At 39.5% G+C, this 245,204-nt stretch overlaps 11 protein-coding genes across 32 annotated transcripts; 8 read left to right on the top strand and 3 right to left on the bottom strand.

Annotated features, from left to right (window-relative positions):
* The first annotated feature begins 3,696 nt into the window (after positions 1-3,696).
* BLOC1S6 (biogenesis of lysosomal organelles complex 1 subunit 6) lies at positions 3,697-9,888 on the top strand. Of its 2 annotated transcripts, XR_008238251.1 has the most exons (6): positions 3,697-3,965; positions 4,814-4,958; positions 6,044-6,131; positions 6,695-6,781; positions 7,558-7,902; positions 9,016-9,888. XR_008238251.1 is itself a non-coding variant. In XM_052807802.1 (5 exons), exons 1-5 carry the CDS (start codon positions 3,896-3,898, stop codon positions 7,675-7,677), a joined length of 510 nt encoding a protein of 169 aa, XP_052663762.1. In that variant the 5' UTR covers positions 3,697-3,895; the 3' UTR covers positions 7,678-9,888. The 2 variants fall into 2 exon arrangements, 1 of the variants encoding a protein (XP_052663762.1); XM_052807802.1 differs by having other exon boundaries at positions 7,558-9,888.
* Positions 9,889-11,620: 1,732 nt separating this feature from the next.
* Positions 11,621-28,246, top strand: SQOR (sulfide quinone oxidoreductase). 4 transcript variants are annotated; one of them, XM_052807795.1, is made up of 12 exons: positions 11,621-12,420; positions 18,448-18,646; positions 19,691-19,809; positions 20,316-20,567; positions 20,907-21,077; positions 21,602-21,655; positions 23,289-23,483; positions 24,400-24,609; positions 25,118-25,301; positions 26,179-26,246; positions 27,198-27,376; positions 27,775-28,246. In XM_052807795.1, exons 3-12 carry the CDS (start codon positions 19,765-19,767, stop codon positions 27,830-27,832), a joined length of 1,416 nt encoding a protein of 471 aa, XP_052663755.1. In that variant the 5' UTR covers positions 11,621-12,420; positions 18,448-18,646; positions 19,691-19,764; the 3' UTR covers positions 27,833-28,246. The 4 variants fall into 4 exon arrangements, with proteins under 4 accessions (XP_052663755.1, XP_052663757.1, XP_052663754.1 ...); XM_052807794.1 differs by lacking the exon at positions 11,621-12,420 and having other exon boundaries at positions 17,166-18,646; XM_052807797.1 differs by lacking the exons at positions 11,621-12,420; positions 18,448-18,646; positions 19,691-19,809 and adding an exon at positions 15,801-15,904.
* Positions 28,247-28,521: 275 nt separating this feature from the next.
* Positions 28,522-31,659, bottom strand: LOC128150965 (nicotinamide riboside kinase 2-like). The gene is made up of 8 exons (XM_052807801.1): positions 31,343-31,659; positions 31,004-31,094; positions 30,515-30,560; positions 30,185-30,371; positions 29,881-29,952; positions 29,109-29,215; positions 28,799-28,890; positions 28,522-28,693 (listed from the first exon to the last, which is right to left on the bottom strand). Exons 1-8 carry the CDS (start codon positions 31,366-31,368, stop codon positions 28,688-28,690), a joined length of 627 nt encoding a protein of 208 aa, XP_052663761.1. The 5' UTR covers positions 31,369-31,659; the 3' UTR covers positions 28,522-28,687.
* A 2,889-nt stretch (positions 31,660-34,548) lies between these two features.
* LOC128151426 (CDC42 small effector protein 2-B-like) lies at positions 34,549-41,409 on the top strand. 4 transcript variants are annotated; one of them, XM_052808873.1, is made up of 4 exons: positions 34,549-34,929; positions 36,718-36,931; positions 37,355-37,456; positions 37,999-41,409. In XM_052808873.1, the coding sequence occupies exons 2-4, from the start codon at positions 36,878-36,880 to the stop codon at positions 38,071-38,073; spliced, it is 231 nt and encodes a 76-aa protein (XP_052664833.1). In that variant the 5' UTR covers positions 34,549-34,929; positions 36,718-36,877; the 3' UTR covers positions 38,074-41,409. The 4 variants fall into 4 exon arrangements, with proteins under 4 accessions (XP_052664833.1, XP_052664832.1, XP_052664831.1 ...); XM_052808872.1 differs by having other exon boundaries at positions 34,549-35,152; XM_052808871.1 differs by having other exon boundaries at positions 34,549-35,163; positions 36,754-36,931.
* Positions 41,410-48,461: 7,052 nt separating this feature from the next.
* SPPL2A (signal peptide peptidase like 2A) lies at positions 48,462-75,908 on the top strand. 8 transcript variants are annotated; one of them, XM_052807768.1, is made up of 18 exons: positions 48,462-48,650; positions 53,615-53,734; positions 54,956-55,138; positions 55,903-55,992; positions 56,906-56,929; positions 59,320-59,453; positions 61,558-61,709; positions 63,823-63,919; positions 65,288-65,389; positions 66,089-66,170; positions 66,482-66,556; positions 67,272-67,328; positions 67,486-67,539; positions 67,963-68,062; positions 68,879-68,956; positions 69,299-69,459; positions 71,670-71,703; positions 75,585-75,908. In XM_052807768.1, the coding sequence occupies exons 1-18, from the start codon at positions 48,594-48,596 to the stop codon at positions 75,614-75,616; spliced, it is 1,632 nt and encodes a 543-aa protein (XP_052663728.1). In that variant the 5' UTR covers positions 48,462-48,593; the 3' UTR covers positions 75,617-75,908. The 8 variants fall into 8 exon arrangements, with proteins under 8 accessions (XP_052663728.1, XP_052663730.1, XP_052663727.1 ...); XM_052807770.1 differs by lacking the exon at positions 56,906-56,929; XM_052807767.1 differs by lacking the exon at positions 71,670-71,703.
* An 11,126-nt stretch (positions 75,909-87,034) lies between these two features.
* TRPM7 (transient receptor potential cation channel subfamily M member 7) lies at positions 87,035-148,449 on the top strand. 2 transcript variants are annotated; one of them, XM_052807694.1, is made up of 40 exons: positions 87,035-87,150; positions 109,580-109,659; positions 112,058-112,096; positions 112,563-112,761; positions 114,465-114,678; positions 115,234-115,358; positions 115,970-116,141; positions 117,011-117,185; positions 119,019-119,142; positions 120,048-120,120; positions 120,410-120,510; positions 121,413-121,547; positions 122,961-123,014; positions 123,588-123,728; positions 124,285-124,419; positions 125,696-125,976; positions 126,461-126,689; positions 127,916-128,071; positions 128,214-128,357; positions 129,043-129,171; positions 130,097-130,381; positions 131,489-131,663; positions 132,215-132,347; positions 133,196-133,380; positions 134,081-134,213; positions 134,689-135,404; positions 137,506-137,582; positions 138,450-138,509; positions 140,372-140,453; positions 140,845-140,915; positions 141,423-141,460; positions 142,156-142,181; positions 142,531-142,581; positions 142,670-142,735; positions 143,344-143,627; positions 143,958-144,040; positions 144,373-144,578; positions 145,641-145,692; positions 145,784-145,890; positions 146,865-148,449. In XM_052807694.1, exons 1-40 carry the CDS (start codon positions 87,148-87,150, stop codon positions 146,993-146,995), a joined length of 5,670 nt encoding a protein of 1,889 aa, XP_052663654.1. In that variant the 5' UTR covers positions 87,035-87,147; the 3' UTR covers positions 146,996-148,449. The 2 variants fall into 2 exon arrangements, 1 of the variants encoding a protein (XP_052663654.1); XR_008238228.1 differs by lacking the exons at positions 142,670-142,735; positions 143,344-143,627; positions 143,958-144,040; ... (2 more) ...; positions 145,784-145,890; positions 146,865-148,449 and having other exon boundaries at positions 140,372-140,545.
* Positions 148,450-150,500: 2,051 nt separating this feature from the next.
* On the top strand, positions 150,501-163,329 carry USP50 (ubiquitin specific peptidase 50). Its single transcript, XM_052808820.1, has 8 exons — positions 150,501-151,937; positions 152,745-152,912; positions 158,428-158,637; positions 159,067-159,262; positions 159,887-160,084; positions 161,031-161,173; positions 162,317-162,449; positions 163,049-163,329. The coding sequence occupies exons 2-8, from the start codon at positions 152,884-152,886 to the stop codon at positions 163,223-163,225; spliced, it is 1,086 nt and encodes a 361-aa protein (XP_052664780.1). The 5' UTR covers positions 150,501-151,937; positions 152,745-152,883; the 3' UTR covers positions 163,226-163,329.
* A 1,515-nt stretch (positions 163,330-164,844) lies between these two features.
* Positions 164,845-186,817, bottom strand: USP8 (ubiquitin specific peptidase 8). Of its 3 annotated transcripts, none has more exons than XM_052808500.1 (20): positions 186,684-186,817; positions 181,584-181,754; positions 180,757-180,901; positions 180,189-180,274; positions 177,469-177,613; positions 176,776-176,833; positions 175,893-176,052; positions 175,458-175,620; positions 174,078-174,222; positions 173,675-173,895; positions 171,989-172,576; positions 170,624-170,713; positions 169,927-170,007; positions 169,268-169,530; positions 168,505-168,717; positions 167,783-167,993; positions 167,209-167,445; positions 166,539-166,681; positions 166,029-166,161; positions 164,845-165,798 (listed from the first exon to the last, which is right to left on the bottom strand). In XM_052808500.1, exons 2-20 carry the CDS (start codon positions 181,685-181,687, stop codon positions 165,613-165,615), a joined length of 3,372 nt encoding a protein of 1,123 aa, XP_052664460.1. In that variant the 5' UTR covers positions 181,688-181,754; positions 186,684-186,817; the 3' UTR covers positions 164,845-165,612. The 3 variants fall into 3 exon arrangements, with proteins under 3 accessions (XP_052664460.1, XP_052664461.1, XP_052664462.1); XM_052808501.1 differs by having other exon boundaries at positions 175,893-176,037; positions 186,684-186,816; XM_052808502.1 differs by lacking the exon at positions 170,624-170,713 and having other exon boundaries at positions 186,684-186,816.
* A 3,471-nt stretch (positions 186,818-190,288) lies between these two features.
* GABPB1 (GA binding protein transcription factor subunit beta 1) lies at positions 190,289-214,639 on the top strand. Of its 5 annotated transcripts, none has more exons than XM_052808505.1 (9): positions 190,289-190,408; positions 197,827-197,934; positions 198,821-198,988; positions 199,459-199,653; positions 200,785-200,932; positions 201,285-201,398; positions 206,267-206,452; positions 207,775-207,890; positions 212,846-214,639. In XM_052808505.1, exons 1-9 carry the CDS (start codon positions 190,406-190,408, stop codon positions 212,996-212,998), a joined length of 1,191 nt encoding a protein of 396 aa, XP_052664465.1. In that variant the 5' UTR covers positions 190,289-190,405; the 3' UTR covers positions 212,999-214,639. The 5 variants fall into 5 exon arrangements, with proteins under 5 accessions (XP_052664465.1, XP_052664468.1, XP_052664469.1 ...); XM_052808508.1 differs by lacking the exon at positions 190,289-190,408 and adding an exon at positions 190,508-190,639; XM_052808509.1 differs by lacking the exon at positions 190,289-190,408 and adding an exon at positions 190,745-190,763 and having other exon boundaries at positions 200,785-200,896.
* Positions 214,640-216,986: 2,347 nt separating this feature from the next.
* On the top strand, positions 216,987-229,268 carry HDC (histidine decarboxylase). Its single transcript, XM_052808503.1, has 12 exons — positions 216,987-217,527; positions 218,380-218,552; positions 219,611-219,724; positions 221,131-221,253; positions 222,076-222,210; positions 223,166-223,309; positions 223,561-223,627; positions 224,472-224,634; positions 224,740-224,830; positions 226,017-226,115; positions 226,802-226,903; positions 227,101-229,268. The coding sequence occupies exons 1-12, from the start codon at positions 217,500-217,502 to the stop codon at positions 227,857-227,859; spliced, it is 1,998 nt and encodes a 665-aa protein (XP_052664463.1). The 5' UTR covers positions 216,987-217,499; the 3' UTR covers positions 227,860-229,268.
* Positions 229,269-229,527: 259 nt separating this feature from the next.
* SLC27A2 (solute carrier family 27 member 2) lies at positions 229,528-244,954 on the bottom strand. Its single transcript, XM_052808510.1, has 10 exons — positions 244,474-244,954; positions 242,712-242,921; positions 241,286-241,444; positions 240,631-240,755; positions 236,625-236,819; positions 236,186-236,276; positions 234,409-234,607; positions 233,698-233,795; positions 230,967-231,097; positions 229,528-229,883 (listed from the first exon to the last, which is right to left on the bottom strand). The coding sequence occupies exons 1-10, from the start codon at positions 244,952-244,954 to the stop codon at positions 229,707-229,709; spliced, it is 1,866 nt and encodes a 621-aa protein (XP_052664470.1). The 3' UTR covers positions 229,528-229,706.
* Positions 244,955-245,204: the final 250 nt, after the last annotated feature.

The following is a 245,204-nucleotide window of genomic DNA, read 5'->3' as shown; positions in this document are numbered from 1 at the left end:
TTTGGGGCCAGATGATTAACTGGGTCCCTGAAATGGGCCGGAATTAAAAAATACATATTGGAGGGGGTTGAGATATATTTGTATGTGTAACTGAGACTGATTCCGTGATCACAACTTGCATAGACATCCATATGACAACTGAGGGGGGCAGCTAACAGTGTGGGAGTCAGAACGAGCAGTGGAGGCTGGGAACCTGTTAAGCTAGCCTTGCTGCCTAGGGAAGGGCTCCCAGCTGTGTTCCAGTTCAGCCATTCTTAATGTTTTTGTTCTCTCTGGGTGATTTAACTCACTCTGTTTCACCAGTTTCACCACTTGTACCAGCACAAGTGAGCAAGGACACAGGCATGAACGACTAGCCGGTAGTAGCTGCCAAAACACCTGCTTGTAAAACTCTGTCTTAAAATGTTGAGCTTTGCACTGGGGGATTGAGGAATAGGCTCATGCTCTGTTCTGCTGCCCCTTCTACAGGAACAGAAACTTCTAGCACTGAGGAAGGGTAGTAAGTTGGGGGGACTTAACACCCTAAACCAGTGCACCAAGGTTTGCCAGCTTGCCTTTTACTGAATAACTAAGACCAGATTTTTCTGAAATGTTGCCAAGTCAAGAACCAAGTCATATGTTGTCAAGATGAATCTTGGTTGAACAGAGCCTTTTGTAACAGCCTGATACACTCCCATTTCTTTATTATGACAGCCAAGGCTGTACTCTCTCAGTAGTCTTGTTTACTTAATAAGAACAGAGAGTCTTAAAGAAGTTAACTATTAATGTGAAATATTTCCTTTTCATACTGTCGTCCCTGAAGTCATACAGCACTTTCAAAGCTGATGGTTTAAAACCTACTATTTGCTATAGAATTCAAGGTAACTTATTCCATTTTTACTCAGATTTCTAGGGCGGGGGGGTACTGCATATGTAACTGCTTAAATCAGTTACAACAATAAAATCCAGAATGTGTGACAGTGTTGCATTAAAAGTTTCTGAACACAGTTGTCACAATATAAAATGAAAAGGAAACATGATTATTTGCTGTTACAGTGTCACATACACAGGCACTTGTCTTGCCAGTAGTTTGAAATTTAACAGCTTTCCAGCATATGAGCCTGCAATCTTGCCGGGAGCATAAGACCTCAGGAAGAAAACTAGAAAGTTGTATACAAACTTTGGGCAAGCATCTGGAGATAGAGATTAAGTGTGGAATTGTTGTAGGATTAGGAGTAGCAAGTAACTGCAGGAATACAACAGAGGACTGTAGGAGAACAGGAGAGAAAGAAAGGAAGTGTATGAGGACATTAAACACAGATTCATGAATATTGCTGCCCATGGATGGGTAGAAGAGCCATCCGCTAAAGAGTCTGGGTTCTTCACAGTCTCCTTTGGGTAGCTCTGTTACTGTGTAGGGACTATAAATCCAATTCAGCTAATTGTATAGAGATGTCCTCAGCATGATTTTCTTTCTGATTAAAGTTGTTTCATTGCATGGCACCATGGGTTATAAAGTTTGTTGTTGAGGGGTATCTTATTTTTAGATAACAATGGTAATGTTAGTACTGATTTTGCACAACTCCTTGAAATGAAATATTTAGACCAGCAGGTAACTGTGCTTTTTGTTAGTTTAACCAAATGTTTATGTTCCTTATTATAGGGTTCACTTTACTTCCTTTTCAAACATCTTTTCCTCTTAGAATAAAACCTTAACTAATCGTTCACGGGATAATGAACTTGGTAATGCACTTGGGAAACTGTTACCGTGAAACAGAGAACATTTTGTAGAGGAAAAGGAACAAGAGAGGCTTTCTATCAATCTCTTTTTGGGAGCGTTTGGGTTGATAAATAGTTAAATTTTAACTTGTCTAGAAAAACAGATACCAATTTTATATTCCAGTCCTTGGTCTATTTCTGCAAGACGTGGGAGGGCCTGGAACAGGCAGAGCAGGAGCACAAATCTGAAACTCCCACATCTCAAGTGAGACTATTTCAGAGTGATTATCTCACTTGTTCGTACTAGAAATTCCATCTGGAAGCTGAGAAGTCTTTCCTAGTGAAACTTGCCAAAAAAGTTTTTTCTCACTGAAAGAAACTTTAAGAAAAATTGCTAACCAACTGTAATTGAGAATTTGATTCCAGTCTAAGTTAACTGACAAGTTCGTGTTGCTGCAGTCCAGCTTCAGACCAGGCCTTTGATGCTTCTTTTTTAAAGCAAAAGCAGAAAAAGAAAGAAAAACAGGTAAGTTTTTAATCCGATGACAAAATAGTGACATAATTGTGATCAATAATTAGAATATACTTAAAAATATAAACAAATTTGCAACAATCTTGCCAAAAACGTCAATTTTAACAATGACAGAGGGCGGTGAGGCACTGGAACAGGTTTCCCAGAGAGGCTGTGGATGCCCCATCCCTGGAAGTGTTCAAGGCCAGGTTGGATGGGGCTTTGAGCAGCCTGGTCTAGTGGAAGGCGTCCCTGCCCACGGCAGGGGGGTTGGAACTAGGTGATCTTTAACGTCCCCTCCAACCCAAACCATTCTATGATTCTGTGATCTCAAAAGTCTGGTTTTTGCCTCGGACTCTTTCTGAAAAGCATTAGTGGGACTACCTGAATTTAATTCAATCTGGAAGGTTTGGGGTTTTATGGAAATATTGGTTTCAAACACTTTCAGAGTACTTCCTTCATTAGTTTCATTCCATAGTTGTGCCTGCCTTTCCTGAAAAGACCTTTACAGATAAAAGAGAAAAAGACCCATAAATCCTACCATACCATATAAAGGTGTTTTTTTCATTAAAAAATTTAAAATTATACACTTGCAAGTTATTATTACTCTTAAAGACTGTTGGGGGAGATGCAGAGACAGATACATACCCATAAACTAGCCCTCAGAACCTTATTTCCTACGAACAAAAGCTACAAGTTGTGAATAACCTGCATGATTTCTGGAGAATAAAATACAGATTTATTAAGTACAGGAGAAAGTACGTCCCATAGAAAGACCACCCTGCAGTGATTTTAGTTGTTTGTTTTCCCTTGGAGACAGAACTCCCTGAATTCTGCCGTGCATTCCTTCTGCCCGAAAGCAGTTATTCCCCAGTACCGTGAATGCGTTGCCCGCTGCTGACTGAATTACTCCTTGCCGCTTTTACCTCCGCCTTTGTCAGGCCCCTCGCACCCAAGCAGCCGGGGAGCCAGCCTTCGCAGAGAGCCGAAAACCCCAGCTGCCCGCCCGTCCGCCCGCCGCCGCTCCCGCCCGGTACCACCAGCTACCGGCAGGCCGCCGGCCCGCCTTCCCAAGGCGAAAGAGCTGCTCCCGTAGGTCCCGCAGAGCAGGTACAGCCTCACAGGAGCATGCCTGCGGCGGCACGGGCACCGCTAAGGGCGACCCGACGCCGAAGCTAACCCTGCCTCCGCGGTCGAATTCCTCCCTGGGCCCCGCTGCCCCGTACCCCCCACCGCCTCCCGCCTCGCCCCCCCGTACGGCTCTAGCTGCAACACAGGCGGCCGCCCGTGTTGCTGGGCCTGGGCATGGGCCTGGGCCCGGGCCCCGGCCCCGGTGGCTCCTCCCGGGACCACGCGGCCTGTCGCGCCGCCCCGGGGCAGTCCAGGGTGGCCCTGGGCCCGCGGAGGGGAGCGGAGCGGCGCCCCGATCGGCGACACCGCCCCGCCCCGCCGCCGGGGCTCGGAACGTCACTGACTACGTCCTTTCCGCATCCGGCACGTCGGCCCTTCTAGCCAGGTGGGCGCTGAGACGGCTCTATGGTGAGACGCCGGGGCCTGGGGCGGCCGGTGCCGTGCCGACCCGCTCGGTGAGGGCAGCTGGGTCCCCGCCGCCTTCCGCCGCGGTCTCAGACTCCGCCCTGGGCGGCCTCCCGCCCTGCGAGAGGGGCGTCGCGGGGAGCGGCAGCGATGAGCGTCGCGGAGCGGCCCGAGGAGAGGGAGACGGCGGCGGCCGCGGCCAGCCCCGAGCGCTGGCTGGGTACGTGAGGGGCGGCCGGGCTGGGCGGAAGGCGGGTGCAGCGAGGTCCGAGGAGGGGGCTGGGGCCGCAGGCGGCCGCCCCCGGCCCCGGTCAGAGCCGAGCGCCCGCGGGGAGCGGGGCACGCCGCCGTGGGACCGGGCTTTGGCTCCGGCGCCCGTCCCCGGGGAGGGCGGTCAAAAGTCTTACGGCTTGGGTTCGCTCGGAAACGAAATGCGAGCCGCTGTCGTCGTTTTCTCCCACGCGGTGTGTCTTGTAGATTAAAGTCTTCTGTCTTCCGGGAGCTCTGCACGCAATAAATAATCACAGCTTGCCCGTATGAAATTTACAGTAGCTGTTAACTAACTCTTGCAAACTTTCGGAGTTCGGCGTGTGCTGTTTTAATGAGTTCCTCATATGTTTTGGGTGACAGGCTAAGACCTTTATTTGGTGGGCCTAGGTTTTTTCTCTAACTTTGAAAGCAAAGGGTGGGAGTGTATTAATATTCAGGTATTCTTGATGCATAGCCAGAACAACTGATATTGCCCCTTTTTTTTCCTCAGTAGACTGGAGTACGTGGAATTTTTTTTTTTTATAAGGTGTCTTTAGACTACTCTAGTTCCCTCTCTCTGTTGTGCTGGTGTTCCGATAAAACTGTTCTACCAGGAAGCTCATGATACAGGACTGGGAATAAGGGAGGGATAAAGAGGGGAAAGAAAAAGGAAGCGCTGTTTAGTTAATAAAGTGCAAAGAATTATAATTTCATTGTTGAAATGCTTTTAGTTTTTACACGGGAAAGTATAGTTGCCCTAGGTGAAACCTGAAGTGCGTGCTGACCTGTCGCATTCAACCTTGCTATTCTTTGGTGTAGGTCCTAGTGATGCATCTCCAGATGAAGGAGTAGTAGAAGATCTGCCTTTAATAGATGAGAAAGCTGTGGAGCAGCTAACTGAAGGATTGATTTCTCATTATCTGCCTGATCTTCAGCGATCAAAATCAGCACTACAGGAACTTACGTAAGTAAATTTTTAAACCCAACTTCTTATGTGTGCATGCTTTGCCACTTCTTTCAGTATAATGTTCTAGTGACCCTTAACTGGAATATAGTTTATTGTAGCATTTCTGTGTTCTGACTATAGCACCCTGAATAGCTAAGTGATTTGCAGGAGTACTTGGAGGTGTATAAGCTGTGATGTAGCCTATCAGAACTTTGACTGAAGAATGTATAACACTAGAACACTAAAATCCCCTCAGCCAGGTATAGCAGAAGACTTGTAGATTTCTTAAGTGCTTGTTCACTTTTGTAGTGGAAAGTCTGCTGAAAGCTGGATTTATTTTGCTTGCAGAGATGCAGTTCATATTCAGGGCAGCTTGTAGTATGGTATATTGTTTGTTGTCCAGTCTCTAAATTGTGTTGTGAAAGATAACACTTGGAAAATATAATTAAGGAGGTAAACAGATAAGAATTCTTTGTACATTGGCATCTCACTGATAACTGAGAATAGTTTATTTCAAATGCAGGCTGGATCTGCCATGGATGCAGAGATACTGGAAAGGGTTTTACACAGATCCATCTTAGGTTTTGCAGGGTACATTGGTTTGGGTTTCACGATGCATGATGTGGTCACGCTGCTGCCAAGGACAGTCTGTGTCTGGAAAGGCTTTAGCTGATTTGTGTGGGATGGAGGATCCTTAATAAGCACCGAGGATCCATGCAAGTTCTATACAGAAATAACTTAGTCCTGCAGTGTGACGTAGAGGCACCTGAGTGGAAAGTCAAGAGCTAATTGTTTTCCCCTTCATTCAACCTGGGGTGTTTACTCACTGCAGCCTGCAGAGTGCCTGTTCAGGGTTTTTGGATAGTCATCCTGAATATCCATGCTGTATGATGCATGCTGAATTTGTGTGTACTCAGCTGGGATTTTTCTAAAACCATTTACTCATGTCTTTATTGAAATCACCTAGCAATGCATAAGAGGAATCTGATATTGGGAAGCATGTATTTATGTTCTTATGATCAAAAGTAGTATTTATTTAAAGGGCTGGTTGAAAAGCATATGTGCTGCATTACTTTGGTTTTATGCATCTTTTTTTGTTTCAGACAGAACCAAGTGGTATTATTAGAAACACTAGAACAAGAAATTTCAAAATTCAAAGAGTGTAACTCCATTCTTGATATCAATGCTTTGGTAAGTACTATTAATGCTTTCTTAAATCTCTATTAGTGTAGATTTTTTTCCTTGTTCTTAATGACCTACAGAAAGAGAACCAACCAGTTCAGATATTCGGGACAAATTGTTTCTGGAGAGGGTGCGGAACCAGCATATTTCTCTTAAATAGGAAGGGCACTGGGAAGAAACAGCAGGCTCAGTCAGCCAGTGGTAGTAAGCCTAGTTGTTCGAAACCAGTAGCCAAAGCAAATGTATGCCATTTTTTGGCAGGACTGAGGCTCCAACACGAGCTGTGTGCACCTCTCCAGACTAGCAGGAAGGGTGCGTCAAGCACTGATCTATGGTGCATAAAATGGTAATATTTTTATTCTGTTTAATGAATCGTAATTCAGTAGATTACTGGGTGTATCTGTTGAGATATGGTAGTGTTCTATGTTAATACATGTAATATGTTGAACATGTTTAATCCATTATCAAACTGTTCCGGTAATCACTGTTTTTGATGGCTGTTTTGCTGTGTAGCTGTAGAAAACAACTGTTCAAACTTGGCAGTCACTGCTTTAACAGTTATGTTTTTTAAGTTTTCAGAAGCTAAACACTATCACAACAAGTTAGTGAATATTAGAAATGAAATGATGATGCTCCATGAGAAGACATCAAAGTTAAAAGTGAGTGGGATAAATATTTTTACTTTCCAACATAGATATTTAATTATGTATTATTGACTTCCAACTTTTATTTTGGATGCACGCTGGAGGTTCTGATTAAAATAGAATCTTCAATCCTTATCTTAAATGGATGTTTTCAGTAGTGCCAAGCCATGTATGTTTTCAAACTTCCACTTCTATCTGTGCTGAAGCAACTTATGCATCTGAGCTACTAGTAAAATCTCAGTGTCATCATCATGTTTAGGTGCTATAAGAATCATGCTTTCTTCTGTCGCTTAATCCACTCCATTCCAACTAGTTCTCTCCGTTGTTTCAGTTTCTGTGCCTTTTTAATGAAAACTAGATTGTCATAAATGTAAGCATTTCTTCTATTTAATGTAATATGAACAGTGGCATACATTCACTGACTTCATGCTATATAGGCAGTCTCTGGTTGCATTCTGGCAAGACCAGTCCTTCAGTATGTTCAACAAAAGGATTTTCTCTTGGAGGCAATAAATTGCATAGTATGCACCTTGTCTGGTACACGTGAAGGATGACTTTTAGTGAGACTGAAGGGAATCCAGTTTGTATTTTCCCTGTGTAGATCACAGACTTGCCGTTTCTGAATGGTAAGATGGAATTGGGAGGGAAGAAGAAAAAATGAACAGTTTATGCAGCATTCAGTCATGAGCAGGGTGAATTGGAGAAGATAAGAGAATGGGAGGGATTTTGTTGGTAGCTCCAACTTAAAAACAGCTATAAAACTTCCTTATTTTCTTGTCTTTTCCCTTTAGAAAAGAGCGCTCAAGCTGCAACAAAAGAGGCAGAAGGAAGAACTAGAACGAGAACAGCAACGTGAGAAGGAACTTGAAAGAGAGAAGCAGTTAACAGCAAAACCTGCTAGGAGGACGTGAAAGCAGAGCATGCAACAACTTGTCCGAATTAATCATTTCTGCATTCTCTGGGATTAAGGCAGACTTTGCTTAAACTAGGCTATAGCTTTTACTAGCAACAGTCTACTCTCTGATACTGTAAATTCCAAAATGGTAATAATAGTGTTGGTAACGTTCAAATTTTTTCATTTCAGCCATTCAAGTTGCCTTCTTTTGTAATGCTATGCAGTTTGATATTATTATAATGTAAGTTAATTTTTATATATATATATATGTATATAGGAGAACTTAGGCATCACAGTTTTAAATACCTATCCATTTTTTTCATCTGTTCTTTTGGTGTTTAGAATTCTGAGAGATATTTGGTGACTGGCATACATGTTTTTCAGACAAAATACAGAATACTAGTTAGAAGTTCAGTTCTCATCACTGGACTTCAGTGGCCACCTATTTCACTGAAACTGCTTTGATTCAGGCAGTTGGGATCTTTTTTTGATGGCCTGGTTCATAAATACTGATTTTTTTGTGCAGCCTTAGTTTGGTCCATCTCTAATGAACTGAAGAAACTTCCGGTGTATTTGCCTGAAAGCTCACTTTATTGCAGCAGTCTTATTTTTTTGTCATCAAGTAACTTTAACAATAGTTTTAATGTAACTTTCGAATAAGTTCCCAGCTGAATTGGTTGCAGGGGGGGAAGCGGAACACTAAAGATTCTCAAAATTGATGTGTGCACAGTGCAAAGACTAATGAATTTGTGCTTCCCCAAATATTTGAGTCAAATGAGGGAACTGTTGCTCCTGTAATGGTTCAGCAGGAAGACTGTGTGGTCAAAGCAGATTTCTGTGGAATTAGAAGTTGTAGTTTCTTCATTTTGTGTGACAAAATAAAACACAACCAAAACTAAACAATTTCCCCTTCATGTGAAATTCAGTTACCTGTAGGAAAAACTACTACATTTTTTTCCTTAACAAATGATTCACTTGCACTTTGGGGTTATGTAAGACAATTTTTGTTGTGCTGTCCTCACCCAAATTGATGATTATTAGCGTATACTGATGATAAATGTGGAATGGAGGTTGATATCCATTCCTCTGAATGTAAATGCTTTCTTGCAGCACTTGGTGTGAACTCCCATTCAAATGAATGTACATGTTGTCTAGACTGGTAAAAGAGCTTTAAACTGTTTGTTCCTACAGTCTAACAAACTAGTTATTTTATATCTGTGTTATTTTTTAAGTAGTAATGTAAGTGGTGTGTTTTGAAGTAAGATGAAGGGTAAGCGATGTAAAGTTTTCCATAAAATATGTATGGTAAGGTATCAGAGGGGCACAGTCAATTTTACTTTTTCTTCCATTTTAGATGACTTACACAGTGTACACCTGCCTGGACTCTTCTGTATTGTAATTTTCTGAACTACTTTCCTGTTCTTAATATTTGTCATCTTTTTCTGTGAAAGGCGTACTCTAACAAGTAATCATCCAACATGCAAGGTAAACTGGGATAATGTTTTGGGGCAAGGAGAACAAACTACTTCAAGTAGTCTGAAAAGACACTGAAATGCTGTTACTGAAGCAGTAGTAGATTAAAACTTTCCACAGGTATTTTTCCTTTAAGTTGACTTGTGTCTGTTAATTGCCGGTGGATTGTTGACCTGTGCTGTGGTTTGTATGTATTTCTAAGAGAAATTTAAAGAATTTCCACAGTCCATTTTTGGAGCAGAAAGTACATAACTAGATGTTGTTTAAATATTTTATTTTGTAATGTAATCTCAAAATTAGATTCTGAGAATTTAAACAGTTCTTATTAAAGTATAGCATGAAACTAGATGCCTCAGTATCCAAATCGGGATTAAATTCCTGTGTTATTTCTTGATTTGTGTTCCCTCATCTAGAATCCAGTGTAGAGTTTCAAGTTGTGGTCTCTTTCTGTGAAAAACTGTGGGGTTTTTTTTGTTTTGCTTCAAAAATCATGGCTACTTTTACTGAAAATACAGAATTCTAAGCATAGAAATTGATGCTTTTGCAATTGCGTATTTCAGTGTTTCTTTGGAATAATTTCTGATCAAATGAATAAAAGCTTGCAGTGCTTGCCTGAGGAATCACATACACATATGTAAAAATGTAATTATAACTTTTCCCATAAATTGTAGTAAAATCTTGATTTTGTATGAATAAGGAACCAATTTTACTAAATGACCTTTCTGTAATAAAGGGGAAAAAATGAATTAACATATATAGGGGGAAGTTTGGTCAGTTTATATAACTTTTTTTTTTTTAATTAATAAGCTCTTAACTTATTTCAGTCACAACTACAATTCATTATCTCCATAGGATGTTGTTCTTCCAAATACTCCTCTTGCATCTTAATGCATAAAAAGTAAATGCTGCATTGGATTAATTTAATGATACTGGCATCTAAAATTGTATGCTTGCATTAATATGCACAGCTAGAGTAACTCTATTACTGTATACGTTTAGTCTTGCTTGATTTTATAAAGAATTCCTGATCAAGTAGATAAATGTGGTAGCGTTAGACAGTTTCTTACTGACTTTTTATTCCATCCACATGAGGAGGTGCAGCTAGCTGCATCTTTTTTAGAAATAGATAAAATGACAGCTTTAAAACAGTATTTTTTTTTTTTACTGTTTCATACCCAGTGTACTCACTTGTTTTTAAACTATCAAGTCATAGCAGCAGAAGTAAGATGCTTAACTGTGCAATAACTCTTTGAATTTTTATTTTGTAAGATTCTACAAATTTAGGAATTACCATTGCTAACTGGGGAATCTTGGTTTCCCATGCTTTTATCTTTGCTGTTGTTAACCTGGATGCTTAATTTGGGTTCCCCCACCTATAGCCATACAGCTTTATGTGATCTGATTTTTAATCCAGTGAAATCTGGCCTTTTCAGTAATAGTAGTAGTTTTGCCATGTTCATAAGACAAATATTTGTTTCCTTTTGCAAAATGGCTACAGAATTATTTTATCTTGTTTTATTCTGTGTGCTGTAACCTAAGTGATAATAGCATAAATAATAATGTAAAGGTTGTTTCTATAGCTGTTCTGTTGGGATTCTAGCAGCTGAGAGAGTTCTCTGGCTGGTTTATTCCAAATTATGCTTCAGTAGAAACTTCTGCTACCTACTGCTTGCTTTGCAACACTGCTGGCTGTTCTTTAATTCTGAGCTTGGCGCTTTAATGCTTTACCTTGTAGGGGTCAATTTTTTTTAAGTCTCATTAAATCTGATTGGTTATTTGATCTTTGTTGGATTAGTTGTATGAATATAAATTACTGCTAAAAACTTTGCAGGACTTGGAGTTAGTGATGTAGCAGCATAAATATTAATACGGCTATTCATACTAGGCAAAACAGTATGCACTAAGTTTCTTAGTAAGGAAGGATGTGAAGGTAGTAAAGATGATTTGATTTATTTATTTATTCATTTATTTATTTTTAAATCAAAGTGTAAGCTTAAGTTGAAGTAAACAGTTGGTTTTGGCACAAATATTGCTGCTTTCCAGTAAACTGAAGTACACTTGTACTTACTTTACTTTTCTCAGTCCTTGGCAAAGTGATTTGTAGAAAAACGGGCACCAAAACTGGACAGTCACATCCCCACCATCACCAGTTTATGTCTTCAAACCATCCCTTTGTGATACCAGCGCAGCCAAGAACTCTTACGGTGTGACGAGTTTAGTTTTCTCAAATATTCTCTATGTAGGTGATTGAACTAAAACTGATGGAAAGAACAGCTCTGTTATTGGTACCTGACAGTGTCACAACAGTGCTGGCGTGGAGAATTTTAACTGTTTTCCTCCAGGCAGTAACTGTTGGCAACTGCAGATCTGGGAGGTTATGATTAACTCAAGTCCATAATCATGAAGTGTTGTGTAGCTTTAAAGCACAGATGTTGGCCATACCTGGTAAACTCAATATTTCCTTGGTTTTGCTCCTGTCTATGTCGGTGATGTCAAGCCATGGGGTTTAAGAAAGGAAATAGAACACCCTGCATGGCAACTGGAAAAGTTGCAACAAATTTATTCAGCTTTGACAAACTTGCAACTTAATGAAGCAGATAATTTAAAGCTTGATGAAGAATAATTTCAAAATTTGTACCCATGCAAAGGCAGTAGTCTCTAAAGCAGTAATTCACAGAAGTAATTAATTTTGCACTGTCATTCACACCGAGATGTAAGACAAAAGATAAGGCTGATCTATTTTGTTTCATGTGTTGCAGTGCAAATACATCCCAGTGCTGCTGTGAAAGCAGGACCATCTCTACATGTACTGGTCAGGAAAGCACTGTATCTGTAAATTAGCAATAAAGTTTATTGCCTTGATAAGCAAGACTTTTCTTCTGTCACCTGGAACTCATGTAAAGAGTAATATCCTCCCATGTAAATACAGCCTGCCAGAGTAATAATAGAACAGTTAATATGAACTCTTTGCCACCCCGCTACCTGAAACCAATGTTTCACCCCTTCAGCGCTCAACTGAAGTTGCTAGTTTTCCAGTCTTTAAAATTGTGTAGAATTTTGGTAAATTATGCATGAGAATGTATTTCTTACTCTGTTTTGCTTCTACTTTTTTTTGCTTTTACTACTGCTTATTTTTTGTTAGCCTTACAGATGCTATGATTTAGAGGTATGCCAGAAGAAGAATATCTCCAAGAAAAAATATCAAAGATGATGTGAGGAAATTACTGCTTTTCTTCTACATCACCCAGTGTTACTAGAATTCATTTGAGATTGTGCTCACTGTCAGGTAGGCACTTTCCGCAGAAGAATAATCCCCATCCTCGAGAACTCGCAGTCTAAGCATAGACAGACATGTAGATGTTGTCCTGTGGAGAGGTCAGTATAATTAAGAGGCCAGGAGGTGCATGCTCCAGGCTTCCCAGGAAAGCCCAGTTGCCTGGTCAGCAGGGAGTGTTACCCATAGCTTCCACACAGCCACCCTGGGGTGCTGGTGGCTCTGAGGAGGTGTGCAACCAGGCAGCATGTGCCCAGCCCTCGCAGAACAACTTCCACCCTCTCGTCCTGCCTGGACTTTGCTGTTGCGGGAGGGTTAGGGAGCACACTCTGCAGGTGCAGGAGGGCTCTGTGCTACAGGTGAGTAGTTTCTTCATGTTTGGTTTATGTGTTCTGTTTTGAAGTTAAGGTATTCATTTAAGTAATTTCTTTATTAAAATTGCAGACTACCTCTGTAAGAAGTCTATGGGGAAATATGCACGGGAGCATAAAGAAAGTATTTTAATATTTGAAGACAATCCTGAATATATATGTTTAAAAAAAAAAAAAAAAAAAAAGATGAGGCTGTCTCTTAGAACAAAAAATGTGGAAAAAAGGCTGTACTTTGACTATACCAGGGCAGCTGGGAACAGGAAGTCAGGAAGCTCTTAGAAATTAGAAAAATGAGCAGTCTGGGTGTTTTAAAACATGTGACTGTAAACTATGGGGTTTTTTCTCTTTAGAGAAGTCACTCTTATTAACAAAGATGTCTAATCTCTGTGTCGTATTTTTAAAGACACTGATTGTGTCTTCTCCCAGTACATTTTCTGTCCAGTAAAATCTGTGAAAATGTAGGTGTTCAGCAGCTCTGAAAAATGAGCCTTTGCCTCTACATGGGAATGCACTGTTATCAGAGGTCATTTATTTATTATTAATTATTGATCTAATAAGTGTTTGGGGTTTTTTTAATTCAAATTTAATTATTTTGCTATTTTTCTGTCTATAGAAAAGGACCACTAGATTAAGGTTTAGGGTTGCTGCTTATAGGTAACCTGATAAAGTTCAGATATCGAAGTATCGGTGGTCATTAGGTTACAGCTACTGTAGCTGTTGTGATTTTGGTTTAGGTCAGCCTGAAGTGAGTGACCTATGCTAAGTGGATCTAGGTGGGACTTCTAGGCTGGTGCCAGCCAAATATGCAGCTGAGTTTAGATTAGGGGTTGGCAGGGGTCCAGATTTAGGATTGGAGTCAAAGTTTGTTTCAAAACTTACAGAAGCACATGTATTAGGGTTTTGTTTTCAGATGCACTCAGAAGTGAGAAAAGGGAGGGCATTCGACAAAATTGGGAGGGAGGGTTTATTTATGTGACAGTGCTTTCATGTAGAATGTTGTGCAGATCTTCCATGGAACTACTATTAGATGTGCCAAGTCTTATGCAAGCAACAGGAAAAAATGGTTTGTTTCGCAGGCCTTTTGACTTTGGGCTTGCTTTCTTTTACGTTTACACATTTTAGCCTGGTGTAGCTGGTTCTACGTAGCTGTGGAAAGCATTTACAGAAACCTCACATACCTGTATGGGACTACTAAATACTGAGAAGTTCCTCTGAAAGGGTAACTTGTATCCTGTCAAAATTAATGATATCTTTTGGCTAAACCTGCTTCTTTGTGTATTTTTATGAGAACAGTCACTGACAGTGTGGGTTTTTACAAGCAGGCAAAATGAGTCGTTCTAATTCAGATGTTAAGTGCTGTGGCCTCATGTCCAGCAACCTTTGTACCTGGCAGGGAGCGTCTGTGAGAACAGAGGTAAATTGTCAGGCTTGACTTTACGATTATTGGCCTTCAGCCGTAAGCTGAAAAAAGCAACTGAAGCTTCTTTTCTATAAATAGAAGCTCAAAGTAATACAAAGCATAAGGCAAGTGGCACAAGCAAGCTAAGAGTATTAGCCAGCTTGCCACTGGCTGGCCGTGAGGAGTGGTAATACACTTGAGCTGAACGAATGACAGCTGTGGAGCTGGGACAGAGAAACTGTTCTTGTTCGGAAGTGCAGGACATGATTGCAGTGTGCGTGCCTGGATGCGCCAGGGGACTGACACAGGTACTACTTTTTAGATGGGCACCCTGCAGAATGTCTTGTTCCCTTCTGCTTCTCAATTGCATGCAGACAATGGAAGAGCCTTGTGGTATCTTCCCATTTAACTCCTGAAAGCCTTTCCCCCGTTCTTTATAGCTTTCCATAGTTGGCTGTGTATCAGCTGAGTAGTTTTGCCTGTGCAGAAACTTTGTGCCAAGAGAGGAAGGTTGAGCCTGAGAAGGAAATGGCCTGACACATGGTTTGGAGCTGTTGGTCGCTTGATGCATATGAGTTGGCACAAGTAATTTTGTCTGTGTATGTTACTCTCAGTGCTGATCTTCACATGACTTTTTTTGGCTTGACAAACATGGCTTAGTGGATTAACAGCTGTTATTACTTCACGCTGTCACCATGCCATAAATCAAAAGGCCCTATAAAGTTTTCGGGGAAAAACATTTTAAAGCCTGGCTCAGCAGTGGGCTGCGGTTAGCTGGATAGAAACAAAAGATGGCAGCCCTGCTCTCTGCTTGTACTTCAGCTGGAAGGATCCTCTTTCTCCATGCATGCAGGTGAGTTGCACCCTGATTTCAGCTTAGGACTCTAATAGTTTGACTTACCTTTGTTTCTTAATATTTCACGTATTTTTTTTAACGTGGTGGGATTCCAGGCTCAGGTCTGATTTTTGAGACAGCAAGCTGCAAGAGCAATCGGTTTGAAGATGGAAGGACATTTAAGGGAAAAAAGATTAACGCAAACCTGCAGGCAAAGCTGCCGTGATGCTGAAGTCTGCTCAGCTTTCCTTTGAGTGTTGGCAGCTGCGGTAATGGGTTTTGGATCTTGAAGTGAGATCAGATATCCGACTGAAAGTTGGCAGCACCGGCTGGCACGGCACCTCGCGGAGGCGCAGCGCCCAACAAGCTTCACGACCACCGGCTGCTGCGCACGCACCGCCCGGGCCGAGCCCGCCTGCCCTCCGGCCGGACCGCGGCCTTTGCCCACCGGCCGGCCAGCACCCGGCGCCGCCGAGCTCCGCCGAGCTCCGCCTCGCCGCTCCCGCTGGCAGGACCCGGCGCTTATCGCGCACGGGGCGGCGGCGCCGTCCTTTTCCCCCGCCCTTCTCCTCAGCGCTCGGCGCAACAGGCAGGCAAGTGTGGGGGGCCGCAGCTCGGGGCCGGTTGGCCCGCCCGCTCGTCCTGGCGTGAGAGGGGAGGATGGGGAGCCGCCCTGGCGCTCGGGGCCGAGGGGGTCAGCCGAGCCGTGAGGGAGCGGAGGTCCCGGGTTCGCCTTGGCGAGCGGGGCCGAGGCCGCCCGAGGCGGGAGGGCCCTGCCCGGCCATGCCCGGCGGGGCAGCCTGCGGGCTTCGGGCTCTGCGGCGGCAGCGGTAGCCTGGCTGAGCGCGGCCGCGGGAAGCACCCCTGCTTTGGGGTTTCCTGCAGGACGGGGTACCTCGGGTCTCGGGGATGGGCGAGGAGAAGCGGGGTGCAGCAGGGGCCTCGCGCGTCCTTTGCGGCACCCTCAGCCATTGCTGTTCAGAACCGGGGCGTCCCCGGCAGCAGCAGGCGCCGAGCTGCGCAGTACCTCGCCTTGGGTGCGGAGCTGGGTTTACCGAAAGGCAGCACCTGCCAGGGCTGTGTTTGCTGCCCCTGGTGCCGCGGGGTGTCCGAGTCGGGCGACAGCCAGACCCGCGCGCCTCGACCCGCTGGGCGGCTGGCTCGGAGGCCGGAACAGTTTCGCCGTCGTGAGCTCGATACGCACGGCATGCAGGCTTTGCATCGGGGTGAAAAACTGCCGCCTGCCGTGTTAGCACACTGGAGCTGCTGAGTGTTTGTGCATGGGTGGAGTATTTGAACTGTTAATCCGTGGCCAACTGTTAAGAGGATAGTTGCAATGATCTTTACTCTTGCTAGTAAGACTTCTCCAACTTCATTTGTTCTAACTCCCTGCAATAGATTGTTCACAAACAGGCTCAGTGAAGTAGTCAGTCTTGGGAGCTAAGCATACGATAGATACTCCAGAAAGGAAGAACGTCTAGTCATCCGCAGTGCCTCCGTGTCACGCTTCAGTTAAATGTTTCTTCTAGGCACTAGCTGTGTGTCTCAAGGCTTGCTTACTGGATGTGAATCTATAGACCTGACAAGAGGATGGCTTGTAGCACTTGGTATTCTGCGTGTGTCCCTTGGGTCTGAGGATGTACCTGTTCTGTGATACCTCCTCTATGTGGGTAATACTGCAGAATTAATTGTGACTAAGTGCCTTCCGTGTTAGATCAGCTGGTGGACCTAATAAGTGCATGTGAGAAGAGGTTGAATTTTTGTGCTTGTAATTAACCACTCTCTTGTGATTTGTCAGCATTGTATTTTTGTTGTCCATGTATTTATTGCGTAGAGGTTGATTTTAGTTACTTGTGGCCATTAATACATGGAGAACTGTAGCCAAAGATAACTTTTACACTTTGAGCCTGTTTATAGGCTGGATGGTAGGTTGTAGCAAAAAGTGTAATGAATGCAGTTAGGTGGATTTCAGCTGCTCTGGTTTGGGTTCTGCACAGAACTGGCTGAGGCACGCTTATTCTGTTGAATCTGCTATTTTCTTGGATAGAGATTGGAATTGGTTAGAATACACAAAAATATCAAATTGTAATGCATTACCTAATAAGCCTATTTTCAGCAAGGTTCTTTGAAGAAAAGTTTAAAAAGTTGGTAACCAGTTCATTTCCTCAGTGATGCTTGTAGAAATGTTACTTATTTGTTTTTTAAGTACAGCTTAATGAAGATAGTTCTTTATGGTTTGTTTTCTCAATCTCTTAAGGGGATATAAGCCACTAACTCTGGAAAACAGTGTTTTCTATTTTCTTTTTTTTTTTTTTAAACTGAAAAGTCACTATTTTTATGTTTGTACTACCTTAACCTGCTTAATGGCATTCAAATGCTAAGTAATACTGAGCTCTCCTGGTCAGTCTTAACTGTTGATTTTTTGAAAGTGCATTTTCTTCAGTATTAAACAGACTTATTCTAAAAGCATGCAAACAAATAGCCTTACAGTAAAAGGGAAAAGAGAGATTTATGAATGGAGGTGTGCCGGTCACTGACTATCTTCAAGCTAAGTCTGTTTAAAAAAAGTCTGGTTTTAAAAAAGGAGTTGGGGGGGTAGGGGGGGAGGCTTTGAAATGTTAGCTCTCCTGGTAGAAATGACATTCTTTGTGGACTTACCATGAGTCACATCACGCTGATTTTTATGTGGTGCTAGGTGAGTTGTGCTGCAGTAGCGTTACACAAGCTGCTGACGCTGTAACAAACCACTGTCCTGAATGCATTTGTAGAACAGATTTTCCTCTCTTGGTAACAGAACTAGTTTTAAACAGCAGAACTATCTCAGGATAAGCGGAGCACTCACTAAGGTGGAGAAGTGTATTGTAGGCTTTACCTTTCTAGGCAGTGCTTTAAGACTTGTATACGAATCTTCATTAGGCATGCGATTTCACACTATGTAAGGCTAGTATCAACTGTTGTGTTTTGTTGTTCATAGTCTAAAGGATGATAGGTAAGTGTGCTGTGTGTTAAAATGGTCTTGTAAAAGCTTAAAATTTCAGCTCAGTTCAGGAGGCTAATTACAAATTTTCCCCTTTACCTTCATTTTTGTTCTGTAATTCCCCTGTTCCTTTATCTCCAGTGTCCAAAGTAGAGGGTTGATGTGTTGTTGACTGACTCAGTCGTACAGCTGCTAACTTGAGAGTTTAATATGAAGAATTTTGCTGTTCTTTTTAAAACAGCTGTCTACAAATGACACTTCAGATTGTTCATTTCTGTGTACTTTGAAGCAACTTAGAAGCAACATAATACTGCATTCTCATCAGTTAGGCTGCTGTTAGTTAAGACGCATCTTGTGTGTGCTTATAAGCATGCTTACTTCAAAATCTGTTTTGTTAGAGAGGATAATTGTTCCTTAATTAGCATTACAAAAATGAAGTCTTGTTCTCTTGGTCCAGACGTGCTGTGTGTTGTCAACCAGTAGGCCGCTGTGCCTGTTCTGTGTGTTTAATAAAAACCAAAGCAATATCCTGCGTTCATGAACTTCCAGAAACAGGATGTCCCTCTTAAAACTGTTTCGCAAACAGAAGTTGCAAAACTTACTCTTCACCATTCATCTCTCTCTGACTTGGAGAAAGCAGGACACATCTCCATTAGGTAACTTTTATTTCTAGGGCTAGAACAACTTCCTCCCCTTGCTTGAGTGGTCTTTCCATATCTTTAAATAACTGCCTGCACTAGACAGATGATAAACAGCCTTCTAAAGTGAAACTAAGTTATTTGAAACTAACTTATTCTAGAGTTGGGTGTTTTTATTTTGAGTGGGGAAGGGGATGGCAAGAATATGTCTGCATCTTGGAAACTTCCTGTAAAACAAAATGATTGTTTCTACAGTGGACACCTCTGAGATTTTCCCTCTCTGTCCCAAATTAATTGTACTGTAGGGATTAATAATGGGACTTCATAAAGAATTTGGGGTACACGGCGATGAGGCATGTTAAGATAGCACATGAAGGTGCAGAATGAATCTCAATTGGAGAATTTTTGAAGCTGACCTTGGAAGATTTTCTTTAAAATATTTGAGGTTTCTAGTTTAGTTTTCAAACTCCCGTCTGTAAATACCATAAATGAGTTCTACCCTTTTAAAGTGAAAAAGCTGGAGTTCTTGCCTGATGACTCAAGAAATTAAACAAAAGGGAGCAGGTATAGACCACAGGAAAGTCTTGTCGTAAGTTGCTGTTATAATGCTTACTCATTCTTTATTGGCAACGTGGCAGTAAGGAACTGAACTAAAATGAGTTTATACCTCTTTTATCATTGAAAAGCTAAAAACTGATATTCAGCATGTGCAAACAATGGATTTAAAGCAGGAGAAGCTCTTGTTCACTGCAGCAGAGGGAGGGAAACGTGGGTTAGCCCTGACTGTCTTCTAGGTAATACAATTGCATATCCAGTGCTACGGTTGTTGAGATATATCACGCTTTAGGGTTCTGGCTCTCACTTGTCAGGCGACAGGGTGCAGCTGTAGCAAGGATAAGTAGGTTTCTGACCTTTGTTTCCAGCTACTTTGCTGATGTAAAAGCTAAGAGGTGACCATGGATAGAGAACTAACTATAGAACTATAGTTTTGGCTATACTCAAAGATCCCACGTCTAGGAAGATGTAAACTCTTGTTTCATGGAACTTTGTTTTTCTATCAAGCTTAGGGCTCACTACTTCTCCTGCAAGAATAGACTAATACACATGCCCTTGCTCAAAGCACCATAGAACTTGGCATGCTTACCCTAATGGCTTGCACCCCTGGGAGGCAGCGAGAAGGGGTATGTCTGATGTGTGCGTTTGTGCTGGTACATCCTAACATTAAAATACAAATGTAATGATGTGTTTGGCTGACACATTACAGTTAGTGGAAAGGCACTCAGTATGTTCACACAACTACCTTGTTCAGTATTTCATTGATCTACAACGCCTAGCAAATTCTTGTTCCTTTTTGTGGCACTCCTCTCCAGGATTGTAGTATTATAGCTGGAGTTACAGCATACGCATTGCCTGTACTATAGGATCAGATACACTTTCATGCAACAATAACCAGAAAATGTTCTTATGCTTTGTTAGAATTCATTTGCTTCTATGAAATTTCAGTTTCCTGGTGGAGGCCATGATATACCCCCCCCCCAAATTGATTACAATCCATTTGTAAATTAGTGGTTTAGCTGCAACAAAGGTTTAGTATTATAATTCTTGCCCTGAATACTCATCCAGGCATATAAATAAATATAAATTCTACATTCTGTAATTGTTACTGGTGCCTTTTCTTATCTTATAGCTTCCCACTTACGGAAAGATGTCAGCAATTGGAGTAGTGTCCTCCTGTTCCTGTCTCCGTCCTGGTGTACGGCTGCGGAAACTGGGAATGCAGAAGATGAGCTCCTTCAGCTTACACACAGCAGCCAGGTGTGCTGCCAAGGATTATTATGAAGTACTTGTGTTGGGTGGAGGCACTGGTGGAATCACCATGAGCGCTCGGATGAAGAGGAAAGTGGGGTCAGGAAACGTGGCTGTTGTTGAGCCGAGTAAGGTAACTCTTCCTTTACTGTAAAGCATTGAAAAGAATAAGCATTTTACAGGTGTGACCAGATTGGTCTGATTCTCACCCTTTTCCAACCCCACACGTTTTTAAGTGTGGAGAGGAAGCCAACTAGCCATCTTTTAGAAGGCTTTGCAAGAAATTTGTTGCTCCATGATAGAGATGCATGCATCCCTCCAGCTTTGTCATGCAAAATTCTTATTTATACAGCTTCTTTTGTTAAGACTAATACAATGTTAAGAGCACATTGCTTCCTATTTGGAGTGATGTGCCTTCATATTAAAGTCCCTTTAAACAGTTCTTAAACATCCATTTGAACGTTTCTTTCAGACTCATTACTATCAGCCACTGTGGACCCTCGTTGGCGGTGGTGCAAAGCAGCTGGCAACTTCTGCGCGTCCAACAGGAAGTGTAATGCCTAAAGGTGTTGAGTGGATCAAATCTCGAGTTACAGCATTGGATCCAGATAAGAACTGCGTCTGGCTGGAGAATGATATTAAGGTAATAATGTAAAAAACCAAACAAACAAAACAAAAGTTATTCTTCTTAGTCTCTTATTCTATGTCATGAGTTGTCTGTCCACTTCCTGCAGATCCCCTTGGAAATGCCTATTGAGCAAGACCTTCCTCCAGCATCTAGGAGGCCAGGAAATTCCCCTAGTCTTATGAGAAGTACTTGATCCTAAAATCTGTTCCTAATAAAAATTTGTTGTAGATAACTAGGTTAGAATAACATCAACTTAAAATATCATTATCATAAGTCTTTTCCCTGTTTATAGTGAACTGAACACAAAAGATAGAATATTTTGCTCCAGAATTTTACATATAGCAAGGGCTGTGTGTATAACTCATAATGCAGTTAGCATTTTAACTATAAATTATTCTTAGAGCTTAACATTTACGTTACTAATGCACCCTCCATGTCCTTCCCTTATGACTCTGTTGCTGTCAGGCAACTTAAATTTGCTTTGAGGTAATTTTGGGGTTTGGGTTTTGTCTAAAATACTTTTTTCCCTTACACAACAGGTATCTTACAAGTATCTGATAATTGCTCTTGGGATTAGTCTGCATTACGAAAAGGTATTTGTTTTACAGTTATCATGTTTTTACTAGTTTTAATGGCATTACGTACCCTCGTGATTCACTAAAGTAAATGGCTTTTCAGTACACTTTTTTTACTGCAAGATATTGAATGCTAATACAAATTAAAAAGCCAGAAGATGGCCTAATGACTTTATTCCTTCCACAGATCTCTATGTAATAACCCAAATTACCCTTGGGAAGGTCTTTTAAGACAGCTTTGTTCCATCTCTGTGGCAGTATCAGAAGATGGGGCAGCAAGTTAAATCCAGAACTTAAAGGCAGTCTGTAATAACGAAATAAGAAGGTATGCTGGCTGTAGTCCAAAGCATCTCTAATGTAAACAGAAGTGAGGAATACACAGCATTCAGTAAAATCCATCCTGCAGAATTAATTTGACCCACCCTCACCTTTCTTAAAGGATGCACTTCAAAAGGAACCAGCTGAGTTACCATGCTTGTGCTTAAACAGGCCCTGGGGCCCTTCCCATCTATTAGGCTTCCTGTACACTTTATACGGTGGTGCTCAGAGGAAAATGTTAATACCATTTTATGGCACAAGAATGACCCTAGTGATATGTAGGAGGAGGAAAACACAAAGGCAAGATGTTTGAGTGATTTGGTTCTTGTGGTTTTAACTTGACCTGTATATGATGTAGTAGTACCTGATAATATATTTGAGTATCTCTTTGAAAAGGTTCCAAGGTATCTGGAAAGCAAGAACTCATCTTAGTTAACTATAGTCACACCAGATAAACTCTGGTGATTAGGTCTGTGGAATGAAGAGTTGCATTGTGTTCAGTGACCTTCTCAGTCTTCATATATTTCTCTTCAGTACAACCTGATAAAACTGAATTCAGTATTCAGTAAGTAGAAGCCATGTAATACAGTTAATCACTATTACTCTGTAGTGAATAAAATTCATAGTAACAGATTCATATGGCTTTAAAATGAAAGTGGCCAGTTTGAAAAGAGGGATGGTTTCTTACTTGTCTTCACCAACAGTATAGTTCCTGGTGTGGACTGTAATGTCCCAAACACATTGCAGTGCATGTAACATGAGTCTGTTTTCTCACAGAATTTCTGCAATCCATTATTTTGAAATGGGGACAACTCCCTTTCTCAAAAGCAGATGCTCAGGCGTAGTAGGAGTAGTAGGGAAATAATTATTGGAGACAGTTGAGTTAAAATAACCCTAGGAAGTACAGGTATCTGTAATCCAACTACTGAAAAGTTTCATTCAGCTTATAAATGTTCATAACACCTTTTTTTTTTTTTTTTTTTTAACATGATTTTTACTTATGATGATGTGGCAGTGACTTTATATATTCTTACCCTGAATTTCATGCACTAGTCTACAAAAACTTGGATCTAGGTCTGAACTGAACACTTACGCGACAGATGTTGCAGACCAGAGTCATTTCAGTAAATGTTAAATCTACTAAATCATCTACTAAATTCTAATGGAAATATGTTTGATTGCTAGGCTTATTTTCAAAAATGCCAACTAGCAAGTATGTATGGGCTTTCTTTTTGCTAGAGTCGTCTTAAATAGCTATTTCTCAAGTCTACATTTAATACTTGGTGATGATGACAAAATTTTTGCCATCTGTGCTTTAATTTCATTTTCTTAGATCAAAGGCTTGCCTGAGGGTTTTCATCACCCTAAAATAGGTTCCAATTATTCAGTTCATACGGTAGAGAAAACATGGAAAGCTTTACAAGATTTCAAGGAAGGAAATGCTATCTTCACTTTTCCCAATACACCAGTGAAGTGTGCAGGGGCTCCTCAGAAGATCATGTATTTATCAGAGGCCTACTGGAGGAAAGTAAGTATTCTACTCTCTCTGCCAGTGCTTGTTCCCACAGTTGGAAGGAAGGCTTGTTCTAAGGCGTTCATATTATCTTTAAAACAAACAAAAACCACACGAGAGGAATGTGACTCAGGGTTATTAAATTAAAGTGACCGAGTTGCTTTTTCTATTATTAATGTATAATAAGTGAAGCTAACTGAATTGTACATATTTAGCATATATTCAATACTGGAGAAACTTGTAGAATTCAGAATCCATAAGGAAACAACTGCTTACCCTGCTTCTGGTGAGCTACAGATACAACTGTTCTCACCATAATTTATAACTTTAGGTGGTATGCTAAAATAATGCTGGCTGGAATTAAGTAATTCTTGTTGCTTTAAGTACTTAATACCTGTTGCCATTTGTCTTTCTGCTAGTCTGAAAAGTGCCTATGCTTCCTCCTTGTGGTGCACTGTCTCAGCATGAGGAGGAGTCTCAGCCAGGCTGTTAAAGCAAGCTTAGTGGAAACAAAAGACAACCTCAAGTGGAAGTGTCAGGCTTCATATGTGTTTAAGTATCATGAGCTATCTACTAGGCCAGTATCTGAATAATGCATAGAAGTGAGGGTTTCAGAAAGCTATATAATGCTAAGCTGCTACAAGTGCTTAACCTGCGTACAGCAGTTCCTCAGTGAATTGCAGCCACCTCTTCTTACTAGCAATTTGTGTGGGGTGTCTTCAGTACCTCACTCAGAAAGGGCAAAGATTATCTTGTCTAGCATCTAACATGGTGTGAAATAGCTGTACGTCAAGAGTTCTAGTGTTAATACTTCATTAATAGTTGAACTGCATTAATAGTTCTATCAACTCTTCAGTAGCATAGTTCTCTTGTCTCTGCTAGCTTGTCACAGTTTCTTAGTAGAAAAGGCTAATTTGATCTCTCTGTGCAGACAGGAAAATGTTCCAAAGCAAACATAATGTTCAACACTTCACTTGGTGTCATTTTTGGTGTTAAGAAGTATGCTGATGCATTGCTTGAAATAATAAAGGAAAGGAATATTACTGTTAACTATAAGCGCAACCTTGTAGAAGTTCGAGCAGACAAGCAGGAAGCTGTGTTTGAAAACTTGGACAAACCTGGAGTGACTGAAGTTCATCAGGTCAGGAGCTTTCAGACCTCTAGTTTGGTTCTATTTCTTTTCCTCGTATGCTGTAACATAACTGCCACACTACAATAACATAATGTTTTCTTCATTGTGTACTGTCGTTTCCTCCTGAGAGTACCACCTCTAACTTTAGCAGAAGATTAAAAAGTTTGAAACTAAGGTGGAGAGAAGGAAAAAACTATTTCATAAACCATGCCTGGAGTCCTGTATGCCTCGTTAGTGTAATTTGGGAATGTCTCCGATGTACATGGAGGAAAATTGCTTTTATGCCAGTCTAAATGGAGGTATCTGATAAGGTTCATGTTAATAGAAGGATGCACTTCAAATTTGAGAGCAAATTTTCATTCTGTATACTTGGTTTTGTTTCGCTTTGTTTTTTTTAAACACAACCACCAAACCAACCAAGAAAACCCCTCTCCACACTGTGCTTGTTGCCTTATATCAACACAGGTGTGACTTGCTCTGATAAACTAGCCATTGAGTGCCTTTTCTTTCTGTCTAGTATGAAATGCTTCATGTCACACCCCCAATGGGGCCACCTGATGTACTCATCAACAGTCCTGTCTCGGATGAAATGGGCTGGGTGGATGTAGATAAGGAAACTCTACAACACAAAAAGTATCCTAATGTATTTGGTATTGGAGACTGCACCAACCTTCCAACATCAAAAACTGCTGCAGCCGTAGGTAAAGTTGCACGTGTGTGTTTGTGTGTGTAATGAAAAGTTTGAGAGTGACAGTAAGCTTCTTGTTTAGTTTGTTACTTCTGAGGTCTTGACTTCAATTATTTCCAGCTTTCAAAAAGACATAAGTCTCCTGGGCCAACTAATTAGCTACAGACCATGCTGATGCCATTAACTCACAGCTCTCTTGTTCCAAATGCCTCACAGATGAACTAATCTATTTTCTGTGTTCACAGAATGGCACAAAATGAGTGTAATACTCTTGCATTCCGTCATCATTCAGTAACAAAACTTTCTGCTCTATCTCAGCAGCCCATGCGTATGTGTCAGCTAACTGATAAGTCGCTACTGAAGGATCACATGTAGGCATAGGGTCCAATATAAAAACACTTCAGGCATATGGTCTCACAACTGAAAAAAAAGCAACTAAGAGTGTGGAAAAAAAGAAAGGCTATACCGTATGTTATTGGTGTAACTTGAAGAATGGTATAGTTGACTGTTCCAGCAAATGGGTCTAGAATACTTTCCTTACAGCACTCAAAATGAAACAAAACTTCACTGTCCCAGAATCTTAGTGTTTGGGAAGACTGAGCAAGTATAATTTAGGATAGGAGAGTGGGTATAAGCTAAAAACATACAGCTCGAGTTTCATTAAGCTTTAGCATGTTGGAAACAGTGAGGCTACAGCATTATTCCAAATTTTTTTTTTTTTTCTTCTTAGCCGGGACTGTAAACTTCCCAAACTGATATGACATTGTAACTTCAATTACAGCTGAATTGTCCAACAAAATGCCTGGCTACTAGTGTTTGCTCTAGTGATGACAATAATTGCCTGAAACAAAGCCTTAATACACTTTTTTTCTTTTTTCTTTCTTATGTAGCTGCCCAGTCTGGAGTGCTTGATAAAACTATCTCCCTGGTAATGAAGAACCAGTTGCCAACTAAAAAGGTACCTACAGATATTATCTTAGGGAAAAGCTACCTTGAATGTTTTCTGCATTGTTACGCAGGATATCTTGCAAGCAGCTGAACCATGTGAACTGGAAGGCAGGAAGGGCTTTGCATCAGCAGCTGGGGTGCTAAGTGGCTAAATACTGTATATCATGATAGTAATTTCGTTGCACAATTCATATTCTTGATACTGCCATTAAAAATACTATCTATTTAATTCCCTGACTTCTGAGTTGAAAGAAGTTTAAAGGCTGATGAGTCTGGGTTCTTCACTAATGCAAGTGATTTATTTACAGTAAAACCGTTGACTAGTATAATCCCTACTCCAGGAAAACCCTTGCCAACTTGATACACCTGTACAATGTTAAACATGCCTCCTCTGTACAGAACACGATCTTTTAAGGAGTTATATTGAAGGTTTTGTACTACAGAAGATGTTAAGCCTATAGCTATGTTCAAATTTCTCTTTGCGACTTGGCTTTCATTTTACATACGGCTTCTGAATTAATATTCCTTGGGCTACTAACCTGAGTATCATCATCCATACTGCTGCAATCCTCTGGAAATTCTCGCAACTAGATTCAAGATCCCATTTATATACTGACTGTTAAAGCCAGCACCAGCTCTCATCCTTATCTACTAATCACCTATTCTGCTGGTTACAATAATAACCAGCAATTAATGACACAAAGCCCTATTCTTCTAGGTTAGTTCTAATTTAAGCATTGTTAACCAAATCTACAGTCTGTTTGAAATAAAATGGCTTAGTATTATGGTTATTAAACTGTAATTGGCTTAGCAGCCTTCCACACTCCCTGGTATTAATGCTGTAAACACAGAAACCTCCCAGTAACTTATTTTGAAACATGAATATTAACAATATGGCTTGTAATACCTTGGCATTTACACCTTATTCACATTAATGAAAAGGGGGTATTCTTCATTGCAGTATGATGGATATACTTCCTGCCCGCTAGTAACAGGCTACAACAAGGTGATTCTGGCAGAATTTGACTACAATGCTCAGCCTTTGGAGACCTTTCCCATTGACCAGAGCAAGGAGAGAGTAACCATGTACCATATGAAAGCTGATATGATGCCTTTTCTCTATTGGAACGCGCTACTTAAGTAAGTATTTAAATTCTGAGCAGGCAGAGCTGCTGTGATCATTCAGAAAAAAGCCAGGTAGAGACACCTGTTCTGGCTTAGTTCCTTAATATGAGTAGGAACAAATGAAGCACATCCTTAGTCATGACTAAGACCTGGACTTTCTGCGGATTTTGGGCACTTTGCTATTAACAGGGGTTCATTTGTTCAAGCAGAATAGAGTTGAATTGCACAGAAGAGCAGCCCTTGCCCTATTGAAAACCTCACTGAAGCAAAGATGATTTTCCAAAACAAACCCCTAACATTCATCTCTTAGCAAGTATGGTCTCTTATGGGAGTAAGGCAAAAACACTCCCCCCAAACCCTACTTTAATAGTACATACAGAAAACTTGATGAAACAACTTCTCTCCATTTCTAGGGGATACTGGGGAGGACCAGCTCCTGTCAGGAAGCTAATGCATCTGGGCTTGAAGTAACTACTGGTTCTCAGTGTTGGTCAAACCCTTTTGAAGAAAAAGGACTGGTCTCACAATGGATCAATACATATCTTCCCTCTTGGACCACATAGTACTGATTTTTTTTTTAATCAAGCTTTTCTCCTAAATTCACTTTTTTTTTTTTTTACAAGTGATTAAACCTTCATATGCTCTTTCACTGCTCTTCTATGTAAACCAAGGCCTTAAACCACTTCTGTACCTACACAGGAGTTTGAACTTGCATTAAGCTACACAGAACACTACCAAAATCTTCTAGAGCAATCAATAATTTTAAAGCTGTTGTATATGTAAAATTTTCTCCCCGACTCTAAACAGAATTGTCTACATCCACAATCAATGCATGCACTGGATTTAACAGAATAATTCCATGCTAGTAAAATGGCCTGAAAAGCTCCTATTGTTCTCTCATTTTTTGAAGAGCAAATCAATCCTAATTTCTTTGTCAAGAAGCATACTTACTGCCTAATTAGATTATAGAAATTCAAGCAAGTTATTGAAAGGAAAGAACCCAAAGCAGTATATGTACATAGGCTAGTTGTGCTGCTTCAGTTCTGCTATAGTGTTCTACTCTCACAGGTTAAGAACATAGTGAAAAGAATTCCCCATAGACTGGAGAGTGGGAGAACACTTGAGATCATCTGAGACCACATACCAGGCTGAAGCACAAATTAAGATGACAGACAAGGGGGAAGTGCTTTTTAATTATGACCATATGAACAAAGTCAAATTTAAGAGTTGAGAGTCTTCACAGAAGCTGGAACTTTAGTGGCAGTCAGGCAGGCAGCACAGAGCAAACGGGAATCATCTTCACTGACAAGAATCACCAGCAGTAGCTTATTTCTAAACAGAAAGATATACAGGAACATACTTCAAGTTACAGCTTCATGCTTGTTCAACATAGCCTTTAAAAAGGTTGCCTTTGAGTTGCAGTTAAGCATGACGTACCTGCATGTCAAGTAATTCTTCAATCTTATTCTGGATCTGTCCATACACATCATTAAACAGCTCCTCCTTTGATTTTGTTCCATTCAAGTGCACTTAAAGAAAGTAAAATAAGAGAGCTATAATTGAATGTTTCTGTAAGCCTGCCAGATCCCAATTTAAAGAGCACGAACTTGACTGGTATCAAAGAAATATACTCCATCCACCTGCTTCAACTCTTCTCATGCACTTAACCAGTATGTATATCCCAGGTTTGAAAAGCACTCTCTCGTAAAGCAATCTTTCAGAAGTGCTTTTATCATTAAAGACTTACCCACATCAACTCCAAGATCTTCCATTATCTTCCTGTGCTTTACATACATAGGCCAAACGTGGCCATCAAACAATCCAGGTGGATCTGGTACAGTGTAATTCCTTGAACTATAAATTAAGACATTGTTATGCAAGAGTAGCCTAATTACAGTTTAGGGAAATGACAGTTCATTCAGTTTCTCTACACACTAGCCTGAGCCTGTTGCCTCCAATGCAGTTTCTGAGTTTATCAAAAGTCAGTACTCAGCATAAGCTGCAAGCATAAAGATACCCCCAAAAAGTTGCAATTTGATGTGTGGGTCTAAAGTGTTCAAGATGTAGAAAGGATTCCCAGGACGGACTGATCTTAACAGTGACAAATAGCCTTCTCTTAAAGCTTTAGCAGAACTTGGGTAAAACAGTTGACTGCTTATTCCTTGGAAAGCAACTTTTTCAAGTGTAACGTTTCATTTGCATTCAGAACAGTGTACGTGTACAACAATACAGCCAAATATAAAACCCCGGGATAGTTTGAGATCTGGGAACCGTATCATTGGAAAACCAGAAGGGGAAAAAGTCTATTGAAAGATCTGTGCTGAAACTGAGCATCAGTCTCACATACACAACAGCTTGGTAGGAAGCTTCTGGGTTGGTTTGGTGAAGGAAGCTATAGTATACTAACAACAGCTACATTAGTGTTTATCCTTTCTTATCTAAAAGCTTTACAGAAACAAAGTCTTGAACGGAGTAAGACATTACTGGGCTAGCAAGGGAACTTCAAAAGATAAACTTACCTTCTTCTCCTTTTACACTCTTCATATGGAATGGAAAGAAAAAATCGATGGTGGAATACATCAATCAGTGGCCTGAAAAAGATACACGTTTGGTTGCAGCTAGACTGTTTGATTAGTAGCAAGAAATGGAAAAGTAAAACTATATTCATTTCCTGTATCTAGAGCTATCTTCAGACTTGTGACACCTGAACTCGCCAGCAGTCAATACTAGCTGCTAACTCTTGGTTTAGAACAGGTCTTTTTAGTCCCTTGGAGGTTTGCCTACTACGTAAAAATCAAAATATGTGAAGTCACACTCGATTACCTGTAGGTGTAAAGTAGGAAGCCTTCAACAATAAGAATGTGGATTGTTTTGTCTCCTCCCTCCTTATCTTGTAAGATTGGGACATCCAATGTGTTGTTGATCCCGTGAGAACGTTCAAATTTGACTGGGTTTTTTATCCAAGCGTTTATGGTACTCATCATAGCTTCCATATCTAATGCACTAATCACTAAGACAAATCAGACAACTATCATTAAGCAGTAATCAAGTATCATCTAGTAATAGAGTCAGTACAAAAAAAAGCACACATAAAGGATCAAAATAATCCAAGTTTTTGAGTTGCACTTTGGTAGCCGCGTAGCAAAGCCTTACCATCGTACTGTTTAAACCCGTCTTCAACTTCTATTTCATCTTGGGGCTGAAACAGTGATAAGAAAAAAACTGCTTGGTCAGCACACCTGCTGGGAAGCTCGATACCCATTTCAAAGCAAGATTCGAGATCCGAACCCTGAAGCTACAAAGAGGAATCTTAACCCTCCACCAGGTTTCTTGGCGTGCGATAAAAAGCAGTAGTAACAAGGCTAAGATAAAGTAGCCTGCTCCTCTATCTTCCCACCGTACGGCGCCCAGAGAAAACGGAAAGTCATCGGGACATGCGACAGCGCGGGCCGGCGGCACGGCCAGCCCAGCCCAGCCCAGCCCAGCCAACGCTGCAGAGGAGCCGTGGCAGAGGGCAGGGGGACGCCGCGGGCCCTGGGCCGGCCGCCGCGCAGAGCGGGGCAGAAGCACGCGGGGGGTTACCCCTCGCCCTCCGCCGCTCGTCGGCGGGCGGCCGGGCGGGCCGGCAGGCGCCCGCCTCACCTTGAAGAAGTCATCCTGGTGCACCACGCTGCAGTTGGGCAGGGCCTGCATCAGCTTGCGGGTGAGGGTGGTCTTGCCCCCGTTGGTGACCCTGCGGCGAGAAGGGCCCGGCCGTCGGGAAGCGCCGCGGGACACGTGCGCGCGCGCGCGCCCTGCCGCCTTCCCCTCCCCCGCCCCGTCCTCCGCGCTCGCGCCACTGCGGCAGCGGCACCAGGAGGGCCGGGGGGGGATGCGTGCCCGGGCCGCGCTTCGGCCGGCCGGCCGGCCCCCCCCCCCCGCAGCCCGGCGGGCGCCCCCTCCCCCGAGCCGCCTTCCCCCGGCCCGGCCCGTGGCTCTCACCCGCCGATGCCGATGATGATGTTCATGGCGCGTCCGGCAGCCGCACGGCCCGACTCCTACGGCCTGTTCCTGAGGGGCGGGGGGGGGGGCGGGTATGGGGACCCGGCGTCTCCGGTACCGGCCGCCTACGTGCCTGAGCCGGGACCCGGGGAAGGGGGGAAGAGAGGGGCTGGAGAAAAAGGAGAAGGTAGAAAGGGGAGAAACCCAACGTCAACTGCCGGGCAACGCCATGGTCGGAGGAGGAGGGAGCAGCAGCAGAGCTGGTCCGCGCCGCACCAGAGCGCTCCGCAAAGGGAGGCAAGTACCCCCCGCATGGGGCTTCCCCTCACGCTCCTGCGCGCCCATTGGGCGGCTGCCACCGCCGCCGCAGCCAATGGAGCGCGCGCAACGCGGACGTCTCACGGCTATTGGGTAGGGCGCGTTCACTCACTCCCGAGAGGGTTACAGCGCAGCCGCTCGGCGGCGCTCATTGGCTGCCGCGCTGGGGGAGGGCGGCTGCGCCAATGGCAGGGGCGCCGCGCGCCGGAGGGGGACGGGTTCTGGCGGCGGCGGCTGCAGCGCTGTGCGGGCGCGAGGGCGCCGTGCCGGGGCCCGCGCGCTCCCCTCAGGCCCCGTGAGGCTGGGAGCGGGCGGGCGGCCGCTCGGCCGCGACAGCTCCGCCGGGGGGTCGGCGGGCAGCTCGGCGCCGCCGGGCTCCTGCGCGGTAGTAGCGAGGGGCCGCTGAGCGGGGGCTCCGCCTGAGGAGGGGCGAGCTGGAGCTCCGCGCCCCGAGGAGGGCGGAGCAGGTGTCGGTTCTGCCGGCTCCTCTTCAGACGGAGCTGCCCTCCGCTTGGGGCGGGGTGAGGCGGCGGGTGGCCCCCCCCCCCCACCGGGCTGTGCCCTTAGCCTCGTTACGCTGAGGCGGTTCTCCACCTCGGTGAGCCGTTAGACCCCGTCTCTGAAAGGCCCTCCGCTCCGCAGAGCGGCCCGGCTTCCGGTAGCGAGGAGCTGCGCTCGCCCCCAGCGCCTCCCCGCGCTGGCGGGGCCAGCCCGCCCGACGCCGCCGTCTTGCTGCGGCCCGCGGCTGTCCGCAGGGGCGCGGCGGAGCGGGGAAAGGCACCGGGAGGGCGGCGTGACTCGGTACGGCAGGGCTGCTCGGAGTGGGAAAAGTGGGGAAGGAATCCCGCGAGCGGCGCGGTTTGCTCTGTGGCAGGGTGACCCCTGCAGGTCTCCAGGGGGAAACGCGCCAGCCGTTGGGCAAGCATCGTCGGCGTTCAAGGTCGAAATTTGTCCTTGGGCCGTGAAATTAGGGAGTTCTAATAGGCGTGTAGAAAGTTGACTGGGAAACTTAGTGTGGAGGGTTTGTCTCCTGCAACCCCCAGGTCTCGAAGGAAGGGCAGTTCCCTACTCCTTCAACTGGAGCAGCACACGCATTTCCTTGGCCATGGTGTTTGTCCCTTGGCTGCCGGCGCTTGGACTCCTGCAAACCGCAGAAAACCACAGGACTGGAAAATCTGCTACGCCTGAGGGACTTTACCTCTTCTTGTTAAGGCTTTTTTCCCTTCTATGAAGAAATAAAATGTATGGTCGTGGCTTTTTTTTTTTTTTAATCTGCGTTTATTCTTGGTAATGTTGAATTCCATCATTTACAAGCTACTAACTCAGTTCAACATGTTTACAATACCAGTGGTCGGTGTGTTGCCAACCATTCAGCTTGCTTCTCATCTTTTTGTGAGTTTCACTGATTTTCTTCTGGTAAGGCTCCAGACGAATCTCAGTTGATTTCTCTCGCAGTTATTTTTAACTTGCGAACAGAACATGTAATTTGGTCTCTTGGCTCTTCTTTTTTGGGGGGGGGACAGACAGTTAGTTAAAAATGCATTTTTTTTTTTTTCACTTTGTGACTGAGCTCATTTCTGATCTGCAGCAGAGGATCTGGGGGTGGGTTTGGGGGTTTTTGGGTGTGGGGTTTTTTTTAATGTGTGTGTCTACTTAGCTTTTAAATGGAGAAGCTTCACATCTCCTCAGACGACACCCAAATTCCTTAGATTAACAATACCAATGCACCTAGATTAATGGAGGTCTCAGGTAAAACCCCATTCTCAGCTTCCTATGAAGCTTCAGGATGGCAGAAGGCCAATATATAATCAGACTACATATTAGTGTTATGATGTAGTTTGAGGACTACATCTCAAACTTAATTTGTAATCTGTACATGTATTAATAAAATCAGATGCTACTTTAAAGCAGTTAAGCTCACTCTACAGCAGGAATTCAGCTGTTTTGCTCCAAGGTTCTTCCAAAGTCTTGGTAAATTTTTTTTTTTTTTTTACTCTTCACCTTTCACCAAGCAAGATGCACTGTTCAACTTTCATGCTCAAAACTAATTTTTGATCTGGAAATTCAAGTTCCACTGTTTTTTACCATACCTTGCCATTCAAATATGTAAACATACAACTGTTTCAGTATTTTAACATGCTGTAAATACCAAAAGAGCACAGTAAGGATAAGGAACAAATTAGAAGCACAGTGATTTTTAGAAAGGCAATTAGGCTGAAATATGCTACTCTCACCTCAACTCAGTACTGATAGAGCTGGAATGAAAATGACAGTGACTGGACTCAGAAGTTACCACAATTTAACAGCTTGGTTGAGGCAGGGTGATGGTAGCCTGCACCCGATGTGTGAAAATATATGCTAACTTTACACTCATTGTCCTTCACTAATAGCTCAGAGTGAAGGATTTGTCATGATCAGACTTCGAGTCTAAAGGCCAATTCTGAAGAACAGATACCTTTAGTGGATGTTATTTATCAAGATTATAGTGCATCTCTCATGTCCATGGAAAGGGAGAACTCTTTTGTTTTGATTCAGGCAAACATTTTCCACTTCATATAGAATGGATATTCTGTAAGTAAAATACAAGAATATTTTGAATACTGTTTAATACATGGCAATGGTAGAACAAATTGAATGTTATGCTCAGTAAAGTATATCTAAACATTCATAAAGCTCTTGGGCGCTTTAAGGCTATGGACTCCAGAATGGCTGTGCATCCTGCCCATCACATTCAACATCTGTGTCTGCGTGTGCTAGCCATTTCCCTGGCCCTTTGTCTTTCTCTCCTCGATGATACTGCTGCTATGGTGAAAAATAGAGAGAAAGAACAACAGGATATTGTCCAATTCTGGTCTGCGTGCCAACACTGACAAAATGTTGTTTTCTCCTCGGTTTGGGGATTCTTGTTGGCTTTTATTAGCCCTGGGTGAGCCTGAACACATTAAGATGTTTTTAAAATTCTTCCAGTTAGCGTGGAAACCTTGAGTCTGTGGGAGGAAGGTGGTGTCCCATGCCCCAGCACAGACATTCCTGTCCTGGAGGATGATACTCTGACTCACGCAGAGGAAAAGAAGAGTTCTGTTGTGAAACACAACAGGAAGACGTCCAGTGCTGCTGTGTGCCAGGAGGACACCTGCAGAGCTGCTGCAGGGGTGGAAGTGAGCCACAGGCTGTATGGATAGTGCTGAGAAAACTGCACGGCTGCACAAAGCTGACGCCAAACTAGGGTGCTATTTGTGGTTTCCGTTCTGCTTTTCTGACACCTGTAGGTAAGCGTGAAGTGCACAACAGAATTCTGCAGCACCTTACAGAGTGAAGGAACCGTCGCAGGGTACGGGATCACAGTGAAGCATTCTTGCTTAGCAATCAGGATTAATTATAACCTGGGAATATGAACTGTAAACGCACTGCAGTTGCCACGACAGGAGCTGGCTGTGTGCCAGCGCTTGCATGAGGACATACCATCCCGTCAGGACTCCCTGGGAGCAGCAGGTAACACCCAGGTACGCGTGGAGCCCCATGGAGGTAGATGGCCAAATGCTGGGGGGTATGGCAGCAGGAGAGTAGGAGTTCGACTGTTATTTTGGGATGGGAGTGTTTCTCTATCTAATTTGATGCTCATCTCAGTCTGCTTTCAAAATAGGTTATTAGCGTACAGCGACACACTTTATGATTTTTAAGAAAATCTTAGCTTTGATACTGTCTCCTTAACATGAAATAAACCCCCAAATTCTGCAACTAATGTGAAGTGTAGGTAAAAGCTTCAGCTTCTGCGTGTTCTTATGGTTGCATGGGCCACTGTCCCTTCTTTGCTGGACTCAAACAAGGTGTCAGTGGTGATAAAGACCGTTGTGAGAGGATGAAGTGAGGTGAAAAATGGTAATTGAGCCAGATAATGAGTTGTATTAAAACTACCCAGGATAAAATGGAATAATATATGACACATTCTGCAATAAGTATCACATAGGCCACCTAAAGCTAAGAGGCAAATGTAACAAACGCTTTGAAAGATAAATGGCAGAAATTTAAAAAATCTGCTTGAAGTGTGAGAAGTGATGAAGTGTAAGAAAACCACAAAGGTGAAAGAAATAGATGTGCTAATTACATAATTGTGGGACTACATAAGAAATGCCTGTGAAGGGGGAATCTTATGTTGTTTGGTTGCGAAGACTTTAGTGGAAGCTTAGAAAGACTGAATTGATGAAGCTGGAATTTCTGTGAAGCTGTAAGCTTTAAAAAAAAAACCAATCCCTTCTTTATAAATTAACATGTTATAATATTGTTTTAATAATCTGATGTATGAAAAAGTTGATATGAAAGGCTACTCTATAGTCCTGGGTTTGATTTGAAGGAAGATACTAAAAAAAGAAAAAAAGGGGGGGGGGGGCGGTAACCACTAAAAAGTTGGTTTTTATCATAGCTTCAGGGCACTTAAAGTTAGTGAGTTTCCTGGTTGTGTCTTTAGTTCAGGAGTGCTATGTTAATAGTTTTATACATTCTGGGAAGCTCTAGGCTCTGATGAATGGTTTCTGTTGCTGGTATACAAAGCTTTTTTCCCCCCTCTTTTAAGGGCTTTTTGGAGTTGTAGAATAGTCTTTACTTTGAGCTTTTCTATGTCTAATAAGAGTAACTATGTCAGATATAAGAAGGAAACTTTCTTTTGCACCAGTTTGTAAATGTTAAGCATTCAATCTGTTGTGCTTCAAAGCTCTTTTCTTTCAAAATACTAAATAGTTCATGAGTATTGGCTAGCTCTGCTTACAACCAGACTGCAGACTGTTAAACAAGACCTAACTTAATTCTAGCATTTCTTTTTATTACGCTTCTGTAAGGAAACCAGAACTTATACTACTGGCTGTCTGGGTGTAAATGTGCAGAGTTCTTAACCCTGACTTCTGACATGAACATACTGATTTCAAATTGATGCTACTTTTCAGTCCAGGTGTGTTTAAGAATTTTACAGTCTTGTTTTAGTCTTCCGAAATGTCTGTTGCTCAATAACTGTTACAAGACTTTGATATATTTTAGTATAAATTTAAATAATAATCTCTTTGCAGGTATACTCATCAGATGCTTTCTATGATCTTTACCAGGGAATCTGCACAAGCAATTCCTTCCTAAACTCACCTTAGGAACTGCATCTTGGTCTTCGTGTTGCTTTAACTCCCAGAGAAATAATTACGCTTAGCAAGACCTTATTACCTGCTGAAAAATAGAATGACTGAGTTCCTGGTTTGTTTTAATTGGTGCAATGGTGAACAGCCCCAGCCGGTAGGTAGATGCACAACTGCCATCCTTTGTCAGATTTGAAATTTTGCCTTTCAGTTATATGGAAAATGCTTCCATTGTCACGTTGTTTTGATTAGTTTGGGCTAAGTAATGCAAAAACTAAAAGCAGGCCTGTTAAACTATGTTTAAGCTATGTGTGTTTTGCCAGAAACTTTGGCCATGTGACTGTTTGCAGTTCTCAGGCCTTGACTTTCCAACATTAAAGAAAGTTTTTGCAAAAATTCAATGAGCTGTAATAAAAGTGACTTTGACCCTCTCTTATTGCAAACAGTCTGAAACTTCAGCCTGGTTGCCATGAGGAGTTACTAGGGGTCAGTACTGACTGTCTCATCTCAGCTGCTTGTTTCTGTCTGAAAGTTGCTCATGTTTTCTGAATAGAGACCTAAGGTATCTTCTTTCTTATAGAAGAGGCGTCGGAGACTGGACCGGAATATGATAGGAGAACCAATGAACTTTGTACACACTGCGCATGTTGGGGCAAGAGAGATGAGTAGTGACTATTCATCAGTAAGTGTGCACCTCTTGGATAAGCAGAAATCTCCACTCAGTAACGTGTAGAGCAGGTAGCTAAAAAAGTACTAGATAACTGTAAGAGAGAGAAAAATCTGACTTCCCCCCCCACCTCCCCCATCAATAGAATAGCATCAGAACAGAACTCTCCTTTGGTTTGTAAACATAAGATACTGTGGAAGATATATTCAGCAGGAATTGCTCATTTCCCCAGTATCTTTACGTATGATGAGAGCCTTTTGGATAAGGATTCTGTGGATACATTTGATACTAGGTCCAGATAACAGATCACCTTGAAGTCAAAGCTGTGCCAGGGTGAAGGATGTAACAATAAGTGGATTTTGAATAGCAGGACCCATCTAATGCACTGACTGAAAATAGTCCTTAACAATCCTGGGTTTAGCTGTTATTTCTCCCTACTACTGTTGGGACCCAACAGTGTAAACGTATGGCTCACCGGCCTCTTCAAATTTATGCTTTTAATAATTGTTCTGGCAACTAGACTTTAAGATGCATGTTCTAATAAACTTTTTTTCTAGGCTGTATCAATTCAGGACCACATGAAGTCTAAAGGTGGCTACACAAATGGCACTTCTGCAACTGTTGAGATATAGGAAACTGAGAGGATGCTGAAATCTGCTCTGTCTTATGAGGACCCCCTGGACTGTGCTTTCATATTCTCTAAAACCTCTTTATCATGGAGTGGGGAGAGTTCTTGAATTATAAAGAGGTCAGTGCAAGCTTTGGTGTTCTTTGTTCAATAGCTTCTGAAGGAGTTATTGTAAATTATCCTTAAAATGCTCTGTCATGGTAGTGTTGTAGTAGCAACTGTAATTTGTCACCGTAGATGGCTTCCTAGCTGTGTTCCAAAAACCTCACAAAGTTGTCTTGTAGGATGGGATTGGAAGTCAGTATGAATTGTATGGGGTTTTGGTCTCTGTCTTTTTCTCCCCTCAAGACATGCAGAGGTTGACTTAATTGGAAGATATCATAGGTTTGCACTTTTTACGTGGGCTAACCTGAATTGCTAAGTAGGATCTTGTAACCTCTAATATAGCTTCGGACCTGGTTTTTAGATGGCTTGCAGCCTAATGCATAAATCTGCTGAGCTGTACTTTGGTTATTTTTTTTTAATGTCTTTTGATGGTGTAACATAATATATTTACCTGAGTCTGCAAAACCCAGTGAAACTTCTGCCTTGCTGTGATAATGCTTTTGCAGCTAAAAATTGAGGTTTTGCAAACATACACACTCTTGAATGAGGCTTAGAAAAACAGACATTTCTCCCAATTACTGGGCTGCCTCCCTTCCATACGTGCACTAGTGTGACTGACAGGTATTACTACAACAGAGCTAATAATATGTACCAGTTAACTTCAAGTGGTGCTACAATATGCTCACAACTGTGTTGATTTTGCATGACTACTATTGAATTTTAAACTAAACATATCTAAGATCACCCTCTCTCTTACCTATCTGTAACAGTAACTACATGGGACTTCAAGGGATATCTTGCTTGTCTTTGTGGCTCCTTAATTTCAAGACTTTTTTTAGATGAAATGTATTTATTCTTGCATATGTTTTAAATAAAATGTATGGTTTAAGTGATACAGCCATGTGAAGGACAAAAATTTAAACAATATTGTGAAAACTTGCAGGAGAATATTAAATAGAAACAGTGTCTTGCAGAGTTCCAGCACTTCATAAATATTTAAATAATAGCTATAAATATTTAGTTCTACCCAAACTATGGTTTATTACTTAGTTCATATTCATCCTTCTATTAAGTGATAGACAAAACTGCTGAAGTAGAGCTAGGGTTTTCTTTTACCCAATCACTGACAACTGTTCCCCAGCTCTAAAAGCTGAATGACTACCAGTGCAGAAACTTAGGAAATCTGCTTGCTGTCATGGGGTTAACTAAATACAAGTGTTTAAATTGCTGCCATATCAGCACCAGTTCTGCTGGAATTCAGTGGAACTCTCTCCTTGCTCTAGGCATAAGATCCATTACGAACTTTTTTCCATTTAAAAAAAAACATCTAGCTGGAAAATCTTTTAACTTGTGTGATTCTGTTTGTGGCTTGTGATACTTCCAAAATCTAGACTGCTGGCTTTGCTGAATTGTTAGGCTGCCTTTTGTGAGTATACTAGAGAACTTAAAACACGAAAGGTAGCTCTATGTTTCTGTATGCATTCAACACACCACCAACCCCATTTCATCTTTGAGGGCCAGAGAGGAAGAGAGAATGTTACTTTCTGTAACAGTCAACAGCTGATCATAATGTTCTGCAACCCTAAGAGAAATCTAATATCCATGTCTTGCTAGATCCTTACTCTTGAATTACAATGCATGCCAAATTTTAATATATTTTAAAATTAGCATGAGCTAGATGTACATTTAGCTTTTTTAAGTCTTTCATATTTCTGTCTTCTAACTTCAGATTTATTCCAACAGCCTAGTTAAGATAGAGATTTTAAAGAAGCTAAATCCTGTATACTGTTGATGAAGCATAAAGTGGCCAAGTTGTTTTAAAGAACAGATCCTCATTCATCTGCTATTAAATTGAGTTCATGCATTCATTGGTCCATACCTGCCCAGAAAAAATAGTGGTAGGGCAGCTGTCATGTAGAAAATGGGTTGTATTTTGTTAACACTGTAAGAAAACAAATAGAACAGGAGCTGGTATTTCCTGAAGACCCATTCAGTATGTTTAAGATTGGTGGTGTATGCATAACTAGAAATAAAGGAGTTGGTGATCACATCAGTTCTTCTCTCTAAAAATAAATCAACAGACAATTTTGTTATTAAACCTTTATTTATAGAAAAATCCTAGTTTTCATTATGTAAACGAAGTAGCACTATCTGGTGTAAAACTAACCTATTTTCATCAGAACATAGAGTATTATATATGACCATATTAAAGTCTCACATAATTAAAAGGAAATATTTTGCTATTGCCTTAAGGGTGATATTACTTTTAAAATCTAAATAAACATAAAAGCATGTCTTGAGTTTTTGTTGTTGTTGTATATTTAGAAATCTAGCTGTAATCTGTCATGTAACTCAGTATAAACCTATATTGGTTATAATAAATATGTTGAACTAGGCACTTGCAATCTTTTCATATTGTGGAAAATCTTGATAGTTTCTCTGCACTGAAAACCTGTTGGTTAAGTGGATGGATCAGCATGTCTTGAAACTTTATTGCACAAAATCAAGTTTCTCCACCAGAGAGAACAATTTTATATCGGGTCTTTTCTGTCTGTTCTATGCAAGCTATTACTCCATCGTGGCATTTTTTGTTTGGTGGGGTTTTTTTGTTTGGTGGTTTTTGAGCTTGGCTGGAATAAAATACAGCAAAAAAGACCAAAGGATCAAACTTTTTAATCTATGTTGTAGGCTGTGAAGACCTTATATCAAGACAACATGGTAATGGAGCATTACTGCTCTGACTTGATGGCGTTTTATGTTTGGGGGGTTTTTTTGGTAGTAGGAAGTAAAATAACTTGCAAGTGGAGCAGGATCAAGTCTTTCATATGTAGTCTGGCAGAGTCTCAGCACTGTATCTGTTTGCTGCCTTCAAAAAAAAAAAAATTCGGGGAGTCAATGTTATTTTATATACTGTCTGTCTTATCCCTTGATGTCCCTGCTAGGCTTTACTGACTGTCCTATAATGCTGCATAAACCTGCAGTCAGTATATAGAAAAGGTATTTGGCTTTGTCACAACCTAATATGTCTTTTTACCTCCTGTAGAGCCGCTTTTATAACAATTATGTGGTGTCATGCTATGTTCCAAGTTAGCCTGTAATATGATAACTTGCAACCCAGGCATGTAGCACTATTCCTTTGTATGGTCTTGCCATGTTGGACTATCGGGTGCTTCTGTAGCTTCCATTCTGTAGAGACAAAAAATGTTTAAGAGATTAATAAATACCCTTAATCTTACTGTGCCAGCAAGAATAAGCACAATTTGACAATGCTAAATTCCATGGAGGTATGTTTATGAAATTAATTATATGTTACTAAATACAGTAACACTGGGAAAAGAACCCAAACCAAATCTGCCATTGAAAGATGATTACATGGCTGCTCTTGATTGTGTTTGGATTTACTTTGCTATCAGCACTGTGACACTGCCATAAAAACCCACCAGTTGAAGATAAGAACGATCTTGTTTGCCTTTTATAATCACTGTGGAGATAGACGAGATGAACTACAGGAAGAAAACATTGCTGTGTTACAGTGGTGTCAAAAAGATCGCTGGTGAGTGGGTGTCTGTAAGGCTTCCAGATACTTTGTGGTTCTGCAACCTTGGTTAGTCAAGTAATGACACTGTACTATGAAATCACTCAGATTAAGTTAGGCAGTCAGGGAATATGAGGTAGAAGCCAGATCTTCCTTCCTAGCATTTGTACCTTCCTTCCTCATGAGAACAAACGTCAATGGGACTGGTTAACAAGAGTACTTGCAGTACTCTAGTTTACTAGGTTATGCTTCTAGTTCCTGGTTCCTGAAGGTAAACTTTGAATTCTAAAATCTGTGAGACGGGTGAATCGTACACTAAGGGTTAATGTCAAAGGTGTGGAGTCCTGAAGTAAAAAAATTTCTGGTTCATTAGATTGCAGATTGGCTTCAGGGCAGAAAACAAAGACTAACCATAAATAGAATGTTTTTCTAAAGACAAGGCTGCTTGGAATAAATCTTTTTTATTTATTAGTTTTTAAAAAGTGGAGGAGACTTGCATTTTTAACTCCTTGCTATTGTAGTACCAGTCTTACTATGTACCTTTCTGTCTTAATACAGGGGCTGGATCAACAGAGTTTAGACCCAAAGTAGCAGTTAATGCTTGAAATGCAAAATTTTGGATGTTTGCCTCTACAGCAGAAGTCCCTGTGCACCTTAAGGAGATGCTCTATGTGGCTGGTGCTTGGGCTTCTGCAGAAAAACTGCCCTTTCTCCATACACAGTAATTCGTCTGGTACACAAGGCCCAAGTTACTTACATCAGTTGTTTTCCTGCTGATATTCGTGTGGTTACAGCATATACGTGAAAGGTTTCCTAGTCCTGCACGGAACAAGTCCTCTCTAGGAACTGGCCTGTTAGACAGTCGTTTCCTCAATAGAGCCTTAAGCTGTGGAGTTACTGAAATTTACCACCACATGCAGCTCTGAGACAGTTTTGTGCTTTGCTATGTGAATGCATAAAGTCTCCTTGTTATTGCTTAATTCTTCATACTCAAGGGAGGGTGATCAGAGAGGCCAATGGGTCGATCAGGAACTACAGAAAAATGAGATACACAAGCGAGGCAGGTTTAGAAGCCATAGACAGGCAATGTGGTATATGTTTATGAGGAACGAGCAGGGAGCAGAACATGTGCATATTAACTTTTGTTATCTGCAATGCACAGGACAGCTTTGTTGAGATCAGTTGGAAAATGCTCATAATATGTGCATAATTGGTATATGGAGGAAATTGGGCACTTAAATGCATGACTAAGCTGGGACTTTGAGACACAGATTGCCAATGTAACTTTAATGGATAGTAGAATACTCTTCCTGTGGTGGCTTACAAAGCTGTTTTCAGAAAGTATGGAGCCACACAGAAAGCTAGCTTTGGTTTCAGCAGTTGCAGACTGATGGCGCATATATGCTTGGGAGATGAGATGGCTTCCCCCCACCCTGATGAATGTGAGGCTGCAGATGTTCTAACTGCTGAGGCCTGCTGCACCCAATGCTACCTCCATGGAACACAAAACAAATAAAACTTAGAGTTAATATAAAATAGCAGTAGTAAAAGGGTATTTGCCTTTGGTCCACTGTGCTGCCAAAGCTTCAGGGAAATTAACTAGATCCATCTGATATTCAGCTTCCTGGTGTTGGGAGAGAATGGATGGGTTGGAGCTGAAAGGTCATGAAGACTTCCTTGTGCCTGAGGAGGTTTGAGTGATGTTCTCCTGGACTCTCTGCAGGCTGAGGTGCCAGAAGGTCACCGTGGCTGCACCAGATTTCTCCCAATGCTATGTAGAGAAAGGAAACATGAAAGAAAACAGTGAAAGCACTTTGAGCAGGCAGGAACATTACTAGTGTGTGTTCTTGCGCCAAAAAAGCTCCCAACTTGAGGTGTTTGATACTGAACTAGGACTGCTGTCTTCACCTGGCAATTTATAGATGAGCAAACTCATGTTATAATAATAAACAACTGCCCTTTCAGGGAGAGGGGGGGTACAAGGGCACCCATGGCATGGTATGCTTTGGCCTCTGCATCACCTAAATCCAGGCCTAACTGGCTTACCAAGTGTTGCAGTATGGCTACTGAACACCCTGTGGCTGTCACTTGTTCCATACATACTGTTTCTGTGCATCCCATTAGCGTGACCAAAATCCTAATATGTTAGCCAAAAACGTCGTTCAAATGGGAGGAAGTTCTCTTAACCTAGTATTAATCTAATTTAGAAAAGAGTAGTAACAGATGGACAAAAACTTTGAGGTGTCAGTTGAGACGCCTACAGTAAATTACTCAAGAAATCAAGGCCACGAAGCTGTATTGAAACTACTTTACTCTGAACCTTTTTTTTTTTTAATTAAAACAATGTAAATGGGAAGAATATTCTCTTTATAACAAATTTTAAGTTTCCTCTGACATTTGCATATAAATCCTAACTGAACAAAATCGAGGTGGTTATTACTAAGGGCACACCCTAATTCAGGGGCAAAAAAAATGAATTATGTCTTTTAATGTTTTAATATATATGTATATATTTAGACCTTCATCTTAAGTAATGTGGAAGGAAATAATCCGTTCTTTTAAAGTGAAATTAGTATGATTGCTCTGGCTTACTGGAAGTTAAAAAAAAAGGACTTAAAATCTACATTTAAACTACTGAGAGAATTTGGTGTGCTTTTAAAGCTGACATTGGCCTGTACAAGTGGCTGACTAATTTCAGATTCTTCATCAAAGAGCTAGAAAAAGTGTTTGGTTGCAGGATTTTTCTTTTTTTTATATATACTAGTGTATTTACATGCATCTGATGTTGCTGGTGCTTAAGACAGACATGTACATTTTATACAACCTACTGAGCTGAGTCTAAAAGTGTACGAAGACTATACCGATAACCAGTAATTAATCTCTTCACAGTGAGCTGTCCGAAATTAAGGGTTTGTAGATCTGGCAAAACAATGGCGCTTATTCTAGACAGAAGTCTATTTTTAAAAAATTGATGAAATATATGTAAGTTTGAAAGTCCAGTCTCAACATGAGCTGAAGCTGCATATTAATGGTGAAAGTAATATGGTTTTAAATGCAGTTACCCACATTTACGCTTGTAGTCTCTACCACCAGGAGATATTAAAACCTGACTCAATACCTCTGAGGGTGTGATACAAGCTTGAAAATATAATTCAAATGTAAGGCTTACAGTCCTTCATTAATGCATGCTAATGTGACGTTGCTGCATAATGGCATACAAGGAAGGCTTTTAACATCACCTTTGAAAATGCATTTGAACTGGTTATTCTCTCTGCTGCATAATATCCAGTGAACTAGGGTATCTCTTGCTTGCATAGAATGATGTTTACTGGTGTTCAGATAAGGCTGTTGTTAGTACATGGGGAAAAGTTGCTAGATGTGTGTTTGTATTAATAAATGATTCTTAAATACCAGTCTTTCTATGTTTTAGATCATTTTCTTGCCAGGAGATAGAGGTCCCATCAGCCTGTTGTACATGTCCTCATCTTTGCCATGCGTGTATGTCTCACAGAGATGGCGGTTTTCAGTAACAATGTTCCCCGTGTCACTTTAATCAAGAGGTTTCACAGTGTTATGTTGCTGTCTTGTTCCAGGCTCCAGCCAAAAAGCTGTGAAAATAGGAAGCACTGAAAGACACAGTTCATAGGACAGGGTGAAATTTTCTTTGGTTAAGCCACTTCCTTTTCCTTGTCACCTGCTTTATTCTGCCCTGTTACTCTACTGCCTACTAAATTTCTTAGAAATATATTTACATTCAGTATTTGGGTCAGTGTTCTCTCTTAGTTCTTAGAAATTAATACAACACATTAAAAATTCCTTCTTTCCTTTGAAGCTTGTGTATTGATTAACAAACCCCAAATCCCCTCTTTACTGATTTTTGTATGACATAACCATTTAGTGAGCAGAGTCTAGTCCCTTTTACAATCTTAGTCTTTTAAAAATTGTGTAATATATTTTCTCTTAAATATCTAATGCTGATAGCCACCCTTCCAAATCTGCCTACCTGACAAGGCAACTATTTTCTGTTTATGGTATTTTATGCAAAATTAACAGAATTAGACAGTAATTCAAAGTTAAGCTAATGGAAGAGCAAACTTAATTGCATAAGGAGTTATAGGGAAAGGAACAGAAAAAGGCAGATTGGTTGGGATAAGTTTACTCAAAAGCCAAGAGGCTGATAAATATGAAAAAAAACAAAGTAGCACTTAATGCAATGTGAGAGTCAGGAGAATGGCCTTGGAATAGAAGATGTTTTGGATACCTTTCCTTGTGAGTCAAATCATTTGTGTTTAGAAGTGTGCGTATGTGGTGGAAAACAGTCAGGGAGAAGGAAAGGATAATTTCATTATCCCTTTGAAAAGGATTTCAATATATGTATAGTATTATTCTAGCAGTTTATTTTCTGTGCTAATGGCTATTTAGCTTGAGTTTCCACTTTCTAACTAATGTGCTCAAAGCCTACATTAAACATCTCTGTTCCTTAATGCTTCAGGGATGCCTGAGTTGAGTTACAGATTTTATTTCATGTTGATATTTTGGTTGGGAAAGAGATTTTTCTGAGAGGGTTGTTGCTCTTGTTTTCTCTGATGGAAGTAATTATGGTGGTATAGAAAGGATGCAATTCTTGGTGTAGATTTTTAGTATCTTACACTGTTTATGGGTAGAAGCTATGTTGTTCATTCCAAATAAGGAATTTCAGGTTTCAAACTGGAAAAAAAAAAAAAAAAAAAAGGAGGATCATTTAGGCTTTGAAGTCATTCTTCAGGCTCTGAAGGCCTTTATAACCTAGTTTTCTTCTGCCTGGGATTGGTAATAACATATATGAATAAAATCTAGTTTTTCTCATCGTGTTGAAATTTGAGACTAGATCATCTGGTTTTAGTTTTGGTTACACATTAAAGCTAATGGTAAAAATTAGGGACTAAAGTTGCTAATAAAGATTACCTAAGAAGTTGTTATTGATGTCCTGAATGTGAGATGCCCACGTTCTGAGCTAATATTAGGGCTCTTCAACGCAGGTATTTCTAACCTGCACAGTCCTGCTGGGCTGCAGGGAATGTGTTTAACATAAGAGACATTTACACAATACCTTTAAGCATGCATCAAGGCAGGGGAGGTCAAACCAAACACACACTTTTTGGGAGAGCAATTTCCTTTTATTTAAAGTAAATTATACTCCTAGTATTTCTCCTCGACCTGTTTTTTCCAGAATAAAAACTGCTGTGCTTTCCTGGGGAACGCAAGGAGAGGGGTTAGTATTTGGTAGGGAATCTGAGCCCGTGAGCAGCTACGCATTTGCAGTTCAAATAAAACACTTCTTCCATGCCTGAAATACACTGTCATGTACATACACTTAGCTCTTTACAGATCATAGAATTGGCAGATTTGTTGAAGTAATCTGTCATCCAGATCTTGTTAGATTCAGAAGGAGAGAGAGTAGTCGGCATAAAGTGTCATGGTTACTCTGACAACAGCACCAAAATAAACACACAGATGGACAATGTACTAGCTGGTTTTTTTAAATACCAATTCTGCATGGAATATGAATTATTAGCTGTGTCATGGTGTGCCATTTTCTTTCACTGTTTAAGCACATTAAATTGTTAGACACGCTTTTGCGGCCTAGCAAGTCTACAAGATGCATAAGCCTGTTCTGTTGCTGATATAAAGACAAATTGCAGATTGTCTCTGGGGGAAAAAAAAAAGCTCGCCTGTTATCATCAAAATACGTGTATTGATCAAAACACTACTTATTTACAGGTATGTAGATGTTGTTCAGATTTTCACAGCAATGTAACAGCTTACTGAAAATTCACCACAACGCAGCGGGGAACGTTCCCTGTAGATGTTTTACATGGCTTTGTCCTTAAATTCACACAGAGGGAAAACCACGCGTGCAGGAACGTCCTTCCTCAGTAGTAGTAACTAATGGCCACTTAGTTTGTGAGCAACTCAAGCAAGTGGGTTACCCACTTAAGGCTTGGATTTACTAATGCTGGACTGCAGCTCAGCTCTTCCCTCATGCCTCCGCCATCTCGCTCATGGCCACATCCCCTCCTTTCTACAATTATTTTTCTTATCTTTGCCTCTTCCGCTTACTTCCCTGTGCGCGCTTGGCCCGAGGCAGGCCCCGGCCTGCTTGGAAACCTCTGGCGAAAGATGTTGCACAACTTCCTTAGCTGGTAGATCACAGAGCTGCTTCGTGTATCTCCTTCCTGCAAGTTATTGCTGGCTCTCACATCGGGCATATCCCAGCCCTTCCAACGCTTTCAAAGCCTGGACCACATCCCCGAAGTGCCTTTTTTTTTGTAAGCGCCAACAACGCAACTCCCTCAACCTTTTGTTACAGGTCATGTTTTGCTGTTTCCCGCACTTGTTGCTCTTTGTCTCGGGAGACGTGGGGCAAACCCGACCCTTTCCTTTCCCTTGTAACGGCTGTGAAGGGTTTCGGGTAGCATTTAAGCACCGCAAACCCGCGCCTCTTGGAGCTGCTAGGTGGAACCGCCCCGGGCTGACGGCTGTTGACCACCCGGAGAACCACAGGGCACGAAGAGACGCGGGGGACAGCCCGGCTGGCAGCAGGAACACGCGTGGGCCGCCACAGACCGCTCCGCCTGGGCGCGGCCTCGCGGTCCCGGGGCGGCCGGCTCGTCCCCCCGGCCCCGCCCCGCCGGGAGCGCCGCCCTGCAGCCGGGGCCGGGCGCCCCCGCGGCCGAGGCGAAGGGCGGGCCGCGGCTGCCCGGGGGCCGCCCCCATCGGCCGCGGGCGGAAGAGGAAGTGGCGGCTCTCCGGGAGCCGGCGGCAGCGGAAGGCTCGGTGGCGGGCGTGGGGAGCCCGAGCCCAGCCCAGGCCCTTCCCCGAGCAGCGGGCGGCGGCGGAAGACGATGATGAGGGCCGCCGGGCTGCTGTGGGCCGCGCTGTGGGGCCTGCTGCTCCCGCCGGTAAGGGGCTGCGCTGCGGTGCCCGAGGCGCCGGGGCCCGGCTCCCGGGCGGGCCTGGGCCGCGCCGCTCGTGGCGGGCCGGGCGAGTGCGGGGTGGCAGTGGGGCTGGCGGGGCCGCCCGCCGCTCCCCCTCCTCTGCCGGCCGAGGGGCTTCCTCTGTCCTCCTTATCCCCCGGTTCCACCGTTCCCTGGAGGACCCCGACCGCCGCGGGCAGGGTCCGGTCCGCGTAGCTCTCGCCTCCTCCGGCCGGACTGGTGCGTGCCCCCGCCGCCAAACGCCTCCGGGGTGGTTTCGGGCCTGCCTTGGGCAAGGACCCTCGGTTCCCCCCCCCCCCGCCAAGCCCCTACTCTCTCCCCCGTGCCTGGGGAGCACAGGCCGGACCCGGGCTCCGGTCACGCGTCGGTGGGTTTGGATAACAAATCTCCCGGGTGCCTGTGTAGATAAACGCTGATGTTGTTTCTAGAGGTATTTAAATTAGGGTGCTGGGGAAGGGGGGAAGCTCGTGGTGTGTGTAGGTGTCCTGGCTTTTGGCATGTTCATCTTAAGTGCCATTTTGGTTCCTGTGTGTGACATCTTGGCAGCTTCTCTCTGCACACAGGTGTATATTACTGTGAAATCTGGTAGATTGCTTTCTGCCTAATGGAGTAGTGTGGTGGGTTGCCCCTGCCTGGGGGCCAGGTGCCCACCAAAGCCACTCTATCACTCCCCTCCTCAGCTGGACACGGGAGAGAAAATAAAACAAAGGGCTCATGGATCGAGATAAGGACGGGAAGAGATCACTCAACCAATTACTGTCACAGGCAAAACAGACTTGACTTAATTTATTGCCAATCAACCAGAGCAGGGTAATGAGAAATAAAACCAAATCTTTAAAACACCTTCCCCCCCACCCCTCCCTTCTTCCCAGGCACAACGTCACTCCTGAATTCTCTACCTACCTCCCGCCAGTGGCGCAGGAGGATGGGGAATGGGGGTTACGATCAGTTCATCGCACATTGTCTCTGCTGCTTCATCCTCCTCAGGGGGAGGACTCCTCACACTCTTCCCCTGCTCCAGCGTGGGGTCCTTCCCACGGGAGACAGTCCTCCACAAACTTCTCCAGTGTGAGTCCTTCCCATGAGCTGCAGTTCTTCATGAACTGCTCCAGCATGGGTCCCTTCCATGGCATGCAGTCCTTCAGGAGCACACTGCTCCAGCGTGGGTCCCCCGCAGGGTCACAAGTCCTGCCAGCAAACCTGCTCTAGTGTGGCCTCCTCTCTCCACGGGTCCACAGGTCCTGCTGGGAGCCTTGCTCCAGCGTGGGCTTCCTACGGGGTCACAGCCTCCTTAGGGCATCGACCTGCTCCGGTGTGGGGTCCTCCACGGGCTGCAGGTGGATATCTGCTCCACCATGGACCTCCCTGGGCTGCAGGGGGACAGCCTGCCTCACCATGGTCTTCCCCACAGGCTGCAGGGGAATCTCTGCTCTGGCGCCTGGAGCACCTCCTCCCCCTCCTTCACTGACCTTGGTGTCTGCAGGGTTGTTTCTCTTACATGTTCTCGCTCCTCTCTCCAGCTGCGGTTTCTGTGCCCACTGCAACTTTTTTTCCCTTCTTAACTACATTATCACAGAGGCGCTATAACTATTGCTGATGGGCTCAGCCTTGGCCAGTGGTGGGTCTATCTTGGAGCCAGCTGGTATTGGCTCCGTGGGACATAGGGGAAGCTTCTAGCAGCTTCTCACAGAAGCCACCCCTGTAACCCCCCGCCACTACCAAAACCTTGCCACGCAAACCCAATACAAGTAGTGAAATGGGGAAGCCAGAAACCTCTGTGATCTGCTGAAGCAGTGTGAAGGGCATATCTGCATTAAATGCTGCTCCACTATGTCGTTTTGTTGTTGGGGTTTTCTTGTTTGTTTGTTTGCTTGTTTTTAACATAATTTTTACCTTGTTTTGGTAAGGCAGGATGCAGAGTACTTTCCTGTGTAGGAAGTCACCACTGGGTATGCTCAATAGCAGGTGCACAGCACAGTTTGTTAATGCCTTGAGAATGTCTTTGTCTTTGGGTGAAGTAGCTACAAAGTGCTCCCTCGCTGTTTGTGAGTCCCATGTAGCTGTCGTTAGTTCTGTTGGGGTTTTCTGAAGAGTAGCTTTGCTCCTTAAGCCAGTGGTTTGCTGCTGCTGACAGGGGAAGGGGCTTCTCCTGCCCTCCTGTAAGACTCCAGGCCCTGTGTCCTGCCTCCTCCTTTGCTCTACAAATGCAGGTGTAGTAGTGGTGAGTTTTAGACCAGGCCATTCAGCCTCAAGAACAGTATCCTGAGACTAACAGTGTGGGGAGTTAGCTCTCGGGAAGGTAGTAGGTTTTCAGGGAAGGACCACTGCTGCTCTCTGGGGACAGGCACCGGTTCCCCTGGGTCGCAGTGTCCGGAGGGAGGGACAGTTTGCGTGTGTCACGGGGATGCTGGCAGAACTACGAAACGATGCTTATTCTGTTCATGGCTATTTTTTTTCGTACCTTTTTAGGTTTCTGTGAGGTTTATGTTGTTGCTTGCTACGTACAAAATACCTTCTCCCCGTTCTGTAGCTTTGTGTTTCTTCTATGTCTTATCTAGATGCTAACTGTGATGGGTATTGTAAATATAGGCTCGGTTTGGTCTCTGTGTCCACTGGTTCATATAACTTCCAGTATTCTAGGTGGTGGGGTTACTGGTGTGCTCCAAAGCTTAACAGTCAGCCCAAGGTTATATCCCTGCAGTGACAGGGACGTGTTACGAAAAATAAGGATTAAGAGACGTCGTCTTCTCTATCAAAGATAAGGAATTATACAATAAAAGTTTAAAGGTGGTAAAGGAAGGAAATATAATGAGGGAATCATCTGTCAAAAATAGGAAGAAATTTGTTTGAAGGTGAGAGGCCATTGGCAATTGTTTGAACCTGAAGTGAAAGCGGGAGATGATGCCCCTTTAGGTAGGGACAGCTGTCACACCTCTACTCCACATGGGAACATTTTTATGCTGGAGCAAGTCAGCCTATGGAAGCAGGTTAATCTTTTCAGGAGCAGTTTTGTGGACACACTCTTAGTCTTCTACTTAAGTAACAAGATTGAAAAATGTGCTCAGTAAGAAATTTTTACTTTGCACATATGCTGATAGTAAGATTTATTTTGTGCGCTTCAGTGGCACAGCTGAGTGCAAGGTCATGTACCCAAACTGGTAGCCCTTGTCTGTTGTGAAAGAAGGATACTGAAGCAATTGGAAAATAATAAAAGTTCAGGTGGATGCAACAGGATTTCAGTGGGGATGTTCCAAGTGAGGTGTAGCATGTAGCATTTCTCTTCATTTTTAACTTCTCAATGCTGTCTTTAGAGCTCAGCAGTGAATACGTGAGGGTAAACGTCATGCTCTGGTCCTCCCTCCCCCCACCTCACGAGAAAGAATTGTGTTCCCCGATTCATCCCCAGAGAAGGGAAGCTTGCCAAACAATACCTGTGTATCAAATAAGCAAGTAGTCACTCCTTCTAGGTAGACTTACACTTGTGTAGCATTAACGCTTGATTTCCTGGAACCCGGTAAACACTTACTATTCTACTTTGTGAAGCAGAAAGAGCTTTTAATGGATGGAAACATTGGGGTTTTGCACCTTTTGGAAGTCTTTATTGCTTTTAATTTGCCATTAGTTTGTACTTTTAGGTGAGTGCACTTAAGAGGGAAGCTTGATAACTTTTGTGCTGATCGTAAATCATGAAACAGCTTATTTGACCTGACAGCTGAAGAACTGTTATAACAGTTAATGTGCTCAGGCCCTTTGACACAGTTCTCCCATCAGATGTTCACGTGCTATGGCCAATATAATGGATTCCTCTGAAGAAGGTTTTTTGCTATTCAAACCAGGCAGATGTAAACCTCTGAAACAATATTGTCACATGTTTTTCTTTTCTCTGTAGTTCTCGCTGCAGAATACTGATACGCTAGCCTGAGGAAAAATGCCTCTATAGCACTGTTAATGATTACCATTGTATATTTGACAAATATTTGGGCTTTCCCCCCTTACCCATGCCTACTTCTAGCTTAATATATCAATGTTCTTTCAGACAAACCTGGAATTTACAACAGGATTTAATTTTTTTTTTTAATCTATTCATACTTCCTAATATTGAGGTCAGTTTCTCTCAAGAAAAAGTCAAAATGAGATCATCTCCCAGTTTTCTTAAGGTGACACTTCTTTGAGATACAAATGATACTTACTTGTTTTCGCTACTTTGCAGCTGTAGCTACATCTAATCCTTAGTCTGTTCATTTATCTACTTAGATACCTGACCTTTATTAGTATATTAATACTTGGGGAGAAGTATATATCCCTAAAATTATCAGAAGTTTTAAAATTCATATGTATTAGTAAATAACAGAAATCGTAGTACGTGAGGCACTCTGAGAGTACTCTTAAGAGACACCAGTATTTCCTTAACTACGCAAGTTCTTCTTAAAGTACACTAGTTGATCTCTTTGTGTTTACAGTTATTTGATAAAAATATTCTAGGAATTGCCGTATAATACCTTTATTAGTAGGGGAAATTCTAGATTCTGCAAGGAGGGAAAGACTTTAATCCACTTTTCCATGTACTGTTTTAATTGCTTTCTATGTAAAATTTTACACTTTTGGAAAGTACAGAATAAAGAATCTGAAATCATTTGCCTGGGTTTCTTGATGGGATTCTATTTGGTGACATGAACTGTACGTGTAACAAATACATTGTATTTGAAATGAGGATAAGCAGCATTATACAGTGACTAGATTCTTACTAGTTTTCCATCCTGCTCTCAAGCTACCCATCTCTCATGGACTCAATCATTACATAAAATAATTAATTGAATAAATTCGTTTTCTTCTAACAGCTCTTTCTCTTCCTAACAGCTTTTTAGAAGAATGCCTGTATACTGATATTCTGAACTTTGTTTAGTTCAGAACACCCTGGTTTATTGCAGGTAACTGCAGATGAGGGGATCCTGCATGCTTCTGGAAGTGGTGTACTACCAGTAACGAAGGATTACTGCATAATTTACAATTCTAATTGGATTTCTCTTCCAAAGAGCCTGGACAATGCTGTAAGTAGTTTATAATCATACTCCCTAAGAAAACTAGAATGCAGAATGAATTTGGGTCAGCTATAAGTGGTCTTCAAAATCTTGAGTTAAATAGGTGCTACAATGAATATTTACCTTTTTGGGTCATGTTTTACCCCCCCCCAAATATCTGTAGCAAACATTTCTGTACTTTAGAAAGTCAGCTTCTAAAGTTTACAAAGATGATGCTCTCTCTGTGCTTAGAATCGGTTTGAAATATGTTTACATACTCATCTGATATTGTTAATTTTTTTCTTCAGGTGTTATCAGTATGTCTGAGTTTTAGATTTGTGTGTGAAACTTCTGTTTATTTGTTGACAAAAATGTTGTAAACTTGTGAAACAGATTTCTTATATTGGTTCATCAGTTTGATCTTCTGTTTAATTGTCTTGAAAACGTGGTGGAATAGGAGATTATCTGGAATCTATCATCACGCTGTATCTTCTGAGTGTGTTTCTTTGAGCCAAACTAGGGTGTGAAGCATAAACAAATTTTCTTTAGGCACTCTTCATATAAACAGGAAATACTTTGTGTTTGGAAGTGATCAAGGCACTCTTCTCTCCTTTCCCTCCTGTCATTCATTAGCAGGTTAACTCAATGTAAAACAGAGTAAAAATCATTTGTCTGCCCCAAACATCTTTGCTGTGCTACTTTGGCCACTGGAATGTCTTGACCAAAGAAAACTGATGATAATTTAAAAATAATTGTCAATATGAAATTGAACTTTGAAATAAGGATACAAGTCTTTTTTTTTTTATTATTCTTTTGTAACAAGTAATATGTTACCAACCTTGCCAACTGTTTTTGAACAAGTATTATACTTCAGAACTCTGGTTATGTTTTATCCTTCAGTGTTCTTTTGGCTTGTGAAGCCTGGAAATATCACAGAGTGTACTCTGGATTCCCCAGAACTACAAGCAGTGATTTTACTATATAACCAGTTTCTTACATTTAAATTACAGCAACAACTGCTGTGAAATTACATTTAGAAACAGCCAGATATTTCTGCTATACGCTGCTCTAAATGTCCCTCAGTATTGCAGGCTGCAGAAACTGCTGCTCTGATTTTATATTCCTGAATTAATGATTCCCTTCTGTTACACCGCTTTCTGGCAACCCTCAAATTAGGGAGCATAGTAGTCTTCTAGATGAGTTCGCAGTATCAAATTTCCTACTTTTATCATGTTCCTTTTCTCTCTGCAGACTTCCAGGACTCTGGAAAACCTGACTTCTACAGTACTTTGCAGTTCTTCTGAAGTTCCTTCTGGCTTAATGAAGGACAAAGCAGTTGTAGTGATGAGAGGAAACTGCACTTCTTTGGAGAAAGCAAGAATTGCACAAAGTTTGGGTGCTAAAATGCTGTTGATTGCCAGTAAACCTAGGCTGGTAAGTTACAACATATAGTTTTCTTCTGTAGTGAAATAGTGTCTTACCTATTTGGTCCGATGCAGTGTTGTGCAGGGTTAGCTGAGAGAAACCCCAACAGCAGAGGACCCTGGCAACGTGTGGGATTCCAGCATGAGTCATTAACCTTCCCCACAGAGCGCTGTGTTATGTCATCTAAAAGTATCTACAGCTGAATTGTATTTTTAATCTGCTCCTTGTATCTTTAATCATGTTTCTGAATGCAAATGCTTGTCTTTGTCATTCCCTAATTTGAGTGTACTCTGAACTCCCTGTAATCTTAGGTGATACTGTTTTAGACACGCGTGACAAAAATAAGCTAGGAAAATGTAATCCAAAATTGGAAATTAAAAAAGGCATTTTGAGGTACCTTTACAGGTACTTCTGTTGCTTTTTTGTTCTTACAGCTGCAGTATGCATGTACAAATTTTGCAATTTATGAATTTGTATGATTATCATGAAAAGTTAATCTTGTTTTAAAAGCATAGACAATAAAAACAGTTTTGATTATCCCTTGTAATACTATAAAAACACAAGAACTTTATGAATCCAGATGTGTTGGTAGTATCACCTGCTTTGATTTAAGTACATCTGTCTTCATTAATCTTTTGCAAAAGGTGATGAATGAGCTCTTTTTTTTTTTTTCCTACACATACACTGGAATTTAAAGGATAATCTGCTTTTGGGGATCTAACCTGCTTTGCAAATAGGCTCAACATACTTATCACTGACACTTTCTCTTTTAGTCTCCTCTTTCAGATAACAAGACTGATTTTGAAGATGTAACTCTTCCAGTTGCTCTTATAAGATATAATGACATAGTAGATATGCAGCTGGTAAGTAATAAACTTCAACATGTTATGGTTTGTATAAACTTAAGTTTTTGGACAAATAGATAAAATAATTTCAGGTCAGATCTGGATGTCTGTGTGATTTGAATGTGCATAGATACTGCTTTCAGTTTCACGGGAGGGGATGGATATTAAGTCATGGAAGTGCTAGTCTTCCTAATTCAGGTTAATTTGAGAGAATGATTAATTAGAAAACTAAGATGGGAAACGTAATACCTATCTGGAGGGAGGGTAGTCTTAGAAGTCTTGCTGGTAAACAAGATAAGCAGCCTTCCAGTAGACTTGTATGCAATTGCAGATGCCTGACATACGTCAGGAGCTATAGCCTGAGCGGGCTGTTCCTTTAGCACAGACGGTAGAACAGTTGAACTTGTACCTACTGGCATATCTTTCAGGCAAGCAGTACCTTATCAGGTTGGATCTTGAGGAAGGTGTGAGGGTTCTTTTTGTCTTTGCTAGATGATGATCACTCTCTTTTACAGCATGACAGCATCTGTTACAGAGCAGTTAGGCAGTATAGTTTGAGTTTCTGCTGATGAGTTCATGGTGAGATGCCAAGCGTTTGTCATTAAAATGCGGCAGTTGTGGTATCTCCTACACTTTATAAGCAGGGGAGTTTGTTTTGGGGGTATTTGGAGTTTGTTTTCCTTGACATGTAATATTAGGATACAGAATATTGCAGAGGGTTTTAAAGAAAATAGTATCTTTTCTTCAGTGTGGCCTTTTCTGTTGTTATTGTTGTTTTGTTTTTTATTTGGTGTTAAATAGCTTTGCTAGTCAGGAGTTGCACTGTACATGTTTTTCTGTGAATAGCAGAGGCTAGTGCTGACCTGTGTAGTCTTAGCTTCTTGGATTGAATTTGCAAGCTCACTTCACCATTTCTGCTCTTAATCTTCAGAGCTGCCATGGGAGGTTGTCTTCGGTAAGTATGCAAACTGAAACGGTGCCTAGATGTATAGGACTTTGGTTGTTTACTGTCTGTTCCCATTAAAGATTGGTTCTTGCCGAGCACTGACATGACGGAAGGTTTGTGATGGCTATCCTCAATCTGCTGTAGTCTTGATGAATACTGTGTTTTGGTTCAGGTTGTCCTCTGTCTTCAAATTTGTTCCTTCATGTAAGACAAGTGGTGTTTGCTTAGTTGAGTGGTTTAAGATATGCCCTACTAACATGAAAGGGAGCTAGGGCAAGATTAGATCCCTAACTTGTTCTGAATCTTCTCAGCACCACTTTATTGCCTAGTGCTGCTTGGAGTGGTGTCATGTAGAATCACTTCTGTATAACTCTAGTAATCCACCAAAGTAACTTTGCTAGTAGTGTGCTAGGTGATGTCTCATAGTGTTGTTGAATCAAAGAATTCAGTTTTGTTTTAGAATGTGAGTCATGAAAGTAGTGAGGAACACAGCCTAGACTACAAGTGATCCTTTCCTAGTTCTGATGTAGTTTTTGCCAAAGCCTTCTGTCATGTCACTGGCAGCTGTTGTTTTGAATGACATGGCTGCTTAGAAGCTGGCAGCCATTGTAGTCTTCCTACTACAGTTGTATTTCTGTTTTAACTCTTTTCAAGTCTTCTAACTTTCTCCTTTTATTTACAAGAGACAGCACCAGTCTGAGGGCAGCTAGTTTGTATAAGCATTCTTTCTACTTTTTCTTAGAAGACTTCATCTCTGTTAGCTTTCACCATTCGAGTCAGGTATAGTACAAGTCCTGATAGTGATAGCAGAGTGTTACAAACCTTCCAGGAAGTGGACAGCTCTCTTGCAGAGTTACCTGATGTGATGTATTTGGTTCTAGTGCTCCCTGTGGTGGAAGTTGAGACTCTGCAAGTTTTTAGTGAAGAGCAGAACAATAGGAACAAAAGGAAACAATCACTCTAGACTCTAATGTGAATTATACTTTATAAGATTTATGAAACCTAAAGGGAAAACTGGATTAAGATGTGTTGGAATTGAATACTAAAAATGTATAAGCTTTTAGGTTTCTTGGGGGTTTTTGGCGCTTTTTTTGTGTCTGTCTGTGTTTTGGTTTGGGGTTTTGTTTTGTTTTATGTACAGGATGCTGTAATTTGAATACGGGGGGGGGTTGCCTTTTTCTAATGTTATGTTCCACTTCATACAACTGCAATGTTTCACTAGAATTTAATTTACTTTCTTGTTTTCTGAACTTCCATAACTTCAGGCAAAGGAATTATTCTGACTTCTTTAGCCTGCAGTAAGGTTAATATCTGTAATTAGATAATTCAGATGCTGAAATGAATCAGCTTTCTTCACACATGGCCAGTGTATTCCACTACACTACACAGCTTCCCATTCAGTCTCTCCGCTGCCAGTTTGATCTTCCTGTAGCCAAACCTGTCTGGTATGTTCATCTCCTCTCCCGCCTGTATCCCACATGCAGGCTGTTAACAAATCTGTTTTACTGCTGCATCTCTGAAGTCGTATGTTCACTGCAGGATTGCTTTAGATGCCTTCACTGACTTTGACTACAACAGCAAACCTTTCTTTCCTACCACCTTTCATTTCCTGTCAAATTATTATCCTTTCTTTGTTTCTTAAGTCTCACCTTTCAGTCAAATGGAAACATCTTGGGTTTGCTTTCAAGATTTTTGTACAATTCGGTATCAGTTATATCTCCATGTTCCTTCCCATCTTCTTCAGTGTCCTTCAGCTGATTGGTTTTTTTTTTACTTTGGTCTTAAATTTTTTAAGTAGCGTGAAATTGCTTTCTTTTCTTTTGAATCCATCTCAAATCATGTTTGTGTAAAGCTGCTGTTTACTAACTTTCTGCCACCTTGAGTTTTCACTGTGTCCTGTCTGAAGCATCGTGCCTGTATGTCAACTGTGAGTTTTGTGGTTTCAGGAGCTAGAGGTAGACCTCTGCTGACATGTTGGTGGACCTGTGAGTTTGAATTTAAAGCTGATTGACTCACATAGGCTTTCCTGCAGAGCAGATGTCCTTGATAGTACTTGGTATGTTTGGGGGATGAAACACACTTGGGCTAGAGGCACAACTTCTCAGAAGTGTTGAAAGAATGCAAAGTAGTACCATTTTGCCTTGTGGTATCCATATATTTCCACAGCAGTAGTAATAGGGTTGTTTTCAAACCTGACCATCCTGAAAGGTAGCATGGAAAGCATTGCTTCTTTACAATGGCCAAGGCAAATATGTGGCATGTCTTGTGCAGTAAGTTGAAAACTTGCTCTCAGCGTTGTGTAGGTTAAGAGCAGGAAGTCATGATGTGCATCTTATTGGAAAATAAGCAATATAATTTCTTTATTGTCCTTATGAACCAACTTGTATGTTATTTTTCAGACGCTTGGAAATGAAGTTAATGTGACTCTGTATTCACCACCTTTGCCAGAGTTTGATTGCAGTATGGTTGTCATCTTCCTAATTGCTGTGTTTACAGTGGCACTAGGAGGCTACTGGAGTGGAGTAGCAGAACTGTAAGTTTGTTAAAACGGAACTGCTTAAATTACGTGGAGTACAAATTTTGTGAAAACTGTCACTATGATCAGTAAGAAATTATGTTCTTTTAGGTTGGTAATTAAAAAATGGGAAGATCTAGGTGCAGTAAGCTGCTTTGCCATGAAATGCTCGAGCACTGCAACTTCTGAAAAGTCACCATAGATCTTTCAGGAGCCTTGACTAGTAGATTGTAAAAGTCCCTGAGGGCTAAGGCAGCTCTTGGGAGGAGGAATGAGTTAACATTTTGACAAATTACCAAATACCCTAGGTATTTTAAAGATGCCTTTAAAATCCAGTGATCCAAGAGGTACATACGTAGTTGTATGTAGTGTCTGCTTTGGCAGGGATCTGTACAACTGCTTCGTCCCAGCTGGCTGACCAGCACCCTCTGGGATGTCTCTGCACTGTACTCCTGTCGCTAGGAGCACTGGGGAATGCGATCTGGTTGTGTCTGGGTGGCTTCAGACAGTTAAAGTCCAACCCAGGCTTATCTGCTTCAGCTTTGTGTGTTGTCTGGTGGAGCAACAGAGCCAGGGGCAATAGCAGCTCTAGGACTAGGCAGGGGCAAGGAGGCAGCAGGAGTCCCTTTGCAGGGAAAGGGATGGAGTGGAAGTGTAGAAAGTGGCAAACGCAGGGAAACGAGGGCTGGTAGGGGTTTCTGCACTGTGCTTGAGGGGTGCGTGGCTTTGTTTAGTGAACTGAAGCACACTCAATGTACAGAACTGTTTTTAGTCTGGGGTTAAACTGGATATAGCTGGCCTTTCAGAGCATGGTATTATTCTGCAGTATTTCTTGGATGCCTGCATATGCTGAATGGGCCAGTGTGTGTTGCTACCTAGGGTTTCCTATCTCAGTGGTGTTCCAGTGCTTTGCTCCCCAGAACAACAGGGAATGGATTGTATGTGATAACAACAGCTTCCTCTTTCCCACTAGTTATGCAAATCTAGTGATTTTAAAGAGATTAAAGAAGTAGAAGGGGGGTTGTGTGTTTCTTTTTTTAAAGGTTGGATCTGATTATGCTTCTTTTTTACCCTGCAGTGTTATAGGGTGTGGCTGCACTGAATGCTAAAATAACAAAATGTGATGCTGTCTCCCATATTGAAAAATACCTAGATGTAATTATATTAAACTTTTTAAAGTGCACTTTCATAAAACTAGGGTGAGCTTTTTTTTAAAAAGCTGCTTATTCAAAGTGAGAAGGTGATTCATCTAACAAAGTACTTTATTCCTGTGGGTTTTTCTCTTTTGAAGGTAGCGGTTTCAGTGCTGAATTCAGCATTTTGTAGGTAGGTCCTGGGATTCATCAGGAACATGCTATCTGATGGGCAAGTTGCACTAGCGTCTGTACTAAAGAGTAGTAGGGCTATCTGCTCAAAGAACAAACACAACAATTTAAGTCTCCTTATTTTGCATGGTGAGGTATAAATATGGAGTATGTACGTACAGAAATCATACTCCCAGTGAAAATCCCCAATTACACCCCCTCTCTTTCACTTACTCTCTAATTATGAGGTGTAAGGGTAAAAGAACTGGTAGTTAGCTAGCTTCATCCTGCTAACATGAATGGGATTTGCAGACACTTAATGTCTATAGTTGAGGTTTTAAAACAGTGTGTTAATACCCATGATTTTGATTTGTCATAGACATATCGATCAGATTGACTACATTTAGCCCAAGAAATTTTGTAGTCAGAGGTGATGCACTAATAAGAGTTGAGTGCGTGCATCCTGAAAAGGAGTTTAAGATTTTTGATATTGGACTAATGTTCCTCACATGGGTCAGGGTTTTGGTTTGGGGTACTCCTTAAAGTTGGCAATCACCAGACAATTGGAAAGGAGGGCAGTTAAGATTCTTTTATCTTGTGATCTCTGCTAGGTTAGAAGTGCATATCTCCATTAAAAAATGGAGAGAAATTCAAGCAATAAGCGTACCATTTTTCCGTATTTTTAAGTCTAACAATGATATGAAGGATTAAACTGAAATGCTGTCAGTCTAAATGCTTTATAACCAGCAATTCTGGTCATAGTAAAACATTTTCATAATCTGTCATCTGAGGTAAATGCATTTGTTTTCTTAAAACAGTGAGAATTTGAAAGCAATAGCAAGTCCTGGGGAGAGAGAAACAAGACGGAAGAAGGAAGAAAATGTTACTTTCACCCCTGTGACAGTTATCTTGTTTGTTGTCATCTGTTGTGTCATGCTGGTCTTACTTTATTTCTTCTACAAATGGTTAGGTAAGAAACAATGGATAATTTTGTTTGACTGACTTTTCTGCATGATCTTATTAGGTGTCTAAGTCTGAAAAGCTAGATATCTTAACAAAAAACAATGTAATTTTTTTAATTGTTCTCTCCATGCATGAGTTGAAAAGATGTAGTTGTTACTTGAGAGAAGCTTTCCTCTGCTCTCTTACAAAGGCTGCCTTGACAGTGCTTATTCTGAATGAAGTAGCTTGGAGGAGAGGTGACTAGCGACTAGTATAAAACATATTTGATGTATGTCAGTGTTCCTGGGAGGATGGCAATGATAACTTAGTAGTGTTTAGAGTGAAAGTTTTTTTTTCAGTATTGCTACATTGATGTTGAGTTTGTGGTTGCAGTGCCCTAACTAAAGTACCAGGCAAAATGGCATTACCATACTAGAATAAACTCAAGCATACTAGCAATAAGCTAAGTTCTTGAATCATGTAATTCCAGTAAAATACAGTTTCCAAACTGTTGGTTGATTTTTTTTTTTCTGCCCTCAAATCATGCAACCAGAAAATGTACACTGTTTTAAATTATACTTTTTGGTACAAACAATGTAACTTTAATTCTGAAAGCTTCCTAAATTCACTCTTTCCTAGAATTTGTTACCAGTTAACCTCCTGCTTCTGCAAAAGAAACTTCACCATCCTGACTTCTGATTTTGTTTAGCTTTTGTTATCTTCACTATGGGCATTGCTATGTTTACTAAACTTGTCCCACTGAAAGACTTTTGATGTGATCAAAAGGTTTACGTTAAAAATGTCCCCTGTTTACTCTGAGTTGTTTCAGGTGAGATTTAGGAAGAAGTGAAGGAAGAGGCCTCTTAAAGGAGAAAGGGAGAGGGGTAGCAAATTAGTTAGGGGGAGGGAGAAATGTGAATGGTTCCAAGAAAATATGTAGGAGGTTTTTGCTAAGAAGCCTTAGTTTTGTGCCCTTTGGAGCAGACATACATGAAATTTCTTGGAGGTAAAGAAGCTGTTACCATGGTATGACATGCTGTCCCAGGGAAAAATCTGTATTTAATTAAAAACAAGTAACTAAAAAAACCCCACTTTGATATGTCACTACCGTAGTGTGTGAATGTTAAGTTGTAATATCAGTACTTGGGGTTAAGATCAATTCTGTAACCGAAGTACTAGGGAGGGAGTGTTTCCAGCACAAAGCCAGTTGCAAAGCTGAGCTCTGTGATGGAGTTCTCTGTATCTCTTTTTGTAAGTATTCGGGCATTATTAATTCTGCATTGTTGCCTCAAAATTTTAGATTTCCTAAACAGCTGATTTCTTACTGACTTCAGAGGAACCTGTTGGAGGCTTAACAGATCCTAATGGCGCACAATCTTGGTTACAACTATAAAATCCACCTTTCTTGCCTGTTTTTTCAGTAATCTCCTTATAGGTATCAGAATTGCATTCTAGCCAGACCTTCCCTACCAAAAAAACCCCACCCAAAACCCCAAACCCTAACTAGCAGAACAACTGATTTTACTGTTTGTCCACATTTCAAGGTGCTTACCATAAGTTAGAATACACAATTTACTATAAGTTAGAACACGGAATATTGAGTTCTTTCCTCACCAGGTGGTTCCTAACTACACAGAATTTTTTTGGAAGGGGTGGGGTGTTTCTTGTCTTAAAATGCCACCTAAATCATCAGTCGTATCTTGGGGATGCTAAAATTTTTATGCATAAGCAGACAAAGTGATTAAAGGGAAAATCTGAAGTGAGGAGTATTATCAGAAATTGAGAAAACTGGCAGTTGTAAAATATCACTTTGGTTTTAGCCATAACCAAATAAAAGTATGTGAAAGCAGTAACAGATGACATATTTCTTCTTAAAGGGAGGGGAAAAAAAAAAAAAGTTTTTCAATTAAAAAATTTCAAAACTCAGGTCTTTCCTTGATGAGACCTCTTGTCACGGCAGAGGTGCTCAGAATTCAGCACTATCTGTAATCAGCTGACTATAGTCTCCAATGACTGCGTCAAGCAGTGCTATAACTGTTAACAGTTTATATCAAATGTACATCATTGTGTTTGATTCCTGTTTGCAATTTTTTTCTATTGTATTTTGTCACTGATTCCTATCTTCCATTCTTCTTATTTAGTGTATGTTATAATATCAGTCTTCTGCTTGGCATCTGCAATGAGTCTATACAACTGTCTTGCGGCATTGATAGGAGAAATACCTTTTGGGCAGTGCAGGTATAGTACACTTTTAAATTATTGTGAATGTAAGGTTTCTTTTGGGTATTTTCTGGTTGCTACTCAAGGTAGTGTGAAAAAATGAGAACAGTTTGACAAATTGTTTCCTGTGTGGTTTAGTGTGTGTGTGATTGTTAAAAAAGAAAATGAGAAGCTCCTTTAATAGATATTAAAGGTATCTGTAGCATAATCAACAGTTAAAATAGCGTTATGGGAGACTTGCTGCATTACCTTTATTTGAAAGCATTGCTATAATCAAACTTGAAAGGCTCTGCTTGGCTGTCTGAGCTAGGTTTTACAAAATTCTGATTGCCTGTAGGATGTGCTCACTTTGTTCATCAAGGAACTCCATAAGGGGGAATCCTGCACATGAGATCCTGTTTTGAGCAAGTACTATGCTATAGGCAATAGAGGTGGGGTTTTTTTCCCCCACTCATTTTAATCTCTGCTGTACCTGTGACAGACCCAAGTTTTAACTTCCTTGCGAAGGCAACACATTGCTCATGTCCTCTGCATTAGAAGTTAGCAGTTACAGTCCTAACTCCGGGTAGTGCGTTATCAGTGTACAGATAGCCTCTTCTTACTACTCAGAGTTAAGTATCCTGCAGGTATTAGTGAGTATGGGAGTGTCCCTGTTTTTCTCCCCTGTATTTTCCACTTTAAAAAACCCTAATGTTTAATGCAACAAATGTTTCTTTTCCCCGAAAGAACAATGCTTATAAGCTTGGAAGCCTAGGATGATGTTTGCATAGGATAGTACAGGATATTAGTGCCAGGTGATCCAGTAGCCCATCAAAGGTAGAGATCAGGTAGAAAAGACAGCAGGTTTTGTGTAAGCTGCAGGACAGGCATTACTTCTGTCAGTTAATACCAGTTCAAGAACTCTCCCAGAAAATTGAGTAGGCAGTGGAAACAGATATTGACTCACAATCTTGCAATACATAGTTATTCCATTTTTAAATCTTGTATTATGTGTCCTAAAACTGATTTTCCCCACCACCACCCCTTTCAGGAATTATGATATGACTGTCCCTTGCTGACAGTTCTGTTGGCATAATTGTTACATGACAGAAGTGGATTAAATAAATTTATCTGGTTGCTGCCTTCCCTGGATGTATTTGCTAAAATGAGGACTGGCCATCAAAGCCCAACTTGGCTTACTATCTGTGGGCATGTTTTTAATGCAGCGCAGAGAAGGACTGGTACTACAGTTGCAAGAATAATGCCACCTGAGTCTGGATGGAACAAATGGGCAAAGGAGAAGCTCTCAGGATGAGAACACCATGTCAGCTTAAGGACCCATGATAGCGCAGGCATGCGTTTTGGCTGTTGCAGGACTTCTTTTTTAATTTAATTATTTTCTTTTAGGATTGCATGTTGCAACAAAAACATTGAAGTGAGGCTTATTTTTCTTGCTGTATTCTGCATAGCAGCAGCTGTCGTCTGGGCAGTGTTTCGAAATGAAGATAGGTAAGCAATGCATTCTGACTTAAGAGTAAAATGAGTAATTGGCACTAATGAACTTCCCATCATGTAACTAATCCTGGAGCATAGCATCCTTCTAAACTCCAGTGCTGATGCCAAAAAAGTCATGAAAGTATAACGAAGTTTAACAAGTATGGGAATTATAGAGAACAAAGCTATACAAATGAGCTCTGTGGTAATTTGAAGTTACAAAAAAATAGGAAGATGAGGAAGAACTAGCTTGATTGCTAATAATTGCCACAGAAGACAAAAAAGTGCAAAAATACCATAGGGACCATAGGACCTATACTTCCTATGGTCCAGTGGACACACGGGACCACAAATACACAAATATTATAGTACAGTCCTAAGTAGCATCTTAAGCCAGATGTTAAATAGGGCTTCCAATCAAGTGAGTAATCATACAAGTGAACACCAAGGCCCTGTTATGGCCTCTGTTCAACTCATCTTCTCTGTAGTACGCTGATGAAGAACAGTTACCTTTTTATGATCAGAGGCTAGTGTAAACTGACCATCTTGAAACTAGTATTTTTGTGGTTTTGGTAGCAATACTTCCTAAAAGCTAATTTCTTGCTTTCCAATCCATTTTGCGATCTTGCTATTTCCAGTAAAATCTGAAATCGTTATTGCACTTAGATTCCAGCAGTAGTTTGAACAATGTGTAAAATGTGTTCTTATTTTTAGGTGGGCTTGGATTTTGCAAGATATTTTGGGAGTTGCTTTCTGCCTAAACTTTATTAAAACACTGAAAATGCCCAACTTTAAGGTACTGTAAGTTGCTTACCTTAAGAAAGTATTCTAAAGCCATGAATCTGTAATTTTAGTGTCAGGAAATAGATTTTCAACACTCAAGAAATACATATTAAAAAAAAATCTTTACCATTTTAAATAATGATTTAAAGAAATTAATCCTGTTCTAAATGTTATGCCAGAATAAAAACATGGTGGGGAGGGGTGTTTCTTCTTCCTTTTTTTTTTTTTTTTTTTTTTTTAACATGGTGGTACAGTAATAGTACCAGAATCTAGCTATGCAGTCCTTGAAAACCTATGGTAATATTTTCTTCCTTTTTTTGCCAGTCCTGTGTGATACTTCTAGGCCTTCTCCTTCTATATGATGTGTTTTTTGTCTTCATAACACCATTTATCACAAAGGTATGTCTGTGAATTTACCTTTAGAATAAAAACAAAAATGTTGTCTGGCCATTGGGGCAGTATTTTTGTCAAACAGATTAGCGTTTTCAGTATTCTTGATGCAGAAATGCTGACTTCCTTTTCTTTTTCCCCTTTTAAGACAGCAGTGGCCTAAATTTTCATCTTGTATGGGCCATAGAGTGTAATGCTTGTGTAGGTGCCATAAATCTTGTTAAATGACTTAAGTTTTCAGCAATCACATGGCCAAAAGTAAGTTGTCCCCAATTGTGTGACAGCATGATGATGAGGAATTACTGTCCTCTAATTTTCTTGCTGCTTTTGCTTTTAACACCCATATATTGGAACATGCTCTAGTCCTTTCTGCAGTGCTCATTTGCAGTGTAGTATGAACTGTATGCAAGCATACCTTCTTTTATTCTGAAGCAGAAAGCTCGTGGCAGAAAAAGCTGACGTGTTTTTATCTAAACTTCCAGCTACACCTAGTGGATTTGTTGTTTGTTTGGTTTTTTTTTTAATGGTTATTTTAGGCTGGACTACATGTTTTTAATGCAAAACAATACTGTATAATACTGTATGATCCTAGTGCATTCCTTTTGATACTCAGGATTTTTCCAATCCTGAATTGTAAGATGAGTTACAAGCAGTTTTTGTAAATGTAGTATGAATGTTTTGGTATATTAAACCACTGACTTTTGAAAAATAACCTTAATTTCAGAATGGGGCAAGTATAATGGTTGAAGTTGCAGCTGGTCCTTTTGGAAACAGTGAAAAGGTATGAACAGTTGTTTTAATATGTGCAACATAAAAATACTGACACTACGTAGCTAATTCATAGTGTGCTTTTCGGCATAACTTTCTCACAAAATATAGCCAGCTTCTGCTATTTTCTTTTAAATATTAAATACCTGTTGACTTGGGTTTGATCCTAGAATGATGGAAACTTGGTGGAAGTCCCTACTGAACGCTCAGCTCCCCATGAGAAAGTAAGGATTGTATTTCAGATACTGGATTTTTAAATGATTCCCTCTGAAAAGACTATTCTTTTGGGGAAAACCTGATTGTCCAAATTTCTCTTCAGGGCCTGGATATCATTGATCGATACTCTATAGTTAGGTTAATAATCCAGATTTGTTACTCCCATTATATGGTTAAATTTTGTCTTAACTTTTTTTGGTGTGTGCATATTATTTGTAAATCTGAAATTCTAGCTTACCTGTTGCCTAAGCTTTATCCACTCTCTATGTTGGTTTCTGTTTTTTACTTTAGGTTCTACCTATTTTGAAGTTCTGCATTAACAATAAATTAATAATATTAAAACTGTTTATTAATTTAAGCAAACAAAAAATCCAAAACACCAGGGTGCTTTAGATTAGATTTATGTGGGCTTCTGAAATACTGTTTTACAGTTACCTGTGGTTATTAGAGTGCCTAGACTTGAATACTCTGCATCGACACTGTGTGACATGCCATTTTCATTGTTGGGTTTTGGAGACATTATTGTCCCAGGTGAGCAAATGTTTTTTGGCAATTGTAACTTATGATTAAATATTTTAGGTTTGATCCTCAACTGACTTTTATTCTACAAAGTAATTACTAAATCAAATGCAGCAGTTTGCCTTGATCTGTCAGTGCAGAATACAACAAAAGCTGCAATATAAGAAAGCTTAGTATGTTACAGAACACTTAAATAGTAAAGGGGTTTTGCTTTTCTATTGCAGTGTGTTGTGTAAATGCAAGTCCCACAGATAAATCCAGTTGTCAGTATTCATTAAATCTCATCGAAATCTCACAGAAAGCAAGTATTCTGTGACTTCAAAATACTTTTGTATCCTAGACTACCTAATTAGAGGTGAGGTAACGGAAAACGTATTATCAAGTTTTTTCGTCTTTCTCAGAAGAGCTGAATTTTGCCATAGTTGGAGTCTTGAGCAAATTACTTAAGTCAGGTACGAAGCACCATCTCGTGAACAGCGTGCAGGCAAATTTGCTAAGAGCGAGCATTAAAATCCTATTGAAGAAAAGTATTAAAATTAGGTTGTTACTTTTCTGTATTAGAAAATTGAAAATAGCACAAAATAATTAGCTTGCTTAAAAACACAAAACCTTTTAATACCAAGCTCGCTTGGCTCATATTTCCATTATGGCTTCGATTTTCAAGACTTACTGTAGGATTTCTTAAACTGGTTCTTGGCTTTCCAGAAGTAAATGGGAATAAGATAACAAAGTAATAGGAAGTGTTACTATAATTTCTTCTTATGCTGCTTTGATTTGGAGGATTGGGGAGAAAAATATTTCATTAATTTTTTTTCTTTTTTCTTCAAGGGCTTCTGGTTGCTTATTGTCGAAGATTTGATGTTCAAACGAGTTCATCTTCTGTATACTACATTTCCTGTACAATAGGTAAATCATGAGATATTTCAGTAACGTTGATCTTCATGCTAGCTTTTTTTAAATGGCAGAACTAGATAGTTTTCTTCAGTTAAAGGTTCAATGTTGTCAAGAATCTCTTTATAATCTCTTTTTAATATGCCTGCCCATATTTAAGGTGAGTATTCTTTAGGGTAGTCAGTTGCTTTGAGAAAGCTTGCAAATAGAGCGCAACTTACTGTCCCTCTTTTCTTCAATTATATTAACAAGGAAGATATTACTTTATAAAAAAATAATAATTCTGGCTTACTAAATGAGTGACAATTTAAAAATTCACCTGTTCTTGACTGTGTATGTATAAATATCTTTTTATAGCTTATGCCATTGGTATGGTGCTGACTTTCATTGTCTTGGCATTAATGAAGATGGGACAACCTGCCCTTCTCTATCTTGTACCATGTACACTCATTACTAGCTCACTTGTTGCTTGGAGGCGCAAAGAGATGAAGAAGTTTTGGAAGGGAAGCAGTTACCAGGTAGGCTGGATGCCTTGAGTATTTTGTTGTTAATTCCTTTGAATATATTCTTCCCTAAGTACTTGGAAATATATCACCTGCAATCCAATTTTTGCTAGTCTTCATGTTATCTTCTGGAACTAATAAGCAAAAATAGTCTTTACTCTTAGAAAATCTTACTCTAGTAGTTGACATGGCAGAACAAAGCTTAAGGGAGATGAAATAGCTGGTTTGGTACTCATGGGAAAAAGTAATTTGTTTTATTTTCTTTGAAATGTTTTTTCATGTTTTAACATTCCTCATCTATGATCTTGATGTGGTATAACATGAGTCACTGAACTAAGCATGCAGATTCCAATCTGCACTAGTCCTTTATTAAGAGGGACTTCAAAAAAGTTGGTGATCAACTAGAATTTTAGAAACTTCCCATGCATCACTGGTGTCCTGCATCATCGGGATTATATGGAGTGTTCAGCAACAAAATAGCTGGGTGGGTATATAACTGTTTTCTATCACGGCACACACTGTGTGCACACTGCCTTCGGTTTCCTGCATTTCTCCTTTGGTTATCTCTAACACTACCCAGGAACTGCAGTCCTTAAAATCCCACCAGCTGTCTGCCTCTGCCTGTTGACATGTGCACATTCCCCCTGATTTGACTTGTAGTAACAGAGTGTGCCAGTAGGTCTTGTGAGCTGGCATTTATCATAAGACAGACCAGTCTCGAGATTATTTTAAATTTTGTTTGAGACCTAAAGTCCAATATTGTTTGAATTCAGAAACTATCACCTGTATCTAGGCTGTGCTGAACTCAGAGAATGGAGAGTCTGTTGGGGGGGGTAGGTGGGTGGTGCAAAATTGATGATGGAAAGGAGCAGCTCCTGCTTTTTCAAATTCTGGATTGCAAGGTTTAAGTGGATCACTGGAAGTCAAGGTGGTGGTACTTCTTGTAAATGTAAAACTGCAGGTATGCAGCTCCTATGGTATTATCAGCTAAATGCTACCTTTTGTTGATCTAACTAATATTCTCCACCTGCTTCAGCTGGAGGTTGGCTAGGTATGAAACTACTTAGGATATCTTCAGCTTTAACTAGATACCCTGTCTTTTTGTCTACAAAAACAATTCTTCTCCTTTCATAGGTCTAATGAATAGAAATTTTTCTCTGTAGGTCAGAATGAATTTGGCTTAGCATGCATTTGTATATAAATCGGTGACTGTTTGCTATTCTAAAATAAACAGTGTTGCATATATAAAGCCCAGTAACTCTGGGTCTATTGGGGGGGAAAAAGCTTTGCAATTTATTTTCCTCACTTGAGTTCTGAGTAGGATTGGCCTAAGTAAATCTGGCAACTCTTTTCAGCGACAAGAATTTCTTGCACTTCTCATAGCAAAACTCATACTTGGAAGAATTATGTTGCCATAGTAGTTATTTCATGGCCTTTCAACTGGTTTCTTAAAGGATTAAAACTGCTCTGAACTTCAGCTTGTTTTGAGGTCAGATGACTTCATTTCTGGCACAATTTAAAATGTTGATTTCCACCCCCACTCCACCACCCCTGAGTTAGACTTGTCTGTGATTGAACACCTCTCTAACTTTACTAACTCCTATTTTTCCTATAACTTTCTGGAGAACTTTTTCTGTATTAATTTTTTTTCCAGAGAGTGTTATTCAAGTTGCACTCTCAGAATGCTGCAGCGTTGATCTTTCTCATATGTTGTCCTCCTCACATAAAGCAGTATTTAGAATTGTCTTTACTGAACTTACAAACATGGGGGGAAAAAAAAAAACCAAAACAAACACCACCCTCCCCCCCCCCCCCCCCCCCAAAAAAAAAAACAACCCAAACCACACAACCCTGGGGTTGAAATCACCAGCTTGCAGTGCTCATCCTGAGGAGGAAAGATGTAGAAAGGTGACAGAAGACTTTTTTTTTTTTTTTTTTTTGCTACAACAATGGTAATTTGGACTGGAGCAGAGCTGCCCCATTGACAAGGGTGACCAGACTTCTGTAGAGGTTTGCTTTGTCCTCATGGGAACAGAGAAACCTTGCAGACTTGTTAGAGCAAAGCATCCTAAGAATAGGGGTACAAGAGCATGTACAGTGTATCAGGTGACTAAACTCCATGAATGCCGCTGTTTGTTTATGGTCCATTAGTTAGCTTTTTTGAGTTTGGGGTTTTTCTGATTTTTGTTGTATATGATTTTAATAATATAATGAATTTTATTTAGGTATCGGACTCCTCCAGGACGCCTTTGCTACAAGGTGTGATTATGGCCTTCTTTTAATGCAATTTTATTAATCATCTTATGGTTTCTTTTTTCTTTTTTCCCCTCTGCTTCCTCTTTTCATTCCTTTTTGCATCTATCTTTGTAATTTTCCTGAGTAATTCAATAGAAGAGGGTAGAAGTGAAGACAAACTATAAATCTGTTTTTACACTTAGGTGAGTTTTTTTCTGTTTCTTTAAAGGAATACAGGAAAACTTTATATTTAAAGTACCAATGGAGCCACGATGCCTAAGCCTGTAGGCAGGCTTTGTATGCCTCTAATTTCCCAAATCCCTAGGAATGTCTTCAAATATTTAGAATTGGTGTTAGTTCCTCTACTGTTAACCTATATGGAAGTCCTTCACCTAATTTTTCTGTGCCACTGCGTTGACGTGAAAACCTGCTTAGTGCTAAACAACAATTTTGTTGTCCTCTGTTATAATGTTCGGTATTGTAGTTTGCATTTAGTAATCATGTCTACAGTCCCTCTATCATCTTATTACTTGACAGTATACTTTATCCCGTACTGTCTGCAGTGCTTGCAGTGGGATAGGGAGCAAGGATTTGGACCAGCTTTTGTGGTCTTGCTGTTGCACAGCATCTAGACTGGAGTGGGAAGGTTTAACCTTACTAGGCTGTAGCTCATGACTGCTAACACTGATGCTATTTATTTTAACTGTCTCCTGTCTCAAGCACAGCATGGAGAGAACAATGCAAGCTTTCAAATTTCAACTTCTTGCATTTAAGCATTTAAATATAATCTTGAATTTTAGTCAGCAGTCTAGAGTTACACATCTATTTATAAAGCGTAGCTTGTCTGCCCTATACACTGAAGACAATTTGAGATGGTGAACTCTGACTATGTCTTAAATTCTGAACTAAAAAGTACTTTTCTCACTAGCTCCTTTCCTCAAATAAAGAGTACTTAAACAATTTAAGTCTCATTAAAAAGCGTTAATAATAAAGAAATTAGATACAAACCCAAGAAGAGGCTAGGAAGTGGGAGGGGCTGAGTGCAAATTAAAATCAGATGGCCAGACTGTATTTTTATAACTTAAAATTCTTCTGTCCTGCTGTGTGCACTCAAGTTCTCGGATAGGATTGTTAAAATCAGTTTTTTTCAGTTTCTACTTTATACATGTGGGAGATACTTGACTCCCTAAGATAGCTCTGAGGTCCCATAATTCTTAGGTGAGGCCATTTCTGTTTCTGCATAATGATGCAGTCTTAAGTTCTAGTTATGCTGTGTGGCTTTTTTATGGAGTAGCCTTGAGCTGTAATGAGTTGCTGCACAGAAGAACATTTTGACTATTCACTGAAGCACAGGGATTTCTAGGGAAAGTACCTACTTCCCTACCACTAAATGGGCGGTATGGCTGCTGTGAAGTGTGTAATAAAGGTTTTTCTGGGTTTTCTGGATTGCTTATACTCCTCATGTATGCCTGCATGATAAACTAATTTGATATGTATTTCCCAGTTACTGATTTAATCTAAAAATACTATTTGTTTTTTGTATGAATACAATCTATGAAATCATTTTAGTACTGAGGTATACTTGTGGAAAAAGCTGCTTAATGCAATCTTACATGTTCAGAAAGGCATCTGTTGTCCCTGACTTCAAGTTTGGGCTATCCTTCTTCTAGAGGGTGGACAGATTAGAAATGGGGTGGGGTGGCTTTTTTTTTTTGGCTTTGTAACATCTATGTATATCAAAAAACCCAAACACCCTTTATGCTCTAGCAGCCATTTTGGGTTTAAAGTTAACTTAAAAATCTGATATATTAAGCAGAGACTTTAAATACAGGTGGTATCTCCAGCGTAAGTACATTTTTTGCTACTTACCTTGTTGTAGGATTAAGAGAAGAATCTTTGAGTTTGGGATACACTGAATTGTTGCAAATAGTGTCAACTCTTCCTTCTGGAAGCATCTTGTCTATTTGATAGGGAAATATTTTACAAAAATGCTTACCAAAACTACCTTCTTTATGCCAGCTGTTAGATGATCCTCCCTAGGATGAAGGAAGATACATGGCATTACTTGATGCAATGTGCTCTGTGTGGGGTTTTTTTGTTGTTTTTTTCCCAGAAACAGACACTTCAATCCTCATTCAAAGTGACTGTTTGACTTCTGTAATTGTAGGGAGTGTTTTGCTTTGGGTGACTTTTGATGTGGGTTTTTGCTCACAGTGTAGGGGGAAAGTTCTAGGTATGCTGAAGTGAATGCAAGATTGTCATTAGCACGGGAGCTTGGTATTCACTGAGCGTGTGCTATTGCTGTAACTCAGTTGTTAGGTGTATTGGCAAGATTAGTGCCTGCCTTCATTCTTATTGTCTTAATTCTGACACGTGAAGGGAGAGATGTGAAAGACCTTTTCTCATTTTAGTCACATTGGTACTGTGGCCACTGGGCTCTCCTAAGCTCTACCAAGTCCCAGGGACTTGTTTCTGCCTTGGAACTGTCATCTCAACTTACTGCAAGGCATGTTGGTGCATCTGGATTGGGAAACAGCTTGTTTAAGCAAACCTGCTTTTAATAAGGCACGTTTGTATACCTTGCAATCAAACAACTCTGTTGGCATAAAAGAAGGTATGGCACAGAGGTGGGTCATAGCTAGAGAAGAAGAGAGGAGTTAATGGAACTACTCTCTTTGCCCTATATATAGAATTATACCATGCTAAAGTGTGTATGACACAACAGTATCAGAGCCTGGCTTTGTCTTGCGAAGGATCCTGCAGCGGGTGCTAGTAAGACAAGAAAGCAGTTGTGTCCTCATCATGTGGAAATCTGCCCAGCTTAGAACCCACACGGTGAGCAGCTGTTTTACAGAAAGACAAGGAGCCTTTTTACTACTAGGCGGGGATATGCCACTATGGAAGAATGTATGCAGGGCTTTCTACCTTTTGATGGTGAAAGCATTATGCCCTTGTCCTAATAATCCTGCCATGCTGGGCACATGAGCTCCCTGAGACATTCTGTTTTTCAGCATTAGTTTTACTACTTCTGTATCTTTTGTCTCTGGTTGTCAGCTATCAAAACTGTCCAATCCTTGGCCGCTTGTTAATTATGCTTAATTCCGAAGCCCTCAAACTTTTGGGTCTCAGTTTGTCATGCTAACAAATGTGTGTATTACCTCTGTAATGTATTCAATGCCTTGTCCCAGGGGGGAAGCCAGAGCCTTCATTGCCCTCTAGCAATACAGTAGTAGATAGGGAAACAGGCTGCTTTTTAGTCAGGAAAAGTAGAATGTTGTCTTGTGTTATTCAGGTGACCTAATCAGTTAATTGGAAAGTATAATCAGTCTATATAATAATCTGGTTTAGATTCTCTTCTGTTGCAGGACTTTACAATTCCATTTCCTTTATCCTTTTCAAAATAAAAGGAAAATTTACAAATAAATGCTGCCAATACAGTTAGGTTTGCTGACTTTACAGTCAGGGAAAGAGAAAGCTAGTCTTTTATATTCAAACTATCGCTTGCTACCTGTAAATGTTAGGTAGGATCCTAAGATCTATTTCCAGTTCTGCAAACCGTGTCTTTGAAAAATTTGCTTAACCCCAAATGTTGGGTTTTTTTGTTCTCAGTATTTGATAGTTGAGACACTTTTGACTCATAAGTTTAATTTCTTGTAGAGGTCTTGGATCTTTAGTTGGAGAATGCTTTTGTAGTGGAAAGCATTAGCTAAGAGAGCTTTGATTATTTGGCTTGAATACTTTTCCGATCTATAGAGGACTTCCTATCTTCTGCTAAAATGCACTCTAACACATGTTTAATTATATTTCTCTTAGCTAACAAATACTTTGGACCAATGGGGGAAAAGCAGTACTTCTTTATAAAGAGCCATCTCTCTTTTTTTTTTTTTTTTTCTTTTTACATTTAGATGATGGAACACCTGGATTACCCAGGAAATGAAGAAAGCACAGTATCAGCCAGTGAACAGCCTGGAGGACAATAATGTGTAGGATCCCGATTTAAAATAGTATTCAAATTTTCTACAAATTAATTACAGTAAATTTGGTGAAGTTTTACAATAGAGTATTTCCTACTCTGTAAAATGGTTTTTTACTCCTGCACCTATATTTTTATGGAAAATATTGTTAATAACAGAAAAGTAATCAAAATAGACTTGCATTTTTACAGCCAAACCATAGCTAGTAAAACCGTGCCTTATTTCAATTTAAATAAAAGGATATTTTCTATGCAATTTTCCAAATGTGTTTCTATACAGTATATTTTTATAAGTTGCTTGCCCATATCAGTTTGATGCATGAAATGTTCTCTTAATTTTGATTAAGACTAGTCACATTAAAAAAAAGTACAGTACCCTTCATAGGATTTCTTTCCAGATTTTGAATGCAAAGATTGATAGTAATGTAACTATAGCAACTAAAGAATGAAACTATAGTTCCATTACTACAACTAATTGAATAAACAGTGTGTATGTTAGTCTATGTACATTGTAAGCCATAAAATACATAACAGGGCAAATTTAGCTTGGGGTTGTGAGCCCCCCCCCTGCCCTGCCCCGTAGTATCACTGGCTTATGCCTTAACTGTGAAAACTGTTAAGCTTTGATGCAAGTCTTTGGATTATATACATCGCCAACCATTTCCGAAAAAATAAAAGGGGGGGGGGGGGGTACTTATACAGTGGTCCCGAAAACTTCAGTGCAGCTCCTGGAATAGTTGACAAACAAGATGGTGCGAAAGACAAGAGAGTTTTTGCTCAAGGAGTGCTATTTGGGAGGGTGGGGTGAAATGTTAACTCTGGCCTGGTTCTTCTTCTACCCATTGAGACTAGGTCTGTATTTGTGTTCTTCATTTGGCTGTGGATCAGTTCAAAGGGGTGGTGGAAGACAGGACAGATTTTTTTAGCTTTTGCATCTACACCATGCTTTTTTTTTTTAAACTGTTTTTGAAAATTCTTTGCAATTGATAGACAAAACAACAGGTTTGAATAGTGCTAGTAGTGCCTGTGTTAGTTATAGGCCAATGCATGTGTTTAACTTGTTTAATCTTAATTTGTTTTAGCTTTTAAAGACTTGGAAAAGGAAAAATAGTTTAAATCATTAGTTGGCGTTTAGAAGAGTTTGAGTTTGTTTGACACTTCCTTTTTTTCAGGAAACTGCTAACTGAGGGGGATTAGGCATAGAAAATTTGTATAGCTGTAATGCTAACACTTTACACCAAAGAAAATTGGAGAAGGCAGCAACAGGAAACCACTGAGTTCACTTAGTGCTAATGTCAGGTAGTCATTAAAACATTTTTCCTATTCTTTAAATGAATGTCATACCTATAGTCAGTACAAGTTCAAGAACCCTGGAGAAAACAACGGAATAAGCACATGCTGGGCAATGGCAATGCAGGCTTTCCTGCAGTGCCTCACCTAAGTGCCTCGGTGTTTGTCTGAAGGTCACCTCTAGACATTTATAGTTAGTTTGGGGCATGTCGGCTCAGGAAAATTTACCCAGATTAAATCTAGTGTAGCTAGATTTACTTTGGAAGTATGCTAATTAAGACAATTGTAAATCTGTATTGGCAGTTAACAAAGGTTTACTGCAGATTTGCCACTTTACGTAATTTATATCAAATTTGAACTCTGGTTCACAAGAGTCAGGAGCAGACACACTTACAGCCTGAGTATCAGTTCTTGCTGTTCACACAGATTGACCGCGGTGCCAGTTTATATGGGTAAGATAACCACCTTGTTTTTCCCTAAGAAAACAGAAATTACAAAAGTTTTTGTATGTTAATAGTTGCCCCTCTTGACTTTCTTGACCTAAGCTTGAACTGACAGCCTCAGAATACAATGATCTTGTGCACCATGTTAAAGTTTTATTTGACTGGGACTTCAATAAATTACAGCATACCTCAGCATTCCAATAGCAGACTGAAAATTTGTCTTCTGATGTGTTGTCATGCTCTTCAACAAGCCCAGTATCTGCCAAAGTTAAATGGCTATGAAGTTTCTGAAAATTCCTGAAAGAGATAAAGAAGTCATAACTCAAAGTCATGCACTACTCAAAGCCCTCAGAAGCTTCACAAATCTATGTAATATGACTCCTTTTTCTCTTTGAAATCTTCTGCATGGAGGATTTATTAAATTTTCAGCTATAAGTGATAATTGAATTAGTATAAATAAAGATGACCTTTGGTAACAAGTGTATTCAGCAGCTGGCTGTGGAAACTCTGTCTTGTTCTGTGCCTAATTATGCTCCATGCCTGATCATGCCTGAGGTTTCACACACCTGTGCTGCAGTTTAATGGGATGTAAACTAACTTTTTTCTTTCAAATGCTTAGGTGCTTTGTTTACAAAAATTAAGAATGGAGTTTAAAATTTTATATAAATAATAGGTTAGTATTGACTACTGAAATGAGGTTTTTATAAGTTCAATAGAACTGATTGCAACACTTAGCAATTTTGAATGTTTTTAGTAGTAAATTTGGTTGGGCTAAACACTACGTTAAAAGCCTTTTTAGTCATACTTTAATATAAAAATCTTACTACCTTTTCATTGTATGTTTACTGACAACAGCCCCCTTCCTTATGACTCTTAAGTTATCACTTTAAGAATGTTATTAATAAATGTTACTTGGAAAAAAAAAATAGTTAAGTAATTGCTTTGTTCTGACTCGTCTTTTTCTTACTGTGAACATTCATGGCAAAACAGTTAACACTTCATAATACCAAGTAAATTAAAAATTCGTGATACACCTCTATGAATATGTAGTTGCAGTTTTTATACATCCTGTCTGATGTATCGAAGTTATGAGTCTGTTTGTAAATACCTGTGTGGTGGTTTTGGTGGATTGCTTCCCCCCCCTTTTTTTTTTTTCAGGGGCAGGGGAAGAACTGAAGTCTGTGAATTGAGCTACATCAATTTTACTGGTCTAACTCAGCAAAATGCTTGTTGCACAGCTGTTAGTCATGGGGCTCTGTGAAAGTATACCTGACAAACAGTGAGTTAGAAATTTAACATGTGCAAATTTCCTGATGGTAACAAGCTTACTTGCATTCAGCCTAGGAAATAGGGCTGTAGAAGCATTGTTCACCTGAATGTACTTTGCCTTAGACATGAAGGGCAAGAAAAAGCCAAGCTTCAGTCTTGAAACCCAGGCTTGGGTTGGAAATGTTGGCAGGGAAAAAAAGAAAATTACTGAACCTGAATATACTTGGTATGTGATCCTTGTTACATCCCTAGAACCCTGTGATAGTGTGTTTGTATTTAAAATGTAAGTATTTTAAGCCTCTTCTGCTCATACACTGGAGGTTCCAGTAGCATTGAGTCACAGTAACTGAGTACTTAACTGGGAGAAAACTCTCCAAAATGCTCTTTGAATTTATGTATTTTAAAAAGTAGAGAAGTTAAGAATAGACACAGCTGCGATCAGCAAACTTGTTTGTCAATGTCTGTTCCCCATGCATTCTTGTTAAGGCTGGTACATTTGACACTTTAGCAAAAGTGCAAATCTCAGAGGCTTCAAGATTGCAAGCAGAAGAGAGGCATTTTCTTCTAAGGAAGAGGGTTACCATTATAAGTTAACAAGTGCTTGCCTATTTAGATTGGTCCAGTCTTTAAAATACAATTCCGTTTAGACATAAGAAAAAGCTTTTCACTGTGAGTGTGGTCAAACAGTGCAGCAGGTTGCTCAGAGAGGTTGTGGAATTTCCATCTTTGGAGATACTCAAAATACAAGTGGACGCAGGCCTGGCAGCCTGCAGTTGGGGCTGGACTAGGCAATCTATAGTGGAGCATTCCAACTCTACTGCTCTGATTATTAAGGCATTGTTCTGCTTGTTTTCCAGCTTGAATAATCTGCATTTTTTTTTTTTCTTCATAGAAAAACTCCAGTTTGATCACCACAACGTGGGTTTGATTTTTCACTTGGAATAATTTACTTCTACTAAACTGTTAGATTTAAGCATATTTAAAAGTTGTCTTTAGATTTGTAATGCTTTCAGAAGCACTGTTTTATTTTCAGATAGCCTATATAGCACATCTTACTGTGAATGATTTATCTTTCTAATTTTTGAGGAAAGGAGGAGGAGAGCAATTCAGACTGTTACCCCCTTTTGTCAGAAGTGAGTGATCAAAGTTCAAGGTTTTGTATTCTTGAAAGAAGCTGATGATGGAGGCTCAGGTATCTCTGGAATCCCTCTTAAAGAATGTGCAAGATCCTGTTTCCCTGAACACAGAGGGCATCAAATAGCTGAGAACAGTTTTTTTGCTTGCAGCTCAAAGATCTTTTAACCAAGAAAGTGTTTAGATCAAAAGAGCTTCCTTTCAGCTTTTTCTTAAGAGTGTGCTCACAGGTATTCTGCTGTCTGGTTTTCTGTTCCCTCTCCTTGCTCGTGCACATATTCACCTCCTTTCTTTCCTCTTCTTTTCTATTTGAGGCAATACCAGCATGTTTTGAAGTGTCTTTGCACATTACTTTGTCTTGGAGAATAATATTTGCCTCTGTTCCGGTGTGGAGACCAGCGTTTATGAGGAGGTTTAATCTTTTGGACCCTCTTAAATGCAGCAGTCATGCCCACCAGCTCAATCCACCAGTAACAGTAATTTAAAACAGTAGCTTACGTTCTGCACATCCTTATCTGTGTTACAGTCCCACTGACTTTCTGGGGTTGCATTAAAGTTGGTGCAACAGCCTGGCTTAGATTTGAAAAACAAAAAAAGTAAAGGAAGTTCTTTTACAGTTTTATCAGAGGCTGAAATGTGCTAGTGGCGGCTCTCCCTGTGTTTTGCAGAAAGGCTACCAGAATACATCAGCTTCTGTATTGTACATGGTTGGGAATACAAGGAAATACAACAGGTATCAATACACTTAAAAGTTCAACAGTAACTCAGTTACTTTAATTTCAACTTTTGTTGTGATGTGTCCCTATCAAAGCTAGAAGAAAAGTGGGGTCCTTTTAATTGACCTTTCTTTCAAAAGGTAACGGAGACTATGCTGGGAAATTGATCCATCCTTGTGGATTTAATGCAACTAACTGCAGAAAATTAGCAAATGGGTGTTTCTCTGGTAGGTGAGTATTTCTCTGGTAGCTGATTTAAAAAAAAATTTAAAAGTAAATTTATATTATAGTAACAATGGGAAAAAGAGCAAATGCATGCCCATTGGTAGCTTTTTCTCTAAGAAATGGAGCAGCAGCCTCTGCAGGACAAAGTGACACTTTTGTCCAGGGTCACTGTCGAATAAGAATTCAAAGTTGGACAATTAAGACCAGTCCTGTATAGGCTTACCTAACACTTTACGTTTTGATTATGAGGTACCTATCCCTGGATTTAAAAAGAAAAAAAAAATCAAGAAATGGAGGTCTGTAAGGATACCTGTGAACTTGTTTCTGATTTCGCAAATTGAGGAAGCAGTTGGTTTGACCTGCTGCCCTGTTCTTGCAAAGCAATTTGTTTAGACTGTAGCTGGCATTGCCTGCTACTGCTGCCTGACTGCACGGAGAAGCAGCACCTCTGGCTGCTGCTGCTTTCCCCCCCTGGTTCAGGCAGCGCAGTCATGGAAGGAGATGCTGCACCTCTGCTTCTTGCACGTGGAGCATCTCTATGCAAAGGCCACCTCACTGCCTGTCCGCCATGACCAGCTCAGCCGCTAACAAGCAAAAACTCAAGAATTTGTGAGCCCAAAGATTGCAGTGGAAACAATTTTCACAGGGAAGCTTTAAAAAAAATCTTATGAAAGTTATGGGGGGAGAAAGTTCAGAAGGAACAAAACTGACATAAAGTAGTTTTTTGGTTTTGTTTTTTTTTTTAAAGGCAGGCACTGATAAAAATCTTGCAAAGGGTCACCATTATGATGTAAATGTCCCCATACTGTTCCTGGCAGCTCCTGGTTTTACACATGTCAATAGAGATGTGTGGAGGCACACCCTTGGCAGTTTTGTGCAAGACTTCGGCCTGTGTTGGTTAAGCTCTCAAACACAGTTTTCTGAGCAGTAAGTAATGTATCATATTCCCAAATACAGGATATGCTTACATTATACTTTAGATGATGGGTTGGGTAACATATCTTTTTTTGTACGCTTACGGAGCATGTAGAAGGAAAAATCGCACATTCAGAACTACTGTGTGTGCTCAATTAGCTCATTAACTAGAATATCCCTTCCTATTAATATGGAATATCTTTAATGCAGATTTTAAAACTGGAAACCCCACACTCTCATTTGCCTAATTTGGATGTGACAAGCCATACCGCAAAGCCGAACTTGGGTTACTGGTTTTGCACTCTGAGTGTGGTGTGTTAGGTCAGCGGGCCCTGTGCGCTGCCATCAGGAAGCCACTCTGCAGTCCTTCCCTGGTGGTGGTGGTAACTTGCCAGCCCCAGAAAAACGGGAAAGCACTGAGAAGCCTCACATAGCTTTCCCTGCATCTGCGTTGCAAAGTAAATGGCTGACTTTGTGTAACGCTGTAGCCCTAAGTTAACACCTCAATGCAGTGAAAGCACCCTCCTGCTATTGTGATGGGCCTCACCCTTAGAGGGGAACTGAACTGCACTGGTGGCCTTGGTGTGATACCGAATCACCTCCCTTGCCTCTAAAGGCACGCTACCTCCATGTTCCCTTTTTATAATTACTTCGCACAGTAAGATGTCACTGCTATTTTGCCAATTCTAATACATGATCAGTTCTATTAATTTAAATACATACATTGCTTGTGAGCTTGGAGTCTAAATCAGTTACAGGGGATAATTTGTTTTATGACTGTTAAATATGCAAAATTAACTTTTTGTACGTTATTTTTCTCCTGATGTATCTTGAATTTACCCTAGATTTTATGACCTATTTCTTGAATGTACAGCTAAGGCACTTGTTTCCTTTGAGGGAATACATCCTCTCAGCTGTTAAAGCTAACATATTTCTCAGACGAACTACTTTTTGGTTTTGAAGAACCTCGGTATAGTACAAAATGATTACCTAACCTTTGGGACCTCTTCAGAAGATGATGTGTAACTCTGGGGTGTACCACATACCAACAAAGTAACCAAAATTTCTAAACAGTTTAAGTTACACATTTTTTGAGTTTTATTTTCCCTGGCTTCAATGGAAACAATCCTCCTCCTTTTAGGTACTATTTCCGAAGTGTTGTGATTGACAGCAATAAGCTGTTTCTACTTCATCCCATTTTGAAACAGCATATTTTGAATTGCTGAAAAGTTGTGTGTTTGTAATGTTATTTGGTGTATTATCTAAGAGGTATTGGGCAAAATATTTTCACAAAAACTTGGCAACTCCAGCACTAGAAAAACCTTTCACATGTCGTGGAGGAGACTTACAGATCCCATTAACCTGTGTCATCGTACGTTTTCTTACTTGACAAGTTTTAAACTTTCATGTTGAAAAAATAAGTATCTTCAGTGTTCAGGAGTAGCAGTCAGAATGTAAACTGCTGAGTTGCCGCTTTAGCTATAGCTAGACAGCTGATTTACCTAGATATATCAGAAATGGACAAACGTGTGGCCAAAAAAAAAAAAGGAGGTATTTGGGAGAATTCACCCTTGTTAAAAGAATAACAAAAGTGAATCGCTAATACCTCTTTTCAGCCACAGATGACTTTAGTAAGGGACAAAAATGGTTTCTACACAGAATCTGACCTTGAGTAGGATATTAACTAGATCTCCTTATCAGTTGGCATTTGCATCTGATTTAACTACATGAACTCCAGCACATATTTTGAACAACTTGAAAAGACCAGCTGCAGAATAACAGAGCGTATCTCTGGTAGAACTTTTTATGGAGTCAAATGAACAAACAAAAAAAAGCCCAAACCAGATTACTTTTATTTAATGGTAACTTACTTCATTTTTCATAAAGAAGAATGCTGTATTTGATTTTTTCCTTTCTGTGTATGAGTCAGTATTTCATCTACATGAGGGTGAGTAAGCAATCAAATGGCCTCATCCTGGCTACTGGGTATTCCAATATTGAGATGGGGCTTCCTTAGGTTTCTTAAAATCCTTTAGCACTTACTGCAGTGAGATCAAGTTACAGCTGGTTTAATGCAATGTAAAACCTAGTAAGGTTGACATCACAAATTTTACTACTTCTAGTGATGATTACATAACAAATAAACTCAACATAAAGTGCCAGTGACAGACTGATAGTTTAATTTGAGATATAAATATGAGATACAGGAACAACATAGCAAAAGGAGTTTTGTGTAAACCAGTTATATTCCATTTTACATAACAGAAGCTTGCTTCAGGTTAAAGGTCCTTAAATGCAATAATGTATAAAATAATGCTTGATTATTTCCTTCTACTTCACTGCTGACAGTTGTTGATTTGGAAGGAGATAACAGAGGAATTTTGAGTTGACTGTTGGTGTGGCTGGAAGGTAACACTTAGGGTGACAAGTAGCAAATATTTGTCTTACTGCTTAGTCCTCTAAGGTTGAGCTACAGTGATGAAAACAAGATTTTAACATCTGAATGTGCAAGAAGTCACTCTTTTTGGATGACTAAGGCTGCTAGCTTTAGGGTCTAATCACATCGTGTTCTGTATGGCTGATCAACGTCATAAAAGGATATAAGGTGACTTCCTTAGGCCGTGTGCCATCACTCCTGGGTCACAGGGATGTATTTCACGGTGGTGCTATGCCCTGCCCCCCTTCACAACACTCTGAAGGCTGACGCTCCCCCAGACAGAGTGAGGCAGAGAGGATGTTGATGACTCATTTTCCCTTCATTTTCTTCACAAGCTGTTCCAGTGAAACAATGTGCTGTCTCTCCATCTAAGCTTATCACAAACAGTTTAACTCTCAATTTGATGTCAATCTCTTTACAGTTTTGCAGGATCAACAGGAAAAAAAGGCATGGAAAATTCCTCACCTCAAGCATGTTGTCCTAAAAGAATAGGTTATAGCAAAGAAGTCTCATGCCCAGGCTGGCCTCCAGCTACTTTTTCCTAATTCCCTTGCTCCTTCTAGCTCTTGGATTTACAAATATTAAACTTGGAGGCCAACATGATAACCATGAGAATCAATCAGTATGGCCCAAATACTGCTGTGACACGAGATGAAGGACCTAGTCATAGAAGAACTTGCTTATTAATTTCATGTGGGATGTAAGGAGGTTTAGACTGATTAATTAGAAAGGGAAAAAAGAGGAAGGGAGGAAACAGGAATGTGGTAGTTTGTCAGAAATGCTTTATAGTGTGAGCTGAAGAATTCAGAAATCCCCCATTTTCTCTGCTTTCCTTTGGAAAGTTGTTGAACCATCTCCAGAAAATTTTACTGGGCTTCCACTGCTCCTTCTGTTCCTGTTCCATAAGCCAAGAACCAGCGCTAGCACATGGGAATCCAGGCAGGAACAAGTAGCTGTGGATCAGCGGGCTTGAGATTTCTCCTGCAGTAAGAGAGTGAATTTAGCCTGTTAGTTGTGAGATCTTGTACTGAAAGGTGAATGCTTGCAGCTGCATGGGTCTTCTCAAATTTTTGCCTATTGTTTGCAGCAAATGGGTTCTGGGACCAGAATTTACTGCTGGACTTGCCTTGCTAAATGGCTGTTAATGTGAGGACATTTCATTTCTTGTGATCTACAGTTCAGTTTAAACTAGCAGCTGCCAATTCTGCTGCTTTTTTTAAATGCTTGGTTTGATTTTCTTATCATCCTTTTCTAATTATTGGAGTGGGTCTAGTAAATTTGGTAGTGTACCGAGCCTCAGACTCTTAAGAGACTGTTGCTGTCATGCTGAGGCTCACCAGGTTTTGGCTGCATGTGCAGAGCTCTGTTACCCTGTGATGCAGAAACTGATGGTTCAGGTGTGAGCACACACGTCTATCAGCTTAGCTCAACGCTATATGGAGTTAATGTTGGCTTCTTGCAGCAAGGGGAGACAGATAATACCTTGTACAACATAGTATCACAACAGTACAGACAAATGATAAGGCCTGACAATGAGAATCAAAGTTTTTAAATGAATTTGAATGTTCTGATTGAGTTCATACAAAATTACCACTCTTGTATGGCTACGGTATTTCAGAAATGGTACCAGGACCTTTGAGCCAGATTTAACTCGCTTGTGAACCATGTTTTCATTGCAGAGGAAGCACTGAGCTATCTACCTGCATATGTCTTAAATAAAAATTAATGTCATAATATTAGACATGCATTTTAGATGAGAGATTTTTCTAGGACGTCTTTATTTTTCATATTTAGGGAACCCAAATAATTTGAGCCAAACTTAATTAATCTCTTTTTCTACCCTTACAAATGCTGTTTATTCTAGCGTACAGTTTGGGCAAAAGACATATAATGAAACATAGAGTGGGAATTATTGCATGAGGCTTTTTATTCGTGGTACTGATTCTCAAAGTTTGCTATAGTATATAGAGCCCAAAGAAGACAAGGTTCGTGCCCTGGGCGGTTCCTAATCTAAACCGGGAACAGAGTTGATTGAAGGGGAAGAAATGCATCCTCCTTTTTCCCCTCCAAAATGAACTTTCCTCCAATTTTGCTCGGACCGAGTTACAGAATGCATTTGACGCAGTGCTCATGGCGGTGGCACTCCCATGCGTAAGCACGAAGCTCAAACAAAATCTCAACTAACGCTGTTCCCCACCACGTCGTTTCAATAACGCGTAAGGCCGGGTTGCTCTCCGCAGGCACCAGCGACCTGCGGTTCACCAACGCGTGGTACACCAGCGGTCTGGTGCGAGGTGACCGCGAAGCGGAGCGCCAAGGCCGGGCCCCTGCCTGCCCCGTGCCAGCGCCTCGGGAGAGCCGCGAAGCCCGATGCTCCGGCTGACGTTTCTGCGGAGAGACAGGGCTTTCGGGAGCAGAGCTTCCCTCTCCGAACCACGCGTTTCCAGCCAGGCTGGCTTCTGTCCCGGAAAGCTCCGTTGTTAACGTCTCTTCGGCTTTTACCTCGGCAACAGCACACGGGGGGGGGGGCACGGCTCGCCTGCCCCCGGCAGCCGTTTACGCCTTCTCGGGGTACCTCGGGACGCTGGTCGGGGTCCCCCCCCTCGCCCGCTCCCGTGCGGCGAGGCCGAGGCCGCCGCCCTGAGGGGGCGCCCTGAGGGGGGCCGCGCCGCGCCGCGCCAGGCGGGCGGGCAGGAGCGGGCAGCGCCGCGCCGCTCCGGCCTCCCCCTCCTCCCGGGGGCGGTGCGCGCTGACGCGGCAGCGCCGCGGCTCTCCGCCGGCCGAGTCGCACAATTATGAGAAAAAGCCGCCGGGCCGAGGCCGCCGCCAGCGCTGGGTCCCGGTGCGGAGTCGAGCCAGCGCCGTCCTCCTCGTTCCGCTCTCCTCTTCGCCCCCGGAGCGCTGTCCTCGCCCGGCTTCTCCCCACCCAGCCCTCCGCTGCTGCCGAGCTCAGCCCCGATAGATGGAGACAGGCCCCGCCACCGCCGACGCCGAACCACGAGCAGGAGCTGCCCGGCGCGAGGAGAGCCAGAGTCGGCGCCGAGACCCAGCCCGGCCCTGAGGAGAATGGTGAGGGCGGCGGCGGCGGCGGGGCTGGGCTCCCCCCCGGCGAGGAGTGGGGGGGACGGGGCGGGGGCGCCGGCCGCCGGATCAGACCTGTCCCGGCCGGCCGCTCCGGGTCCCGGCTGCCGCGGCCGCCCTGGTCCGCCGCGGTGCCTCTCCCGCCCGGGCTTGCCTGCCGCCGCGGCGGCTCTTCCCCTGCCCGCCCCGGCGGGGGTGCCCCGGTGGCGGGGAGGGAGGGACCCCGCCGGGCTGTCACCTCCGGCCCGGAAGGGGAGGCGCGGGCTCGGGCGCCTCAGGCCCGTCCGCGCGCGGTGCCCCGGCCCCGGACGGCCGGCGGGGCGCCCCGGCGTCCGTGTTCCCCCCCCTCAGCGCCCGCCCGCCCACGACCCTGCTGGCCCGGCGGGCCCTGCCCTCCCGGAGCGCCCCGGCCGGGGCTGACCCGAGCCGCCGGGGCGAGGCTCCCGCCGCCGCCCGGCATTTCTGGAGCCTCCTCGCGTGGTGCCCGCGGGGCCGGCCAACGCCGCCCTGCTGCCGCCGGCCCCGCGGCGAGGGGCGGCCGCTGCCCTTCGCACCCCTCCGCTCCTCAGAGCAGCGCTCGGGGGAGCCGGCCCTGCGGCGGAGGGGAGTCCGCTGCTTGGAAACGCGACCTTTCGTTCTGTCCTCTTGGAGTACTGCCCTAATCCTTCATTGTGGTTGTGTCTGATACCAGAATTTATACGGTGGACCACGCAGTTCTCTGGGATGCAGCTGTTCTTCCCTTCTAATCTTTCAGCCTATTTCATTTTTACAATTTCTGCACGTTGTCGTATACAAGGGAGCGTATAGACCCTTACAAAGAGGTGTATGAGCTTCTACAAAGAAAACACAGCTTTAATTCCAGCTCTTTCTTCTTCTGGCTGCTAATCGGTTCTTAACTGATATTTACAGAATTTAGAGTGAGCTGTCACATCAAGTGCTTTCAAATGATTTTGAAAATCTAAGCGTGGAGTGTAAATCTGTGGATTTCTACAGTCTGCTTGAACTTCTAGTCAGATGCTTTATTTCATTTTAAATAAAGGTGTTTTATTTCACAGTATGTTCTTCAAAACCACAGGGATTCATACCCATGAATCTTCTATTTCTGACTATATCTGTGAACTGCGTAGAAATAAGTGTGGGCTGTCTTTTTCTAGAATCCGCAAATCCAGCACTCTTCTAGGAAGCTGAAAGTGCAACCATCCGTTCTGACTTGAAAGAGTACTTGGCATCTCCCACTCGTGTGGTACTTGCTCTTCTCAACCAAAGTGGTTTTGTTGTTTTTTTTTTTTAGTTTTGTGGGGTGGGATTTTTTGGAGGGTTTTTTTTTTTTTAGTTTAGTTCTGGTGTTTTGTTGGTGCTGACATAGCCTAGAAATGTACAGATTGGTTTTAACCATTATAGATTTGTAAACTGATCGTGGCTCAGCAGTTTTTCTGGCAGTGTAACGTGTTTGCAATGTTTTATACTTACCATGTGTTTATAGAATATTTTGAAACCACTGTTTAACAGTGTTTTGCCTGAGTTGAATATAGGACATTTTATGCAAGTTCATTTTGCTAAAAATTTCCCTGCTGCTCCATAAGTATGTAGCAATTTTGAATAATTGCTGGACAGTGTCCAACATTAAATCAGGCATTATTCTTAAGAGTGAGTTATTCAGTGTGGCAACTCTGGGAGTTCAGTTTTTTTTTTTTAAAGTGTCTGTGTGGGTGAGATAAGTGTCTGCTAGATCATCCTTCATACCTTCTGGTATGAGGCCATTCTTGACTTTGCTGTTTAAAGTGGGGGGAAAAAACCTTTGTGCATGTGGAACTGTTTAGGCTGGTTTTGGATTGTTTGTACCTTAGTTTCCTGATGTTTTACTTTGATTTTTTTTTTTTTTTTTTTGCTTGCTTGAGCTCAGGAGCGGAAGGGTAACTTTCACCTGTCATACAAAGCCATCTTGAAACATCACCTTGCATTTAGCGGTTATCTCGCTTATATTTAAAGATACTCTATCAGATCATCTACCTCCCCAGGTGGATTATCTTGGAGAGGTACTTTATTGTGTTTGTAAAAAAAAAAAAAAAAAAACCAACCAAAAACCAACTCTATTGTGTTTGTGTAAACTTTCATTTCTTTTCTTGTCCCTTGAGGCTCTGCGTGACTCTAGTCTTGCTGCCTTACCTTTTTGTCTTATCGCATCAGCCCTGCTTTCTCTGCTTTGCTGGTGATAGACTGCAGCATCCAAACTCCTCTCTCATAGTTATCTTTACCACTTGCTGTGCTTCCCTTTCCTGAAAGCTTTGCACCAACACCCAAACTTTTCCTGCTTCTCTTTAGTGTCTCTTCATGAGGTACATTTCTATTAACTGTTCACTCCTTGTGGACAGTTGTGACAGATGAGTATTTTCTAAAAAAACCAATATCGTTTTGAATGCGAATAATTGATGCTGACACAATAGGGTTTGGCCATACTGGTTTGTCGATTTTACACCAGTAACGTTGCAAATAAATCTCCAAGAGGACTTGTCAAAAAGTGCATATGAAGGGATGGATATGTTTTTATAGTCTACAATTTGGGGGCTTGACAGGATTTTGCATAGTAAGTTTAATTTTCTTTCCCGGAAGGACCCTGATTAGCCTAATTAGGAGTTTAATACGTAGCTATACTAGCAGTGGCACTTTTACTAAACTTCTGATGCTGTCAGCGTGTTGTTTGAAATGAGCCCAAATTTGAAGTTCCGATCTTTAAAGACTTGAGATTGGATTTTGAAATTGTGGCTTATGCTTTGAAAAATCAAGACAATGAAATTATACTTCTCATGCTAATATACTTAACCTGAAAAATGTATCTTTGTCTCTTTTTTTTTTTTTTTTAACAGATACTTATTTCTTTTGGAATCCCTCATTTCCTTTAACAGTGTCTACTTTGGCAGCAGTATTTGCGTGCCACGTTAATTTGCTGAAACAAGTAACATTAGTTCTGTTTTTTTGTCCCACTTCAAACTGACAGTAAAATCGGTGTGTGTGTTTTCCAGAATTGAAGTTTTGTCTTTGAGGTCGTGTTTCTTGTTTCTAATGTGAATAATTCTGTCTTGGTGCATTTTAGCTTCACTGGTTGAAATTCCAGCAGCTGGCTTTTCAGCAGATAAATTACTGAATAATCTCACTCTGTGTCTTTGGTTAAGATACTTATAGGATTATCAAAGATAGTGTCACTTCTTGCCTCTGATACTGACAAGTAGTGGTGGTCTCTGACAAATGAGTCTATATGCTTCATTATTTCTACAAAAAATAGTCAGTGATACTGACTTGACCTGTGGTAAAACTTGAATGAAGCTTGTTCTATGCTTTCGTCATGTCCCCTGGCCTGAAACCTTCTTCCTCCTCTATTGTATTCCCTGCAGTCTTGTTACTGTCCTTCATTTGATTTAATCCCACCTCTTCTGCTCATATAATGAGAATGTACAGGTAATGGTGTCATGTTAATATATCGTGATACAACCTATACTGAAAATGATCTACCTAATCCTTGGTTTCTGTTATTTTTATTACTTTAAACTTAGTTGGTTTTTTTTTTTTACTTGAATTGCAGATGGTTTTGTATTTCAAGTAAAAGAAAGCTAATCTAACAAAAGAACAGAAAAAGTAAACCCCCAAAACCTTTGTATTGGCAAGCTTCGCTTCCTGACCTGGCTCAGCACAGGATTAGCTGGGCATCAGTGCTGCAGTGCAAGGGAGGAGGTAGGATGTGCAGGAGGTGACTTGTCTTTTTCGCAGCAGCCAGTCATTAAACCAGCATCACCTGGCATGCCAAACCATTGCATCTAACTGGATGGGACCACAGACTCGAGCAGCAGTGTTTCAGAGACCAGTCTCTGTCGCAGCTCTTGCACTGACAGAGGGAATGCTGGTTTTTTTGAGGAGTGGTGAGGTTTTTTCAGCCTTCTTTACACCTATATTTTGCTTAGCATGTAAAGTGCATGCGAGCCATTTTAAAGCAGGGGCGTAAGCCACTTTCTTTAACTACCAGGTTTGCTGGAACCACAGTGCAACTTGAGCTTGTTTTTCTTCCCAGCCACTATAATTCTTGCACAGAATCACGGACAGTGTAGGTTGTCTAATCGCTGTTAGGCGAGTAGAGGAAATTTCTTACCCCTCTGTTCTTTCCAAGAAGGAGATGCCAGTGGACTTATGATGGGATAATGAAATACAAAAAAACAGGAGAGAAACTGGGATAAATAACATTGTTACCCTTAACTGTATCATTTTTCCTTCCCAAGAATTGTGCGAAAAGTATTCTAAACATATGGGAAATACAGGGAGAAAAGTAACTGTGTTGTTGATTGTGGTTCTGATAGTTCCAAAAAGCTGCCTTATGAAAAGACTAGAATATTTAACTGTGGAAAATGGTTTGACAACCTATGGTATGAGGGTGTTGCAGGAATAGTCTGTAAGATAAATGTGGTGGTTGGTTGCCAAGGAGAGTTTAAAGTATGGTAACAAACTGACAGCACATTAGAGCTGATGGAACTTGGTTTATAAGTTGTGGATTTTTTTCCCCTTATCTAAATCAAAGTTCATATATTACTGAGGTGGTAGGCTTGGATTAAACCTTAATTCTGGGAATTTCTGTGGTGTGTTTGTTTTTTCTTTTTAAAATCCTAAAAGTCGCATCAAAGTTATGGATTATTTAATACTTATGTTATTAAGAGCAATATAATTTTTTTCCTAAAGACTCTTACAAACTCATTCTAACTCAAGCTGTTTTAGGTTTTCTATTATCTATTGATGGATTTTCTGGAATGTTTGAACTCTCCGTGTATGGCAAATGTGCAGTTGCCGAGTTGGTGTATCCCAACCCATCGTTACTTCATTTGACTTCAGCTGAAGGAGGATGGCATGTGATATGTGTGCTAGTATATCTGTTGATTTTCTACAGCTGCAAAATTGGAATTTTACAGGCTGATTCAGTAACAAAGTTGGTACTCTGTTGTGTGTAGTTTGACAACTAATGTTTTCAGAAGATGATCCAACTCCAGAAACAGCTATTGTAAAGCTGCGAAGCTTTATTGGTACTTCATCTTCAACCTGTCCATGGAGATCACTAGTTTACAGTTGGATACAGTCCAACACGAAGTGCTTATTTTGTTTAAAGGCACATCATGTGTTTTGCAAAGAGCATGCAACTGGCTAATGTACAGTTTCAAAGAGTATAGGTAGATGTGTGCATATTAGTTTGTATACATCTGAAAATTATGCACGTGTGAATCTTATCAATGTCTAGACTTACTGCTAATGGTTGTAATAGCAATAATTTGGGGAGGATTCTTTCTGAGCTGGAGAGCTTTGGAGCTATTTCAAGGTCTGTGGCAGCCTGGTCAGGCTTTTTGCTTTGTAAGTCATGGATCCCAAAGCCCAGTGTGGATGACTCCCAATGCTATTGGATTCTGCCTTTAATCGTTTACTACTAATCAAATGAGATTTAAAAAAAAAGAAGCTGCAGGTTCTGAGAATTGGCATATTTCTATTAAGTTCTGGTTTGCTGATTTTTATTTTTTGCTTTTATTTTTTACTGACAACCTTTTGGGTGATTACTGGAGTATATTTTTGCTGTCATACACTAATGCGTTCCTGCTTGAGAGTGCTTTCTCAGTGACAGCTCTAAATTAATTCAATCTAGGTGTTCAGTCTTTCACCATAATATAACTCTGTAATCTTCAAAGCCTGGGAAGGTGTCTGTTACAGCTCAGTCAGTCTTAACGCAATGTTTATTGCAATTGAATACCAGCCTTTGTTCCGTGCATTGTTCCCACTTACCTCTTCCCAGAGAGGTACTTACTTTCTTAATCTTACCTATTTGATTCTTGTCACCTTTGCTAAGAGGCAAACAGAAACGATGTTTTCAGATGTTTTCACTTCGTAGTCTGCTGACTTGTGCTGGGTGGACTTTTGCAAAATGGCCCTGGCTGATGCTGCTTATCCTAATACCTGCTAAGTTTTTCTCCTCCTAATACTGCAAAGTGATAATCAGTTTTTATGAAATGCGGACTTGACAAACTTGACTTTTAAAATTTAAAATTTGAATTTAATAAATAAGTAGATTTACTTTTATGCCTTCTGCAAATGAATTTCAAGTTGCTCTGTTAGGAATACTGTATTTCACAAGGACTTATCGCCTAAAAGTTTCTGGACTCAGGGCACTTTTAGAACTAGTATTACTTAGCAGCTCAGGTCTTCCCACTATTACTCACTTCATTAACAATATAATTCCCAAGACTGACCTGGAGTGCTTGAGGTGTGGATATGTGTGTCTTGCAGGGTAGTAATCTCAGATATGGGGCAGGGTTGATGTTCAAGTCCATAGCATCTTTACTAGCCGCTCCCAAATCTGCCAAAACTCTTCTTAAAGGTGTGGTTGTAATCCAGTCTAAACTCATCTAAGCCATGGCTGTCACCCTTCCACCGATCCCTTTGTGCTCCCCTCTATGCTCGGTCACTGTTGCGGGGATCTGAATTGAATAAACATCTAATCATCTCCCCCCCCCCCCCCCCAGATTAATTATTTTGTCGGTCATTTCCCTGAATTGGCTCTCCGTGTGATTGCATAAGTGCCGGTGCTGGTATGAGATAGGGTGGGATCATGTGCAGAGGCTTAGGAAAATGGGATTGTGGCACTCCAAACTTGACATGAGCTGTAAAGCTGGTTTGGAAGCTTGCTCTGAGGTGCTGGAGAGTTGACTTCTGCCATCATATAAGTAAGTGTTTGGTTACCCTGTGTATCACCCACTCTACATGAGTGTTTTCAGAGTCTTACACCCTTGTGTGCAGGCATGGATGGAGCTGCCCCATCACAAGCCAGGTTCTGTAGCCTCTTCAAAGTATAAACCAAATTGCATTGCAGACCTTGTCTAATTGTACTGCAGGCACGTAGTAGCTATGCTTGAATACTTTTGTATCTAAATTCTTGTTTACAGAGGATGTTTTTCTTGACCTTCTTTTCTGAATGTGTGCTACCAGATGTAAGATAACTTTTTTACCAGATACGCTGTGCTGTAGTCTGTCTGTGAATTGAGCTGCATCAAGATGAGTTTGACCCCTCCCATCAAGTTATTTCTATTGGCAAATGATCCACTGCTGGTAACTTGTCTCGCGTAACAAAATATTGCTGGATTTTTTTTTTCCTCCATGTTCTTAACATGCTGCTTATTTGCTTTGTAGTGCTATTCCCACTCCTGTTTAACTCTTTCAAGAAGCTGAACCTGTTCTTTTGGGGTAGGAGAGAGCGAAGCTACATTCTACTAATGTATCTGATAGAGCTCAGCACAGCAGCCATGTGGCCAGGTTCAAAGACGGCCATGCTGATGTACAGCATAGTTAAAATTGCATGTATATTGGCTTTGTGTAGTAAGCTTAATGCGGTATACTAGTTTGTGGGTAGAGCCAGTCTGAAAAAGCTCAGCTTCCTTTCAAAGCCTGTCCCTGTGGCTGCTGTGGTCGTGCAAGTATTTAGTCAGGCATAACTTCAGTCACCTGAATAGGTTAAATTATGCATGTGCTTAAGTGACACATGATTGGAGCCTAAAAATACCGGTTGTGTAATTACAGAACTGTTAATCAACTTTCTCTTCAATTATAAAAATGAGTTAATCTACACGAGTAGGTGCAGTTAATGATGTTTTAAATGTCAAAGTCTTACCAGTTTCTCCTGTGTTCCCTGGCTAGAGTATTGTCTAAACTGTAGTTTGCAGAATTCTGTTAAACTGTAAATTGAATAAAACTTCAGCTGAAGGTGTTAAAAGAGTGCATGGCTGAGGGTGATCTTCTGGCCAAAAAGTTTCAGAGTGATTGATTTTGAAGGAATTCCTGCTTGTGGTAGTAATCTCGCACTAGGGAGGAAGTAATGAATCACTGATACCATAGCTGACAAGTATCCTAGACAACTTTCTAGGAACTTGGCATCATCTGGTGTTGCAATGCCTCTGGATGCAGAACTAGTTGGAAGAGGCTCACTCCTCCTGATTTCACAAGCTATAGTTTGCTGACTCCTTAACTGTGCTGCTGAAAATGTTCATGGGGTTATGCTACAGGCTAGCCCACGGGGCAGCCCTGCGAGCATTTACCTTGGCCTGTGTGAGGGGCACTAAGCAAAGATGTGGAGGTTGGGATGGACATTAACCTCTTAAACTGGCATTAACTGGCTTTGCAGCCAGAGGCATTGAAAAGCAGAAATATCCCCTTAACTAACCTTTGTCCTTTTAATTTGTGCCAACTTCAGAAATGCTCTTGATGAGGATTTATGCCTTTGCCTCATTAATTGGTCTGTCTTATTCTTGGTTTCTTCTATAAAAATCCTACCCAGAAAAATCCTTTTTAAGTTTTCAGCTGTAGAAAAAACATGGTTTGTATGCATGCAGTTTTCCATAGAAATCCTACCTCTGTGTGTAGAACTCAGGGACTCTTCACTGTAAAATTCTCTGTAATTGTTTCAAATCCATTAGTGAAACTGTGTGGTCTTTTTATGTTGCTTATATAGGGAAAGAGGGCAGAAAACACTCATCCTTGTCCTGGTTTGGGCTGCCAGTTAGTGTTACAGGTGAACGTTCTGCAGTGATGAAGGCTCCTAACAAACAAGTCATTGTTTGAATGCATCATCTGGTTGTGCTTGGTGTTTTGTAGCCCACGAGAGAGATATTTGGTACTAGTATAATCACGGTACTTTGCCAGACAACACGATGCAGTAAACTTCAGGCTGCAGTTTCTTCCTGGTATAGAAAACGTGCAAGACTGAAGCTTTTCTGCCTTCAGAAAAATCCTGTTTTCAGGTTGTAGAAAAATGTTTTCTGGTCACATGCATGTAGACAATCTGCAGAATACAGGTAGGCTTTGCAGAGAGGGGGAGGATTATTAGCAAAAGCTAATTAGGCAGTGAGTCCCTAGGCTTGCTCAGTGGAGACTGAGGGGGTTCCAGAACAGCTCTTTTCTCTCTGCAGAGGGGATGTAGAAAAATTAGCACTGCTAAGGTTAGTCTTTTTGACTATCCTCCTGGGTGTCATTACTAGATTTTTCAGGGTTTTTCTGACAAATGTAAAGATCTTGCATGTAGGACAAGAAAAATCTTTTGTAATTAATGTATTAGGAGTTAGTTGGGTGTTAATTATACCATGAATTAGGAAAAAAACATCTTCAGTGCTAGGTGAGAATGGATGCTGTTCTGAAACCCAGGGTATCTGCTCACCTAAAATGTGACCTTAGGCAATACGTTCTTGCTTCGTTGGCAGCTCTCTGAGAAATAAATACCGACTTAGCTTCCTTTCCTTCCTGCACATCAGGATACAGGTGCTTAAAAAGAATGTCTTTTTGTGTGACAGATCTGTAGTCTTTTCCTGGATGCCTAGAGTAAGCGTGCTTTGGGGGATTATTTTGATGTACCTTGACAGTGTGCTTAGATCAGCTCAGCTGTTTTGCTAACCCACTATCTTACTGCTACCAAAGGGGATGTCCTACTTCACTTGCTCCCACGCTGATCATGGTCATGTGGTCCTTTCCTGTGCCTTAGTTTTCTGCCCAGGTTGCATCTGAATCGGTTCATTCTAACATCAGAGCTACCTGCTCTGTTTTTCCTGGAAATGTGCTGGTTTAGGGAGCTCAATCAACTCCCCAAAGGACTAGTGCACAACTGCTGGCAGGAGGGAAGTAGCAGGAGAATGGGTGGGAGGGCAGAGTAGTAACTCAGCTTGTCTTCTCTGCACCCTCACTGTACAATCTGAAGAACTGTATCTGTTAAAGCAAGTATTTCCCCTATGTATCTTGGCTTTGCTGTTGCCAGGACCTCCACTTCCTTACTGTTGTCTTTTATTTCTCTAGAATGATAGTCCATTTTCATCCCTTTGCCCCAGTAGGCCAGAGAGGAGCCCGAGGTATAAGTCCAGTACAGCTTAGGCAGGCCTTTGTGCTACATACCACTCAGCATTGGTGAGTTTTACTGGAAGTGAGTACACTGGAAGAAATTATAATAAATGGAAAACATTTATGAAGTGCAGGCAGTGTTGTGATCTCTCAATATCATTTATTTAGTTGTTCCCCCCCACCCTGGGGAAAAAAAAAAGTTACTTTATTTCTAAAAACCATATATTTAATTTCTGAGTGATTGTTTAGGCTTGTGGTATTTAACACAGATGTGTTGCAGGTAGTTCAGTTCTGCAGGTAACCTGCAATTCTGCATCAACATTTGGTGGGAGAGGTGAAAAACTGTAGTTTCTTTGACCTGCTTGAGTAGAGGATACCTGTATCACCATGCAATAAACAAAAATTAAGAGCTAAGATTGAGACAGTAAATTGCACATCCTAGGGAACTACCTGCATTGCTTCATTATGCTTTCAGTTAGTGAACAGTCATTTGGAATGGATCTCTTTTTTTATGTTTCAAATTTTTTTTTTCTTGAGTTGGTCTTCCTTTTATAAAAGGTAGTTAGCTTTCCCTGCTAGACCAAAAAGGGAGTTTTTGTCCCCACAGATTATTTTGCTTTTTAGTTGATAGTGTCCAACTTGATGAATCAGAGTATTTCAAGTCCATGCAAGTGTTTCATAAGAGTTTTGTGCTTTTGATTTGAGATCTGAATACTCAGCCTAGGGACTCAAGCTTGCTGAGGCAACTCTGGAAGACTAGCATAAGAGAAACACCAAAAGACATTCTTCTGTTTCCCTCTGCATTAGAGCTAGCCAGACCTAGGTTTAAATCAGTAGTTAGGCATTAGGATCTCTTAATTAGCAATGCTGTGTGACTGTGAAGGATGGTATGATAGGAAGCTTTGTAGTGCTTTTGCTAAATGGTGCAGTAAAATGGTACATTTTAGGAGCCTGAGTATTGACTTGAAGATAAAATGAATTACTTTTAAGCTCTCTCACAATACGTTGCATTGTGTAGGTTTTACAGCTCTGGCTATAATATTTAAAAGAAACATTCGTGAGGAGGGATGTAAGAGTGTAGTTGAGACTTTCAAAACCTGCTAATAATAAAATGATTGAATGCTAATGGAAAAAGCAGTGTAAAAGAATATTTCAGCAGTCAGTGTGAGGTTGTGATGGAGAGGTCAATTTTTATCTAAGACTAGCCTCATGAGAAATCAACAAACTAAGACACAGTAGTTCAAACAACAGTTTGTTCCTCTCAAAAACAGAGGGTGGAAATTTTTAGAAGTGCCTAAATAAGCGCCTAAATATATATTATTTCAGACAGTAATTAGCTGCTTTCACATTTGCCTAAATAAACCCAGCTAAGTTTCTTCTTTGTACTTTTCCAGAGTAAACAGAAACTACTTAAATAGTTTTAGCAGGGAATTTTATTTCCTGATAAGAGTTTAGGTACGTGGATGTCTCTAGAATGCTGTCAGGCTACTCATGCCCCGAGATGAGGGCTGTAGTCAGTGTGAACTCTTGAGCAACTGCGGACCTAGCTAGCTTCTGTTAGGAGAGCTAGCTCTCTGTCTTGACAGGCAGTGAAGGTGTAACTGAATCCAGTAGCTCTTTGTTAGTGAGCTGAAATTTATAAATGCTTAGTCTTTGTAATTCTACAGTAAATTAACTATGCTATAGGGAATTCTTGTTTTGGCTTGTTTTTCTCCCATTTCATCCTACTTTCTCCATCCTATTCTAATCTCCCAAGAACTCTGGTTACTGTAGAGAGGTGACCAAAATGTTCGCTTCCCCTACTGTAGGTAGCAAATACTGGCACATTGGTGTGCATGCATGTACAGGCAGGGAGAACATAGAGAATAGCAGTTAAGACAGTGTACCCCATCACACCTCCACAATCCTGTCCATGAATAATGCACATACTCCCCTTACCAAGGAAGTGAAGGCAGTTCAGGGGTTGTATGACTAACTCATGTCACACGTGTATGACTAACTATGTCTCCCTCAGATATCAGGTCCAATGCTGATATTTTAGTACTAGCCTGGAACCAGCCTAATACTAATTTTCTGCTCTGAGATGACTTGTGTAACTTACACAAAGTGATTTTTTTTTTTTTTTTTTTTTTTTGTGGTACTCACTGTTAGTGAACTAAATTCCAAATTTGTTCCAGGTAGTTCTTTGATTGCATGGTTGCTGATGGGCCTCTTTTCTAATGTTAGTAGTTTTGATTATAAAAAGAAACTGGTTTTCTCTGATACTGTGTCTAAAGATAAGTTATGTGAAATTTCATCATCCTTAGCAGTGGTCTGGTGCTGTCACCTATTTCACATGCCCACTAGTATGTTCTGTTGCTCTTCCCTCTCACCCATGCTATTTAGAGAAACATTATTGATCTGTAATAATTTAAATGCGGGCATAAGGCTTCCTGGATTTTGTGGTTTGTTTTTTTGGTGGGTTTTTTTGTGTGGTGGTGTTTTTTTGGGTTTTTTTGGGTTTTTTTTTTAGATATTCAAAGTGTTGTCTGAGGCTAGCTATGTCAAAAATCCCTTAGTGATAACATGTTTCCATTGCTCTAGTGAGTTAATAATAGCCTACTTAAGTCAGCAGGCACCAAAATCTTTGCCGTGATGATAGAGAAGTACCTTTGTTTGTACGACATTAAAAATAAGTCAGATCTGTAAATGGAACAGGCTAAGAAAGTGGTAGAGCAAGACCAACAACATCCACCCTTCCAGCTTGCTTTTGTAGTTGTAATGTGCTTCAGCACATAATGCATTAATCAGATGTTCGTGCACTTCATGAACCAGAAAGGGAGGACCTAAAATCTGCAGCTCAAATAAAGCTGAAATACATCCTCTGCACTAGGTGCAGTGAAGTTGCAGCTTGTATGCTGTCTATGAATAGCGGCTGCCAGAGCTGAGCTTTTTTTGTCTGGGAACAAATTGGAAGCAAATTGTGGGTAGGATTAATTATTTGGCTGGTTGCAGGAGCCCTTTCCTACTGCTTTAGTTCTAGAGGTGGCCACCACTAACTCCTTTCTCGCATCTGTGATTTGTATTCCCTATGTGATAGGGAAAGGACTGGAAGTTGCTTGGGGAGGACAGCCAACAGATCCAGGCTATGTGAATTGTTTTACCTCTGAAAGCGTGCCCCAAGCCTCATTCCTTCCAAAAATAAACCCAGAGTTCATAGTGTTGTCTGTTCACGCACCCTGTGTGGCATGTGCAAGGTAAGCCCAGCACTTGCCAGAAATGTGGGGTATGGACCAAACTAATTCTTTCATGGGGATTAAATCCGGTGAGCCAGGAAGTGCAGAGGTTTTAGCAGCCATGCACAGCGTGTCCCATTGGTCCCTGCAGAAGGGACCAGGGAGAGTGGCCATCCTTGATACTCAAAGAAATTATCTGACCCACTTAAAAAGGCTTGGCATTATTTCTGTTGCGTGTTGGTGAGTAGGTATGCTGACTCTACCTTCCTGCTGATCTTATTTAAGAGAGTGTATACGCTTGCAATCTGCATCAGTGGTAAGATGAGAACGACTGCAGACTGCAGCTAAATCGTTGGTGTTGAGAGAATTGAACAGAATGCAGACCATACAATTGTATCAGTGTAGATAAAGAAGGAAAAGTAGGCCGTATGTTTAAAAATGTAAGAGTTTTGGGATTGGTTTATATGGGTGACTGAACATAATTAAAAATGGGTTTTGAGTGAGGGACCCTATCAGAAAGAAGCAGGCACTGTATGACAGGTTTGAAAACATGCCTATGTACTTTTGCTGTGGTTTTTTTTTTTTAAATCTCTCATTTGAACAAAGTGGGTATTAGAGTTAAAAATGCTGGCTGAAAAGCTGTAGCTGTATTTTCCTTGCAGTTACTACTATGGGCTCCCTTTTTATAATTTTCTTTCGTCCATAGTTGTACATTTTAGAGGGTAAAGAATTATTTTAATCTCCTTTGAAAACTCAGTGGTTTGTTGCTTCTAGATCATAGCTTTGGTATATGTTTTGAAATACTTTATGGAATGCATTGAAAATGTCATTGGTCTGGGATCTCATAGAAAGTCATTTATAGATTCTTTAGAAGGGCTAAAATTTTTTAGCTTGGTATTTCAGTAGTCAGGAGGATTGCAAATGTAAACTATTTTGAAATCAATTTACTTGCTCCAGTTTACAGCAGTAAAACTGGTTTACCTTCTGCTGTGTTTTCTTTTTCACACCAAAATTCCAAATTCTGTTGATGGAAGTTGGGAAATAAAAATCAAGCTATGCTTCTCCCTCTTCCCCCTGCCCCGAATACTCTGCTTTTCTGAAGGCATGTTCAGGAACAGTGTGCCATTTGCTGTGCTGACACAGTCTTATAGAGTCTCTGGTTTTGGCAAGTTTATTTAATTACCATATCTGTTATAATTGGATATTTAACTCTGAAGGTGTTTATTGTTATCTCAGCTGAGAGAAAGCCATTTTGGAATTAAACCAGTGTGCACTTGTCTTCTGAAATCAACTGATGGCTTATTCCATTGTGATCTGAGATACCTCATACTGTAGAATCGGTTGTGAAACATTTTCTAGGTATATTTTAATATTTTTTTAATGCCTTGCATGGATGGTGTATGCATTTTAAGATTTAATACTTTCTAAAAAGGAGGTGTAATTTTATGACTGGTCTAACTGCAGAACGGCATGCACCTTCACATGGGTGTTAAACCAGCAATCTTTAAAAATTTAGTTAAAAATATGCTGGATTTGCTGTGAAATTCCCACTGAAAGACCTGTGTATTGCAGTTAGAAGATAACTTTCCCAATAATGTGGGTAAAGTGGATTGATTTTGAATGTAATAAAAATGTCCCCAAAATATTAGGTCTGTGGGTTTTATTCTGGTGCATCAGGATTAAAAAAAATGACTTCAGAATGTTGAATTCTGTATGTGAACTTATGGTCTTCTGAATTAAATGAATCTGAAAAAAAAAAATCCCCAAACAATTTTATGCTTTGTGATTGTATGGTGAAAAAATTCTCACAGAAGCAGCCTGTTCTCCAAATAGCACATTGGAATCGTTTTTGTCAAGTTTGAGAGCTCTGTAAAAGTCCCTTTTGACAAATCCCAAGTATTTGCATCCAAAACTGCACGTGGATTTGGTGAGTTTTGTGGTGACTGTGTTACGTCAGAGAAGAACTTGATGAAACAATAGCTACTCTGTTAGAGACCTGGATTGCTGCGAAAACTGTTTGGAGCAAATCTCCTGAACTGTTTAATAAAGAATAGGATTGTTGAAGGTTTGTTTTCGGCACTAAGGGAGCCATTGATATGAAGATTCGTATCTTTGCTCGCTGGCTCATTTGAGGTCTGATTCTGAATACAGTGTGCAGGAGAACTGACAGAAGGCTTTCTCTGACTGCTCTTTTTCCTTCCTTGCTTCCTCAACAGTTTTTATATAAAATAAAACCAGTATTTTTTTTTGCTGTTGAGTAATGTATTTTCAGGACCGTAGCAGTATTTTCACTAGAGAAGTCTTTAAACCCAGAAAACTAGAGCTGTTTGGTTTCTTATGAGTCAAGTGAAGCCAGGTGAACCGTTCTGCTCGGAACAGGATCCTCAACATAGCAGAGACACCTTTCATGCACGATGGGTCTGTCTGTGTCTGAGGCGGTCAGGTTCTGTGACAAGAGGTGCCCCAGTGGGTTTGGGAAAAAATAAAGGAAGCAACAACTTCTTGTAGATGAGGCTGGTAGTTGTTTCAGAATAATACCAAAATAATCCCAATGTGGACAGCAGGTAAAATATCCTTGCAAAAGTTTTCATTTGGAGTGGATTAAACAAGATAAATGCACAATCCTCCTCATTTAGAGTGACATAATTCACAGTGAGACATTAAAGCACTCTGTATAAATATTATTTGGCACTGTGATAATATTTGGGCCTTTCTGTCTTTTAGCTATTGCACATATCCATACTTCCTGTAGAAGTTACTTAAAGTTGATAAGGTTGACTGGTATTCTAGTTATTGATTCAGGAACAAATTTTGTAGGCTTTTTGTGTGTGTTGTGTATTCTCTGGACAGACAGCACTGTTATTCTTCAGCAGAGAGTCTTTTAAATATAGTTTGTAATACTAGCTGGCTAAATGCTTTGGTTCCCCCCCCCCTTTAAAAAAACAAAACAAAAAATCCCAAACAGTAATTATAGAGGTATGTAATTTTAAATTGCAAGGAAAGCAAGTAAATTAAATGTCTGGGGTTTGCCGGAGCCAAGAGTTTAAAACAAACATGAGCAAATATATGGCATCAAACTGACTACCTTTTTCTTTTTTCCTCCCATCCACTTACTTACCTAGCGTTAGCTGAAGTTCTGAAGACTTTTGTCAAATGATAAATATTAACTTGAGGAACTGAGTTATGCTCTACTGATACTGGTAATACAAAATTTTAGGTATATTCTTTGGGAAATGTAGGCATAACTGTCTTTCAGATAACTCCCCACCCCATACACAGAGGCTTAGTTACTTAGCTCATTCTGGGATGCACATTTTCAGTATCATTCAGTTAATTTGTACTAACAACAAGTCCAGGTAGTTTGCCTGGAGCAGGGTTCTTAGTGCCTTAAGGCTTTGAAGCCCCTGCTGGAAATATTTGCAGTGAGAGCTAGCATGCATTTTATTTATGGCATCTCCTCCCACAAGGGGTTTTATGAATTCTGAACTACTTGATATGTATTAACTGAACTGGATATCATATTCATCCTGGTTGTTTGGCTTTATTTGGTTTTATTCGACATACTGAGTATAAAAGCAATAAGAAAAGGTTTGTTTGAAATTTCTGCCCTTCAGCTATAGGTGCAGGAGCCCAGTGCTCAGTTAGGGGTTAGTTGGCTGGGCAGGGTCACAGTTCAGTCCCATGGTATAGCACGTGTTTGGCTAATGGAGTGGATTTCTTAGATAAGAGATCCTCCTGTAAATCATGAAAAGAGTGTGTGCGGTATGTATAGTTATGTAAGAAGCAGTAACTTGTCAGTGGGCATTTCCTTGAATAGACAAGCTAAAGGACGTTTGTAGTACAGAATGTCTCTTAGAAATGTTTGGAAATTTATCTTATTGGTTCTAAGTGACCTAGACAGATAGGACTGCTCTACGGCAGTGCTAGCGTGAGTACTCCTGCTGCCGTTTCCACTGTATCTTCTTGTTCTCAGGCTTGCTGAAACTTTCCACGTATTTTCTTTTGCCCAAATGGAAACCTAAGCTTTTTGGGAAATTGGAGGTGGTGGGGAAAGAATATAGAGCTATATATTTTTAAATAAAGGACAAATAAAATTAGAAGATCTTTTCCTTTAAAAACTATTGCATATATTGAACTGCCGTATGGTGTAAGTAAAGATTTGAAAGATTAAATACGAGATGCTGTAGAAAGTGATATGACTTCTAAAATTGAAACTGAGGTCTATGCAATCAGTAATTGAAATCTCTATTATCAGCCTTCCACAAAAGTCACAGTTTGGAATATTATTTTTTAATCTGATTCTTGATTCAGCGGGTCAGCTTTATAGACAGATTGTCAGCAGAACTGCTGGGTTGGTATGCAGTATTGCAGGTTCAAGAGTGATATATTTGGGATAACTTAAATTTTAGTTTTGTAACAAATATTCTATAACTTAAGAGCCTCCAACAGTATACAGTATTACAAATGAGTAGAAGGAATAAACTGGGATCCTTTTTTGTACATGAACAAGTTCGTGATTGTCAGCTATACAGTATATTATACCTGCTGTATTTTTGTTCATTGGAAGTCATGCAAGTTTTGAGATCTTGCCAAACAGGAAGGCTTACTTTCTATATAGAAAATAATTCAGACCAAACTTGGATAAACTTGGAGAACTTCACAATAGTTTGATAAGGCTTTGCCATGCTGTTGTGCATCAATTGCTGCCCTGTTAGAACTTAGCCGTCTTATTATTTTAGTATGTTGAATAAGAGGCTCTTATAAACACTTATGTGAGTTAAAGGGGGGAGAGTGGTAGGTAGTTGTGGTTTTTTTTTTTCTGAGACCTGATCTGATACTGTGCTTTGGTGATTGTTTCTTTTTGTTTGTAACCTGCCATATACAAAACCTTAAATTGTAGTTAACTTTGTGTTAAAAGTTTCATTCTACAAGGAGACTTTTGCTAAAAATACCCATCATGAATTTCATGATGCATTCCTTGCATCTTGAGCAGGTACACTTAAATAATTTCTATTATTGGTGCTTTGGAGTGCTAATGCTATTGCTGAATCAAAAATAGCTAATGCTAAAACGGCTATGGTAAAACTTTCACCTGTTGTAAAAGGCTGTGGGGTTATTTGGGCATTTAGACACTTCCAGAAGTTGGAAATACTGTGGTTGAGCACATTCTCTTCAGTTTGTAGCTGAGCAAATACTCGTGTAAGTTTTGTTTCAAATAGCAATTATAATTATTTCAGCACTCATGAAACTGTTATGAAAGGACTTATTTATTGGAAATAGTTTAAAGTATTTCCTTTAATCGTGATCCCAGGGTGAGTATATCTCTTCTAGCTAATTGAATCAAATCTATGTGCTTTTTGTTTCTTGAAGTTCTTTCAGAAGTACTGAAAGACAGAGTGAACTTTGTTGTCTGCTCAGAAATCAGTACAACCAGAATGAGGTATCTTGCATAACCCTCTACAGCTTAAAGACTGAGCAAAAGCCTTGTTGGCCACTTCGGGACTAGGAGTTAGTAGTTACTGTAGTACATATTCCAAAAACTTAAAGTTAAGCGTTTTTTGGTGTGCAGATGAGATCCTGCCAACATTGACTACTAAGAGGTCTTAATGTGGTGAAATTTTCATAGATAAGTCACCTGTAGGAAAATGATAGTGAAGGTCATTCTGGAGTAATATTAATTGTATTAACATTTTTCTTGTAAGTCTTAAATTTTATTTCACTTGAGAGGTGTGAAATGCATGGGAGAGGATCTGGAAAGCTAAGGTTTTTTCCTCAAGATGCAAGTTTGAAAGGAAAGAAAGTAAATAGTTGAAAAACAACAGCTCATTATATGTTGATACTACTTGTGCTTTTTGCTAAAATCTGGCCATATGTTTTGGGGGGAGGGTTCATAGTTCCTTTTTTCCCCCCCTTTTCTTTCCTTTTTCTTGAATAGCAGCACTACAGAGCTCACTGTATTGAGAGTTCCTGACCCATGTTGCCTGTAACCATCATGTAAGGTACGCCTTCTAAAATACACTAGCAAAACAGATCACTCCAATCAGCAGAAGTTGCCCCATTACTGGAAGCAGAGTTTAAGAGTTGTAGTTGTGTATGCTGTAGAGATGACTGAAAAGCTTTAATAAGAGTAGGCAATTTTCTAAAACAGTTGGGTAACTTGCATATTGATTTTTGACTACTGACTTGATCTCCTATTTTAACTTAATCTTTAGCTGATAAGGAAGTATTTCTTAGAGGTAATTGCTGCAACTAATTTATCTTAACAGTGTCCTCACGTAATCTTCCTTTTTCTGGTCATCACAGGAACATTATGTAATAATAGTTCTTACTGACACAGAAGGCAATACCGTGTGTCAGTTCTTCCTACATTTTTAATGTGATCTTTACCCATTTATAGGAAGTATCTCTCACTTAATCTGTTCTCTGCTTTGTTTGCTTTTTTATTTTTTTCTTTTTTTCCCCTCCCCTCAACTGGAAACAAGACTCTAATTAGCAAGTTCTGTATAAAACATCTTATGATAAAGATTAATCAGCGTACAGGAGTGCTGCTGGAGAGAGTCTAATTTTACCAAATGAAAAGTTCCAAGTATGTTTTAGTAACATTATAGACCCTCCTCCACGTATGTAGCATAGATGTACCCACGCTTTACTGAAAATACTTCCACTGCTGAAGAATAGAGAGAAATCCTTGATGAGTGGTTAAAACTGTACATTCTTTAAGATAAAAATTAATCAATTGTTTTTTGGTGTGGGGTATTGTTTGTTTGTTTGTTTGTTTTATTTTCAGAACCATTTATTATGAAAAGTGGTTTTGCACATTGTAAGCCAGTGTTCCTTGTCCCCAGCTTTGATCACCACTTAATAATAAAACAATATTGCATGGAGCAATTAACGCAATTACTTGTGGTTTATATACTTCAGATTTCAATATCTAGCATGTTATGCCTGTGAAAGCTTGCTTCAAGGTGTGGTTTTAGCCAGCTGGCTAAAACATTTAAATGTTAAATTACTCTATCTTTTTATGTTCTGGAGGATCTGCAGAGTTCACATGTAAGCTTAAAACTACTGCAGTGTTAAAGTAATGATCAATACAAGACCTCAGTTTTAAGAAATGAAGAACAAAAATACATAGCCATGTAAACAGTGGGTTCACTCAGCCAAGCAGAAAGCAGCTTCCAGAACTGGGATTCATATCACAAAGGCTAAGGCTTAATAGTGTTAAAAAAATACTATGAGAGGAGGAAGCTAATAATTTGGACTACCTACTATATGTATAGTTTTACATATAGTATGATATACATATATAAATGTACATATACACATATATCAAATTTATTTTTATAACACTGCTAATCTTCTGATAAAGGTAGAGAAGAGATAAAGCTTTTTTGAGCCCAGCTCATGTAAGGCACAGGTGTCCTAGGAAATACCCAGTTCCTTTGTGGAAGGTGATGTGCTTTGCTTTTCTTACCCAAGAACTGAGGAGAACGCTACTGAAAGATTAGAGATTAATTTTGAGGACAGCAGCAGAAGAGATATTCTCTTTCACAAGCCTGTTAAGAGTCAGTCACTTCAATCTTCTGCTCCAAAGGAGAAGGAAAAAACCAAAAAAGAGGGAAAAGCATCATAAATGTAATAGAATCCTTCATAACACCATGTTTGCCTATAATGTCTAGTATCCTGCTTTTCTCTTGTTAGGCCTTCTTTCTTTCTCCTTTGCAACAGCATTCTTCCCTATGTATGTATGTAGGAGGTAGGACAGTAGCAAATAATGCCTTTGACTATTTATTCTGGGTGTTTAAAATATTAATTTAAATGTAAAATGCATGCTGTGAGTGCTCATTCTGTTGTTTACAGCTTTTTCCCCACCATGATTCTTCCCTGTGGATTGTGCATCTACCTTTATCCTACCCTTCTTTCTCTCTTGGGAAGTGCCTGTACCCTGCAACTTTCCATCCTCCTTGGAAGAGACTGGTGGCCTTCTTAGTGTGAAGACAGAAACTGGAGCAGCAGTTTGTTGCTGTCTTGACAGATTCATAGTCAAAGTTCACTAAAACAAAATACTGGAAGAAGATTATGATGAATAATGTGGGAAAGATCTGCTGAGTCTGGGAAATGTTTTGAAAGAGGGTGGGCAGTTAAGCAGTTTTCCAGGGGCCTATATTAAAAATAGCTGGTACATTCTCACTTGTAATAATTTCTCTGTATTATCTTAAACTGATCTTGAAATTGCAGTGAGTGAAAAAACCATCCATCTTCACTGAATCTTGTCATACTAGATCTTGGGGAAAAAAAAAAAAAGTTAATTTCTTCATTACTTCCACAGACCTCTATTTAGATACCTGTGAATAATATACATCAGTCTTTTTTTTTTTCCCCTCGTTGTGAAATAGAAGAGGTGTGAAATTTCTCAGATTTTTCTAAAGGTAAAAAGTAAATGTAGAACAGGGCATGCTGTTAACAATGAAGAAATTTTAATGTAAACTTAATAAGGATTTAAAGCAATATTGCATAATGTGCAAATTGGCATCCCCAGATTTTTTCTTGTTTTTAATTACTAAAAATCATGTCTGAGTTCCTTTCCCAATGTATTGCTGAAACATGATGTAGACATTGGGCATTATGTATATTGTTTAGCATGTAATCCTGAGATTATCATGTAAGATAATGTTACATAGTTGTTTAAAGCAACTGAAATGAAATTATAAAAAGTTTCTTGATGAAGAACAAAGGTAATGACCTATTTATTGCTACTAGAAAAGATTGCCAGTGGTGTTAGAAAACTTCCTTACCTGCAATTTCAAGATGAAAATTTTACTGTAATAAAGTGGTAAATAGATGAAATTACTGTTATCTCAGTGTAGTACAGTTCATTTTTAAAAATTTTAACTGAATTTTTTTTTTTTTAACTTTAGCAAGGGAGGTACACAGTATATTTTGAAATGGTTTGGGTTTTTTTTGGTACATCTTCATTTGCATATTGCAAATTTTTGCTATTTAAATGTTAGTTTTGAAAAATACAACTTTGGATTTTAAGGGATTTGTGTGTAAAATAAGTTATGTAATGATTCTGGTTATTTCAACTTTTAGGCAGTGTGAGATGTTTTTATAGAGCCGTTTATAGTTTTGTTAGTTTTTGAGAGACAGCAAAACATTAAAACCAATTTAACTTTATGTTAGACACTACTTGCCTTCATCTTTAAATAAAAAACCCCCCTCATATTCTAATTCTTGTTTCCTTAAAAAGCATTTTTCATTGCCAAGTTACATGATTTATATTTTATAATACTGTTACACTTTTTATTTTTCAGTCCCAGAAATCCTGGATAGAAAATACTTTCACGAAGAGGGAGTGTGTGTATATCATACCAAGTTCAAAAGACCCCCACAGGTAAACGAGAAATGATGCAAGAAGTCATTGCTGCTCTTTAAAATTAAAAAGAAGTCAGTATTGTAAAGAGAGTGTATAATAGATTTTTGGACTAAATACTTTATCTGTATAAAATACTGTCTTCAGCTCACTCTTTGGTGACTGGGCATTGTCACTCTTCATGTCTAGCCTGGATTTTTTTTTCTTTTTCTGAAAGTACTTTGGCTCTGTGGAAATCTCTAACAAATGTTCTCCTGTTCTCTTTGCTGCTTCTTACCTGTCCTCATAGTGGTGTCTGTGGTGTGTCTACGCTGTGGGGGTTTTGTAATTTTTTTTTTTTTTTTTTGGTGGCATAGTTCTGAAGTCAGAAAGTCTCATAGAGATATCCTCTATTGGAATTTAAAGAACAGCAGTGTGAGTGTATGGTGAAGTGTAAAAATAAACCTGATAGTGCAGGGAAAAAGGATGAAGAATTCACAGAAGAATAAAGAAAAACAAGAATTGTGCTGGGGGGGGGGAATTATAAAACAAACGCTGAAGAAATATTTGCTTCCAGGGAAGATAGATAAAATAAGAACAGTTCAGATATTAAAAGATTTCATGTGGTATCTAGTAATTTTTCATCCTTAAGTTCTGTAAGGAAAAAATGAGGCTGAAAAATGGGAAAGTATGTTTCTAGAGGGAAAGCTGAGACTAATGAAGAATATTTTGCATATCTCGTGCTGCTTTTACCTTATGCTAAATTAGAGATGTGAAATCAAGCAAGTTAGTGATACCTCTAACATATCTAACTGGTAGAGTTTACCTTTACTAAATGTTATAGGTGTAATTTAAGAGTTTCTACAATGATTAAATTTGATGTGCATAGTCATGACATTTGTGTCGCATTAAATAAAGTCAAATGGAAAATAGATTCAAAATTGGTATTTTAAGGCAGTTTTGTCTCCCCAGAATGTTTACTATTGTCATTATGGATTTCAGATCAGCTTTCTTTTTTTAGCTTCATATATTTGAGAGCAGCTGAGAAACCTTTTCTTCTGAACTTCAGAAAACTTCTATTTCAGACTTTTCCATGAAAAAAAGTTATAAATCTCTTTTGTTCTGTTGGGGCAGAGTATTATTTTTCTTTTTAAGAACTTTGTTTTTAGGCAGAAAAAGAACAAAGTAAATGCTGTAGAATTTTTAAGTTATTGTAAATAATTCACCATGTTCCTTGAAACCATGTGACATGAGAAGCTTTTAGAATTTATAGCCATGATTGTAGCACATGGAAAATTTGCAAATGCAAACAAAGTAATTAGGAGGCTGTTAAAATTTCCAGAGCATTTCCCAAGGAACAAAATGATCTTTAACACTTGCCCTTTTAGTTTAACCCATTTGTAGCATACAACAGACTTTACTACTTTCCCATCAGATTTTGTCCTTCAGTTTCTAAGAATCATTTACTGTTGTTCATCAGTTACGTGTAAATGAATCAAATGTAGACAGGAGTATTTGGTATGTTTTGTTGATCTGTACCTTTTAGTATAGATAATTATAATTTAGTAACTGTTAGAGAACTATAGTTCAGTATTAAAAACATAGATGATTAATAGCAGTGTAACTTCTATAGCGGACAAAATAAAAAAATTGTTTATGCTCAAAGTCTGAAAACAGTTTAAGGCTACTGTATAACATCTGTATTTGTATGCTTTTGCATACTAGCTCTTAACCATAATTGGTTAACAGCTGCTTAAGAAAATTATGGAAAACAGTGGTATAAATTTATCTGCTATGCTAATTTTAAATGTTAAGAAAGCTCTTAGCAGGAAAACACGGAAAATGTTCAAGATTGAAGAGGGTAGAAATTATATAATAAACTTTATGTAAAGATACTACTGTATACAGCTTGTTCAAATATATCTTTTCTGTACATGCAACTCAGAAATGATCAAAAAACCTTCCCAGGCAGGCAGTTCAACTTGGATGTATATTAGAAGCATGAATTTGTAGAACAGATGCAACAATGTATAGTTAGAATGAGTCCAAGAAAATGCTGGTATGTAAGTTACTTCTTAGCATCTAGCAAAATGTTTCAGTTTCAATACCGCAGATAATCCTGTCTGAAATATTCCTGGGCTTCAGATATTGATGGTTCAAAGCCTGAAAACCCAACTGAAGTCTCAGGACTGAAGCTTTTGCATGTTTATGTGTTTTTACTTGCCAAGTATACTACAGCCACATAAAATAAAGGCAGACAAGTTACCATGTTAAAAACGGGCAAACTTGGGCAGCATGTTTTCCATTTACTGGAGATCTCTCTTGTTCAGTAATCTTTCTGTAAGCACGTGAAGTGGTGTGAGTGGTCTGTCCCCATCCCACCCACCCCACCTTAAAACTGAAGCTGAAGTTTACTCATATCTTTAAATATTTCTTATAGATGCCTTCCAGGATGTCAGATTTGTCAGCAACTTGTCAGGTGAGAGTTCTCTGTAATTACAATATTTATGAGTTTTTTTTCCGTTAAATGAACACTTTCATAATAGGGTTTTAAAAAGTTTTGATCAATATTGCAAATGACAAGTCAGTGAAAGGTTAGATATAAACCAAATATAACTAATGAATAAAGAACTGTCTGCAATACATAGATCACAGATTTATAAATGTTATATAAATTATTTGGCTTCAAAGAACGAGTTTCTTCTGGATTCCAACCTGCTATCTCAGTGAGCTTCCATATTTTGCATAATAATTATGTATTGTAATTAGTTCTTGCTATAAATATTTATGGCAACAAAGCTTGCTCTGGAAAAGAGGTTTATATAATATTTAGAGTCTGCTTTCTAAATCTGATGTATCTCTGTTATATATAAAAGAAGTTCTTCTCTCTTGTCTTATAATAATAGGATTTATTCAAGTATTCTAAATTATGTGGTTGGGTGCAGGTGCTGTTGTGGCCGCTTGGTCAGACAACATGCTTGTTTTACTGCAAGTCTTGCTATGAAATACTCCGATGTGAAGCTGGGTGAAAACTATAATCAGGAAATAGAAGAATGGTCAGTGGAAAAACATACAGAACAGACCTCTACTGATGCTTATGGTGTCATCAACTTTCAAGGTGGCTCTCATTCTTACAGGGCTAAGGCATGTATGACGTTTTCTTTTTTCTTACTCTAAACATGATGATAGAGATGGTGGATGCTTCATTTAACTTTTGAAATTGAAGGCTGAAAACAACGTCACCCGTATTGTGACAAACTGGTGCCCTCTACTATGCTAGTATTTTTTTATTGTGATCTGAATTCTTTCTAATTTCCATTTTTTAATTTTATTTTTCATAACAAAAGTTGCTGAGATCTATCAGAATTAGATGTATTTGTGTACAGGCTTACCTTCAAATTGCAAATGGTGATAAGAATTCATAATCACTTCAGCAAACCATTACATTAAGTATTCAGTGTCACTGTTTCAGACTTCGTGAAAATACAGCTTACTCATCTGTGCTGCTTGCTTACTCACTACTGTTAAATTTTTATAGGACCTGTTAAGTAACATCTGCTATCTTAACCCTCTATTCATAGTTTTCAAACTCTGAAAAATGATTTAAAATTATGGATAGATGTGGAATATGCTTCTTTAGTAGATTTGTTCAAAATTATTAAAGCATAATCGTACTGATCAGAATAACTAAGTTTTTGGGGAGAGAGGGTTAGTTAGAAACAAGTATACCAATAAATGGAGATATGGAAACCAACTCCTAATTCACAAGTGCACATGTCCTGGAGAGGCTAGAAAACTGGAAATTCTGGCATATTCTCCACAACCATTTTGTAAAGGATTCCTAGTTGTGGTAGAAATGATTTAATGCTCATGCAGTTATAAGCTGCAAGGTGTTTTGATACAGTGTGGCTCCTATGGCCGAACTGAAGTGCTTGAATGAGGGAGCTGTGTTCTTTATGCAGCCGGCAGAGCCCAGAAGGAGAGTCCAGTGCTCTAGGTCAGATCATCTCTGTGGAGAGAAGGGCTCTTAGCAGAATTCTTTCATGTTCATAATAGCAGTGTATGTGTTCCTTTGTACTCTTAGTATAGCTTAAAATTGCTGCAAATCCTTTTCTAGGAGTACAGAAATAGCAAGCTGCCTATAGTCATTTCTGTGCTTACTTCTGCAGAGTGCTAGTGGGGTTGCTAAAACCAGTTTATTGGAATAGTGATGTGTTTTTAGTTAGAAATTGATTCAAGTAGGGCTTAATTTCTGCATAACGTCCCCTTCTCTATTGATCAGCTTGTATTAAAGATGCAGCAGTATTTTTAACTGAGCAACCATCTACTTAATCTTATGCTGTTAAACATAGCGAGTTAAAAAGCTGCTAGTTTTGAAGTTTTCTGTTAAAGAATGTAGCTTTCCTTCCCACCGGGAATAGGGAATGAAAAGCAAGCAACTGTCTTTCTGTAAAACTTTTCACCGTGGACATGCAAGCCTCTCCCCAGTAGGTGGCAGAACTTTTATAATATTTCTGAATTCCATCTAATTTAGAGATCACCCAATGCTTTCATAAAGATTCATTTTTCTAGGTTACTGTGCCAGTAGGATGGAGTAACATAATCTTTCTACAGTCGTTCCCTTTCCAAAACTTGCTTTCAAAACTGTTAACTGTCTTGTCCTTAATTCTGAAGGATATAAAGTAATCTTGTTCATTTATTGCATCTGCTGTGTTTTGAGAAGGTGAATTACATTTTCCATAGCCAGAAATAGGATAATATACCCTGAAATACATCCTGGTTCTTCTTTTTATGCATTGATTCTGTGATGATTTGAGAACCTTTTAACTCTCTTCTTGTGCCTGCAGTATGTGCGATTGTCATATGACACTAAGCCTGAAGCTATTCTGCAACTTATGCTTAAAGAATGGCAGATGGAGTTGCCAAAGCTTGTTATATCTGTACATGGGGGCATGCAGAAATTTGAACTTCACCCACGCATAAAACAGTTGCTTGGCAAAGGTCTTATTAAAGCTGCAGTAACAACAGGAGCCTGGATTATAACTGGAGGAGTGAACACAGGTAAAGAAGTACCAATGAATGTGCGCAGTTAATTGGATTACAGTTTATAAGAGCCAAAAGATTTAATAGATGCATAGCTTCATTTTAAAGCAAAGTAAATTTGAGTGAGTTTCGTCAAGTTAAATTAAAATAATACATTTTGAACACGTGTGGTTGGAAGCGGGCTGCTGTTCTGTCTTGCAAAGAGAAACAACACAAAGGTGGGGGTTTTTGATTTTGGGGGCTTTTTTTTGATTGGTTTGGTTTTGGGGTGGGTTTTTTATGTTTTTTTTTTTATTTTGTTTTTGAAAATGCAAGAGGAAAAACTTCATGTGATTAAAACAAGTACAGTAATGTACTGGAAACTCTAGTTCTTACTAGCCTAGTATTTATTTTGTTGAATTACTGCTACATAGTACTTTGTTTCCTTCTGGTAGATGTAGTATGGTGCTTTTTCTTTGCTGTTGTGTCACATAAGTTTCCAGATCCTTAAAGGCCCAGTTAACTAATGAAACAGTCGTATTTCTTAATAAGATGCGGCATTCAATACATTGAAATCTTTTTGTGCACAAACAGGTGTTGCAAAACATGTTGGCGATGCTCTAAGAGAACATGCTTCCAGATCATCTCGAAAGATTTGCACTATTGGGATTGCTCCATGGGGAGTGATTGAAAACAGAAATGACCTTGTTGGAAGAGATGTAAGGATAAATTACCTAATTGAAATAATGATTTACCTGACTTACTTTTTGACAGATCTGCTCAAGCGTGTTTTTTCACTTACTTCGCATCATCGGAATACTTGCTTTACTATGAAGATACATTGACATCTGTGACTTACGCAAGATCATTAGTGTTAAAGAAGTTGCAAAATGCAAATGCGCTAGAGGAGGAGCTTGTTCTCAAGTACTTAATCCTTTTTTCCCCCCCTACTGATATAACTGAATCAAATAACAAAAATGCTAAAGTATTACAGAGAATTCACAATTACAGAGGATGATAAGTTGAAAAATTTTGATGCAGAATCTTCAATGCTACTGTTTGCTAGAGCAGTCACAAGTTTTCCCAAAAGACGCCTTTTCAAAGGATCTTTTCTCTGTTATCCTTCAGAACAGAATCCTTTTGTGATATTATCTGCTTTCCTGCACAAAGTTAAGAGCTACAGGTGTTGGTGTATCCTGACCCGAGGCGTGCTTATATGTGTCAGTGCTTCTTGTTGAGCCACTACTTGTGTCTACACAAAAAGTTAAGTTTCACAGAAACAAATGTGAATCTTTACAAGTAAAAGACATTGTTGTGTGCTTGTACTTAGGTGGTTGCTCCATATCAAACCTTGTTAAACCCATTAAGTAAACTAAACGTCCTAAATAATCTCCATTCCCATTTCATTCTGGTGGATGATGGAACAGTGGGAAAGTATGGAGCAGAAGTTAAATTGCGGAGAGAACTGGAAAAAACTATTAATTTGCAACGGATCCATGCAAGTAAGTAATTCTGATGCCTGAGGACTGAGTGTTACTATGCTTTAATGACAAAGGTACTTGCACCAAACATCTGAATGAGAAAATAGAAAAATTAGTCTTTTGTTTGTGTTTCAGGTCTGAATGAAATGAATTTTGCAAATTTCAGCTGCTGCTTTGGGCCCTAGATACTGCTGGTAGATTTAGGATTTCTGTGGGACCAGAGAGGAGGGTTCTTTTGAATAAAGTTGTCAGTTTTGCTTTCATAAAGCAAATGTACGTCACTTGAGTTGTTAGTATGTTGTCAGGCCTTGCTGGTCTGATTGATTCATGGTTTTGACACTGATCACTTGCAGTTTCACAATGGGGCAACTGAGTTTGTAAAACATAATTTGTGTTTGTGCAAAGAAGCCATGACTGCTTTTGGTGTTTTCCCAATTATGGAGCAACACGTGTGGGTTTTTTTTCTTCTAGGAATGCTTTTGCAATACTCCTGTCAGTAGAGGGTTTCCACGTAACTATGTTCAAATTGTATACATGTTGTCATCTTTGGAAACTATTTGGGGGGAAGGTAGAAGGGGAGTTCCCTAAAGAAAAAATGTTCACTTTTCTGCATTAGTTCAGGAATATTTCTGTGAAGAATCTCTTCTATATTGTAGACTGTATTCAATTGTATTTATCAGTTTCTCTGCAGTGCTTTTCCCCCAGTCCAAAGTATAAACAGTGCTTGAAACTGTGCGTTAGCAACAATTAAAATGTCTGGCAGGCAGCATTTTAATTTTTATTCAGTAGAAGGGACATAATTGATTTATTAAATATGTGAAATCAATCTTAGTATTCCTTAAAAACTGGACAATGTTGTAAGTGTATAATATTTATTTGCAACTTTATAGGAATCGGCCAAGGTGTGCCGGTGGTGGCACTTGTATTTGAAGGTGGCCCCAACGTCATACTCACAGTTTTAGACTTCCTTCAAGAAAGTCCTCCTGTGCCAGTGGTAGTATGTGAAGGAACTGGTAGAGCTGCAGACATATTGGCGTATGTTCACAAGCAAACAGAGGAGGGAGGGTAAGTCCTAGCACTCCTAGCTAAACTATCAGTCATATGTAGATGGGTTTTGAGACCATTCCTTAATGAATTTGTACAAGAGCTTTTTCTGTGGAAAGAAAGGCTAAAAGCAGAGAGTGTAATCTTGCCTGTGATGCGGATTTCCAGGTTGACTGCAATAATAGGTCTGGCTAAAGACCAGGACTTCTCTCTTAGTTCTAAGTTCTTCCCACATACCTTGTACCAGCTGCACCAAATTCTGTAGTGTATGCTTGCTTTAGCAATACTTACAAAAAGGATAGGAAAATTGTACGCAGCTGTGTCCTAAATTAGGGGAACATCTCATGTGTAACTTCAGTTACGTACAGTAATTTTGTTACACCATTTTAACTAGAGGACTCAGCTCTCAGTTTAAATGCTCTGTCTGCTTCAACTTCAAAATTTAACAAAGCCACAGTAACTTAAGTGATAAATGTGACTGTTCTTAAGTGTGCACAACAGACTTTTGCTCAACCGAAGTCAGAGCTGACCAGACCTTCCAGAGATGTGGGAATAACATAGAGAATAGTATGTTACCAAACTGCTTGAAAATATCACTTGACTACATTGAATGGAAATATTTGCGTGCAGTTAGCTGTTGCATAGTAGTAACATTTCTGAAAAGAGATCTGTCGTGGTTTAACCCCAGCTGGCAACTAAGCACCATGCAGCTGCTCGCTCACTCTTCCCTGGTGGGATGGGGAAGAGAATTGGAAAGGTAAAAGTGAGAAAACTTGTGGGTTGAGGTAAAGACAGTTTAGTAGGTAAAGCAAAAGCCGCGGATGCAAGCAGAGCAAAACAAAACAAGGAGTTCATTCACCACTTCCCATCAGCAGGCAGGTGTTCAGCCATCTCCAGGAAAGCAGGGCTCCATCATGTGTAACACTTACTTGGGAAGACAAATGCTGTAACTCCAAACGCTCCCCCCCTTCCTCCTCCTTCTCCCAGCTTTAGATACTGAGCATGACGCCATATGGTATGGGATATCCCTTTGGTCAGTTGGGGTCAGCTGTCCCAGCTGTGTCCCCTCCCAACTTCTTCCTGTGCCTGCTGGTGGGGTGGGGTGAGAAGCAGAAAAGGCCTCGACTCTGTGTAAGTGCTGCTCAGCAGTAACCCAAACATACTTGTATTATCACCACTGTTTTTAGCACAAATCCAAGACATAGCCCCATACTAGCTACTATGAAGAAAATTAACTCGTATCTCAGCCAAAACCAGCACAGGATCAGAAGCTTCTATATTGTTTCTTCTGAGTAGTCTTAAAACTGAACTTTTTACACACTTCTGTTTAGTGTAGAAAACACTCGTCTGTTTTAAGTGTAGTTTCAAATAATAAAAGGGATGTGCTTGGGCTCCACAATACTTTGTGATTTCTAGTTAGTTGTCAGACTTGCATAAATCCTTAAACGTATTGGGTCCTTGTTGAGGGGACTGCCTCAGAACCAGGAGGCAGGGATCTAACATAGCAGTAAACCAAACAGCTTCGTCCATAGTAAGATCAAAAGCAGGTCTTATTCAGGGGAGTGAGTACTTAGTATTTTGTGTCAAAATCTTTTGGTTGAGAGTATCTCAGAACTGGGTATGGGCAGGAAGGGGAGACAAGCTGAGTTACTTTTACAAGGCGGTAGTAGAAAGTCATAGATTAAGCAACCTATACTCCTTTCTAAAGGTTACCCAGGATTTTGCCACTGAAACAGTAATAAGTTTATAGATGGCAGGACTCTGAATTGACATGTTGAAACTAATTAAATGCATCATTGTTTTTACTGTTCATCTATAACAATGTGTTTTCCTGTTTGTTTGTTTCAATCTCAGGAGTGTTCCTGAGGGTGCTGAGCCTGAAATCATTTCAACCATCAAAAAGACATTTAACTTTGGTCAAAGTGAAGCAGTTCATTTGTTTCAGACTCTGCTGGAATGCATGAAAAAAAAAGAACTTGTAAGTGGATCTTGCTGTAAAATTTTTTTATGCAAGGTGCATGCATTTGTGGATATAATATTAAGTTGTATCTCAATGTTGTATATGATGAAGAGTCATTCAAAAATCTTTTGTGGCCATAGTGGATCTTCCAGTTACAGAAGATAGTCAAATACAGTTTTCGTGTGTACTTTACTTCATGGCCAAGAGAGGCTTCATTCTTGTGATTATTTCTGGTAATCAGAGTTTGTTGTTGTTTCCAAGCCTATTCGTTTTCAGATGACTGGATTCTGGTTTGTTTATAAGTGTGTATGTATTTTGTATTTGGGTTGCTGTCCTTTTTTTCTTGCTTTGATTTTTGAAAACCTTGGAACTTCTTTTGCCTTTTTTTTTTTTTTTTTTATCTTTTAATGATGACTAACAAAGGTCTACTATCACTGCACGCTTAAAACAAAAGCACTTTAGAGCTTTATATGTAGCCTGAGTTCAGATACTGGTGTTTCGTTTGGACATCATATTGTGCTGTTCCGAGGTTTAAAATTGTCATATTTGGCTACACATGTTTGGTGGCAGGTTAATCTTATAATCTAGAATGAACTGAATGGGTAAACAGAATACTGTGTGGTGTTTATAGGCAACAGAGAATTATAATCATAGTGGGAGAAGAAGTTCAAATTGACTGAAGAGTGTAAAGGGTTTCTGCTATGCTTTTTCTCATAAAGGATTGTCTCATGTGGCACCCAGTTAGGAAGACAAAACAAGAGTGCGCACTAAAGCTAAGTTTAAATCGAGCATAGACTTAAGTTGCATCAAAGATAAGGTGACTTTTAATGTATCTCAATTCCTGACATGAAAGACTGGAGCTAATGACCTTTGCCTGAAAATAACTTTAAAATATGTTTTCCCTGTTTTATCCTTTTGGACAGATCACAGTTTTTCATATTGGGTCAGACGAACATCAGGACATTGATGTTGCAATACTTACAGCATTGTTAAAAGGTGAGACACTTAATTTTAAGAGCATTTGGAATCCCCAGCTATTGTTGTTTAGTGTTTATATGATCGATTATTTATAAAATACTATAATCTGTAGGGATCTTTAGTTTTTAAGCAAAGAATTATCTACTATATGTTCTCATTGTATAATGCCATAATGTGTCGTAAATGATGAAATATACTATATAACTTTGTGGTGGATTGCTTGATTTGGCCTTATTAGGAAGCAAAATTGTTTATTATCTTATATTTTAATTAATTTCAGATTTTTTTATTGTTTTTCCTTCTTAAGGCACGAATGCATCTGCATTTGACCAGCTTGTTCTTACACTTGCGTGGGATAGAGTTGACATAGCCAAAAACCATGTTTTTGTTTATGGGCAACAATGGCTGGTATGTAATAGTCTGGATTAAGCAGAATTATATTTTCTAAAAGAGAGAAACTCAACTTACTGTAAAGAATGAGTCTCTTGACTTTTGTAGAGAGAGACTGTAGAATACTGACATTTATTTTGAGGACAGTAAAAATGCATACTGTGTAGTCTTACAGCTGTCTTGTTATTGTGTAGTTGAAAATGGGTCAAAAATTTTAGAAATGTGCTAAGTGTTCTGAATAACTAGGGGAGAAAAGACATTGCAAAAGGTGGAAGCTGAATTCATGTTAGTCAGATCTCTTCCTTACAGTTGCATGGTCATAGAAGTTCTTGAGGAACATCTAGTAAAATGCGCTGTTGGCAGTACTGCGGTGTCTTTTGAGGGAGAGGACAAAATGTCTGTTTCTTGTAGTCTATTTAGTTTGAAAACTACGTTGTGGATCTTGCCTTTTTCCCATATTGCAGTAAAAATAAAACACAATCTTGTGTGAGTGTGCAGTCAAAACTACATACTACAAGGCCAGCTGATAGCAATTATGGTTCTGAGCATTTGTCTTTGAAGCAAATTGTGTTTTAAATGTTTTACGTCCTTGTGTTTTATCCAATATCAATCTGTGAGAACAGCTTAACTATGTTAAACCAAACATCTACTTAGTCCCATGTACTGTGTCAGTAGGAGATACCTATGGAAGAGTATAAGACTTGCTGATCAAGTCTTCAGAATATTCTCTCATCCTGTAATTGTGTGAAGTTCAGGGAATTTTCTGAACCAAGGGTGACATCTTTGTATCTGTAGACATATAAGGTTTCCCCAGGCCTGTAAATGAATGAGGTTGATATGTAATCTGAGTAAACTTACTTTTGTGATGCCCTGTTTTACTGGTTCTCTCCAGGCTCTACCGTATTACCTATTTGTTGTAGGTTGGCTCTCTGGAACAGGCTATGTTAGATGCCCTTGTGATGGATAGAGTTGCATTTGTGAAACTTCTGATTGAAAATGGAGTAAGCATGCACAAATTTCTTACAATTCCCAGGCTGGAAGAACTTTATAATACAGTAAGTGAATGACTGCTTTTTAAGTTACTTTTAGAACAGCTTTTTAGTTGCTCAGTGTGTTGTATACTGGGTCATATGCACCAGTCTGAAAGCCATGGGGTGTTGATAGGGAAGGTTTCCTCCCATGAGGTTAGAGTTGAGAAGTGCATGCTGTCTGGCTGCTTTGTAGTGCCACAGCTGCTTTCTGGCTCTCCAGAAATGATACCAGAAATAGTTTGTCAGCAGGATGTTCATCTGTGTCTGATGTTGGGGATAGATACTAAAGGGAAAATTGTAGCCTTGTTGTGGAACATATGAAACGTGTAAACCATAATGGGGAAGAGAACAAGAGAAAGTCAGATGTGTGAAACTTGTGCACGAAATGTGAGGTCTATAAACAGTATTGTTAGGGCTTCATAAAATGAATTCTGTCCGTAGCAGTTAAAATTATCATAATAGTTGTAAAAATAGTTTATTTTGTGAACCTGCATAGTTATAAATATTACTTAGAAAAATTTTGTTGCCGTAGGTGTCGATTTAAGAATTTTAAGGTAGTTTTGTATAACACCAAGTATCTGACAGGACAAAAAAACCCCCCTTCCACCAAAAAGTGGCTAACGTGAGTAGTACACAAATATGACTTAGGCTTACGTGAACATTCTCATTATCTGCTTTTGACAAAAAAAAAAGAAGAAAGAAAGAAAAAAAAGGAATTCTTTAGCTAATAAAGCTCTCTAAAGGAGCCCATGTGATGAGGTTTTGTTATTTGTTGTTGTTTTGGGGTTTTTTGGGTTTTTTTGTTTTAATTAACCTTTTATGGTGGTGCTTTTACACACTTGATGTGCTTTTGATTGAGTTCTGTATGGGAGCTAGGGTAATTGTGTGTCTAAAAGTGTAATAGTTCATGCACTCAGAGGAAATCAGAGAAGAAAGAAAAATCCACTTTGGTAAAAAGAGGGAATGTTCAGACTAAAAATTCTAAAAGTATGGGAGCTTTTACTATGGATCCTGCAATACTGTAAACATGAATGTCAGTCTGTGTGTGTTCCTGTAAACTGAAATGTTTATTTGTTAAAGCTTGTCTCTATAATATTATATTTTAATAATATAAAAACCCCATAATGCTGCTGTTTGCATTCTGGTGGGTCCCCTTCCCCCGCCCTTTTTGGACGAACTATGGGTGTATTAATTATGTCCCAAATTAAAACAGAAGTCAAATGCAACAAAAAAGGAAATAGTCTATAGCTAATACGGTAGTTTGAAATATTTGCATTTATTTGATGGCTACTGTTTGTTTAAAAACTATGGGGTTTTTTTGGGTTTTTTTGAGCCAACATGCAAAAATATTTGGCTTCTACTGTAATCTTCTCTTGTTGTCATTGCACTCTAATTTCTCATTCCAAATTTACCCCCTCCTTCTTTTTTTTTATAAAGAAACAAGGCCCAACTAACCCAACACTCTTTCATCTTGTTCGGGATGTCAAACAGGTATGCTGTAAATGTAAATATCTGTCAAATTAGCAATGTTAGTTTTTTGATGATATCTTGTGTTTGACTGGCAATTTAATCTTAGGTTTATTAGTTAGGTTTTATTGTAAATAATAAGCTACCTCTGCAGATGTTCTGTTGTTACCAGTACTTGCTGTTGTATGCTTAGTGCCCTGCTGCCAGAAAGATGTTAAACCCGATGAGTGTTGTCTCTTTCATCTTATTTGTGATTGTTTTCCTTCTTTGGGGGATTGAAAGCTGATACTTCCAGCTAGGAGTAATTTTGGCTGTTAAAACAACAGACAAAAAGCAGTGTGCCCCCCACCCTGCCTCCAACAGAATGAACATCTACCCTGCTAGAGGAGGTCATACAAAAAAGAAGCTATAACCTTGTCTTTTTTGAAACAGATAAATATTGAGCCATGTAGATGGTTTGGTTTGGTGGTTTGCTTTTATATTCATGAAAGGTTTAATTAGTTTTTTATTTAAAGCTGTGATGTAATATATAGAAACACTCTAAACAACTTTTAAGATTATAATTTGAAAAACTAAGAATACTTTTCGTATTCCTAGGGAAATCTTCCTCCAGGATATAAAATCAACCTGATTGATGTGGGGCTGGTTATTGAGTATCTGATGGGAGGAACCTACAGATGTACCTACACAAGAAAACGCTTTAGAGCTGTATACAATAGTCTCAGCGGGAACAATCGGGTATGTGGCAGTTGGATAACAGGACATGCTGATTCGTATGGTCTCAATTAAAAAAACCCTACATATTTTGGAGAAAAATTAGATCCATATTGTTTTGTTCTTCTTGTCAATGGACTGGTTCTTTTAAAGGCAATAGTAAGGCCTATGAGGGCAACTGGTAGCTGTTTTGAGATTGAGGACAAACAAAAGGTTTTGTTCTCCTGCTCCTTATTCTAGCACATCTAAATTCCTTCTTTGTTATTCCCTCTTTTCCTACTCATAGGAGAAGAAGGGACAGGGCTTGGGATGCAGGTATCTTAGCTTGTAAAACAAGCGTAATTGCCTACTTTGTGACTTCTTAAAAAAAGGAAAAAAACACAAAAAAACTTGTTAAATATCCAGTGAAAATTCTGGTTGTTGCTGTTGCATAACAGCAACAGTTCATCACTGTTTCAGTAGCAAAGTAACTGTTTAATTGCTCGACTAAGTATCTAGCTATAAACAAAGGATTTTATAATGCCTAGTAGGTAAGAGTAAAGAAACCAAAGCAAACCCCTTCCTCTTATTCTTGTTACAGCGATCTGGGCGAAATCCTTCAAATACTACTCCTCAGATGTGTAAGAGCCATGAGTCTTTTGGTAACAGGGCAGACAAGAAAGAAAAAATGCGCCACAATCACTTCATCAAAACAGCACAGCCATATAAACCAAAGGTACAGATGTGTGAGGAGAGCATGGTGGGGTTTATTTTAAGTAGTTAAGAGTAGAGGACCTCGTTGAAATCCAAGTACCACTGAAGTGTGAGTAGCAGCAGTTTTACTGACTTTGCTGAAGCTGGAATTTCAACCTTGCTTTTGTATTTGATTATAAACTGTCTAGCATGCTTACAGGATTCTGTAAAGAGTGTTTATCTTTCTGTATAGTAGTCTTCTGGATAAGCTTTGATATGTTAGGGAGCAAAAGGCTTATCTTTGGCACAGTTCTAGCACTAGGGGGGACTCACATGGCTTTGTAGACGGAGCAAGATTTGGCCATTTGACTTACTATAAGCAGTCTCCATGATTTTCCTCATTTGTATGTAGGTATATTAGTTACTGCTTTTCTTTTGATCTTTAAATCAAAGTAATTCCATCTCCCAGCTATTAAAATGAATTGGACTCAACTGAAGTTTTTGAACAAAAGTTCCATCTGCTTTTCAAGTCTTCAGAAATTCTTTTTTCTTTTTATAATTAGATATTGGATCACTCAGCATTTTATTTCAAGTTATGTAATTGTTACCTGATCAGAAAGTAACTCCCAAAACACACAAAGTATGTTTAGAGAGGAGACATTGTTTTATTCTGTGCAGGGTGCAAGGTGGAAGATTTCCACAAATCGAGTACACCTACTGAGGTTTTCAGTCCATACTTATACACTACAGTTAAAACACCACGTCTATCTAATACATGTGTTTCACCTAACTATTGCATATTCATTGTCTTGAGCAAGTATGACAGACGTGTTGTTCTCTTGAGCAATCATCCCGTCTTCTACGTCTGCGTGGGGGTCTCTGGTGGTCTTCGGTGGTCGTATGGGGAAGGATACCCCTACTCCTTTTGTCCTTTTATGGTTATGCATCATCAGAGGACACCAGGGTCTTTGTTTCTCTTGCCAACCCCTCCTTTCTCAATGCTGAAGGAGGAGGTATGTCCTTAATTAGCAAGTCTGTGACTCTGAAATGTCTGTTATCTGGTGCCTTGACCATTATCCAAACACTCCTTAAGCATCCTCTGTTGTAAGCAGAATCTTAAATTAGATAAGCTTTACCTTGAATACACATAATCTAAACAGTCCTTGAATAGCAAGCATACCACACTTCTCATGTTTTAGGGTTTTTTCTTTAAGCTAACACCGCCTTCTTTTTTGTTAATCAGTCTTTTGAAGGCCTGAGGCAATATAATGACCAAGTTTAGAGATTTAAAAATGTAACTTTCTGATTTTATTTTAAAGATTGACACTGGTACAGAAGAGGGAAAAAAGAAAAGAACCAAAGATGAAATAGTAGACATAGATGACCCTGAAACGAGACGTTTTGCTTATCCTCTCAACGAGCTGTTACTTTGGGCGGTGTTAATGAAGAGGCAGAAGATGGCCCTCTTCTTCTGGCAGCATGGGGAGGAGTCCATGGCGAAAGCCTTAGTTGCTTGCAAAGTGTATCGTTCAATGGCATATGAAGCAAAACAAAGTGACCTTGTTGATGATACTTCAGAAGAACTGAAACAGTATTCCAAGTAAATTACATTTATATTGTTAAAGTTCTTTTCTTGAAATTTACAGTAAAAGTAGCGGGCTATATGTGAACATAACCCAAACTGTTCTATTAGCACACTTGAAGACAATTCCTTTTTGCAAAAAGGATTAAGTGGCACTCTAATAGATGTTTTATGTTAGATACTGCTCCCTCCTGAGAGCTGTTAACGAGTCATGATCTATAGTTAAATTAAAATGACACTGAATGTGCCATTTACTTACTTCCATGTAATTTCCTTGCATGTTTTAACAGCTGTTTGTATCCTGCATATGTTTTTAATAGAAGTCACCGATTCACGTGTTGTAGTTATAAATTACTGTACAGTATATCTGTACAAAAGGGACAGGTAATAGTCCCTTCAAGTTGTGCTACTGGGAATTTGATTGTACAAGAAAACTGGACCTAAACTCAAGGTCATTTCTATAGATACTAAATTTTGTTTTGTTGTTTTTTATTCATTCTAGTGAGTTTGGTCAACTGGCAGTTGAACTGTTAGAACAGTCCTTCCGACAAGATGAAACTATGGCGATGAAATTACTAACCTATGAGCTTAAAAACTGGAGCAACTCAACTTGTCTGAAGCTAGCAGTGTCATCAAGGCTTCGTCCATTCGTAGCACATACTTGTACGCAGATGTTGTTATCAGATATGTGGATGGGAAGGCTGAACATGAGGAAGAATTCATGGTACAAAGTAAGCAGTGTCACAGTTTATTGGTGTAAAAAGGATCAACGGAATTTATGTTTAAATGGAAGGAAAGCATGTGTTTAAATGCTATTGGTATAAAGCTTTCACAACTATAGCTTATGTTAATCAATCCTGTAAAACAGTCTCCTATAACATAATCAAAACTGGAAATATTTATTGTAAACTCTTCTTTTGACACTCTATTATCTTTTCAAATAAGGTACAGAAATATAGAAGGCAAAACCCAGGCAAGTAGCCTTTAATCAGAGGCTTAAAGAGATCATGTGAATACTAATCCACTACTAAAAACATAGTGGTAAAAAACCTTAACAGACAGAAAACCCACTGTAAGAATATAGTTTCATGCATTTTGGCTTTTTACAGGCGGCGCATAAGACTTGATGTAGAAAAGCTTTGTGTATATCCTATTTTGGAGGAAGAAACTGAACAAAAGCAGGGCACAATGAAACAAGAGTAGGCAAATCGGGGACAGGTTTTCCAATGGTGCCCTCCGTGTTATAGATAAATTGAACCAAAATGGGAGTTACATATTTCTTTGAGATGTTGTACCAAAACCTAATTGTTGCTATAGAAATATAATGAAATAAAACTTTCCTACAAAATATCTACAAGCATCATTTAACTTGTCACCTACTAAAATCCTCTTTCATAACTGATTAACCATTTTCTTGCTTGCTTTGTAATAGGCTAATGACAATAAATAGCTTTTACTTATTCTCTTCATCCATGCCTTAGCTCATTTTTCTACCATAAGTTGAAAAAAAAACCCCAAACCAAAAAAACCCACCACCACCCCACCCCCAAAAACCAAACCCCAAACCCACAACCTCCACTTTTATATGCTTTTTAAATATACCTTGACAGTAGAGAGTTTCAGAGTTTCTGGGAGTGGATTAAAGAACAGAGTGTAAACAGAACATCTCAGGATCTTCAGGCTTGGAGTACCTTCTTTCTAGTGGCTTTTAGTTTTGGAATTCATGAATTCTTCCCCTTTCCTATATCTTCAAGTCAAGGAACACTCTGTATATGTGATTTTAGCCTGTTAAGTATATATATAAGTAATAACAACTAATTATTTTCTACATTTTTTCCTCAATAACAAGCAAGTGAAATCTGGATAATATATTTTCAGAGGATATTCTGTGTGTTGGTGTATTCTGATACTTTAACGTAGCTGTGAACTATTTGCACTTAGTCTTCATCTTTTGCAGGTGATACTCAGTATTTTACTCCCTCCTGCTATACTGCTGTTGGAATATAAGACCAAGGCTGAAATGTCACATATTCCTCAATCTCAAGATGCACATCAAATGGCAATGGATGACAGTGAAAACAACTTCCAGAATGCAGCAGATGAAATACCTATGGTAATGGGGGGCAGGGGGAGATTATAAAAACAATATTTCTAACTTAAAATAAATAATTACATTTTTAAATCAAAGCAGGAGTTAAAATGGGTGTCCAAAAGCATGTATTCTCTATGTGAAGTTAACAGTCCTTTCATTTTAGGAGGTGTTTAAAGAAGTAAGGATCTTGGACAGTACTTTAGAAAAGCATGATATGGAGACTCCAGCAAAACCTAAAAGACTTCCAATTACACAGAAATTTTATGCATTTTATCATGCACCAATTGTGAAGTTTTGGTTTAATACGGTGAGTTTTCTTCTGAATTGTGTGTTTTGTTTGGAAATCTAATGTGGATTTTTGGGTTCTTTTCCCAACATGTAGCTCTGTGACCTGAATGAAAGTTTAAGCACTTTTTAAAAAACAAACAAAACCCCCTTACCTTGCTGAGCTAGAAATGAGAAGTACTTGATTTTGAAAAACTGCATATGCACATGCAGTACTACATGGTTTGGGTTTTTCTCAAGTTCATGATGTTGGCTTTGAGAAATACTTTTTTTGTTTGTTTGGTTTGGTTTGGTTTGGGTTTTTTTAAGCTTAGAGGGTATTTAGCATGAACATTTTTATTCTGGCCCGAGTAATTAATTTTATCAGTTGCTACCAGGAATTCTATAATCATTTATTAGGCTATAGTTTTCATGCACAGCTTTGTTTAAATTACTGTAATAGAAACTCTAAAATTTGTATTAAAGGAAAAATAGCTGTAATAAGAACATAGCTTTTTGCTAACAATAAATAGCTTATTACAGCTATTTTTCCTCTTCTAAGAAGAAAATGTATACCCTCATAAATAATAACCTGTCTGCTTAAAGGGGTAAGTATAGTACTGTAATTCTACTTGAAGCTTTTATTGTATACCACATCAAAAGTTTCCATGCACATCTATAAAGAACCCTTCAGTAATTATATGTATAATTTTCACTGCTTTTTTTAGTTGGCATACTTAGGATTCCTCATGCTCTACACATTTGTGGTTCTTGTAAAAATGGAAGAATTGCCGTCCGTTCAAGAGTGGATTGTTATTGCTTACATTTTCACATCGGCAATTGAGAAAATTCGTGAGGTATGCCTGTAACAATCCGGGATTTTAGTTTTCTTTGTCAATTAAAACAGTATGCTTTAAACTGTGTTTATAAACAAGAGAACGTAAGAAACTTCAAGCATCAGAGTACATAATACCTTTATCTTAAAGTCTGGTATAAGCTGCTAGTTTCAATACCAGTGTTTCCTGGCCTACTGCTTGGACTTAGCTTGGTTTTCTTCTGTTTCCAATGGGGAGGAGATGGAGGTCTATTAAAAGGAGGTGGGTTTTTTCCTCCTAAATTTCAAGGAACTGGTAATGACATCCTGGTCTGATTTTTTTGTTTTGTTGTTGTGCAAATTCCTGCCCCAAGAGTTGATTTTTTTTTTTTTTTTAATATCCGTAACTAATCACTGTCTACAAGTTGTAATGAAATAAGCAACCTTACTTTTCTGAGGGCCGAAATGTGTATTTACTTATTAGTGTCAGTCAAACTCTACCACTATGCTATGACCGAGATGACAAAACAAAAAAAACTTTATCAAGACAGGATAGCTATCACAACTACGATGTTGCTTGTCAGCAAGAGACTTTTGAGAAGTTCTGTAAGAATTTTTAAATGAGAGAAAGTTCATTAACCTGGTACCTCAGGTCCAAGTGAAGGGGCAGAAGATAGGGGTTGTTTTTGTAACAGTAACTGCCTCAAAAGAAAAAACCAATGCCAAAAAAAGCCCAAACCCAAAATTCCTTCATAAATTGTTCAGACAGAAGGAAACATACATCCTCCTTGTCCTTGTTGTGAAGCTGACACAGTTAAACACTGGTTTTGATTCCTCGGTGTAAAACAGTTATCCATTTGAATAGATATTTTATTTTTGGAAGTATAAAAATGTTAGTGATTCGTATATTTCAGTGTTGGTCCACGTGCAATAAATATGAGCAGACCTGACTTTTATTTTTATTGCAGATTTTTATGTCAGAGGCTGGGAAGATTAATCAGAAGATTAAAGTGTGGTTCAGTGATTACTTCAATATCAGTGACACAGTTGCCATTGTCACTTTCTTCATTGGGTTTGCATTAAGATTTGGAGCAAAGGGGAATTTTGGTGAAAACACTTACAGAGAAAATTATGTGTTTGTTGCTGGAAGAATAACATACTGTCTCAATATAATTTTTTGGTATGTGCGATTACTGGATTTTCTAGCTGTAAATCAACAGGCTGGCCCTTATGTTATGATGATTGGGAAAATGGTAAGTACTACTTTTGTTACTGTTTTTTTTCCCAACTGAAATACATTTTTCTTGCTGCATCCATTTACAACTTTTCTCGAAGTTTTATTTAGAAAAAGATTGCTTATCCTGGTGTAATATGTCAACAACTCAGTGTGCAGAATTAGTTAGCTGAAATATAACTTAACGTGTTTCAAAACAAGCACTGATTAGAAGGCTTCCTTTATTATGGAGCTTTCTCTGTCACATGTCTGTAAAAAGCTGGCATATCTTCCTTCTCTGGTCTGTTTTGTTCTTAGACATCAGAGACTTGAATGAATATGATGATGCTTTTTTCTTGATTCATCTAGCATTGCTTCCCTTTTGGGTCTGAGATTTATTTATAGTCTTGGTTTTCTTGCCTTTGTGCTCTCTAGTGCAAGACTTCAACTTGTTTTGTGTCCTAAAGCACCCTTGTATTTTGTGCTGTGGAAAACTGGGGAATAGATTGTGGCTCCGTTCTTGTCTTCTCTCACACAAAAAATATTCAAGTTATTTATTTTTAAATTTAAACAACTTTGCTTTACTGTCAGTGAGCTATTCTGAATGTTAAAAAAGACGTTAAGGCTTGAGAACTGTATATATGAGGGCGGAAGGGGTGTTTGTTTTTCTTCCCCCCATAAAATGGTTCCTACAAAGTTGAACCCTATCATTCCTTAAAAATGAGGGCATCAAGTTGCTTGTTTCTCACTTTGACTTCTTGCAAGAGGCTTAGGTTCTGTGTTTCAGCCCTTGGAAAACTAACCTCTGTGTTTTGTGCAGCTATTGAGTGCATTTAGGAAGGAATGTTTCTCTTTATTAGCTGCTACTCATCCACATAATAAATATTTGAGTTACAAAGGAAATACTCTCAGTTGCCTTTGGCCAAGGATACTAAATACACTGTAAGAAAGGACAGGAAAAAAACCAAATTTTCTTACAGGGTTTGTATTTCAGTCAGAAAACGTTGTTAAATAACAAGTGTCCTAGACTCTTTCCCTTATATAATACATAGAATTCATCAAGCTTACACTGTCACTGTAAAAGTGTTTAAAGTTGTGCAATCATAATTATGACCTTGTGGGTTAACTGACTTTTCTGTGTTAATAGGTGGCCAACATGTTTTACATTGTGGTGATTATGGCACTTGTACTACTTAGTTTTGGTGTTCCCAGGAAGGCAATATTGTATCCTGATGAGGCACCATCTTGGACTCTTGCTAGAGATATTGTGTTTCATCCATACTGGATGATTTTTGGTGAAGTGTATGCCTATGAAATTGATGGTAAGACACTGCAATTTTGAAGCAAGGAAGGAGAAAACTTACTCTGATAAGATTTTCTCAAGGTCTTAAGAAATTCTAATTTTATGAAATGAAATGCCCAGTTTTGTTGACATTGATTCCATTCGTTGGATTATCTCCTCTTAATGGGTTGCAGCTGTACAACTTCTTAACTTTACTTTTTCATTATCCTTTATAAAGCTTGAATGCCTTAGAATGAAAACTCTACTTAATCACAATTTCTCACAAGGCTATCCCTAGCAAGATTTTGGAATTTTCCCCCATAGCTATATGATGCCAAAATTTTGGCTGTGGTGGTGTATTAAGCTTTTTAAAAATCTGATAATATGATTATACCACAGTATTAACCAGAAACTTTGCTGTATTTTTCTACCATATTCCTAAATGCATGGAGACATTTTGAATTGCAGAACCAGTGCATGATAGTTGATTGTTGCAATCTTTGTAAGTGATCTTTTTTTTCCCCTATCTATACCTGCTGGGAGTTCTAAAAGTTGTATGTATTTTCTCTGTATCTTTTTTTCCCAACGCAGTGTGTGCAAATAATTCTGATGAAAAAGTTGCTCATCTCTGTGGCCCAGGAACATGGTTGACCCCGTTTCTTCAAGCTGTCTACCTCTTTGTACAGTACATAATTATGGTTAATCTCCTTATTGCATTTTTCAAGTAAGTATATGGGTAATTGTTAATTTTTGCTAATCCTTTGATAAGTTTCTATTTTACTGCAACAAGATGACAAGAGAAAAAGAGCTGATGTCAGTTCAAAGCAATCCCATTTGCTGGAAGCATTTTCAGGTTCTAAGGCTGGTCTTCATCCCTTCCTCACTGCAAGCCTGTGATTAAGTAGGGAAGTGTGTGATGTGACTGGTATGTGTCACATCTATGAGGCCAGGGGAATAAGAAGTTTAAAAGAATTCGAAAGCATTTTGTAATGTCTCTTTGTCAGAAAACAAAGTTGTTTCCTCATCTGTATGTTGACTGTTGTTCCTAAATTCATTTAACGTTCTCTAGTTGGTTGAGTTGAATTGTAGTAGAGTAAATTGTCTTCTACAGTTCTCCGCAGGTGTTTGATTTATGGGAATAAGCAGCTCACTAACACTGAAGAACGGCAGACTGCAGAATTAACATGGTGTGATATAAAAATCTGGGTTTAGTTAGAAATAATAATTATTTTATTTTGTTTGGCAAACTTGAAATTGATTGCAGTGTAATTATTTCTGAGGAAAGGTACTGAGATGTTACCAGATGGGAGAATTTTTTAACCCTCTTCTTGCTTTGGATCATGGTGTTTTCTTGAATGTGTTTCCAACTTCCACTAAAATAATTTGCAGGAAAAAACAAGCATGTGCTTTTTGTCTCTTACTTAACTAGCTTCAGAATTCAAGATTGTTATCAAAGTGTTAAAACAAAACAAAACAAAAAAACCCAAACACCAAACCCCCACCACCCCCCTCCACCCTCCCACCACCCCAAAAACCACCTTGATGTGTTAATACTTTTCTGTTCCCTTTCAGCAACGTGTATTTACAAGTCAAGGCAATTTCAAACATTGTGTGGAAGTATCAACGCTATCATTTCATTATGGCCTACCATGAAAAACCTGTTCTGCCTCCACCACTTATTATTCTTAGCCACATGGCTTCCCTGTTCTGTTGTATATGTAAAAGAAGAAAGACAGACAAGACTTCAGATGGGCCAAGTATGAACAGTTATTATAAAAAAAAAATGCAGTAACTTTTTTGATATGATTAAAGCAAACTGTCAGAAAAGTGCTATGTTCTTGGTTATAATGTATATTCTCAAGAAAGCTGAAGTAGGTTCTAATTTTCCGTGGTTTTAGTATTGATTAAGACTCTAATTCTGTTCAAAGTCCCGGTGTTTTTATGAAGGGTATAATACACAGCCCCTAGAAATCTCCAGTCAAACCAACTTATGACAAAAACAAACAAACAAAAACCCCCGAGATTAGATTTCCTGTTAGTGTTAATAGGGGAAGAATTTTTTTTTTCTTTCTGGAAAACTTCTGTTCTCATTGGAAACCCTTTCAAAATTTAAAAAGGGCGGGAAAAAAAAGTTCCACAGGTGATAAAATTCAGCTAAGGAATCTAGCTTCTGTCTCAGAGAAAAAGATTGGAGGGTAGGAGCGTAAGGAATGATACTATTGTGCGCACAGCTCCTCTCAAAATTACTATTTTGATTTTTATTTTAGCGGAAATCTTTGGCCTTGAACTTTTTTCTAGCAAGGAGAAAGGAAGGGTCTTAGGTGGCACTGTGGTTTTTTGTTGGTTTTGTTTTGTTTTTTATTTTTGACACGCTTTGTGAAGTTGTAGCTATTGGTTTCCAGCACCTGTGCTACTTTACTACATACGCATCTTCTTAACTGTTTAATCTCTCTTTAGAACTCTTCCTGACAGAAGAAGATCAAAAGAAACTTCATGATTTTGAAGAGCTATGTGTTGAGATGTATTTCAATGAAAAGGATGATAAATTTCATTCTGGAAGTGAGGAGAGGATTCGAGTCACGTTTGAACGGTAGAATATTTACAAATAAAATTTCTGAATAGAGAAGCTTAGAACTTTTGCAGGTTTTTTAAATGTGCTGTAAGGGGGGGTAAAATGCAGCTCAAGAACATAAGTATTTATGCAAACTTTAGATGATGTCTTTCCATTGCTGTGCAGAAACTCATAATGTGATTGATGCTTCCTGATGTGTAGCAGCACTCAGTAAGCTGGGGCAATCATATTATTTAGTTTCTCATGATGTTTTAATAAACTGATAAATTTGAAAAAGTGCTATAGGCCCTCTATTGATGTGTATGTTATTTTTGTGATTCCGAAGTATGTACAAATGTTGTATTACAAACCAGTCCAATACTATAGTGTATATCATCTTGAAATTTCAGAGGTGTTTTCCTTATTAAATGGGCAGAAAGGGTTGCAAAGGTGTTTCTTTTGCATATTGAGAAAAATACCTTTCATAGCTACTTCATAATTTGATTTTTCTTAGGGTGGAACAAATGTGCATTCAGATAAAGGAAGTTGGTGATCGTGTCAACTACATAAAACGGTCGTTACAGTCTTTAGATTCACAGATTGGCCACCTACAGGATCTCTCCGCTCTAACTGTGGATACTCTGAAAACACTGACTGCACAGAAAGCTTCAGAAGCTAGCAAGGTTCATAATGAAATCACACGGGAATTGAGCATTTCAAAACATTTGGCACAAAACCTCATTGAGGATGGCTCTCTAAGATCTTCTGTGTGGAAAAAGCACAGCATTGGAAATGTCTTTGGTTCTTTCCCACAAGGAGGCCTTGAAAGTAATAATGCTTTACTCTGTAACATTTCTATACGTGATGAAAAAGAAGCCCAGCATAAGACAATTGGTCAGGAGTTAGCTCCAGTTCCCCGAAGAGAAGAAATAAACTTTCAAGAGGCAGGTTCCTCAGGCAGTGCCTTACTTTCAAATGCTGTTTCCCCTCCAGAACTTCGCCAACGAATACAGGCTGCAGAGATCTCAAAATCCATTAGTAAAAGTAAAAAATTAGGCAATTCATCCAACAGCATGCCACATGTAACATCCCCAACAGCTAAATTTTTTGTTAGCACTCCATCTCGGCCCAGTTGCAAAAGTCAGCTGGATTCTTCAGGAAAGCATGAAGAGACTGTTTTCTCTAAGACTACAGAAGGAGATAATAATGTAGAATTTGGTGCATTTGTGGGTAAGTATAACAAAGTAGATTCTGAATGTCCTGAAGTCATTATTAGCTGCTCTTATCCTCTTGCTTCTGGCTCTGCTTGCCTTGCTTTCGCCCAACCTTGTGTTGAAAATGGAGGATACATTAATTGTGGTTTTATTCATGATGAGAGTGACACTAATGATAACTACAGCTGCAGAGTTGACAAATGTGATCACCAGTCCTCTGTCAACTTATCGAAGAACAACCGCCAAACGAAGTTCTCTTTTTCAACTGGCGACTTGACGTCAACAGTCAACTGTGGTGGCTCACATGGAAAATTGAATATTAAAGATGAACTTTGCAAAAGTCAGCATGTCCATGCAATGGAACTACAAAACCAAGATTTATGTTCTAACATCCTTATGGGACTACTTCATAAACTGTGGACCAAATCTAAGCCACAAGGTTTGACTTATCAAGAATTGTATAGTATTTTGGGTGTATTCCGGTTGCAGGTGACTTTATTCTACCATTTTGCTCTGCTTTTTTTTGCTTTTAACATCTCTAATTTCCCTATGTTGCTTGAATTTTTTTTACTTAAATTATCATTTCTTTATAATTCTGTCACATAGACAATATTTTTCTGAAAAACATTAGCCAGTTGTTGAGTATAGCAGTTTTGTGCAATAAGCAGCTCTACAATTTGGTATGGGCATTGTAGACAAACGTTTTGTGACTCATTATAAAGATCCTACCTTCTCATTGCATAAATCAAAAATATTGTCTATTTCTTGACGTAATTACAGAAGACTTCTTAGGCTGATGGAATCCTGGACGAATATCTGTGGTATCTGTGTCAAGCTGAGGGATCCTCCTGTACTATGTTTCTAAACACTGTTATAACTGGGATCTTCCACTGTTGCCTAGGCTAATGTATCTTTTGGCAGTTGTTTTGGAAGCTTCTAAAGTCCTTTTTTTAAATACAGCATTATGCCTCCCCTCAAGTTTTGCTTAACAGTAAAAAGGTGCACGTTTCTGGTTACAGTTACCTACATATTTGTCCGGTAAAACAGTGGCAGATTCATTGCAAAATACAGGTGTGGGTTTACTAACTGATTTCTGTAAAGTAGATAATGCTTTAAGTACGTTTAGTGTATAGCAGAAGATCACAATCTGGAATAGTCAGGTTGCCTGCAGAGGTGTTGTCTTGCCCCAGTTGTTCAGGGATGTCTCGGTGTTTTCTTCCAAAGGTTTGTTAAGGATGTAAAAATTTAAATCTTTAGACAAGAGTTTATTCTACAGATGTGAAACTTGGAGTTCTAAGAAGTTACCTACATACACTAGCATTTTTAGATTCGTGTATGTGTAGGAAGAATATCTACACGTCTGTGCACTCAGTAGCTATTTGTTAATAATTTCCTCATGGTTTAAAAAAAAAAACAAACGACTTTTTAAATTCAGAAAGCAAGACTAAATAGAAGTAACGGACAGTGATTGTATAACTCTAATCTTTAAATGTACTTCACCACTAATAACTTTGAATACTAACTATACTTATTTTACTGGAGCCGAATTTTTAGCGTATGGTCCTCTCACATCGCTAGCATTTAGAACATACTCTTCATTCTTACTGTTCCTGTTTTATAAAACTTGTCATACAGTGCAGCTTTCCATTGTGAAACCAAGTAGATTTGCATTCATTATAAAGCCACCTGCTTGGTAAAATTCTGAAAAGTATTTCTTGCAACTGGGAGGATGAAGGGTATGTTGTAAAAGCTACCTCAAGAAAACTGTCTGCTTTTCCTTCATTTGTCAGACGTACATAAAAATACTGTAATTCAGACTGCCCTGTTCCTTTCATGTGAGGAGCATATGCCTGAGTAAAATTTTAAAATGTTAGTTTTACTTTTTGAATTGTGGTAATCCACATCTTAATGCAGGAAAAGCAATAGTTTTATATTAATATTTTGTTACACTGATTTTTACTTTAGTGTGTTTGGAAAGTCGTCTTTAGTGCAGACGGGCACACAGAGCTTAGATGGTTTGTAACCCTTTGCTGTGGTGATGCAAACTATTGGCATGGTCAGAACATTGGAGGTTGCCTTTGATTTTGAATACTCTTTTTGAATTCACTGTGTCAAAGGTCACAGGGACAGCATGGAGTTACAGCGGTTTAAAGAAGCAGCAAGCAAAATTAAAGAAAGAAGTGCTGATATTGAGGTAAGCATGAAGACTTTCTGTCAAACATGTTAATGGGGATAATTTTTTTTTTTTTTTTAACTGCAACTTCACAATATGTTTTGAAAAAGTCTAAGAGCAAATATAATCAAAGAACTTGCAAAATGCAGCCTGGAAGGAATGTGTATCTGTTTTATGATTTAAAAAAAAAATATCTGGTGAAAACTCATGCAACCTTAACTACACATCGAATACTGTTGCTTCATAATACGATACTAATGAAATACTAAACAAGATCTGAGATTATGAAAGCTGAGATAACTACAATGGTGAGTTAAGATAAAATTATGTATCCCATAATTAGTGTTTAATGAAATGTTTGACACTCATAAATTTCAAGATCAGCATTTAGGAAGAATTCAGTGATTTACATGATATTTTATAGAGCAGGATAATAGTGTATATGATTTTAAAACATGACAAAAGTTGTTCATTATGCTTCTAAGAAAAGGCCTAAACTAAAGGCATAAACTAAAATCATGTGTAATTTCCATTTTCTTAAAGAATATTAAAAATAACTAAATGGAAAGTGATTAATCATAACAAACCTGTCCTCCAAGTGCTATAGTATGTATAAAAAAAAGCTAGTTTTGTCACTGTAGCTGTTAAGATAAGTTAGTAAATACAAGTTACCATTTGCAGTTACCCCTCATTCAGGGGAGAATCTGACTTGAGAATTGCATTATGGCCATTTGCAATATCAGTGTTCTGCTGAGTTGTTCCTTCTGGACCTTCTGATAAGTATAACGTGTGACCAAAAAGCTTTTTTTGTGTGTGTATTTTTGGCATGGGCTCCTTGGTAATAATGTTTACAATTTGCTTTGGATTTTTTTTTTTTTTTTTTAATAGGAGCAACAGGAAGACTTCAAAAAAGCTATATTGGAGGGTATAGAGATAACCAGACTTCAAGTAAGTAAAGAAAGTTTCCACTTATTAGAGACATTATTTTCACCAGATACCGAATGCATTCTTTACAGCGAAGACAGGAACTCTGGTTTCGTATATCATTATCTGTAAGTAAACCCTGGTTGTGATTTAAAAAAAGGTGTACCGTTGAATCTTTGTACAAATACAGCTGGATGTCTCCTTGATGTAGGTCTAAATAGTTCCAGTGTTTGGTATTATTGGGATGCAAACTCCAGTAGCATTTCCAGACAGTACTGCTGTTCTTAGATGGTTGGTAATAGAGTTGTCCCATCTTAACTGGCAGGACTGCTTTGATTCTTACCTTTCAGGTAGGCACTACAGTCATTGATTGTAAGATGCTGAAGATGTATGCTGAACACTGAAATGCATATAGACCTCAAAATGGGTCTTCAGAAGACACTTTCAGCAGGTGCATTCTCTGTGTTACATTCCAGTGAAGTATCTGTGTTTAGGGATGTAAAGAAATAGTCTTTCTCGTGTATGTATGTGTGTGTGTATATATATATACACACACATATACACATACACACACATACGTGTGTGTGTGTTTATAGATACACACACATTTTGGACACATGTACATACACACATGCCTGTGTGTATGCGTTTAGGTGTGTGTGGGTGTATTCCTTAAGAGGGAAGATTTGCCCTGGTTTCGGCTGGGATAGAGTTGATTGTCTTCCTAGTAGCTGGTACAGTGCTATGTTTTGAGTTCAGTATGAGAAGAATGTTGATAACACTGATGTTTTCCGTTGTTGCTAAGTAGTGTTTAGTCTAAAGTCAAGGATTTTTCAGCTTCTCATGCCCAGCCAGCGAGAAAGCTGGAGGGGCACAAGAAGTTGGCACAGGACACAGCCAGGAGAGTTGACCCAAAGTGGGCAACGGGGTATTCCATACCATGTGATGTCACATCTAGTATAGAAACTTGGGGGAGTGAGTCAGTGGCTACGTGGTGCTTAGTTGCTGGCTGGGGTTAAACCACGACAAGGTTGAAAAAGGGTGGTAACAATTTCCTAACTGTGATAAATCTTGGAATCAAAAGCAGGGCATAGCATTGCAAGTTCTAGTTTTTTATTCTTCAAAATCTTGAATTTTTACTTCTTATTCAGGTAACCATTGGAATTAACAGGCTGGTTGTGAGGAATGTTCCAGCCCTATGCCAGTCTACATGTAGTTATCATTTGTGATGAAACTGCCTTTCTTCTTTTTTGCAAAAGAAATATTTTGTTGTCAAAAGCTGACCACCTCAGTAGATATTCAGAAAGTATGTAATTATTATTAAGGAATACGTCCATGAGGAAATTTCATTCATAAACCAGGTTTTTATGTGGCAAGACTTTTCTAGATTTTGTTCCTATTTTCAGTGGGTTCAAACTGAACTTCAGTTTCTGCCAGAGCCACGTTCTTAAATGAGAATTGATAGCTAACAAAGGCACGTGACAGAATAGCTGAACTTGGTGCTTGTAGAGATCCAGTGTAATATACGTTTCTGTAGTTGTACCCTATTGTAAAGTTCTCTTTAAAAGAACTTTTTCAGTATGGGTCAGTAGTCTTAATATGCCCCTGAAATTGTTAGAGCTGATGGTTACTTTGAAGAGCATTTTAACTGAATTATGCACTCAACTTTTACATTTTTGTGCAGCAAGGTATTTGAGTACACCCGGAAGGTTTTTGTTTTTTGGGTTTTGTTTTGTTTTTTTTTTTAAATAAATATATATATCTCCTAGATAGTCCTAGAAAAGAAAATTGGGCAGATTGTGTGCCAAAAGAGTAGTAGTTGAAAATAATGATGATGACTAATGGTACATGTTGGGGTTTTTTTTGTTTTGTTTTGTTTTTTGTAGGGTCTTCAAAGTGACTGTGGTCTAAGACAATCTAGTTCTTGCGGTGGGTTTACTGACCCTCTGGCAGTCCATTCAGAACAACGTAAGTGTGTTGTCTTTTCAGGTGACCTAATTTTATCTCTACATTGTGTTGATAATGCGTATTCTAAGAAGATACAAAGGAAACACAGAAAGGTAAAGCATCCTGAAGTATTTTCATGGTTGGTGCTACTTGAATCTGCTCCTGTGTCTCATTGTGGTTCTTCTAGTCATGCCAGCTTAATTCTGTTACCCTGTATTTGCCATAGCTAGAGTCATAAAAAGTGATCTAGTCAGGACTGTGCTGGAAACTTGTAAAGATCAGATAGTTGTGGATCAGGCTTTTTTTATGAGAGCCACATTAAGCTGTCTAGTTGCTCACTCTATTAGGAAATAGGTAAGTAACAATGACATGTGCTGTTCTTTGTCCAGTTATGAATCTCTTTCACTTGTAGTATACAGCAAGAGTAGAAGAGCATCGACTGAAGACACTCAGCAAGTAGACTCTAAAGCAGCCTTACTGACGGTTTGTATCCACCTTTGTTGTTGTTGAGCAGAACTAGAAACTGAACAAATAAAGGAGAAGAAATGAATTGTGTAAAGAATAGTACTGATTTGCGGACTCATTTGTTCAAGGAGGCAACAGAAGGGGACCTGTTTTGTCTGAGGGAAGAAGTTGTGCATAATCTCTACTACATATTGTGGATATTCTCACTATGAAAACATATGTTGCTTCCTGTTTATGGAAGAAACCACAACTTTTTGTTTAAGAAAAGAATTATTTATATAATCCATAAACCAGTAGTGAATATATAGCCTTATCTATTCTTTTAATTGTAGTTACCATTCCTCAGTTGTATATGACTCTTTCCATTCAACAGCAGTTCAGAACAAGCCTGGTGAAGTATTTCTGATAAACAGTCTGTACTGCAAGGTCTTAAAACACATTACCACCCCAACTCCAATTAAATATACTGTGTTTTCCTTACAAAACTGAAACCTTCTTTGTTTTTCCTCTCCTTTTGTTTTAAAGGATTGGTTACAAGGTAGACCTTCAAATAGCAGTCAAATGTAAGTAAGCTTTCTACTAACGGAGCAATTTTATTACTCTATATTTTGATTTGTTTTTCTTTTTAGTTCTTGTCTTTGGCTATATTGGTATTCAGTTGCATTTAATGAAAAAACAAGGTTTAAGGTTTTTTTCTAATAAATAACTGAATGTGTTCACTGGAATGCTTTGATAGGTTCTATTTAGATTAATGGGGTCACATGTCAGAGGGCAAAACATGCCCTTAAATGAAAATGACTGTGTTGACACTTATTAAGGAGTTAGCTTCCTGGTAAAGGTCTTTACCCAACCTTTCAAACTGTAAACTTTCTCTGAAATTGTGCAGACATTGCTCTTGTTAACAATTATCCCCCGAGTTAACTGTTAAAGCCATTACCTTATTAATCTGATAACAGAAAGGTAAGCTGTTGTGAACAAGTTTTAATTAAAGCACCTCTGTGGGAATGAGCTCTTGTGATGCAAACTTTACATAATGTGCGTGACTTGGTGGTATTTAAAGTGTAGCTCTAAAAACATGAGATTACTTAACGGCCTTCCATTACTGTTTTGTAATTAAGAAACCTGTACTGCCCTTGAAAAATAGGATAAAAGCAGTACTGTGAGGTTAACAAGGTGACCTAGGATGATATGTCAAAATCAGTGAATCCGAAGTAAGTTTTTAAGAAGCAATGACTGTTGATTTTGTGGCATTTCACAGGCCATCGGAAGAAGATGCATTAAATGGTAAGTTTGTTTCTGCTATAAACAAGCTGGGAGCTTTTTTTACAGGCAACTGTATGGGTCTTGCATGAGAAAGTATTTAACTACTGATAATTTGGAAGTTAATGGACACATAATAGTGGGGTTTTTTGTTTTGTTTTGTTTTAAATAGCCTACCATTGAGTACTATAATTTTTTTTTCCCCTGAGGTACTGAAGAGCTAAGCATAATACTTAATTTTCTGCACAGAAAATCTTTTTCAAACTCTAGTTACTTGGCAAGTGTTCTTTGCATGTGGTAATTTTAATACACAATACAGGTATCAAGCAGTATCTCTCTCTCTCTCTCTCTTTTTTAAAAATATCTCTTTCAGGCATTGCTTCTCCTTTCAAGCCTATAATGGATATCAATTACTATTACTCAGGTCAGTCCCTCTTATGAACTAATGTTCATGTTTTTAATGACACTTATTAGATCCTTAAACTTTAACAAATACTGTAATTTTCCTCTAGCTGTAGAAAGAAATAACTTGATGAGATTATCACAGAGCATTCCATTCACTCCTGTGCCTCCAAGAGGTAAGAATTGTATTTCTTGTTGCTGGTTCACTATGGTCTTTTGGGGAAGAAAGCAAAAGTAAACCATGTACAGATTCCTTCTAATATAGAATGATCAGGTCAAATTTCACAGTTGCTCACAGCAAGTGTGAAACTAAAGTCTTAGTGAAGTAAAAGATGTCCAGTGTCTGTCTTGCAACACTCAAAGATATAAATGAGTATGACACCTTTTCTAGGGCAGCTCACTTGGTTATGAAATCTAGATTTAATTGTAGTTGTCCTCAGAAATGGTGATACAGTGATGATAGTATTGTACTAACAGTTTTTAAGTTGTCTTGACTCGTATAAGGTGTAAACATTTATTCAGTGTTCTTAATGCTGTTTGAACAGTGTCATTAATAGTTCTAATTAGGAGGACAAAACCGCTATAATACTATGCTGCTGTATGGAAGAAGTTGGACAGGGGTCTTCCCACTGTTAGTGGGACACTTCCCACTTGTTAATTCGAGATGTTAGTAACAACTTAATATTGCAGCATGTTGAAATCTAAGAAATTGTAGGTTTTCAGTGCTTTTAATTTTAAACTTGGAAAATGAAATGCAGTAATTGCTTTTTGTGTTGTAACGTAGGTGAACCAGTCACTGTATATCGCCTTGAAGAAAGTTCTCCCAGCATCTTGAACAACAGCATGTCTTCGTGGTCGCAACTAGGACTCTGTGCTAAAATTGAATTTTTAAGTAAAGAGGAGATGGGAGGAGGTTTACGTCGAGCTCTTAAAGTAGTATGCACATGGTCAGAATATGATATCCTGAAATCAGGACATCTTTATATCATCAAGTCTTTTCTTCCTGAAGTTGTGAATACTTGGTCAAGCATTTATAAGGAAGACACTGTGTTACACTTGTGCTTGAGAGTAAGTTTTATCCTTGTCAAGTATTAAACATAGACAGGCATCATATGTTAAACAGGACTTCCACCCCTTCCCCACCCCAAAACCAAGTATATACTTATTAAAAAGGGGGAGGGGGTTAGTCTGGGGTTCTGTATGAGCTAAAGGGTTAAAAAGTCTGCTCCAGTATGGTTTACTTAATCAAAGAGCTCAAACTCTTAAAATTTAGACATCATTTAAAAAGCACGTAATTTGTTACACTGTCTTCGGCGAATAGACACTGTTCCTGCTGCCTTTTTGGCTCCTTAATGTTCCCTGTCACGCAACTAATGAAATATGGGCTTTGAATTGTAGGAAATCCAACAGCAGAGGGCAGCACAGAAGCTCACCTTTGCTTTCAATCAAATGAAGCCCAAATCCATTCCATACTCTCCAAGGTGAGTATATTTAAACTTCCATTATGTTGCATGCTTTTGACACGGAAAAATGCCTTACGGGGTTGTTAACAGATGGATCAAATATATTAAGGTACTGGTATGTGGATATATGTCTCAGAATATTACTATGAATGTGTCAAGCAGAATTATCCTTGGCAGTATTTTCTGTTGATACTTTTTGCACTGATTCTAGCCTAGTGTTATAATATAAATGACTTTGTATAATAGTTTCAAATTATTTAAATTATTAGTAAATCAAATAAAAATCTAGTAGTAATGATATATTTGCCGTTTATTTTGGAAATATATTCATTAAGTGTGCTTTTTACTAGGTTCCTGGAAGTTTTCCTGTTATATTGCCACTCTGCTGGCCAGTGGTTTGCAGTTGAAGAGTGCATGACTGGAGAGTTTAGAAAATATAATAACAATAATGGTGATGAAATAATTCCAACTAACATGCTAGAGGAAGTTATGCTAGCTTTCAGCCATTGGACATATGAGTATACAAGAGGAGAATTGTTGGTACTAGATCTGCAAGGTAATGTCCTTATTTTGAAACTGGGATTGAGGCCAAGGTGGATGTTTGTGGATTTTTCTCTTGTGATAGCGTTTTATTAAGAATTCATACACCTGTAATAAATAACAAGCATTACTTAGTGCATCTTGGTCTAGTTAATCTGACTCTATGGTTGTCTTATTTAATCATAGAATCATTTAGGTTGGAAAGGATCTTTAAGATCATCAAGTCCAACCGTTAACCTAGCACTGCTAAGTCCACCACCAAACCATGTCCCTAAGCACCACACCTACAGGTCTTTTAAATACCTCCAGGGATGGTGACTCAACCACTTCCCTTGGGCAGCCTGTTCCTATTCTTGACAACCCTTTTGGTGAAGAAATTTTTCCTAATATTCAATCTAAACCTCCCCTGGTGCAACTTGAGGCCACTTCCTCTTGTCCTATCGCATGTTACTTGGGAGAAGAGACCAACACCCACCTCACTACAACCTCCTTTCAAGTAGTTGTAGAGAGCACTAAGGTCTCCCCTCAGCCTCCTTTTCTCCAGGCTAAACAATCCCAGTTCCCTCAGCTGCTCCTCATAAGACTTATGCTCTAGAGCTTTCACCAGCTTTATTGCTCTAATATGACATTAAATTTTACAGCAAAACAGGGAATATAAATATATACATCTTCTCCTAACGATACACACCATAAAAAAATTCTATTTTTTGGCACATTTGTGTAGTGCAAATATGGTAAGCTGTATTTATTCTGAATTGTGTGTCAGATATTCTGGCTGCGAGAACTATATGGGAAAAGTCTTACTCATTGGTGAAAACTAAAGTTAGGAATTGCAGGCAGATATAAAAATAGGTGGAAGAAATCTGAGAAGTACAAAGTGCTTGTTTAGGAGCAATTTTTGTAAAAGTAGATTATCACATATCATTTGGGTTGGGTTTGATTTTTTGTTTTTTCTTTTTCTTCTGCTTTTATTCTTGGGGAAGCTGAGAAGTAATAGCTAAGGATGCCAAGGCTTTTCAATATTAATGCATTTATGTAATGTATCAGATTTAACTTTTTCTTCATGTGCTGTCTGAAGGTGTTGGTGAAAATTTGACAGATCCCTCTGTGATAAAAGCTGGAGAAAAAAGGTAAGGTTAAAGAAGGAGTTATAGAAAAGTATTATAAAATTTTCACCAGAGAACACATGCAACCCATGTTTATGTGCACTTTACTTCTAAGGTCATATGATATGGTGTTCGGTCCGGCCAATTTGGGAGAGGATGCAATAAAAAACTTCAGAGCGAAGCATCACTGTAATTCCTGCTGCAGGAAACTTAAACTTCCTGGTAAGAGTTGCTGTATTTCTTCTTCTGAGACACGCATGTCATGAAATGTTGTATGATAGGTAATGAAATACTTATGTCATGCTGTGAAAGTGGAATAAGTAATAAACAGCAGTTTTGTAATTTTACTTTTAAAATGATATGCTATTTTAAGGTAAAATCCCAGATGAAGTAATTAAGAATGTCTATGTGTTCTATATCCATATGCACAGTATTTGAGGAAGGTAGACTAGATTGATCGAGACTTAAGAAGGTACAGTAAAAAAATTTTAAAGGTTCCTAGAAAAAGTCAGAAGAGCAGGTTAAGATGATTGCAAACATTCAGGCTTTTTAAACAAAATGGTGCTTGTGTTTGGGGGTTTTTGGTTTTTGGGGGGGGAGGGTTGGGTGGGGTGTTCTTTTTATTTTTGGTGTTTATTTTTTGTTGTTTTGTTTGTTTGTTTTTAAAAACATGTCTAGGTCTGCAGAAATTCATTCTATTAAAAACTTTCAATTCCAGATATTTTTGCTGCATGGACTACACTACACTCATCTCAAACCTTGAAATTGTTTCTCTGTATCAGGCTTTTAGACTCCAGCAGAACAACATAAGGAACTTGCATGGTTCCTGCCTGTTTCAGACTTCTCTCCCAGTTGTTTCTCACATGAAGAGAGGTTATTTATTTTAAATTTGAGTTGTAAATCCTGGTAACATCAAAATAGATCCTGGAAGGATCTGATTTCCATGGAAAGTTGATTTGATACTTGCTATAATATCTATAAATAAAATAATTCTGAGGTTTCCATCACTTTTTAAAGAAGAGCTTTAGGCTTCTGATTACATGTGTGATAAAAACATCCTTTTTGACACTGCATATTGAGGAATTCTTCTTTATTAAGTACATATGCATACCTAATTCTTTGAAAGACTTTTATGCCCCATTGATTCTACTAGCTCAAGAAATAGTAATCAATATGACTTCATTTTGTTTGTACAGATCTGAAGAGGAATGATTACACGCCTGACAAGATCATATTTCCTCAGGATGATTCCCCTGAATTGACAATTCAGCCTGGAAGCTGCACCAAAGAATCCGATTCACCTAATTCTATTCGTCTGATGCTCTAATAATGTGACCAAATCAGTGGCTTCATCCAAACTTCATGGAATGTCACAAAGTTGTCACTTATCTTTCCTTCACTATAATTAAAAGAAAGATACATCAAAACAAGGATTGCTGTCTTACAAGTGGAATTTTGGCTGGTCCTTAATCTAAGGACCTAACAACTTGTGATAACCATCTACAGACAACAGCTTGGCGGCTGATCATTTTAAAGGTGGAGTAACAACAAGTATTTAAGATATGTTTTTAAAGGGGCTTTTTAGCAGAAGGTTTATTTTTTATTTTGTTTTGATTTAGTGGAAGATTTTCTCTCTGTAGTCCTGTGGTGTGCAATATGCCTTCAACCAAAAGGATTTTGGTAGTTGATGTTTTAAGGTAAAGCGTTTGTCTGTTTGGCAGCTGTCCTATTGTCAGTCAGTAAAAGACAGGAGAAAGCACCTACCTCTGTAATGCCAGAGTATTCTTTGAGCGTTTTTGGAAGTGTTCCACTAATGTTTTCTCACCAGATGTCTTTTAATCTGGCCTTTTGAAGAGGACAGAGCCAAAGGAGGTGTGTATACCATGCCAGTAGGCTGAGGTTGAAGGTAGGAACTTGATCTGTTCCAATAGAGAGAGAGAGAATCTCCCAAATCAGCATTCAGCTTCATGGCTGTAAAGCTGGGTTGGTTTTTTTGGTGGTTTTGTTGTTGTTGTTGTTTTTGGTTTTGGTTTTGTTTTGTTTTTTTTTGTTGTTGTTGAATAGAGCCCTAATTGTGCATAAAGAAATTTCTTGTTTTATACATTTCAATTTTATCAAGTCACCGTCAAATAGTAACAAAGCCATGATAGACTGGTATAATCATATTTAATAGAAGAAATAGTATGTACTGGTCCAAATAAGTTGCCTTGTAAGAACACAAGTTGGAAGTGCTTTTCCTCGTACGTAGTGACTGCTTCAGAAGTTATGCCTTCCAAAGATCTCGTAAAACCAGTATATCAAAACCGAATGTACACATAACTTTTAAATGTATTTAAAATCGTGTAGAAAACATCTTTAATGTTATGTTATTTGTGGTACTTATTTAAGAGAGACTAGGCTTGGATTAGCATTATGTAAAGTACGGGAGATTGCAATGCACCTTCATGCCAATAAAATGTAATTTAACTGTCCCAAATATTGTTGAGCATTCAGCAAGAAAAAACTGTTGTCCAACTGAAGTTTCATGCTGCGATTTTTTTTTTGTTACATAGGTACTAATTTGTAATTTTTAATTAAAAGGGCAGTATATAGCTCTATAAATTTTTTATTCAGTAGTGTATCTTATAGATACAGACCTAAGGCACGAACACAATAGCTGTTTAAATGGTGTTTTATGTTTGACGGGGAAAGGTAAAATGTTATAAGGATATAATACTGTATACATTTTGTATATCATTAAATCTTTAAAGAATCTAAAATAAATTTATTCTTGTTTACAGACTTCTGCTGTCTGTTTTAGTCTGAAAGGTTATTTGGGTGAATTTAGTAACTCTTTATGTGGAAAAGTAGAATTTGCCATGCTGGATCAAAGCAGTTGTCTGCCTTTGAGGTATCTCAACTTTGGCTAACACCAGAAACTGGGTGGGGGGGGAGTGAAAACTCTCATAGTAGACAAACATAGGTGATGGGCTTAACGAGTAAATGAGACAAAAATATCTTAAACCTCTTTACAATGTTTGTTTTGAATTAGGAGCTGCTTCTTGGATGCCTGACTGCATCCCCTTCTGTTGCTGTGAGGTAATGGGCAGTTATTCAAGATGTACTTACACCTTTTTAATGCTATATTCTTAGCCAAGTAACAGCAACAGTTAATCTGTAAGTGAGGCTGGCTCTTCAAATTGAGAAGAATTTCTAGAGGAGCCTCAGGTGTTGCGAAAATGTGACCAAATTCAGTGTATGAAATAGGAAAACCATTTTGGGAAAATTGTAAGTAAAAGTTGGGAAACTTTTTGTTTCCTGACAAATACTTAATGCATAGTTAATTTTTACAACCATGATATCTGTCTTCAGTAGTTTTGCCTGTGACTCATTTCTTAACAAAACAAACAGGTGTGACTTTTGTGTGATGGGTGTGTGTGATAGTGGGGAGTGTTCCCTCTGCTCAGTGTTGCAGTGACTAGGGCCTGAAGCCTTTCCAAGACCAAAAAGGACAAATAGGGTTGGGGAACATATGTAAGACTTGGAGTGGTTAATACTGTACGTATGTTTGTGCATCTTCCTGGCAAGGGTACTAGCTCATGTGAGACTTAGAGCTAGAATTATGAGAGGCACGTGTCTAAATTGGGGAGGGGGGGTGAAATTACAACTTTCACAAATTATCTTCTCCTTCGCACTAGCAGAAAAAAATCATAAATGTAAGTATCCTCAGGGAAGGCATTGGAAAAGTGTGGTGGCATAGAAAAGAACCCAAGTTAGTTTGAAGAAGTAGCCTGTCTGTGTTAGGATAATACCATGTCCTACTGATGTCAGGCTGCAGAAACATGAAGATTAGCCCGTGTAATTGAATTTGGTTGAGAAAATCAAGTGTCAGTCCTCTGCTGAAACCTCATCACTCTTGAAGTGCTCTATGAATAGAGAAGAGTTGTGATCCTTTAGCTTTTAAATTTTCTTTAGGTTACTGAAGAGGGGGATAGTAGAAGCAGCATTGGAACTTCTGTTTACTATCCAAAAACAAAGTATCAGCATATCTTTTTAGAACCTAGTTTTTAAATACAGGAATATAATTCAAACCTTCTCTAATTATTTTTACTGAAAATCTGAAACACTTCAGTGACTTTCCTACTAAGAGGGTATTTAAAGAATATTTCTCATATAGGGAAATAGGTAAGCTACATTATTTTCCTTGACAGATAGTTTCGATTCCCTACCACCATCCTCAGGATATTTTCATTAGAAGAAAAACCATTGAATAACATATTAAACTGAATCTTATGTACTTGTAGACTAGTGTTGGTTGCTTATGTAACTTATGTTTTAAAATGCACTTTAATTTCCTCCAGCATCAATATTTCTTTATGCAAAAACCTCAAATATGTGTGTGCTGATTTAGTCTTTTAATTAAACCAGCAAATTCAGCATTGTTGACTGCTTTCTTGCAGTATTTAGGTGCTGAAACATTTCAGAGGAAACCAATCTCAAATACATTGTGGTAAAATAGGCAGAGGTGAGTCTTCTTGGGAGCTGGTTTCTTAGCTGCTGCTCAGCAGCCATGTGATTCGGAAAAGGAGGGATTTGGTTTTTAAGCCTGTGGCAGTGATTTCCTACACTTTAGTTCTTTGTGGTTGCATCTCACTTAGTGCTACAATACTTAACACTGCAGGAATTTGGAGGGGGGAAAAGACCACAGCTGAAAACTTGGCGGTAACAGTTCATGTTGAATGTGCCTAAAAGATCAATTGGAAAAAAAAAAAAGTTGGTTTTGTTTAAATATAACAGTGCTTCTGAAAAGACTTCTGATGATTTAATCTTTCTTTTTCCAATTAACACTTTTTCTTTCAAGAAATCAATTTTGTAGTGAGAGTAATGGTAAGTTAATTCTCAGCCCCTGAGCTTGCAGCAGATAGTACTGATGTGGATTTGTGTATCATGCTATGTCAAAATAGTAAATTAAGGTCTTGATTTGGATTCCACAAAAAGCAAGAATAAGCATATGCTTTTGCCTTCTTGAATGACGAATGTTAGCATTGCTGATTTTAGTACTAGGAGTAAAATTCAGCTATATGGATTTATAGTCTTTTTAAAATACTGACAATATATTTAATTATTTCAGTGATTTATAGTTTTCAATACAAATTTTGTTCTGCCTGCATGACAGCTATTATAGATTGAATTTAACTTCTTGTTTCTCAATAATGGTTTCAAAAGGTGCTTTTTAATGCTGCCATCAGCCTGTGTATGACCATAGTACTTGCTTTTCAATATATTACTTCAAGTTATCTTCCTTCTTTTCTTTAATGTGTTCCCCTCTGTAGGAAGGCAAGAACTCTTACTTTTGGTAAGAACATTTTTAAGAATTAGTAGAAGTTTAAACAGCCCTTGTTAATGCTGCCAACTGCTAAATAGTTTGCAGTGTCATTGTTCCCTGTCCTATATAAGAAAAACAAATTACTTGGTTCCTTCTTTCTGCCTACTGTTCTCAGTATATTTTACAACATACCTTATTTGGTGCTCTTGCTCTAAATAAATAGTTGGCTGTGTTCATGCTTGTCATTAATGGAGTGAAATCAAGATACAATTCCTTCGTATCAGCTACAGTGGGGCCAGAACTTAAGCGTAACAAATTACTCTAGAAAATACTGTGGTTGCATGCACTAGCACATCACCGTAAACATAAAGCTTGTGAAAAATCTGTAGCTACTAAGCCTTTGGCAGTTGTAATTTATTTTTGTGCCTTTGCTTTTTTAGAGCGGATGATGAGAATATTTGGTCCAGTAACAGGAGTTTGCCAAGAAAATCAAGGAGCAAGTTCCTGACATGGAGATTCCAGATGAAGTGGGCAGGAAAGGCAGGATATGCCGGGGGTATGGGGCTAATTACTGTTTCATTAGTAATAATGAAATATATCTCGGTACTATTTAACCATATAGAAGGGTGAATACATGTTAGCATCTGTTGTTGCCCTACACCAGAAGCTAATTTAAAAAAAAAAAAAAAATCCAGGCAGTGGTTTTACGTGTTTGTGCCATGCTGCTATATTGTTGGTTTTGTGCTAAGTATGAGACACAGATAGTGATATAAGTAGTAGAAGTGGTAACTAAGCCCCAACAAGTGCTGAGGGGTGTTGCAGAGCAGGAAGAGGAGGATTAGGAGACAAATTGCTTTTTGAACAGTATCTGAAAAACTCTTTCTTGCAGGGAGCTTTGAAATCAAGAAAAATGGTGAGCTGATTATTTTCTGAGACTGAAACTTTAGGCTTTCCCTTTTCAGATGTGAGTAATGACCATTACAACCAGTGGTAGCCTTCTCTCATCTTGTTTCCACAAAAATGCAATTAACTATGAACAAAAGCTGCCCTTGGAAGGTGACATGAGGCAGGAGGAAGCTTCCTCATCCCTCACACCCTTGCTGCAACTGAGCAGATCTGTTGTAGAAACTTGCTGGAATTTTTTTTCTTCCGAGTCAGATGTTTGTGGTCATTCCTCAGCCTCTGCCGTGGCCTTAGCTCAGCCTTTCCCCAAGTCTGCATGAAACATCTGACTTCCTCCATCCCACACGCGTATCAGTCAGTATGTCCTTCTGTTAAGTCTATGGTAGAAAATATGGTATTTGTTCTAAGTAAGACTTAATAAGTAATATAATCTGGCTCCTGTTCCACTTGTGTGGAGACTGGGGAGGGACATCCCCTGAGCCCCAACAGGTGGTGTGGGAAGGGAGCAGCAGTGCAGAGCGGGAACCAGGATGCAGCTGTGTCAATCAAATCTGCCAGTTGTGAGAGACACTGGGGTAGGAAAGACATGCCACAAGCAACTAGGAACATGGATAGATGAGTTCTGGAAGCACCTGTGTCATTTGCCAGTGACAAAAATGGTTCATGGGAAGACAGAAGAATAAAACCAATTTATATTATTGGTTATCTTTCTTTGAAGGGATATTTATAACTGCATGGCAGGTAAGCTAGTGACCCAAAGCCAGAAAGCCTTGTTAGCCCTTTCTTACCCTAACAAAATGTGAAGCTATATATCCCATCATCAAAATACTAGTTTTGATTTTTACTTTTCTTGGTTTGTTTTTTTTAGACTGGAACAGCTGCTAAAATGAAGGATAAAGGAGACACTGAGAAAAATTACACAAAGCATCAAAAATTCCTTAACTGGGAGAAAAATGCAAGCTGCTGGCAGTGTACCCTGTATTCCAAACTAGGAGTGGATACTTACCATGACTGTTTTTGTCAAAAGCAAAAGTCAGTAAGTCAGCTTCATCGGGGGCCCAACTTAAATGCCTCTATGCAAATGCATGTAGCATGGGAAATAAACAGGAGGAGTTAGAGATGTGCACACGCCTGCAGGGCTATGATCCACTGGCATCACAGAGACGTGGTGGGATGGCTCCTATGACTGGAACATTAGAATGGAAGGATACAGGCTCTTTAGGAAGGACCGGCAGGGGAGACGAGGAGGGTGTGTCATCCTCTATGTCAATGACCAGCTGGAGTGCATGGAGCTCCACCTGGGGATTGATGAGGAGCTGACCAAGAGCCTATGGGTCAGGATTAAAGGGGAGGGCAGGGACAGGTAACATTGTAGTGGGGTCTGCTACAGGCCACCCGACCAGGAAGACTGAGCGGATGAGGCCCTCTATAGACAGATAGGAGCTAAGAGCAACCTCATGTCCACAAGCCCTGGTCCTCATGGGGGACTTCAGCCACCCCAATATCTGTTGGAGGGACAAGCAGGACATAAGCAATCCAGGAGGTTCCTGGAGTGTGTTGACGATAACTTCTTTCTCCAAGTGATAGAAGAGCCAATGAGGAGAGGTGCTATGCTGGACCTTGTTCTCACCAACAAGGAGGAGCTGGTGGGAAATCTGAAGCTCAAGGGCAGCCTTGGCTCCAGTGACCATGAAATGGTGGAGTTCAAGGTCCTTAGGGCAGCGAGGAGGGCGCACAGCAAGCTCAATACCTTGGACTTCATGAGAGCAGACTTTGGCCTATTCAGGGATCTGCTTGGTAGAGTACCATGGGATAAAGCCCTGGAGGGAAGAGGGGCCCAAGAAAGCTGGTTAATATTCAACGATCACCTCCTCCACGCTCAGGAGTGATGCATCCCAACAAAGAGGAAGTCAGGCAAAAACGCCAGGAGGCCTGCATGGATGAACAAGGAGCTCCTGGACGAACTCAAACACAAAAATGAAGCCTACAGAGGGTGGAAGCAAGGACAGGTAGCCTGGGAGGAATACAGAGAAATTGTCTGAGCAGCCAGGGATCAGGTCAGGAAAGCTAAAGTCCTGATAGAATTAAATCTGACCAGGGACGTCAAGGGCAACAAGAAAAACTTCTATAGGTACTTTGATTATAAAAGGAAGACTAGGGAAAATGTGGGCCCTCTCTGGAAGGAAACAGGAGACCTGGTTACCCAGGACATGGAGAAGGCTGAGGTACTCCAATGACTTTTTTGCCTCAGTCTTCACTGGCAAGTGCTCCAGCCATACCACCCAAGTCACACAGAAGGCAAAGGCAGGGACTGGGAGAATGAAGAACTGCCCACTGTAGGAGAAGATCAGGTTCGAGACCATCTGAACCTGAAGATGCACAAGTCCATGGGACCTGATGAGATGCATCTGTGGGTCCTGAGGGGACTGGCAGATGAAGTGGCTAAGCTACTATCCATCACATTTGAGAAGTCGTGGCAGTCTCCTGAAGTTCCCACTGACTGGAAAGGGAGAAACATAACCCCCATTTTTAAAAAGGGAATAACAGAAGACCCAGGGAACTACAGATCAGTCAGTCTCACCTCTGTGCCCGGCAAGATCATGGAGTGAATCCTGGAAGCTATGCTAAGGCACATGGAAAATAAGGAGGTGATTGGTGACAGCCAACATGGCTTCACGAAGGGCAGATCCTGCCTGACATGTTTGGTGGCCTTCTACAACAGGGTTACAGCGCTGGTGGATAAGGGAAGAGCAACTGACATCACCTACCTGGACTTGTGCAAAGCATTTGACGCTGTCCCCGCATAACATCCTTGTCTTTAAATTAGAGAGACATGGATTTGATAGATGGACCACTGGGTGTATAAGGCATTGACTGGATGGTCGCACTCCAAGAGTTGCAGTCAATGACTTGATGTCCAAGTAGAGCGCAGTGATGAGTGGCATTCCTCCGGGGTCGGTACTGGGACTGGTGCTGTTTAACACCTTTGTCAGCGACAGGAACAGCGGGACTGAGCGCACCCTCAGCAAGTTTGCCGACGACACCAAGCTGTGTGGTGCAGTCAACATGCTGGAGGGAAGGGATGCCATCCAGAGGGACCTTGACAGGCTGGAGAGGTGGGCACGTGCGAACCTCATGAAGTTCAACAAGGCCAAGTGCAAGGTCCTGCACATGGGTCAGGGCAATCCCAAGCACAAATGCAGGCTGGGCGGTGAGTGGATTGAGAGCAGCCCTGCAGAGAGGGACTTGGGGGTGTTGGTTGACAAGAAGGTCAATGTGACCCGGCAATGTGCACTTGCAGCCCAGAAAGCCAACCGTATCCTGGGCTGCATCAAAAAAAATCATAACCAGCAGGTCAAGGGAGGTGATTCTCCCCCTCTACTCCATTCTTGTGAGACCCCACCTGGAGTACTGCATTCAGCTCTGGGTCCCGCAACATAAGAAGGACATGGACCTGTTGGAGCGAGTCCAGAGGAGGGCCACGAAGATGATCAGAGGGCTGGAGCACCTCTGCTATGAAGACAGGCTGAGAGAGTTGGGGCTGTTCAGCCTGGAGAAGAGAAGGCTCCGGGGAGACCTTATAGCAGCCTTCCAGTACCTAAAGGGGGCCTGCAGCAAAGCCAGAGAGGGACTTTTTACAAGGGCAGGCAGTGATAGGACAAGGGGTAATGGCTTTAAACTGAAAGAGGGTAGATTTAGATTAGATGTAAGGAAGAAGCTTTTCACTGTGGGGGTCATGAGGCACTGGAACAGGTTGCCCAGAGAGGTTGTGGATGCCCCATCCCTGGAAGTGTTCAAGGCCAGGTTGGATGGGGCTTTGAGCAACGTAGTCTAGTGGAAGGTGTCCCTGCCCATGGCAGAGAGGTTGGAGCTAGGTGATCTTTAAGGCCCCTTCCAAGCCAAACCATTCTATGAAAAAGAAGATAAACCCAGGAAAATATGGAGTCATCCCACTGAATACAATTTATCTAAGTGGTTAAATTCCAGTAAAGTAAAATGAACTCCTTGCTGTTCTTGTCCTTTCTTGATATTTTCTCCAATGTTGCAAATGTTCTAATTCCAGTTTGAATTTTATTTCTGTGTTAGTGTACATTATTAGAAGTTCACTCATACTTTTTTTCCCCCGAAGGGCTGCAGGAATAAGCAAGGAGCCTTGGAAGCATAGAAATGTTGGAGATGCTCTCACAGAAATGAGAACGAGGGCTTTCAGAGAATCAAAACAGGCTTTCAGAGAATTTACAGAAGTCCTGTACTTCTGTACAGGCTTCAATCTATACCTACACAGAGATTAGAATAAGAGTGCATAAATACTCCGCATGTGTAATGGAAATGTCTGGTTTCTATTATCCGAGGCAAAACAAGTCAACTGCAGTTGCTCTGCAGCAGGCCTTTTGATAAATCTGCAACATGTACTTGTCTCTGCGTTTTACCTATAGCCCTTTGACAAAGTACCTCCATATAGTTACAAACAATCACAGCCCCATGGGGGAAAATCCATTGTATTTCAATCTCATATTTTGCGTATTTGAACTGAATAAATTTGCAGAAAGAGGCAGGATTGAATTCCTAGCTAGTTGAGATTTATCAACAAAACTTTAAACGAATATTTCAGGGTGGAAGAAAACCAACTGTGAGTGTATTTACATATTGGTATGTATTCAGGTGTTTGTACATATTTGTTACAACTTTTAAGTTTAACCTACAGGATTATAATTTAGATTTTAAAACATTTGAAACTCTTGGTAAAGTACGTACACTATTACAGTTCCATTTGCAAAAATGTAGATTGGATTTTGAATGGTAGTTTGGGAGTGTGTGCGTGTGTTGCTTTTATATCTCAGTTTGCAGATACACAATTTGGGAGATTAATAGCAGTGGCAGCGGATAAGCTGTCCAAAGAGTGCTGGCAGACATCCTTTGCCTGAAGCTTAACAAGTAAGATAAATAGGGATTTTTTCAATGGCTTCCTGGGCCTCTTCTGTGGATAATTGTTACTTCCCAAATTGTATGTTAAATACGGAAAACCTGCTGCTCTTCAGTGATGTATGAAATTCAGGGATCAACTACACTGTCTCATTAGCTTATTAAAAGACACTTCTTTACCACTACCCTTTTTTTCCCCGGAAAATTTTCTAAACACCAATAAACTAATTCAGCAGGATGTTTTGAGGTAGTTCCATCTTCTTATGGTCAACACCCTCAGTTATTACTGCCCTTCCATCAGAGCATGGCAATAATAAACACTAATATGGGTATGAACAAACACAAACGCGGGTCAGGCTGAAACTCTCCGCCCGGTGGAACGGGTGGGTGCTTGTCTCTTCCCAAGGTTGTTTTGGGTGGCAGGTAGGAAGGAGGTGGAGGCAGGTCAGGCAGGGCCCGTTCCCCTGGATGAGAACTGATGGAACAGGACGGCATCACAAAGCCACGGGGTGAGGGTAGGCCAGGGGATGGGACGGGACACGCAGGACCGTGCTAGTTGTGCCATGGAACTGGACGGAAGAGGTGAGATACGAGGAAAAGAGAGCAAGAGGCCGCCTCCCTGAGCTGGGGCAAGCGCAGGCTTCCTGCAAGGCTGCTGGTGGCTTCCCAGCCACCTTCCATACCCGATGGTCCCAACATGTTTTCTCCTCCGAGCTGGCGTTTCACAGGGATGGCTATAAAAGAGGGAATTAAGCTTTTTCACAGGATACTGGTCTATAGGTAGAGCTGTTTGGAAATGTTGGCTCTGCTGTTATCGAAATTTAAAAGGAAACAGTTCTGTAGTTGTTTTGTAGCTATTAGATGATAGAAAATGACTGTCAGCCTGGGACGCCTCCAGAAATGGCAACTTGGGCAAGTGGTGTTCAGCTGAAGGGAAAGAAATGGCTTTTCTTGTTCTACAAAGATTATTGAGGTATCAGCATTTTCCTTCCTTCTGCATCATCATAAGAAGCAGCAGCCTTTAGAATTTCAAGAATGGGAATCATTGGCAAGCACATCTGGGTTGTGCTGTGCCTAATTGGGGATGGAGACAGTTTGGTCCAGGGCAGACGTGTGCAGCAAGAAAACAAACCTACTAAAATTTTCTTAATGTGAATTAAGTAACGTTTTATGACAAAAGTCTAAAGAGCAACCTGTTTGTGTAGCATCTGGACTGCAACCTATGGTTTTAGGAAATAAGTACCAGACCACTGAGGAAATGAAATATAATATGCATTCTGTAGGGAGAAATGCTTGAGGTAGTTATTTACATCTGGTTATAGTTTTTGAGTAATTGTGTATGGAGTCAAAGACTGAGTGGAATTTTAGGAATAACTAACTCTAAAACCTCAGGTATTTAAATAATACCTCTTAATGATGTATCTCACTGTATTGGGAAGAGCTTAGTGTGGGAAATAGAGAGTCTTTACCACTGTATTAGCTTGATGAAAGTAAATGTGAGTGTAACTTATAAAGAAGATCCTGAAACAGCAGGAAACGTCTCCTCAAGACAGTACTGCTTTCTAAAAAACGTAATAGAAAAAGCACTGCAGCATATTAGATTTCCACTGTTGTGGGTTTTTTCCTAGGAGGTGGAAGTATGACTCCATTTGTTTGGAAAGCGTGAAGTATTCCTGCAAGGAACCAATGGAGGAGATGAACAGCCAGCACCCAGGGCTCACTGGCCTGAGGAATCTGGGCAACACGTGCTACATGAACGCAATTTTGCAGTGCCTCTGCAGCGTGCCACCGCTTGTGGAGTATTTCCTCTCAGGAAAGCACAAAGCAGCCCTACACAAGTAAGTTGATTTATTCAAGCTACTTGTATTTTTCTGCTTGGCACTGCCATTTTCCTTCCAAAGGATATGTGTTGCCATGAGAATGTCCGAGGCAGCCACCTGCTAGCTCCCCACCAGGCAGTTACAGTCAAATTGGCCACAGGCTGGTTTCCTTCTCCTTCCTCTGAAACCCTGAGTCATTTCCTTGCTGGGTAACTTGAGTGTTATACTTTGTCATTTTGACAGTAATACCAGTTACTCTCATTGCTGTCTCGATGATGACTCCTACTACTTTCTAGTATCTGTGGAGACCCTCAAACTAAATGACGGGCTGACAGAGCAATACTGTACCTGTGTATATTTTCTAAGTTTATGTATTATGTTCCCATTTGAAGGTAGAGCCACCATCTCTTCATACTTTACCTGAAACTTACGTTTATTTTTTCCAAGGGAGAATGGCGAATCTGCGACTGCCTTTGGCTGGTTGATGTCTGATATGTGGCTTGGAGAGTTTGACTGTGTTTCCCCGGAGGTTTTTCATTCAGTCCTTGGGAAGCGGTACCCAACTTTTAGCAAGAGGATGCAGCAGGATGCACAGGAGTTTCTGATCTGTGTGCTGAATGAGCTCCACGAGGGTCTCAAGAAGGTAAGAGCCCACCTGTGGTGTTCTGGGGCTGTAGCTGTTTCCTCTTTGCATTTCATGGTTTAGCATTCCATGTAATAATTGCCTGTCCTCCTCTTCTGAACTACATGATGTGGCTGCTAAAAATTGTCATTTTCTTCCTTTGTTTCATACCCATGAACACACAAGAATTCATTTTCTTCTTGTCTAATGCTACATCAAATTGCAAGCCCCATCTAAATGATAACATTGTCTGTAGCTCCATTATCCTCACCCTCCCTCTCCTTGCTCCTTCCACGCTTTACATTCTTCCCTTTTCATCTACCTGAAACCTTCATGTCTGCCATGTCCCCATGTCTACCTTTCTCCTCTTCAGACCTACTGATTAAGAGCTTGTCTAGCAATTAAATCTCTCCCATCTAATGTCTAGAATATTACATTTTTGTTTAATTTCTCTCAGAAAAGGAATTTAGCTTACTCTGCATGTATGAAACATCAAGTAAAGTAATAGCATTTTAGAGCCGAGTTCTGTGACAAGACTAATTACTAGCCTACACAGGCACTGGGCAGTGACCATTAAAACCCAGTGAAGGCACTTCTGAAACAGTTGGTTCCTTACATTTTGTTTATTTTTTTTCTTCTGTATAGTCAAGCAAAAGAAGGTGCGTAACTGATGCAAAAGCAAGCAGAGGGAGTGTCAGTGAAACATCTATTATCACACAGTTATTTGAGGGACAACTCAGTTACGATATCATGTGTCTGGAATGCAAGACCACCATTGACAGACCCGAGAGGTTCACTGTTCTTTCCCTGCCCATCCCTTCCAAAAGCACGTGCTCTCTGCAGGTACGATGTTGTCCTGGGTTCAGCTGGGATAGAGTTAATTTTTACAGGAACCTGGGAGGTGGGGGGGCATAGCCGGGGCAGCCGACCTGAACTAGCCAAGGAGCTATTCCATACCATGTGACATCATGCTCAGTATATAAATGGGGAGCGGGCCGGGGGGAGGGCTCTCGACTTTCGGTGGCGGAGCGTCGGGTTCCGGGTGGTGAGCAGTTGCACTGTGCATCACTCTTTTTGTATATTCTTTCAGTAGTACCGTTGTTGTTGTTGTAACCTTTTTTTTGTGTTGTCCCAGTAAACTGCCCTTATCTCAACCCTCGAGGTTCCGGGGTTTTTTTGGGTTTTGGGGTTTTTTTTCTTTTTCTCTCCTCCGTCTCCTCCCTATCCCACCGGAGGGGGGCGGGAGGAGTGAGCGAGCGGCTGCGTGGTCCTTTGTTACCGGCTGGGCTGAAACCACGACAGACGTCTACTACATTCCTGCTGGTTTCTGCTGTATGTGGCAATAGGTGGCTTAGACTAATACGTGTTATTAAAAAGATGCAGGTTTTTAGTTACTTTGGTTTCCTGGGCACTAACGGACAGTCTTTGAACTGGTCCTAAGAGATGTGGGGTTTCTATACTCGTCTCTGGACCGCAGAGGCTGGTAAGGTTATAGGAGCGACGCTCCTGAGTTGCCATGGGTGAGGGATATTAAGATTGTTCAATAGTAACCGTGAGGGTTTCTTTTACTCATCCAAGTATTTCCTCATTTGGGGGGAAAAGGGAAGCCAATGTTGGCAGCTTTGTGTTTCAAGTGTACTTGTAATGTTAGCCTTGCTACGTCATGCTTTGATTAGGAAGAGAGCTCCAAAATATGGCAAACCTGTCTCTTACCTTGGTCAGGACCTTCAGGGGTGGAGATCTGTTTGACCAAATTTTTTTTTTTTTTTTTTTTTTTCTTCTTTGACAGGACTGTCTCAAATGTTTCTTTCAGCAAGACATACTGACTTGGAACAACCAAATCCAGTGTTCCTGGTGTGGAACAAAACAAGATGCTGCAGTAAAGGCCACCATAACCAAGGCACCGCAGATCATTATTTTCCACCTAAAGAGGTATAGTCTATATGGGGTAGGACATGGCCATTTCCTGGGATTTGTGAGACATCACTTCCATTTACATAAAAGGAAAAAAAATCACTGCAAATGAGTATTTTTAGTACTTTCGATACCTGGAAGCTAAATGGGCAGTTACAGAAATATACCTGTCAAACAAGCAAGCTGCATTCCTGAAATCTCAGACAAGGTGTTCTGCCTTACTCTGTACTGCAAGCCACCAAATTTCATTCACTGATTTTGGGACATCTTCTCCAAAGGGAAGAAAAACTCCACCAAGGAGTGACTGACTACAGATTAGTACAGCAGTTCATGTGGTCAGACATCCCTGTGAATATGAGTTCCTGGGGCAAGTGGGAGAGATTGTGACTTGGGTTCTGAGGGCAGGACCGAAACAGAGCATTTTGCTTGTCATTATTTCAGCTGAGACACTGTGTTTTTGTTTATCCTTTAACTAAATCAGGTCTAAACAACTGGGTCTACTAAACAGAGAGGTGCATCAGTGTAAGAGCTCCTGATTAGCAGACTTTACTAGCCACACGTGGCCAACTGCTAAATTTATTAAGAATTTATTCCTAACAACTTCCCACCTATAAGGAAAATCACTCTAGAATGATTTGGCTTCCTAGAACTACGTTATGTAAAGTTATTATTTAGTTGCCTGTTACGCATCTGCTTTCCTTGACACTCTCAGAGGATCTTGTGGTCCCCAGCTGCAGCCCTTGGCCACATTATAAATGTTTAAAAGCATAGTGTTGTACTAAAAGTTACAGAAGAAAGAGGGATGGAGACTGGCATGGAAGAGCTGACAACAGCAGTGCAGTCCAAAATGTTTAGGACACAGTGACAGTGATGCAGAGATTTGACTTCTGGCTGCTTTTGGCACCTGTGTCCATTTCTAGTAGACAGAAGGATCAGGAAGCAAGAGCTTTGCTTTTCTTGCTGGACATATCTGGTGGGTTTAGTGCATTTTCTGTCAGTTTACTGTAATACTCAACATTAATACAGATCTTTCTCTTTCAAAACACTGGGTAGTTATTTGTTGTTCTTCCCTTCCCCTAGGAAAATCAGTTAAGTAACCACCACAATGCAAGAAAGAAGTAAGTTTAGTGTTATTTAAAATAGTTCAAAAATTTGTTTCAGGTTTGAATGGCAAGGCAAGCACAAAAGGAAACTCTCAACTGACATCTGCTATCCACTCAGCAATCTGGATCTCTCTCCCTACAGTTCCCCACTTTTCTGCAAGGATGCAGAGTACAGCTTGTGTGCTGTAGTGGTGAGCTTTGCCTTTCCTGCTTTTATTTGTAAAGCCTGGCCTCATGGAGCAGATGAAGCCAGTGTTGGATATGTTTTTCATGCACTTTTTTTTTTTTTTTTTTTTTTACCTGCCATGGACATATTCTAGTAACAGTATGTAACCAAGGAAGAGAGGAGAAGTTACCGCTTCTCTCTCCCTCTTTCCCCCACATCCCAATTTTAAAAAGCACACACTCCTGGCACATAATGCCTGGTTGGAGCCTCCTCAGCATAAACTCACAAGCTGATCCTGCATGGATCCTGTTTATAAATAAGGACTAAATGGTCTCTTTTTCCATCACTCACTGCAAGTGGGGCCTGCTTATAGTGACCCATATCAGGGCTAATAGCTGGGCTGCAAATTTAATATTGCAAAACGGAGAAGCATAATCATCATCTATTTGCTCTGTTTTAAAGCATTTATTTGAATTAACATTCCTCGCTGTAGACCAAAGGGGCCTAGAATCTTCTCTCCCATCTTTTCCAGGCGCAAACAAAAAATGATTGCCAATTCCTAGCTTTGCCTGTAAGGAGAAAGAGTGAGACTTCTGTTTTAACAGACGCTGTTGTTTGTTACAGAACCACTCTGGTTTTCTGGATGATGGCCACTACACGGCGTTCTGCAAGCACTCAGTCACCAAAAACTGGTACAGCTTCGATGATGCACAGATCACCAAGATCCCAAATGCCTCAGTGCAGTCTGACACAGCATACCTCCTATTCTACACCTGTCAAGGCCTTCTCTGCACCCATTAAAAATCTGCTAGCAATGGAAAACGAACAGTGAGTAGGCCAGCAATTAGAATTCATTGGCAGCATTAGCCGAGTCCCATTTCATCAATAAACTAGAGCATTTGCACTACCAATCATCTGTTGTGGTCTTTCAGCAAGTAATTTCTAGAGAGAAGAGTTACAGCTTCCGAGCCTGCTAAAGAACATGCATCCGCTCCGTTTGTACAAGGTCTGTTTGTTTTCAATGACAAACCTCGTACATCCCTCAAAAGAACACTGGCATGGGTTAGGCTCAGCCAGCAACAAAGCACCATGCGGCCGCTCACTCACTCCCCCCCACTGGGATGGGGAGGAGAAAATATAACGAAAGGCTCGTGGGTCGAGACAAGGACAGGGAGGGATCACTCACCAGTTATGGTCACAGGCAAAAACCAGACTTGACCTGTGGGGAAAAAAAACCCAAATCAATTTGTTACCAATCAAATCAGAGCAGGATGAGAAGTAAAACCAAATCTTAAAACAACTTGCAGTCAGTTTGTCACACATTGTCTTTGCCACTCCTTCCTCCTCAGGGGGAGGAATCCTCACACTCTTCCCTTGCTCCAGCGTAGGTTCCTTCCACAGGCTGCAGTCCTTCAGGCACAGACTGCTCCAGCACAGGCTTTCCCATGGAGTCATGGCCATCTTCAGGGGCATCCACCTGCTCCAGCGTGGGCTCCTCCACAGGCTGCAGGTGGGCATCTGCTCCCCTGCTCACCTCCACGGGCTGCAGGGGGACAGCCTGCTGTCCTACCACGGGCTGCAGGGGCATCCACTCCTCCAGTGCCTGGAGCACCTCCTCCCCCTCCTTCTTCACTGACCTTGGTGTCTGCACAGGTGTTTCTCTCACATCCTGCTCCTCTCTCCACTACACATTTCCCCTCTTAAATCTGTTATCCCAGAGGCACTACCACTGTCACTGACTGGGTTGGCCTTGGCCAGCAGCAGGTCCAACCTGGAGCCGGGGGAGCTTCTAGCAGCTTCTCACAGGAGCCACCCCCTCTCCCCCACTACCAAAACCCCACCACACAAACCCAAATGCTGAGCATATAGATGCACTTACCTGAAAATTCCTCTTTCTCTGTTGGTTAAATATATTGCATTGTTTTAAGCTGCCTTGCAGAAACTGATAGTAGAATACTAAGGTGAAAGCATACAACCAGACCACTGAGGGTATGTGTTTCAGAAGAGAGCAGGGCATGAAGTGACCATTAATGTAAGAAGTAAAAAGACATTATTCTAGTACTGTCACTTTTGTCCCTCTAGCACTGCAGATTTGTTTGCAGCTTCTAAGCTTTTGGAAAACAATCAATCCTGGTCTTAATTCCATCAGCAAGACACAGGCACATAGACAGATAAAAGCTTAGAATGTAGAATTTAAGATTTTTGTATGCCAACCTAATCAGAGAGGGAAAACTAACCCAAATCCAGAGCAGGGAAATGCACAAGATGCAACTAAAATAGTTTTTAAACTGATCAGTTCTACACAAAGTAGTATTTTTTTTTAATCTGAAGAACGTTTAACTGTGTATAATTCAGACTTTCATTCGTAGCATCCTGACCATTGTACAACTAGTTGAGAATAAAAACGCCAAACCCAAACATACATTTAACAGGATATATTTTTAAATCGTTTCTTCATTAAGGTTTTTAATGCATGTGTACATGAAAATTTATATTAAAAAATTAAAAAGGAAAATCTTGTTTGTTTAGACTAACTCTGAAGTGCACAAATATTGACAAAAGCTAGCAGAAAAAAAATACAGCTCTGCTTTTTTATTAAGTAGTGTTGCAATTAGAGCTGGCAAATAAACACAGTCCTCTGAGTTTTAGAGATTCTCACAAAAAGGACAACATTTTATTATATACATAGTTCTGATGTGCAAGTATGCAATCAATATGTACACTTACATTCCTAACTGTTTACATCATTCTAGAGTATTCACAGTAGAATCAAGCTTAAGGTTAGAAATGTGAAAAGGCCATAACAGTGAAAGAAAAAAATAAAAATCAAGATATGCCTTGGGATTTTAAGACATTTTAAACTACTTGGTAATAGATTTCAGATGACTAAGCTAGAATTTAATTTTGGAGCAGACTAAAAATATAGTTGTTTTTTAAATAAATGGTAATGCAAGTATGCTTTTTAAATGGTTTCACAGATGGCAGTATTACCACAAGCATTACTAATCAGTCTTCTGATTTTTAAGCACTAGTACTGACCAGAAAGAGCTTGCTTGCAGAAAAGCTGCTGGAACCATCCCCATATCTGTAAGTGACTATGTTTGTCATAGTTTTGCATATTTATATGCATTCCCATACCTACTTTGCTCTTATAAAAAGAAAACCAAGTTTTCTTAACCCACACTACTTTATGTGGCCATATCCACTGCTCGCTGTTCATAAGAAGTGTAAAAGAGAATATATGCAGCAGAGGATTTCACAGCTGATGCTGAGATCTCAGAAACTTCATGGTCATCAAACTTAAACCAGCGTTGTTTTGAAGCATTTTTGCAGTAGGCTGTATAGTGCCCTCCATCCAACCCGCCATAATGATTCTGTAAACATAAGAAGAAAAGAATTAATGGCCTTGAAAGCTGCCATTTCTTCCCTGGTTAGCAAAATAAACCAGAACGTGAGATTTCTACTAAATACCAATAATTCTTTTTAGAATACAACTTGATCTGCAACCAGGTAGGCAGCCTGGAAACCTAGATAAATCACACAGGCTAACCCAAGTCTTGGCATAAAGATCAGCTGAACTTGGAAATGTGACATGGTTACTTACTGATACAGAAAACAGATTGTATCTCTTCAAATTATTCTTTGGACCAATAACGTACTGTGAAAGGTCAAGCGTTTCCAATGGGAAATCTACAGAAGTTTGAAGCTTTTGCTTCCATCTTCCATCATAGGAAAATCTAGAGAATTAAAAAGCATCATTAAAAGTTACAGGTTGTTTACAAGCTATCTAAGAATATGAAGCGTGTTTGTTTTCCCTGTTTTCAACCAGGACATGAGATCAACTAAAGTGTTTGGCCCCCAGTTTTGCTAATGGTTGCACATGTGTTTCTTAGCACAAATAAAAAGATATTACTTGTAACAGTGCTTTGTGAACTACAGCCTAATAAAAGAGGCATCAGATGAAAATAAAATTTTTTGCAACATTACAACTGGAAATACATCCGGAACCTTTCTCTAATTAAAAATGGTTAGCTATTGCACTAGAACAATCAATCTCCATGACAGCCTGGTCACTTCATCCTAATTAATTTTCACCAATCACCGTTTCTCTTACCGTTTCAAGTGCACAAGAAGAACAGGTGGTAATTTCCAAATTTCTATTTTTTTCAAAGAGTCCCTTCGAGTTTTGCAATGGCTACAGTAAAACCTATTGTTATCAGTGAGCTTCTCCTCTTTGGAAAACAGTCTAAGGCATTCCTAAAACAAAATACAAACAGAGATTGTGAAGGGCAGGTGTTTACAAAAGTGTAGCAAAATGTTTGTTTCCTATTTGGTTGTTAACCTGCATTAAGTACCTGCATGCTATGTTTCACAAAAATGAGGAAAAGTGAGTTAAATCCATGTGTGGAAGTAAATTTTACTACATATATTAATTAGCTGTAAGTCCTTAAAAATACACCTACAATACTTTGTTTAAAAACACAAAATATTTATACTATTACCTACAAAAGCAAATACTATATATGTCTTTTCTGCTGCTGTGGCTTCAGTATTTCCATCCTGCTTGTATTTTAAAACTTTTAAGAAATAACCTTTTTTTTTTAAACTTTAGAAGAATTAAAAAATAGTGAAGACTCAGATCTGTTCATGTTTCAGGTTAGTGTAAATTAAGCTGGAATATTGACCAACCCCTTCAACAAAAGGCTGAGCAGGAGCAACATTGTAATGAAGTCACAGATAAATGCTTTTACTTCACGAACTGTTTCTCTCTAGTCCCACCGTACCTGCAGAGTACATTTACTAGTGGATGCAAGCGGTAACGACAAATACATGAAAGCCTCAAAGGTTCGCGACTTCTTGTGACATGTAAGACACTGCACTGTAGATTTGAACTGGCCTTGAAAGAGTGCCACAATAATGGATTCATTGAGCTGTTTGTGTTTGTGCCAGGCTAGTTCTGCTGCTCTGAAGTCATCAAGATGATCGTTGTTTTCTTCCTTGTATCTTTTCCTGTTGTCAGCCTGGGTAACAGAAGTTTAAATACCATAGTTATATATTCACATATACAAAAATATGAGGTTTCATCTATAGGCAAGTATACTATTAAATATTTGCAAGAATATTTGAACATGTCAGTGTAGCCATCCATTTCTTATCTAGTTAGGCTTCCTCCATTACTCCCTTCAGTACGTTAAACTGTTTCAAACTAAATTTCTACTTTAATTCTGAATACTTGCATTTCCTTCTATACAAGGTTCCAGTTAACATAATCTTCTTCTGATATAAGAAGGTCTTTTAAAAATTTATTTCTCTTGATCATCTGACAGATGTATCATTTGTTACAAGTGTATTGCTTACTTTATTTAGGTCTTCATGCAAGCCATCCATTAGAAAGAGAAGCAATTCTTGGGAGTCCTGTTGACTATATCCTGCAAATTGGTCATTAATCTTCCCAATTGTAATTTTAAAGTCTTTTGGACTGATATATTTATACTGTCCTGTCCATAAAGCTTTCATTATTACACCAAACTCTTCAGCCACTTCACCTTTATGCCCCAGGAAATTCGACCTATACAATTAAACAGACCAAAAAAAAATTACATAGTGAGCCCTTCAAGTAAGTTTTTTTTTTTAAATATTATTAATTCAAGACGTTCTCCCAATTTCAAAGTAATTTCTTTAGACCAAAAAAACCTGGCTGTTAGACCAAGTTAAAATTTTTGTCTACTTTCGCACTGTAATTTGGCTCCATGTTCAAGACTGGGCTAATGGAAGGTACGCTGTTTCCAGCTTGTTTTGTAAACTGCTATTTAAATATTCTGTTTGGTTTTAGGAGACTCCAGTACACTTATATTTATGAATTTGGTAAGCACAATTTAATTAAGACTGTCCAGTAAAACCTATTCCATCACAAACACGAATTTTGAAAATGTCAAGATTCTTACAAGTTAGCATGTCTCCTACTTAAAAAAACAAACCACCCCCCCAACCCCACTAAGTGGTTTTTTTAATTAACAATTGTAAAGGCAGATTTTTTGCCTTCAATTATAAATTAAAGGATGAGAATAAGAGATTGTTACCTGTTAATATCATCATGATACAAGTTTCTGTTAAAATAATCAGCCAGGTGAGGTGCATTGCACAGACACTGTAATATGGAATTCATATAGCAAGTGTTCCCTAGATTACGAAGTCCTGTAAGAGCTGGTCCCGATCCCCCAAACACAGGATTAAGATTCCGAATTTGTGATGCAGAGAGTCTTGAAATTTCTGCTTTAGTGTAACAGACTGGTCTGTAAGGAAGAAATTATTTTTTAGGAGTCTCAAACTTGACAAGGCTGTGCACATAAGCCAACAGAACCACCCTCCCTCACAGGGAATGAAATATCCTGGCACAATATGTCACCAAACACCAACCATTATTTAAGGTATTCAATACTAGTTGGTTTGGGTTTTTTTTTTGTTTTTTTGTTTTTTTTTTAATTCACAGATGAAGAATTAGCTGTTGATTTAACCCAGTTTAAAAACTGAAAACTCTGCATTTCACAAGCTGTCAGAAGACTGGCATTTAATATGTTAACATGAATACCACAACTTAAAAAGCAACTATTGTCCAGTTACACTGTGACCTCTGAAGTTCATGTTAATACATAATAATTACATTAATTCTCAAAAGACAACTGCCCTATACATTGAACTTTTAGCAAAGAAATTTAAGTCTATCATTCTTGCATCCTTTCAAACCTACTTAGAAAATACTAATGAATTTCAGTTGGTTAAACACAAAGAAAGTCCTATATACTATTATATTGCATGAGTTGTGGTATAACTTATTGAACATACTTATTGTCACGATTGACTGCAGGAGTTACAGGAATTCTTTTCTTCTCTTCCTCCTGAATGGCTTGGGTTATATCTGGGGAAGAGTAGGAGCGCTTCAGTTTGGAGTGTTCTCTTTCTCGTTCAACGGTCACCTGTGGCTTGGGTTTATGAGTTGGAGGGGTTGATGGAGGAGTGGATGAAGGAGCCATTTCTGGTGGATACATATGAACAGTATTTGTTGGCGAGTGATAGTAACGAAAGGTTCCAGTGATTGGATCCAGAAACTTGGGGGAAAAAAACAAATTGTTTCAAAACCAAGTAAAAATCCATCATTAACTTACCTATTTTTAAACTACTATAAGAACAGTGCATGAGTTTTTCAAACATTGAGATGTTAACAGTCATCACTGGCCTCAATACTTAATGGATTAAATTTACTGGAAGGCACCACTTTCACCAAAATGCATATTAAACAGCAACTGCTTAATACCAGAAACAGCAGATGAGCTCTCCTAGTTTCATTACAAATAACATTACAATTCAGAAAATAACCATGTGGAAGTTGAAGGGGAAAAAATAAAAACAAACAAACAAAATCTAACTTAGAAATAAGACACAACTGAAATGCAATATGAAACTAAACAAGGCCACTTGATTGTAACATCAGAATAGAAAGTTACCTTTGCCCAACCTGCAGGCAGTCCTGGTATTATCCTTCCCATTTCTTCACTTCGCGCTCTCATTAATGGCTCCCGCTGAGACTAATAAATAAATAGAAATGTAAGGTACGTACAGTTACTTATGCAGAGCAGCAAGCTGCCTGTGACTTCCCTATATAGTTACATGATTCAGTGCAAAACAGTTCAATATGAAATCCTTGATCGTAGCTGGAAATACAATTTATTATAATGGTAATATAGTACTACTATTTTCTATCACTCAGTCTAAACAAAAGCTGTTTCTTGACATGCTCCAGAAAAAAAAGGACAATTCAGTCTCACAAAAGTCTGAATACTCAATTTCTTCCCTAAAGAAGCTACTTTATTAGGAGTATGTGCTTCTGTTAAACACATAGGGATGATCTTTTCTCCCTTTCAAAGTGGTACACAAAGGAGTATGTATGAGATGACAAACAAGTGTGGAATGCTTGTTAATGCCATCAGAAACATATGAAGACTTCTAGTGAAAGCTTCAAATATTTTTTTCAGATTAATATGACAAATGAAAAAAAGCAAACAAACAGCTGTAAACATGACATAGTCTTTTCTTAAGATGATGACTTTAAAAATTAAAATGAGGTGGAATTTAACATAACATAATAATCATAAAGCATCTGTGCTTGATTGGTTTTGGCTACATACAACACATTGTATTTACTTTAAGTCTTTCAGTATCTTGTTCAGAATCCTCTCTAAGGGGTCCTGGCTTTTGAGCTCCACTGTCTGGTTGTCCTTTAACCCCAGTTTGCTGTAAAAGATTTTGAGAGAAGGCTTTCAATTTTCATCTGGAATGTCAGTAAAGAATGCTGATAAAGCAAAATAGGGAAAAAGCAGTTATATTCTCTTTTTTGGTTGTTAAATGCACATGCCACAAAGAAGTGGTTAGAACAGGTATCTACATATTTTTATTCTTCTTCGTCTATACTATAGGCAATTCGCAGGAATAGCCTTTGAGGCTAAATGTTGTGTCAAATAAGACAGTTTGTTATGAAGTTTCAAAGGCTCAGAAATGAAGTGCAGAAGTTCCACCTACACTACTTTCCTCCCTAAAAGCTGTGGGGTTTACAGTTTGTTTTTAAATGAAAGACTCCCCTTTTACTTCTCACTGTGACAAAGCCTCTCCATGAAAAAGGCAAACTGTGAAGCCAACATTATGAATTTATCCTAGGCAGTCATTTTGGGATTATGTGAAATTGCACTGTCAGTCAAAAGCTCAAGAATGACTGTGCTAAGGTTGCCCAGGAAGATTTATTTTGGCTTCCTTGTGCATTTGCATTACACAAGCACCAAAGTCTGGTCAAATAACAACTGCACTTGCAAAGAGAGAGAAAAATATCCTCACGCATGTTCTTGAGAAATGGTTTTAAAGACATCTGTTCTGTTATTAACTCAGCTTCACCAATGGCTCAAGTTTCATGATTAGATGATTTTTACACTCTCAGAAATTTTGCAATTTTTTTCAAGAATATGAGGAAAGAAGGAACTGTGATCTCCGAAAGAGTTGGAACCAGACTGTTCTCAGCAAAAATACTAGCTTAGGGTATTGCTTTGCTTCCTATGCTAGTCAACAAAATCCTGTTATATCAGCATTTATTCAGCTGGGGGCACTAAAGAGTTTGTTACAATAATACAATTCTGTTCCTAGCATGTGTTACAACAGTATAATATACAGTACTGGGCTGGTGCAAGAGAGAAAATGCCACCATGCCTCCATTTTTGAAACAGAGGACTGCAGACTATGAACCATTCCTTCTAGCTCCATGTCAGTGGGAAGTTTTATTATCCTATGGGGATTCCATGCTGCCCACCTACAAGCAAGAATCGAGGCTGTCTTGCAAAAAAAATTAAATCTATTTGTGTCTTGGTTTTAACTTTCTCCTCTACATTTATGTAAAAATGGCCTAAATAAAAATCCAATGATATATTTAAAACTTCTGGATTAGTATGATACTATAGTATGCACTCACAAATCATCCTGAATAACTACTCCACATTTGGTGATGATTTTCTCTTTTTCACTAACCTTGCCTGAAGCAGTCACAAAGGTCTGAGATGCATCGCCCAGTGCCTGTCTCTGTGTTTCTGGTGTTCGAGTTCCCTTTTCTCTTTCTTCTGCAGATATTTTGTCAATCTCAATCCTTTTTGCACCAATGCTTTCTAGTTCATTTTTATTTTGCTTTTTTGCTTCCATTGCTTCTTTGCGTGCTCTTTCTTGCTCTTTTTCCTCCTGTTCTCTTTTTATTTGTTCATCCGTCTCCTGTTCTCTGTCCTCTTTGGATTGCTGTAGCTTTTCTTTGTGTTCCTTTTCTTTCTGTTCTTCTTTTGCTTTTTGTTCTTGTTCTTCTTTTTCTCGCTTGAGTCTCTGTTCTTCTTGTTGCCTCTCCCGGAGCTCTTTTTCCCGTCTGTTTTTCTCTAACAGAGCAGCAGTTTCTGCATGTACACGACTTTTTTCTTCTTCTGTCAGAATGCTCTTTGCATCACATAATGGCTTTGTGGACCGGTCTGGAACTATCCGTCCATTCTCAACAGGCTGGCCATCGCTGACTGTACTTTGAGATTTTGGTCTGTTATCATCAGGGATTTTTAGCAAAGGCTTTTTAGTACGATCAACCTGTAACACAAAGTGTAGAACAACAATTCACTACAGCTATTACCACTCTGTTAGCTAAACTTTTTCTAAGTGAGATTTATAAGAGAATAAAGATGATATAAAGTTGACTTCTGCTAGAGAGATAGCAAACTTTCAATTTCATTAAATCTGGTAGTTCAAATTGCTTGTTAGTGAAATTAGGTATTCACTTAATTTCCAGATGTGAGATAAGAATCAACAAGCCCTAGAGAACCATAAGGACAGCATTAAGCACTGATTACTACAACTCTTTATTTTCAAGCTTTCAAAGGTGAACATCTTAGAGCAATCAGGCAGCCTAATTTGGGCTTGCCTCTCTCAATCATGTGCCAGAGCACGTGATTAAGGCAGATCTGCTTGATGGGAAGAGGTATTTAAGAATGACTTATGCTTAGACCTAGGAGAGCAAGTTGGTTTTGATGCTGAAGTAGAAGTTCTGAAGAAATAAAAGCTTGTCTGATTCAGGGAAGAACAGGCTGAAATTTGTATTAAAGGCAGTATCTAGAAGGATGAAAGTGAAGAATTTGACTTTAGCCTTGTCTTTTAAGGAAAACATTATTTTTGTGCAAGGACTCTACAAAGGTGTCTTTAGAAATTTTTATCCCCATAGAAGGAAGAAACAAATCCCTGTACTTTCACTACTGGGCCAAGAGTGACACACCACATAAATGTTTTATTATTTGAAGGAAGATAGAGTTGCTGGAAAACAGGCCTTTGGAATAGCCAAGGCAAGCCATAGCCTAACTACCCTCCCTGTATTTTATCATATATGTTTTGAGTAGAGAAGTTTGCTTATAGACTTTCTGAATTAACGATCAATTGATAACCTTCAATTTCTTAGGTGCTCACATAAAAATATTCATTAAAAGCTCTGCAATTATGTTAAGCATATTCAGTTTCATAAAGTTCTGCAGATTAGTTATCATGGCTTCACAGATCACTAATAGTCTCTGTACCAATATACTTGCATACAAGGCTTAAATACTGAGTGTATTTCCTTGTGGATTTAGGCTTCTGCATGTGGTGGGTCTCTAATAAATTAACCATATGCTAACTCTGAGAAAAAGAAACACGGCTTACCTCAGGGATACTTCTTGTAATTGATACTGGATTAACTACAAATGAACTGTCAGATTTTGGAACAGCAGCATCCTGTACGTTTGGTCTGTTAAGTGATTTTAGTCTCTCTTCCAAATTATCTCCTGTTTCTTCATTTTCAATCAATTCTGTTGGAGATGGCTTTATAGCAACAACAGGTGGAACAGGAGCTGGCTCTTCCAGAGATGGATATGTAAAATCCACTTTAGGAGGGGGGAGAGAAGCATGAGAGCACTTAAAACAAAAACCACAAAAGCAAAATAACCCCCATGTTCCATCCCAAAATTTAGATTTAGCCAGAACAAGGCTATCCCAAGCATATTTGAATGATTAAAGATGCATCCGGTAATTATAAATACTTGGGGGGAGCATCCTTTATACTTACAAGAAACAGTCACTGCTTCACTCCTGCTATGCTGGGGTGGAGTTACTTTAGCATTTGTTGTGTACTGGGGAAAACAAAGGAGCCAGTTTTCATAACCTCCTTCTAGAATTAAAGGTTCATTCTGCAGTATAGTTTTGCTTTCCCACTATAAGGAAAAAAGTTTGAAATGAAACGATTTAAAAATAGAAAAGAAACTCTTCAACTCTTGTTGAAATTTCTGTGTCTAGTCATTACATTGAGACAGGTTATTTCTGAGATTTTTAAATAAGAATTAAGCAGACTGCAAAAACCCTATGGGGAACAGGGATCCTCCTTGTGTTTGGAGAATGCCCAACACAGTTAGGTTCCTGGCTCTACCTACAACAGGGTCTGAATATTTCCAATACAGAAAGAACCACTTACTACTACTTCAGGTAATGATCCTCCATGCAGAAAAATATTTTATTAAAATATTTGCTTCAGTTTCTTATCTGGTAAGTTTTCTGAGTGATTAGCAATATCGGCTTTAGAAAGCATGATGTTAACTTTCTGAAAAACCCTTAAGAGTTCAGGCTCCAAACTGCCCTCCTCCTGAGGTCCTCAGTATTAGAACATGAACAAGGCACAGAGGCTCAGAGACTATTCGTAAAGCAGTAAACAGGGAGAACTGCCTGAACTACCTCTGAACCCCAGTCTTGAATGTTTAGGTAACAAAGATGTGCAGTCTTTCACAAGAGCCACCTATATAAAGAGTAAGGACAACACAGCTATAGCCGGAGTTCTGACGTGAAAATGTTGAGCATCTGCTTAATATTGAGTCTATAAGCTCCCTGCACTGATGAAGCCCAAATTTAAATTCATGTTTCTCTAAAAGTTATATTCAATAATGCAGAAAAGTTAACAATGCTCAAAATATTTCTGGGGTCTCCTTCACCAAAACCCCTCCATTCTAGGAAGTGCTTCGCTGATAGGACTGCAAAGAAGCTAGCCTTCTTTGGCCTGCCTATGCAGGTGGCCAGCCAGTTCCCATGAATATGGAATTATAGTTGCTAATACAGGAAAGAGGGTGACAATGTTTCTGGCAAACAGTACTAAGTACTCTCCCAAATAACTCTGTCAGCCAAGAACTCTTAAGTTCATGAGAGAGTTGTTGAGGAGGGGAGTTGAATCATTCTGCTGTTTACCTATTTAATAAATTATACTGTCCTCTACTAGAGCACGAGCATGGGAATGTGAAACTTCAGACTACACTTCTGCTATCAAAATAAGCAGTCTTTGAAAACTAAACCAAGATGTTCACCTAAAGTGTCATTAAGTCTTCCAAATACTTTTTAATTATAGGTGCTTTAAGACCTTCTTGTTTATTGAGATGAATTAATACAAAACATGAAACTTGCTAACCTTAAAAAGCGCATCTTTCAGGCTCTGAAGAGTTGTTCCTAGCTTTAAGTCTGTGGCAGAACTAAACCAGTCTAGCAGTATAACATAATCAAAGTGTCCTCTCCTCTTCCATGGATCTCTAGAATCCTCTGGGAGTCTAGCTTCAATCCAATTAGCAGTAACTCTGAAATGTATTAACATGCATTTAAAGACAAATGTACAAGTAACATTTTGTCCAACAATATATAATCCATGTATGTTTATGTGCTTGGATAAAATAAATATGCTCTGGCTTAAAGTCAGTACATGCAAGAACAGAGCTGTCCAGATACATCTTACCCACTGGTATATATCAGGGACTCCAAAACTAAGTGTACAAGCTTTGAAAGCATGTAACTTTTTTCCAGTCAATTTATGAAACTAAATATTTCACTATCATTTAACATTATTTCATACCCAGGACTGATAGCTTCTTCCGGGACACTGATAGATCTTGGAATACAGGATTCTTGATAATCCTTCAATCTTCGAGCATCCATTATAATCAATTCAACATTTTTGTCTGACATCATTGCAAACAGTTTCTCAGCTGTGACTGTTCCTTGAAATAGAGAAGTTACTAGATGTAAAAAGCTATATTATAAATGGAGATAGCTACGACCACATCTGACTGGTGCAATCAAGACTAAGAACAGATGGAACAGAAAAATCCCACAAAGTCATGGAGGTGAGACAGTATAGAGTACATATACTGGACCTTTTGCTCCCACTACTGTAGTGATTGCACCTGATGTGCTGAATTAGGCAACACTGAACACTTCAGTGATACACTAGTTTAACTTTTTGCGGTCTCATTTAAATCAAGCTATATAGGCAAGCATTTGTAAACTACATGCTGCGGAAGTTCCTCTTCAGTTAAGAACTTTAGAGAACACTTTCACATATTACAGGAACAAAAACCAGGAAGTTGGGAGGGGAAGGGCAAAATTTCTTATTTAACTGAGAAAGCTGACACATTTCAGCCTTGCCTATATTTTTTCTTATCATTTGAAGAGACATTTTTCTTTCTAAAGTGATCACTTTAGGGCTAGTTCAGCTTCAGTTATTAAACTGTTGAAAAACTAAGTACAGCTTTCTAAGTTCAAAAGAAGTGATGAAGGCTGCAGTACAGAGCCTAATTAATTACTAAGTCACTGTTACTGAAATGCAGGATACTAGAATTTCATCAAAATACTCTGACTGTGAAATAACTCCTTAAAAGAGTTGCAACTGCTTAGGTGATAGGTGCATAGTCATATGGAGACCTTTTCCACATCTGTGTGAACACTGCATTTCTTACCACTTAGACTGTCAGACTGATCCTTTTTCTCCAGTGAATGCTTTCTCTCACCATTAATCTGTGTTGTAAGGAGAAAAAAAAAAAGTTAGTTTAATATCTAATACTCAGAACCAAGGTGGCCAACAGACACTGACTCTCATGTAGCTTGAGGGAAACTGGCCAGACTGTAAGCCACAAGAAGAAACCTAGAAAAAGGAAGCTCCTTCTAAAGATGTGTTGACAAATGTACTAAAAACATACCAAGGTTGCTGCCCTCCCTAGACAAAAAACAGTTAAAAAGGCAATACAATGTAGGACAGCATCATCTGCCAGATAAAATTTGTGAAGTATTTTGGAGAAATTAGCTTCTTTCCACACTAGTGCTTGAAAAGTCAGCTCTCTCCTAAAGAAGAGATATGTTACCCATAACATCAGCTTATTACCATTACCTTGGGTTTCTTACACTAGCTAGTTCTATTATAAAACAGAATTTGACTTTACAAAAAAAAAACCTAGTCTATCTTATGCAAGACTTGAAGGTTGGTAGGACTCAACATCTTCCAAAGAAATGTCAAAGAAGGGTTATGGGGAGCATAAGCTAATTTAGGAAAAAAACCATGGTTCTGAACTGGAAATAGCTACTAGTAGAGATCAAATGCTAGATTAAAACTATGCATTTAGACTGAATTAGAGTTTGTAAACATCTTCAGTTACCCTTTGGCTTTTTCCTTTGGAATCCACAGCACTTTCTGAAGAGTTTTTGGCTGAACTCTTTCCATCATCTTTTGGTTCTTGCTTTTTCTGGAGCTCTTGTCTGTCCCTCTCTTCAAGTTTTTTCCGAACTTCAGCTTCCTCATACCTATTGGGAAAAAAAAAAAAGCCTCTTTTTTAATATTGTGTTATTGGCTAGCCTTGGATAATTAACATCAGAATCATCAAGTCTTCAGGAGGGAAAAAAAAAAAAAAGTATTTAAAGTTTAAAAAAAGTTAAAGTATTGTCAATTTGTATATTTCCAGTGAACCTCATTTTAATCCCACTCTTGAGTTGGTTTTCTTATTCTTAAATCTTGTTTTGGGTCCTATTTCATAGCCACTGCTCTTAAGGCTAACTAATTTTTTTCTTTAAACCTGGGGTCATGCTTAGCTATGGTGTCGCTAAATGTAATAGGTTTTTCATTTTGTAGAGGAAAGAGTAAGTATTGGTTACAGGTAAACTTCAATATATTATAACAATCAGCCCAGGTATTTTATTTGGTTTTACAACAGAGCTAACAATAACAGTTAGGAGTAAGTTAGCTCAGTTCTCTAAATTTTCTTCTTCTGAGAAGTCGGATCAGAACTACTTATATGGTAGCAGTCACCTTCAGAATGTAAGCTGACTCCATAATACTGTTATGTCCTCACCTGTGTCCCTGCTGTTTGTTTCAAACACTGGGACTACAGTGAAGTCAATGCAAGAATCATGCATACTAGACAGCTTTGGTGGACCTAGGTCTTATATCCAGCTGTCCTTTTCATAAAGCCTTAGACTTTAAAATTAACCTCCCAGCCTTTTGCCATTGTAAGGACAATCATGATATTGTAAACCAGTGACCTCCAAACTACAGCTTTTGGATCACCAACTGCAGGTTTCTATAGTCACATCACTGTTAAATAGCATTCTATTATATTTAATATAACTAAGAAGCTCAAGGGTTACTAGTGATCCATAAAACAAAAAAGAATGTTTTGAACTAACAATTTTGATGACTGAACCAAGCAGTGAAACATGAACTGAACTGTATTAGTAATTGCTCATTTTCATTATATGTTGCCTAATCAGGATTAAAATTACAACAATACAGCTGTATTTCATAATAGAAGTACTGTGTTAATAAACTAGATCACTAAATCAAATTCTACCTCCAAGTCTACTCTACTAATTGGCCACTAATAGGAAGGAGCTGCAAGTCTGTAATTTTATTTTTTTAAACAGGCTTCTTGATTTGGCAAAGGCATCGTAAGTTAGAACACAGCATTTTGCTCTCATTTGGAGTTAATGGCACTAAAGCATATTTCAGATTTTAGTTTAATTCAGTCAATATGGAATATTACCTGTCAATTTCCCATTTATGCCTTTGAAGCACATAGATCATTCATGTAGGTATTCCTGCTCCTATACAACTGATGTTTCAGCAGCTCCACTTTTAGTTAACAATTAACATTCAAACTATTTGCTGGCCTACTGCCTGGAGAAGAAATTATACAAATAATTTCCCCCAAACCACTTCTGTAGTTACACAGGAGTCATGTTTCATTTGTATTGCCTTTAAATGTATTTGCCTAGAGTACCCGAAAGTTGTGTCAACTTTCCAAACTCTGTTCCTTTCATAAAAAGGCACAAGTTACTAAATAAGTCTTTAAATAATTTTGGTTTTCTACAATTCTATCAGTGTTTACTCTTACAGTAAATTTGTAGCTCTGTTGAACTGTAAGACTCCTAACTAAAAGTAAGGAAAACCTAAAGAATGTTTCATGCATAGTACCATGAGACACCTTTGGAAAGCCTCTTTTCATATACATGTAACTTTACTCTTATTTCTTTGTTCACCTAAACTAACTTTACAGATTAAGCACTTTGAAGGGCATAGAATATGCTTTCACAGTAATACTGGGGGGAACAGAGAATGTGTCTAGCTGAAATGAAAGTGTTAAAGGGGTGAGAAAGGTAGTTGCTAAGGATGCGAGAAGCAGATAACGCTGGAAGCAAGACATACTGCACTAAACATCACTTAAAGACAGATTCTACCTTACAACTTCTTAACGACACAATATCATGGCTTATGGCACAAAGACATGTAACTTGACAGTTGTAAATGAGCTACCCAAAAGCCCGTTAGCATCCGCTCAGTTACATGCTGGCAAAACTGTGCACTTCCATATACATGTCTGCACGTGGCAGAGGTAGAGAAAAGGTGTAGCAGCTAGCTAAAGAATCAAAAAATGTGTTTTGTTAGTGTAAACTAAATCTACACTAGGAGGACTTTAACATATGTAAATATTAGGAAAATTCATTAGTATATTTAGTTTCAGAACTTTATGATGAAAAGGGTAAGGAGGAAATGGCTCTTGAACATCTATAGTTACATATATAGTTTATATCTTGTGGTTTCTTTTTATTAGTCATTAAATAAAAATAGAAGACAATATCAACAAATCATAGTTACCAAGAATTAAGAGACAATGTATACAGTGGCAAGTTATTGAATTGTGTGATAACAAAAATTATCTCTAATAACAGACTTTTGTGGATAAACAATTTAACCCCCCCACAGTCTCAGGTATCTAAGATCTACTCAAGTGCAATCCCTTACTATTAAATAGCATGAAAACCTGCAATTGCACATGTACAGGCTTCAGGTATAACGAACAGTATATTAACTGTATTCACGTACCTGAGCTTAAGGCTGTCTGACAGTCTTTCAGCTTCTTCAATAGCTTTTTTTAAATTTGTAGGTCCAAGAATTGAATGAAAATAATCCTAAAATTACAAGCATCACCCCACATATTAATATTACAGCTTAATAATGCCTACTTCTGTGCATATCAAGAGCTGCTAACGTACAGAGAATTGATATTATAATTATATTAACACCAACAAAAGGAACTGTTTTGAATCAAAATATTTTCCCCTCAAACATGAGTTTGTAAGTAAAATTGTTCTATAGCACTAATAAATAAAGGCTAGGCAAGGCAACTGCACCAAAAAAAGTCTGAATGGGAAAGATGACAGGAACACACTTCTCTGAAAAAATACAGATCTGAAAATTTATATACCTTATGTGTATATAAACTGTAAAAGCAATTAACAATAGACTTGTCAAAAATAGGAAGGAAAAAATATCATCATAAGTGAGACAGTTTACTTAATACCAGTGTAACCCTTTGAATGTGCATTAGTGTAATTCTCTGTACTTCTAATAGCTCTACCAATGCAGAAGAGGTCAGTCAAAGCTTTTATACCTGTTGCTGCTTAAAATCAGGTCTCTTTTTAATGAAGTTATAAACAGTCACATATTTCATATATAGGATGTAAGCTTTTTCTTCATCTCGGTCCAATCTGCTTTCCTCCGCTGCCTTGAAAATCTTAAGGGCACTCTGCACATAACTGGAATCAAAGAAGAGGAGTAAAGCACGTGATTGTTGACTTGTCCTCAAACACCTTTTCATTACAAGATGCCATTTTAAGTGTCCACAGCCTCTGCCTGTATAATAACTGTTTGATTTTACCATCTTAATATAAGGCTTTCATTAAATATGAATTACAATCATGCTCCTCCAAATAATGTTTCTCTTGGCTCGCTTGTTTACTAGCCTTACTTAAAATCTTCCATAATTAAACAGCATACTGAAATATCAAAAAAAAGTACTTTTCCCTTCTAAAAATAACATTTTTTTGAGGAAAAATTCATAGTAAACAAAAATGAAATCATTGATTGTCTAAAAATGCTAGAGGCAAAATATTTTCTATTCACACATTTGCTAAGCTTTTTATAATTTGTAAGAACTTGCATTTATGTAGCCTTTTCTCAAAGTACGCAAATTTTCATGGGCATCATGCTCTGTCCAAGTCATGTTTTGGCAGTATGTGAAGTTACCTTCTGTAGGCAGTAAGCATATCCTATGTGATAGTTGAGAGATCCACACATAAGACTATCAAAGATTTTTATATCTAACAGAAATAATTGAGGAAATTTAGATCCACAACATAAGTAGTTCTGGAACCTGCTCAGAAGAGTAGCACTAATACTTCTAATATTAATCCAAAATCAATTAAAATATATATATACCTCTTTGTACTCGTCTTTTCAGGTTTTATTTCTGTCTTCTTGTTGAGATCTTTCAATGAAGTACAGAGATATAGCTCCTTAGGTACAGACGCCACAGCAGGCATGTTAATGTTGTTACTTATGTTCCTTCTAGGATGGTACAGCTTCTTAGAAGTCTCTATCAATATTTTTCTGGGGGGGGGAGGGAAAATAAGTAAGGACAGCCCAACTATATTCCAATGACTTTTAATACAGTTATAGTTAGCTGTATGGATTTATTACCTAATTTATCTCACCTTATGTGAGCTAGCCCTAGATGCAGAGTGGCTGAACAGTTAACTGTATAAATTAATCCTCCCAAAGTGACAGAATTATTTGAAATCACTCTAGGTAATTTATCAAGAATATTAGCAAAATGTTGCTAACAGAAGAATAAGAAAATAATAAGAGAAGAAATGCTGACTTAAGAGTGTTCAAAATCATCATATCCAGCAAATTTATTCAACTGTAATGCCAGTAAGTATATTATAAAAAATTAGCTGACTTCTCTATACTCTGAAATTTGTAATGGATAATTATTTTATCACTAGCTTTGCACAAACCTCTGCAAATGCACACTACACCCTTGGAAAAGTGACTTCTAATGTCTTGGTAAGAGACAAGCTGAGAAAAGGAAGGTTGCAACTGTTAAAGTTGACTTGAAACTTCTTGGATGTGCTGTAGGTCTTAAACTCCTAGGTACTGTTGTCTTTCTGCTTTCATTTGGAAGTGCTCTCCAGGTAGCCATGAAATAGTTAAGCAGAGTTTGGCCAGAAGGGTCTATTACATCATCTCATCTGACATACTGGTAGAGCAGACCATTAAGCTCATACAGATAGTCTAACTACAAGTCTTTGAATCTAATACACGGTAAGCTATTTTAGCCCTTGGGGGTAGCAGGGGAGGCACTGAGCTCCCTCTCAAGCAGTGACACATTAAGGTGCTAACAATACCAAAGAAATGAAGGCAAACTAATTAAAAGATGCTCAAGTGATCCCAAAAACTAATTTCCTAGTAGTGAAAACCCACACTGCCTTTGACAAGATGAAGGTAGGGTGTTTCCCCTCCACCCTCAAGGTGATGATCAGCATGACAAGTGTGACCAAAAAAACATCAGCCAGTGACCTCAGAGTGAAGTTTCAGCCAACTGAATTGATCTGAAATGAGGTGGTCCTGATTTCCCTCCCTCTTTCTCATGCTGGTCTGGTACTTGTCCAACCTCTTACTGAGCCAATTCAGCTTGCTGAAGAGGCAGAAAGGCTACACAGCTTGTGCACGGAGAGCAGTCAGCGTGTGCAGCCAAGAATGAGAAGCCAGGATGGGAATGTGATCCCTTCCCATGGCACATAGCTGTTACATTCTTTAAAGTATCACTGCATATAATATCGCTAGGTTGATTGTTCTTGATCTAGGAACTGGTTATTGAATAAAGATATTAAGTTAACCCAAACACTTGATAAGTCCATGTTGGAAATAAATGCAAAAATAAGGTAAGATACATGTCTAGTGATGAGTCTTTGGTTTAAGGTCTGGCATGCCAAGGTCAAGCTAAACACTAGCTAGCTAGGTAACTTACTGCTTGAACACAGATGCTGAACTTGCTGATTTCCAATTACATAGCAACTTTTCAAAGTTGATAAACTTGTCAAAAATCCTTCCTTAGGAGACTGATTTACAGATAATTCTAGAAAGTAAATAATAAAGTCTTCAATTACTAATATTAATGCATAAAATTAAAAATATATCCCATACCCCACTCATCTTAAAACGTCTTCCCTATATAAGGTGTCTTATGTTTCAGGGAGATATTTAGGTGCTGAAAACAAGGCAGAAAATTCATTAGAAGAACTGCATTCAGTAGAAACAAAACACAGACACACCCCTGACCCAAAGTAAAGGACCTTTACAATCTAAAAGCCTCTTTGCCTAAAACAAAGACATACTTTCTAACTCATAGAATTACAAAGAAAGGCTTTGCTCTTATTAAGATTTTAGCATTGCTTGTCTAATCATACCTTCAGAGCATGTCTCTACCTGGCTTTTTTCTTATTCCACTTGGAACTGTAAATAGAGTTTTTCTTTGAAGCTTTAAGTCCTTTCCAAATATATCTTCAATGTTTGCTCTGTTATGTAACCAGTATTTTCTTAATCTTAAATGGCAGCATTTGGTTGTGTTCTGACAGAATATTGTAACTAAATATGTAGTCCAAAAAAGATATGAATATAACATTACTGTGTCTATGTGTGTACGAGGGGAAAAAACCCAAGATTATGTGGAAGATGAACCATTTAATGGAAGGCAAAGGATGCTAGTAAATTCTCAAGTGTTGCTGACACACCTTGATACAGGCAGCTCTTCTGGAACCTCATCTATACAAATGTAGAACTAGTGGATAAAAGCCAAATCTGAGTTTTGGCCCAGAATAAAAATTGGCTTTCCATGTTCTCCTGATATGGTTACTAAGTTATAACTGCAGGTCTTTAAATTGCCAGACAAATTCGATGCTGAACTTACATTTATTTCCTGATCTGAAAAAATTTCTATACCTTTTTTCAAAACATAAGCTAGTAACCACAGTATCTGATGAATGAGGTATTACTCTTTGACCTCCCACAGCACCATAATCCATACAATATGCTGCAGCAAAATGAGTAAGAATGGATTAGGAGTAACGTTTTCTAAATAAAAAAAAAAAAATCAAATTCTCAACAGCCTACTTAATGGAATTACATAGAGCATATGTCATAAATTGATACAAGATTTCAGTTGCGGTTTCTAATTTATTCTTCCATACAGAACCTTAACTATGGAACTATGACTAGCATTTTCAGTTTTATGCATCAAAAATCCCCTAACTGGATTTTAGTCAGTAGTGGCCTACAGAGTGACTGCTAGTTGCCAGCTGACTGCTCAGTCTTAGCTCATAAGGACCCTTAAAACTCCTTAAGCTTCTACTAAATTTTAAGATATGCTTGAACCTTGATTTTTATTTTTTCCGTTATACTCAAATGAACGAGGTGTGTTTTGTTTTGGTTTTGGTTTTTTACTTTTAGCAGGCTTTGGGAAGACTATGAATTCCGAATCCAAATCAGCTCCTTCATATATAAATATAAGCAGCTGATTTTGAACACCAGTGTTTGCAGATATTGGACTCCTAACTGGCCTGGTCTCAATAGAGAAATCCAGCAAAATAAGTTGCACAAATAAAGATACTCAGTAGTTAACATACAGCAGTGAAATGCATGGAGATAGACCAGCTACTGCAAGTTCTGTACAAGGTTTGTATTTGTTTCCACTAGAGGAGGTGCAATGAACTGTACTTTCTTATCAGAATCACATCCATTTTAGCAGGATAAACTTTTGCTTCTCCAGGCTCTATTGACTAGATTACATTCACTTTTGCCAAGCATTCCATTTTCCTCTGCACTTATAATCACTGTATCAATACAATGGCAACACTGAGGGATCAATGAACCCTTCCAATTACGTATGTGGATCTTTCACACACCTCTAAGGAAGAGAGGTATGTTCCTTCCCAGCAAGAAAAGAGAACTGGATCCTAAAACCATGAATACAAGGGACTGAAAAAGCCGTAATAGCTAAATCTACTATTGGTCAACCCTATGAAGAAGAGGAAACAACCTATTTCAGGTTTGTCAACTTTTTTCTTAAAAACTAAGATCAAATTCAAAACTGTGGATCTTTTCCAGCCCCAGCTGAAGTATTATCTTAGGGTCCTTTTTCATATGTAAGAGTGCTGAAAACCAGGCCAATATCCCCAAAGCATAAGGGAAGTAATACTTGGATGTTTATGGGCATTTAAAATACTTAGAATGGATAGTTTTACACTGACAGGGTAACATACCTGTTGGTAACAGGTTTTTCAACATCTTAACTATCATGCCTGTTTTACTAAGGATATGAGTAAGCTTTAAGTGGAATGACCATAGCGAGAACAATGCACAGAAGCAGTTATATTGCAAGAGGCATACACTAACACAGTCTGAAATAAACTGACATGTTAAGTACTGTGCATCACCAATTCGGGTACGTAATAAAGTATTATTAACTTAATGTGCATAGGTTGATTATAACCATTGGGGCTTCCTATAGCAAGGTGGTTATTATGCTCACACAGAGTACCCAAACTTTCATCATTTTGCTGGGTACCACCAGTCATCATGGCAGCAACACGTCATGGGTCTGTTTTTGGCCATGTACCATGTTGAAACTACCTGTGCTGCCAAGCTTGGGAACTACTCTTTTTGCACAGTGAGAAAATCCTTTCTGACAGTTTGCTCATCCAACAGTTTAACTGATACTGATGGGGTGGGAAGACACTACAAAGTTAAGTTGCTTAAAAACAAATAAGCTGGATTTTATACAGGAAACTTGGAAGTTATTCAATCTAAATAAGAGTACAAATAGCTTCACTTCTTATTTAGACAAATGAAACTCTGCACAGCGTACGCAAACAGTGTAGGCGATAAGAAGCCGGGGAGGTGACAGAGAGGCTGAAAACGCCTCCAAGTTTATAACCGGCTGGTTAAAAACCCTGCGGCGCCCGGCTGCGGGCCCGGGACCCCGCCGCCGCGGGCACGGCCGGTGCCTGTGGTAGTCTCCGTGACACCGCAGCTCGCCGCTCCGGCCGGAGGAGCGCACTCTGGGAAGCGCTGCTTCCGTGCCATCTTCCTCCGGCCGCTCTCGGGCTCCGGGGCAGCTTTCCCCGGCCCCGCTCACGCGTCACGCCGGCCGGGCTGCGGCTGCGGGGGACTGCGGGCTGCCCAAGGTCACACTGCCGGCACCAGGCCGGAGGGCTGCCGGCTCCCGGCCGGCCCAGGCCCGATTCCCCCCCGCCCCCCGCACAGCCGAACCCGGCTCCCCCCGCCCTCCGCAGCCCCTTGAGGGCCGCACCCCCCCCTCGCCCCCGCCCCCGCCCCCGCGCCGGGGCCGGGGCCGGGCCCGGGGCTCCCCTCCAAGGGCGCCCGCCCCCTCCCGCCGCGGCCGGAGGAGGGCGTGAGGCGAGTCCTGCCCTGCAGGCCTCGCTCCCCCGGCGGCCCGGGCGCCGCCTCCGTACTCACCGCCGCGGGGACTCGCTGCCTCAGCCTGCCGGCCCGGGGCAGGCCCATGTCCAAGCGCGGCCGCCGACGAGACGCTACGCGGCCATGGCTGCTGAGGCGGAACTCGGCGGTGTTCCTCCCTCCTTCTCTCCCTCCCTCCCGGGCCTCCGCTCCCCCGCGGGGGCGGGGACTCTCCGCGGCCCTATCGGGGCCGAGGGGCCGGGCTCAGGCCGCGGGGGGACGCGACGGGAGGCTGGCGGCCGGCTGGCGGCCAGCCGCTGTCCTGCGGGCCCGGTGGGGCGCGGCCGGGCCGGGCCCCGCTCCCGCCGTGGAGCTCCCTCGGAGCCGGGGGTGGCTCTGGGGGTGGTGTGAGGAGGAGAAGGGCGAGGCAGGTCACCTCCGATCAACGCCACCCGCGCTGGCTCCTCAGGGTCGGCCCTGGAGAGTGCACACAGGGAGCGTGGGGTTACCCACAGCCCCCTACCGCCGTGGCTGCCAGCCGGGCGCTCCGCAGGGCCGAGGCCGCCCTGCCCTGCCCTGCCCGCCCCCTGTGGGCCGGGCGCCCCGCCTGGCCTGGCTCCTCGTTTCGTTTCTGGGCGCTTTGTTATCGAGGCCAAGCCACTAAAAGCGGGCTCTGAGGTCTGCCCCATTTTGTGGGACGTCCTCCTGCGTTTGTATGGGGTGTGAAACCGGCCCTTCTGCTGCACTGTGAAATGTGGCGTGGGAAGGCAAGACGCCTCCCCTTATGAAAATAGCCTTTTTTTTCCTAGGGAAAACTGCATTGACTGGGGACATTGTAAGTTCAGATCTCGGTTTTTTTGTTGATGGCTGCGTTTTCTGTGCAGCTCGTGGTGTTACTACAAGCATCGTACCTCAGGGATGGCAGGTACGTGCTGACATGCCGGTATAGTCATGCTGGGATTTAAAACACTAGGAGAAGAGAGGGGAGAGGGTGGTGCTGAGCCTGTTTCCAGTCAGTCAGTGAGGCAGGTCATGCTGTTGATATCTTGCACAAACAGAAAGATGCTCTGTCCTGCCACAGTCCAAGTCTGTCTCCTAAGTGTGTCAAGGTGGGGGATTCAACTAAGATACTTTACCCTACTGCTCCATTTTGCCAATGGAAATGTCTTGGGAACTGCAGCAGTCTCCCTCAGCCACTGTGGGAAACAGGGAGGTCATGAAGGCAAGATGAGAAAGATGCCTGTCTTCATGTAGCCTTCCAAAACACTACTTATTCATTGCCCTGAAGGCTTAATTGTATCACAGAACTTAGTGGTACAGTAACGTTGGTTGGTATTGCGTACATGAAAGGCTCAAACAATATTCTCCATTTCTAATTTGCAGTGCATATAAGTGATCAGACATGTAAAAGGTTCTGGGAGAAATGAGTACAGCTCTATGTCTTCTATATTGTGCAATCAGAGAGTTTAATACCAAAGTAAGGTGATACGCCCTTAACAACATTAAGCTGAACTGAATAATATTAATAACACAATGCCCTTGTAAGTGCCTTTTTCAAAACTGTTCCATTTGTTTTAGCGAAGATGGGTCATGCCATAAAGTTATGCCAAGGTGAAAGGAGTAAGTCCACTTATGTCAAGGCTTGGGATCTAAGTGTGCAAATCAGTGTTGAGTATCACACTCGCTGCTCTCCACACTGGACTCAGAGTGTCCCTTTTATTGTTTCTCTTATATGAAGAAATTGTGTCACAAAATCTTTTGGTCTTACTTGTATGGGCAAACCCCAACCATACGTAGAAAGGTGTTGGGGAGGACCTGCCTGTACAATTAGCTTTACCATAGTCAGGAACTTGTTACAACATGCTAATCTGTTGATTACGTTATAACATGCTGAGGTGTTGCCTTAGGTTAAAACACATTTTCCTATCAGCACGTATGTTACTGTGTAGCAGTATTGAATAAATAAAAAAAGGAATTTTAACAGTACAAATCAGTGTGCTTTTTAATAGAATGTATTAGATTATTTAATTAACAAAAACTGTAAGTTACTATCTTAGAAAGCTGGGTAAAATAAAGGAAAAAACCCCATGTACTTTACAGATGTGAAATGTGTTTTGACTTGCCTACATCAGACATCAAATGTCTCTCTCTCTGAAATGTACTTCAGGTGAATTCTGTCAAAAAACTCAACATTAGACATAATTATTTTAAAGATGGTAGTTGTGATAATGAAAACTCATATACAGTGCTAATGGACTAAATGCAGACTGTATTCTTCACCTCTATAAAAGATTTTCAGTAATACAGAACGTTTTGCTTCTCCATAGCACTGCAGCTAACAAACACCACGAGGCATTCCTGCTTGTTGGCGCATGCCTGTGAGGACATCGTAAAGTTTTCTGTACCTACTGCTACTGTGTAAATGAAAACCCGTAATAAGGCAAGCTAAATGCGTGTTGAGAGACACAGACACTTACCAGCAATGGAAAAGAGATGTGATGAAGGCTGGGTTTAAGATTTCTATACCCTGGTGACAAGTGACAGCCCCGACGAGGTGTCTGGACTTGTTCTCTAGTGCCGCCTTCTGGCTGATCACTCCTAGAAAAATAAGTCGACATCCCCGAGCCAGGTGACAACATATAAAGAAGGATTAACTGGCTTTTCAAAAAGTGCATGGAGAATTCCTCCCTGTAGCCTAACTCAGATAAAAAAATACTGCCAGAACTGGAGAGACTCCTGTCAGCCAGGGTGGTGTAAGCCCTGCCATAACGCTTGGCCAGGAGGGGCTGTTCTGCTGCCGCACATGGGAGATGCAGTTTTGTCTCCTGGACTGGATGTGTCCATTTCAGGAGTGACTCAAGGATTCAGTTCTGTGATAACTCGTGAGATGACGTTCGCTCTTTGGAATATGGTTTTCTATTTTGTCCAAAGCTGTGTTAGGTAAGTCAGGGGCAAAAAATAATGGATCTGTAAACAACGTTGTTACAAGTATTCCTCTGATTATCTAGTAGGTATTACCATCTCCGAAACAACAGAGTGGAATTTTGTGTGATCGGTACTTTTTTCTGAAGGATGTAGATTATGGGCTCTACACTTTGCACTGGTACCAGATTTGTGACTTGGAATAGCTTTGGGGAGAACATGAGCATGACCTTTTTGCACTGTTGAAACAGAACGGGGAGCAGCATTTCAGGGGCTGGGATGTCAGGTCCAATGCCAGTTTGGGACTGAAGGCCAGAGCTCTCTGACAGAGCAGCAACGGCTTAGGATCGTTTTGGAGTTGTCATCCGTATCAAACCCTACCTCTAGGATCCCAAAGGGGAGCGAAAGCCCTACCCAAGGGAGGCGAGGCAAGGCAGCAGAGTCCTCGCTCAGGCGAGGCCCCCTCGCCTGGGAGCACAATCGGAGCCCCGGCAGCCACGAGGCGGGAAGCGCAACCCCCGCCGCCCTGTGGCAAAGAGGAGCCCCAAGGCGGCCGGCGTGCGGGGTGGCGACCCCCTCTCTTAAGCTGCTTCTAGGGAGGCTCCCCCCACCCGGCACGCCGACGGCTCGCCTCCACCCGCCGGGGCCGGCCGAGGGCTGCGGACGGGCGGGCGGCCAGGGAGCGCCCTGCCCCCCGCCGGGCGGGAAGCGGGACGGAACATGGCGGGCCCCTCTAGCGCCCGCTTCCCCGCCTTTCCCCGCGCCGCCGCGCATGCGCGGCAGGCGGCACCGAGGCCGTATCCCTCCGCCAAGCCCCTTTTGTCGGGGATATTTGTGTAATAAGATAATACCTGCGCCCCATGGTAAGTGCCGGGCGCCCCTCGAAGCGCTGCCCGCCGGCGGCCCGCGCCGCCTCGCGCCCGGGCGCGCGCCGGCGGCGCGGTGGCGCGGCGCCCCTCCCTTACGATCCGCTCGCCGTGTCCCTCCGCCAGGCGCAGCGGGGACTTTTGTGTGGGGCTTTTGGGCGCCGATGAGCGGCGGCCTCCGGCGCCCCTGGTTGTTGTCGCGGCGGCGGCGGCCGGGCCGGCAGCACGGTAAGGCCCCATCCCCGCGCCCCGTCTCTCCCTCACCCCCCCCGGGCCGGCCAAGCTTTTCCAGGTCAGTCTGCGCCTTTGTATAGGGCCCTGTTACCGGATGTGGAAGTTGATCTCTTCGCTGGTAAAAAATAATTCCACTTCCCCCGGAACCCGGCGCCGCGGCTCCCTCCGCAGCGCCCAGCCCAGCCAGGATTTCCTGTTGGGGAGAGCGGGCGCGCTGGCCGGCCTTCCGGGGACCCCGCCGTGCGGGGGGCGCGGGCAACGCCGGCGGCGGCCTGGGCCGCGGTGGCGGCCTGGGCGGCCCGCGGGGCGCCGGGCGCGGCCTGTGGGGCAGGGGCTGCGCCGGGGTTGGGGGCCGCCGCGCAGCCGGCGGGGGGGGGGGGACGACACGACGACGGGACGGTACGGGACGACACGGGTCGCCTCGGGGCCCAAGCGCCCGCGCCCGCCCGCGGCGGCCCCTCTCCCGCGGCCGCGGCTGCCGCGCAGGCCTGGACGAGCGCGACGCGCCTGGCGAGGGGCCCAGGCGCTGAGGGGCAGAGCGGGGCCCAGCTCGTCCCGCGTCTTTCCCCGCCGGGAAGCCTGGTCTGGGCCGCGTGGGGACAGCCTCGGGCCTCGCGTGGGGCGGGCTGGCCGGTTCCTGCCCCGGCCCGGCGCCCTGGGGGCGGCTGAGCTGCGTGCCGGCGCTTGGCGCCAAAGGTGCCCTGAGGAGAGGCAGTTTCGGTGGGAGGGGAGCGCTTCCCTCCTCTGCGGTGTCCCTCACCCGGAATCTGTAACTCTTGCTCTGGACTCTTAATAAAGCGTATGACGGGAGCGTAGCATAAACGTGGGATACGATGCGTTAGTTCGGACTGTGGTTTTTCTTTTCTCTCCTGGTAGTCGAGGTAGTTTCTGTTGGTGAGACGCTGTCTGATAGCACGTCGGTGAAATCCCCTGAAGGAAGTCGTCTGTGCTTAGAGCTTTTAACTTAAAGCAGTTGTATGTTTGTCCTTTAACCTGCTTACTAAGGTAGCTTTTATTGAATGGCAAATGCTGCATATTAGAGTTAAATGTGCTAAAAATTGTGAATGCCCACCTTGGAGTACTTTAATGTTTTTTAAAAATTATTCACGATTTCTGAAGTGTTAGTAAGACTAAGCAGTTCGGTTGAACTGTGTATGCACACAGAAATACCCGTAAGGGTACATAAATCTGCTGTGTAAATAAGAGTGTACACGGCAGATCAGCATACACTAGGCATAGAGTCTTGTTCGTGACCTGCTTTCTTTGCTGAAAGCGGTTTGTTTTCTAGTTTTTTTTAGGCCTGTGTGCCAGACAGAAACTGTTGAGGAAGATTCCTCATAATAAAACAGATGCTTTAATTAGAGAGGCTGGTGACTTTTGTTTGAGGATATTTTCAAGTTTCAATTAATCTGAGACATACTCTTAAGGCTGTAGTACAGTTCAAAGGCTGTATCACAAGCCCTTGGATTCTTCATGTCAATCATAGCTGCGGTAATGTGACCTTTTTGGCATCTAGTGCCAAACTTATCTGTGAAAGGTTTGTAGCTTATTGGCAGTGCCAACCCAAGTCTTGGTTGGTGCCAATGGTTCACCCTTGTTGCATAATAATATTTTTTTAAATGTCGCATTTTGTTGCAGATAATGGCCAAATCTGCGCTCTCTTTCAGGACAAGACTTTCCTACCATCTGCATTATTTAATGGAGTTACATGGATGATTGGTGCTAATTTAAGTTAACGTATGCACCTAATTGGTGGACAGACCTGCATAAATACAGGCTTGACTATCTTAACCACTAAGCTATTCAACAATATGTTTGCTTTTCTGATCTCTTTTCTCAGATCAGATATTTTTCATCTGATGCATACTTAGTCCAACATGAAGGTCATGTTGCTGTTTAAACAAACTAGAGAGAATTTAGTTACGAACACAACACAGTCATAGAGGAAAGCTGAAAGCACTGGAATTAAAGCTGACTGCTATCAGTATATTAGTGTAATTTTCATTATCGTAATAGAAGTGTGGATATTCTAAGCCTGTGATTGTTTCTATTGAGAATTGAAGAATGACATGTGAAATCATTGTCAAAACACGTTTGGAAGGCTATGATTCCCTTAGGAAACAATATAGGAACTTTTTGAGTTTATCCCATGTAAGTCACTGTAATCACTATTGCATGATAAATATGGTAAAATCATACCAAAGTTTTCAAGAGATGCTAGCACGTGGAAGTACACCTAGGTTTAATGCAGACCTTCTGGTTCCTTTAAAAAGTTACAAAACTAATTGAAATAAAAAACTTTTTGAAGAGTTGTTCTGAGTTCAAGTATTGCGCTGTTATATCAGGATATAAAAAAGATTAAAAAAAAAAAAGCAAGTTGATCCTATTACTTCAATTCTATTAATGATCAGAACTGAGTGCTTGATTAAAGATTTAAATAGTTTTTGCTAACTATTTGTACTTCAAAATATTCTTGACCTTGGTATGGATAGGCATATAAAATTAGATAGCAATTACGATTCTAAATTTCTAGCGATACTGTGTAATGTTGAAATTGGTAGGATGATAGCGTTTCTGAAGACCAGGTCTGGCGAAGCAGGTTGATTTTTTTGAAATAGTGGAAAGAAAAAGACATTCTGAAAAGGCCATTCTTTTTCCAGATGTAATGGGTGTGAGAGATGATGGGTCTCAAGCTATCTTCCAAGCACAATTCTGCTGCATGTCACTTCAGTAGAGAAACCTATTTAATTAGCATTTTATGGAACTTTGTCCTGGGTTTTTTAGGAGTGGTTGGAAATCCTTATCACAGATACAGTGTATATTGATTCAGTTTCCCTTCTGGTAAATTGCACTGCTGCAGTCCATGCTCTTCTAGTGTAAATATGTCTCTTTTAGGAGCATACCTTGGTTAGAAATACACTGGTGGCTGTGACTTCTCCATGTTAGCAGATGTTCTGCAGCAACTGTTTTGTGCCTGTTGATTTTGACTAGCTGATGTTCACCACTGCAGTGGTAGAAGGGGAATAAGGCTGGTCCAGGATCCTTGGGGCAGGACAGCAGTCTGAAAGGTGCTGCAATATTTTAAGCCAAACCTAGTCTTCTTCCTTTGGACTGCAGACTCGGCTGCTCTGTTGTCTGTAGGCTGTGGTGTGGTACCCCAGGCTTCCCAAGCTGTGTCTTTTTCAGCTCCTCTCCCTCCCCACAGAGCCCTTTTCGCACACAGTTCCACCTAAACTCTGGTCAAGTGCTGTTATATACCCCTGTGGTAACAGCATGATGTTCAGAGTTTTATAGAACGTATAAAAACTTAAATCTAAGATGGATACAAAAAAGCAGTATGATTTCCTATTGAACAGAAATAAAATATACTTCTGTATATAATAGAATTTGCAATAATAATTTGATCTAAGTTTTAATTACCAGTTAATTGTGGCATCTGGCTAATGATACTGTACAGAATGCATTGCAATAATGAAATGTGGAAGTTCAGGAGGTGGTTAATACAAAGAAGTCCAAACCCAGCAGAAGCTCTTCCCTCTTTACTCAATTGTAGACAAAACCCTCTGTTCCCACAGTTGTGTAGGAGCTGTTAGAAGTCCGAAAACATACTCAGATTGCCATAAGAATAATTATAACAGTCTCAAAACTTTATTTCAGAGCCAGTGATGGTTTTATTGTCTGAAAGAATCCTCATACAAAGCATTACCCAGCTGTCGTGGTAGCCAAGCTTGGTAGAAATGACACAGTTACTGAAGAGTACCCTCTAACACAGTTCAGTAGAGTTGATTTGTGACACTACATGAAGCAGCAGCAGTACTCAACTAAGAGTGCTGCTTTGAAATGGAAATCTCATTTCAATTTAAAATATATTTTATTGTACTGTATATAGAACTTCGCTTTTGATAGTATCACTGCTTATTGTAGTGTTACTAAATGATCTCAAGAGAGCAGCTGAAGAATTTTTCCGGAAAGGGAAGAAAGGGAAATTCTGACACTGCAGACCCTTCTCGGTATGTCTCAGTACTAGCAGTGGAAGAGTATGGGGGGAAGTGTGGGGCATGTTATTACTCAAGGGTTTCCTGACCTTGCATTACTGGTCCTTGGAATGATCTGCCAAGTAGAAATCAGCTACTCTTGAGAAATTTTGTGAATGCTAGTATTCATTGGTTGAAAGTGACTAAATGTGCATGAGTTTTGTTGGAAAGACCTCTTCAGTTACTGTTAGTGTATTAGTGACATACAATGTGTTTTTTATCTTTGAGTTCAACAGTATAATTTTGCTAGGTTTTTAACTTTCTTCCACTAGATGGCCCAAGCATGCTTTCAAGTACCCTATGAGAACTGAAACTTTTACTTCACTTCTAAAATAAATTCATGTTGTTTTAAAGTTAAAATTCTACATCATGAAACATATGTAAACTTCTGTGATGCTTTGTGCTTGTTTAAAATACAAACACTTTATATTAACCAAGAGAGTGTTGGTTAATGCAAGTAATATGTGGTAATGAAGGTTACGTCACGTATGATCTTCCATGTCCCTCTTTTTCCTTGATTAGAACATTTCTTATTGAGTGTAGTACAAAGCTGTTCAGTTTTGCATTGAGATGAGAACTGATGTACTGTCACTCTGACAGTGTGTTCAACAGTAGTGGTTCAGAGAGACTCTGAAAAGGTGTTGATCTCAGGCTGAAGTTTGTCCCTAAATCTCCTGGGAGTGAGCCTTGTATTTTGCAGGCCACCATAATAGATTTTTTTTTTTCTTTTTGCTGCTTGATTTTGCTGTATAGGGTGTTGGTAACAACTTTGCAGTTTATTTCACCAGTATAGACGTGGTCAGTGGCTTCTGAATAGATGTAGTTTTTAAATGTACGGACTGTAATTTAATTTACCTATTTTTGTTGTCTAACACATAAAGCATAAGCTTGTTATCAAGGCTGTCTTTTTGGTTAGTGGAGAAAGACAGGTATACACAGAAGGCAGCTCTTACCGTGAGGGTGGTTGGACACTGGAATGAGGTTGATGAAGTGGTGGGATGTTCGTCCACAGAGACATTCAAAACTCAACAGAACCAAGCCCTGTGCAGCCTGAGTCTGTTCGGCTGGCTCTGACTGGGATATTGAACTAGGTGACCTTGAGAGATCCCCTCTAGCCTCAAATATTTTGTAATTCCAAATGGAGACTTTATTAGTTCCTTTTCTCTACTGGTGTTTAAACCAAAAATAAATACAAGGAAAATGAATTTTTGTCTTTCTGAATTAGTTACTAACTTCAGTATTTTGCATTAAGTTCCAGCTTTCCTTTTGATTCTGAGGACCTTGATGTGGTGGTATTACACCACCAGAAAAAAGTGTGTGTGTGTCTGCGTGTGCTCTTTTCCTTCTTAAATTGCACACACCCCCCATGCCGCCAAAAAAACCCCAAACAGGTGCAATAGAAAGGGAGTGCTATATTCCTTCATTTCAGTGCTGCACTTGCCAAATGCCCTCTCTGTCCTATTACTGTTTTATATCATTACTCCTAGTGTCTCCCTTTAACAGGGATAGTAGATTTTCTTATATTCCTGTTTCTCTTTTGCTCTTTCTCTTTATGGAAGAGAATAGGCTGTTGTCCCTTCCTCTGCATGTGACTCTGTGCTCCTTTTTTCCTTCCTTTTCCCATTGTCAGTATTTGTCCTGTCCTGCCACCTTCCTGCTCCTCTTCCCTTTTCTGGCTGGAGACAAATCAACATGTCCATGTGTATTAGAAGGATGGACATAAATGGAGTATTATTTTGGTGAAGGGGATATTGCTGCCTGCAGTCAGTTCTGTAGACAAAGAGGTAATCTGCTCCAGTTCATGGCTCTACTGATACATGTTGGAGTTCTGCATTTGCAGTATTTCTGTCTTCCTTTCTAATTTCTTCCCAAGTCAATAGCTTTCAGCTTATTGAGCAACATACCACAAAAATTTTGCCAGTTGAGCCAGGTGCAGAGAACTTTCTAAATATGTTTGTTTTGTGGTAGAAGTGTATGTTTAATGGGATTTCTTTCTGAACTGATATATTCTAACTTTGTGTAGGAAATTGTGTGCATGTTATTGCAACTGCTGTTACTAGTAATACAGGCTTAACTTTGCTTGTGACTGGAAACTAAATTGGTGAAAGCAATTCCATTCTTACCATCCTGGTAGTGGAAAACATAGGTATAGGACTAAAACACTAATGATATATTTTGGTTAGTAGTGTGAGTTATGGTTTAGTTCTAAATTTTCTTTTTACTGAACAAATTCAATAGCACGTATGAAATAGAGTGGGTTTAAAAATATGTTATACTGGGAAATCTTTGATGCAACAGAAACATAGATAGGTGTCATTTCTCTACATATAGTTTTGCATGCTCTGTATTATATGGAACTTTAAGTGCTGTAAAAGGGACATAATCTAAAGATGTGAAAGTTTTTCAGCTAGTATCTTGGTCATGTCTCAATCAAAATTTTGCATTTAACATATTGTTAGTAACTGTAGACAGTTGAAGCAAGTAGTAGTGTTTGTTTTCAGGCAGACACTTTAGTTCATATATCTGATGCATGTAGTACAGTAATATATGCTTATTGCATTGTTTTGTAGCTAGGAAGACAGAAATTATATTTTAGGGTGAACAAAATGAAGTAATAGTGATGGACAGACAAGATGTCAGAACGGTGTTGTGTTTTATATCTATCTAAATGCATTTACATAGTGGTACCTCTTAAATACGTGTAGGCATTTTGGATAAGTGAATGTAGTGCCTTTGGGTGTGTGACATAGCAGCCATGATGTAGTACCATTTGAAAGCTGGACAAAGCTACAGAAGGCTGCGGTATCAGGTGAGAGCTTCTAAACCACTTTCTGCTCTAAGAAATGTACATCCAGTTCACTTTAAATTTAGTTTGATATAACTTTACAGCTGCTATGGTTACAGTACTGTACTACTGAAATCTTCACCCCAGTGTCCGTTCTGTTTGGCTGACAAAAGTAGTTCTAAAATCAAGCTGCTTATTGCAATCAGTAAAGCTTGTTCTCATGGCTAAAATACCAACTCCAGCTTTTCAACTTTTCAGAGTAGTTCAGAAATAATAATAATAAAATGACAGTGGCATCTGTGTACTTAAAATAGTATTAATATTATTATTTTTTCTTTATATTCCTTTATGTCCTTCACTAGATGTCACTAGTAGATTTGGGAAAGAAACTTTTAGAAGCTGCACGAGCAGGTCAAGATGATGAAGTTCGCATTTTGATGGCCAATGGAGCACCTTTTACCACAGATTGGGTAATGAAAACTTTTGCAGTGTTTGGTAATTCCTCTTGCTTTTCTCACCTGAAGAAGAAAATGGGATTATTACAATTAAGCATTTATAGTGCAAGCCTTGCAAGTTTCTTGGATTTCTGCAGTCACATCATCTAATGTCCAATTCAAATTAAAATTGTCTGTTTCTTTGTATAACCTCCTACTGATTTTAGTAACAGACTGAATGAGCTCGTTCTGGTGGCTTTTAAGATGAACTTTGAAGTGGTTAATGGGAGAAAGCAGCAATCGTCCTCCTAGTTACTGTGTTTATGCATTTGATATAGCAAAAGGCCTGAATTAAGAAAGCAGTCCCAACTATCTAATACGTGCAGCTGAGAATTCCCTGATGTAGGGGCTCCGAGTTGTCTTTTGGAGCTGCCTATTTTTGACTGGGTTGTATATGGAGGTCAGGTACCTAAAATGCTAGGGTATTTAAAAGCCCTTAAAAGCCTTAATCTACTTAGTGACCTAACTTTCAAGTTGTCTCTGTTTTGAGCAGGAGACTGGACTTAAGTGACTTCCAGAGGTCCCTTCCAGTGTTGGTATGGCGTGTTGACCAACACTAAAAATGGCGTTAGGCCCCTTGAAACATCACACCTCAGAAAGACAGAAAAAACATAGCACAGACCTAAAAAAGTTGCTTCCAGTGAGCTGGTTTTAGTGTGTTATGAGTACTGGAAAAAAAAACCCCAAACCTTTTTTTTTCTCTTCATGCTCTGTAAAAGCCCTGACATCATCTTTCCGTGAGACTGCAAGAGAAAATGATTTTGAAGTGGTGGCCTGACACCTGAGTTTGGTAGCTCCGTAATAATAAGAAATACTTCATACTGACATCTGTTAAAACTCCACTTTTTCTGTTACATTACAGTTGGGAACATCTCCACTTCATCTAGCAGCACAGTATGGACACTACTCAACAACAGAAGTGTTGCTGCGAGCAGGTGTAAGTCGGGATGCTAGAACCAAAGTGGACAGAACTCCATTACATATGGCAGCATCAGAAGGCCATGCTAGCATAGTAGAAGTCTTACTTAAGGTAAAGATTGCTGAAACAAGGTCTGAGGCGGGGATATTACAATGGTTTATGATCAAATATTTGCAATTTCCTTTTAGTCATGAAACCAACATTGAAATGATATGAATATTTGTGCTGTGTGCATTGGGTGCTTTTTTTTCCTATTAAACTGTAATTTATTTTAGCATTAAAATCATCATGATTTCAGGTGAATTATTTATTGCTGTTTCAAAATAAGAGTACTTCCTAATTTGACATTGTGTGAGTAACAGCTTTTAGAACCAAGATATGTTATGTTTTAGGGAGTCTTTAATCCTTTGAGGTAAATAATTTATTTGGTAGTTAGATTGAAGTACTTTTAATAAATCTGTAAATGTAAGATAGCAGGACATTACTGATGGAGAAAGACAATTTTGGGCTTTGTTCTGTGACCAGCGTTACTTAATTCGGAAAATTCTCATGACATAGTTATGCAATGATTTTGTTTGTAGCACGGTGCTGATGTCAATGCGAAGGACATGCTCAAAATGACTGCGCTTCACTGGGCTACTGAACATAACCACCAAGAAGTTGTAGAACTCTTAATAAAGTATGGAGCAGATGTTCATGCTCAGAGTAAATTTTGCAAAACGGCATTAGATATTGCAGTAGACAATGGAAATGAAGACCTTGCAGAAATATTACAGGTAATTTCTGAATCATGATGTTAAGGGAACTTACAGCAAAGTACTTGTTTACACATGTAATAACCTAAGCTTTTAATACAGCAGCTGTGAGACCATATATTGACTGGTAATGCTAAACTCCAGTCTAGTTCATGACATGGAAATGAGATTTATGTTAGTAAACATTAGTTGGCTGAAGAACATTTTCACCACCTACAAAGTCAAGGATAAGTATCCATTATTTTCTTAAATTTGAGTGTTGTAGTACACAGAACTAGGTGGAGTCTTCACAAGCAAGGTGTAAAACTTAACTCCCTGCTCTGCCAGTATGTTTTGACTATACCCTAATGCTCAGTTAGCTTCATATATGGATGTTAATTTCCTAACAAGTGGAGATCACGAAAGGAGAGAAGAGATGGCAATTTTTCTTGAATTAGAAACACTAGGGTTGAATTGTTGGAGAAGTGATTGGGATTGGGATTATAATAGATGCTTCCATGAAAATGTGTGCTCACTGTTCAATGGTGTTCTTGAAGACAAATTAAGTGCTGAGCATTATTGAGAAAAGAATAGAAAGCAAATGAAAAATACCATTATGCCACTGTGTAAATCTGTTATTCCTCTACATCTTGAACTTTGTGAACTTCTGGTCTGTTCCTTCAGCCTCCTCTTCATTGCAGAAAGGATATAGTAAATAAAAGTCAATAATAGTTCAAAGAAGGACAAAAAGAAGACTGCCATCTACAATTCATGGCAATTACTAAGCTGTCAGAGCCAATTTTCATGGCATGTAGTTGCCACAGCGGTCTTGGTTCTTCAGGCCTCTATTTTAGATACATGAGCTTGCATATCTACAAACGAGCCTTGTCTTTATATGGTCCTTTTTGCTTATAATAAATGCTAAGGAGAACTAGCAGTGTGTCATTATTGTCTTTCACTTCAACACACTTTTTGTCTTTAGATTTCACCCAAAAAATCCATGTTTCTCATGTACTTACGCAGAGCACAAGATGTGACATGATGTGTGTATATTGCATGAGTATAATGAGGGAGATCTTTCCTGTTTGAGTGGAATGTGCAGTAATTCTAGTTCTTGGTAAATAATTCCTTTATAGCTACAATTGGAATTATAATATTACCTTTGTCGCCTAGATTGCAATGCAGAACCAAATCAATACGAATCCAGAGAGTCCGGACACTGTGACGATACATGCAGCAACACCACAGTTCATCATTGGACCTGGAGGGGTGGTGAACCTAACAGGTCTGGTATCTTCTGCAAATACATCAAATGGAACAGGTATTTAGATGTTTATAGGATAGCTGCTGGGATTTTATATTTTAACTAATTTTCACTATTTAGTGAAAAGGCTTGAGGAAAAACAGTGGTAAGAATAGACTAGTTACCATGTTCCTCTTCAGTGTTTTTTATGTGTCGTAAATATCTAGGTACTTAAAACAACAGTCTTCAGAGAGATAAATTATCAGAAGTTGTGTTTGCTTAACAAACTTGCCTTTAGAATAGCACTTTGGTTCAGCAGAATGTTGCTGAGAACAGAGTGTGTCTTAGAAGCTTCAGTGCAATAATAATAAAAACGGGACTTCACTGCTTTTAAATGTCAGCTAACTTTTTTTTTTTTTCATCCTACTAGATGAAACAGGAGTGTCTGCTGTACAGTTTGGAAATTCATCAACATCAGTATTAGCCACATTGGCAGCTTTAGCAGAAGCATCAGCTCCACTGTCTAATTCTTCAGAAACACCAGGTTAGAAAGCTAAGTCATTTAACCTCATTTAATAAACTAAAAGTACATAACTGGCACTTCTGGAGGTACAGTTCATACAGAAATGAGATGACAATCTTCCTTCCTTTTTTCAGCATGAACAAAATTTTTCCTTTGCTTTTACCTGGAAGGTTGCCAGATTCATGTATACAATTATTTCTTAGTAAGATTTCTGACCACAGCTGATATCTCTGGGCCTAACGTGAGTAGCATTCATCTTGCTGAAAGCAAGCATAATTCAGAAGATTGAATTTACATCTTTGTCTACATACAGTTTAGTTGCATGTGATGGGAGAGTGTTTTCTTAAATCCTTCTTCCTGCTAAATATTGGGAAATGGCCCCCAATGTTGTTTGCATATACTTTTGTCAGCAGTTTTCTTAATCTTTCACCCAAAAGGCACAAGAATATTGGTGATCTTAATGTGCAGTTTTCCCATTGGAATGTCTATGGGTCTTATTTTCAACATTGAGGCATTCTACTTGCATTTATAATAATATGTAGTGATTAGTATGTCCCACTTCAGAATGATACGCTGCCATGGCACTTCAGGTAAACGTAAGCCTAGCAATACATTATTCTCCTAGGAAAAAGCAGCCTCCATCCCTTGCTGCAGCCATATGCACACTCTCTTATTCCATAAGGCCATGACAAGAAGCCAGAGACACAAGAAATTCCATTGCCCCTAGTTCACAAGTTTTGCATTCCTTTTTCTTAACACAAAAACCCTTCACCCCTGCCCCATGGATCTTTGCCAGTTACTGCTTTGTCTGAAAAAAACCCTTTGGTTAAGGTTTCGTACTCTGCAAGTTGCCCTGGATATCTTTCTCCATTCTTTATGAATAATGTGTTGCTTGCTTTGTGTACTTTTTCACTTTTGTTCATTACAATATGCAAAGTGAAGAAAGAAATGACAGTCACGAGTTTTACAGCATCAAAGTGGATTATGAAGACTAGTCATTGCCACTAACAGGGTTGAGAAAGAGAGGTATAAGCAAGGAAAAGACCTCCTCTTATAATTTTAGCAAGTTGTAATACCATCTACAATAAAGTTAAAACATGATCAAAAGCTTCTGAATTATTTAAAGGTACTTTATAAGAGGGTGCCGCTAAACTTCTGTTCCAGACCATGTTTTCCAATTATGGTGTACATTAATATCTTGCCGCTGCATAAAAATCGGGTAAAACTAGCACTTAGGAGGTCAAGTGCTATGTTAATTCTTTGTTACCTAGCTTTGGGACACAGAAATCCCTAGGTTTTGTCTCTGAAGTAGGCTATATGGTGTACTTGAATAAAAATGTCTGTTATTCTGAGAGTCCCAAAAGGTGTTTTGGTGGAGACCTGGCTTTTTGAAGAAAGCTGTGAAGTATTTCATGCATACTTTACTTGCCCAGTGCTGTTTTGCATGCGTCCCTCCCCAGTTTTCTCGGGCAGTAAGGTATGTCTGTAACTACTGGAGTTTTACGATAGGCCAGATTGCTTTTTTGTTTATTTAGTATTAATAGTATTTATTATACTGATATGTAGCACTATAGCCTTATTTCCAGGCTAGCTTGGGATTTTGAGCACTGATACGTTATGTAGCAAGATGAGCCTAACTTTAAAGCCGGTGACTGGAGATCACTGGAGAGCAGCAGCCCTCTGTTGATCAAGGATTTATGATGCTTATGGTAACCTGAATTTTTCTGAACACGTTTCTAAAGAAATGCATTAATTTTGGTTTTTTGTTGGTGATGGTCAGTACGATAAATTTTACAGAACTGAGATACTTTGCGTGGCCAAAGTCTTTTGTACTTAATTCTCACAGAATTCAGCTCTGCAGAAGACATCATTCTTAAGGACACAGTTTTCACTGAAAATGTGGAAGAGATCTGTACTCTAAGATTTGCTGGCATGACAGCTGCATCCCAACATATACCTGAGTTTTCATCTCTAAGTGTTTTGAAGTCCTACAGGATTTCTTCTTAATACAGCTCTACTACTACTTATCAAAGCAGTACCTAAGTACAGCTATACTATATTATGACATATAAATATTGCAAGTGAAGTGGATGATTCAAAACCAGAATGCAGTGCCTTTCGTTACAGAAGCAGCTGCTCATTTTTTCAATCAATTAATATATTTCAATGATACTCAGATCTAATTGTAGGAGAGAGGAACTTGAGGAGGGATTGCATGGGATTACAGACTATTAAATGTGTATTCAGGACTCAGCAGTAAACTTTGGTGACTAACAGAGTCTTCTCATCTTTCATGGCCCTACCCTTGCAGTGGTGCAGTTTAACCTATGTTACATGTCAGTAAACCACTGAAGATAATATATTATCAGAGAGGAGGCAGGAGGTGACAGACAGGAAGGAATAAGCTTGAAGTCTTGATGCAGTAGCTTCCTGCCTTCAATAATGCAGTGTGCATCACACCTAACCCTCCTGTTTATTTCAGTTCTTCTGCTTTGATTTTTATGCAGATGTGTGGGCAATCTTGCAGCATCTTACTGTCTGCAAATTATTTCCTGGGTTCTCACTCCTTTAATAGTTTGTAAAGTGTAAAGAGTACAAAAAGCAGCTTTTTGTCACCTGTACATCAGTAGTAAGTGTGTTCAAGGAAAAAAAAAAGGAAACAACAAAAAAAACCCCCTTCTCTGTGCTTATCTTGTAAAAGATCCATTTATAAATACTCTCAAAAATTGTAGGATTGAGAATTCTGGTTTTGGTTCTTACCTTGTATCTAGCCTCCTGTATTTAAGACTGTATAAGCTTGCATAAAGCACTTAGGTTCTGCCTTTTATGTTGTTTGTGTCTAGGTTTTTCTCCTCTTTCAAAGTTAACTTTGCCTGATCCCTTCTCCCTAGTTCCTCATGCCTTACAGTTAAAAAACCATCAATTTTGTAAAACCAAAGAAAGGAAGGTGCTTCTCACTGGAGCTGAATAGAATCATGCTTTTTTTAATTGTTACTCAAATGAAGTGTGTATAAGGACATGGACTTTACGTACAAATGTGGTGCATAATGTATGTATGGAACTCAGAGTTGGACTAGAGAAAAATCTGGTTTAAGATGTGTATTTGGAATGCAGTATTTGGTGTGCTTATGTTGGAATTAGGCATATGCTTACTGCATATGCAGGTGTTCTCCCCCCACAGACACTGCAGAAGAAAATAATGCACATTAATGCAGAGATTCTTGAAAATAATAGTGCTGCTGTTTTGAATGACTTCAGCTTCCCTTCAGCATAAGAAGTAGTGTGGTAACTAATGATTATATGGATATAGATATGGAAGGAGAGCAAGGAGGGAATAAGGGCTGTATTTATGGGGATATTTTTCTTTTATATAGAATAACTTCTTTTTAGACAAAATCTCCATTTTTCTTTCAAGGTCTGAAGAAGTCTTAATAATGTTTCCTTCTAGAACTGAAAGTCCAATGTTGAGTTTGAAACTGAATGATCAGAGCTGTTTGCCACAGCAGCTAGTGTTGGCACTTGCAACTTGGAATTTTTATGATGGTGGTCTTTCTTACTGCTGAGCCTGTACTTGGAAGCCAAATCAAGTTCAATACAACAACACTTATTCATGTAGGACTTACTATTTTGGTTTACTGAATAAACACTCTGTGAATATTTAAGCAGTGCTGTAGGACAGTAATCTCTGAACATAAAGATCTTCAGAAGACAATGACTGCATCATTATTTGAACTACAGAGTGATTTGTGTGTGTGTGTTATATTGTAATTAACTTAAAAGATGAAAGCTTCAGGGTTTTATCTACCTTCTGTCATCTCAAGCATCACAACACAGTCTATATGGTTTTAATTTAATCTCTGTAGACAGAAAGCACTCTAATGCCTGTTATTTAAATCAAAGGCTTTGCTTTTACCATGACAAATTGAAAATAAAATACAGAGTTAGTGTGCTTGAAATTCTTTGATTGTGCTACTAGTGATCTTGTTCTTTTTCTCAGTATCTTGTTTTAAAAAATAACGGTGGTAGTGCGAGACCCCAGTTACAGTGTATAGTGCAAGCTGTGGTATGTGTTGTAGTTCTGAATGCCTTTCCCTTATCTTACCTTGATTTATAGATGTAATATAGAATTGTGAGAGGTCACTGCTGTATACTCATTATCGAATCATGAATTTGAAATACTTAGTTCAGCTGGGATTTTTTTTTTACTTTTACCTATAGAATTATGTACATACAATGTTTATATTACTTTTTAAGCTTTACCTTTCTCCTTCAAAGGTGTAAAAATGTCAACTCTGCAAAACTTTTCATTTAGTCCTGTTTCATACTTTGTATAATAAATAGAGTTGTGGTTGTATTTGACGCACCCATGTAGTACAGACAAAACTTTAGGATTTTCTAGAGGTCCTTCAGTCTGTTACTGTCTTGAAGACCATTATGGTAAGCAGAGAAATCAGGGCTGGGTCCTGAGGTACACCTGGCAAGACACTGGTTGAGGAGAACTTAGTCCAGCTTGTATACAATGCAAAAGGTATTCGTGTTCTTAAAAACAACTCTTGTTCTTGCTGCTATGTTAACGCTGAACCCAAAGCGTCAGTTTTGAGTGGGGTGTATCTATTAGGAAACATGCTAAATTAAAAAAACTATTATATTGAGCAAGGTAAACCAGGACAGAGCTGCATGTGTATTTCAAAATGTTAGTGTTTTATGTTGGCCTGGTGAAAGATTTCTATGAACAATATAATATGTAGTAGTGCATTAATTGGGGGGTGGACGGTATCAAGTTTTAAAAGACAGGGAAGACTTTTTTTCTCAGCTGCATTTGAAATGCATTTGAAATCATAAAGCTTAATTTATAAATTGACTTAATTCCTTTACTAATCTGTTGCTAGTTGTGGCCACAGAAGAAGTTGTGACTGCAGAATCTGTGGATGGTGCTATTCAGCAAGTTGTCAGTTCTGGAGGTCAGCAAGTTATTACTATAGTTACAGATGGCATTCAACTTGGTAATCTGCATTCAATTCCAACCAGTGGAATAGGGCAACCAATCATTGTGACCATGCCAGATGGGCAGCAAGGTGAGTGGAAATTTGTATGGTTTGAGCTTGAGGAACTATTTTAGTTACAGTAATAATAATAAATTGTTAGATGCAAATAGCTTGGACAATTTTTTGTAATTATCAGTTTAGATACGTCTTTGAATTCTTATACTGCAAAAGGCTTAGACACATGAGCTACTGCAGCTCAGTGAGTTACCACATGTCAGCTGAGTCTCTTGCATTAGGAGAAAGAATGGAAGAATTACTAAACTGCATGGAAGAGAAATGAGACATTTAAGGGGAAAGCGATAACTACTTGCTTTGCCTTCAATAAGTTTGATTCTTGCAAACTTGTTATGAAAACTAGAAGATGGAGTAAAACAAAAGCCTTCTTCCCATGCTTATGCTGTTGCCTTGGTGGAAATACTGTGGGGAGGTGAGGCTTGGATTTAGAAATCTGATGCGTGAAGCAAGCTTAACAGAACAAAAGCCAAGTCCTTACATGCTTGAGGCTTTAGAGGAGCAGTGGCAGAACCAGTGAAGCCAGGGTGACACAATTGTTCTGTTGGGCCATATGCACTTTGTTTGTGGAAGCTGCTAGTGTAATAAATGCAGTTTTGTGACATGCATGTGTTTTGGGTGGTTTCCTTTAAAGATGTTCTGCCACTACTATTTAGACAAAAATTATTCCTTCTCTGGTTTCTTCATGAGCACTCCCAGTGTGGAGCTTGAAGAGTTGCATGCTGGAGACAAATTATTTGATTTGCAGTCGGTCTGAAGAAGTACAGCTACATATCAGAAAGCATGAATGTGTGTAGATAGTAATTGAAGTAACACTTAGGACATTTATTTGCCAGATGGTTGCATGAGTAAATTAGAGTATGAATTTCTTTAGATCCCTAATTTTTTTCCTTCAAGGTTAATGACTACTGGATTTTCAGATTACCGAAGGTGTTCTAATTAATCAAAATCAAAAGCCAGTTTTGTATTTAGTATTTGCTTAAGAAACATTATAAAGATGGTCTGCTACATAAGTTACAGAACTGACAGACTGATAACTCTGCTGCAGTTCACTTCTGTGTCTGTTTACTCTGTGAAAAACAGCAATGATACCGCAGTGACAACTAACTATTGTAGACCTCAGTAACAAAGAATTTTAAAATTCTTTAGTAGCATACGAGCAGCTAAAGTTTTTAGTAAATTTTCCCCATGCTGACTTTATAATGCACTTTATTATATAGTTGTGTTTTCATAAGGGAGAGTCTCGGCATTTTATTGCTGTTAATAAAATTACTTGTATTATATAAAATCATATAATTAAATATTGTTTGAAGTATTTATGTGTACAAATATGTTTTCAGTATTAACAGTTCCAGCAACAGACATTGCTGAAGAAACTGTGATAAGCGAAGAACCACCAGTGAAGAGACAGTGCATTGAGATTGTTGAAAATCGTGTGGAGTCTGCAGAAATAGAAGTAAGGAGTATATTACGTGATATGTGTTAATGAGAGTGTTCAGCACTGAGTATCTGGTTGTTGTTTTTTGTGGTGTTGTAGAGTTTAATTTCTGTGTTGCCACAGAATGAAGTGTGTGAAACAATAACTTGTTCAGTTTCCCCTGTTACTGGAATTAATCTTTTACAAAGCTGTAAAAAAATATAGGAGGGCTGTTTGCTTCATCCTCTGGTCATGCACGTAAAAGTGACACTTGTTTAAGTATATGATAAGTTAATATTTTTGTTTTTCGTTTAAGATCACTAGCTAGTTTTTAAAAGCAGGTACCAATATATTATCGAGTAACTTGACTCTTTCCGCCAGCAGTGAATGAGAGTACTGTACCCTCATCTTTCTGTTATGACCACGTGCTTGTCCTGATTGTGAGATCATATTTTTAGCAATGTTTCCTTTCCATTCATGATATCTAGATAACTGTTAATGGAAATGTGAAACAGTAAGATTCTGTGTTTGTCAATTTTTATCTGTCCCTCCTGCCTGGCCCGCCCCCCCCCTTTTTTTTTTTAATTCTAGAGCCATTTAGTATTATACATCTTGCACCATCCTGTTTTTTTAAAATTATAGTGCAGAAGACCTAACAACAGTGAGAGAGTTTTTCTTTTTATATATGACAAATAGATGTAGCTGTTCAATTTAAAATTGTAGCTGTTTTTATATTATATAGCCACAATAGGTCAACCATCTCATTCCTTCTAACTGTGCTGACCAGTTTGGGTCAAAAGTATGAAAATTGCTGTCTGCCTTGACTAGGCTGTAAGTTCTCATTTTGTCAACTCCATGATATTTCATTTATCAAAGGTTGTATTGTCCAACTTCTGTTCATATTATGAAATTGTGCCTAATTGAATACTTTTTATTGTACAGTATGTGCTATATGTTATCCATGTCTAGTAACAATAATTACCACCTTTCATCACTTGCTTTCCCTGTCCCTAAGTTGTTACATCAAATACTTTTGGCCTTTGCAGCTTTGTGGTCATTACAGATTATCATGACAGTTGAAATTTTCTTGCTGCATTTTTTAAAATGTATGACTGTTAAAATAAAAGCATTTATTTTGTTCACGCTTTTAAACATCTGCCTGAATTATTCATAAAGGAAATTATGTTTCCTTAAGTATTTTAATAATTCTGTTAGGTGAAGGAAAAAAAATCTAGATTGGTTAAGGAATAAATTGACATGTTCCTAATTACAGATAGTTGGTATAACAGTACAAATAATTCTTTTAAGGGGATTACCAGTTTCAATTATATATTTCAAACACATTTCTCAAATATCAAGAGTTGGTTTAAATGAGTTACTTTTATCTGTTACTTTTACGTGCAGGTTTTGATGACTGACTTTGTCCCTGTCTGTACAACTGGAAATGCACATGCAGACCTCTGCCTCTGTGTGGAGGCCAGTTGACATAAGGAGCCTTATTGTGGTTCACAGGGGTGTGGTGCTACCTCACTTTGGTAACAGGGGCATTAAAGAAGTGCACATAAAGTCAGTTCACTTCAAACTTTGTGATCACAGAAGGTGGTAGATACTTGAATTTCGAGGGAGTAGGATGCCTCCCCTCATTAAAATATTTTTTTAATGTAGAAAACCTTTATTGTTTGGTTTCTTTGCCTCACTGGTGATTCATTCCTTTATTTCATTATAAAGAGTTGATTTAAGGCTAAGAGTGCTTTCTTCAGCTGTTTTAAATTCATAGTGTATGAACAGTTAACTGTAGTGTGAAAGTCTTTAGGTTGAACATCCTCCCATCTGTGTGAGGTGACAAACTTTCCTGTGAAAGTATTGTGAATGAGTAAAGCTGTAGTGGTGTGTTTCGATTTTATCTTTTGGGTCTGTTAAGTTCAAACGTTTCAGCTCATTTTGAAGGTGATGGCAGTTTTCCTAAACAGTTTGATATTTTAAAGATAGGATGGCAGCAAAAAAACCCCTGTCACACAGATACTCTGTTTTTCATTTTCATGCATAATTCATTAACATACAGTGATTTTTATTTTCATTCTTGAATTTGAGTGTTTTTCCCATGTTGCATGTCTGAAAGGTGACATGCATTAGAACCAGGACAATCATTTCATTAGACTAAAAAAAAAAAAAAAGCATAATTGTAGATTAATTATATTAGTGAATTCATATCCCTGGTTTTTCTGTCGTTAAAGAGAATCCTTGGTTTGGTTGTTTTAGTTACGGGTGTGCCTGTTGTCAATATATAGACTGATAAGAAAAGCTACATGTAATGAAGAAAATTCCCTGATAAAATGGAAGATTTCTTAAGAGCACTCAGGATCATCTAGTTTGATTTTTACCTGGGTAGGTTTTTATACTGATACAAAAGGACATCAGATAATTAGAGCACTTTCAGTTGTGTTCTAAACAATGCCCTAATAACACTTTCTGGATTTGATTAAATTAATAGCCCAGATATAGTCCTCCCTATTCTAGATGTAAAAGTTAAGGAACCAATTTTCACTGTTCAGTCCACTGTAGATCTGCATTGTTCCTCCAGAAGCATTGGATTCTTTCCACTGCCTAGTTAGACAGTATACTTGGCCTCAGTTCCTTAACTCATTCTGTTTATGTTAGGGCTATGACTGTCTAAAAACTACACCTATTAGTTGCTGGACTAATTTACATGCTTTGAATTGCTAGTCTGTCTGGTAGCTACTGGTTTTATCTCCTTGTCTCTGCCACTGAGACTTGGTTTTCTCCTTTTTTTCTATTTCTTCCTTAATGTGCTATACTCCTTATGAGTACATGGATCTATTTCTCTCTTCTGTGGGAAATACTCATAAGATGTGGTCTGAGAACCTCTCCATCCCCAAATGTTTGCAATCTGCATACGCTCCATAGTAGTGATAGTGCCTTGCTTTTTGTAATGCACCACAGAACCACTGGCCAGTGAGCTACTGGTGGTTCTTATTCTTATGCAGCCCAGTAGATACAGCAGCTTTGCTTCTTACCAGTGTTAGATTTCTGAGGGGTTTTATGTGACAAATTCATGAGAGAGATAATGCCCAGCTCAGTATATCCCAGAGCTGAGTGCCCTCAAGAGGGAGAGGTTGCTTTCCACATGTAGCAGGATCAATTGTTTTGAATGCTTCCCTGAGAATTGTCTTGTAGCTCTTTTCACAAACTTTCTAATCCACCAGGCTGTTTTACATAAGCTGTTGGCTCCCCTTGTACTACATAGGTGACTTACAGAAATAGCAGTATGTTTTGGTTGGACTGGTGCTGGAACATCATTGGTGTATTTCACATCCTTTGAGATGTAGGCTCTGCCATTCATTTGGCATTTGTCAGTCTAGTTGCTACCTGGGTTGGTTATTCATAAAGTTGCTTAAAAAGCAGAATCCAAATTTTCAGAGGTGGAAGCTGAACTTCGTTTTCAAAGCAGCAAGCAAGATCAGATGAGCTCTCATTTTTTTAGCATATGCTCCAAATGAAGCAAACCCTAGCTAGCTTCCTTCAGCTCTTAAAGCCCTATGTTAAATCAAATTGCACTTAATGGAGTTTGTTCTGTTCTGTATTACAGCTAGTCTTTATAACCTGTTAATAACATCTCTCCTTCACCTGTTGTTTTTGCTATACAGATGCTGCTGTTAGCAATGATCTGATCACCTATGTCATTATATTCCAGCACATTCAGCACAGCATGTGACTGTTAAATGTGACTGTGACAAGTACTAAGAACAGTAACAAGTAGAAGGGAGGCAGAGTATTTTGTATTTGCAGGCTCTGACCATGAAAATATGTGAGTGCATCAAAGAGGTGAAGAATAGGGATGCTGTTATGGGGGTGTGGGGGGTGAAACTTCTAACAACTGTTTGAGGTATTAAATGGGAATGTGATACTGAACTGCTGGGATGGGAATAAGGTGAAAAGGCACCTTACTTTCACTGGGCCTCAGTTTTTCATAAGAGTTTTGTTTTTCTGGGATATAGCTTGCTTCTCTGACAACCTCCTTCCTGTGGCTACTTAACAACTACAGTGGAAAGAATGATTTGAAATCAAATACTACCTTACTCATAAGAGTATGATGCACTTAAATGAAATGGTATTTGGTTGAAGATCAAAACAAAACTATTTTCCAAGCAAATTGCTTTTTCAATTGTGCTCAGTGCAGCATCAAACAAAATGACAGTACCTACATCACTGGAGATAGAAATACATTCTCCTTAGTTCCTAAGGCAGCTTCATAGGAAGTGGCATTTCCTGTATTATTTTGCTTGGAAACCATTTTATAGCCATCCCCAACACACTTGTATGCAGGATGGAGCCTTAAGTTATTCCTTTTGAATTGAAAAATCTTATCTAGCTAAATGCCTGTTAATTCATAAAAATGTGGTGTTGTTGGGAATGTAATTATACCTCTGGATTGCATCTGTATCAATCACTTCAGATCACTTCATTTAGAAACCAGTTATGTTTATATTTTGCTTAGTGGGCAGCTGTCACTTTCCAGTGCAAACTGCTGTTAGATAACAGTTCTTCATTATACTGTCTGATTAGAAATACAACCGAAAGGGACTGTCCTGTTAGGTTGGATTCCAATTTTTGAAAAGTAACAAAAGGAATTGAATCATTGGAGAAAAGTTAATATAGTATGCTAGTATTCGATCACCATGCTTCTACTTTTTTATTTCACTCTTTTTCCATGAAGACTTGCTTTGTATCTTTGCAGCTAAAGAAACTTGGGTTTACTATATTTACACTTCAAGCCTTATTGTGGGGAGTTGTCTGGTGTGATAGTTGATGTCTAATTTACACAGCAGCATTCATATAGGTTTGCCCAAGTAAGAACTGTACAGTTTATACATGATACCCTAACACTTGAGCTGCATGTAAAGGAAAAGTATTTGCCATTTTAACTTGTATTTGATACATATTTGACAAAATACTGCTGGTTCTGTTTCTAATAGGAAAGAGAAACTCTTCAGAAACAGCTGGATGAGGCAAACAGAGAAGCACAAAAATATCGTCAGCAGCTTCTAAAGAAAGAACAAGAAGCAGAGGCCTATCGGCAGAAGTTAGAGGCAATGAACCGCCTCCAGACTAATAAAGAAGCTGTTTAATAAAAAATGAACATACTGCAAAGCCTGTTACTTGCAAAAACCTGCAGTACAATCTTGAACTGTACACTATATAGGTACAGACACAGGATTACATGATAGAGAAGATGCTACAAGTTGATAACTGGACTTAAGCCGTGAGCTCTGATGAATTTCTTGTAACATAAAAACTCTGAATTTAGAAATTGTGAAGAGTATTTAAAATTAAATACTGTAAATAGTTGTTTTTTTTACAGTTTCAAAATGAGTTGATAAATCTTTTTGAAGGGATCCAGAAACACGAGAAGCCAATGTTTTTGTGAAATTTTTGATTTTAGTATGAAACTAACTTCTGAAAAACAGAACAGTTTTAAGGGTGATGTTGTTGATTAAGCTGACAACTTGAAAATGAATTATGTGACAAAATGAATTAACAGTTATTTCTACATAGTAACAACTTAAACTTCTCTGCATAAGACATTTCCAGGTGGAAATCTTTGTACAGCTTTAAGTAGTTGTCTCAGATTCTCTGAAAACCATTTTTGGTTTTTTTTTATTTTAGGTGGTGAAATTTTTATATTTAATTTCAGATATATCCAAGTAGATTTACATGTATATGAAGCTAATATTTTTTAAACTTTTCAGTTTGTACATATGCTGCATGTTTTTATAATTTCTACACATACATCTTGCATAGGTATTTTTCAGCAAAGATGAGAAAAATTATGAGGAAAACATTTAGCCTATAGGTCATTTGAAGTAAGCTAGCAGCCAGTTTTATTGTGGATAGTATATTTCTTGGAAGAATGTAATTTGTAATTAAAAAGAACAAAACAAAAATCTTAATTTACACATTAGAGGCAATTTAAAATTTGGTAGTGGAGGCATTGAAACTTCACTTTGTGTGTCTTACAATTTTCCTGTACAAACATTTTAAAGTTCAGTAATGAATAGAAAAGAATGTCTCCACTGGAACACAAATACTAGTTCTTTTAGAATGTTCCTGTTGATCTATTTTCCCCAGTAGCCTTGAAATTATTTCAGTGATACATTTTTTCTAAACAGACTTTTGCATTTTAATTATGCAATTGGACAAGTAATTTTTTTATGTTGTAGTGATGCTGCTCTTACCTAGCATCATTGTTCTTCACTGTGATACTGTGTTTGTGTGTGTCTGTGCAGTGATCTATTACGCTTAGGATTTATATAGCACGTTACATCTTCAGAGCATTGTAGAATCTTTTAAAAAAAACCCTTACTGTACTGCCTGAGGCAGGTAAGTGAGTGTTATTGTCTCAATTTTATAACTGGTATAAGTGCAACACAGGGAGTGCTAAATGACTGGCCCAAGACCACGTGAATCTGTGGTAGACCGGGGAACAGATCTCGGGAGTTCCTGGCTTCTAGTCCTGTGCTTAGACTGAGCTGCCTTAAGATTGTTCAGTGCTGTGTTACATTAAATTTGCAACTACTGTGCAGATTCCTTTTTTGTAAGATAAAACTCTGCTTTGCTTTGTTGTTCCATGTTTCACTGCTTTTATGGAATTGTTTATATAAACTTAAGCAAAAAGTCTAGTTTACCTATACTGTACACAGAAGAATTACCCTTAAAACTGTACTCTGGCCTACTTTTTCTATTTTACAATTAAATATCTTTTCCACATATATAGAGTGTAGAATCAATTCCATTTCAGTTGTTTTTATGGGCATTAGAGGGTCAAAGCTCTGCTGTGTTAGGCACTCAGGAAAAATATGAAAAAACATTTTTAGGCTTAGAATGGCCTTCAAAGGTAGGAGGGAGGAGTGGGGAATTAATTGCATTATACAATATGAAGTAAAATCTTCCGTCTTCAAACTTGGACTTGAGTTAATAGAATTGGCAGTTAGGAAAGTCCTAAATATCCTAGTATTGGTATAAATTTAGCAACTTTGATGCCGATTGGCAAATTTGACCCCAAAATAATCAAAAGATAATAAAAAAAGGAAAATCTGTGGTGGTAGTTCTTAGGATTATTTTCAGGGATATAATCATGATCAGCTGGTACTAGGACTTGAAGCAAGCCTTGTACAGTGAGTAACTGTAAATTGCTGTATTTTAGGTTTTTTTCCAGAAACTATACAGTATGTCTCTAGCAAATGCAGGAACCAATTAGTCAAGTTAAATGTGCTGGTTAGGCATTGCTCCAATTGAATTATTCTGTGATCAAAATAATGTTTGTGTCCTCACATCCCACAAACTTAACTACAGTTTAATCTCTGTGAACTCTTGATAAGAATTTCAGCGTTAGTCTGAGTGGTGATAGTGGTAGTGTTCACGTCCAAATGGAGAATTTCCCACGGTTTTGACGGCACAGAGCTTTGTAGCAAACAATGAAAAGAACCTTTTCTATTCATTCTGCTTCCTGTGAGCAAATATTCTATTCCTCATTGTCTGTAACAAAATCCTTCCAAATGCAGGGTAGCTATAACAAAAATTTATTTATCATCAGCATATTTACCCTACCTGTAACTCATTATCACCTATTTTATTCTAGTTCCGAACAGGACCTGCTCTTTGTTCTCTTCTGCACAGAACGAGAAACCAACCTGATGAAACTATCACCTTTGAGCAAAGGCATAGGGTGTATGTCATATGGAATATTCATTGTGTAGTTTAGCTCTGAAAACATTGTTAAAAGTATTGCTCCTTATTTGCTGTTCCAAATTGAAATCATAAATGTAATTAGCTACCAGCTTTCTTTGAACAGATGTCCATATATTAATGTATTAGTTACTTGCAGCTAGAATGACAGTTTTTGAGAACTCAGCTCTTTTTGAGTTGGTCCTGTGTTTGATGCCAGTCCCTTCTCACCTTCTTTGTTCCCCTTTATGGTAGCATTTACAGTAAAGCCAAGAGAGGTTCATAAATTGATATTAAGTATGTGGGCAGCTTGTTATTTTTTTCTTAATGTTTCCAGAGAAATGTGAGATAAAGCAGATGAATATGCATATAGTATGTTTTTTTTCTGCACTTCTTGGATTTCTTCTTTCAATGCCTTTTTTATCAATTTTTTAAAATTTCAGTATATTAATCTGATGTGTGTCTATCAGAGCATCTTTGTCATATCTGTGAAACAGTTCTTTCTCAAATATCTAATCACAGCAGAAACTAGGAAAGGTTTTCACATTGTTCTGCAGAAAGTATGCTGTGGAAAAAGACATAACGACTTTCTAGAATAATGAAAGCATTTAGGCTGCATTATAGTACATGAGGCAGAAAACCAAAGCTGTTCTGACAGCCAGTTCTTTATGATGAGAACAGAGAAACTGCTGTCATGTATCGGACGAAGGGTCTGCCTAGCATCCTGTCTCCAACAGGGCCAGCCCTAAGCAGGAGCCTGAGGTATAGCAAAAACAGGGCAAGCATATACTGTATTATGTAATAATTTCTCTTTCTGGTGCTTAGTCCATAAGTCCTACCTCTCTGTTTTCCTAAGGCTGCCTGGTATGGGTGTAGAGCAAGCAAGTTCATTCCGGTGAAGATAAGTGCTCAACATTGAGTACAGTGTCAAAGGCCATGCTGCCAAAGATAGGTCTGGATGTGTTTTCAGGCCCTAAAACTGGAACAAGGGGTAATCTACATGGCTGCTCTTCCAAACTGAGAACAATCCAGGTGGAGGACTTAGAGGAATTCTGGAGATACAAGGCTAAATCCCAGTGCTTATGCATATCATATGTGAGAAAAGCAAGCGCAGGTGGAGGGGCAGGGGGAAGATGTGTTTTCCCAGCTCAGCAGTCTAGGGTGATATCAGTGGAGGAACATCACCCTGCAGTGTAACCTGGTCTGATCTGGAAGGGCAGGAGATCCATGAAGAGGACCACTGCTACTTTGTATTGCACTTCTGGAACCGGCAATAACTGTAATGCCTTTCCTTTTAGCAGCAAGGGACTGACAGCATTAGGAGTGAAGACTTGTGAGGATGCAGGTATACTCTCTTCGGAAAACAGAGTCCTACAATTCTTAAAAAAAAAAAAAAAAAAAAAAAAAGTCTCCACCTGCAGTGTCAAATTTGTTATGTGCTGGTGCCTTGTTTTAATGACTACTGCTAGTGCAGTAGTTCAGTGTGCTAGAGTAACATGGCTGCTTTTATTTGGTTTTGGAAGCTTTTGAGCTTTTTCTCTCCCACAGGTCTGATGTTAATGTGTCTTATGTTCATGACATGGATTACTGTGAGAATTCTGAAAGATTGTTTGAAAATGGGAAAGGGTTAGTGCAGAGGCAGCTCCTCTTGGAGATATACTACCTTACACATCAAAAGAGCATAGATGAGAACATAGGACAGACTAAAAGCCCTCAGTTGGGAGGAGTTAAACACTCACCAATAACCTGCCTACATTAAACCTTTTCCACAATGCGTGAGTCTGAGAGATAAAGGGAGCTATAAAGGGTGAAGCAGCTAGCCGGGCACCAGACCAAACTGCCCACAGCTCCTGAAAGGTCGTGAAAGGCCCAGGTTTGAAGGAGGTGCTTTTAGAAGGAATCAGTATGGAGCCTGAGGAGTACAGACGGAGAGGTGAGTGATCCTCTGCTCTTGGAAATAGGTAGCATTTGCTCACAGAGATTAACTGTTGTAAGGCTGGGAGTGGTACCCAAAATTAGAATGGGCTATATATTCTTTATTTGCACACGTGTCCTTGAGACTTAGATCTGCTGAGGCTGAGACAAAAATGTGTCCCAGGGTTGAGTTTACATTAATGGATTTAGAGTCAGTGAATGACTTAAGCTTTTTGGTCTTACATTTAAAATACTGGGGGAAAGCTGCAAAACTGATTCTGAATAAACTTGTGCTGAGGGCTGATGCACAGTGGCTCTTCCCTGGCTGACAACATGAATCTTCAGTGATACTGACACAGTTCTGAATATGGGGAGCAAACTTTGGTCCCAGGGCTGGAGGAGATTGCCTAAAAAGCAGAGAAAAGGTGTGGAGCTGTTCAGCTGTTTTCAGAGGATGCAAAAGGGCGTATGCTATAATGACAGGGAAGCATGGGGCATTATGAAAATTTAATTTCTGTGAAATGCCATTTCAATTAATTTATAGGTAAGAAAATCTGTGTATCTTCTCAGTAACCAAACAAACTGTACTTGTACCATGATTGTATTTTAAAGGTACATCTGAACTATTCAGTGATGACACTGAAATAACCCTGTGAATCTGTTCTGTCCCCATGAAGCCTGTTCTAGAAGTTGTGTCTCTACATTATTAGATGGGACAAGTAGGGTGTAGGAGGAAGGTTAGTTCCTGTGGCTATCCTGGGAGCAGTATTCCAAGCCCTGTCCAATGCTAATGACAGATTGCATGAAGTGCTAGTACTACTAGTGAGTTTTCCTGCAATCAAAACTCAAAGCACTGGTTTGCCTCTTCCAGGGAAAGAGATGGTGGATTACATTTGCCAGTACCTGAGTAATGTGAGAGAGAGACGGGTGACTCCTGATGTACAGCCAGGTTACATGAGAGCCCAGTTGCCGGATTCTGCCCCAATGGACCCAGACAGCTGGGACAACATCTTTGGAGATATAGAGAAGATTATTATGCCCGGGGTAAGAAATAAAGTATAATCGTGACAGGAAAAAGCCATTACTACCTGGCGTGAAGACCAAATCCTGGGAATGCACAGGTTCTGCAGAACATTTACCTAAATAAGTAAAGTACCCAAAATGTAGAGTAAGTCTTGTAGACATTATGTCCACAGAAGGATTCTGGAGATTACTGCTGTGTTCCTAACTACAATTTTAGGGAATAGACTGAATGTATTTTTCAATTATTTTATATGCTAAGAGTAACTCATGTTTGCTTAGAGGGAAATACTGGTTTTCTGACACTGGTGAATTTAGCTTCACAAGGCCTCTACCTGCTGAACTGCATCATCTCAATTCCAGAGATGTGGAAACTCAGGCACAGAACAGTGAAACATCTCTTGCCGAAGGTCATGTACATACAAGATCTGTCTCCTGCTGTTTGAATGTAAAGGTCTCCATTTTCTTGTACGTAAATGCTGCAGATTTTGCTAAGGGAGTTCATATTACCTTATTAAAAGTTTTATGTAAGAAGCTGTTTCAAAGTCTATTTTAAAATTTTCTTTATAGATGTTTGCAGAAACTTGGTCTGATGTAGGAGAGCTAATCACATTAAATATGTTAGTGTCCCACATACAAGCTCCTTCAGATATATAGAGGGGGAGCTATATAATTCTAAATTGCTGTGTGTACCTAAAGGCAAGCTGTTTGACAGAATTAGCAAGAGCAACTTTGTTGCAAGGATTCCCCTTAAAGATAAATATTTTGACAAATGTTTCTGACTGTTGTGCAATGTTCAAGAGACCATTCTTTCCTGTTCAGAATCTTTGTCTGCCTGTTTAATTCAGATAAATGCTTTTGCTATAATTTGGAATTTATCTAATAACGACACAGTGTTATCATTTGCTAGTGCTGCACTCCTGTTGATATTATCTCTGTAGCTTTCTGCTAGCAGATCTATAATTGCACGTTATTATGTTGCTGTGATCCTTTTCCATCACTTTAAACAGATGGTAATCACTACATCTCGTGCAGAATTTTGTGACGTTTTCAGACTTAACTTCTAGATGATTTTGTTCTAGGTAGTCCATTGGCAAAGTCCACACATGCATGCCTACTTTCCAGCTCTTACTTCCTGGCCTTCACTTCTTGGAGATATGTTGGCTGATGCAATTAACTGCTTGGGATTCACATGGGTAATTTTTTGTTGTTGTTGTTATTGTTATTTTAGTTATTCATCTCCTGCGTGTATTATGCAGGAGCAGGTCATAGTCATTCTTTCTTGTTCTGTGAGTCAGTATAATTACTTAACTTTAACCAATTGTATGTCGTTTGCGTAAATAAAAAATGTCATTGGAAAAATAAAATAGAATATGTAAGAGCAAACGTTACCTAGTAGTAAGAGGTGAATGAAGAAAATATACCACTAGAAATGTCTGTTTTCTAATTCTTTGCATATCCCACTGTGAGTATTGTTCCCTGTCATCTAGTCTCAGTGCCAAGACTGTTACGCAAGCACGGCAGGCAATAGAGCAGCCACCATCCATGGCTGCAGGCTAGGTTGGGCTCCATTCCAGTTCTCCTGCTCCTTTGAGAGAACACACTTCCTATTTTTCCTCTTCTGAAAATAATTGTTTGGTGGCCTGTCCCGGAATATATGCGTATTTTGTATCCTCCTGCAGCAGCTACACAGTGCTACTTGGTTATGACTCCACATACCTCAGCAGTGTTCTGAAGCCAATGTTTTCCCCAGTGGTGAAGTTGCCCGAATTTTTAGATGTATGTCTCTGTGTAAGAAAGCAGTAGAAACTCATAAACCTATAAGAAATTGATGGTTATGGTCTCCATGTAGCTGTATCAGATCAGCTCGTTGTATACACAGAAACATCCATTTCCATGCCCTCAATCTAGTTTTGATAGATTTCTGTTAAGTTTGCAATGCAAACTGATTTTTTCCTAAGTGGAAAATTGGACACTGCAGGACAGCTTTCATCTTTCTTTTGCCAGTTTTCAAAAAGCCTCCCTTAACTCTCAGTTGGAAGACAGATCAGCGCCCTTTCCCTTTAGGGACCAAGAGCATGTACTTGTGTGGTGAATTGCAGTTCCAGCGTTTTGTCTTAAATGGCTCATTGTGATTTTTCTTTTTAATGACTCTAAAATTATTGATAGTTTAGAAGCTCAACACTGAGGTGATGCAGGTAACCTGGAGAGAGCATTTTAAGGAGGTTGGTGTGAGTTTCTATTTGGTGTTCCAAGAGAGCAACTGGTAATGAGCAAGGTACCTGGAGCTGACCCTCAACTGCAACCTTAACATAGAGGTCTGTATTACAGAACTCACCAAACAACATAATTTTTATTACAATAGCATTGTGTTCGGCTAGGTGTGAGCCAAAGTATTAGTTAGCTGATTATAAATGCAATGCTACAAAGCTTGTCATCTGCTTTCGTTGCATCTAGGTGAGATCTCTCCCAAGGCAATTAAAAAGTGTTAATAGCTATGAATTAAAACGTGATATGTGGTTTACTCTAAAGGTTATACTCCTACTGTGTTTGCAGGGTGAATTACAGCCTGATTCTCTTTTTTTTTTTTATTTTTTTCTAGGCCTCCAGTCCAGCCTGTACAGAACTGGAAATGAATGTGATGGATTGGTTGGCTAAAATGCTGGGCCTTCCAGATAAATTCCTGCACCACCATCCCGACAGTGTGGGTGGAGGAGTATTACAGGTAGGGGAGATCAGAGGTGGCCTCATCAACATTTTGTTTTCACTCAAGTGAATTTCCCTCTGGGTGATAGTTTTCCTGGAAGCAAAACCAACAAAATTTGCTCTATGGGTCTGAATAGAGACGAATCCCAATTTGACATTACTTTCCCAAATTTTAGTATTAAATATAGGAGACTATAGAATAGGAATTGCTATTGCTTTTAGTCCTAATGGTGTTATGGACGAGGAGCAGGTACTCTTGTGGCCTTACTAAGGATAAATGAGAGTCAGATTTGGTTTCTCCAGTCTGTTTCACATCACCAAATTATTCACTAAAGTGATTGTTATATAGAGTTGTCACTGTCCTGCCAGCAGTCCTTAGCCACACAAGAAATTAATTTTCCTTTTTCTCATGTCTGCTTTGTGTCTCTGAGAGTTGCAAGATCAAGGCCTGAACCTTCACCTCCTTTCATAAGGCCTAAGCAAGTATCCCCTGGAATCAGTGCTGAGGTTCTGTGTTGTTATAAGGAGCTTTGCTCAGGTTTGTAATTTTTACAGGGGATACTACACTCTAGCTGTAGAAGAACAAAAGGAAAATGTGATTTATTTACTCCCCCCAACTTGGTCCTGCACGTTAAAAATATACAGCAGTTAAAAGGTTTTATTTTGTGTTACTGGCCCAGAGCTGCTCATCAGCTGCTGACTTTCCATTGCATCCCAGAAAAGCGGTAGTAGAAATAAAAGAGGGGGTGGGCCGCTGAGCAGTTCCATGACTTCAGTAAATCCCTGGCAAAATAGCAATAAAGTAGCAATATGTTGCACTAAATGAGCAATGTCTTTGCAGAGCACTGTGAGTGAATCAACCTTGGTTGCGCTGCTAGCAGCAAGGAAAAACAAAATTCTGGAGATGAAGCTTTCTGAGCCAGACACTGATGAGTCCTCACTCAATTCTCGCCTCATCGCTTATGCGTCTGATCAAGTAGGTTTTTATGGTTACAAAGAAAAGAAATTCAATTCTGCTGTCTCACCCAGACCATACAACGTGAACTTGCATTTCTCTACCAAGAGAAAAACACAAACATGAATGCCTCACAAGCATGAACGAATCCCTCTAATGTTGCTTTCTGCAAATGGGGAAGCAAAATCAGTGTGAGATGAGGTTTTGTATGGTCCCAGCAGTCCTCAGGAGACTGTTTCACATGACTCATTTCTGCACTTCCTTCCCATTTTCCACAAAGCCTTACTCCAGTAAGTAGGTGCTGATCACATGCTGCTTCAGCTCTTGTTTCTTCGCAGCCTCCTTCCACTCAGGCAGGCACGCTCAGGGCATTACCTCAGTGCTGCTCCTGGTTGTGGTCTCCACTCTAGGCCTCTGTGCTTGTTCTTGGACGAAACATTTACACAGTACTGTGGCTCTGCCTGCAAACCTGTTCTGTCCTTGGACTCCTGAACTGAGCAATCGTATTCCTCTGTGAAAACTGCAAAGGAAACACACTCGTGCTGGTTCTCTTTCAGTATAACTAAAAGGGCTTTTTTTTTGTGAGGGGTTTTGGTCTACCCAGATGTAGGCACACTTCAGGGATTTTTATCTTCTTATGGCAGGGAGGAAGGAATAAACTGAGGTTGATCCATTTCTAGAGGCTCCTTTAAGATCTGAATTTTGATAAAAGGCCCTCCAAACACAGGGTGAGGATGGCGATTATTACATTTTAGAGACCAGTACCCAAATAAGTGGAGCATATGTGTTCCTTGGAATTAACAGTGTATTATTTCTTTTAGTTACAAAGAAGAAACTTTCAGACTTGTATTAATATGGATTATAATAAGGACCTTACCTCTGCTTTTGTTGCAACCACTGTCTTTTGTAAGACCATAATTTATCACAGCTGTTCAGCCTCAAAGCTTGCTTTCTTACTGCTTCTCTTTTTTTAAAGGCACATTCTTCCGTAGAAAAGGCTGGCTTGATTTCTCTTGTGAAGGTGAAATTTCTGCCTGTGGATGAGAACTTTTCCCTCAGAGGTGGAACTTTGAAGAAAGCCATTGCAGAAGACAGAAAGAAAGGCCTAGTGCCAGTCTTTGTATGTTCCAACTTTCTGATTGGGGGTATTGACATAATGTTGTATTCTTAAAGTCAACAAAAACTTATATCTGAACCATTTCTTATTGTGTTGAAATACATTAGCTGAAGGTTAAAATCTATACAAGAATTTCTATTTTATTGAACAAAAAAATTTTAATATTTTGCCTGTCTATGATAGCCTCTCCATTTTTTAAGTGCTGCATCCATTTATTAAACAAATGCCATCTTAACAGGTTTGTTTTCTTCTAGGTTTGTGCAACTTTGGGTACAACTGGTGTCTGTGCTTTTGACAATCTCTCAGAACTGGGTCCAATTTGTAAGTTTTTTCCTCATTTTGAACTATGATAGCACAGAAAAGATATTATGAGAATTTTTCATGCCAAAACCAAGGAGAGTAGAAACACTAATCAGCGGAGTTTTTCAGATGTGTCTCAAAGATCGGTGGAGTCAGCACAAGACTTTGCAGTGATTTTTGTAAGATTTAGATTAGAATGCTAAAATACATTCTATTCAAGATGGATGAAATTTGCCAACTGATAGATCTTTAATGTGGTTATTCAGGGAATACAGACTGTACAGTACAGTGTGCAGTACTGTTGTAGGATGGATACATAAATATTTCACCTAGCAAAGGAGTTTTGAAGGTAGTGTTTGGTAGAACATCCTTTGTAGCCACCAGTTCAATAGGTAAATTTGATATGGTTGCAGATTCTATTCCAGCATAACTTCTGACAAGTAGCTACCAAAGACCTGCAGCACTTTCTGTTAAGGGTCAGAGTGTGGCTTCTATCTCTGGGTCCTTTTTGCTTGCCACCATGGCTTTATTCTGGCTTTGTGCAACTGAGTTGTACTGGGGAATTTCACTTAGCAAAAAGGCAGGTGAGAGAAATCAAACCTTAAAAAGCCTTATTCATATGAAATAAGGAATAGTGTATTTTGTTACAGGGTCCATCTGATTTCAGCATTATCCTATATTTTGGGGTTCTGGATCCACAGCTTTAGAATAAAACTAGATTGTCAGTTGTTTGTCTCTCTTGTTATTTTGTTGTCAGCCTGTCCACCTGCTGCAATAACATGCACCTAGTTTTCAGAGAGGAGAGATTAAGCATGTACTTTGATTCCTTATGTCCCTTACATAACAACAATTTCAATTCCAACAGGTAATGCTGAGGGACTCTGGCTTCATATTGATGCTGCATATGCAGGAACAGCATTTGTATGTCCTGAATTTCGATTGTTCTTGGATGGAATTGAATATGCAGATTCCTTTACTTTCAACCCTTCTAAATGGATGATGGTTCATTTTGACTGCACTGGATTTTGGTGAGTAAAGGCAAAACACAAACAACACCAAAAGGATAACATGCAAATTGCCAAGTCTTTCTCTGCACGATTTTTTGCTAAATACATTCATTCTACAATTGATAGGGTTAAGGATAAATACAAATTACATCAAACCTTCAGTGTTAACCCTGTCTACCTCAGACATCCCAACTCAGGAGCTGCTGTTGATTTCATGGTAAGTTGTTATTTGAGTTGATATTTTAAATTACCTACAAAATGTTCAGACAGACTGCAAAATTCCTCACACTATGGAGCGTGCATATCTTATAGCTGGTCTTATTACATAAAAGCATAAAACCAATTATAGTGAGATCCTAATACAGATTAAATAATAAAACTTTGAACTGAGGCCTGGTTATGAAAATTAATTATAGAATTGCTTTCAGGTATAGAGATTGAAGTACTTAAGATTTTTACACAGATGGGGATCCAGCCTTGCCTTTTTAGTTAGAAGGGTCATTTCTGTGCATTGTGTTGCTGAACTAATTCCTACTGATGGCATTTTGGCTGGTTTTCTTGTATCTCTGATATATAGTAAAATAGAGAAAAGAGTAAGCAATGGAAACACCACACTGAAACAGCAGTAGAATGAATTACATTTTTCTTCAGATTAAGGTATTCATAGGAGAGCTAAGAGGCATTTCACTTTAGATCCATCTTACAGCAGATTTCAGTATAGTAAAACAAAAGAATAGTCACTGCTAATTGTTTCTGCTATGATCTCACCCTAGTGCTGAAAAGATAATTGTTTCCTTGAAATCAATAGTGCTTTTCACTAGAGTGTAGAGATGGACAGAAAAAAATATATCAATGAGTCCCTCTTGTGGTTAAATAGGACCCTACATGTAATTGTGTAGCTCCCTAGTATTCCTTTACATGTTTTGTCATTCTTCCACGCCTTAGGTGTTACTTCCTCTGGAAGGGTCTACCCCTGTATCAACTCTCACTGTTTATAGTTGATTTGGGAAAACGTTCCAGATGGCACTTAAATATGCAGATTACAGGAAATGAAGTGAGCACTCAGTCCTAAAGTGTAAATGGACACATCTTAAATTGATAATGATCTTTAAATGCAAAAAGGTTTTGTTATTAGCTGGTAATTAACTAAAAATTCTACACATATCTAGGCCATAGATTAAGGGGAGTAGCTAAAATCTTATTTTTGCAAATAACTGAAAAAGATGTAGACACAGCATTTCTTCAATGGCTATTTCCTAGGCTTAGCAGATTTTCAGTAATATGAAATTATTTGTGTCAACAGAGATTTCTGACCTGAGTCTGAAGCAGCAAAGGTAGCAATGTAAGTGGACACTCCTTTCTGTTCTTTTTGCACTCATTGATACACTGTTGTATTTTCACAGCACTGGCAAATTCCACTGAGTCGTCGATTTCGTTCTTTGAAGCTGTGGTTTGTGATTCGTTCATTTGGGGTGAAAAAGCTTCAAGCTCATGTCCGACACGTATGTGAATTAATAATGCAAGCATAAATGTATTATGTTCATTTATTGGTAGCTGAGTTGAATAAATTCAGTGATGCAAAGATGAGTAACAGAAATCCTCTGACATACAAAGCTTGCATGTGAATACTAAATGCATGCTGATTTTACTCTTACCTGTAGAGATTGACTGTGTAGACAAAACATTTCCTGTACCCTTCTTGGAAGCAATAGGCAATGGAAAGCGACTCAATAAGTCAATGCCTTCTGCACATTGCTGAGTACTAATCTGTAGAAGCTTTCTTTGAAGCAAAGTGGCAGCTGTTTGGGAGGCTGGCTGTGATGGATGGCTGAACCCATTGCTATGAAAATTTACAGGCTTAAGTCTCTGATGGAGTGTAAATACAAGGGATCATATTGTGGATCAACAGTTGCCACAGGACTCCAATCTGAGAAGGCACATTCTGTTTTCAAACCCTCTTCTAGAAAATTTCCATGCGTAGTCCAGTTACTCTTGTTCATTGTCAAGGGTTTGCGCAAATAGACAGACTTTCAACTTCTTAGCTTTGTTGTCATTCTTCTGTTTGCTACCATTCATGCATTGGAATGATGTATTTTAGTAAGGAAGGGAATTCTTTTTAACTACTTTAGTGCCTTACAGTGGGTTTGTAACAAACCAATACATGACTACTTTTTTTCCTTAATTATAGGGTACTGAAACAGCCAAATTCTTTGAATCCTTGGTTAAAAGTGATCCACTCTTTGAAATTCCTGCCAAGAGACATCTTGGACTGGTTGTATTTCGTCTAAAGGTAAAGACTGGGCCTTTTGCATGTCTCTTTGGAATGAACTGACTACAGCTGATCTCTCCCCAGACATTAAGAACTGTGAATAAGCTTTCATGTAAGAATTTGTAATGCTGGAATTCTTACTGAGATGTCTGGATGTCACTGGAAATTTTAACTATAGTTGTTTTTTGGTTTCTTTTTCTTATTTGTATTTAAAACAGGGTCCCAACTGGCTGACAGAAAAACTCCTGAAAGAACTAAGCAGTTCTGGCAGGCTCTTCCTTATTCCAGCAACCATTCATGACAAGTTCATCATTCGCTTTACTGTAACATCTCAGTTCACAACCAGGGAAGATATTCTGCAAGACTGGAACATCATTCAACACACTGCAGCCCAAATCGTTAGCCAGAATTATGGGTTGCACTGCATCAGTTCTGGTGGTGGGGCAAGGATCCCTGATATGATAGCTAAGCCTAGTTCTGATGCCATTAGTAATGCTTCTCAGCTTTATCTAGACGGAGGAAATTACAAAACACCTTCCAGAAAAATAGTTGTTCAGCCTAAGTTAGTAGCAAGTCCTAGTGCGTGCGTGATTAGTCAACAAGTGAAAGGTCAAGAGGATCCTCTAGATGACTGTTTTCCAGAAGATGTCCAAGATGTTACCAAACATAAGTTAACCTCTTTTTTATTCAGTTATTTATCTGTTCAAGGCAAGAAAAAGACAGCACGTTCCCTTAGCTGCAACAGTGTGCCAATGACTGGTAGTCTCGAGCAATGTAATCCCAAAGCAGCAGCCACTGACAAGAAGGAGTCTTATGCAAATGCCAGAATTCTTTCCAGGCTGCCTGAAGAGGTGATGATGTTCAAAAAAAGTGCCTTCAAAAAACTAATTAAGTTCTACAGTGTCCCAAGCTTTCCGGAGTGTAGCATTCAGTGTGGCCTTCAGCTGCCTTGTTGTCCTCTGCAAGCCATTGTTTAACAAGTAAAAGAGATTGGTCCTTAAGACCTCTCCACGTAGAAAGAGAACCAAAGTTTGCTTATTCATATGCAATACTACATGTTACTTTGTTCAATATGTAAGCAGTGGTAGTGACCTCTGAGAAAATTCCTGTGCTTTTACTGGTGGAAACCTCATGTATTTATAGATTAAAATGTCAAATAAATCTTGTAGGCATATAACATGAAACTCTGGTATGTAGACTGTGGTAAAGAAAATGCTAATTTTTTCCTTATCAGTTCTCCTAATGGACAGTTTCTAGCTGCTAGGCTAGAACCATTTTGACAAAATATGCTGGCCTCAGTAGGGGGTAAGCAATTTAGCGCTCTATTTGCACCATTGATTTTTTTTTCAATACCTTGACTTAAACTCTCTAGACTGCTGCAAGGATCTGTGTGTGCAGACAATGCCAACGTCAATTCTGAACTGCAAAATGAAGGGTGTAACCTCTCCAAGAGATCTTGCTGTATTAGGGCAATTTTAAAACTCCCTGAGTTTAAAAACACAACAGCCCTGCCATTCCATCTGTGCTAATCACTTACAGTGCACAGGAGGCTTTATGCAACCATGCTGCAAGAGCAGTTGCCCTTGCTAAGCACCTGTGGCCTTTCTCAGCATTACCTAAAGTCTGTAAATCACAAGTGCATGAGGAAAGAGAGTAGGAATGATACTTCACCCTTTCTCATTACAGAAGAACTAAGGGGCATTACAGCAGAAAGGGTCTTTATGCAGCAAACAAACTTATTGTTACAAGAGGCCAGTGATTTAAGTATTTTTCAAGAATAATTAAACTGGGAGGAGGAAAATCTATTGAGGGCAGCTTTAAATTCAGAGATACTACTGTTGAATCAGGAAGCATGATGAGTGCTAGGAGATTATTCTGAGAAAGCACTGCTAGATGCTCGCTGCCGCCTTCATAGTTGTTTCCAGACACGTACAATTACCCCATCTTGAAGGCAGCGTACTTGGCCAGATGGATCTTCAGTCTGACCCAGAACAACTATTCTCAAGTTACATAAACAATGAGTCTAGTTAATCAGAACAATTTCCATACTTTTATACATCAGCTAAACTCACAGTAGGGTATTTTGAGGCATGTATTACAAGGGGCAGTAAAATTTGGCCTGCTAATTCTTTCTAGTAAGAATAGATTTATTTTATTCCATTCTGTAATATTATTTGCCTTTTTTTAAACCCTAGGGAAATCTAAGCCACACTTTATTATGAAGTATCTGGCCTGCCATTACTCTATTTGCACCCAAAGGAAAGTATGTCTTAGTTCTTATAAATTGTTCTCATTCTGTGTATGTATTACTTGGTGCATGAAAAATAAGAGGGCATCTCTGTGGCAATGGATAAAAGTTAATGTAAGCATCTAATACAGACTTTTTTGGATTAGTTAATTTCCGACAACTGTAAGTTTCATTAATGGTCTTTTTTAATGAGTTTTGTGTTTTGACTTAGGGATGTAATTTTTACTAATGCAGTCGATCATCCTTTAACATGAATATAAATGTATTTGCATAAAGATTTCTTACATTGTATGTACTTTCACATGCTTAGGTGCACAGTATTAACATTCACAGCATTAACAATACATCCATACACAGCAGGAAGGTAGGTAAGATTCAAAGTATGAAGGAGAGGAGAAGCCAGGCTAAGATAGAAGTAGAGTCGGAGAAGTCGTGCTTTATTAAAACAATCTCACATTCACACTTTATTTCAGATATTGATATTTGCTAGTATTAATAAATAGGATTTCCTGGCAAGGTTAGAATAATAGATGCTTTAAAAACTGAATATTATAAAACACACGTTTTTTGACATGCTCACAATTTGAAGTAATGTTTTTTTACTGAGTTATAAATGTCCTGGGTCATTTGTACATACAGGTTTTCTTTGTCATCCAGGAAATACAGGCGATCTTTGATGACTGCTGGATTGAAACCCTCCTCCACTAGTTGTACTTTACGGTACTTAAAAGTTGCTGTAAGTTCAATGGCACTCTACAAAACAAAATTACATCTCTACTTATCAATGTCAGCATATAATTGTGGGAATTAGATTAGAATTCCTAAATTTAAAGGGAATCATGTTTAAAGAAAATCCATACAGCACAGAAATTGAAGCCTTACTAATAGAGGTCTAAACTATCTGCATTCATCAGATAACTGGACTGTGGAATATGTGGGCCAGTAATTACTCCGAATGTAAGAAGTGCTGTGGCCACAGGAACATTATTGAAAGGCTTACCTTACTATTCTATTTAAATGAGGCAGGAAAACACTAGTTTCCAGCTTTTCATCAGAATCAAAGGTTTTACCCAGAAAATTATTTAATAATGTTCCTGGATCAAAAAACAGCAGAATTTTTCTCAGAAAAGAACAGCAAAGAAAAGCAAGACTCATTGTACTTTACATGGGATGGCAAGACAAACCACTACCTTAACTGTTCAACTGTTTTGTTTGTGTAACCCAAAAGTTTAAAGATTGATTAAATAATTAGCATGCTAGTATCTCTTCGTTAGTCCTCTTGAATCATCTCAGTGAATACTCAACCTTTCTCAAAGGAGCAATGTTTATTTTAAATAAATAACTTGAGAAGTACAATGAGAGTGACATTCTTGCAACATTTTCCTAATTCAAGTTAAACTTCAGTTTAGAATTTCGCTATTCACTAGTAAAATAAAAATCTAAAGCCCGTCTTGAAAGACAGCTCTCTTGCAAGCTTTTGTTTGTGTGGGGATCTTTATTTTGCACAGAACAGTCTGTAGAGGGAGCTACACTAAACTGAGAACACAGCTGTGTTACTGTGCTGAAGGAATCCAACAGGAAATGTATTTTCCACCAAGAGATCTTCCTGATTTTGTATGTTAAAATGTGCCAGGTATCCTGTAACTGCTCATGCAACTTGTTTTTTTCAGGCTGAACTGAAACATCTGGGCACAGTTCTACTTTCATATTGGTAAACGACAAGAGCAAGTGAGAGACAAAAGAAGCTAGCGTAACTAGGAAGTCCATAGTCCTCATAGAAAAGAGAAAACACAATGCAGACAGACACACAAAAGCTACTTAGGAACACTGGTTTACCTTAATCCTTATAAAACGAGGTCTTGCATAGTTTGGAAGGTGATTGTTAACATGTCTGTAAGTACTTTTTCCATTAAATTCACAGTTTTCCTTTAGTCGAATACATGCCATTCCTGTTCTGCCTTCATAACCTGAAGGAACAATGACAGCAAATAACTGTAGTTCATGTACAAATTTGAACTTCAGGCTTTTTTTTTTTTTTTTTTTTTCCCTTTTTTCCTTTCTCCTATAAGTGAACCCTTCCTTCTAAGCCACTTTGGAAAACATACTAACATATTTTCCTTCAAACATCCAAGTGATCGGATTTTCTTAAGGCTTCAGCATGCTAGATGCCAAACTCCTTTGAAAGTCTAGCATCAGAATTATAGAGAGCAGACATTTTGAAAATCATCCTTCTTTCAAAAGTTGTTGGAAAGACTTTGGAAAATCAGCTCTCAGTACTCTGAAGCAGAAGTCTGCCTGCAGCAGACTTTGTGGTTTCATTTACTTTACAATAAATCATGGTAAATATGCTTGTGCTTGTTGTGCTGACAAGCTCATCCATGCAGGAAGAGGACAGAAAGGAATAAGATCCAGTTTACCATTGCTTATTACCATATGTACAATTAATTAAGCACTGCAAAAATCCAAGTACTTAAGACTTTTTACTTTTTAAATTACATACCAGGAGGGCTTCTTCCCTCCCCTTTTGGTGGCTGAGGGATGGGACACCATTTAAACACAAACTTTTTGGTGTTCCTTCTGTTTTCTGGGATTACAGGTAATGCAAGAAGAAATAGGTAATTCTTATACAAAGTTTTACGTTAGAACCATATGAATGCTTTCACAGAATTGTGTGCAGGAGGAAGTGAAAACGGAAAGTAGCACCTAGTGCTTAAAAGTAGAGCACAAGCATAAACTAATTAAAGATGAACTGTTCTTCAGTTTCTTTTGAGTCTTGTTTCTGTTTGCCTTTAACACCATGTATTGATGACACCTGGCATTCCAATTTGTTTATTAAAAAATCTATAGTGTTGAATTAATGAGTTCTCAGGTGATGCATACTATCACCTCCAGCTACATTACTAAGGTACAAATATTTCTGTCATGTAAAACATACCCCCCCCCCAATCCATTCAGTTCTTACACAAATGTAAGGTGAGAACAGGTTTGAACAATATTTTTTTTTCCATAAAGTTGTTCTATAATTAGGTATTAACAACTCTTCAATGCGGTTTTACAAGAGCATTGAGAATAAGAGCGTATCTTCCTCATCTAGAGTGTAATCTGAGAAATACATAAAGAACTCTAGACCATTGACGACGTTACCTTTCTTTTGAAATGTCTCCTGGGGCAGCTGTGTGCTTATCCCTACCACAAAGCAGCTGAAAACAAGACTGATTTAAAGAGAGAGGCTTTAATTTTAGATCAATAGATGTAGCAGAGACATACATGATTAATAAAAAGTTTATTTATTTGAATTAAATTCACTATTCTAATAGATCATCTTGGTTTATAAACAGCCTTGTTATCCTAGCCTTAGAAACACTGGGCATTTCTATTCTCATGTCTTCCACTTTTAGTAGAGGAAATAGTGAGTGGATCATAACATTAACAGAATCTCTCACATGTTGAATAAATGGTGGAAGGAAATGGTGGATGTAGGAGGACTGGCATCTTTAACACACCTTTCAATTCCAAAATACTAAATTGTCATTGATATGACCCATGTTATGATATAGCATAGTCTGGAAGCCTTTCTGGAAAAGTGTGATACCTTATTAACTTATTTAATTATAGTATAATATAATTGATTAAATTATTAACTTAATATTGTTAATGAATTAATAATTAATCTGTTATACCTGTTAATATCTATTAAGTTAGTTAATAAGGGTTCCAAAATTCCTCCTCCTCCTTAGACTACTCTAAGGACATGCAACGTATTATGCCACCTAGTCCAAACCACTTGCACAATGCAATACTCGGGATTTCAATCAAATCTAACCTTGTTTGATTTCAGATCCCTACATTACACTGTAAGAGCGGGTTCCATTTTAACTGTCCATCACAACCCAAATGCAGTGAGGAGCTAGATGGGAGTCCTGCAGATCTTGGGTAAGTGAGAAACATGGACAGGAAGGTACCTCCAAAATACAGGAAACAAGAAAGTAGACTATAGCTATCTGTTCCCTCTTTTGTCTTCCAATATTTCTGGGAATCTGCCTGTAGCAGCAGTGCTTCTGAAATTTAAAAAAAAAAAAGCAAAGAAAAAAAATCTGCCATAAGCACTTAAGAGAATTTATAAAAGTTAAAAAATTTCACAGATTTTTGAGGAGTAGAAAAAAGGCAGTAAACATGTCAGAACTTCTTGCATTCCTTCAGATTGTTAGAAAGGTGAAAAAGGGAGGAATCAATTTCTTAAGTGACGTTCTAGAAACTCAAGTCTATTTTGTTTGTCCCACTCTACAGTAATTGCAGAGCTATATTCCTGTAAAAGATACAATGTTTATATCCAAGATACTGAATCTCAAATGTTCTTCCTTTCTCCTGTTAGTAGTCTTGTCATACTAGGCTATGATTTTTTAGCTAATTAATATTGCATACATTTAAATGATGGAATGTATCAAATGTAGCTTATGAAAAATAAGCTGAAGTAGGTCTACCTATACTCTGCAGTTCAGTATATTGGTATTTCGTTAATGTATTAAAAAATTCTTTTGTTGAAATACTTGAAGTATTTCACTCATACCTGGAACAGATACTCCATATACAATAACTTCTTGAACGCCGTCAATCAGTCCGAAAACATCTGCAACTTCCGTTGTAGAAACGTTTTCCCCTTTCCACCTGGAAAATAAGCAATCAGTAGTCATGATTTCTATGTCTATTGCATATAGGGATCTCCAGTGTTTTAATGTCTCACTTTACAATGGGCTGAGCACCGAGCTTGAGGTCAGAAAGCACTTTTGCACTAGAACAAGGAGCTTGTTATCAAAAGCAGAGAGAAACATGCCACAAAATTCAGCAACGCATTCCAGATTATTCAAATCTCAGAAGAACTTAACACATTTAGTTTAATCATGCTTAAAATGGCTCTAAACAAACAAAACCCCAAAATATTACTTACCTTAGATTCCATCCTAGGCTCTATTCTTTCTGAGTTTTAAAAGTATAGTGAATTTGAAACCACAGTGGTTTTGTTCTATGAATGTGACTGGCTTCTGACTGTTCAAACTAGCATCCATTCATCACCCTAAGCTGAACCTGTTGTAGGCTCTGTATGTAACTGTGAACACAATTGATAAAATACAATAGTGGAGGTGACTTGGAGTCCTTTCTTTTTCTGACTGGTCAGAGAAATTCCTCTTTGTCAGCCAGTAGGAAATACTGAACATGGATTCAAACCTGAGAATGAGTTCACGTTTTCTCTTGTGACAAGCATTTAAATAAATAAACTAACCGGAATGTGTCTCCAGTTCGATCATGGAAATAAATGAAGTTATCATGGTCAATCACTAAAAGGTCACCGCTATTAAAATATAAATCCCCTTTTTGGAAGACATCTTTTAGTTGCTTCTTCTCTGTTTGCTGTTTTGCTCCTGCATAGCCACTAAATGGTGCATATTGGGTGATTTTGCAGATCAGTAGTCCAGGTTTACCTATGAAGAGGAAAAACATTTGTTTAAAAAGCACAGTGTAAATTGCCAAAAAATAACTAATTTTCATTACATCAGTGAAGTTTGCAGATGTTATAGAATTATTTGAGAATTTTGTCATAATCATCATCTTTTAAAATCAGTTGTGGAGGTACAGATTGAGTTTCACCTTGTCCTCTCAATTCACTAGCCCTCAAAAATGCCAGCAGATAATACAATTTATCACCTGCTTGTATTAATGCAGCAGAAAGGAATCTCTGAGATCTTGTCTGGTAAGTGGAAAATAGTTGCCCAGTTTCTCTAGACAGCTTCATAGACCTCAGTTTAAAACATCTGACTCAATAGGAGTTGTGTCTACAAAGGAAACTTACACATGGCATCAGGCATGTCTCTAGGTGACCATTGGTACGGGCTACTTCCATGTAACTCCGTTGGTGTGGGGCAGCCTTACCCCTCAACCAAAAGATTCAGTTGGATTTAGGAACCAAATATTGGGGTTCAGCTTGCTTACTTCGAATGGAAAATAGACCAAAAGGCTGCTTACTATGTTCTTCAGTCTTTCACATGCTAGAGCTGGAGTAAGTTATGAAGGGAGCAGGAACACCTGTATGTTTCTGTAAATTGAAACTCAACACCATGTTATATAGAGCTTTGCATGGTTGTTACACACTGGAGTGAATTTTATCTCTATACAAAATAAATTACAGTCTATCCCCATCAAGCCTGGGATTTTACATTTTTTCATGGGTTTCTCTCTTACATTACAGATATTTTCCATGTCTCTGCAGATCAGCAACTTAAACATTGGGTGCATTTATATAAATATGGAATATACGTGTGCGCATCCCTCCTCATCCCAACTCAAGAGACTGCATAGGGAGAGTTGGCATAGGAGAGTATGCCTATGGGGCAGACACTCTTAACATAACTAGTATATTCCTCAGCAATGAGAATTTAACACAGTTGGCAACCTGTCCACCTGTTCCCTTATGCACAGAGAAGGTGAGCATTTCTGGCCTCACAGTAATGACTACATATGTAACAGAATGCAACAAAATCAAAAAGTACCACAAATGTTTAAACACAGGTTTACCTGTGCCAATGTATAAACCCCTCCTATGAAAACTGATATTAAGATATATTATAAAAAAAAAAGTATTTTCATGTGTGCTTTCTCTATTGGCAATGGCAAAAAGTTTCAGCCACTGCTGGAAAACAGAACTGCTTTCTATTTTGCAAATGTTTCTTTAGTGGCATGTTAAGTACAAAGTCTGAGAAGAATTAAATAGTTCCTGCTAAAAGTCAAGATCTGTACTCAAAAATGTTAGCGTGTCCATTATTAAAACTAGACAAGTTATTAAAATCTATGTATACAGATGCTGCATTCCCCACTGTACTTTACCTTTCTGTTAAGCTGTATTATAATAGTATGTGATCTGTTACATATTTTCTAACTTGTATTTAAAAACCTGGCTTACTCAATGGCAATTCTTAGCATCTTTCCAGATAGAAGTGATGCAGAGATGTAATTTTAAAAAGTAAATATCTTTCTGAAATTTTTTAAAGGAGTTAAGTTTTTACCTTTGGGAACTCTTATGCAGTATCCATTTTCATCTCGGACTGGTTCATCTTTCTCTACGTCGTATTTAATCAGTTCATAGTGTAAGATTTTCTAGTGAAAATTTGCAAAATGTATACACACATGAATATTCAATCTTTGAAAAATATTTTCAGAATTATACTACATAGTCAGCTTTCTATTTAACAGGAGCCAAATTCATCACACTTCAACTCGATGTGTTGAGTCTAAATGTTCTTTTGCCTGAATTAGTGAGAGATATCTGTGCTATCTAGCATGGGCAGCTATAAACTGTACTTGGGGAGAATTTTCTCCCTAAACAAATTTATAACTGAGCCTTGGGTTCTTCCCAACTTGTTATACAAGTGGTCTGGTATATGCCCTGGGCAATACACCAAACTTCACCAAGGACAACATGCCAGGTTTTGTTGTTATTCTTACCTTCTGCAGGCAGTTTACTCTTCCCACTGCACCAATTTTTCCAGTGTAATTAACAAAAGAAATGTTTCCTTCAGTTGATGCATAAAACTCCAAAATATTAATATTTCCAAATCTTCGGATAAATTCCCTCCAAACATCAGCCCTTAGTCCATTTCCTATGGCAAGTCTGACTTTGTGATCCTGATCATTGTTTCTCTAGAAACAAGAAACAGTCATGAATTCACATTTCTGCTGAGTGAAAGCAGAATTTCTACTTCTGGAAAACTCTGAAGGAAACATTAGTCTAAAAGTATTGAGCATATTCTGAAGCAAAATGTGTGCAAACATCATTACAGTTAAGCTCAAGATTTTGATGTGGAAAAGGAAAGGAAATTACTGAGCAAGTTAAGCTATATATCTAACTGTAGTTAGTAGTTGATTTGGATGAAGACAGGAATGAGTAATTCTATGCAGAAGGTCAGAATGAAACTCAGGCACCATGTTAAACTATTTTGTTTATAAGCCTTGTGGTGACTATCTGCAGAAGAGTGTAATTTACTCTGAATTCAGCAAAACGTTTGCAGGATTTCAAATGGTGTTTGGGTGGAAAGGAAATCCCTTTTGCCAGTGCACATGCAAGATTGAGCCTGCTAAAAATTCTATTACCACACTTCAAATCACTTTTAGTAGTGCTATTAGATCTTTCTATTTACACAGTAAAGTGATAAACGCATAGTGAGGATGGCAGTCCATTTATGCCTTCTCTTAGATGTTTATATTTATCCTCAACAATAGGAAGTACTGAACTGGGTCAGCCACTTGTAATTCATAAACATATCTAACATGTTAATGAGTAACAATAGCCTGAGAGAATTTTAGCAAAATATGGAAAGGCTTTTTTGTCCCATTTCCTGCCTTTTTCTCCACCTGTTTCTTTTATTACATGATTTAGTAGTATTTTAAGGCACGAAGAGCCTTTTAAAATATATACTGGCTTCTTAACTTGGAATACTTGCTGAAAGAATAAGACTATTCTATCAGCAACAGACTGGAATGTGTATTTGTGCAGAATAAGTGTGTTGGCTCTATGTCTTTCAGGAAATACAGTGCAGAGGGCAATGCAGTAGATGGTAGAAGTAGAAGATGAGCACGGAACACTGGAATTGCAAAATGCTCTTTCAAGGAGCAATTCAAGAGAGAAATCTGGCCATTAAGACAAACATGGATTGGTCCTGCAGTGTCATATTCCCAGAAAAGACAAAAAAATGCCACAATAAAATGGCTGCAATATCTAAATACTGTAAAACTTTAATTTTATTTTGGACTTCAGTTGTATCACTTCTGGATTATTATTGCTTTTCTGCAGAATAGTCTAGAAATGGGTGTTTAAATTTAATCTAAAGAAGAAATACATTAATATATAGTCCTCTCTCTGATATTGAGAGATCTGCCATTAACATGTTAGCACAGAACCAAGCTTAAAGTAGAACAATGAAATCTGCTGAAATTCTGCATAGTGTCTAAATGACTTGCTGTTCACTTTTTATAAAATCTTTCTTTGTTGTAGATGATGCTCTGCAACACCGTACACAATACCTTAGTCTCTCATGAGGGAGACTCCAGTTGATTGGGCATTTATACATCTGAGCTTAAATATTTTATTTTTAAATTATTCACTGGGGACAGGATGCTGCTAGGATCCACATTGTCCCTCACCTTTTTTTGTTCTTAAGTCTGTATTTTCAATCTTTCTTCCCCATTTGCTTAGTCAGATAAAGAAAATTTGTTATTTAGCTGTTAATTAGTCACAGTTAATAAAAGGAGGAAAGAAGGACTTAACGATTCACCCTTAAGGTGATTTCTATAATACTTAGACTGTTCATTTGTTCTGAAATGACTACGTAAGTTAGCTGGAAATACAATTAGAAAGAAAACTATGACACATACTGAGTTTTTTTCTTCTGTGGATACGTAAAGGAAAAAAAGTGATAGCATAGATAAAAGTCACTAGCACAATAAGGAAGTTCAACAATGAAATGGCATTAGTTAAGACAGATGACACCCTGCATCAATGTGGATCTTGCTTATACTGTGAGTTCCTCATGGAAAAGACTGTCTCTCTGTTACATCTGCAATAACAGGCCAAGCTCTCTTGGCACTGTGACGGTTTAAGTAGCAATATCCATTCTGTCAAGTTCTTGCATTCTTAAAATGTTAATCCCATCTTTCTGGGAGACTTGTGCACTCAAAGTAGCATGCATGTGGCTACACAGGATCAGATATTAAGCTTATAAACCTTGCTTATGTAAAGGTGTTTTCTCCACTGCTATTGAATTCTACGTACTGACTAAAAAAAAATCGTTATATTAAATAATTGAAGCTAAGCTACCTGTGTCTATCTTAAAATCTGACCTTGGTAGATAAGCAGCCACCAATAATGAGTAATCCGTAAGACAGCCTCAAATACTACTCAACTGTATCATTCTGTGGGCTTCAAGTTCAGCCATTCATGTTCTTTTTGATTAATAGGTTACTTTAATGGTTAAGCTAAATGTCTCTGTGTGGCTAACATTACCAAACTCACCCCGTTTGGGAACTGATTTATACTTGCCTGGAAACTGTACACAGCTTTGAGATACTGGTTGAATTTGAGAATTTACAGAGTATGCCCTATGACTGTTACATTTGTGTGTGCATGTGTGCTATCAAGAAACACAACTCTATCAAAAATTAATATATTAGCTCATTCTTTAAGTTTATTTTTCTAAAAAACATTCTGTATGAAAGCAGATAATCTAGTTTTTTACTTTTTCCCCTATTTTACTTATACCAGTTGAGTATTGGCTAATTATGAATACTTTGCTAATTGGGATTTTCCATGAACTGCAGGACTGACATAAAACATATAGTTAAGGGTGGTGATAAGTTATAAGTGTCCAGTTTCTTTAACTCAGTTTAAATCTTCTCCAGCCGCACTTTTAGATTAAAACTAGTGGCCCAATCCAGAGGCTAAGTCTTCTGATTATTATAATACTTTATTTTATTAACTGCTCATTTTGGGCTAACAACTCATGAAGAAATAATACAAAGCATAGCAGAATCTTGCTTAGATACCTAATTCCTGAGGAATCCTACTGACTTCCAGTGAAGTTATTTTATATCTCTGTAACTGACATCAGAATGAAACCTCTGTATATTTGATATTTTGTACACATACATAAATGACAAAGAAACTGTGGACCTGATTCTCTATTCTGGCTTATAATTATCAAATGGTGCTAGGAAGACTGATTGATACCTACCACCTTTGTTCTTACTAAATTCTAACTGCAGTTCACTAGGCCTACCTCTGTGAAAGTCATTTTATGCAAACACATTTTTGAAATTAAGGATTAACTAATATGATTGCAGGGATCTCAGCAGGAAAAGTGCCTATGAATAGGTACCCTGTGAAGACAGTATGTTAAGTACATCTTCAGAGGGGGCACTCTTTAAATAATCATATTAACACTTTCACCTGGAGATCACCTGACTTTTGGGTTAGGACATCTTAGCTACAAAAACTTTCACCTGGAGATCACCTGACTTTTGGGTTAGGACATCTTAGCTACAAAAACTTTCACCTGGAGATCACCTGACTTTTGGGTTAGGACATCTTAGCTACAAAAACCCCAAAACTCACATTACCCAAAACACAGGTCCACTGGTTCCTAGAGAACTGCTCATTTTTGGTTTGCAGCTGGAGTGCTCATACAAGGTAAGTGTTTACCCATTTTAACAGAATGTCAGTTAATGGATTGCCATTGTTCCACTATTCAAAAGAATGATTAATTCAAGCCAAAACCTCCTTTTTTTTTTTTCCCTTGAAAAAAGTTAATGTTAGCATGCAATGAGATTACAGACCTCATTAGGAAAGGTTTTTGTTGGACTTTTTTTCCCCCTTCCCTCATGGTTAGATTTTTAAGCATAATGTAACAAATATTCCCAGTAATTTAATTACCCAAAAAAGGCAGGCAGTTAATGTTACCTGTGGCACACTGCATAGATACCGAAGCACTTCCCCAATATACTGTATCACTGTTACGTTATATTGTCTGCAATCATCCCAGAACTGGCTTGCTGAAAATCTGGCACGCAAAACAATAGTTGCACCTGTGTAGAATGAAGTAAAATAAATAAAACAGAAGGAACAATTCTTATTATATCATAAGACCATATAGAATTTCCTAGCACAACACTGTAGAAAACTTGTAGAATTAGGGCTATATAGCTTTTGGAAGTACTGTTCCTAAAACATATTGAAATACAATCCATGCTGAGTAATTGGTTTAACCTCTGTTTCTATTCATCAGAAGTTAAAGGCTATTATTGTGGATGAAACTCTGTACTAATTTACCCTAAAACTGTGCAAAGAGCTGTCATGTAAGATAGGATATACCCTGTTTGTCCAGGTGATAAAATAAAATTTGTACAAGATGAAGATCTGTGCGGGTCATATGAAAATGACAGAGAAACGAGAATGTCTCTTGACTTTTGGAATTTCTGGTAACAGAGACATACATAACCAAGTATTTCATCTCAAAGTTTGGTAGCTAGGGAAAGGCTTACTGTATCTGTGATCATATCTGTGCATGAATTCTGCACAGTAACCCGTTCATTCATACTATTCAAGTGCGTGGTACCTTTCATGATACATCCGTGGACTCCAATGAGGAGGGCAGAGCTATGATAGAGTGGTAGAGCAGTATACACAGTATCTTCCGAGGTAACATTGCCAGCATCAAACAAACCACAAGCTAGCATTATGCGTTCATGGTTAATCACTGCAGCTTTGGGAAGACCTGTTTAAAGTCAAGCGAAAAGGTGTGTAACTTCACTTGAACAATAAACATAGCAAGACCAGTCAGTTTCACAAGGGCTTAAGAAAAGATTTTCTCTCATTCACTGACACAAGTGATAGTTCCAGAGTTCAGGGAGGTATGCAGCTCATGTCTCTGCAACACACTGGCATTTAGCCTTAGGGAGGATATATCTTCCCACATGTAACTTTTAGGTGATTACCCCCCGTTAAGTGCCAAAATTCCCAATACTATGGTACCTAGGAATAGCAAGTACCTAGAGAATGAGGAATTGGGATTTGGAGAATCTAGCATGCTGAGCAAAGGGAATGGAAATGCTAAAACAGAGGTTAATCAGATCTTGCATCTCTCCTGGAATTAGGTATCTCCTTGCAGCTCCGAATCATCCTAGATGAAACTGGAATTCATACTACAATATCTCTTCTTGGTTTCCCATCAGATACAGTGGAACTGATTACTTGCTGAAACAGGTGCTAGAAGACAAAATGATGGTAGTGCTTGCCTATTCTGTAAGAACAGAGATGTTAGAGCCCTTAACAAGGATGAAGGACACCTGAGTTCTTTGCCTTCTGTAGCCCAAACAGGATTGAAATTTGTACTTACTTCCTTCCAGGGGAGTTCCTGCCCTAAGAGGCTCAAAGACTGAGCTAGTACGGAGGCATACCCTGCTCTTCCTAATGAAGCTATAGGTTTGAGTGCCTTCAAGCATTGTCTTCATCTTCATCCTTGTCACCCAGTTTCTGCTGTGGCTAAGTGCTCTTGAGGCTAGATGCCTTTATGTAGAGCAGGTTGCAGCTCCTATACCAGCTGCAGTTTTGCACAGTGGCCATGACTTACTGTATTTTGTGCTGCCCTCACTATTTTTGGTACTCTGACACCCAAAAACTTAATGGCCAGCATTTAGAGTTCATGATCCAAAGATACTGAGTATAAGGTAGGTGCCAAGACACATACCTAGGCCAACAGTGTCTCCAGGGGTAAGAGAGAGCAGATGTCTAGTGACCTTACTGGCATAAAACTTGTATGTTTAATTGGCTTTTACTTCAGTCCCTCCCCCCTGATTTAGTGCTTAGAGTCAGCCTATATTCTACATGCTTTTTGGTTTTAGATACAGATATCAAATTTTCAGTTTCTTGAGGGGGAATGTATGAGGGTAGGAATTAATGCGAAATAACAGATTCTCTTTCCTTACTAAAAAAATCACAACATTGGGAGGAACATGTGGCCCATTTTTGTGAATTTACATTACCTGTAGTACCAGAAGTATAAATGTACATGGCAGGAGTTTTAAAGGTTATATCTGATCTCCAAGACAATGGAGTAGGCTCGTCAGAAGCAGCATCTACTTTATCAAGAAAGCTCTCAACTCCTTCTGTAGCAGATGTCTTGCTTAAATAATAAACTTTAACATTTTCTTTCTTCAAGAATGGCAGTATTTCTTCAACAGATTGCTTCAGTTCTTAAAGAGGAGAGAAGTATTATAAGAAAATTCTGTATTACTCTGTGAACTATACTATTGGTGTATCAACTTTGGCTCAGCAGCTTTCATGTTTAGCTGCTGTCAGAGAAATTCATGTTCAGGTCACTTCAGGATCCAGCAGAAAGGACTGAAGAGGAACAGTGTCTCCCCACAGAACTGAGAGTGATTTGATTTGATCTGATTTTCTGCAGCAGGAACAGAATTGCAGAAGAGCAATCCAAGCACATTTCCGCTTGCCTGCAGACCCTGTGGGACTCTGAGGGAGTGTACATGTGGCATCACCAGCTCCACATTGCTATCTTCCCTCTCCACCGTGGGGAAATGCTTCACCTGGCAAGTGCCCACACAAAGTTAGGTCCTGCTTACATCACCACTATGTTTTATACATACACGTGAACCTTATCTTTCTCAAGTCCCAACACAAATGGAAGAAACACTGAAAAGCAGGATGAAGAGTGACTTACTGAGTAAGTAGTGGTACTACTGAAGCCTGGACTCCTAGATAGCTGTGTTCTGTCTCTCCCTATGCACATCTCCTACATGTGTCTTGATTAATCCCCGTTCTCCTCATATTCCCTCTGGTCTCTCCAACCAACAAGAGTGCATGATTTCATTTATGTGCAATGAGTAGGCTAACTCCCTGCATGATCAAGTCCTGTCTGCCTTTCTCTTATTGAAGTAGTTATGCAGGTCTCTCTCCTCTACCCACTGCCAGTTTCAACCAAGTTGGAAAGAATGTAGTCGTCCCTGTGGCTTTTATTTCCTTAAGGAGCTGGACAATGGGATTAAGTGAAGGTGACCAGATGGCTGGTGCAATTGCATATACGCGTTTCTTTAGGGATCCAGACTAAAAGCCTTCCAACTCACAGGCACTTTTACTTGAATAGGTAATCCACAAGGTTTAAAACGAATCCTCAACGCTGAAACATCATAATATAAAACTTTCCATAACATGTAATTTATTTTTTACCACTTCTACTTTATTTCAAAGCAAAGTATAAATTAAATATTATTCAATAGATAAATCTCTGAGGCAATTTAATACTGAAAACTAAATCTGTTACTGGAAATTACATCTCCACACTAATTGACTAGATAAAGCTAAGATCCACATCAAAAGTTTGTCTCAATTGCACAAAAGCAATAACTTTAATAAAAGCATTACCTTTTCAAGTCTGGCAGACTGCTGTTTCCCATCAAACAGTTCTGTACTTCTGCTGCAACTGTGGTCCAAAAAGCATCCTGGGATTACCATGGGTGCCCTTTAACCACCAAGCTACTCACGAAAATCTAATGAAGGCTTCTTTTAGTGAACAGGTAAGGAAGCCTCAAAATACTAGCACAGCCTAGTCTGTTTTCCTCCATTCCACCTATGCTCTCCAGCACTGCACAGGTGCTGGACACTGCAAAGAGTAAAAGCTGGCTGGGAGGAGAGTTCTGCTCTCTCTGCCCGCCACCTCGGCGGGCAACCGACAAGCCCCCCGCGGCTCGGCTCGGCTCCCCCCCCGGCCGGGGCCGGGGCATTCCTCACCTGGGGCCGCCAGCAGCACGCTGGCCGCGCTGCTCTGGAAGCAGCGCAGCAAGGACGCGGCCCTGATGCTGGAGTTGAGGCACGCCACGGCGCAGCCCAGTTTGGCGCAGCCCAGCCAGAGCCAGACGTAGGCGGGCCGGTTGCCCATGAAGAGGGCCAGGCAGCCGCCCGCCCGCAGCCCCGCGGCGTCGCGCAGCGCCCGCGCCGCCTGGCTGCTCCGCCGGTCCACCTGCTCATAGGTGGAGACCTCGTCGCCGAAGAGCAGCAGCGGCTTGTGCGGCGTCCGCCGCGCCCGCCGCGCGAAGACGTCCAGGAGCGTGCTGGCGGGCCGGCGGGCACCGGCTCTCCGCGCCCTCCTCGCTACCCGCGCCATCGTGAGGGCGAAGCGTAGGTCCTGGAAGAAGTAGGGCCAGGCGCGGCGCAGCAGCAGCAGCGGCAGGAGCAGCAGCCCCGCCAGCACCGTGCACAAGGCGGGCAGCATGCCGCCGCCGGCGCCCCTTCCCGCCGCAACCGCGGCGCCTCGAGCCGAGGGGGGGAGGCGGAACGACCAACGGCCGCGCCTCGCGCCCAGGGCACGGCGGAGAGGACCAACGGCCGCGCCCCGCGCCCAGAGAGGGGCGGGGAGGACCAACGGCCGCGCCCGCCTCCTCACAGCCCCAGGACGGCGAGCCCCGCTCGCGGCGCGGCCGCGTTAGGTGCTGACGACCCCCGCAGTCGATCCTTCCTCCCAG

This window comes from Harpia harpyja, chromosome 14, assembly GCF_026419915.1.
Source record: "Harpia harpyja isolate bHarHar1 chromosome 14, bHarHar1 primary haplotype, whole genome shotgun sequence".
Lineage (NCBI taxonomy): Eukaryota > Metazoa > Chordata > Aves > Accipitriformes > Accipitridae > Harpia > Harpia harpyja.
The sequence above is the reverse complement of the archived record's forward strand: the minus strand, read 5'-3'. Positions and strand labels throughout refer to the sequence as shown.

What these genes read in the sequence shown, in the direction of transcription:
- LOC128151426 (XM_052808873.1), top strand. Translation starts at nt 36,878, where the DNA reads ATGACTGAGTTCCTGGTTTGTTTTAATTGGTGCAATGGTGAACAGCCC. An exon ending in ATGGTGAACAGCCCCAGCCG is followed by an intron (nt 36,932 to 37,354) that starts GTAGGTAGATGC and finishes TCTTTCTTATAG; the next exon opens with AAGAGGCGTCGGAGACTGGA. An exon ending in TGAGTAGTGACTATTCATCA is followed by an intron (nt 37,457 to 37,998) that starts GTAAGTGTGCAC and finishes CTTTTTTTCTAG; the next exon opens with GCTGTATCAATTCAGGACCA.
- LOC128150965 (XM_052807801.1), bottom strand. Translation starts at nt 31,368, where the DNA reads ATGAACATCATCATCGGCATCGGCGG. An exon ending in ATCATCATCGGCATCGGCGG is followed by an intron (nt 31,095 to 31,342) that starts GTGAGAGCCACG and finishes TTCTCGCCGCAG; the next exon opens with GGTCACCAACGGGGGCAAGA. An exon ending in CGGGTTTAAACAGTACGATG is followed by an intron (nt 30,372 to 30,514) that starts GTAAGGCTTTGC and finishes GATTTGTCTTAG; the next exon opens with TGATTAGTGCATTAGATATG.
- GABPB1 (XM_052808505.1), top strand. An exon ending in TAGTAGAAGTCTTACTTAAG is followed by an intron (nt 198,989 to 199,458) that starts GTAAAGATTGCT and finishes TTTTGTTTGTAG; the next exon opens with CACGGTGCTGATGTCAATGC. An exon ending in ACCTTGCAGAAATATTACAG is followed by an intron (nt 199,654 to 200,784) that starts GTAATTTCTGAA and finishes TTTGTCGCCTAG; the next exon opens with ATTGCAATGCAGAACCAAAT.
- USP8 (XM_052808500.1), bottom strand. Translation starts at nt 181,687, where the DNA reads ATGCCTGCTGTGGCGTCTGTACCTAAGGAGCTATATCTCTGTACTTCA. An exon ending in GAAGAAGCTATCAGTCCTGG is followed by an intron (nt 175,621 to 175,892) that starts GTATGAAATAAT and finishes AATACATTTCAG; the next exon opens with AGTTACTGCTAATTGGATTG. An exon ending in AAGATACTGAAAGACTTAAA is followed by an intron (nt 170,008 to 170,623) that starts GTAAATACAATG and finishes TTTATTTATTAG; the next exon opens with TCTCAGCGGGAGCCATTAAT.
- BLOC1S6 (XM_052807802.1), top strand. Translation starts at nt 3,896, where the DNA reads ATGAGCGTCGCGGAGCGGCCCGAGGAGAGGGAGACGGCGGCGGCCGCG. An exon ending in TTCTTGATATCAATGCTTTG is followed by an intron (nt 6,132 to 6,694) that starts GTAAGTACTATT and finishes ATGTTTTTTAAG; the next exon opens with TTTTCAGAAGCTAAACACTA. An exon ending in AGAAGACATCAAAGTTAAAA is followed by an intron (nt 6,782 to 7,557) that starts GTGAGTGGGATA and finishes TTTTCCCTTTAG; the next exon opens with AAAAGAGCGCTCAAGCTGCA.
- TRPM7 (XM_052807694.1), top strand. An exon ending in TTATGATGATTGGGAAAATG is followed by an intron (nt 130,382 to 131,488) that starts GTAAGTACTACT and finishes CTGTGTTAATAG; the next exon opens with GTGGCCAACATGTTTTACAT. An exon ending in GGAAGAAGATGCATTAAATG is followed by an intron (nt 142,182 to 142,530) that starts GTAAGTTTGTTT and finishes TATCTCTTTCAG; the next exon opens with GCATTGCTTCTCCTTTCAAG.
- SPPL2A (XM_052807767.1), top strand. Translation starts at nt 48,594, where the DNA reads ATGATGAGGGCCGCCGGGCTGCTGTGGGCCGCGCTGTGGGGCCTGCTG. An exon ending in TTGCCAGTAAACCTAGGCTG is followed by an intron (nt 55,139 to 55,902) that starts GTAAGTTACAAC and finishes TTTCTCTTTTAG; the next exon opens with TCTCCTCTTTCAGATAACAA. An exon ending in TGGAGACATTATTGTCCCAG is followed by an intron (nt 68,063 to 68,878) that starts GTGAGCAAATGT and finishes TTTTTCTTCAAG; the next exon opens with GGCTTCTGGTTGCTTATTGT.
- SQOR (XM_052807795.1), top strand. Translation starts at nt 19,765, where the DNA reads ATGCTTACCCTAATGGCTTGCACCCCTGGGAGGCAGCGAGAAGGG. An exon ending in CTGGGAGGCAGCGAGAAGGG is followed by an intron (nt 19,810 to 20,315) that starts GTATGTCTGATG and finishes CTTATCTTATAG; the next exon opens with CTTCCCACTTACGGAAAGAT. An exon ending in ACCAGTTGCCAACTAAAAAG is followed by an intron (nt 26,247 to 27,197) that starts GTACCTACAGAT and finishes TCTTCATTGCAG; the next exon opens with TATGATGGATATACTTCCTG.
- HDC (XM_052808503.1), top strand. Translation starts at nt 217,500, where the DNA reads ATGGAGCCTGAGGAGTACAGACGGAGAG. An exon ending in ACTGCTTGGGATTCACATGG is followed by an intron (nt 219,725 to 221,130) that starts GTAATTTTTTGT and finishes ATTTTTTTCTAG; the next exon opens with GCCTCCAGTCCAGCCTGTAC. An exon ending in TGGTTGTATTTCGTCTAAAG is followed by an intron (nt 226,904 to 227,100) that starts GTAAAGACTGGG and finishes TATTTAAAACAG; the next exon opens with GGTCCCAACTGGCTGACAGA.
- SLC27A2 (XM_052808510.1), bottom strand. Translation starts at nt 244,954, where the DNA reads ATGCTGCCCGCCTTGTGCACGGTGCTGGCGGGGCTGCTGCTCCTGCCG. An exon ending in CGTGCTGCTGGCGGCCCCAG is followed by an intron (nt 242,922 to 244,473) that starts GTGAGGAATGCC and finishes CTCCTCTTTAAG; the next exon opens with AACTGAAGCAATCTGTTGAA. An exon ending in ATCTATGCAGTGTGCCACAG is followed by an intron (nt 236,820 to 240,630) that starts GTAACATTAACT and finishes TCTTGTTTCTAG; the next exon opens with AGAAACAATGATCAGGATCA.
- USP50 (XM_052808820.1), top strand. Translation starts at nt 152,884, where the DNA reads ATGACTGTTTTTGTCAAAAGCAAAAGTCA. An exon ending in AAAGCACGTGCTCTCTGCAG is followed by an intron (nt 160,085 to 161,030) that starts GTACGATGTTGT and finishes CTTCTTTGACAG; the next exon opens with GACTGTCTCAAATGTTTCTT. An exon ending in ACAGCTTGTGTGCTGTAGTG is followed by an intron (nt 162,450 to 163,048) that starts GTGAGCTTTGCC and finishes TGTTTGTTACAG; the next exon opens with AACCACTCTGGTTTTCTGGA.